The 222,573-nt window shown below is 39.8% G+C and overlaps 2 protein-coding genes, 1 long non-coding RNA gene and 1 pseudogene across 16 annotated transcripts; 1 reads left to right on the top strand and 3 right to left on the bottom strand.

Moving 5' to 3' along the window:
* The first annotated feature begins 38,436 nt into the window (after positions 1-38,436).
* HABP4 (hyaluronan binding protein 4) lies at positions 38,437-75,431 on the top strand. The gene is made up of 8 exons (XM_069575735.1): positions 38,437-38,941; positions 43,390-43,552; positions 51,052-51,213; positions 51,426-51,494; positions 53,681-53,764; positions 68,070-68,241; positions 71,639-71,824; positions 74,060-75,431. The coding sequence occupies exons 1-8, from the start codon at positions 38,581-38,583 to the stop codon at positions 74,114-74,116; spliced, it is 1,254 nt and encodes a 417-aa protein (XP_069431836.1). The 5' UTR covers positions 38,437-38,580; the 3' UTR covers positions 74,117-75,431.
* Positions 75,432-77,287: 1,856 nt separating this feature from the next.
* CDC14B (cell division cycle 14B) lies at positions 77,288-208,042 on the bottom strand. Of its 14 annotated transcripts, none has more exons than XM_069575726.1 (15): positions 207,393-208,042; positions 138,449-138,539; positions 137,826-137,901; positions 135,814-135,906; positions 123,133-123,209; positions 117,869-117,935; positions 115,096-115,158; positions 111,675-111,762; positions 111,163-111,393; positions 104,623-104,761; positions 104,006-104,165; positions 103,217-103,314; positions 93,632-93,748; positions 82,215-82,278; positions 77,288-81,240 (listed from the first exon to the last, which is right to left on the bottom strand). In XM_069575726.1, the coding sequence occupies exons 1-14, from the start codon at positions 207,550-207,552 to the stop codon at positions 82,260-82,262; spliced, it is 1,479 nt and encodes a 492-aa protein (XP_069431827.1). In that variant the 5' UTR covers positions 207,553-208,042; the 3' UTR covers positions 77,288-81,240; positions 82,215-82,259. The 14 variants fall into 14 exon arrangements, 10 of the variants coding, with proteins under 10 accessions (XP_069431827.1, XP_069431833.1, XP_069431830.1 ...); XM_069575732.1 differs by lacking the exon at positions 207,393-208,042 and adding an exon at positions 139,878-141,052; XR_011254250.1 differs by lacking the exons at positions 77,288-81,240; positions 82,215-82,278 and adding exons at positions 85,298-88,962; positions 98,665-98,809.
* LOC138931482 (small ribosomal subunit protein uS12 pseudogene) lies at positions 108,499-109,047 on the bottom strand (annotated as a pseudogene).
* On the bottom strand, positions 196,035-200,026 carry LOC138433321 (uncharacterized). The gene is made up of 4 exons (XR_011254254.1): positions 199,995-200,026; positions 198,940-198,966; positions 198,521-198,592; positions 196,035-197,050 (listed from the first exon to the last, which is right to left on the bottom strand). It is a non-coding gene; the product is annotated as an uncharacterized lncRNA (long non-coding RNA).
* Positions 208,043-222,573: the final 14,531 nt, after the last annotated feature.

Raw genomic sequence — 222,573 nt, 5'->3', positions numbered from 1 at the left:
ATTGTGTAGAAAAGCAGAAACATTACTTTGCCAATAAAAGTCCGAATAGCCAAGGCTATGGTCTTCCCAGTGGTCATGTACGATTGTAAGAGTTGGACCATAAAGAAAACAGAATGCCAAAGAATAGATGCCTTCGAACCGTAGTTCTGGAGAATACCCCTGAAAGTCCCTTGGACAGCAAGGAGATCAAACCAGTCAATTTAAGGGAGAGCAACCTTAAATACTCACTGGAAGGACTGATACTGAAGCTGAAGCTCCAGTATTTTGGTCATCTGATGCAAACAGCTGACTCATTGGAAAAGTCCCTGATGCTGAGAAAGATCGAGGGCAGAAGAAGAAGAAGGCATCAGAGGATGAGATGCTTGGATGGCATCACTGATGCAATTAACTTGGGCAAATTCTGGGAGATTGCGAGGCCTGGCATGCTGCAGTCCATGGGGTCACAAAGAGTCAGACATAACTGGGTGACTGAACAACACAACAATAATCCCATTTGATGGGCTTCCCTGGTGGCTCAGACGGCAAAGAGTCTGCCTGCCAATGTATGAGACATAAGAGACGCAGGTTCAATCCCTGGGTTGGGAAGATCTCCTGGAGAAGGGAATGGCAATCCACTCCAGTATTCTTGCCTGTGAATTCCATGGACAGAGGAGCCTGCCTGTATAGTCCATGGGGTTACAAAGAGTCAAACAAGACAGCATGCACACACTCATCCCATTTGATAAGTCCTGAATTCAGTGTACTTATATCTTGTTTATTTTTCATTTTCTCCAGTAGGTTTCAAATTGCAGAGCATATCATAGAGGTTAAATTAACATTTGCTAGTTGACCAATTTTATAAGTTAATATGTGTAATGTGGTTGGGAAATATCACATTGAAGTATCAATATATGAAATTTGTTTAATACACATATAGGGATAACAATTGGTGATAACTTAAACTGACTATAAGTTAGAATTTGGTTCTTAGGAAAAGGACAGACTCTCAAAATAACTGTAGTTTTTGCATTTACCCAATTCATTTGATTTATCACAGGGAATAAAGTATCCAGTGTGCCGTATGGAATCATTATTACCCTGAAACATAGCAGGAAGCTCAATGTTCCTCCTTTCTGTATTCAGAATGACCCTATGCCACTAACTGACTACTTATTGTCCCCTTCTTTCTTCATAATAAAATGCCTATATTTTTGATACATCATCCTGTGTGCATGCGTTCTAAGTCATTTCAGTAGTGTCCGACTCTTTGTGACCCTGTGGACAGTAGCCTACCAGGCTCCTCTGTCCAGGAGATTCTCGAGACAAGGATACTGGAGTGGGTTGTCATGACCACCTCCAGGAGATCTTCCAAACCCAGGGATTGAACCCAGGTCTCCCACACTGCAGGCGGATTCCTTACCACTAGTGCCGCCTGGGAACCCTGGTACATCATCACACCTAGCTAAAATTCTACATTTACCATCCTCTCTTGAGATTGGGGCTTCCCTCATAGCTCAGCTGGTAAAGAATCCGCCTGCAATGCAGGAGACCCAGGTTCAATTCATGGTCAGGAAGATCCCTGGAGAAGGGATAGGCTATCCACTTGGAGTTCTGTGGCTTAGCTGGTAAAGAATCTGCCTGCGATGCAGGAGACCTGGGTTTGATCCCAGCATTGAGAAGATCCCCTGGAGAAGGGAATGGCTACCCACTCCAGCCTTCTGACCTGGAGAATTCCATGAAAGTCCATGGGGTCGCAAAGAGTCAGACACAACTGAGCAACTTTCATACCACTTGAAACTAGATGTGGCCATTGTGAATTAACTATTAGGCAATGTTATTAGGGATGGAATTTCAGGAAGCTTCTTTAGTCTTTTCACCCTTCTTCCCTCTTCCAACCTGAATTGTGAATGTGATGTCTAGAGTTTAGCAGGCATTCTGAAAAACTGAAGCTTAATGTAAGAATGATAAAGCAAAAAAGCAGAAGCAACAGCCTTGATTGATTCAACAGCCATACCTGCCAAGACAGCCCAGTTCTGGATATATTTTACATGAGAGAGAAATGACTTCGGTTTTAAGTTAGTCTTATTTCAGGAATATGTTACTAATGACCCAAAGCCATTCCTAATTGGTGGAATACCTATATCCAAGTTGGATTTCAATTGAAAGGCTCTAATGACATGCTGAAAGTGCTGCACTCAATATGCTAGCAAATTTGAAAAACTCAGCAGTGGCCACAGGACTGGAAAAGGTCAGTGTTCATTCCAATCCCAAAGAAAGGCAATGCCAAAGAATGCTCAAACTACTGCACAATTGCAGTCATCTCACATGCTAGCAAAGTAATGCTTAAAATTCTCCAAGCCAGGCTTCAGCAATATGTGAACAATGAACTTGCAGAAGTTCGAGCTGGTTTTAGAAAAGGCAGAGGAACCAGAGATCAAATTGCCAACATCTGCTGGATCATCAAAAAAGCAAGAGAGTTCCAGAAAAATATCTATTTCTGCCTTTATTGACTATGCCAAAGCTTTGACTGTGTGGATCACGATAAACTGGAAAATTCTGAAAGAGATGGGAATACCAGACTACCTGGCCTGCCTCTTGAGAAACCTATATGCAGGTCAGGAAGCAACAGTTAGAACTGGGCATGGAACAACAGACTGGTTCCAAATAGGAAAAGGAGTACGTCAAGGCTGTATATTGTCACCCTGCTTATTTAACTTCTATGCAGAGTACATCATGAGAAACGCTGGGCTGGAAGAAGCACAAGCTGGAATCAAGATTGCCATGAGAAATATCAATGACTTCAGATATGCAGATGACACCACCCTTATGGCAGAAAGTGAAGAAGAACTAAAGAGCCACTTGATGAAAGTGAAAGAGGAGAGTGGAAAAAGTTGGCTTAAAGCTCAACATTCAGAAAATGAAGATCATGGCATCCGGTCCCATCACTTCATGGGAAATAGATGGGGAAACAGTGGAAACAGTGGCTGACTTTATTTTGGGGGGCTCCAAAATCAGTGCAGATGGTGACTGCAGCCATGAAATTAAAAGAGGCTTACTCCTTGGAAGGAAAGTTATGACCAACCCAGACAGCATATAGGCCTGCGACCGGCACACTAAGCGTGAGCGGCTGCAACTGACGCACTAAGCACGGGTGAGAGGAGCAACCCCATGTCCGAGGTCAGGTCAGAAACTGGGAGGACCCCATGCCTGAAGGGCGGTGGCCAAGAGGAGGCACCTCATGTCCGAGGTCAGGGGCAGCGGCCGAGAGTGGCAGGCTGCGACGGCGCAGGAACAGCCAAGAGGAGCTACCCTACATCCGAGGTCAGGGGCGGCCAGGAGGAGCCACCCCGTGCCCGAGGCCAGGGGTGGCAGCCAGGAGGAGCAACCTCACGTCCAAGGAGCGGTGGCTGCGCGGGTGCAAGAGGGCCTAGAGGAACTATCCCACGTTGAAGGTCAGGAAGGGTGGTGGTGAGGAGATACCCTTCATCCAAGGTAAGGGGCAGCGGCTGCACTTTGCTGGAGCAGCTGTGAAGAGATACCCCACACCCAAGGTAAGGTAAGAGAAACCCAAGTTAAGATGGTAGGTGTTGCAAGAGGGCATCAGAGGGCAGACACACTGAAACCATACTCAAAGAAAACTAGTCAATCTAATCACACTAGGACCACAGCCTCATCTAACTCAATGAAATTAAGCCGTGCCCATGGGGCCACCAAAGATAGGTGGGTCATGGTGGAGAGGTCTGACAGAATGTGGTCCACTGGAGAAGGGAATGGCAAGCCACTTCAGTGTTCTTGCCTTGAGAACCCCATGAACAGTATGAAAAGGCAAAATGATAGGATACTGAAAGAGGAACTCCCCTGGTCAGTAGGTACCCAACACACTACTGGAGATCACTGGAGAAATAACTCCAGAAAGAATGAAGGGATGGAGCCAAAGCAAAAACAATACCCAGTTGTGGATATGACTGGTGATAGAAGCAAGGTCCGATGCTGTAAAGAGCAATATTGCATAAGAACCTGGAATGTTAGGTCCATGAATCAAGGCAAATTGGAAGTGGTCAAACAAGAGATGGCAAGAGTGAACATTGACATTCTAGGAATCAGCGAACTAAAATGGACTGGAATGGGTGAATTTAACTCAGATGACCATTTTATCTACTACTAAGGGCAGGAATCCCTCAGAAGAAATGGAGTAGCCATCATGGTCAACAAAAGAGTCCGAAATGCAGTACTTGGATGCAGTCTCAAAAATGACAGAATGATCTCTGTTCGTTTCCAAGGCAAACCATTCAATATCACAGTAATCCAAGTCTATGCCCCAACCAGTAACACTGAAGAAGCTGAAGTTGAACGGTTTTATGAAGACCTACAAGACCTTTTAGAACTAACACCCAAAAAAGATGTCCTTTTCATTATAGGGGACTGGAATGCAAAAGTAGGAAGTCAAGAAACATCTGGAGTAACAGGCAAATTTGGCCTAGGAATGCAGAATGAAGCAGGGCAAAGACTAATAGAGTTTTGCCAAGAAAATGCACTGGTCATAGCAAACACCCTCTTCCAACAACACAAGAGAAGTCTCTACACATGGGCATCACCAGATGGTCAACACTGAAATCAGATTGATTATATTCTTTGCAGCCAAAGATGGAGAAGCTCTATACAGTCAACAAAAACAAGACCAGGAGCTGACTGTGGCTCAGATCATGAACTCCTTATTACCAAATTCAGACTTAAAGAAAGTAAGGAAAACCTCTAGACCATTCAGGTATGACCTAAATCAAATCCCTTATGATTATACAGTGGAAGTGAGAAATAGATTTAAGGGCCTAGATCTGATAGATAGAGTGCCTGATGAACTATGGAAAGAGGTTCGTGACATTGTACAGGAGACAGGGGTCAAGACCATCCTCGTGGAAAACAAATTAAAAAAAAAAAAAGGCTGTCTGGGGAGGCTTTGCAAATAGCTGTGAAAAGAAGAGAGCTGAAAAACAAAGGAGAAAAGGAAAGATATACCCATTTGAATGCAGAGTTCCAGAGAATAGCAAGGAGAGATAAGAAAGCCTTCTTCAGCGATCAATGCAAAGAAATAGAGGAAAAGAACAGAATGGGAAAGACTAGAGATCTCTTCAAGAAAATTAGAGATACCAAGGGAACATTTCATGCAAAGATGGACTCGATAAAGGACGGAAATGGTATGGACCTAACAGAAGCAGAAGATATTAAGAAGAGGTGGCAACAATACACAGAAGAACTGTACAAAAAAAAAAAACTTCACGACCCAGATAATCAAGATGGTGTGATCACTCATCTAGAGCCAGACATCCTGGAATGTGAAGTCAAATGGGCCTTAGAAAGCATCACTATGAACAAAGCTAGTGGAGGTGATGGAATTCCAGTTGAGCTATTTCAAATCCAGAAAGATGATGCTGTGAAAGTGCTGCACTCAATATGCCAGCAAATTTGGAAAACTCAGCAGTGGCCACAGGACTGGAAAAGGTCAGTGTTCATTCCAATCCCAAAGAAACGCAATGCCAAAGAATGCTCAAACTACCGCACAATTGCACTCATCTCACATGCTAGTAAAGTAATGCTCAAAATTCTCCAAGCTAGGCTTCAGCAATACGTAAACTGTGAACTTCCTGATGTTCAAGCTGGTTTTAGAAAAGGCAGAGGAACTAGAGATCTAATTGCCAATATCCGCTGGATCATGGAAAAAGCAAGAGAGTTCCAGAAAAACATCTACTTCTGCTTCATTGACTATGCCAAAGCTTTGACTGTGTGGATCACAATAAACTGAGAGAGATGGGAATACCAGACCACCTAACCTGCCTCTTGAGAAATCTGTATGCAGGTCAGGAAGCAACAGTTAGAACTGGACATGGGACAGCAGACTGGTTCCAAATAGGAAAAGGAGTACGTCAAGGCTGTATATTGTCACCCTGCTTATTTAACTTCTATGCAGAGTACATCATGAGAAACGCTGGACTGGAAGAAACACACGCTGGAATCAAGATTACTGGAGAAATATCAATAACCTCATATATGCAGGTGATACCACCGTTATGGCAGAAAGTGAAGAGGAATTAAAAAGCCTCGATGAAAGTGAAAGTGGAGCGTGAAAAATTTGGTTAAAGCTCAACATTCAGAAAATGAAGATCATGGCATCCGGTCCCATCACTTCATGGGAAATAGATGGGGAAAGAGTGGAAACAGTGTCAGACTTTATTTTTTTGGGCTCCAAAATCACTGCAGATGGTGACTGCAGCCATGAAATTAAAAGACGCTTACTCCTTGGAAGAAAAGTTATGACCAACCTAGACAACATATTCAAAAGCAGAGACATTACTTTGCCGACTAAGGTCCGTCTAGTCAAGGCTATGGTTTTTCCTGTGGTTATGTATGGACGTGAGAGTTGGACTGTGAAGAAGGCTGAGCACCAAAGAATTGATGCTTTTGAACTGTGGTGTTGGAGAAGACTCTTGAGAGTCCCTTGGACTGCAAAGAGATCCAACCAATCCATTCTAAAGGAGATCAGCCTTGGGATTTCTTTGGAAGGAATGATGTTGAAGCTGAAACTCCAGTACTTTGGCTACCTCATGCGAAGGGTTGACTCATTGGAAAAGACTCTGATGCTGGGAGGGATTGGGGGCAGGAGGAGAAGGGGACGACAGAAGATGAGATGGCTGGATTGCATCACTGACTCGATGGACGTGAGTCTGAGTGAACTCCGGGAGTTGGTGATGGACAGGGAGGCCTGGCGTGCTGGGATTCATGAGGTTGCAAAGAGTCGGACACTACTGAGCAACTGAACTGAACTGAACTGAGACAGCATATTGAAAAGCAGAGACATTATTTTGTTAACAAAGGTCCATCTAGTCAAGGCTATGATTTTTCCAGTAGTCATGTATGGATGTGAGAGTTGGACTATAAAGAAAGCTGAACGCTGAAGAATTGTTTCTTTTGAACTTTGGTTTTGGAGAAGACTCTTGACAGTCCCTTGGACTGCAAGGAGATCCAACCAGTCCATCCGAAAGGAAATCAGTCTTGAATATTCATTGGAAGGACTGATGCTGAAGCTGAAACTCCAATGCTTTGGCGACCTGATGTGAAGAGCTGACTCATTTGAAAAGACCTTGATGCTGGGAAAGATTGAGGGCAGGAGGAGAAGGGGACGACAGAGGATGAGATGGTTGGATGGCATGACCGACTCAATGGACATGAGTTTGGGTAGACTCCAGGAGTTGGTGATGGACAGGGACGCCTGGCTTGCTGCAGTTCATGGGGTTGCAAAGAGTCAGACATGACTGAGCAACTAAACTGAACTGAATTGAATGGCAGGGTGGTCTCTTGTGTCACACAACTAGATATCCACCAAAAGATGTCTCCTTCCTTTTCACACTGCAGAATTTTCCTATAAAAGAACAGTATTGATAGAGACCACTGTTTTGTCATTCCATACACCTGAATGTCACCATGTCACTTCTTCTCAGCAATGTAATATGAGCAAAAGCAGTATGTTATTTCCAGACCTGCAATTTTAAGAGGAAGATGTGCCTAATCCACAATCTCTTCTCCTGTCTGTCAGCTGGATGCAAAGCATCAAACCAAAGACTTTGAATCCTTAAGAAATAGCAGGGCCACAACCTGAAAGGAGGTAATGTCCCTCCATCACCACAAAAAGAGGACCTGCCAGGCATTAAGAGCATCATGGGACGTTTGTTACAGCAGTCAGAATTACCTTAACTAACACAGAAATTAGAATCAGAAGCAGGATGTTGATATTATAATAATCCAACAATATGTGAAGCTGGGTTCATGATCAGGTGAAGGTGGCAAAGAAACTAGTATCTGAAGCTGAAGAGAGAGATCCATATCACAAGAGATTTGGCAAAACTGTCTAACTGGTAAGTTGGAAGGAAGACTATAGGTCTGTTGAGAAGCTTTAGAGGAAGCAGTTGGTGAGAGTTGGTGTGATAGCATATACTGATGTTTATTTTCAGCTTTTTGCAATTTCCTACAAGCAAAAGACGGAATTCAGGGAAAGATTGGCCAGTTTGAGAGCAGAAATGAAATGTAATAGGGAAAAACCAAACACTAGGGCCTCTAGGCTCTAGGTGTTGCAGAAACTGACTTTTTCAGGTTCCAAACAGTCAGAAACAAGACCAAAAGAGGGACCTAAACTTATAGCTAAGGCAACAATCAGATCAAGAGTGCAGGGTTTTCACCTGCTGTTTCATAGGGCTTCAGTGTAGTGAAGAGAGCAATAGGAGGCAAAGAAACAGAGAAACAGATTAGGCCTCAGAATTCTGCCTAGGGTACAGTTATAGTCACACTGAAATGCCTGAGTGTAAATAGATTAGAAGGCTACTAAGTGCCACAAAGAATTCCTGACCATAAGCAGTCACAGGACAGGAAACCAGAAGGCATAGCCAGAATCTACTCTGAGAACTCACGCCCTCCCCATTTCAATGCCAGCCCTGCAGGATTTTGACATTTCTGTGGACTAAGAACTGCTATGTGTCTCCAGGTTTGCTTGTTTGATTGGGTCTTTTATCCTATCCCTGATCCACCATTGTATTGTAGAGAAGACAACTTTGTGGTTTATAGGTGATAAACCATGAGGAGCCACTTTGGGCTTTGCAAAGAGGACTGTGAACCACCGGGTTGTAGTAAATTGGATGGCTCTTTGGAGGAAATGAGTGTGTTCTATGAATGAGAAGGGTGCTCTTGGAGATTTGGTGGCTAGAGGCTTGGGGGAGATGTATAGCTATCTACTATTAAAAAGAAAATCATGGGCCCAAAATGCGGCCACTTATACTAAGCCCTGCCATCAAACCAGGGCTTAGTACCTAACTTAATTGGAGCGTCAACATCCCCTAGAAATTTAGTCTTAACAGGCCTGCCAGGAATTTTCTGCTCAGCACCTATAAGGTGATCTATCACATGGGCCCTCACCATCCTCCAACGGAAGATGAGGTATCCACCTCCCAGACCCCTTCTATCCCCCATAGGGGGGTCATCTAAGCCTGAAATAATCTTTCTGGTATGACTTTCTTATGTTGCCTTTTAAAAAGTTTCCCTTTTTGTAGTGTTTTGGCACGCCTCACTACTTGCTAGATGGAATGCTGCCTGATTCGTGAATTATCCAATAAAGCCAAAAAGATCTTTAAAATTTACTTGGTTGAATTTTTGTTACTTAACACCACTAAAGGTTCATTTTCTACAAAGATTCTTTTTTAGTCCAAGGAATACATTTCCTAGACCCCTGTTATCTAGGTGGGAATTGTGTGACAAGTTGCCATGATATCATGTGATCAGAAGTGATGTGCTTCACTTTCACAGTCTCCCATTGTGATGCTGAGGATACAGCAGATGGAAGTCTAGGCCTCAGGGACCAACAACATCAGCATCACCTGGGGACTTGATAGAAATGCAAGTGATTGGATTCCATCCCCCCAACTTACCACCATCCCCTGCCCCAACCTACAGAATCAGGATGAGACCCAGCAACTTACAATTTAGCAGGCCCTCCAAGTGATTCTGATGACGCTCAAATTTTAGGGCCACTGATGGAACTCAGTCTCTAAGAGGCCTGAGTCCGTCTCTCCCCAAGGAGGAAAATCACCCACTTCTTTTGGAAAAATTAAGTTATTTCATGTTTGGCCATCAAACATTTGGGAATGTACCTGTTTCAACAGCTAGAGTCACTTTAATTCACTTGAGTTTGGAAAGGGGCTGAGAACCAAATCCATCTACACCAGACTTACCCTGGACACTGAGAATTGAAACTACTTCACTCCCCACCGACCTCATCCTCTACGTTGACATCTACAACACTTTTTTATTCCTCTGTTTTCATTAGTTTTCTGGGAGTTTCTTTCCCAGGCAAATGTTGAAGTTCATCACAGAAAATTCCTAAAAGAAACTCTTCAAAGGAAGACATCCAAGGCTGTTTGAACCCTAAGATTCTTGAATTCCTAGCCTCAAAACCCATTCTTTGTTATTTTCACCCATCCTGAACAGTTTTATCTGATCTTTACCCAATTCTAATGAAGTCCCTACACGGAAAGACCTTTCTTAAGCCAAACTTCAAATTCTCAATGAGTTCTCCTGACCTTCCGCCATTTGAGAAACTGCCAAAATTCTGAGGAGATGTCGTTCTTCCTTACCAACATAAACAGTAAACTCAGCTCTATTTTATCCATAAATTGTGTTAGTGATAACTGGGCGCTATCACTAAACAGGGCTGGCAGAATACTACTATATGCATAAGTTAGTAAATAAGGCAAGTGGAAATCACATAGATTGAGAGCATATTAAAATGTGCTTAACAGTAGAAGAATGAAATCATGGCATCCTATTCCTCCCTGGACAGAGTATGACCTTGGGCAAAAATTTAATAGAACTTATATAAGTACTGACTTGACAGCCTCAGTGAGATCTAATATGGCTAATGGAGCAGCCTGTAAAAGGTACAGTTTATGGGCTAAAAATAGGATTGCTTTGTTTTCCTAGAAGACCTGAGAGGTCATAATTTGAAAGCAGAGAGCAAAGAAGGAGCAATGAAGGTAAAGAACCAGTACATTTTATATTATAATATCTAGTAAATAATGCACAGGACAGATTCCATTTATTAAGAAATGGCTTATAAATTACGAGTAAGCAGGGGAATACTTCTCTTTCTCTTCATGAGTTTACTGTGCTACTTCTGGGAATTAAAATTTGTTCTGGGAGATGATATGATGAACATGACTATATATTGTTTTATTCCATAGTTAGCCTAGACAGTCCAGAGAATAAAAGATATGTTAAACTCTTTAATTCAACAGAGATCAAGAGAATAAGATTCTAAGTTACCCACAGCTGCCCTAACCTGCTTCTTGAAACTTGCAGCACCAAAGTCTGCCCTTACTTCCATGTCCATCTGTTCTGTGGGACTTGGAGAGTCACCACCAACACTTCTTCTCCAGGCCCTCTTCCCTGGGGTAATTATTCTAGTCTAGATTTGAATAACTCATACTTAAGGGCTTAGGGCTTCCCTGATAGCTCAGTTGGTAAAGAATCTGCCTGCAATGCAGGGGACCCTGGTTCAATTCCTGGGCCAGGGCGATCCCCTGGAGAAGGGATAGGCTACCCACTCCAGTATTCTTGGGTTTCCCTGGTGGCTCAGCTGGTAAAGAATCTGCCTGCAATACGGGAGACCTGGGTTCGATCCCTGGATTGGGAAGATCCCCTGGAGAAGGGAAAGGCTATCCACTCCAGTATTCTGGCCTGGAGAATTCCATGGAGTGTATAGTCCATGGGGTCACAAAGAGTTGGACACAACCAAGTGACTTCCATTTTCACTAGGGGCTTAAGCTGCTAAGTGAGAAACATAGATTCAGAATAAGACCAATCCTTATGTGTAGGGTCTAGATTTTCTTCAAAAGTAACAAGGGATTGGGACACCTGTATGAACAGGTTTAGAAGGAGGCACTTGCATAAGAAAAACATGGCCTCGATGACAGGGAGGCAAGAGATTAATGCAGGAATGAAAAGTCTTCATGGAGATTTTAACTTCTTGATTATTCATACCTAGAACTTTGTGGAAATGATATTCAGTGTATACTTTTGAGTTTTTCCTCTCTTGCATAACAATTTCAAGTTTTCGGAAAAGCCTGGTGCATCCTCAGAGGCATGCATTGTAGTCCAATAAACAATAAAGAACAAGGCAGAAAGGGAAGTCTGACTGGCTCAGGCTTCCTAGGCTCATGTGGAGAAGAAAAGGAGTCTAGGAGTTCTAAATGGTGACTGGCTGGACAAAGGACGGAGTCAAAAGGGCAGAGAGGGACAGCTAATGGGAGAAACTCAGAAGAACTTAAAAGTAAGATCCCCATCTAAAAATATACACATATATTTCATTTGCTTGTAGAACTTCACAAGTATAGCTGAAAAAACATGGTGAACAAGTTACGTATTTTGCTTAAGATCAAACAAAAAGTTATTATTTATCAAACTTGAAATTAGACTTTATTTACAGATGAAGACATTGTGAGAGCTCCATAAAGACCATAAATATCTTGCTGTATAAAATAAAATTGCCCTTTTTACAAATTTATGGTGACAGAAAATAGATTAGTGCCTTCCTTGGGCTAGAAGTGAAAACAGGATTGACTACAGCGGGGCAGAAGGCCAAGGCAAAAGAGAAGCTTTAACATTGGATTATAGTGATAAATACACAACATTGCAAAATTAAATCAAATTGTGCACTTAAGAGGAGAATTCTGTGGTAGGTGAACCCACTCCAGTGTTCTTGCCTGGAGAATCCCAGGGACGGGGAAGCCTGGTGGGCTGCCATCTATGGGGTCGCACAGAGTCGGACATGACTGAAGCGACTTAGCAGTAGCAGCAGCAGAACTGCTTTTAAACAAAATTCCCAATTGCCTTTTTCAGTTAAAAGGAATACTTACATGAAACCCTCATATAATCAATGAAACTCTCTTATGAACATGCATCCTAAGACTACTTGGCCTTTAATCAGGGAAGAAATTAAGAAAAAATTAATTCCAGAGCATTGCTTTTGAAGTGAAAAATTGATGCCTTACCTGAAAATATAATAAACATCAACTTTTAAATAAGTAATTAAATAAAATCACACCCATGTTTGCAATTTGTTGTGAAGTATCTACAATACAGAAAATTATCCTCAACTGTATATTTATAATGCACTGTTAAATCTCCTATAAAATAAACTGTTTATTACCATTATTTTATTCCTCCCTTGGAAAATGGTTAAAGCTGATTCTACCTTTGAAGATATCTCAAAATTTTTCAAAGCTAATGATCTGAATTCATTCTTCTCTATATTGCCTGACCCAACTCCCCTGGCTAAAACTGAGTGAACAATGAGCAGGATTTGGAATTGGGTCTGAGAGAGTCAGCCAGTCTGTGGGTCGCTAGCATGTTAGCAGGTATGTTAAGGAGCTGTGGGGCAGCAGTCAGCCAATAAATGGAGAAGTGAAGAGATGATCTAAGAGAGATGAAGTCTGACGGACAGAGCCCACAGAGGGGAGACCCGGCAAAGGTGCAATGTGCTTCCTGACCTCTCAATGACCCTTCAGCTCCCAGGGGCCCAGCCGCATTTCTGTCCAAGGTTTCCAGAAGACACCAGGTTTTCTGTTTTCTGTTACTTGCAACCAAAAAGTCTTAACTGAAGCAGAAATGTAATTACATGCATAGAGATGTAACTGGGAGGATAGTTACCAAAATGGCAACATTGATTCTATGTGAGCAGTGAGACTGATGGTGATGTTTTTCTTCTTGTAATTGTATAAATTGTCTGTGATTAAAGTTGCTATTTTGCAATAGATTACATTTTATTGTAAAAAATACATATACATTTTACTCTTTTAAACATTTGACAGTGAACAATTCAGCAGCATTTAGGACATTCACAATATTGTACAGAATTCACCACTATCTGGTTTCAGAACATTTTCAACATTCCAGAAGAAAACCTTGTTCTCCTGACACAATTACCATTCCCCCTTCTCTCCCTAGGCCTTGGCAACAACTAATCTGCTTTTTCTCTCTGGACTTGCTCATTTAAAAAGGTTATATTTACTTTTTAAGGCTGACATGAATAAAGCAATAATAGCTGACCCCCCGAAGTTTTGTGGCTCCCTTGCTAACCTGTACCCAAAGACTTCTGACATTCCAAAGTACCTCTTTGGAAACGTGTGATCTCTTATAAGATTAAATTTATCTTAGGAATTAAATGTCAAAATTCTCTCATTAGAAGACCTAAGGCAATGGCACCCCACTCCAGTACTCTTGCCTGGAAAATGCTACGGACGGCGGAGCCTGGTGGGCTACAGTCCATGGGGTCACTAAGAGTCGGACATGACTGAGCGACTTCACTTTCACTTTTCACTTTCACGCATTGGAGAAGGAAACGGTGACCCACTCCAGTGTTCTTGCCTGGAGAATCCCTGGGACGGGGGAGCCTGGTGGGCTGCCGTCCATGGGTCGCACAGGGTCGGACAAGACTGAAGCGACTTAGCAGCAGCATCAGCAAAGTGAATAAATGTTACAGATAAACCTGATATTTTCAAATGTGCACATGCCAAAGTAAGAAAAATTATTTCCTAAAAATAAAAGTCCTGACTCTTTTTGAATGATCTCTGTCCATACCGCCAGTACTTGTGTGGCTTCATAGTGTGGAAGCTTGATGTTTAACGGGACTAATGCTATTGTCTTTTTTCTGTATCTGGAGTTTAAAATTATATAGCAAAAGTTTTACTATTAATTAGCGGCTCTATGAATTTTCTTCAGGTTTAGTAGATTGATTAAAAGGGATATATGGGCACTATGTAAGCTTGAGGGCAAAACAGAATTATTTTACAAAATTCACAATAATAGGCAAAAGAGGAAACCATTTGCTTAAAAAATCTTTACAATAAAAACTAAAAATTCCATAAATAGACATATCAATGTTTAAGACATCAGATAACACTAATTCTTCTCCTTGGAAAGAGAATTTATGATATGAATAGACTCCACCACCAATTTAAACTTTGGAATATAGTCTTCATGTTAGAAACTCTAAAAACTCTGCATCTTTGACTATATAAAGATGCAGTAGAAAATCACTAATTTTTAAAAAGAGTCAATGTGAGAATTGCCTGTCAATCCAGTGGTTGCTGCTGCTGCTGCCGCTAAGTCGATTCAGTCGTGTCCGACTCTGTGCAAGCCCATAGACAGCAGCCCACCAGGCTCCCCCATCCTTGGGATTCTCCAGGCAAGAACACTGGAGTGGGTTGCCATTTCCTTCTCCAATGCATGAAAGTGAAAAGTGAAAGGGAAGTCGCTCAGTCGTGTCTGACTCTTAGCGACCCCATAGGGATTTTCTAGGCAAGAGTAAATCCAGTGGTTAGGACATTATATTTTCACTGCTGAATACTTGGGTTCAATTCCTGGTCAGAGAACTAAGATATCATAAGCCCAAGTTATGGCCAAAATAAAAGTCAGTAGGTATGCATTTCAATTTTAATGACAAATCTGAAAATGCTGATTTGTTTGAAGCAATCAAGCCATACTAAAAAAAATTCAAATGTGGATCTAGTGTCTATCTCATGATTGCATGATGATCAATGAGATAAGATGTGTGAAATTTGGTACTCAATTAATTGCTTTTAAAAATGAAGGTAACCCTCTTTGCAAGTCATTTTCCTACAGTCTACACAGCACTGAATATAATATTCCTCAAAGAACACATGTGAGTTAATTGTATGAAGTGTGTCAGAAAATTATGAAATAATATAGTGTGTCATACAATTGAAATTCTTTATGATAATGCATTCTGCAATTAATGATTCTGCTTGCAAACTATTACATATAGAATGAATAAACAATATGCTCTTACTGTATAGCCCAGGGAACTGTATACAAATTTTGTGATAAACCATAATGGGAAAGAATATATAAAAGAATATACATATATGTATAACCTTGCTGTTCAGCAGATTGACACAATAGCCAAGATATACTTCAGTGTTTTTTTAAAAAAGAATGATTCTGCTGTGTAAAAAAAAAATGCTAATTATCTATCTAAAATGTATTTCTTTTTCTTTTTTATTGTGATTAAAGATATATAACATGAAATTTACCATTTTAATCATTTTTAACTGTATAGTTCAAGGGCATTAAATACATTCACATTTTGTGCAACCATCAACATTATTTGCATCATCCCAGACAGAAACTCTGAATTCCATTCTTCCCTCCCTTAAGCCCTGTTATTCTTCCCTCCCTCAGGCTCTGTTAACCCCTAATCAACTTTCTGGCTCTATGAATTTGTCCATTCTAGGTACTTCATGTTAGTGGAATTAATCTTCCATTTGCTTTTACCCTGAGAAAAGAAAATAACCAATGTCTTCACCTTCTACTCTGTGCTTAATCGCTCAGTCGTGTCTGACTCTTTGTGACCCCATGGACTGTAACCTGCCAGGCTCCTCTGTCTATGGATTCTCCAGGCAAGCATACTGGAGTGGGTTGCCATGCCTTTCTCCAGGGGATCTTCCCAACACAGGTATTGAACCCAGGTTTCCCACATTGCAGGTGGATTATTTACCATCTGAGCCACCAGGGAAGGCCACCTTTGACTTCTCTTTCCTCAAAACTCAATGGATTTACAAATCCTACAGATACTATCTCCAGCATGCTCCTGAATTTATCCTTTCCTTGCCACCACGTCCCTATCTGCTTCTTCTCATACCCTTTAAGACCCTCCCCTCCAGTCTCTCTCCCTCAAGTTTCTCTCTACTTCAGTGCTTTCTCATTTCTTAGAAGTCAGCTGCCAGGTTATCTTTTCTCACCTCAACTGGATACAAAGCTAAGAGCTAAGGATGTACATCTTTGTGTTCTCAGCATTCAATATTGTGCCCAGCACATATGATAGTCCCCTCTTTTTAAAACAGTGCCTCATAGGGCTAACAGAAATCGTGACTAACAGAAATCCTTGACCTTGTCTTATAGAACAGTAGATAAGGGAACAACTTGTTTTTTCAAATACACATAAAAAAAAACCCCCTTCACTTACAACTTGCCTTCACTGAGCAAGCTTGCCTTTATTTACTTATTTGATAATCCCATACTCTCTAATGGAGAAGGAAATGGCAATCCGCTGCAGTACTATTGCCTGGAAAATCCCATGGACAGAGGAGCCTGGTAGGCTACAGTCCATGGGGTTGCAAAGAGTCGGACATGACTGAGAGACTTCACTTTCATACTCTCTAAGCTTCACACAGCCTAGGCGCTTGTAGCCAGTACTTGTCCAGGTCAAGCCAGCTAAGACTGGACCACCAACTCTAAAACGGCCTGATCAGGTGTCCAATGCACCAGGTGTCCTTTTAACATCAGAGGGCCAAAAACTCCATGTGAAGGTCATGTGCAAAAAAAATGTTGCTGGGTTTAAAACTATTGGGTTGAAAACTATAGAAAATTTTAACTGGTAAATGTATCCAAATTGCCCTTCTAAAATGCAATAAGTTACATTCTTACCAGTAGTATAAAAGAGTAACTATTTTTTTTCACATTCCCAGTAACACTAAATGTCATCTTTTTTATTATTGCTAGGTTGTTGGGCAAAAATCATTTATTTTTTATTCATTTTAATCTTTACTGAAGTATAGTTCATTTACGATGTTGTGTTAGTTTCAGGTATACAGCAAAGTGAATAAGTTGTATGTATATGTGTGTGTGTATGTATATATATATATATGCTGCTAAGTCGCGTCAGTCGTGTCCAACTCTGTGCGACCCCATAGATGGCAGCCCACCAGGCTCCCCCGTCCCTGGGATTCTCCAGGCAAGAACACTGGAGTGTGTTGCCATTTCCTTCTCCAATGGATGAAAGTGAAAAGTGAAAGTGAAGTTGCTCAGTCGTGTCCGACCCTCAGCGACACCATGGACTGCTGTCTTCCAGGCTCCTCCATCCATGGGATTTTCCAGGCAAAAGTACTGGAGTGGGGTGCCATATATATATATATATATCTCCACTCTTCTTTAGATTCTTTTCCCATGTAGGTCATTATAGAGTATTGGGTAGAGTTCCTTGAGCTATACAGGAGGTCCTTATTAGTTACCTATTTTGTATACAGTAGCGTGTATGTGTCAATCCCAATCTCCCAATTTATCCCTCCCCTCACTTTTCCTTCTATAGCCATAAGTTTGTTTCCTACATCTGTGATTCTATTTCTGGTTTGTAAATAAATTCATTTGTACCATTTTTTTTAGATTTCACATAAATGATAAAAGATATTTGTCTTTCTCTGTTTCTGACTTCCTTCAGTGCATAGAACAATCTCTTGGTCCATCCATTTTGCTGCAGGTGGCATTATTTCATTCTTTTCATGGCTGAGTAATTGTATACATTGTATACATGTACCACATCTTCCTTATCCGTTCTCTGTCAGTGAGCATTTAGGTTACTTCCATGTCTTGGCTATTGTAAACAGTGCTGCGTGAACACCATGGTGCATGCATGTGTGAATTAGTTTTCTCTGGATATACACCCAGGAGTGGGATCATATGGCAATCTATTTTTGGTTTTATAAGGAACCTCTATACTGTTTTCAACAGTGGTTGTATCAATTTACATTTCCACCAAAAATGTAGGAAGGTTCCCTCTTCTTCACACCCTCTCCAGCATTTATTATTCCTAGACTTTTGAATGATGGCCATTCTGACCAGTGTGTGATAGTACCTTATTGTAGTTTTGATTTTTATTTCTCTAATGATTACCGATATTGAGCATCTTTTAATGTGCTTATTGGCCATATGTATGTCTTCTTTTGGAGAAATGTGTATTTGAGTCTTCTGCCCAGTTTTGGGCTGGGTTGTTTGTTTCTTTTGTTATTGAGTTATATGAGTCATTTGTAAATTAAGCTCTTGTTAGTTGCCTCATTTGCAAATATTTTCTCCCAGCTCATAGGATGTCTTTTCATTTTGTTTATGGTTTCCTCTCCTTGCAAAAGCTTATAAGTTTAATTAGATTCCATTCATTTATTTTTGCTTTTGCTTCTATTGTAAAAGTTAATGATTTTTAAAATTTTAATTTTACATTCTGCTACTTCATTGAATTCTTCTAATATTTAAATTAACTTTATCATTGATTTTTGAGAGGTTTGCAGGTATACTTGGACTGCAAAGAGATCCAACCAGTCCATTCTAAAGGAGATCAGTCCTGGGTGTTCTTTGGAAGGAATGATGCTAAAGCTGAAACTCCAGTACTTTGACCACCTCATGCGAAAAGTTGACTCATTGGAAAAGACTCTGGTACTGGGAGGGATTGAGGGCAGAAGGAAAAGGGGAAGACAGAGGATGAGATGGCTGGATGGCATCACCAACTCGATGGATGTGAGTTTCCAGGAGATGGTGATGGACAGGGAGACCTGGTGTGCTCTGATTCATTGGGTCTCAGAGTCATACATGACTGAGCGACTGAACTGAACTGAACTGACAGCTATACTATCATATCATCTACAAATAAAATTATTTTTACTTCTTCTTTACCCATTCTGATGCCTCTAATTGATTTCTCTTGTCTAATTTTATTGGTTAATACCACTGGATCACTGAAAAATCAAGAGAGTTCTAGAAAAACATCTATTTCTGCTTTATTGACTATGCCAAAGCCTTTGACTGTGTGGATCACAATAAACTGTGGAAAATTCTGAAAGGGATGGGAATACCAGACCACCTGACCTGCCTCTTGAGAAACCTATATGCAAGTCAGGAAGCAACGGTTAGAACTGGACATGAAACAACAGACTGGTTCCAAATAGGAAAAGGAGTACGTCAAGGCTGTATATTGTCACCCTGCTTATTTAACTTCTATTCAGAGTACATCATGAGAAACGCTGGACTGGAAGAAGCACATGCTGGAATCAAGATTTCTGGGAGAGAAATATCAATAACCTCAGATTTGCAGATGATACCACCCTTATGGCAGAAAGTGAAGAGGAACTAAAAAGCCTCTTGATGAAAGTGAAAGAGGAGAGTGAAAAAAGTTGGCTTAAAGCTCAACATTCAGAAACCTAAGATTGTGGCATCTGGTCCCATCACTTCATGGGAAATAGATGGAAAAAAGTGGAAACAGTGTCAGACTTTATTTTTGGGGGCTCCAAAATCACTGCAGATGGTGATTGCAGCCATGAAATTCAAAGACTCTTACTCCTTGGAAGGAAAGTTATGACCAACCTAGATAGCATATTAAAAAGCAGAGACATTACCTTGCCAACAAATGTCCATCCAGTCAAGGCTATGGCTTTTCCAGTGGTCATGTATGCATGTGAGAGTTGGACTGTGAAGAAAGCTGAGTGCCGAAGAATTGATGCTTTTGAACTGTGGTTTTGGAGAAGACTCTTGAAAGTCCCTTGGATTGCAAGGAGATCCAACCAGTCCATCCTAAAGGAGATCAGTCCTGGGTGTTCATTGGAAGGACTGATGCTGAAGCTGCAATACTTTGGCCACCTCCTGCGAAGAGTTGACTCGCTGGAAAAGACCCTGATGCTGGGAGGGATTGGGGGCAGAAGGAGAAGGGGACGACAGAGGATGAGATGGCTGGATGGCATCACTGACTCGATGGACATGAGTTTGGGTAAACTCCAGGAGTTGGTGATGGACAGGGAGGCCTGGCGTGCTGCGATTCACAGGGTTGCAAAGAGTCGGACACGACTAAGCGACTGGACTGAACTGAACTGAACTGAATACCTCTAGTACAATGTTGAATAGTAAAGGATAATCCACATAGTTTTCTTATTTCCAGTCTCAGAAGAATTAATTGTCTGTAATGTTTGCTGATTAAATAAGAAACTAGTTTTAAGAGTAAGGTATATATTATATGCTTCTCTTGTGGCTTAGCTGGTAAATAAACCATGTGCAATGCAGGAAACCTGGGTTCGATCGCTGGGTTGGGAAGATCCCCTGGAAAAGGGAAAGGCTACCCACTCCAATATTCTGGCCTAGAGAATTCCATGGACAGAGGAGCTGTATAATCTATGGGGTCACAAAGAGTCAAACACAACTGAGTGACTTTCACGTTAACATATATGGATATATAATCGTGTTGAGAAAGAAGTCTTTAATTTCTGTGTGTTTTTATAATGAATAGGTATTGATTTATTCAAAGACTTGCTCAGCTTCTTTGATTCTTTTTCTTGGCTTTATTAATATTATGCATGACACTAACTGATTTCTAAATATTAAGCCAAATTTTCATTTCTGGAACATAACCCACTTGGTCATCATGCATTATTTTCTTAACATGGCATTGAATTATTTTTGCTAATTATTTTTTCTGATATTTTGCCTAGAATTTTGTGTCAATATTCATGAATGATGTTGGCCAAATAGTCTTTTTTCTTTGTACCCTATTTAGTTTAGATAGCAGTGTTATACTTGCTTCATGGAAAAAACAAGTACGATTTCCTTCCTTTTTAATGCTTTTAATATGATGGTTTGGTAGTATTCCCCTAGGAAATTATCCAGGCCTTGTGCTTTTTCTTAGGGTAGTTATTTGATAATTTTTTTTGTTTCTTCTATGGAAACTGTTTTCTTTAAGCTTTCTAATTCTAATTCTAATGGGTTCTATTTTGCTAATCTGAGTTTCCCTAGGAAATTATCCATTTGCTTTAGGTGCTCAAATTTGTTTGCATGGAAGTCTGCAAAGTGGGCTTCACTGGTAGCTCAGACAGTAAAGAATCTGCCTGCAGTGCAGGAGACCCAGGTTCAATCACTGGGAGGGGTAGATCCCCTGGAGAAGGGAATAGCAACCCACTCCAGTATTCTTGCCTAGAGAATTCCATGGACAGAGGAGCCAAGTTCATGGGGTCACAGAGAGTCGGACATGGCTGGGCAACCAACATTAACACTGCAAAGTAGTAGTCCTATATGATTTTTAAAGGTTTCTTGTCCCTTGTTGATATTAATTTAAAATGTGACTTAAGAGAAATCTAATATGATAGGTGAAGGAATGAAAGGAGACTTTCTTGTTATTCTTGGTATGTTTTTATATTCCTTTTCTTTTTCAGTGGAAATGTTCATGTATTCCTTATATGAAAGTGAAGTCTCTCAGTTGCGTCCGACCCCATGGGCTGTAGCCTACCAAGCTTCTCCGTCCATGGGGTTTTCCAGGCAAGAGTACTGGAGTGGGTTGCCATTTCCTTCTCCAGGGGATCTTCCCCACCCAGGGATCGAGCCCAGGTCTCTGGCATTGCAGGCAGATGCTTTACCCTCTGAGCTACCAGGGAAGCCCCCCATTCCTTACATAATTTTTATATAAGGAAAAATATTTCCTTACATAATTTTTTTTAAAGCAATATGAACAAAAGAATGAAGCCCAAAAGGGATATAGACACCTGCATGCACACAGAGGGGTGGTATCTAACTGCTAAGCGTCTACTCTATGAGACCTATGTATGGCTCAGTCACCCTCCTTGATAAAAATTAATGTGCCAAGGTCCATTTGAATCAGCCAGTTCTTTTAAAAATTATATTTGTATCTAAGGCACATTTTGAAAATGACTGCCTTATTAGTTAGAGCACATTTTCAATGTACATACTGCCCCCCATTTATCCATCTCAACAGAAAGCCTCTCCATGAGCATAGGTATAGATTTCTCCCATAGTAGAGGCTATATCAGGTGTCCCAAAATTGATGACTGATCATTACTCTGACATAATGATAATACCTTCCATTCTCATGACGCTTTTCAGGCATTCAAAGCACTTTTACAGATATCACAGATTTTCTTATCTGACTCTCACAATATCTCTGTTAGGTAGATTTGGCAGGTTATCTTCATTTTACAGTTGAAAGAAACATCCCAAAGAGATTACGTGGCTTTGCTAAGGCCATCTGGCTGGCATGGGGCAAGGGGAGTCCAGGCTCCAAGTCTGCTATTTTATGCTGCAGTGCTCATCACAAGCTGACTTCTCCCAGGCTGTGTTTTATTAGTATGCCCCATCACAATGCTTGCTAAATTGATAATGTCAGTAACAGCAATGTTATATAGGCAAAACAATTTAGAAACTGCGCTTTTAAGTGCTCACTCAGACTTAAGAGGGTAATTATATAATGACTTAGGAAACCCAGCCATTTAAAAAAGACTTTCTACAATGGCCAAAACAATCTCTGATGCTAAGCAAAGGAATAAAGTACATTGTATTGCTTAGCATTTTTGTTTAGCTGAAAATACAGTTTTAGACATTCTACCTCCATTCATTCAACAAATATTTATTGAGTGCCACTTATGTGCCAATCCCTGTTCTCAGCAGTGAGGATACAGCAGTGGACAAAGCAATGTCTCTGTTCTCAGAGCTCACATTCTAGTGGAAGGAGACAGACAACAAATAAATGAATATACATCACGAAAAATGCTATGGAGGAAGATAAATTGGGAAATGGGGCTTAAAATGGACTGCCTAGGGAAGGTATCCCGGATAAGAAGACATCTGAGCAAGGATGGAAAAAGAATTTAGAGTTAGAGAATGAGTCTTATTGACGAAACAGCTCCAAACAGCAAGACCCTAGAGCAGGAGAGAATTCTGCCATTTTTTTCTTTTTAAATTTTTAATTGAGATATAGTTAAGATGCACTATTTCATAACTTACAGGTGTGCAACATCAGTTCAGTTCATTCGCTCAGTCTTGTCTGGCTTTTGTGACCCCATGGACTGCAGCATGTCAAGTCTCCCTGTCCATCACCAACTCCTGGAGCTTATTCAAACTCATGTCTATCAAGTCAGTGATGCCATCCAACCATCTCAACCTCTGTTATCCCCTTCTCCTCCCACCTTCAATCTTTCCCAACATCAAGGTCTTTTCCAATGAGTCAGTTCTTTGCATCAGGTGGCCAAACTATTGGAGTTTCAGCTTCAGCATCAGTCCTTCCAATGACTATTCAGGACTGATTTCCTTTAGGATGGACAGGTTGGATCTCCTTGCTGTCCAAGGGACTCTCAAAAGTCTTCTCCAACACCACGGTTCAAAAGCATCAGTTCTTCGGTGCTCAGCTTTGTTTATAATCCAACTTTCACGTCCATACATGAATACTGGAAAAATCATAGTTTTGTCTAGAGGGACAGCTTTTTAATATGCTGTCTAGGTTGGTCATAACTTTTCTTCCAAGGAGCAAGCATGTTTTAATTTTATGTCTGTAGTCACCATCTACGGTGATTTTGGAGCCCCAAAATATAAAGTCTATCACTGTTTCCATTGTTTCCCCATCTATTTGCCATGAAGTGATGGGACCGGATGCCATGATCTTAGTTTTCTGAATGTCGAGTTTTAAGCCAATTTTTAGAAGTTCTATTTTATTTATAGTTACTATTAAATACTGGCTATATTCCCTGTGTTGCACAATACATCCTTGTGGTTTATTTATTTTATACACACTTGTATCTCTTAATCCTCTACCCATATCTTGCCCCTCACCTCTTTTCTCTCTCCACTAGTAACGACTAGTTTGTTCTCTATATTTATGAGTCTATTGCCTTATTGTTACATTTCCTAGTTTATTTTTTAGATCACACATGTAAGTGATACCATACAGTATTTATATTTCTCTGACATTTCACTTAGCATAATACACCCTCCAAGCCCATCCATGTTGTTGCAAACAGCAAAATTTTATGGCTGAATATTATTCCATTAATTAGAACTGGACATTGAACAACAGACTGGTTCCAGTGGGAAAGGAGTACGTCAAGGCTGTATATTGCCATTCTACTTATTTAACTTATATGCAGAGTACATCATGTGAAATGCTGGGCTGGATGAAGCACAAGCTGGATTGCTGGGAGAAATATCAATAACCTCAGATATGCAGTGACACTATCCTTATGGTAGAAAGCAAAGAAGAACTAAAGAGCCTCTTGATGAAGGTGAAAGAGGAGAGTGAAAAAGTTGGCTTAAAACTCAGCATTCAGAAAACTAAGATCATGGCATCCAGTCCCATCACTTCATGGCAAATAGATGGGGAAACAATGGAAACAGTGGCAGACTTTATATTTTGGGGCTCCAAATCACTGCAGATGGTGACTGCAGCCATGAAATTAAAAGACACTTGCTCCTTGGAAGAAAAGCCATGACCAACCTAGTCAGCATATTTAAAAGCAGAGACATTACTTTGCCAACAAAGGTCCAGATAGTCTAAGCGGTGGTTTTTCCAGTAGTCATGTATGGATGTGAGAGTTGGACTATAAAGAAAGCAGGGCACCAAAGAACTGATGCTTTTGAACTGTGATTGTGGAAAAGACTCTTGAGAGTCCCTTGGACAGCAAGGAGATCCAACCTGTCCATCCTAAAGGAAATCAGTCCTGAATAGTCATTGGAAGGACTGATGCTGAAGCTGAAACTCCAATAGTTTGGCCACCTGATGCAAAGAACTGACTCATTGGAAAAGACCCTGATGCTGGGAAAGATTGAAGGTGGGAGGAGAAGGGGACAACAGGAGATGAGATGATTGGATGGCATCACTGACTTGATGGACATGAGTTTGAATAAGCTCCAGGAGTTGGTGATGGACAGGGAAGCCAGGTGTGCTGCAGTCCATGGGGTCACAAAGAGACAGACGTGACTGAACAACTGAACTGAACTGATTATTCCATTGTGTATATGTATATACTATATCTTCCTTATTCATTCTTCTGTTGATGGACACTTAGGCTGCTTTCATATCTTGTCAATCATAAACAATGCTGTTATGAATATTAGGATATATGTATCTTTTTGAATTAGTGTGTTTTCTCTATCTATATGTACACCCAGGAGTGGAATTTGATGGATCATGTAATTCTATTTTCAGTTTTTTGAGAAACTTCCATACGGTTTTCCATAGTAGCTACACCAATTTACATTCCCACCAACAGTGTACAAGGGCTCCCTTTTCTCCACATCTTCACCAGTATTTGTTGTGTTCTTTTTGATGATAGCCATTCTGACAGGTGTGAGGTTCTCTGACATTCTTAAATGTTTAGAAGAGAGCACTAATTCTCTCATACCCAAATGATCCAAAAAGGGCCTCCAGAACTCAACGTTTTCTCCATGATTGGAGACTCAGTGTCTTATATTAATATTTAAAATATTAATATAATATTTAAAATAAAATTTTAATAAATAGTAGAACCTACTATGCTTCTGTTGCTTAAACAATGTCAATTATTTAAAAAAGAAAAAACTAAGTTTTTTATTAATCTATTTTTATGTCTTCACCACATAGACACTATCTTTAGTCCTTGTTTTTTTTTTTAATATTGCATTTTACCTGAAGAGTTTATGTAAGCTACACATTGTGAAGCTCTTGAAATTTAGTTGACCAGTGAAACAACCAGAAGAGATGCCTTTTTATGTAGACCTTTGTTGTGCTGAATTGCCCTTTGTGTTACTTCTTGCTCAAGATGCTTACGTACTTTTGTTACTGAAACACAAGTCCATGTGTCCAATGCACAATAAGGTGAAACAATACTGAAATGTTGGAGTTCGGAACAGAGAAAGGTTTATTGCGGGGCCTTGCAAGGAGATAGGTGACTCATGACTTAAAAACCCCACACTCCCCAAAAACTTTCAACAAAGCCCTTTTCCAGGAAAGGCAGTGGTGGAGCATGGTTAGTTGTTGCAAACTTCTTGGTGTCAGAGCCTTTCTTCTAGAAGTCAGGTCACAGTCAGGTAACGATCTTCTTGTAACTCTCTACCAAACAAATGTTATTCTGTGTTCTAACAAGCAAAGGCAAGGTCCCAAGGCTCAGCTTTCACCCTCCAAGGTCCAGGTCCTGGCTAAGAGGAAGCAGATCTCAGTTGGCGGCCACCTCCGGGACAGGTCCCCAGACTCTGCCCAGCTGTCATCACTGAAGGAGCCAGGTGCCCAACTCAACTGACCCTCAGGCTCCTCAGGCCGCTCAAACCATGGGAGCTATGTCCTTCAGACTTGTGACCCAGGCAGACTTACACTGCTATTAGGTCGCAGAGGCAGGGATGGGGGAGGTTCACTGATGCCTCAAGGCCTGGGCCTGGCCAGTGGGCAGCCTTGGCCAGGGCTCTGGAGCCTAGCAAAACATAGTCCCCAGATTGTTCGCTGGGGCCCCCAGCTCACCTGCTGGCCCAAGGCTGGATGAGCTGGAGGTCCCAGGGGAGAAGCGCAGGATTCGCCTCTTGCCTCACTGTGCCTGACAACCACCACTCTACCAGCCGGGTGAGTGGCCCACCAACAGTTGCTTGCTTGGAGAAGGGACCCACCGTGGTGCTGACCAATGGCTGAGAGACTGTTAATGGTTTTGAGGTAACTGTTACCTGGTAATGGAGTTGGGGGTAATGGCAAAAAATGACTATGTGCTAAGAGCTGCACACTGCTTGCTCTATTACATTGTCTCTTATAGTTGCTCTATGATAAGGAAACATCTAGGATATTTAGTACCTTTGTGTTATTAAACTCCCAGTCTGATGATCTCCAAACTCAAAACCCAGTGACCTAAAATAACAACCATGTTATTATCTTATGATTCTGTGGATTGACTGAACTCAATTGGGCAGTTCTTGCTGGTCTTTCTTGATGTATCTCAGGCAGCTGGCGGAGTTAAAGTCATCTGGAAGCTTCTGGTATGCAGAAATGGCTAAGTTTCCTTCCTTTCCCATGTGGTTTTGTGGGGCTTCCCAGGTGGCACTAGGGGTAAAGAACCTGCCTGCTAATACAGATGTAAGAGACATGGGTCCAATCCCTAGGTCAGAAAGATCCCCTGAAGGAGGAAGTGGCCACCCACTCCAGTATTCCTGCCTGGAGAATCCCATGGACTGGTTGGGTTACAGTTCGTAGGGTTGCAAAGAGTCAGACATGACTGAAGCTATTTAGCTTACCCACATGATTTTAGGGCTTCTCCTCTTCATGTGGCTTTTCCACATGGCTGCTAGGGCTTCCTCAAACCATGGAAGTTAGGTTCAAGAAGAAAACTGAAGCTTTTCTTAAAGGCTAAGCCCAGAATTGGCACAGTATCGTTTCTACTTTACTCTGTTTCTTAATAGTCACAGCCAATCCAGATTCAGTGAGGGAGGTGACTGCACAAGTACATGATACTGAAAAGTGTCATTCGTCGAAAGCCATCTTTGGAGATCAGTCATAAAACCTCATCCTGCATTATCATTCCGTGTGTTTACTTTTGTTAGATCATCTGATAGAAAACTTATAAGACATACCAGTACAAAGTGTTATGCAATCGCAGAAAAGGGAATGAATGGCCAACACTTTCTGGTAGGGAAAATAATAACCTTGAAAGAAAGGAGAATTTAAAGCTAAATCTTGAGTGATGAATAGTCTCCCTGGGCAGATTAGATAGACAAAACAGCACCAGTGTGGTTGCTGATGCATGAAGAAGTCAGGGGTGTTTGGGGAACACAAGTATTTTCACTTTAGCTCAGCGCTTCCCAGATTCTACTGTGTACAGACATTTCTTCGGGACCTTGTAAAGTGCAGATTCAGATTCAGTGGCTCTGTGGTAGGCCTGAGATGGTGCCTTTCTAGAAAGCTCCTCGGTGATTTGCAGCTGCTGGTTCACAGATTGTCCTTAGAAAGTGAGATGAGAGCTTATTTTTAATATATTTCTAAAATATAATCTAAGCAGAAGAGCAGCATTATTTCAACATCTTAGTCAATGCAAACTTAGCTTGGACACAGTATAGCTTTCAGTTCACAAAATTATGTGTTTTAGGGGTCTAAGTTGAACCGAAGTATACCATTTCCCCTACTTATGTCTCAGTAAGCACTCCCTCACAAAGTTCTATTGGTGATATAATTACAGACCCCCGCTCAGCTTCCTCTTAGGGCTCTTCTGAGAACTGTGCCTTAAATGCACAATGTCTGTTCCCAGCCTGCATAGCTCTTGAAGGAGTGAAACCGTGTCCTACTCACACCTAAACTGTTAGCTCAGTGTTTAGCAAAAAGCATTATGGTTAGGAGTATAGACTCACATTCCTGATCCCAGAACTACCACTTACTGAAGCATTAATCTCATGGAATTAATTAGCACATTAATTAATAATAATTAATACATACATTAATTAATGTACATGCCATACATATATGGCATTGTAACCTGGAGATGGAAGAAGTATTCACCTTTTCTGGTTGTTGTAAGGATTAAACAGAAAATATTTGGAAACATTTAGTAAGCCTCTTGATGAAAGTGAAAGAAGAGAGTGAAAAAGTTGGCCTAAAGCTCAACATTCAGAAAACTAAGATCATGGCATCTGGTCCCATCACTTCATGGGAAATAGATAGGGAAACAGTGGAAAAAATGTCAGACTTCATTTTTGGGGGCTCCAAAATCACTGCAGATGGTGCTTGCAGCCATGAAATTAAAAGACGCTCACTCCTTGGAAGAAAAGTTATGACCAACCTAGATAGCACATTCAAAAGCAGAGATATTACTTTGCCAACAAAGGTCCGTCTAGTCAAGGCTATGGTTTTTCCTGTGGTCATGTATGGATGTGAGAGTTGGACTGTGAAGAAAGCTGAGCGCCGAAGAATTGATGCTTTTGAACTGTGGTGTTGGAGAAGACTCTTGAGAGTCCCTCGGACTGCAAGGAGATCCAACCAGTCCATTCTGAAGAAGATCAGCCCTGGGTGTTCTTTGGAAGGCCTGATGCTAAAGCTGAAACTCCAGTACTTTGGCCACCTCATGCAAAGAGCTGACTCACTGGAAAAGACTCTGATGCTTGGAGGGATTGGGGGCAGGAGGAGAAGGGGACGACAGAGGATGAGATGGCTGGATGGCATCACCGACCTGATGGACATGAGTTTGGGTAAACTCCAGGAGTTGGTGATGGACAGGGAGGCCTGGCATGCTGCAATTCATGGGGTCTCAAAGAGATGGACATGACTGAGCAACTGAACTGACTGACTGACTGAAGCCCTATATAAAATTCAACTATGATTATTAGCAATTGTATGGAATAATGAATCTTACAGATAAAAGAAGCATTGTCACATCCATTTAATCATGTAAATGTATTAATTAACTTCCACACATTAATTAGTTTGTTGCATTTTTACTTTACTTTTAACACATGCAAAATTGTCAGGAACACATACATGCAAAGAAGAAACTCACACAACAAATATTTCCTGAAAAGCACTTTTGCAAGCACTGAGGATGAGGCCATAAAGAAGGGAAGGAGAGGACAAAAAAATGAATTAGCTAAGATTCCTCGCCTTAGGGAGGAGAAATAAGAATAAGAATTATAATACAAAGTAAAAGAATCCAGTACCGCAAGAGGGGTGCCAGTGACATGTTCATGCTAATCGTCACTTGTGGGGAATTCCGTTTGCTGCCTGCCCAGCCCTCCACTCCTATCTGCTGGAATTGGAAACATTTTCCTTGGGGATCCACCTCGTTCACTCAGCTTCAGTTGAGGGGGCTGACTCCAGCTTGTCCTGGTGAACTAGGCCCTTTCCTTTCTAGCTTGGCTTATAACTATAAGGGTTCTAAAATGTCACTACTGGGACTATCTACACATTGAAACAGATCAAAGGGAGGTAAACACAGAAGAAAATACAGCAAAGAGATGGCAAGTGGCGGAATGAGAGGTCAGGTCCTGGTGCGGTTTGTCAGTGACCCAGCTATGCCTGATAGACTCTTGGACTTTTTTCTTGAGCCAACAGATTCCTTTGTTTTAATTATAGGATTTCTGTTGCTCACAACTGTAAGGATCCTGAATAAATGTGGAACCTAGAAGTTCTAAATTCCAAATTATTTTATTCAGACCTGATTAAAATTACAACTAAGACCAACGTTTTAATAGTAGGACAGAGAATAAAAAACTGTTCTTTTGACATGAGTGCCTGAAAATATAAAGCACTGTGGTAGCCAGTAACATATTGACATAAGAAAACTGGAAAGAACCTCAGTGACACTAAGAATACAAATATTTGTTGGTATTCTCTCCTGCAGCATCCTGATTATTTTTATTTTTTAATTGAAGGATAATTGCTTTACAGAATTTTGTTGTTTTCTGTCAAACTTCAACATGCTAACCTCAGCATCCTGACTCTTAATGATTTATGATTCTATAACCCCTAACGTGGGCTTCCCTAATAGCTCAGTTGGTAAAGCCTGCAATGCAGGAGACCCCAGTTCGATTCCTGGATTGGGAAGATCCCCTGAAGAAGGGAAAGGCTACCCACTCCAGTATTCTGGCCTGGAGAACTCCATGGACTGTATAGTCTGTGGGGTTGCAAAGAGTTGGACAAGACTGAGTCACTTTCACTTTCACTTTTCACTTTCAATCCCTAACTTTGAAACTGTGTACTTGCTTTATTCATTTCCTGTGGCAAACTGAATTTGAATCCACTTATATTTGGTAACTGGAGAAGGCAATGGCAACCCACTCCAGTACTCTTGCCTGGAAAATCCCATGGACGGAGGAGCCTGGTGGGCTGCAGTTCATGGGGTTGCTAAGAGTCGGACACGACTGAAGCGACTTATCAGCATCATCAGCATATTTGGTAACAACTAAGCCAGAACCTATGATTTCACTGATATTACCACAATTAACTCAACTGACCCAAAAGATAGATGAGATACTCTTAGAGTCAGAAAACATATTTTTGTTCTTGCATATATTATTCAAGTAGAAACCATTATAAAATAATATAATTTTTCAACCTTTTAAAATTTACTTCTTTGGTTTTATCCTCCCATAAACCATATGAGGAACACAGTATCAATTTAATTATCCTAATTTTACAGAGGAGAAAAGTAAGCAAAGAGGGAGCAACAATCCAGTGGCAAAACAGAGCATGTGGAGTGAAACTCTTCAATGATTCACAAATACTCACACCCTTTACAGCCTCACTGGTCCCTCCTCCTTGGCCCACATGTGAAAAGTGAAAAGAAAGTGAAGTCACTCAGTCCTGTCTGACTCTTTGCTACCCTGTGGACAGTAGCCTACCAGGCTCCTCCCTCCATGGGATTCTCCAGGCAAGAATACTGGAGTGGGTTGCCATTTCTTTCTCCAGGGGATCTTCCTGACACAGGGATCAAATCCAGGTCTCCAGCATTGCAGGCAGATGCTTTAACCTCTGAGCCATATAGTCAAAGGTAATAAAGCTACATGCTTTTAAACTCTCTTTCTGTGCATCTTAAGTCAATCTGGAAGATTTTAGTGTATTTTATTTTATTATTCCTAATGGAATTTGTCTATTAATTAACTCAAGGTAATTTACATTTTATTTGGTCATAGCAAACACCCTCTTCCAAGAACACTAGAGATGATTCTACACATGGACATCACCAAATGATCAATACCAAAATCAGACTGATTATATGCTTTGCAGCCAATGATGGAGAAGCTCTATACAGTCAGCAAAAACAAGACTGGCAGCCAACTGTGGCTCAGATCATGAACTCCTTATTGCAAAATTCAGACTTAAATTGAAGAAAGTAGAGAAAACCACTAGGTCATTCAGGTATGATCTAAATAAAATCCCTTATGATTATACAATGGAAGTGACAAATAAATTCAAGGGATTAGATCTGATAGACAGAGTGCCTGAGAACTATGGACAGAGGTTCATAACATTGTACAGGAGGTCCTGACCAAAACCATCCCAAAGAAAAAGAAATGCAAGAAGGAAAAGTGGTCATCTGAGGAGGTTTCACAGATACCTGAAGAAAGAAGAGAAGCAAAAAACAAGGGAGAAAGGGAACGATAACACCCAACTGAATACAGAGTTCTAGAGAATAGCAAGGAAAGAAAAGAAAGCCTTCTTAAGTGAACAAACAATGCAAAGAAATAGAGAAAAACAATAGAATGGGAAAGACTAAAGATCTCTTCAAAAAAAACTGGGGATAACAAGGGAACATTTCATGCAAATGGGCATGATAAAGGATAGAAAGGACTTAACAAGCAGAAGAGATTAAGAAGAGGTGGCAAGAATACACACAAGAACTGTACAGAAAAGATCTTAATGACCTGGATAGCCACAATGATATGATTACTCACCTAGAGTCAGACATCCTGGAATGTGAAGTTAAGTGCACCTTAGGAAGCATTACTATGAACAAAGTTAGTGGAGGTGATGGAATTCTGGCTGAGCTATTTCAGATCCTAAAAGATGATGCTACTGAAGTGTTGCTGCACTCAATATGCCAGCTAATTTGGAAAACTTAGTAGTGGCCACAGGACTGGAAAAGGTCAGTCTTCATTCCAATCCCAAAGAAGGGCAATGCCAAAGAATGTTCAAACTACTGCATAATTGTGCTCATTTCACATGCTAGCAAGGAAATGCTCAAAATCCTTCAAGCTAGGCTTCAGCAGTATGTGAACTGAGAACTTCCCGATGTAAAGCTGGATTTAGAAAAGGAACCAAAAGGGGAACCAGAAATCAAATTGCCAACATCCATTGGATCATAGAAAAAGCAAGCAAATTCCAGAAAGATATCTGCTTCATTGACTATGCTATAGCTTTTGCCTGTGTGGATCACAACAAACTGTGGAAAATTCTTAAAAATTGGGCATACCAGACCACCTTACCTGCCTCCTGAGAAACCTGTGTGCAGGTCAAGAAGCAATAGTTAGAACCAGACATGGAACAACAGACTGGTTCCAAATTGGGAAAGGAGAACATCAAGGCTGTATACTGTCACCCTTCATATTTAATTTATATACACAATACAGAAGAAGTGAAGTCACTCAGTCGTGTCCGACTATTTGTGACCCCATGGACTGAAGCCCACCAGGCTCCTCCATCCATGAAATTTTCTAGTCAAGAGTACTGGAGTGGGTTGCCATTTCCTTCTCCAGGGGATCTTCCCAACCTAGGGATCGAACCCGGGTCTCCTGCATTGGGAGCAGACGCTTTACCGTCTGAGCCACCAGGGAAGCCAGAATACATGATGCAAAATGCCCAGGCTGGATGACGCTCAAGCTGGAATCAAGACTGCTGGGAGAAATATCAATAACCTCAGATAAGCAGATGACACCACCCTAACGGAACAAAGCGAAGAGGAACTAAACAGTCTCTTAATGAAGGTGAAAGAGGGGAGTGAAACAGATAGCTTAAAACTCAACATTCAGAAAACTAAGATCATGGCATCCGGTCCATCACTTCATGGCAAATAGATGGGGGAAAAAAATGGAAAGAGTGACAGTGTTTTCTTGGGCTCCAGAGTCACTGAGGATGGTGACTACAGCCATGACATTAAAAAATGCTTGCTCCTTGGAAGAAAAGCTATGACAAACCTAGACAGCATATTAAAATACAGAGACATCACTTTGCCAACAAAGGTCCATCCAGTCAAAGCTATGGTTTTTCCAGCAGTCAGATACAAATGTGAGAGTTGGACCATAAAGAAGGCTGAGCACCAAAAAATTGAAGCTTTCAAACTGTGGTGCTGGAGGAGACTCTTGAGAGTTCCTTGGACAGCAAGGTGATCAAACCAGTCACTCATAAAGGAAATGAACTCTGAATATTCACTGGAAGGACTGATGCTGAAGCACTAATTCTTTGGCCACCCGATGTGAAGAGTTGACTGACTCATTGGAAAAGACCCTGATGTGGGATGAATTGAAGGCAGGAGAAGGGGACAGCAGAGGATGAGATGGTTGGATAGCACCATTGACTCAATGGACATGAGTTTGAGCAAACTCTGGAAGAGTGAAGGACAGGGAAGCCTGGTTTGCTCCAGTCCATGGGGTTTCAAATAGTCAGACATGACTCAACTACTGAAAAACAACAGTTTACATTTTGTATGTAGTTAAACTTCACTGCATTTCCACTGGTGCTAATAAATAACTGCTATGAAATGGCTGGTAGTACCAGCCTTCACACTTCACTGCTTTTTTTGTATGCCTTATTTTCTAAGTTATATGATTTCATGCATTTTTGGTTTTTTCTTTTTGTTATCATAATTACTATCAAATGACTTTTACTGAGGATGTAATCTGTGCCAAGTATGGTGATGAACACTTCATATGTATTATTGGACCCAGTTCTCTCAATAAACCTCAGAAGTAGGTACCATTATTGCCTCCTTTATACAGATGAGAAAACTGAGGCACAAGAATAAGGAATATATCCAGGGTTACAAAGTCAATCAGTGGCATTGCTAGGATTCAAACCATGATTTAACTCCAAAATATAAGCTTTAAAAATTTTGGCAAACTAAACATAAAACTTATTATTTTAGCCATTTTACAATTCAGTGGTATTTTTTGCAACCATCACCACTATTTAGTTCTAGAAAATTTTTGTCACTCTAAAAGGCAACCTCATGCCCATCAAGCAGTCACTCCTCAGTCCCTGCCCCACCCCAACCCCTTATCTGTTTTCTGTCTCTTAAGGATTTGCCTATTCTGGACACTTCATAAATGGAATTATATAATATGGGATCTTTTGTGTCTGTTTTCTTCCACTTTTCATAATCTTTTCATGATTCATTCATGTTGTAGCAGGTATCAGTACTTCATTTCCTTTTTTGACCAAATATTAATCCATTGCACCCTCTTTAGTTTATCCATTAATCAGTTGATGTACATTTGGTTGTTTCCAATTTTTGTCTATTGTGAAGCTCTAATATGAACATTGAGGTAGAAGGTTTTGTTTGAACACCTGCTTTCAATTCTTTTGGATAAAAATTATAGGCTTTTGATCATAAACCTCTATTGACTCCAAGAAGGAAAAGACCAGATATCTTAAAATCTTCATTCAACAAATATTTACTGAGAATCTACTATTCAGCTACCTAGAATGCTAAGCACTGGGAATGTAAGTTACAATGAATTAAGACAGACATCATCCCTGCCCTCCTCAGGAATGACAGAAAACTGAGTAAGTTAGTAAAACACAGACCTGGCAGCAGTTAAGATTAAAGGTTCCTTTTCCATTTGCTATTAAAGGAAAGTCAAACCTGATAATGAGCAAGATGCTATAATGGAATGCTTTTGGATGCAAGAAACTAGTACAACTAAGACTAGTTTAAAGGTGAAGACTATTCTCTACACCTCCACTGAAAGTATCCTAGTCAAAGTCACTATTATCACCTTTTCCCTGTAGCTCTGCAGGAATCTTCAGCTTGGTTTCCCTGGGTCCAATTTGACCTCCCACCAACATAGTTCTCCCACCACCTGTTCTCCATGTTACGGCTAAGGTGGCCTTTTTAAACACACGCTTATGCTTAAAATTTGCTTCCCATTGCTCTTAGAATCGGAGAAGGCAATGGGAACCCATCCATTTCAGTACTGCTGCTGCTGCTGCTAAGTCACTTCAGTTGTATCCGACTCTGTGCGACCTCATAGACGGCAGCCCACCAGGCTCCACTGTCCTTGGGATTCTCCAGGCAAGAACACTGGAGTGGGTTGCCTCCAGTACTCTTGCCTGGCAAATCCCATGGATGGAGGAGCCTGGTAGGCTGCAGTCTATGGGGTCGCTAGGAGTCGGACACGACTGAGGGAATTCGCTTTCACTTTTCACTTTCATGCATTGGAGAAGGAAATGGCAACCTACTCCAGTGTTCTTGCCTGGAGAATCCCAGGGATGGGGGAGCCTGAAGGGGTGCCATCTCTGGGATCGCACAGAGTCAGACACGACTGAAGCGACTTAGCAGCAGCAGCAGCAGCAGTTCTTAGAATAAAGACCATGTATTGCCTTGTGTGTGTGTGCTTAGTCGCTCAGTCGTGTCTGACTCTTTGTGATCCCATGGACTGTAGCCTGCCAGGGTCCTCGGTCCATGGGAATTCTCCAGGCAAGAATACTGGAGTGGGCTTCCATGCCCACCTCCCAGGGATCTTTCCAATCCAGGGATTGAACCCAGGTCTCCTGCATTGCAGGTAGATTCTTTACCATCTGAGCCACCAGGGAAGCCCATTTACTGCCTTACATAAGTCTGAGGTAGGAAGTTTCCTGATTGTGATGTCAGCAGCTCCACAGCATCAAGGAACTAGGTTTTCTCTATTCTTCTGCTCTGCTATCTTCATCATCTTCATAGTCACAATAAGGATAAGCAACTCGAGGGATCATGTCCTCCTACATAACAAGGACCAAAGTACAGAAGTAGAAAGATGGCAGATCCCACCAAAAAAAAAAAAAAAGTTCCCTCTAAGAAATTCTCCAGAATACTTCCCCTCAGGTCTGTTCGGCCAGATTTGCACCAAAAGCCTATTCCTACAGCAGTCATGGTAGGGGAATGGCAGTACAAAGAGTGATTTAAGATTAATCAAGTCTGAGGCTAGAAAAGGGCCAAGTTCCCAAATGGGGCAAACAGCTACCTGATGCACCAACAAAACACATTTCTGGGAAAGTGTAAGAGGGAAAGGAAGAGTTGTAATATAGGCAGTGTAGAAAAGTGTCTCCATGAGTGCCTAAGCAAGAATTCCTGGAGAAAGTCTAATTCATGTTCTCCTCTGAACTTCAAGGCCTCAACTGAATAAAACAACCAACCAAACAAACAAAACAAAAACAAAAACCTTAAATCTCAACATGTCCAAGACTGAACTTGTGAGTCTCATCAAAGTGGTCTCTTCTAATGATTTCTTTGTGAATAGCACCACCATTCCAGTTGTAAGAGCCAGAAAAACAGGAGTCATCATATTCTTTTTCCTCACCAGCTGTATCTAGTCCATCATCGAGTCCTGTTGATATAACCTCCAAAATAGCTCTTGGATCTACTACTCTTTTCACCTCCACTGACAGTATCCTACTCCAAGTCATTATCATCACCTTTTCCATGTAGCTCTGTAGGAATCTTCAGCTTGATTTCCCTGCATCTAATTTGACCTCCCACCAACATAGTTCTTCACATTACAGCTAAGGTGGCCTTTTTAAACACATGCTCATGCTTAAAATTTGCTTCCTGCTGCTCCTGGAATAAAGACCAAAATAAGGCTCTTCCCCAACTCTTCAGTCTGGAGAAGGAAATGGCAACCCACTCCAGTATTCCTGCCTAGATAATCCCGTGGACAGGGGAGCCTGGTGGGCTGATCTACACGGGGTCGCACAGAGTCGTACGCGACTGAAGCGACTTAGCATGCATACATGCATTAGAGAAGGAAACGGCAGCCCACTCCAGTGTTTTTGCCTGGAGAATCCCGGGGACAGAGGAGCCTGGTGGGCTGCTGTCTATGGGGTCGCACAGAGTCGGACACGACTGAAGATACTTACCAGCACCAGCAGCAGCAGCAGCAGCAACTCTTCAGTCAGTTCAGTCGCTCAGTCGTGTCCGATCCTTTGAGACCCCACGGACTTCAGCACACCAGGCTTCCCTGTCTATCACCAACTCCTGGAGCCAACTCAAACTCATGTCCATCGCATCAGTGATGCCAACTCCCCAACTCTTAGCAATTCATTTAACTGGTTTTCTTTGAGCTTTCCACCCCACCTCAGACTTGTGCGCTTGCCATTACTCCTGGCCCTTGCTATCCTTCATATCTCAGCTTAACCGTCATTCCCGCGGGAAAGCCTCTCCAAGCTTCTTAAGTAGGTCATAGAGAAGTCTGTGCCTTTCCTTCAGGGCACTTTTCTGCCTTAAGACTAAGATCTTCCGAAACAGGGAGCTAGTATCTCCTACAACATAACACCTGGCACATAGTAAGTGTACATTATATAGTTGTCGAATCAATATATACACTTCAAAGAAGAGTGGAAGATGATAAATGTGGACCCAGTCTCAGAGAAAACACAAATGACGGCCGTGACCCACCAGCATGGCCCAGCAGCCTGGACCACAAGATTCGTTGCTCCTCCCAGCAGCTCCGCCCCTTGGGTCCAGCCCCTCCCTGCTGAGTCGTGGGGCGGGGCATAGAGGTCGCCTGACGTGACAGCAGCCGGCCTCTGATTGGGCTTCCAGGCGTGCCGGCTAGGAAAGGGGGCGTGCCCTCGTGCGCTGATTGGCTGGTGGGAAGCAGCTAGGCGGGCGGCGGCGGCGGCTGTGCGGGGGCGGGCGCTGGGAGGGACGGGACTGGGCAGGGCAGGGTTGGGAGGGCAGTAGCTGCGGGTAGGATGGGTCTTCATCGCCGGCTTCGCTAAGACTCGCTCGCGTGGGCTGCCCGCGGCGGGCCCGCAGTGGCCGCGGCGGCATGAAGGGCGCTCTGGGAAGTCCTGTGGCTGCGGCTGCCGCAGGCGCCGCGATGCAGGAGAGTTTCGGCTGCGTCGTGGCCAACCGCTTCCACCAGCTGCTAGACGATGAGTCTGACCCGTTCGACATCCTGCGCGAGGCCGAACGCCGGCGCCAGCAGCAGCTGCAGCGCAAGAGGCGCGACGAGGCGGCGGCGGCGGCGGCCGGGGCTGGCAACCGCGGCGGCAGGAGCCCGGCTGGGGCCTCGGGCCACAGACCCGGCGCGGGCGGCGGCCGGAGGGAGTCCCAGAAGGAGCGCAAGAGCCTCCCGGCCCCCAGCTCGCAACCGCCAGATAGCCCAGGGGGCGGCCCGCAGCCGCCCGGTACGCGCGCCCAGCCCAGCACCTGGGTGTCCCAGGGTGGGCGCGGTGGGCGGGGAGGGGAAGGAGAATGGGGTCATGGAGGTCACTCCTCCTCAGCTGCCCCAGGACCTGCTACTGCGAGACTGGGGTCGCTGGAACCTGTTCCAGAAAGGGAAGGGGGCGCTGGGAAGAGTTGACCGAAGTTGAGGGTCCCAGTGGCTGAGGAAGGTGGGAAAAAGGACAGGGTAGGGGGAGTGTCACGCCCCTTCTGGCCTTTCCCAGTCCATTCTGGGAGCGAAGGAGAGTGCAGGCTTGGAGTAGGGGGTTTCTGAACGGTGGCACTGAGCCTTTACAAGTTGGGCAAAGTTGAGGGATATTTCTTGGGTGGTGTATGAGGGTGAACACTGGGGTCGTTGCCCGAGGGCTCTCAGATCTAAAACTAGCAGGGACCTTCTCCATCCTCCAGCCGAACCTCTGCAAGATTCGCGTCGGGAGGCGAAAAGAAGCGTCGTGGAAAGGAGGGAGGGGAGTGCCTCTTAGGGAGAATGGAGGAGGGCGCACCCGGCCCCTGGGGGTGGCGGCGAGAACTCGGGGTGTGTGAAAGGATCGCCGGGGTGAGGAGCTAGGGCCTCTGTGATGGAGGGAAGGCCTGGGTGACCGCGGGGGTGGGCTGTGACGTCAGGGCCCCGAGCAGAATGCGGCGGGGGTTGACGCGGGGTCCCCAGCGCCTTCCAAGCTCTGTGCCTTCACCCATCCACCTCCCTTGCGGTGGCTTACAACAGTCACCCCGCACGGGTTTTCAATACAGCAAGTAGTGTTGATGGCTTGTGTAACTTGTCATTAACTCAGGCTGCTTTAAGAAAAGCGTTTTTAACCTTTTCAACAAGAATATGCAAAGTTCCCCACTCCCTGCTTAGCCAGAATGGCCGGTGCAAAGCTTGGTGTACTATTGACTGCATCTAGGCATGGATGGTGCTCAAGAGTCGTTTCTCACCTGAACTGCTTCAGTGGTAAAGCCTCCAAGATTCCACCTGTGTTTCCCCTGTTTTCCAAAAATAAAATAGTGGTCCTAAGGTTTCAGAAAAAAGTTTTAAGATGCATGATTCGACCACTCCAGCCAGTGTTTGGGAGTGTATTCAACTCGGCTTTACTGGCTTGTTCCTTGCTTACTTGATAAAAATTGTCAGCCCAGTCCTGAGAGAATAATTCCTGACTTGAGTGTTGGTGCCCTGACTTCTGCAGCTAGGTAATGTTTACCTCTATCTGTGCAGAGTTCAATCCAGCAATATCTCTTGAGAATCAGAAAATTAAGTCATTATAATATTGACAATTATTTTAAGTGCCGTTTAGATATCCCAAGATTTCTTGATAGGCAAGTACATATATAAGCCTATTTAAACAGTGAGTGAGACTTGAGATATATTGTACATTTTGTATATGTTCTATTTTTCTCTTAAATCTATTTAGATAAATATCATAGTAATAAAATAATTGGACAGGCTAAGCTTTATTTTTTAACAAGTGAAAATATGTATTATCTTTTCATGAGAAACAGAATTTAGTTTTCTCTGTTAATATATTGCTTTTTAACCTTTTTACTAGTAAAATTGTCATGCATTTTTGTTGTATTTTAAACAATTCAGAAGTGTATGAAGTAAAGTGAAAATGCATACTTTTCTTACTGTTAACACTTTGTATTTACACATATAAATGCACAGAGCTACTTCTTTTTTTCCCCTAAATTTCAGATGTTATAAACTCAGTTGCAGCCTGCATTTAGCATAATAAATAAACATCGCATTATAATGTAGTATGCTAATAACTTTTTCTGTCAATTGTTTATAATCCAGGTGATCTGGTTTTTGAGATCTGTATTAAAGAACTTTAGTTAATTTTGTAGTTAGAATGGAAGTTTTGTAGTTCTAGTTCTTTTTCAAGTGTGTTATTTTAGGAGCAAACAGCTCATTAATTTTCATTTGTGCAGTTACTGTACTGAATTTATCTGTAATGGGTGTTAGAGAGCTACCCTCTTAAGGTTTTGTAACCCTAATTGATATGGACTGTACTTCTCTAACACTAAAATTTTTAAAGTTTATTTGGCTATTAAAAGTGAATGCTTAGTGTAGACAAGAGTCAAAGTCAAAACAAGTTTGACATATTAACAAACATTAGTCACAAAAGGATGTGAAAATCATAAGATTTTCCCATAGAAATAGATTTTTAATATCCCTCACTATTTAACAATATAGACCGTTACTCAAAAAATTTATTCTTAATTCTTCAGAGGCTGTTTCAGCTTTGCTATTCCTGGCTTTTCAGAACTTCTCCAAGTCAAAGCTCAACTTTATTTCAGGGAAATCGTACTGTAAATTTTACAGTATTCTGTCTCTTTATGTGGGCTGGGGTTAGATCAGTGATCAGACTGCATATGCCAGCCTTTTATTTCGAAAGGGCTAGTAAAATTCAGTGTTTGCATTATCCACTTGGAGCTGCTGATCCAGCACAGAATGACTAGCTTCAGTTGCAGTCCTGATCTCTTAGTAGTAAGTTGTGGGAAAAACTGGACCTCTATTATCTTTGTTTTTTGGATTTTGGAAGGAAAATGAAATGTTTGCAGGGTATTGATAATTATTCTAATAATTATCAGGTCATATTTAATGCTTTTCAACTTATACACAGAAGCTCTGGAAGATGCTGTAGTATAAAGTATGTAGCAAATGTCATTTTAAGTTTTGAATGATGAATTCCAAATTTAATTGATACAGTTTTAAACATAACTTTGAAAACTGGAAGGTGGAAATAAGCTCTTAAGTATGATTAAGTGGAGATATTTAGTATAAGTTATAGATTATGGATAGGAAATTTGAAACTGTATTAAAATAACTTTTTACATTGAGGGAAAAGTATTACTATTGAGGTACTTGCTGATGGCTATTATGTCATAGTCTGTTACAGTTTCAACTTGTTAGTTAACTTTCATAATAACATTTTTGCCTTGCATTTTAAATGCCTCTTCCAAATTTGATCTCTCTTAGTAACATGTGTGCCCTTGGATATGGCTTTGCATACTCCTGGACAGCTGGGTATGAGTGTTGGTCTCTGTTTTATTTCTGAAATAAAAGCATAATGCTTTATTCATGATAACAGCTTTCCTGTATCCTAAACATGTCACAAGTTTAGATTGTGGCTTCAGGATTCAAATCAGATTTGAGCGTTTCCTAGGTTATGGGACATTAACTTAAGATTGAACTTAGATCTATTGTGTAACATTTCACATTTCAAGTAATTAACTAACAAGTAATAAATTGAGCAGTTTTGTGTTAGTGATGTTACAAACATGATTTTTGCTTTAAAATGAGGTCAGTAAGCTATTGAAACTGGGTTAATATTTACATGTGCCTTCTTTATAAACTTTTGATAGAAAATGTTAAATGGGAAAATAGAATACAGGTAAACATATATTCTTTAAGAGTCATGAGTATCTCCTAAGTAAGAAAGGAACCCAATAGTTTAAATAATACCCATTAATTCAAATACATTTAATATATTTTTATAACCATACAATGAATGTGAAGGGTGACTTATACCAAGAAAAAGCTACTAAAATAAGAATTATACATAATATTGGAGATGGAGACCTACTAAATGTATACAAGGAAAGAATAAACATATTTTTGGAAGATTATTTAAGAAGTAACAATGTTCTTCATAATACATTGATATTTATCAAACAATAGATGCCTTAAGACGTAGAATCTGCTGAAAATTTTTTAAGTGTCAAAACTGAGAAGGATGAAGGGAGAACAGGGAACACTGGAGTGGCCCCAGCCCCAGCCTCCTCAGTGCCGGCCTCTCCATGGACAGGAGATACCCCTTCAAATGCTGGCTGGCCCTTCCATGAGTTGGCAAATACCAACTTGGCCTCATATTTGAGAAGTGTGATTATAAATGTATAAATCCCATCAAAGAACAGGAAAATCTGTTTTCAAATGAGAAAATTTATAATGATACAAACTATTTAAAAATGAAAACTTTAGTAGGTAATGAATGATAAACTATAGGTGGGATTCCAAATACAGGGTATTTGTCTTTTACTTTTCTGGAAAGACCTTAACTACCATGTTTTGATAAAGCTGCTCTTGTGAAATGTAGTTGATATATATCTTCAATAGCTATCACAAAGTCATTGTGAGACACTTAATTGTAGGTTAGTTGGTATAGTTTATCTTATCATAGTTTATAGGACATAAGGGAAAGCATATGCTTCAATGGTAATGTCAAAGTTTTATTAAAAGACAACTCTGAGCAGTAGTAGTATCAGCAACTTTTTTTCTTCTCTGAAGTTTTTCAAACTTCCCAAATTTTCCTATGACATTGATTTCTAGAAAAGTGAAATTTAAAAGTACTTGTAATAACGTGCTGCTGCAGACTTTGGGTTCTAGTTCTCCCCTTTGATTTCTCCCTCTCAGGCCAGAAGCGAACTCCCAGAAGAGGGGAGCAGCAAGGATGGAATGATAGCCGAGGGACAGAGGTGACGCTTGATAGAGCAGAGCGGAGATCCTACAGGGAATATCGACCCTATGACACCGAGAGGCAGGCGGATTTTACACCTGAGAAGTTTACAGATGAAAAGTAGGTACTGCAGACCTCAGCTTAGAGGGTTGGAGGAACCAGGATTTTCAGAGGATATGAGCCTTTGCAAACTTTTGGTGGTGCTAGTCCTGGGAATAGTTTGCCAGTCTAACTAACAAATCACACTGCTTTAGGTAACACATGAAGGATCTTCCGTTGGTTCAGGAAATGATTACAAAATAAAAAGTGGATAATTTATTGATAACTTTGAAAGACGTTCTTATAAACAAACTATACAGAAGTATGCTAAATTTTCTTTTGAAGTTTAGGCCAGAGGTATAATTATGTTCTTGATTTAGTAGAACTAATTTGGGCCACTAATGAATTTAAACAAATTTATGATGAAATTTGACCAAAAAACAGATAGAATGTGTGATGCCAGTTTAAGGCTTCCATGCCTTCTCTAGAGAGTGCTCTGACCTGGAAGATGGTCTCAGGCTGATACAGTCTGAGTAATATGGCAGTATGTAGGCTATCATACCCACCTGAACACAGGAAGCAGTTCTTAATGTCTTATGCTTAGTATTAACAGGATGGATACTTGCTGCCTCAAGTTTTTAATTATTAAACCTACATAGCACCAGATTTAGGTTAAAGCAAAACTGCTTGTGAATCACATTTAAAGGAATAGAAAGTTTAAAAAGCTAAAAGAGACTAGAATAGTGTACAGTTTAATGTCAAGGGCTGTGTTGTTCCCAAAGTCTTTTAACTTCTTGACTACATATTTCGTTACACATTCAAAACAGAGATGGTATATCTGCCACCATGTTAGAGGATGAAGGCAAGAGAAAGGTTTAATTCTGCTTTTTTGGGGTGATTAGTTCAAATTAGCTATGCAACGACTATAGTCTGCTTGCTTACAGAAAGCCTTCTAGATCAGAGCTGCAAGGGGAAGCATTTGTGTATTTTCCCCCTACTTCAGGGATTTATTCTGTACAAATAAAGAAATTATAACTCAGGTTTCTAGCTTTTTTAGTAGCAAAATTATGAGTTGTTTTTAAAGGATAAGTCTTTATATATTAACATGAAAAAAATGCCTTATTCAGGGATGATTTACAGAAAGTTGCAAGAATTGTATAAGAAATCCCCCAAAATCCATCCAGTTTCTCCAAAAACTTTTTACCACCTTTTCTTTGTCATACTCCTCCCTTTCTCTCCCCTCCTCTTTCTCCTTTTCTCTCTCTGTTACACACACACACACACACACCTTTTTTCTTTGGCTTTTGAGAATAAGATGCAGAAATGTTTCCTAAAAACATGGTTCAGTTATCAAACTCATTAACATTGGTGCAATACTTACAATCTAATTATCTGAATCATGTAATCTATAGACTACTGAAACTATACCAATTGTCCTATTAATATGCCTTTCAGTTCAGTTCAGTCGCTCAGTCGTGTCTGATCTTTGCGACCCCATGAATCGCAGCATGCCAGTCCTCCCTGTCCATCACCAACTCCTGGAGTTCACCCAAATTCATGTCCATCGAGTCAGTGATGCCATCCAGCCATCTCATCCTCTATTGTCCCCTTCTCTTCCTGCCCCAAATCCCTCCCGGCATCAGAGTCTTTTCCAATGAGTCAACTCTTCGCATGAGGTGGCCAAAGTATTGGAGTTTCAGCTTCAGCATCAATCCTTCCAATGAACACCCAGGACTGGTCTCCTTTAGGATGGACTGGTTGGATCTCCTTGCAGTCCAAGGGACTCACAAGAGTCTTCTCCAGCACCACAGTTCAAAAGCATCAATTCTTCGGTGCTTGGCTTTCTTCACAGTCCAACTCTCACATCCACACATGACTCCTGGAAAAACCATAGCCTTGACTAGATGGACCTTTGTTGGCAAAGTAATATCTCTGTTTTTTAATATGCTAGCAAAAGAAAAAAAAATCAGTTCAGAGTCCAGGAATGTGCATTACATTTACTTATGTATTTATTTAGGCTGCTTTGGGTCTTTGTTGTGGTGCATGGGGGCTTCTCTCATTAGGGCACATGGGCTTCTCTTACAGAGCATGGGCTCTAGAATGCACCGGCTCTCCAGTTGGGCTTAGTTGCCCCATGGCTTAGTTCCCCCTGACCAGGGATTGGACCCACATCCCCTGCATCAGAACGCTAATTCTTAACCACTGGATCGCCAGTGAGGTTCCATGTATTGCATTTAGTCTTAAGACAGCTCTTTAGTTTTTCATTTATTTATGGAGTTGACATTTTTGAAGAACATCAACCAGTTATTCTGTAGAACAGTCCAGATTTGAGATTGCCTGCTGTTTCCTCATGAGACAAGGTTCTGCATTTTGGCAGGGATACATTAGAAGTGTGATGTCTGTGTCCTTCCCAGTGTATCATATTAGGAATATGTAGGAAATGTTTACTTTCAAGGAAATTTGAAAATATTTTTTGTGAAGTCTTACACTATCAGAAAAGATAATTTTCTCTTTTCTTAAAAAATACTTTTCATTTGATAAGCAGCCATAAGATCTTTAGTAAAAGTAATTTTATAGTCACTTTAGAAAATTCGGAAAATGAATAAAATTTAAAAAAATTTAAACCACTCTTTTACCATTTAAGATGACTACTGTTTAACTCTTCACCAGTTCATGTACACTGAGTACTCTATATTCTTTCTTTTCCACTCGACAAGTAGAAGTCATTAACGATGATGTCATGGACAGTGTTGGTAAGCATTTCTAATGGTTCTGTTATGATCTTTTGTTAGGAGTATTACAATGTAATTATTCCATTAGCATTGGATCTTTGCTCAGCTTTCAGCTTTTTGCTTCATGAATAATACTCAGTGAGCAGCCTTTTACACATACAAGGCCTTTCCTAGATGTAGTTCTTAAAGTAGGAATCCCAATTAGGGTCTTAAAGCAGTGGTTCTCCACTGAGTATCATGTATCCAAATCTGGGACCCAGCTGGTACTTCAGTGTGAGGTTGGATTGGTACCTGTAGTGTGAAACAAACAAAAATTGGAGGGGACTATTACATAGTGGCAAATCACCATGCTAGTAACATGTCAGCTTATTCTGTTGCTGTTAATAGTAATCTATAAGAGCATTTCTCGTAGCACTTTCTGTAGACTTCAGTATGATAAAATTTGATCTTTGTTTATTTGATATCTATACATGTTTATTGAGCATGTTTATTGTATATAGGATTTCGATAATCTTAACAGACTACTTAATTCAGTCCTCTCAATTTATGGATAAGGATATACCCAGAGTTTTAGTGGCATGGATTTTTATTCCCTTAGAGCAGAACATAGTTTTCACATAGAAGCAATAGCCATGGATGGTGCTGCAAGTAACTGTCATGTGGCTTAGGTACAGAGATCAATCGTGTCACATGTATATATTCTGGGAATGCAGCTACTGTTTTTAATGCAGTAAGATTTTTCTTTATTCTCCAAATGAGGAACTCTTTTTTTTTAAAATTTTTTTAGTTTTTTATTTTTTTAATTTTAAAATCTTTAATTCTTACATGCGTTCCCAAACATGAACCCCCCTCCCACCTCCCTCCCCATAACATCTCTCTGGGTCATCCCCATGCACCAGCCCCAAGCATGCTGTATCCTGCGTCAGACATAGACTGGCGATTCAATTCTTACATGATAGTATACATGTTAGAATGTCATTCTCCCAAATCATCCCACCCTCTCCCTCTCCCTCTGAGTCCAAAAGTCCGTTATACACATCTGTGTCTCTTTTGCTGTCTTGCATACAGGGTCGTCATTGCCATCTTTCTAAATTCCATGTATATGTGTTAGTATACTGTATTGGTGTTTTTCTTTCTGGCTTACTTCACTCTGTATAATCGGCTCCAGTTTCATCCATCTCATCAGAACTGATTCAAATGAATTCTTTTTAACGGCTGAGTAATACTCCATTGTGTATATGTACCACAGCTTTCTTATCCATTCATCTGCTGATGGACATCTAGGTTGTTTCCATGTCCTGGCTATTATAAACAGTGCTGCGATGAACATTGGGGTACGTGTGTCTCTTTCAATTCTGGTTTCCTCGGTGTGTATGCCCAGCAGTGGGATTGCTGGGTCATAAGGTAGTTCTATTTGCAGTTTTTTAAGGAATCTCCGCACTGTTCTCCATAGTGGCTGTACTAGTTTGCATTCCCACCAACAGTGTAGGAGGGTTCCCTTTTCTCCACACCCTCTCCAGCATTTATTGCTTGCAGATTTTTGGATCACAGCCATTCTGACTAGTGTGAAGTGGTACAAATGAGGAACTCTTAAGTAAGCTCTTAGATCAGACTGTTAGGAAATTAGTCTGGATAATTATTCTGACTCCATACAGTTTGATTCTTTCTTTGGCTCTTTCTGCAGTTTACTTCTGGTCATTTAAGGTCAGCTCCAGTTCTAAAAGAATCACTTACTCAGAAGTCTAAATTTTTTTTTTCTTCCTCACCAGAAAGAATTTTTAAAACTTGTTTAGTTCAGTTCAGTTGCTCATTCATGTCTGACTCTTTGCGACCCCATGGACTACAGCATGCCAGGCTTCCCTGTCCATCACCAACTCCTGGAGCCTTAAAACTTGTAGTAAAATGATAAAGAATCTGCCTGCCAATGGGGGAGATGCAAGAGATGCAGGTTCAATCCCTGGGTCAGAAAGATCCTTTGGAGTAGGAAATGGCAACCCACTCCAGTATTCTTGCCTGGAAAATCGCATGGACAGAGGAGCCTGGTAGGCTACAGTCCATGGGGTCACAAAGAGTTGGACACGACTGAACAGGCACACATGATGATGCATCACATGTTTAGTGTACAGTGCAGTGGCATTAAATACATTCTGATTGTTGTGCAACCATCACCACTAGCCACCTCCAGAAAACTTTTCATCTTCCCAAGTTATACCCATTAAACATTAACTCCCAATTTCTCCCTCCATGAACTTCATTCCCTTTACCTGTAAAACCTGTACCCATGTCTACTTATTAGGACTACAGTAAGAGAGTAGATTACAGGGATGTAATAGATGGGGAAACTGGAAACAGTGGGAGCCTTTATGTTTTTTGGCTCCAAAATCACTGCAGATGGTGACTGCAGCCATGAAATTAAAAGACACTTACTCCTTAGAAGGAAAGTTATGACCAACCTAGACAGCATATTAAAAAGCAGAGACATTACTTTGCTGACAAAGGTCCGTCTAGTGAAGGCTATGGTTTTTCTAGTAGTCATGTATGGGTGTGAGAGTTGGACTATAAAGAAAGCTGAGCGTTGAAGAAGTGGTGCTTTTGAACTGTGGTGTTGGAAAATACGCTTGAGAATCCCTTGGACTGCGAGGAGATCTAACTAGTCCATCCTAAAGGAGATCAGTCCTGAGTGTTCTTTGGAAGGATTGATGTTGAAGCTGAAACTCCAATACTTTGGCCACCTGATGAGAAGAGCTGACTCATTTGAAAAGATGCTTTCCCTGATGCTGGGAAAGATTGAGGGCAGGAGGAGAAGGGGACGACAGAGGATGAGATGGTTGGATGGCATCACTGACTCAATTGACATGAATTTGGGTAAACTTCAGCAGTTGGTGGACAGGGAGGCCTGGCATGCTGCGGTCTATGGGGTCACAAAGAGTCGGACACGACTGAGTGATTGAACTGAATGGAACTGAAAAGTGGGATGGGATGGTTGGCCCAGTGCAATATTGTTTTCTTTTTGCTTGTATGTCACAACAAAGCTTCCTAAGTGGAGTCGAGGATTCCTCAATGCTTACCAACCTATAAAGAAATAGAGGATATCTTTTATAAGAAGGGAATTGTAAGGAAGCACTTGAGAATATTTTTAACTGGGAGGTGGGGTAGAGGTGGGGTAAACCTGTGGGATAAAAAAAAATTATTTAAGGGATTAAAATAAACCAGACCACAAAGCTGTTTTGGGGACCAGTTTTAGTTACTATCATATTTTTAATGAATTTGTTATTTTATCAGTATCTCAGCTAGATTTCATGTACATTTAAACCTAATTTTTACTGCTGGCATTATTTTCCACATATGCTTTTATGCTTCATTTCCTCTCAGTTTTTAGGTAGATGCCTTTTATGGCCCTGTCCAGCTTTCCGGTTAAGAACTTACTGTGTTACTTTTCATTTATTATTGTTTTATAACTCTGCTTTAGATGTTTACTGTAATGTGGAATCATATTCTACAACAGTCTCCATTTAAAATTTTGGTTTTGGTCCGAGGAGGTGGGAGACAGAAAAAGCCAACTTGGGAAACTGATTTAGGGTGATGTTTCTTGAAAGAGACTGGCATAAAGTTAATGATCAGTGCTTCTGTATTTTTTCATCTTTTTGAGTAAGGAGAATTGTGAATTTTGTGTGTTTTTATCCACGATCTATAGTTGCTTTTTAATGTAACATTTTCAGCCCTGAAATACATCTCCAGTCCCGGTGTTTGAGCCACTAATGTCACTAGATTTCAATAATTTGTTGCTTTCAATGTTTTTCAAAGTCTTGACAAATTAAAAAATACATAATTTATCTTATTAAACTAAGGTTTAACAATGAAAAAGATGAGATTCTTCCTGCAGAAGCTTTGGGTCTGGTAGAGGAGAAACAAGTCCCCATAAAGAGTGACCGTGACCAGATGGTAGCAGAGAGCAGTGAGGAGAAGTGCACAGTCAGGCCCTGGACCCAGGGGATGTGGCAGGGGAAGAGAAAAGGCAGATTCTTTGCTTGGATACTTCTGTGATGTGAGTTAGGGACCACAGAGGGAGCACAACACTAAGCCCTTGGTTAGCGTTGGTCATGTATCTTCAGGGACATGAGGTGACACGGAGAAATGTCCAAGAAGTAACTGTCTTTATGACCGAAAATCAGAGATCCCCAAATGAGAGACACAGGGGCACATGAAGGGGTCACATATCAATAGCATAGAGATGAGGATGGTGCATGCAGCAGTGGGGAGGCTGGAATGCTGATATTCTTAAAGACAAATGGGTGGGTATCCAGAAGAAGGGTATCCAAGACACATTCCTTAAAAAGACAAAGTGTGGAACCTTTCTTTATATGTGACTGCAGTGCCTGGCTCTGAGAAGTTGAATTGGGTGCCCAAGAAGCAGGATGAGTACCTTGTATATGTTTGGATGTTACCTATTGCAAAAAGAACTTTTTAAGGACAAACAGGGAAAGGGAAACCAGAAAGAGCAGAGGAAAACTAGTTGTTGGCAGTATCAAATGATGCATAGGGGTCAAATGACCTAGAGACAGAAGTGGCTACTGGATTTAACAACAAGGACATCATCTTCAGCTATTTTCCTCATCTGTGGGCACTAGTTATAATTAATAAACTGCATGCCAAGAGCACACAACTGTGTCAAAGGTGGTATGTTTTTAGTAAAATTTAACCATTAATTTATTATTCAAGCCACAAGTTCTTTCCAACATACTATAGCCATAATGAACTTCTAAAATTTTTTTTCCTCAAAAAAAAAAAAAAAAGGCCTTAGCTCTTTAATTCAGTTCACCACTTTTTATGGTACGCATTTCTTCCTAGACCAATTGACAGGTTTGATCGAGACAGACCACTGAGAGGACGTGGAGGCCCAAGAGGGGGCATGCGAAGCAGAGGCAGAGGTGGCCCTGGGAACAGAGCTTTTGACGGTTTTGACCAGAGAGGGAAACGAGAATTTGAGAGATACGGTGGGAATGATAAAATGTAAGTTTCTTTGTAATGCTATTTTCTCTTTAAGATCTCGATGTAATATATGGTGTGAATCTGTATGTCTTAATATTTAGTTGACTTTATATTAGTATGCAGTTATTCCTGAAGGAGCTGATCCTGGGGCAGCTTTTCTGATCAACTTTACTAATTTGGAGATTGACTGGAGACTAGTTTCTAGTTTAAGGGAATATTCTTTCTTTGTCTAGAGCAATCAGAACTGAAGACAACATGGGTGGATATGGAGTTCGCACCTGGGGATCAGGTAGAGATACCAGGTATGGTGCAAATATGTATCTTCTGTGAACCTGCAATTAAGTGGAAATATCTGGACCTTTATTCGCCTGTCTTGAAGATTATGTCCTCTGTGGTATGCTTGTGGTATCTTTATATTTGTGTGCTTAATGTAGAAATTGAATTTAAGCTTTTGTTTCATGAGATAACTTTTTAAAACAGGTTTGCTATGTTGTAGTTAGAGTTGAAACCACTTTCAAAATTCTTTTGTCTTATTTTAGCCAAGCAAATTTGTATATTTGTTGATATCCCAAGCACATGGCGCTGTATATTTACCTATGCGTCAGATTGCTTTTTTAAAATTCCTGGATATTCTATACTTTATTTCTCTGTGACTTTGCAAATTTTTATGTGTATTGCATCTTGATCTTATAAAATTATTTGAAGATCCAAACTCAATGACAGGTTTCACCTGAGGTTCAAATCTGGCATTTCTCTGAGGTTTTATGGTATCTCAGATTTGAACCAGTTTTGCTATTTAGGGGAGGTCCTTGGTTCTGCTGTTTCTGTCATTTCAGGGCTGCAGGGAAATATGAGGAATGAGTTGCTCCAGGATGTGTTATAGGGCAGACTTTACACAAATTTGAAGGCTTGAGGAGATCAAGACTTCCACATTTCTTCTTTTGAAGAATTTAAGTTTTTTACATACACTTATTTTTCTTAAATTTTTATCCTTAAAAATAAATGTATATGATAACAGCAAATGTAAAGTCAGATTCACTGCCACTGCATATTTGTGTTGTCCTTGAAAAGAAACTTGTTAAATGTTTACAGATCTTTTCATTTTGTTTTGTTTTACTGTGATAATACATTTTTCAAAATATGCAAGTACCTTCTGAATCATCTGATCTACCACCTTACTTAATACCACCTCATTTCAGTTTGCATTTCAGTTTAAAATCATTTTGGCTCTAAATGATTACGTACTCTAAGAGGTAAGTATTGGCCTTGGAAGAGACCAAAATGTGCTCCTAGTAGCTGGTCTGTCCCAGTGTTAAAATGACACATACCCCATGGCACTTATTTTGGATTGGACAAAGTCTCTTAGGTGATAATAATCTGTAATTGAATGGGTTTTTGTAGCATAAGACTTTAAATTCTTATTTAATACATTGAGATTTTGATTTGCCACCATGATATAGTCCAGTCATGTGCCTAGTCACTCAGTCATGTTCAGTTCTTTGCGACCCCATGGACTGTAATCCGCCAGGCCCCTCTGAGTTTCATGAGAATGAAATTTCTTTTGCTAATACTTTTTTAAAAAGCAATATTCATATAGGATTAATATCAACATAAAAATTAAGCTTATGCAATTAAAATTCAAATTGTTTTTCATTGTGCTCTAATTTCTAATCTGTAGATTGTATATTTAGATGTGATGGTATATAAATTAATGTTTCAAAGCCTTATTTTTCTGGTATCACCAGCTTTTGGTAATCCTACACATTCTTTTATAGGGAATGTTTCTACTTTCTTGCCATTTTTTAAAGTTTGATATGGCATATTCTTATCTATTATAAGTCATTTAGGATTTACATGTTGAGAATTTTTATGGTCCCTGTTAATATTTGGAATTTCCTAGGATAATAAGATTGTATTGGAGAAGGCTATGGCACCCCACTCCAGTACTCTTGCCTGGAAAATCCCATGGATGGAGGAGCCTGGTGGGCTGCAGTCCATGGGGTCACTAAGAGTCAGACATGACTAAACGACTTCACTTTCACTTTTCACCTTCATGCATTAGAGAAGGAAATGGCAACCCACTCCAGTGTTCTTGCCTGGAGAATCCCAGGGACGGGGGAGCCTGGTGGGCTGCCATCTCTGGAGTCGCACAGAGTCGGACACGACTGAAGTGACCTAGCAGCAGCAGCAGCAGGATAATAACAGATTTGAATAGTTGTTCTGGTCCTTTCCAATATGTTTTTAATTTTAGTCCATCAATAAAAACTTGTATTTGTCAAATACTTTTTATATTTTTGGAAATTATTTATATGGATTAGCAATTAAGAGCATTTTTTTCTCTTTTTATTTTGATGTGGGTTACTTGTATGTACATACTAATTCCTTGAGGGAGAAAGGGCATTGAAGTGTGTGTTTTTCTGTCTTGAATATAGAAGGGCATTGATGTAAACAGATTTGTTTGACTAGACTGGTTCTTGTCGCTTTGCAGTGACACGGACCCGACTGCCCCCATGGAAGAGACCACAGTGGTGGAGGAGTCCCTGGGCCCCCTGGAGGATGAATCTCCAGCTAAGTGGGTATTTCATTCATTTTCCCCATTGGGTTGTTGGTCTTTTTCTTAAAGATTTATAAGAAGTCTTCATAGAACAGGAAGCTCAGCCTTTAGTCATATCGCAGATGATTGATCTTAATGTGTTAATGAATAATCAAACTACTTAATTCAAATCACCAGCAGCCTGTACTGTAACTGGTCTCTCTCTCATCAGTACTCCCATGCTTTGTCCTTTTATTTTCTTCTGGTCCCTCCTTCCCTCTTTTCTTCATGGAGCTTAGTTCCTTAGTCCATCTCTAGCACCCTTGCCCTTGGGATCTATGAGTACCTTGCTAGCAGAATCCACCTCCTAGACCACTGATAGCCATCTGCCATCTCTCTACTTGCACCCACAGGCTGAGTACTGCAAGTCCCTCAGCAGGCTGGTGGGAACTCCTGTAAATTCCTGATCATTGCATTTTGAAATGAGCCCTCAACACTGCCCAGCAATGCCCATTTCTTGGATTCACTCTTCCCCCTCACCCACTACAATGACCAATTCAGTTCTTATGTCCCTTCAAAGCCCTGACATTGCTTCCCACTTTCTCCTTCTTCCCACACTCACACCTCCTCTTTTATTTTCTGAATACAACTTTGCTTCCTATGTCACAGAGAAATCAGAAGCCAGGAGATGGGAACTTCACAGTCTCCTGGGCTTCTTTCCTCATGGTAAAATAGAGGTGCCATCTCTCCACCAACCTCTTCAGCCTTTGGTTCGTATTTCCTTCTGACTTCACTGAAATCTCAGTTAGCTCTTTCCTTTTTAGACATACTCACCTTCTTCCCCCCAAATCTGGTCTTCCAATCAGCATTTTATATGTGCTACGTCTCTCTTGTTTTAAGCCTCTCGTTGCCCCTACATTCTCATTCACCTTCCTTTTCGGGGTTGTGTGCACTCTTTCCTCATTTCTTCCCCTTTACTTCCCCTTCATTTCATCCTCACTTCTTTTGAAACAGTCACCACATGTCTCCAGACCTAACATATTTCAGTCTACAACTTTCTTGATCTCTCAGAACGTTTGACTTTACAAGCATACCTCAGAGATATTGTGAGTTTGATTCCAAACCACCTCATTAAAGCTCATATCACAATAAAGCGAGTCACATAATGGTTTTTGGTTTCCCAGTGCATGTAAAAATCATGTTTACACTATAGCATAGTCTATTAAGTGCACAATAGCATTGTGTCTTAAAAAAACCAATGTGCATACCTTAAGTTAAAAATACTTTATTGCTAAAAGATGCCATCATTGGTGTCTTCAGTGAGTTATAATCTTTTTGCTGGTGGAGGGTCTTGCCTTGATGTTGTTGCTGGTGACTGATGGAGGTGGTGGTTGTTGAAGGTTGGGGTGACTACGCAGTTTCTTAAAATAAGACAACAATGAAGCTTGCCATATTGATTGACTCTTCATTTGAACACTTTGAGGCCATTATAGGGTTATTAGTTGGCTTAATTTCAATATTATTGTGTCTCAGGGAATAGGGAGGCACCAGGAGAGAGATGGAAAGACCAGTTAGTGGAGCAGTCAGAATCACGTATAGCAATTACTCACTATGTTCATTGTCTTGTGTGGGTGCAATTGGTGGATTCCAAAATAACTACATTAGTAATGTCTATGGATCTTAGATCACAGATCATCATGACAAATATAATAGTAATGAAAAGTTTGAAATATTTCGAGAATTACCAAAGACGCAGAGACATCAAGTGAGCAAATACTATTGAGAAAATAGTGCTGCTAGCCTGGGCTGCCACAGATATTTAATATGTTAAAAAGGCAGCATCTGGGAGCTCAACCCAGTGCTCTGTGACAACTTAGAGGGGTGAGATGGCATGGGAGATGGGAGGGGGATTCAGGAGGGAGGGAACATATATATACCTGTGGCTGATTCATGCTGATGTATGGCAGAGGCCAACACAATATTGTAAAGCAATTATCCTTCAATTAAAAAAAATAGAAGGTTTTTTTAAAAAAGAAAACTTTGTGAAAAACAAACAAAAAAGGCAGACTCTATGAAGCACAATAAAACAAGGTATGCCTGTGTTGATTTCCACTTAACCACAACCATCAGTTCTTCGCTTGCAGGCTTAGCCTTGTCTTTCTGCTCTTTTAAAATGTTGAGTTCTTCAGGGCTCTGCCTTAGACCCTCTTCTATGTGTCTAATGTCTGTTTATAAGGTCTCATGCACTCCTGCAGCTTGAATTGTCATTTATCTCCTGACTCCGGAACATATACCTCTGGCTCCAACCTTCAATATGGATTCTAGGCCCGTGTGTCCATCTGTCTCCTGGACACCTCCCCATCGATATCCCAAATGCTCCTCATGCCCACTGGCCAGAACTAAGTTCCACAGGCCCCATCTTCAGTGTGTGCTTAATCACTCAGTCGTGTTTGACTCTTTGCAACCCCATGGACTGTAGCCTGCCCGGCTGCTCTGTCCATGGGGATTCTCCAGGCAAGAATACTGGAGTGGGTTGCTATGCCCTCCTGCAGGGCATCTTCCCAACCCAGGGATTGAACCCAGCTCTCCCGCATTGCAGGCAGATTTTTTACCGTCTATGCCACCAGGGAAGCCCCCATTCACATTCGGTGTTTCTGTCTTTCAGAACAGCATCAGCACTTATCCAGTTGCATAAACCAGAAACCTAGGAGTCATTCTTGAGGTTTCCTTCTTCTTGACCTGCTGTCTCTCCAGAATCCAACCTGTCACTCTACCCTGAGGATTTGTACCTTTTTATATCTACCATCTCCACTCACCATCTTAGTCTCAGCTACTGCTGTCTGTTCTCTCACCAGAGCTCCCAAGGGGGCTCCCTGTATTCTCAGCTTCTATCAACCTGTTCCACCCCAAAGTGGCTTTCACACTGCCATTCTGATCGGCATGCTCCCACTAAGACCCTACCCCCAGTGGCTTCCTGTCCTTTTTCTGTCCCTTGCCCTGACCTGCGCAGTCCTATGTGGTCTGATCCCCAAAGAGCCCTCTAGTTCAACACGCCTATGCCTTCTCCACATGTTTACCACATGGCCCTTTTTCTTGTTTGCAAGCACCTTTCTCTAGCTCCTAAGACATACCTGCCAAAAAGCTTTCACAAATGCTGTTCTCTTGTTTTTCTATACTTCTCCTCTACAGCCCCTTCACCTATTTATTTAACTCTTCTTACTCATCCTTCCGCTGTGAAGAGGCAGGGTGTCCAGTGGTTAAGAGCAGAGACTCTGAGCCAGTGTTCTGGGTTCAAATCCTAGCCTGCTATTTACTAGTTTGGGCAAGTTATTTCATCTTTCTGTGCCTCAGTTCTTTCCATCTGTAAAATGAGAATAATAATAGCACCTACATCTGAAGGCTGTCAGAAGGGTTGATTAGGTGTGCATGAGTTTCAAGTAGAGTGGGGCCAGCTATATAAATATCTACTATTATTATTGTTACTTGTTACAAGAGTAAAGTGCTGCAATGATTGATGATTGTGAAAGCTGTTAATTTACTATTCAAAACAACTAAGAAGTATATTTAATTAAAGAAATAGATTAATAGTTAATATGAATATTTAGACAGCGAGTTAACCAAAGAAATAGATCAACAGTGTATATGAATGTTAAGAAGTGAGTTAACTAGATACCCTCAGAAAAATTGGATCCTTTTTGAGCCAGTAAACCATTTATACAAGTTCAGATAATATAAGGCAGAATGATAATAAATTATAGGATAATTATAACCTTTAGAATTAATTGAGGTATTCTAGCATTCATAGTGTTAGATAAAATCTTTCAATTAAATCAGTTATTCTGAAAGACAAAATAAATACTTAATGATTCTGGTGGCAGTCTCTTTGTCTGCGATATCCTGGTGGAGCTAGTCAGCAAATCTCTCTCTCTCTGCTGACCATGGTGGACAGTGAGCATCCATTTAGATTTGCAGGAGCTGCAGTGCACAGCAGCTGTGCTCTAGTTGCTGAGCACACTGAGAAATTCATGTTTCTGCACTGCCTTGTCAAATTTTAAAATTATTACTACTAACATTTCTAATAATACAATTATAGTTTTTTATAGTTTCAAAATGAGGCTTGTAAATACATCTTAGGATGGAGATGCACTCTGGTCTCAGCTTTGTCTGGATATTGATCAAGCCAGAATGTATATTCAGTGAGACTCTTGGTTTCATATTTACCGCTGTGCTCAGTTGTGTCTGAATCTTTGCACCCCGTGGACTGTAGATTTCTGCTTCTGCTTCTCTGCCCTTGGAATTTTACAGGCAAGGATACTAGAGTGTAGTGCCATTTCCTATTCCAGGGGATCTTCTCGACCCAGGAATCAAACCTGCATCTCTGGGGGTCTCCTGCATTAGCAGGCAGATTCTTTACTACTGTGCCGCTTAGTTGGTAAATTTAATGTACCCTCACATATGCTCAAACCTATGACCCAGAGTGCATAGATTTTCCTCAAATTGGACACATTTTGTTGACAATTATATGTGTTATGACCTTCCTTCCTTCCTTGATTCATTACAGAAGTATTATATGTTTCTTGTATTGTGGTGTGCTAATGTCCAAGGATACCTGTGACAACTAACTGTGTTTTGCTTTAAGAATAAACTGAACATTTACCGAGCATTTTTTGTATGCCAGCAACTGCTCTAAGTGCTTCTATGGTTTAACTCACTTAATCTTTTGCTGCTTGTGAAGGAGAAGGTACTGTTAATTATTCTAATGCTGAGACATATAGGTTAGACAACTTATTTTTTGTAGGCAGCAGAGCCAGAATTTGAACCAGCTCTTGTAGCACAAACACTCATATTCTTAACTGTACTGAGTGGCACGGGCGTGCTCTGTTGTGTCTGACTCGTTGAGACTCCGTGGGTAGCCTGCCAGGCTCCTCTGTCCATGGAATTTTCCAGGCAGGAATACTAGTGTGGGTTGTAATTTCCTTCTCCAGGGGATCTTCCCGACCCAGAGGTCAAACTTGCGTCTCTTGCATTGACAGGTGGATTCTTTACCACTGAACCACCTGAGAAGCCCTATACTGAGTGGTAGGAAAGGTTAAGAATGCCATTTAGATTAACTTGCTATTAAGAACTGCAAATGGGAGAAGGTGGTTCTGTAAGCAGGGAAAGAGTTACCAGGATCACTGAGGATTTCCCTGTTCAGTAATATGGATCAACAACTGCCTTCCTTCCTTAAAAATTATTAACCATGAGAAGAGAATGGTGAGGAAGCATTATTAAAAAATATCTGCAATGAATTATTTTGTACTTTGTTTCCAAGCATATTTGCTTAGACAATGAATATCATTATGTACTGAGTTTTCTTAATGCAGGACTATATCTCTTTAAAAATTTTTATAGCAAATTTATAAGGAACTCAAAGGTTATCATGAAATTCTCGTCCCTTTCAGTGCTTTGGAAGGAAGTAGGTGGTATTATTTACATGTTAGATTAGATCCATGTGCTCCAGTCAGGTATTCACTGAGTAAAGTTTTATGTCTAGAACCCACTTTTCCTTGATTGACATATCCAGGTGAAAAGATAACTGCCTGAATGGAGGTTTTGACATTTGTATTGAAGATTTGTATGCTTTCTCTGTCCGAATCTCAACTGTCTTCCATCTAAGCATTTTTTCTGCCCTTTTATTCCCTACATAGCATAGAGGCTGAATGTGGGCTTTGGAGATAGAATGATTGCATGTGAAACTTGTTAGCTATTTGTTAGCTGTATGATCTCCCTTCTTGATTTTCTTACCTGTAAAATGGAGCTATTAATTTTATCGAACTTGTGGGATTAATTATCACAGGCAAATTAATGTAAAGCACTTTGAAGAGCATCTGGCACCTAGTAAACATGCAGTGAATGTTAGCATTATTACCCATTTATTTCTACATAAAGGTAACTGTTGGTAAAACAGCTTTCTATTTCTTTTGTAATTTCACTCATTTAGAAATAAAATGTATTATTATCAATTTTACATATAGCATTGTTCGCAAGTCATACATTTGACACCTTATGTTTATAAGCACTTTTGATGGAAAATTCTCTCCAAAATTTTTCTGTCATAAGCCAAAATATAAAATATAAAATAAATATAAATATTTATTATAAATATATTTGAATTATTCAAAAATGTATTTATTATAATGTATTTGAATTATTAAAAAAAAGGGTTGTTGACTTTAGACTGATAGCAGTATGATGCTTTTATAACTTAGAAATATACTTGCATTAGTCCTTCCTGAAACAGAATTAGCTGTATCTCTTGTTGAATATCCAGTCTTTGCTAAAGTGAAGTGCAATGAAGTCGCTCAGTTGTGTCCGACTCTTTGCAACCCCATGGACTGTAGCCTACCAGGCTCCTCCGTCCCTGGGATTTTCTAGGCAAGCGTACTGGAGTGGGGTGCCATTTCCTTCTCCAGGGCATCTTCCTGACCCTGGGATTGAATCCGAGTCTCCTGCATTGTAGGCAGACGCTTTACCCTCTGAGCCAAATGTGGACTCCACATTTTTAGTCTTTGCTAAAATGACAGAATCCATTCTCACTGAATTTTTTGGAATTTATTAACTTCTATTAGGTTATGTTAGTTACAAAAGAATCCTCAAATTTGTAGCATCCAGTTCCACAAATTTCTTTTTTTAAATTTTCTTAAATCATTTTTTTAAATTTTTATTTTTACTTTATTTTACTTTACAATACTGTATTGGTTTTGCCATACATTGACATGAATCCACCACGGGTGTACATGCGTTCCCAAATATGAACCCCCTTCCCACCTCCCTCCCCATAACATTTCTCTGGGTCATCCCCGTGCACCAGCCCCACATATTTCTTAATTCTGTCACAAATAGGCTACAAAACCCCTCATGACTCCTTAATATTTCTTTGTTTTTAGCTCTTTTTGTTAAAAGTTATAGAAAAAAATGTATACTGAAACTCCAAGTAAGTAATTGAAATTGAATTGTTACCAAATCATGGTCGTTCTTGTTTCATAGATTTCTCTACCCACTTCTTCTACTCCCAGGATATATTACATATCATCCAAAAATGTTTCAGAATAAAGAAAATAACTGGAATATCATTATCTCATCTAAAATTTTTAAGCAATCCCTTAATCTCATTAAATATCTAGTCAGTTTCTGAGTTTCCCTGATTATCTTAAAATCTTTTCTTAAAACAACTTATTTGTTTGAATTAATATTGAAATATACATTTTAATGGGTATGTTTTTAATATATTTTTATTAGTAAAACAATGTTACTGAGGTATAATCTGAATTCGGTAAACAGCACGTATCTAGTATATATAGTTTTACAGGTTTCAAACAATCAAAGTAATGAGCACATCTGTCAGTCCAGAAAGTTTCTTTGTATCCCTTTGTAATCCCTCCCTCCTGCCCCTTCCCCTTAGGCAACCAGTGACCTACATTTTTGTCATTAGTTTGCAATTGCTATAATTTTATATGAATGGGATCATACAGCGTGTATTCTTTTTGTATTCTTTTTTTGTCTATATTATTTACTAAGCATGCATATTTTAAGATGCATCCAGGTTGTTAAATGTGTCAACAGTTTCCTCCTATTTATCCACTTTACAGATAGACCAATATTTGCTTAACTATCTACCTGATGATGGATCATTTAGATGACTTACAGTTTTTGCTATTATAAATAAAGCTTCTGTAAACATTTCTGTGGATATACATTTTCATGTATATCTCTTTGATTTCATCAATGATCCAGTGATGGTTTAGTAGCATATTGTTTAGCTGCCACGTGTTTGGGTTTTTTAGAGTCTTTTTCTTGTAGTTTATTTCTAATCTCCTTTCATTGTGATCAGAAAAGATGCTTAATATGGTTTCTATTTTCTTAAATTTACCAAGGCTCACCTTGTGGCCCAGCATGTGGTCAGTCCTGGAGAAGGTTCCACGTGCACTTGAGAAGAATGTGTAGTCTGCTGCTTTTGGATGGGATGCTCTATAAATATCAATTAAGTCAAACTTATCTAAAGTGAAGAACTGGCTTTTAGTTTCATTGATCTTTGCAGTTGTTTTCTTTGTCTCTGTTTCATTTATTTCTGCTTTGATATTTATAGTTTCTTCTACTGACTTTAGGTTTTGTTTGGTTCTTCTTTCTCTAGTTGTTTTAGGTGTACGTTTAAGTTGTTTAGTTGAGATTTTTCTTGTTTCTTGACCATTCTTCTTGTTTGGACCATTGAACTTTCATTTTCATTTGTCTGTATTTTTTTTTAATTTTCTCTTTGATTTCTTCAGTAATCCATTGGTTGTTTAGTAGCATATTGTTTAGCTGCCATATGTTTCTGTTTTTTATAGTTACTTCTTGTAGTTTATTTCTAATCTCATAGCATCATGATCAGAAAAATTGGTTGATATGGTTTCAATTTTCTTAAATTTATCAAGGCCATCTTGTTCCCCAGCATATGGTCCATCCTGTAGAATGTTCCATGTGCACTTGTGTAATCTGCTATTTGGGATAGAATGCTTTATAAATATCAATTAAGTCCATCTGGTCTAATGTGTCATTTAAGGCCTGTGTTTCCTTATTAATTTTCTGTTTGGATGATCTGTCCATTGATGGAAGTGGGGTGTTAAAGTCCCCCATTATTACTGTAGTTTTTAAAAAATTATTGTATTATTGTCAATTTCTCCTTTTATGGTTGTTAGTATTTGCCTTACATATTAAGGTGTTCCTTTGTTTTGGGGTGCATATATAATTAGAATTATTATATTTTCTTGGATTGTTCCTTTGATCATTATGTAGTAGTCCTCCTCCTTTGTCTCTTGTAACAAGTCTTTGTTTTAAAATCCATTTTGTCTGATATGAGTATTGCTACTCCAGCTTTCTTTTGATTTCTGTTTGTGTGGAATACCTTCTCCCATCCTCTTACTTTAAGTCTGTATGTGTCCCCAGGTCTGAGGTGGATCTCCTATAGACAGCATATATATGGGTCTTGTTTTTGAATCTACCCAACCAGTCTATGTCTTTTGGTTGGTGCATTTCATTATTTTGATTAATCAATAATTGCATTAGTTATCAATATGTATGTTCCTATTACCATTTTTAAAATTGTTTTGAGTATGTTTCTTTAGGTCTTTTCCTTTTGTTGTTTCCTACATAGAGAAGTTCCTTTAGCATTTGTTATAAAGCTGGTTTGGTGGTGCTGAATTATCTTAACTTTTGCTTGTTGAAAAGTCTTTTTATTTCTCTGTCAAATCTGAATGAGAGCCTCACTGTGGAGAGTATTCTTGTTTGTAGGTGCTCTTTCATCACTTTAAATATTTCGTGCCATTCCCTTCTCGCTTGCAGTTTGTGTTCAGAAATCAGCCAATAACCTTCTGGGAGTTCCCTTGTATGTTACGTTATTTATCGGTTTTCCCTTGTTGCTTTTAGTATTTTGTCTCTAATTTTTGTCAGTTTGATTACTGTGTGTCCCAGTGTGTTCCTCCTTGGGTTTATCCTTCCCGGGACTCTCTGTGCTTCCTGGACATGGTTGACTATTTCCTTTTCCATGTTGGGTAAGTTTTAAACTATTATTTCTTCCAGTGTTTACTTGGGCCCTTTCTCTCTTTTCCTCCTGGGACCCCTATAATGCAAGTGTTGGTGCATTTAATGTTATCCCACAGGTCTCTTGGACTGTCTTCATTTCTTCTCATTCTTTTATCTACATTTTGTTCCACAGCAGTGATTTTCACCATTCTGTCTTATAGGTCACTTATCCATTTTTCTGTCTCAGTTATCCTGTTACTGATTCCTTCCAGTGTACTATTCATCTCTGTTCATATGTTCTTTAGTTCTTCTGGGTGTTTGTTAAATATTTCTTGCATCTTCTCCATTTCCCAGCCCCCTGCCCCCAAGATCCTGGATCATCTTCAGTATCATTACTCTGAATCCTTTCTCTGGAAGGTTGCCTATCTTCACCTTTCTGTAGCTTTTTTTTTTTTTTTTCTGAGGTTTTATCTTGTTCCTTCATCTGGGACATAACCCTCTGCCTTTTAATTTTTGTTTAACTTTCTGTGATTGTGGTTTTCATTTTGGAGGCTGCAGAATTATAGTTCTTCTCTCTATAAGTTAATTTTTAACAACTGTATTTAACTGCCAAATCACAAAATTCCTGAAAAAAATATTGGCTGTTATTACTTCAGTTCAGTTCAGTTCAGTTCAGTTGCTCAGTCGTGTCCAGCTCTTTGCAACCCCATGAATCGCAGCACGCCAGGCCTCCCTGTCCATCACTAACTCCTGGAGTTCACTCAGACTCACGTTCATTGAGTTAGTGATGCCATCCAGCCATCTCATCCTCTGTCGTCCTCTTCTCCTCCTGCCCCCAATCCCTCCCAGCATCAGAGTCTTTTCCAATGAATCAACTCTTCGCATGAGGTGGCCAAAGTATTGGAGTTTCGGCTTTAGCATCATTCCCTCCAAAGAAATCCCAGGGCTGATCTCCTTCAGAATGGACTGGTTGGATCTCCTTGCAGTCCAAGGGACTCTCAAGAGTCTTCTCCAACACCACAGTTCAAAAGCATCAATTCTTCGGCACTCAGGTTTCTTCATAGTCCAACTCTCACATCCATACCTGACCACAGGAAAAACCATAGCCTTGACTAGACGGACCTTTGTTGGCAACGTAATGTCTCTGCTTTTGAATATGCTGTCTAGGTTGGTCATCACTTTTTTCCCAAGGAGTAAGCGTCTTTGAATTTCATGGCTGCAATCACCATCTGCAGTGATTTTGGAGCCCAAAAAAATAAAGTCTGACACTGTTTCCACTGTTTCCCCATCTATTTCCCATGAAGTGATGGGACCAGATGCCATGATCTTCGTTTTCTGAATGTTGAGCTTTAAGCCAACTTTTTCCACTCTCCTCTTTCACTTTCATCAAGAAGCTCGTTAGTTCTTCTTTACTTTCTGCCATAAGGGTGGTGTCATCTGCATATCTGAGGTTATTGATATTTCTCCCGGCAATCTTGATTCCAGTTTGTGCTTCTTCCAGCCCAGCATTTCTCATGATGTACTCTGCATATAAATTAAATAAGCAGGGTGACAATATACAGCCTTGACGTACTCCTTTTCCTATTTGGAACCAGTGTGTTGTTCCATGTCCAGTTCTAACTGTTGCTTCCTGACCTGCGTACAAATTTAGTGCAAGCCAAATCCAGCATGGCATTATAGAGTAGTAGAACATGTTTCTCTGTTATTCCTATTTTTAAAATTTTTTCTTAATACTAATAGTGAGAGGCAGAGGTTTGATCAAATTCAGGCTCAACTTTTTGGTAAGATTGTTGCAAAGTTTATGAAAGGCTACTGCTTATCATTTCCTTTATCCATTGATTTATTAGGCCTGCAAATTAGTGGTAGTCTAACTCTATCATTCTTTCTTTATTTTAAGTAGCTGGGATGATCTATAAAGGAAAACTTACCTAGAACTAGTTGCTTACAGTGAGGTGTAAGTTTGTTAAGGAAATGAAGGATAATAAAACATATTTCACTTTTACTCATTTTCAGAATGAGTTGGCTCCCTCATATCTTTCTAAGGTGCCAGTGACTTTTTTTAAGTGTTGTTATAAACTTAGAGATTTAAACATATCTGATGTGTTTTAGTCCACTGAGATTTTATGCTTATTGGTACTTAAACTGATCCATGTTTTGACTGAAGGGAGCCTCTTCAAGTTGATCCTTGATGCTTCTGACACACATTCAGTAATCTTGGATAGCTTGCTTGCTCTCTGGAAAGACATGTTTATGACTCATCATCTGTAGTTCACGCCTTATACTGAGTCACTTTTCCAGGGAGCCAGAGTCCTTTAATAGAATATGGTATTTAGAACTGTATGGTAACACTTACAGGTGGAATCTAAAATATGATACCAGTGAACTTATCTATGAAACAGAAGCAGACTCACAGACATGGAGAACAGACTTGTGGTTGCCAAGGGGGAGTGGGTGTTGGGGAAGAGTAGATCGGATGGAGTTTGGAATTAGTAGATATGAACTATTTTACATAGAATGGATAAATAACAAGGTTCTACTATATAGCACGGAATTCTATATCCTGTGATAAAGCATAATGGAAAAGAATATGAAGAAGAGTGTGTAACTATATATAACTGAATCACTTTACTGTTTGTTGTAAATTAACTGTACTTCCATAAAATAAACTTAAAAGATAGATTATGGTATTTAGAAACCATAATCTAAGCACTGGGGTTACTTACTACTACTAGATTCTTAACTGTTTCTAGTACATTTAAGTGGATGAGCTGAGAAGGTACACATATACACAAACATTTTTATGATAAAATATACTATGAGTTTATTCATTATTTTCATTTGAAATTTAGGAGTATAAGATTTTAGCTAAACTTTCTTACATTTGTTTTTCTTTTTCTTCCATGCTGAAAATCCCAGTTGTCAGTAACATTGTACTATCATTTGCTACACACACGACAAATATTCATAACATTACCAATACTATCTTCAGTAACATGATTATTAAAAAGTTATATATAGAGATGAAAAATCAAATTTATATTTCAAGGCACTTTAAATAGCTTTTTTCTGATGCTTTTTTCGCCAGTGTGGTAAACAATTAGGTTAATTTGATTAATCTTGTTCCCAAATTTTAGATATTGAATTTAAATGTTTTATGATTATACAAAATATTTACATGTTTCCAAAGTATAATCTGTTAAGACATGATATTTTCCAGTTAGCATATATCCCTGTTCTTTCCCTGGTGTATATTATGATTTTATTTTAAAAATCTGTATATATATATTTGTATGTTGTATTCCTTAGGTGAATGGAAACATATATTCTACCTTGCTGTTTATCAGTATATCCAGGAGGTGCCCCATAGCAATATATGTATTTCTGATTCTTTTTTAGCTGCTTAGTATTCATGTTTGATGTCTATAATTTTTCCACCAAGATTTTCTCCAGATGATTTTGGGTCATTTCCAGTATTTGAGATTACAAAATTTAATATCTTTTTATATTTTTGCCAGTGTATATTTGGGATATGTCTTCATTTTAAATATTTATTTACTTGACTGTGCTGGGTCGTAGTTGCTGTACACCAGATCTTTTATCTTCATCACAGCATGTGAACTCTTAGTTGCAGCATGTGGGCTCTAGTTCCCTGACCAGGGATTGAACCCCAGGCCACTTGCATAGGGAGCATGGAGCCTTATCCTCTGGACCACCAGGGAAGTTGCTGGGATATATTTTCATATTAGTATTTTTCCAACATTGCATGTGTGAAAATTTGCAAACATACCTATTCCTACCACCTAAACTGATATAGAATTTACATATTGTGAAATGTGCAAAAATAAGTGTACATTCATTGTTTTGACGTTTGCACTTTTTTTAGTTGTGTCATTTATTTATATTGAGTTGTAAGCATCCTTTTTGTATTCTAGATCTAAGTCCCTTATCAGATAAATGGTTTGCAAATATTTTCTCCCATTCTGTGAGTTATCCTTTCACTTTCTTGATGGTATCCTTTTACAGCATGCAGGTTTTCAGTTTTGGTGATGTCCAGTTTATCTGCTTTTTCTTTTGATGCTTATGCTTTCAGTGTTGTGTCTAGGAAGCCATTGCCTAATCCAAGGTGTATGCCTATATTTTCTTCGAAGAGTTTTATACTTTTGGCTCCTATACTTATGGTATGAGGTAGAAGTTCAACTTAATTCAAAGGAGAAATAACTTTTCAACAACTGTTGCTGGGAAAACTTAATATCCACGTGTAAAATAATGGTTTTTGGCACCCTGGTCAAAAAAATTAATTGTTCATAAATATGAGGGCTTATTTCTAGACATTAAATTTTGTTTCATTGTTATATATGTCTGTCTTTTTTAAGAATTCATGAATTTAAGGATGACATTTACAAAAGAATGCATTTGTGTTTATAACCTCTGTTCATGGTTCTCTATATATGTTTTGTCTCAATAGCTTCTCCCATTTGTTTCTACAATTATCTCATTTTGTATGTAATGCCATATGGGAAGGGAATGCTTGGTGGTGAGTATAATATTAATGTCACTGGGATGGTTATATTCCCATTTTTCAAAGACTGCTTTGAACACAGACAGGGAGTATCTTCAATTGGGAGTGATGGCATAAAATTATGAAAATAAGGAAGCTTATGGTTCAAAGATTTTCTTACCTTATTTAAATCTGAGATGGAGTTCTGTGAAAGTACATTAAACTAATGGGTATGACTTCCTCTTTCATAAAATAGACATTTCAGACCTATCAAAAATTATTCTTTATGATTATACTTCTTTATAGAGTTCCTGAGTTGGAGATAGAAGAAGAAACTCAAGTTCAAGAGATGACCCTAGATGAGTGGAAAAATCTTCAAGAACAGACCAGACCAAAGCCTGAATTTAACATCCGGAAACCTGAGTCTACTGTCCCTTCCAAAGCAGTGGTGATACACAAGTCTAAATATAGAGATGATGTAAGCATGATGTTTTATATCTAGAGGTAATCTTCATTGTTACCTTATTGAAAATGAAATGGAACATTAGTAGCTGATATTCTAGTTTCAACATTATAGTAATCAGATGTGTCTGTTTCAACCTAAGAGTAACCATGCATGCCTAATTTTACTATATTTTTATTAAATGAAAAAAAAATTGACCCATTAATACTTGATCCAAAGCAGTTATAGTGAGCACATTTTCTGCTCACTCCAGAACTGTGTGAAGACTGTGCTTACACTGTGTGTTTTAGTTGCATTTCAATTTGGTGTCAAAAGAGAGATCCAGAATGTTTCCCTGAATGATGCCATTTCATAGGATAACTACTAGGCATTTTCGTGATTAAATTAGCTTCAGTTATGATTCTTTTTTTTAAATTCAAGTATAGTTGATTTACAGTATTTTTATAGTTTCAGGTGTACAGAAAAGTGATTCAGTGTTATTTTTCAGTTCTAATTCTTAATAAGCGTGTTTAACTGAAGCTAGTTGATCACTTTAAACCAGTCAGAGTTGGGTGAATCCTTTCTTGTGATTTTGCAGTAGCTTTGCTCCCTCTGCAGAAATTCGCCAGAGGACCCCTGAAGTCCCTCCCCCAGGACAGGCACTGCTAGCATGGCCAGCTATCCATTTGGGATTGCTAACTCATTCTTAAGATGTGATTTTACATGGTTTGTGTTCACCTACTTGTTGGCGGCTTCAGCTTTGAAAATATCTTACAGCATATATTGATAAGGATGGTCAGAGAGTTATTTAACCACATTCTATTTGCATTCCTAAACTTAAGGGAGGGTACACTGACGCATTGTAATTTTAAAATTTAGAGTTAGTATCATTCAGTCACAGCTATTTATCTTGATACCAGTCTCTGTGTCAATGATGGTGGTGAGCACTCTTCCTCTCTGCTTGATGTTATTCCTTGATTTTCCATTTGAAAATCAGGAGTTTTATACTATGTAGATTTGTCTGTGTTCCCATTTATATTTTGGTTAGTTATATTCTTTTTATGAATAGTTTCTCTAGGGGATCATTTATGATACTGGATTCCTTCCTACCTCCTCTTTCCATCAGTCCAAATTCCAGGAGTCTGTGTTTTGAGCTGTTCCTCTAGAAAAGGCTTTTTGTACACATACAAGGCCAGAGCCTTATTCTCTCAGAAAGCTCTGTGAGGTCTTTTTACAAGTCTATCAGCTAGTTGGGTTGGGTTTTTTTTTCCCTATCCACTTACTTTTTTTGTAAATAAAGTTTTGCCTAAAACAATTGTGCTGTCAGGATTTGAAATGTGCAGCTGACATGTTAAGTAAAAATAGAAGCTGTTCTTCTTAATCCACACCAGATTCATCTTCACTGGCTTCTAAGAGAGGTCTCCTGGAATCTTTGAAGCAACTGGGTTAGCTGAGTCATGGAGCTTGGTCTCAGTAAGGCACACATCTTTGGTACTTATTAACCTTACAGCATTGATGATTTCAGCCAGGAATTGTTCTTAAAGAGACAGAAGCCAAATCGTGGTGTCACTACTTTGTTCTGGATACACTAAAGAGAACAAAAGCACTAGAATAATACCTCTTGTTTCCTTGGAGCTCTGTTCTTGCCAAAGTTAAGACCTAACAGTAGCCTATGAGTAGAGCGGGCCCTTAAAGCACTTTGGCCTGGCAATTTGCTCACTCAACTTCCCCTGCAAGCTGTGCCTTCTTACTGGGAAGCTGTGTCTCTGCTGAGGTGCCTGGACAGCCAACTGTTTTCTAAATCAGGCAGTAGTTTATTATTTTGCCTGTTACATTTTTTGTGTGTTTATCTTGTTGTCAGAGTGCAAGTGTTCCTGAATTGTTCTTTCCTTCATCTTTTTAGCTTCAAGAGTACATCTGTCTAAGGACACAAATTTAAACATGAAGCCTGGAGTAAACATAAGGCCAAAAGGGAAATACGTGCTCTGGGAGATTTGATTCCATTTGCTGGACAAGCAAATGGATGTTTAACCATATAACACTTTGGAGATTCTCATCCGTAATCATTGGCCTATTTTCTGCAGGTTTATATTTCTCTGTAGGTTTATATTTTACTTACAAGTGAGAAGTTTCATTCGTTGTTAGGAATTGAAACCAAATCAAATTTGAAGGTTTATTAATACTGTTTTATCAAGAGACAAAACTAATTTGACCTCTTGATTCATGTCTGACTCTTGTGATCCCATGGCCTGTAGCCTGCCAGGTTCCCCTGTCCATGGGATTCTCCCGGCAAGAGTACTGGAGAAGGTTGCCATTTCCTTCTCCAGGGGATTTTCCCAACCCAGAAATTGAACCCAGCTCTCCTGAATTGCAGGCCGTTTCTTTACCATCTGAGCTACTACAAGGGAAGGCCCCATACAATAAAATGTATATTCTCAAAGAATTTTAACTAAGGCGGTTTTTAAAAAGCAGCCTGAGTTCTTTATTCAGCCTTGGTAGCAACCCTTAGATAATCATACTGTTGTTACTCTTTCCATATATTTTTGAGTCGAAATTATTTACTGTAAATCATCCTGTTTTTGACATATGGTATTTGTACAGTCAGTACCCATGTTGAGAGCAGTTTCTCCATCAAGTTCTTTTCTAGGAAGGTGAATTTTCCTTATTTATCAAAGTAGCATTTGTGAACAAAACAAAAGGCAGGAACTAAAACTTTTCAGTCTCAGCAAAATACACTTAGATATGCAACATATATAGGATTTCTGTTAGTCATGTTAAATCTTACATCTGAACCTACTAAACTGATAGAAATTTGGTCTGACTTGAAGTAAGTTCAAAAATGCTTGAATTAAGACTATGACACTACTGTGTATAAAGCAGGTAACTATTGAGAACCTACTGTATAGTTTAGGGAACTCTGTTCAATACTCTATGATAATCTGTATGGTGATAGAATCTTAAAAGAGTGGATTTATGCATTTATATAGCCAACAGGGGCTTTCCTGGTGGCTCAGCAGTAAAGAATCCAGCTGCGGTGCAGGAGACACAGGTTTGATCCCTGGGTCGGGAAGACCCCTGGAGAAGGACATGGCAACCCACTCCAGTATTCTTGCCTGGAGAATCCCAAGGACAGGGGAGCCTGGTGGGCTACAGTTCATTGGGTTGGAGCCAGACACGAGTTAGTGACTGAACAACAGCAATAGTGGACTGACTTTGTGGTTACAACAGAAACTACCCCAGCACTGTAAATCAGCCACTCCCATTAAATAGAAAAAAAGAAGGCCTGTCAGTATGAGAACGTGTGGCTGCAAAGTGCAAAACCCACGCAGCTGGAAGCAGAGCAGCAGCAGCATCTTCCCCTGCTCAGCCCAGCGAGTGTCCATGGAGACGGCCGTGTGTACGTTCTGTGTCTGATGCTGTAACTGTGTTTCAGACGGTAAAGGATGACTATGAAGATGATGCCCACGTTTTCCGGAAAGCAGCCAATGACATCACATCCCAGCTGGAGATTAATTTTGGTAACCTCCCTCGTCCCGGGCGTGGAGCCAGAGGTGGCACACGGGGAGGCCGGGGAAGGATCAGAAGGGCAGAAAACTACGGACCCAGAGCAGAAGTGGTGGTAAGTGTGTATATTCTAAATCCTGGATGGTTTTCTGAAGTGAGAGGATGAAGATGCCCTGGGCCTACATAGTTTGATTTTGGAGGATCATCAAGTTCGGCCTGATCTAGATAGAGGACATTCTTTCTCCTCTGTCTAGTGTGGGCCTCATGTTAGAGTGTTTGGAATGGTCATCAGCATGATGGGCATCAATTGGATACAGACCATTGTGTAGCCCTGGCCTCCCGGGTCTCCAGGGAAGTCTGTCTGCTATGATTGTACACTCAGAGCTGGAGAAAAATTCACGCATGTGCATCAGATGAGGTCCCCAGGCTTGGTATTGAATTAGATCAACTGACAGTTGCTTACTGTGGTGTAAGCAACCCTGTGCCCTGAAGCTTTCAGTGTAGACAGAATCATTCCAACAGCTTCAAGGCAACCTTTTCACGTCAAACCATTCTTTGCCACTCTTTAGCTGACACTGCCCTACTTCTGGGACAGACAACCTTGTTCCTTACTCCATGGGGCCTTTCTGCCTGCTGGCCTTCCTCCTACCCCTTTGCCTGTTTACCTAGGCTAGATCCTCTAACCTCCCTTCATCAGAGGAGGCTTCCAGACCAGGTCAGAGTCCTTCCTTTCTTTGAAGCACCATCTGCATTTGTAATTGTACTATCGCTGGTACAATTGTTGGTCAGCATCTGCTGTCTCCAGAAGACAGATTGGTTTCCCCAGTGCCTAGTATAATATAAGCTGTACTAGACGCTTCATCAGTGTTTTATGAACAAATATACCAATACCTGTTTAGTGGGAATTGGGCACAAGGTTCAGCGGCCAGCAGAGGCACCCATGCTGTCCTTGTGAGAATGGAGAAGCCCCTTCTTTGTGGCTGATCTTGGAAATATTCCTTTTGCTGCCGATTCCCTTATTCCAGGGAGCAACCCCTGGGAGGAGTCTAACTTGTTATACTTCAGCAAGAACGAAAACAAGTGTTTTTTCTGGGTAAATTTGAGGCCAGTTGGGAAAAAGGATCTATTCTGGAAATAGAAAATACACACCTGCCCCTTTCCAATAGCAGCTCTGCCACTGTGGTGCAGTGTGGCTCTCTGGTGCAAGGGACCCTGCCACCCACCTGGGCTCTTCCAGCTCTGCACCACCCTCAGGCCCCACCCGCCTTCACAGTTGCATTGTGTCAGAATCCTGTTCTTTTTGCTCATTTGTTGTGGTTATCTCAAGAAGTTTCTCTTCTAGAAGACGTCACTTAACTGTAATGTGTGCATGGCCACCAGGTTGCACTGGACGCCCCGACTGTGGGCCTCTAGTCCCAGGCCATGTGTTACTGATGTGACCAGTATGCTCCTCCTGCAGGAGCTCTGTGAGCTCCTGAGGGTAGGACTGTCTTTAACCATCCTTGTATCTCCATGTAGCAAACATTCTGTCATGTTTATCGGATGAAGGAGGAGCTAAAGGGTCCAGGTGGTGCTAGTGGTAAAGAACCCACCTGCCAATGCAGGATACATGAGACACGGGTTTGATCCCTGAGTCGGAAGATTCCCTGGAGGAAGGCATGACAGTCCACTCTAGTATTCTTGCCTGGAGAAGCCCATGGACAAAGGAGCCTGTTGGGGTATAGTCCATAGGGCTGCAAAGAGTCAGATACAACTGAAGTGACTTAGCACGCATGCACGCAAGGTGCAAATAAAGGATCACAGTAAGGTTTTGTGGGAGTGAGGGCCAGGGCAGGGCGTGGGGGAGGCAGGGTGGCAGGCACTGCCAGCCATCCTGCAGTGGGGACAGAGCGGGTCAGAGGAGGGAGAAGCATGCTTCTGTGCCCCCCTCTGCAGGGTCTGGGCAGAACTTGGCTGCAGCTCAGAGCAGGGCCTCACGTGGAGTGACCCTGCCACTCTTCTCTTCCCACTGGGCCTCTCCCTCCCTCAACGTTTGGGCTGCTTACCCCTACTCAGTTAGTTCCTTCATGATGTTGGGAGGGATTGGGGGCAGGAGGAGAAGGGGATGACAGAGGATGAGATGGCTGGATGGCATCACCCACTCGATGGACGTGAATCTGAGTGAACTCCGGGAGTTGGTGATAGACAGGGAGGCCTGGCGTGCTGCAATTCATGGGGTCACAAAGAGTCGGACATGACTGAGTGACTGAACTGAACTGAACTGAGAGAGTAGGTACTGTGTTTCACACACTTTTGCACCCAAGTGGGAATGGGTGAACTGACAGTTGGTTTCAAAACTTCTCTTTTTTAGATACAAGATGTTGCTCCAAACCCGGATGACCCTGAAGATTTCCCTGCTCTGGCTTGAGACAGCCCAATTTCCCTGGCAACTTAAACAGCACTGGCATACCTATGAAGACTTTTCTTGCTGTGGGGAAGAGAGTCAGACTCTAAGAACAATAGATGTTGCTTTTTCCCGTGTAATTTGAACTCATTGTACTGTTTTTGGTCTGGGTAGTTTGTGGGAACAGGGATTTCTCCAGACACCTAAAGAGCAGCAGTTCTGGCTGGGGGTTAGTCTGGCACTTTCCCAGGAAGGTAGATAATGGTGATTATTTTTTTATTTAATGAATTCCAAATGTAGTTCAGAAATAATGTTTAAAACCTGTACATAGAGATTGTATTGAATCCTCCACAAAAGCATGGAGAGTAAAGCAAGTTGTAAAATAGAATCTATTGAGACTACTTAGTAAATTGTATAGATACCGGAAGGCTGTGTCCTTCAGTATTAGAGGAAATACATATAACTCTGCTATTAATTTAAAGCAGTCACAGCCTAGTTTTCAGCGACCAAGAAATTAAAATACAGTTCTATTTACCATTTACTTGTAAATGTTATATTCTCCTGGAATTTTTTTGGTTTTTTATTTAACCAATAATTTTAAATAGCTATTGTGCACTCAAAGGTTACCACTCTGTGGCAGAGAATTAGGGCAAGTATTGGGGTTTCTCATGGTGATTTAAACTACCTCGTGGTTTCTGTGTGTATGTAACACACACATACACATATGCTTAGTATAAATGTGCATATTTAGTGTTTGGGTGGTTTTTAGGATGAGTATTAAGTATATGATCTTTAAAATCATGTTATTTAACCCACCAATCAAATGAAAAGGGGTCCAGGGAAGAGTGTTGCAGATTTTCTCCCTCAAAGCTAGTGTCAGAATTCAACACCTGTGTACGAAGGCTGTCTGTCCCTGTCCTGGGCAAGACTTGTAAATAACACTGAATACCCATATGCAGTTTTTCTCACTCGGCCCTGCACCAGTTCGAGTTCCTCTTTCTTGCCTTTGGAGCATGTTAGGGTTAGCCCTAGCCCCACTAATCAGCAGGGCTGAGACCGGGAGGCCCATGGCGGTTCAGCTAGCTGCTTGTGGGTAGTGCTGCGATGGTGGCTGGGGCAGAGGCAGCTGTTAACAGCCCCGGAAGCTGGGGTGACACCCTTCCCATTTTACTGAAGAAACTGGGGAACAGTCACAAACTTGTTACACAGTTGATACGTTCATGTTGGAATCTGAACCTTGGTCTCAGGATTTGTGCTTTTTTTTGCCTTGCTATACTGTCCAAGATGACAGTTCTGAACTTGAACCCAAGTGTAAATAAAGGTTGGTATTCCCTCCTAACTTTGTGTATAGAGAGTTGAATCCTTTTGGTGACACCCAGGTCAAGAGGGAAGAACATGTGGAAAGACCACAGTGGAGTCATTTCACATTTTGTTGAATAATCAGAGCTGAACCCTTAGTCACATTAAGCCACTGTGGTTGACAGCCTACTTTTGGATTCTTGTTATCAATCTGAGTATTAAGGTCATTTTATTCCCCCTCCCCAGAAAAAGACAGTGAACGGGAGTACCCTAATCTGAGTTAAGAAGGCTTGTGAGAGTAAATGTCAGGTTCAGCCGTGATAGTCAGCTGGTGCAGCGTGTCACTGCTCAGCAGGCTTGAGCTGTCACATTGTCATTCTGCCTTGCCTTGGCTTTGAAGATTGGCAAAACAGAGATCCCTTCCAAAATTCCCTTATTCCCTTTAGTGTCATGAATAACACTTGCAAAGCCCATTGTGCTAGGCTTCATGTTGTATGTGCAAATACTACATCCTTCCCAGAGACTGAGAATTCCTATGCCACAGAGCAGCCTCAGATCTCATGAAAGTTTGGTGAGGGGATAGGGGATGGCTTCTGGGCCTGCAGGGGTCTTCATTTGCTCACCAGGACTACCTCTCACCAATTTGGGGGGTCAGATGAATGTCAGGCTTTTGTCATAGGATTGTCCACAGTCCAGCCCCAGAGAAGACAGGGCAGCAGCACAGGGCAGGAGGAATCCATAATGTGATATAGGGAAACTCAGGAGGCAGGACTGAGTTTGGACCTGTACACGAGGCAAGGCCTTCCACAGGAGTTCCCCTGCATAACTTCTCTGAGGTGATTTGGTATAGACATGTTGTCATGAAGTGGGACACGTTTCTGGCTGATAACTTTAATACTAAGCAAATTAACCCCATCTAAGAAAACTTGTGAGTCTAACAAACCCTTTTAGAAAGTGGAGGTCAAGCATATTTGAATTCCCAAGGCAGGTGTGGGAATTCACGCCTTCTGACCCAAGAGCTCACTGCAGGGGCTCAGGCTGCCAGAGCAGGAGTTAGAGATGAGCTGGTCCCAGGACCTGCATAGGGGAGAGCCTCATCAATAGAGAGGTGTGAACCCAGACAGGATGAGGGTTTGGTCCCTGCTTTGACCAGATGGAAACGTGACCATCTAGGAAGAAGCGGAGTCACCGCAGAAGCTGCTGCTGGCCGGGAACCTGGTGCTGGATGGTCTGAACATCTAGCCAGGCTACTTTGAAAAAGTACATCTTTTGCCCAGTGTTACTGATGAACAGTTGACATTTTCACCTCATGCAAGGCTGGCCCCTCACAGAAGCCATAGCAGGCACCCCGTTTTCTAGTGCTGGGTTCTAGTGGAGGCCCTGTCCTCCCTGATTCCCTGGCTCCTCCATGCCAGCCCAGGGCATAGGCATTTCAGGGTTGATGGCATTGCTTCTCCTTTGAAACCACGTCATGTGTGGTGTTGGCAAGTCCTAGGGAAGAGCAGGATCCAGATCTCAGAAGCTGGGAAAGGTCAGCCCTTGAAGGGAAAACAGGACTGCCACCTACTAACTTATCCAGGAGAGAGACACACTGCCAACAGAGGGCGGGGAGACCAGAGCATGAGCCCAGCAGGACAAGCAGAGGTTCACTTTGAGGAAAAATTGTGCCCACTTTCCTCTCTCTGCTGCTGTTGTCCTCAGCACCCAGAGACGACAGGGCTGTGCGGATCACATTCTGTGAACACCTTCCAGGGCCCTGCCGCCTCCCCCTCCACATCCTCCCGACTCCGGCCTGAAGTGAGGTGCTCGGGTGGCCAGCGACACTGCCCACATGTCCCAGGTGTGGAGGCTCTTAGGATTTGTGTAGTAAAGCGAGTGGGAAAGGAAGAAAGCAAGTTATTGAAAAGAAATCTTTATTGTTAAATACAACACAAAAGTGCAAAACTTTATTGTAACCGCCACCTAAGTCAAGGAACCTATTTCCCCAGGAGGCTGTCCATGTGATCCTGCCAATCACAGCCTGCCCTCCTTCTAAGGAGTACTCCCTCTACTAAGGAGTACTATCCTCACTTAGAGGAAGCACTGCCCAAGGAGGCAAACCTTAGCGATAAGGCTCTGCCCTTTACCTGAATGTCCTTTAAGTCTGAAGGGTCCCCCTCTACCTTTGTTGCAGAACCTGGGTAACTTGAGGAAATGAGCATTTCTTGAGTAACTGCTATGTGCTGTCTTATAATTGTCTCATCACTTGTCAGGGAACAGGAAGAGACATCCATCTTCCATGCTCCCTAGCTAGTATTTGGGATGGGATAGGATGAAAATATTTGGGTGGAATGGGATGAAAAGATGAAGGAGAAAGAAGATTCGGTCCCCAAGCTGTGTTCTTTCTACACACCCCTGAAATTTCCAGTTAATGTTACTAGTCTCTTGGGCAAAGCTGCGAAGAGAAGATCAGGAAAGGCCAGAAGATACATGTGCCCTGTTGGAGCCAAAAGACCACATGGGGTGTGCTCTGTGTTTAGCTACTCCCTGGGGTGAGGTGGTGCCCATGGCAACGCCACACTGTGACACATTCTCCTAAAACATTTGAAGTACTCTTAGAAAGCTTTGGGGCTTCCCAGGTGGTGCTAGGGGTAAAGAACCCGTCTGCCAGCACAGGAGACATAAGAGACGTGGGTTCGATCCCTGAGTCGGGAAGATCCCCTGGAGGAGGCCATGGCAACCCACTCCAGTATTCTTGCCTGGAGAATCCCATGGGCAGAAGAGCCTGGTGGGCTACAGTCCTTAGGGTCACAAAGGGTTGGACATGACTGAAGCGACTTAGCATGCATGTAGAAGGCTTTAATAGGTCTCCTGCACAGGTGGTGATGGCGAGTCTTGGGAGGGCATGAGGCTAGGTTCAGGGCTGCTGGCAAGGTGCTGGTGGAGACAGGGGCAGAAGCTTGGCTCTCCTAGGGGCCTCATGACGCCTAAAGTCCGAAGTGCTCCAGGAGCCTCTGCTGGCCCAGGCTACCTCTGCCCATCTCCTGTTGCTCTGGGAGAGCCTTTTCCTTGGCCATAGGTTTCCCAGGAACCAAGGCAGTAGGGCTTTCCCCAACCAAACCACAAATGCTCTCTAAACTATCACAGCTTCACCACGGGTGAAACTGGCCCCATAGTGTGGGGAAAGCACCACTGCCTTGTTTCTTTGCAAAAATGTGGCCCCATTTCAGAAGGCTGACTTGGGAGCATTGTTGGGGAACACCTGTCATGAGAATAGAGTGGCATCAACTTACTCATAGGAAAAGGTCAGCGTTCATTCCAGTCCCAAAGAAAGGCAATGCCAAAGAATGTTCAAAGTGAAAGTGAGGTCGCTCAGTTGTGTCCAACTCTGTGTGTGACCCCATGGACTTGTAGCCTACCAGGCTCCTCTGTCCATGGGATTTTCCAGGCAAGAGTACTGGAGTGGGGTGCCATTTCCTTCTCCAGGGGGTCTTCCTGACCCAGGGATTGAACCCCGGTCTCCCACATTGTAGGCAGACGCTTTACCATCTGAGCCACCAGGGAACTACCACACAATTGCACTCATCTTACATGCTAGCAAAGTATTGCTCAAGATTCTCTAAGCCAGGCTTCAACAGTACACGAAAGCTGGATTTAGAGAAGGCAGGGAAACCAAAAATCAAACTGCCAACATCCACTGGATCATAGGAAAAGCAAGAGAATTCCAGAAGAACATCTGCTTCATTGAAGACACTAAAGCCTTTGACTGTGTGGATCACAACAAACTGTGGAAAATTCTTAGAGATGGGAATACCAGACCACCTGACCTGCCTCCTGAGAAACCTGTACACAGGTCAAGAAGCAATAGTTAGAACCAGACATGGAACAACAGACTGGTTCCAAATAGGAAAAGGAGTATGTCAAGGCTGTATATTGTCACCCTGCTTATTTAACTTCTATGCAGAGCACATCATGAGAAACACTGGGCTGGATGAAGCACAAGCTGGAATTAAGATTGCAGGGAGAAATATCAGTAGCCTCAGATATGCAGATGACAGCACTCTTATGGCAGAAAAGCGAAGAACTAAAGAGCCTCTTGATGAAAGTGAAAGAGAGTGAGAAAGCTGGCTTAAAACTCAACATTCAAAAAACTAAGATCATGGCATCTGGTCCCATCACTTCATGGCAAATAGGTGGGGAAACAATGGACACAGGGACAGACTCTATTTTCTTGGGCTCCAAAGGCACTGCAGATGGTGACTGCAGCCACGAAAATAAAAGACTCCTTGGAAGAAAAGCTATGACAAACTTAGACAGCATATTAAAAAGCAGAGACATTACTTTGCCAACAAAGCTCCATATAGTCAAAGCTATGGTTTTTTCCAGAAGTTACGTATGGATATGAGAGGTGGACCATAAAGAAGGCTGAGTGTCAAAGAATTGATGCTTTTGAACTATGGTGTTGGAGAAGACTCTTGAGAATCCCTTGGACTGCAAGGAGATCAAACCAGTCCATCCTAAAGGAAATCCGTCTTGAATATTCATTGGAGGGACTGGTGCTGAAGCTGAAGTTCCAATACTCTGGCCACCTGATACGAAGAACTAACTCATTGGAAAAGACCCTGATGGTGGAAAGATAGAAGGCAAAAGGAGAATGGGATGACAGAGGATGAGATGGTTGGATGGCATCACCGACTTGATGGACACGAGTTTGAGCAGGCTCCTGGAGATGGTGAAGGACAGGGAGGCCTGGCATGCTGCTGTCCATGGGGTCACAAAGAGTCAGACATGACTGAGCGACTGAACTGAACTTACACATAAGTCCCTCAGGGGTTTCTGAGAGTTATCAAAAAAGAGGAAGAGTATTTTCTCCAGAATAGCCACCCTGCCAGAGGCGCCAAGGATACCTCCAGTCGGGGTGTACACAACCCAGCCCCAGGGGACCTCACTCACCTGGATGAACCACCTGCATAGCTGTGTCAGTGGCTCTGGTCGGCACTTCACCTACCCGCTCAGATAGGAGAGCAGCACTAGAGCGTCAGAGAGGAAAACAACATGCCTGAGGTAAGCCCTACATTCTTGGCAGTGCAAAATGATCAGAAGGAGAGTGTTCTGGTGAGAAGGGAAAGTGAGAGTGAAAGTGAGCGGGGGAGCCAAAGAAACGTTCAGTGAGCTGGGTAGCATGCTTGGGAGAAAGAAAGCCGGAGAAATGCAGAGGCCAGGTGGCCCAGCAAAGAAAGTGGAGACCTAGGGTCCTGTGACTAGCGTGGAAAGACCTCCTTCAGGGATTTTCACCGAGGATCCCGAAGGCCCAGAACAGGGCTTGGAACGACTGGAGAACAGGTTTCTTCAGAGAACACGTCTAGGGGGCACCCTCCAGTGCATCTGTGTGACCGGCACCCCTGGAGCTGGATGACGCTCAGCCAGTGACGCCAGGGAGGGCTTGTCTACAAAGTCTTCAAAATCTTGTTTCAGGGAGACAGAGGAATCCGCTCCCGTCAGATGGTCACGAGGAGTCTAATGCAAGAAGGCTTAAAGCATGCTAACCACTTGGAATTGCACCACTGCCACAGAGGGGGTGCCAGCCTGGTCCTTCTCCCAACCCAGTCATCCAGGTAGCCTACAGGAAGTCCCAGCTCTGACTTTGGGCTGAGATCTCAATACCCACAGGAAGAATGAGGCAAAAACTCCTATGCTACGAGGCTGAGGCATGGGCCTGAGGAAACAGGTTTAAATTGCATCTTGAGAAAATTTCCGATGGTAAGCGCTGTGCTGTCCAGGGGCGACCTCTGGAGATCTAGTCCCTGCGGATCCCGAGCCAGATTAAAAGTCGGTCTAGAAAGGTCAGAGCCCGGGACATCCAACCATCACTAGAAAAGGGGGGGAGACAGACGGAGTTGTATTTACAACACCAGAACCTGTGGTAGGGGGTTACTGGATACTACAGGGCCTGGTTTAATTTGCTGGCTGGAGAAAAGACCCCAAGTTTCATGCTGTTCAAAAGTGGACAAATATGGGGTTGGCCAGACAGAAACACTCTGAAAGGCAGGAGCTAGGGTGGCCGCTAGTCATCATGTTCCGGTCCCCACTCCTGTCTGCCAAAGCTGAATGAATACTCAACTGCTACTTAAGGATGTGCCAATCACTGGTCTGCCTAGGCTTAGGGATGGAGAACACAGGATGGGCAAACTCCCTGTGGCTGCTACACTGATAGGCCAGGGCCAGGCAGGAAGGCTGGCCTGAAGTCCGAGTCCCCCACTTTCATGAGGATAAGCCTTGTTCTCAGGGTTAGCCCCCGCTGCCTCCTATATTAATGAAACCTTTCCTTCGTGCCCTTCCTCTACCAGCTGGGGCTTGGACCAGAGTAAAACAATATTCACTTCGCAGTCTACTGCTGTTTCCGTGACATTGCCCAGTGAAGCTGTGTTTGAACCTAATCAGCAGTTTGCAACCAGGGGCGGCACTGCCTCCTGAAAGTGGCTGAAAATGCGTATTGGGAGCGGCAGGGGGTGGGTGGGTGGGTTGGGTTACCCAATGGGTGGGAACACTACTGGCATTTAGTAGGAGGGGCAGGTGGGGGAGGTTTGCAAGGAATGCCAGACTGGCTGCATTCTCTGGAGTTCTACACAAGGAAGAATTGTCTGCCTGAAAAGTCATTTTGTTTTACATGGAGAAGCAAACCCACCATGAGAACCACTGTCTTTCTCAAAGCGAAAAAATGCACAAACCCTACTGCCTTCCCCTTTCTTCCTATTCCCACCCAAAGTCTCTTCTCATTTAAACTGATGATATCAGAATCAGAGGGGCCATAGCCAGGGTCCCACCCTGCAGGAGGCCTCCTTACCTGGGCATCTCAGTGTGGATAGAGCACCCGTCATCCAGAAGCATGTCAAAGCCATGCAGACTTGCTAGCAAAGAAATGAGACACAGTTGAGACAAGGCAGAGACCAGATGTGCTTCAGGGGCAGGGTGGAGGGATTTCCATTCCACGTGGACGGGGCCAGGTTCCCCACTGAGGGAGATGGGGTGATCTGTTGAGAGGAATCTGAAAGAGTTTCCCAGAGCCCATATGCTCCTCCAGTAAGCAAGAAGATGGTAAGACTATATATGATAAAGGAGTATATTATGCTAACCACTTAGAAGACAAAATGCCCCAAATCTGAATAATGGGGCAGCTCAAAGACTGGACTACGCATAGCAGGGAGGGATGGTGACTGAACCCATGGCACTGACCCATGGGGTCAGTGCTGTCCAGTTAGTTCGCCAGCTCAGCAGCGTCACAACAGCAGCTGCCGATATGGTGCAGAGGGAGTACAGAGGACTGTGTGTGAGTTCTTTTCAAAAGCATTAAGGCAATATTCTAATTTTTTAATTAAATATAATGTATATGGCTCGTAGTATGTACCAGGTGCTTGTTCTAAGTAATTAACAAACGTTAAATCCTCATACAACCATATATTTTAATTTTTTAGTTAAACATAACATATATGGCTCTTAGTATGTACCAGGTGCTTGTTCTAAGCAATGAACAAATATTAAATCCTCAAACAACCGTGTTAGATATTGTCATTCTGGCCCAAATCACACAGCTAATAAGCAGCAGAGCAAAGGTTTACACCCCGTCTGGGTCCAGAATCCATGCTCTGAACTATTATTAACCAAGCTCCTTTTTGATGCAATGTACATCAAAAGCTTTAAGATTTTTGCATGTCCCTGACCTAGAAATGCCTTTTAAAAGAATTTAACCTAAGGAAATAAGCAGCACCACCCAGGAAGAATTTACATATGAGAATATTCATGCAGTGGTAAACCAGTAAAAAGCTGGAAACTACCTACACGCCAACAGTGGGGAGAATGGTTACTTAAGTCAGGGCATTCTACAGAGAAGTTTCTGGAGAATTCCTCCCACTACACTGCCTCTCAATGTACCCCCAGCTGCACTTAAGACCCAAAAGTGGAGGAAAAGAAAGCAATGGTGGATATTATGCTCCACACTGGCACCAGGCCCCATACTAAGGCACAATCACGTACTTTGGTCTCTTTTAATCCAAACACCATGCACTTACTAGTCCAGTTTTATGAGCGAACAAAGTGAGAGCCAGGAGGCAGATAAAGGATCCACAGAATAAATGGTAGAGCTCATTTCAGAACGCACATTGCTGACTGCCCTTTCCATACCAACCTGCTATTTCAATATGAAGGGGCCTTCTCTACTAAATCATTTCAGCACTCTGCCTTGATCACTCTCAAGAGTCTCAGTGTGTGAATTTCTCCCTTCAGAAGTCAAATGGTCTGGCCTCTTTAAAAATTCACCATTATACTTGTATGGAATTATGCTCTAGGGTCCAAAAATAGCAGAGACTGAAAGATGACCATCTGCTATCAAAAACTGGTCTTTACCCAATTAAGAGAAAATTATCTTAAGTGTATAAAAATTAATTTATTGAATCCTAAAGGAAAACAATCCTGAATACTCATTGGAAGGACTGATGCTGAAGCTGAAGTTCCAAGACTTTGGCCACCTGATGTGAAGAGATGACGCCCAACAATAAAAATTAAATTATTGAAAGCTAGGTGCCGAATGCCACTTGGAGCATGTCCCATGCGTTATCCAACTCAATTCTCATTATAATTGTTAAGGTGAAAATTCTCTTATTCCCATTTTAAGTAGAGGTGTTTAGCGAATTGTCCATGTGGTAAATGAAAACTGGACAGTGGTCAACAACAGAGAAAGAAAGCAAGAATCTACAGGGCTAGGGTCTCAGAGGCTGGGTGCTCACACTGCACAGCCCTGGAAGACACGGCTGCTCCCACGAGAAACAGGCACGTTTCATCCAGAGCCAAGCCTCAGAGCCTGACTGCCAAGCCTGCCCTCTTCACGCTCACATATCTTGAGCTGCTTGGCCAATGCCACCTGAGCTCCAGTGGGTCAGCAGGAGGGCACACAACTCAGGGTAAACCATGGAGGAGCAGGCAGACGTGGCAAAGCCTACAAACTGCTCTTTGAGGGCAGTGGTATGCAGGAGTTTGGATGAGAAGACCAGTCCCTTGACTTTGTACTTTGAAAACTCATATCCTAGCACAAATCAAAACTAAGTTCTTGGGGAACTGGACAGCACCCCTTAACAGGACAGGTTCCTACATCCTACACATAACCTTTGCATGATGATGTGGGCAATTAGGTTTTTTAGGATTCTGCCCTGCAAGAGACCAAGAGGGAAGGCAGGTAATTAGCTGTGGATGGCGTCGTTGGTTATACACTGGGATATGAAGTGCTCCAGCACTGGTCCTGCCTTTACTTAGCACTTTAATCCAGACCTTGGCAGGTAAAATGAAGGGGCTACAGTGTGTGACCCACGAGGCTCCAAGGGTCTGACTTACATGTGTCTTTTCCTTAGAAGTTTTCAGAAGGGTCAAACCTTTACATGACTGAGCTGGTTAGTGGGTATCTGTAGAGTGAGTTCATATCAGGAGCCCCCTCACTTGCTTACTGTCTTATCCTGAGGAAGATATTATAGACTAAACAGTATACCCCCAAATGATTAAGTTGAAGTCCTTCCACCAATACCTCAGAATGGAACCGTATCTGGGGACAGTGACTTTAAAGAGGTAATGAAGTTAAAATGAGGCCATTAAGATAGACCCTAATCCAACCTGATTCATATGATGAGAAATGGGGGACAGACAGAGGGGCACCAGGGATTGGAGGGCTCAGAGAGGCATCAGAAGAGAGGAAGAGAAACCACCCAGCTAACACCCTGACCCTGAGATTTCTAACCTCTAGAACTGTAACAAAGTAAATTTCTGTTAAGCCGCCCAGACCACATCCTAACAAACTAATACTGCAGAGGGTTCTATCCACTTTACACTTTAACCACAGCTTACCATGATTCAGAATGATAAGTGAGCAAAAAATTCAAAAGGCTCTTTGGTTAATACTTTTAATGACATGATTATAATTATACAACTTCCATTATTTAACATTTTGTATAAAACCAGTTTACAATACACAAATGTGACAATATGTATCAAACTACATAGATATGCCAAGTTTACAGGCCATTATGAAGCTTTATCTTAAAAATACCTTCAGGAAAATAAACATTCATTCAGCCAGTTCTCTCAGCTTTATAAAATATGATTAGAAATATACATTTTACTTAAAAAAATCAAGACAATGATTGATCAAATATTGATTAATCAGTTACATTTTAAAACCTTTATTAATCTATACATGAGTGCAGGTTAGATAAAAGTCTGCAAATCATTGATATAAAACTGCAGTAATATAATCAGATGAACATATTTGCTGACAGTTAATTCTACTGGGCAATTAAGGAGGTAATTTCCTACACAGTATAGGTGAACTGTCCAGTCGATTAAACACATCTGTAGTATCTCCGTGTAGGGACATGGAGAATACTCAGATTTAAGAGAAATGGGAGAGCAGCAGCTAGACTCACAGGACAGTTTCGAGGGGAGAAAACTGTTACAGAATTAAAACAGACTTTTAAAGTTGCTTTTTGCTTTCCAAAATGCAATTACTAGTTTAAAAAATGTATGAAGAGAAGCAGCTATGCTACTTTCTGACAAACATCAAAGGAGCGCAATGCTCATTTGTCAAGCAAAGGAAAGGCTCCCAGAGCTCTTTGCATAACGCGGCCCAGAATGCCTGATGGTCCGAACAGCTCACCGAAGCATCTCACACTCCCAAGGGCAGACACATCGCCTCATGAGAACACTTGGGAACTCTTTTAGATTTTGTCTGGGCCCAAGAGGTAGAAATCACCCCTGTGAGAGGCGGAAGAGGGTAGGGAAGCAAGTGGGTGGGGGACAGGCTGAGAATCAAGTTTAGAACAGAAAAATTCTGGAGACCAGAAGAGCAGTGTGCCACTTAGATGCAGCTACATTTTGACAAGTAAGGCTACTTGATTTATTGAGGCACTGCTCAGGATCCATCCCTCTTCATTCGCAGGTTAGAGGGATTTCTAGTTTTTCTTTAGGATTACAAAATGGAAGTCTGTTCACACATCTAGGTACCCAGTTTGGTGGACATTCTTCTTTTGGACAGTCCCTGACTGTTGATGATTTGAGTCCCCAGAAAGCTTCAAGGGCACCTAAAAATATTCATTTCTAATTTTTATCCCAATGGAAATTCTCTTGGTGTATTTTCAAAGCTGTTTAAGGCTCTCAAGTTAAAGAAATCTCTCCATATCTGACATGCCCTATTTCATATTCCATACCAAGATCGTATACAAGAAATTAAAAATGAGATTCTGAGAAGATTCTTGGGTGTGCTGAAGTTTCAGCTGGGGACAGGAGGAAGAGTCTTTTATTCATAGCAGGAAGAACTTTCCATCAGTCAGACCCAGAGACTTCCTAGATTCTCAATATCCCCTTAACAACATGCTATACAATCCATCTGAAGCACTATCCAAGTTGTGTGTTCCAAGGAATGTTTCTTAACAAATCACTAGTTTGCTATGACTACTTTCAGTGAGCCTGTCAAAAACAAGGAGTTTTAGAAAGAACCACAGTGATAGCAACTCTAGCTGGAAAACTTGAGCAGCCACACAAAAAGTCAATTTGTAAAACAAAAAGTACATTGAAGCCCAAATTTTTCACTCTTGGCCAAAACATAAGATGGCTTATTCACTGTGAGGGAGACAGCATTTACTTGTTCTGATCAGCAAGAACGGTTCAGATGGAAGTTTGATTTTCATAACTGCTGGGATCAGTTATGTAGGAAATGGCCTTTAAAGGTATAAAGGGAAGAAGAGTTGCCCTGAGAATTCAGTGTTTTATACCTGGGCACAGCTTGAATATTTAGTATCTCCCAGAACAACACAGCAAACACAATGTTTCTTTTCCCACTCAAAGCTTCATCAAGAGCTGTCTTCCCTCAGGTAAGCGGGTCTCTGTATTTACGAACTTTCAGGGACAGAAAACCACCATTTTTCTGAGGTCTGGTCCTGATGTTTAGAACCTGGCATGGCCCTACCGCATGGTGCCCAATGAGGAGGAGCTGCTTGTTTGATCAAAACAATGACATCTTCCATCTCCCCTCAAAACTAGGCAAACTTATAATTTACTCCAAGACAGTAGATACCATAAGAGACCCACAGTCTTCTAATAACTTTTTACATTGAACAGACTTTAATCTGCTTATTCCAACCACTCATTATTCTTTGTAACTATATTAAGAAGGCAGCTTTTTAAAAATGGAATTGCCTACTGACCTGATGCATTCATCTTGTAAAGAATGTGAAGGCATTTTGCCTTTCAATATATCTCCTCATTCTCGAAACTAGAATAGCCAAACACTGGTTAACAATAACTAAATCATTCACTTATGGAAGTAACCAAGGTGATTATAAATATTCTTTTATTTTGGGGCCCTGTTTCTTTTTAGCAGCAAATAAATTGTTTTATGATTGCTTTACATTACAGACTGTTGTGTTTCTGTGGGATTGAGGGGAGAAGGCACTCTGCAAAGAGTTATTAGTTGTATTCCCTAACCGAAGGCAACAGTGAATTTCTTATTTACAAATAAGGAAATCTAGATGCAAATAACCATGAGTGAAACCAAAAGGCCTGAGGCCATTAACATAACAACAACAAAAATTCACAATGCTACAGAGAAAGACCCTAACAAAATAACTTTTTTAAAAAGTCGTCATTGTTTGGGATCACTGTTTCCAGGGGAAACACCAACAGTGTGGGGTTTTTTCCTGTGTGGAAGTATGATTTTAATTTGTATGACTGGGTAACCAAATAGTGGGCAGGCTTGACATTCTTCAGACTCAAAGTGACACAAATAAGAATAACTTACAACAATTTTCCAACTCTGAAGCTAGTCTCTCTTCCTGAGTCTTCTAAAGCTACTACTAACATTCTCTTGATAGGTTTAGGTTACCGAAGTACCAATTTGTATTACAACATGCAACAGTCTTTAAATGTGGTTTTCACAGATTCTTGTTAATAAAGCACTCTTTGGTGGAAGACAAGCAGCTTGGGTACTTAACAGAGTTAACATTACAACGGTATTACAAATATTAAAGTGAAGATGATTAAACCAAATAGTATCAAATCACAGAAAGTACCATTTCAGTAATGCTTGTTTTATCTTTATAAATTTTGACACAGGGTGAACAGCAAATAAATAAGTAAAAAACCTCCATCAGATCTTCAATTCTTCTGAAGGCCAGCAGCTAAAATGATTGCCATCACAGGGACATACGTGCACCACACAGACTAGTCAGCTCTCCTGATAACAGAGGGCTTTGATATTTACACCTGAGACTAATTTACAACAGCTTTTTGTGTTCAAGACATTTCTATAGGAGAGTTGGGCCCTCTTCAAGTCATTCACTTGCACCCAAGCTCATGTAGTTATTTAAATTCCAGTGGACATTTTCTTCATTGAATAAACTTGTTAGGTGGAAAGCAGCTAAGGCTTTTGCAATTTTTTTTTTTCCCAAATAAATTGTGCTAAAGTCCTGTTGTAGTTTTCTGTTCCTAGAGTCTTCTTTCAGTTCTGGTCACAGGTTTTTACTTAACGCAAGACTGTTTTAGTCCTTGAAATGGAGGGACTACAGGGGAAAAAAAAAAGGATTTTACCATGAAGGCTTTTAAGTGTCCCATACGTAGTTATCAAAAACAAGGAAGGCAACATAATAAAAATATTGACATGCTAAAAAGGATACACTTGTATAATTCTTTAATGACAGATAACTTTGGAAAAGACAGTACAATATCAACCATAAAGTAAAGACAAACAGGAGAGAAAAGGCAGAGCAGAAAAAGTTTCAGTTCTGCAAAAAATTAAAAAACAATAAACGACAATAAAAAAAGAAGGGAGGGCAAAAGCAGCCGAGCAATGAGAGTACCAGAATGCCATCAAGGGCATTTGTTGCAAAGCATTCCTTTTCCTTCCTTCTCTCTGAGGAATCAGGCTGTGGGGAAAGTGGGAAAGAACGAAAAGATAAAGAAGTGTTACTTGATTATTTCCAAAGGCAGAATCTGGTTACAGAAAAAGCCGGGGCACTGCAAGCCGTTTCCAGTTTAGCAGAGTGCAGCCGGCACCCGGCACCTGCTCCCGCCTTGCTCCACACCGCCGCACAGCTGCAAGGGGACAGCCGCCAACCCTTTTCTGTATGTGGGTCAACTGATCTACGTTGATCTTCACCCTACCTCCCTTCTTTCCTTCCCCAAGAGATCACTGTAACTTTCAACTAAACAGCGACTTTCAGAGGACGACTGAAGCAAAAGGAAAGAGAGAAACCGATTCCCGTCTGGAGGTGACCCTCACTTAGATGGTGATGAGGTTCTATCAGAGCAGCTCATCTGAATCAATCACTTAGTTTTCCGAGACCCCAAGAGAGTACTGAGTATAAAGGTCCAGGTCAGTTTGGGAAGCCAAGTGGGAAGATATCTGAAATTTCAAAGGAAGATTAATAATTTAAAAGAACAGAGGTAACCAGAGGAAAGAATATTTAGATACAACGTTCTGGGGCTCCTACAATGATATAGTTTTTAAAGACAATGGCAGTAACAAAAAATTAAAGCCCAGAGGTGATGGAATAGACACCGAGATCTGAGACTCTAAGGACAAGAAGCATTGAAAGGCATGATGATGGCAAACTTCACAAATGAGAAGACTTAAAAAGCCAAAGTCTGAAATGCAGCTACTCCCAACTGAAAGGCCTGTGAGGAGACTCATGGCTTCAGAGGCTGAGGAAAGAGTCTGAATATTTATCTTCCTCCAAAATATAATTAGGCACAAAAAATAAGCAGAAAGTGATGGTTCCCAATGATGCAACTTAGAATAAAAAAGGCACTTGTACATGACAATTATCTTAGAAAACAAATGAAGTTATGATTTCTTTTAAAAAGGAAATGAACTAAAGACAGACCCAAAGAAACAACATATGCTTACAGAAACATGCACTCAATGGGTGAGCTGTGTAAAGCCATGAACCAAACCGAATGACATCAAATGAGCTGGCTAAAGGTTCTCAATCAGAGGCTTGATGATGAAGTGTTTGAGATCCATTCTAAAAGAACTTTTCAGACAGTCCATACGAGAACACTGAAAAACAGGCCAATTCAAGAAAGTGGATGAAGAAGGTGCCACACAGACTCCCCTTAGCACTCCATCTGCCGCCAGACACGCCAGTGTTTCCATGCCTGAACTGTCATGGTTGTGCCAGAGCAGAGCTTAACACTCATGATTTACGTTTAGATGTGGCCAGTGTTCAGTGGATACATGGGAGAATAATCACCTGCCATGAGAGACACATGGTGGCAATTCTTCCCAACAACAAATATTTATGACAACATTCATAAGGATTTTTCAGTCTCCAAATGACTACTTTTTTAGCGTGTTTGTGCAGAAGTTCTTCAAAGAGGTACAGCCTCTCAATAAACTGTCAAAAGTCAAAAGAGCCAAATCAATAGAAAATGACTTTGGGTGAGGTGTTCATCCTGGAAGCCTCTAAGAGTAGAACAGAACACAGAAATGAAAGGTCAAGTTCTGTGGCACAATAGAGATGATAACACACAGACAACATCTCAACCTGCAAGAGAGAGGACCTCGCAAATGGGAGTAACAGCAGACGGTCAGCCCTGGTGCCTTGAAAGTGTTTATTAATGCACACGGAAATGGGGTACTATTTTATATGTGTATATATGTGTGTACTGCTGTTCCAAGAAAAGATTTCTATTCAATACTTTAAAATTAGTTAACCATCTTAGCTCATATTATTTTGTCCTGAATCAGTTATCCTCCAACCAAAAACGAGTACTATCGTATAGGATAAAAGTACAGGCTACAGCTTGGGTGCCTGACACCCATTATTTCCTAGAAGCAGGAATGGGACTGTACATAATGCATTTGCCTTTCTCTTCTGAGCTGCAAGTGGTCGCAGTTAAGGTGATGTCAAAACAGGCCAAAGCCAGGCAAGAGGCAAAGGAGATCTGGCATGGAGGGAGGGCATGGTTAAAAGCACTATGAAACCCAGCTGACTCCTGTTGTTTTCCTTCTATGCCCCTCCAGATCTCTGAAAGTCCATTTCAGAATTTAAAAGAAGTCTTTGGTTTTCAGCACTATCCCAATTGCCTGAAAACAGCTTTGGGCTGTTTAAATACTCAAATTACTCAGTCTGAGCTCTACTTTAAAGTCCTCAAAGCAACAAGTCGAGGGACCTCAGGCAGATGCTCACTGCAATCAGGAACCACCTCTGCTGAAAAGCACAAGTTTAGATCACTAGACAAGACCTAGATGGAAAAACTGCCATCCGGCCACACCCTAAGAGGAGTGTGGTGAGGCCCGGCATGTACAGCCCCGGCTTCGGGACTCTAGTCATCTCATCTGAAACCTGGAGAGCACCATCCGGGAAAGCAGAAAGCAGAATTAAATGTGCAAAACACACCTGGCTGTGATGGAAGTCTGAAAAGAATACGTCCGTTCAAAATATGTCTAACTATCATCATCAGCAGGCCTTTTACTTTAAATTTTTAATAATTTACATAAAAGTGTCAAAGTTAAAAAACTCCCATTTCCCCTCATTTATTGTAGAAAAGTTAGAGAAAAAGAAAATGATAAGAAAAAAAACTCCCCAACTGTTCTACCAACCAGAAGAACTGGTATTATAAGCATATTTTCCTTTTATCTTGGAGAAGAAAATAGCTACCCACTCCAGTATTCCTGTCTGGAGAATTCCATGGATAAAGGAACCTGGCGGGCTATAGTCTACGGGGTCCCAAAGAGTCGGACACAACTGAATGACTAACACACACACACACACACACACACACACAAATATTTAGGTTTATAAATATGTATATACCTTTATACATATATAAAACACATTTTACATTTATAAAATTAAAGCAATATTTCTTAAGTTTTATGTGTAGCCCTTTTCATTTATTGCTCCATAAGCAGTTAACCCAGGTCATTCATTAACTTTTCTTTGAAAACATGACTCTCAATTCATTTGGCAGAATTCATCAATCATTTCTTATTTCTTACTGTTATTAAAAAAAATCCTGGTATTATGTTATAATGTACCTAAACTCTTGACTTTTTTGTCAGCATTTCTCTAATATTCTTCTCAATGGAATTAAAGAGTATTTGATACCTTCCCTAATGAAAAGTTTTAAACCCTAAAATCATGAATCAATGCCCAATTCTCAAACACTTGTTTGGAGGCACTATCACATTCTTAGCTAAATAAAAGTTTGTAGTAAAAACTGTACAAAAGATTCTGCAAAGAGAAACAGTGGCAGAACTGAACAATTCCTTAAAACAGCAAAACACACAGGGCTCTCAGACTGTTAGTAAGTCCCTTAGGACACAGGCTGCCGGGGGGCTGCACCAGAAACCACCTCAGCGCTGAAGGCCGCGGCAGGCCCAAAGCCTCAAAGGTCTGAGAGCAGAGAAGTTAAAAAGTAGCAAGGAAAACTGTGGAGAACATTCCAAAGCCTGGTGCGGATTATCTTAGGCTGCTTGTGATCTCTGTAAGACAACACTGTCATGCCTCATGGGTTGCCAGCTCTAGGCAAAGATACATAAACACAAAAAAGGTGCCTCCCTATCCATCCTGAGATGATGGGAAGTGGGCAATCTGCTCTCTCCTAAAAGGGAATCTGATTTTGGAATATGCTGAAATGTCTCGGATCATGATAAACATCCAAAGACAACGGTGAGTGATGGATTTGGTCACAGAACATGTCCATTTTCTTGTCAGAGGGTATACTAGTGAAGGAAGTGCAAGATGCTAGGCCAGAAAGGGAAAGAGCTGCCCCTCTGGGGGTAGACTGTGACCAAGAGGACAGTTACTAGGTAAAGAAGGTTCCCAAACTCTCAAGAGCTCTCATTTCTCCACCACTTATGTGCAACTAATTCTCCAATAATTATGATGAGTCCGATATATAGACAGAAAGATTTCCTCTAAGTCCTGACAGAGAGCTTTGGAAGTTCTCAATTTAAGAACTCAGAAGGACACAACATTCTCAACTTTCCCATATTATGACCCAGAGACCACATTTCCAGTGTTAAGAATGACCTCTGAAAAACAAAACATAACCGTAAATTAAAATGGTCCAGATTTTCTCAGATGATGAACCAGTCAACATTTTTGATTAATTTCCCATCACTGGGACTTTGCTTTCTCCTGTCTTCATTTCTATTTCCAGAAGATTAAACTGGAAAGCCAATATCTGAAACACTTCAGAAGAGTAGGGTTCTTTTCTCACCTTTTAAAACTGCTTTTTCTTGAAGCAGATCTGGTGGTTCTTTTAGTAATGCCTGCACTGCCAGAAATGTTAGGTTCAGATGTTTTACAGCTCTGAACACTGGACTGAAGAATTACTCTGAAAATAGTTGGAAAAAAAGAACATTATATTCACTGAAACAATTTGCAAATACTTGACAGAGGAGGGCATTTTTGCACTTTAGTGCAAATTACTTTCTTGAGAACTGATAGAATTTTCCATAAACAAATTTGTCAAAAAAAAAAAGAAAAATCTGAAACACACTCTTATATCAAGTTCTTTTGAAATAAAGTATCTCATTTCCCTATGAAGGTTTACACAAAGATAACCAGAAAACTTTGCTTTCGAAAATTAATCATCTGGCATGTCAAGCAATTCCCACACCAAAGAAATCAATCAGAAAGACAAATTTCTGTGCCCCAAAGTAAAATCAGATTCTCAGAATTCTAGTCATGAAACAAGAAATCATTTTAAAACCCTAATTCTAAAGACTATGAATATAAATATATACACAGTATTCACTCTTCAAAGATGGAAGAACAAGCAACAGTACTCAAGTCAGCTTGAATCAAACTCAAGTCAAATTCATGTTTTTTGTAACATTTCAAATTTTAAAAAGATGTTCAAAGCAAGTTTTTAAAATCTGGATCACAACTACCTACTAAGTCATCAACTACCATTAAAATGAAATTGTTTTAATTTTGTGAAACTTTATTTAATTAGACTCTAGACATCTCAAGGAACTGATACCTATGGGAGTAGACTGCTCAGGAGGCAAATCAGAAAGAACCCCTCAGATAAAGCCCACACAGAATACCTGCTCAGAAGTACAGGGTGTTTTAAATTTCCCCATTGAACTGTCATAGGGACAACAGCAGAAAACACCAAAAAATTTTATAAGCAATTGTTTTCTTCAAGAGATAATGACTAAAACACTGAACTTAATACATACACATTTATACATAGTCAACTTATAGTTATCTGTGAGAGAAAACACTATAAAAAGTTTTATCCTCATATATCCAAACATATAGGTGAGACAGCCAACAACAACTTCTGAGAACCCAGCTCCTGTGTAAGAAGAAACCTTTACAACTAACTAGCAGTTGGTCCTACCTCCTATGCCTGTGTTAACACCACATTAGTTAATAACCAAAGCCAGGTCCTTAAAATGTAGCAAATTCTTATAATTTTAGTATTACTCAAACCATAGAATAATTAGCATTTAGTAAAACGCTAACTTCTCATCATTGAAGAAACAATGGGGTTGTATTGCACTAGAGCAGAAGTCTGGAGGTCATTGGTTTTCAAGCCATTTGGGGGAGAGGAAGGGAGAGCTGAGGGTGGGGGGCTGCTAGCCAGGCTGTTTCTCTTTAAATGAGAAGCATTCCTGAAAGCTTTATGAAGAAGCCTTCAGTATCACTGAAGGAAACTGATCCTGGGTAAGCGAGTCAATGCTTGATTCAGGGTTTCTAATAGAGTTTTATCAGTCTATATGTTGACTGTTTTAACAAAACAGAAGATGTATATGCTGACATAGTTACATGATCAAAAAGGGCACCAACCGCTCTGACATATAAATTTTATCATTGAAAACAAGGAGTTATTTTTAAATTCTTTCTCATTTTATAAAGTGAGGAGAAGATATTTAGTTGTCTCTGCTAAGGCTGTGAATCTAGAATTTTTCACAGAGAAAAACAAAACAACAATTCCATTGCTATCACTGAAGCCCAGGCCCAGTGCTTCAGGCTGCCACTGCTGTCCTGAAGCCTCTCGCCCACTTAACAGGGCTCATGGTTTTTATCTCTATTTTTTATAAATGGAGAAAATGAGACTCTTGTTGGCTTTTCTGAAATACTACATCTACTTTTGAAATAATTTGAGGCTGCTGCTGCTGCAGCTGCTAAGTCGCTTCAGTCGTGTCCAACTCTGTGCGACCCCATAGACGGCAGCCCACCAGGCTCCCCTCTGTCCCTGGGATTCTCCAGGCAAGAGCACTGGAGTGGGTTGCCATTTCCTTCTCCAATGTATGAAAGTGAAAAGTGAAAGTGAAGTCAAGTATCAACTATTACACTGTAAATTCAGAAAAACAAAAACAACAAAAAACAAGAGCCAATACACTACCTGCTGAGGAAATTTACATCCTGATTTCTTAAATTAACTATTATGCTTAAATATTATTCAAACAAGAAATTACTGCTAATTCGTATTTTAAGCTGAAAGGAAACAGCTTTTTAAAATTATTTACTTCTCTATAAAATTAGTGAGAACAATTCATGTGAAGTAATATTAGTAGCTGATAATTTATGTACAATTTTGAAGATAAGAGCATGACAGAAATTTGGAATGCATTAATCTCATCAATAAGATTCAGGTCATCAGTTATTTGCATTAAAAACAGACTAGTTATTTCATCTATAGGTTATATATCAATAAAGTGGGACGAAAACACAGCAACTAAACTTAGATATTACTTATATTACAAATAACACCCTAAGGTGGATTAAGCTAGCCAACAAGGGTGAAGTATTTACTCTGCCATGGGGATGCGGGAACTCAGTACCTCCTGCCTTGCACACCAAGCCAACCGCATAGCTTTGCAGGACAACATTCAGCACATGTCATTTCTCCTTTCCATCTTTTCCTCACAGAACCCTCAGTCTTACTTTCTATCTCTTGCCAATACTAGAATTCCTTTTCTTCTCTGCAGTATCTTTTGAGGCCAGGATTTTCAGATTTTGGATACAAAAATATCTTCAACTTGAGGCAAAGCAAAAAAAACCCTGAAAAGCCAGGTCTCTAATCAATCAAGTCATAAAGTGCTCTGAAACAAATGTTCATTCCAAGAAGAGGCTCCATCATGCAACCATGCACTAAACTGGCTGTCCACCAGTGATATAAAAAGAGCCTTCAAAATGATGGGCCTGAGGCCCTGCAACGTGCATTGGTCCCCTTCCCACTGTCTACGAGGTCCTTTGCAGCACATGAAGTGCCATTATAGGCTAGCCCTCCAGGCATGCCAGGCAACAACCTATCAGGCAATGCTACATCATCAGCCAATAGAGGCGAACGTCGACAGCAGTGCCCTGGAGTAGTTACCTCAAAAGATAATTACAAGGATTATACCTGTTTACATCACTGTTACTGTTGAAACCTTTTGGTTTCCATAAATTGAAAATTAATCAGAGCAGGCAAATACTCTGATTTGGGTCTAGAAACACAGTGGCAAATGTCAGTAAAAAAAAAAAAAAAGTTATGTCCTGGCACAGAATACCAAAAAGAGCCTGACAGAGACTATTTTTAAACATACCTTGCAAAAAATAATATAAGCATGAAATGCCTAAATATTATTAGCAATGAGTCCATCTGTTCTAATGGCCACTCAGAATAGTTTGAGAAGAATAAATCTATGCAGTGCATGATGTTCCCGAGTCAGAATGTGTGAAATCTAAGATCAATAAGAGAAGTAAAGGAACAAAACAAAACATTGTAAAGGGATAATTCTTATCAGAAATACTGCATATGTAATAATAAGCCTGGGCTTCCCAGGTGGTGCTAGTGGTAAAGAACCTGCCTGCCAATGCAGGAGACGTAAGAGAAGTGGGTTCAATCCCTGGGTTGGGAAAATCCCTGGAGGAGGAAATGGCAACCCCAAGTCCCATGGACAGGGGAGCCTGGCAGGCTATAGTCCACAGGGTCACAAAGAGTCAGATACAACTGAAAAGACATAGCAAGCAAGCAAGCAAATAAGTCCATACCAATAAGATATTTTAAAAATATCATAAATAGGAACATGTTAAGCAGATTTTCCTTAAATTTGAAAAGAAAAGCATCTGCTAGATTTTTTAATCTTTTCTAGCCATTTGAAGACATTCAATGAAAGCACAAACAACTGGAGCTGGTTGCAATGGAATTCTACTTTGGAGGAGATCCTAGAAGGCACTTTTGTATTCCTTTATAACTCCAAAGTCCAAGTCAGAACAGGACAAGAAATTCTTAAAATTTGAACTACAGAAAAAATTCGGAGAAAAAAGAATGCAGCCTGGATGTAAGAGAGTAGCAGGGAACCACAGTTTCACAAGATACATCCTCCTTTTCTGGGCTCTTGCTCTTAACTACATGATGTTCTCCAGTAAGCTTCTTGCCACATTCTTCTGCAGAAAAGGAGTCTCTCCACTGTTAAGGTATTCATTTAATGACAAAGAGTATCAGGAGAAAATTGACTGTGCCTCGACTAGTCTAATAAAAACATTCTGATTACTTGTGGGAACGGAGGAAAGTGGGAGCACAAGGAACACAGTAATTGTCATATGGAAACACACAGACAAGAGACTCCAGTCTTCTCTGCTTTCCTACTTTCACTCAGCACCAAGTGCTGAAAACCATACTTAACTGTATGCCCTAAAGAGGAGGAAGTGAAACAAGGCAGAGGAGAAAATTTTGCTTACTTAAGGTACAAGACTGGGCCTGCTGAGAGAGCACTGTGTACAATGGCAGAATCAGAGGTGAAAAAGAATGCAATGCTCATGAGACCTCACGGCTACAAAATCACACCTTTCTTAACAGCAGAAAACCAGTGGGAAAATTCTTTTTGCTAGATTGGAAAGACTACATTGGAGATATCTACTCAAGAAAACCAGAGGAAAGTTGTACAGACGACTGACTGAAAGAAAAACCATCCCAATGATCCCAAACTAACTATATATTTTTGACAGGGAAAAGAAACTACTTCATTGTCATCATAAATTGCTATTTCAAAAAAAAAAATCTGTTAAGAGTAAGTGCATTTTAAAAACAAAGTGTGTTATTTTTAACGTCCCTTGTATGAAACTAACAGTGAAGACTTCCTTCCCTACCACCAACCCAGGAAGTGCAAAGATTCAGAATAAGAACCTTGGAAAAAAAGGCAAATCAAACAAAGCTAGAAGAGCTGATAGTGAGAAAAACATGCATCATGAGAAAAACACTGGACACCAGAGGTGAGCACTAGTAGAGAAATGGAATGGGACACTTACACAGCAGCTATCTGTCAAAGGTCCTGATGGCTACTGTGTTCTTAAACCATCGAGACAGAATAGCAGGATGGGGAGAATGTAGTCACAAACAATCCACCAGATGACAATACTACACAGTGCAGAGGTCAGCACAGCTAGGGAACATCTGGAAAGGGGCAAAGGGGAAAGAACAGATGTTCAAACTGAGAGGCCAATAAATAAATAAATAAAGCCACGTGTGAATTTCAGATACCCTGCGACGCAAAGGGGCAGGAAACAGGGACCAAACTTTGCTGTGTTAGGCTGGGGGAAAAAAGCTGTCTTCAGTTTTAAACAAATTTGCTATTTGGTAACAAAAGATTAGACCCAATCTCTAGTTGGATAACTACCCCATGTTAATTTAATTTGTATGATACAGAAATTAGAGTCACAGCTATGTGACTGAAATTCTTTAAAAAGCACAATAACCACACAGAAAACCAAATCACAAACAAAAATGAGGCAAAACCAACCAACCAAAAAAAAAAACAACACAAAAAACCAAACCCCTGAACTAATAATTAACAACAATCTCATAGGAGGCACAATTAATTACAAGTGAACACAACACAGCATGTGTCTGCATTATAGATTTTCATTTGTTCCTCTAGTAAAGCTCATGGCAAGAGAATTATTTTCCAATAATGAAGCATATCTACTTACACTGTTAAGGGGGTTCTAAGGGATTATTCAAGGATAACTATATCTGTATCTTTACCTGCTCCCATAGGATGCACTTCCATGGATGAAGTTATAAAATCTACCGAATCAATTTTGGCAGAGACAATAACAGACTTGCCATTACGTTGGGTATCACTCGAAGATCATCATGCTACATCACTGCCTGTCTTCATGGTAGTCAGGATCAGAGAAGTTCTCTGACAAAATCACTAGTTTCATAATTTCTAATACTTTAATTCTCCCCAAATATTGACTGTTTGTGAAACAGAAATTAATGACTGGATGTACAATATAACTTTCTTCTAAGAATCATCAGTACTCTTTTCACTCACTTTCCCTCTTACAAGTATTTTCATTTGGCTAAGTACCAACATTTGAGCAAAATAACATGTCCACATTGACACATGGTAGAAACATTTCAGATTTTTAACCCAAGCTTCTGCTCAGATTTTTACTTCTAAAAGGGGACTTTTAACTTATAAAACAACACAAAGACTTTGGAAGGAAAAGAAATCTCCAGTTGACCTTTTCTGGGGCCAAAGGAACTACAAAGAAGAGCAAAGAAGAGATTGTAACAGCCAAGAGGGTCGGAAAAAGCAGAGGGAATAAGGAGGAAGGATGGAAAATCTACTAATCTAAGATTAGTCATCTACTGTGACTAATCTTAAATTCTCCAGGGCCTTTACACATAATTAAGAGCTTAGAATTTCAGCATTTTGCTTTTTCCTTTAAAAGTGTGACTTAAAAGCTTATTAATTGTGTGCATGGGGAGAGGACAGTTTGGGACTATTCTATTGTTTTGGGGATTACAAATACAATTAAAGGGAATCAGCAGTGAAAGCTGAGGGCTGGGGTTCCATCACTGGTCAGGGAATTAAGATCCCACAAGCCATGAACCATGGCTAAAAAAAAAAAAAAGATTTTTTAACATATGCCAAGGGGCCAGTGCCTTTTACACCTTTTGGGATAAGGTGGGGTGTAACTAAGGAAATGGATAGCATAGAGGCTGGAATTTTCTCCATGGGTTGTTGCTAGTTACTATCATTCAGCCATCCATCAAGATCCATCTCAGGGAACTGCACATACCAAGATAAATATCACAGCATCTCATGTCATCTTCTGGTTTCCAACAATATTTCTAATTTTAGTCTACATTCATTGCTTTCTTTTATGTTACCACAAACCTTTGATCTATGGAAGAGACTTTCGTAGTTTCATTTTTTTAGAAAGGAGCATCAAATGATTTGTACTCTTATAAAACATATTCACAAGGTAGCAGACAGAGTTACTAAAGGAAATTTCCTTTAAGCATTAGCAAACTCAAGAACCTTTGACTAAGCAGAATTCCCATTCCCTGACTTGCAACTTGACTTCTGATGCTGCAGATTTTTAAAAACAGAACAAAAAACCTGGACATAACTAAAAGCAGTCCCACAAAATCATTCATTTTGTAGGGCTTGTGATTCCAAGTGTGGCCCCTGGACCAGCAGCATCTTTGACACCTAGGAGCTTGCCAAAAAAGAAACGCAGAATCAGATGGCATCCCAGACCCAGTGACCATTACCTGCATTTTAACAAACTGCCCAGGAGACTCAAACGCACACTGAGGTTTGAACAGCACTGCCCTAGGGCACTAGCTATTTCCTCCTGTATAAAACTGGCTTCAGAATGATTATTTGGAGGGGCTATACTATTTTTAAATGAAGACTTGAAATTAAAAACAAAATGGCATTTGGAATTAAAAAAAAATTATTTAAAATGCACCATTCTTACAGCATTCTAGTTGACTGCATGCACAACAGCAAAGAGAATGCTTAATTACTGCCTATAATCAATATTGATGCCTTTCACTCACATGGCACTTTATTATGGAAAACTCATTCCTTCCCTTTGGGTCTTTTAAGAATCTCCCAAGGCAGTGGCCCATGATGATACATCCTTTAAGCGGAACTGAACTTTGGAATTTAAGATTATGAGAAGAAACTAGTGAAGGACCACTTTTACTTAAAGAGGCCTGTTCTTCAGACTTAGGGACACAGTGAAAGGAGGAGAGAGTGGGAAAAACCGAGAAGAGTACATTGAAACATATACATTACCCTGTGTAAACCAGATGGCTAATGGAAATTTGCTGTATAACACAGGGAGCTCAACCTGGTGCTCTGTGATGACCTAGAAGGGTAGGATAGAGGGGGCAGCTGGTGGGAGAAGAGGGAAGGGATATATGTATACTTACGGCTGATTCATGTTATATGGCAGAAACCAACACAACACTGTAAAGCAATTATCCTCCAATTTGAAATAAATTTTCTTCCCCTCTAGCTCAGACAAGAATCTGCCTGCAATGCAGGAGACCTGGTTCAATCCCTGGGTCAGGAAGATCCTCTGGAGAAGGGAATGGCAATCCACTCCAGAATTCTTGTCTGGAGAATCCTATGGACAGGGGAGCCTGGTGGGCTACAGTCCGTGGGGTCACAAAGAGTCGGACACGACTGAGCAACTAACACTACTCCTACTCCTGTGTCATAGTTTCTTACCATTTTACAAGATGCTTGTTGAATAATAAGATAACCTGTCTCCATCACCAGAAAGGCAGGGCGGGGGGTGCTGCAGAATTTGGTACCCACCCCACAATGAAAGGTACTAGAAGGAAGGAATCCAATGGCACAGGTGGGAGCATCTGCTAAAGAATACCTTGGGAAAAAAGTACAATGGCCAAGTTTTTCACTTTACCATCTTTCTAACAATCCTGGATGTTCCTAGAGATTGAATCTCAACTAACATTTACATGAAGAACTGTAAGAGGACACACACGGACAACCTAATAACTACAAAACTTTCGATCTCCACTTTAAGTCTCCTTCTGTGACTTGAAATGAATTCCTCCAACAAAAAGTTCATATAAAAATATAGTTTAATCAATTCATTGTTGACTTAAAATAACATGACATTAAGCTACCATGTCACCACTAATTAAATTCCACCATATCAAAACAAATTATGTGCAATATGGTAGTAAATTTAAATAAGTCTGCAATTTTAACAACTACAGACAAATCTACAGTTATTCTGTAGTTTACATCTGCTGTCACTCTCTTGAGGATGTAAAATGGTTATGAGAAATGAATACTGCATACCATATTAGTAAACAAAGAAATCAGCTATTGCAGCCACCAGCCAAAGGTGAGCTGGTATGCTCTGAAGGAACTCAGAAAGGAGAAGAATACCTGCCATCTAGCAGCCGTCAGACTGCAGCCACTCCCCACGGCGAGCCTTGAGGAGACTGGGATATGAAAACACTGAATATTGGACCCAAACAGCTGAGGTGCTGATCAAAGGAATGATTTCAGTGAGCCCAGACTCCTGCATCTTCCCACATATCTTCCCATAAATTCCTTCACTTGAGATACCTAGCTTTCTTTTACTAATGGTGATGTTTCGACATTTAGACTATCTCCCCTTTCCTGCAAACTCCTATATATCATGGTGCCTCCCTCCACACCCCCATCACCTCCTCAGAGCAGTTCTCTCAGGGTTACTTGAAATGCTGCCTCCTAGGTTTCTAAGTCCTAAAAATTTTTAGTCGACACTTCCTATCCACAGAGAAATAGTTTTCTGTATTTTGCTTTTCTATCTATACAAGCTAGAGAGGCTACAACAGAAGCCAGAGATAAATAAAAAGATACCTAAGTTTTTTAGGCAACACCCTTAGATTGTAAATGAAGTAGATACTCATTTCAAGGTGGCATAACGGTCATGCGACCATGGAGAAAATGTACAGAAAAAAATGCTCATGAACGAAGGACCTTATACACAAATTAAATAACAACAACCACACGAAGGAAATCAGACTCACGTGAGAGGAATAGCATTTGTTTTTGACTGTCTTCTGCTTTTCAGGGCCCGAAGTCTATCACCTTGTGTCACTCCATTGATTTCGTCGTCATCACTGTACTGTGTAAGTAGAGAAACACTGAGCTAATGACTTAAGCTGTACTTATTGACGCAGTGAAGCACAGCAGCTAAATCTATCCATACAGATCACACACAGACACATACAAATATATTCCTACTTTAACTTTCTGATGAACTCTAAAATATCTTGCTGCTGTCAAAATAAAGCTATAGGACACATTTCAGGACACCTTCACAAAGAACCCAATAGCACTCTTATTATAAAACATTTTGACAGTGAAGAGGCATAATGGGTTTTCAATATTGAAAACACTTCCTTTAAATTTTGCAATCTACTTGCCACTACAAAACATATCTAGTATTGCTATCCCCTAAACTCTTGGTTCTTTAAGGTTCCCTGTTTGCGAACAAGTGGTCTCCTAAATCAGCTATCATGAAATGGGAAAAAATAGGGAGAAGGGGTATCACTAGGTTGATATAAAGAGTTTGCTTTACATACCTCTTTTTACCCCAGTGCCTTGTGAGTAAACAAAACATAAACTTTAGTTTTATGGACACATAACTAACTATTTTGACTAAAAAGTTCCTAGACAGGGCAATAAGTATAAAAAATATGTGACGATAATCCCTCAGAATGTGCTTTATTTATCTACAGTTTTCTCCACGCCCTAAAAACTTCTCAACAGCACTTAAAGCAATGACAACAGCATGACGGGGGTGGTTCGATTACCAGTTCAGGTTCTTGCTTGTCTTGGTTCTCGACCCCATTGATTGAAATGTCATCCACAGCCAAAAGGAGTTTTGAGACAGCTGCTCTGTGTTTTCCATTCTCCTGACCCCTCAACTTTTGACGAAAATAGTCACCTTCTATCCAGAGGCTTGCCTGTTTCCTACAGCATTTAAGTAACAATATCAAAATACAGCCTTCCAGAAAGAAACATAACAACTTTCTCCTACTGCTGTTACCAGGGACTAAGAAAAATTCTAATTCCCATCACCTTCCAGATCCATGAATTCTGGAGGAATTACTGATAGAGCAGTTCATAAAGAATTTGTCTGCAATGCAGGAGACCCCAGTTTGATTCCTGGGTTGGGAAGATCCACTGGAAATGGGACAGGCTACCCACTCTAGAATTCATGGGTTTCCCTGTGGCTCAGCTGGTAAAGAATCCGCCTGCAATGCGGAAGAGCTGAATTTGATCCCTGGGTTGGGAAGATCCCTGGAAAACGGAAAGGCTACCCACTCCAGTATTCTGGCCTGGAGAATTCCATGGACTGTATAGTCCATGTGGTCACAAAGAGTTGGACACAGCTGAGTGACTTTCACTTTCACTTCCATCCACTTACATCATCAAAAATTGTTGCTGTGGTCCAATCACTGAGCCAGGCCTGCAGATTCTGACCCAAGCAATGGTCTCGGTTGCTGTCATCCTGTAATGCTTCATGATGTAGCAGGCTATCAAAGTGCCTGTTCGTCCAAGGCCAGCTTAGAAAAGAAACAAACCAATGAGACCTGGTCTCATCTGCTCCAAAATTTTGATGGGCAGGTAGAATTTTTTTTAAAAGCTTCCCAGGATTCTGCTCCCCTCAACAATGCTTCTTATGTTTTGATGTACAGTACAACCAACTAGAGAGCTTTAATTGGTATGTGATGCAGCCTAGAAACACAGATACCTAAAATCTCCCACGTGATTCTATGTTTAACCAAGACTGAAATCCACTTTCTAAGAGATAATTCTCAGTAACAGTGTTTTATACTCTGGGTTTTCAGTTAATAATACCATCATCTTTCTAAAAATACAAGCTTAAAATCTTGTACTTTCTCCCTCACCCAACATTTTTTTCTACTCTACTTTTATACATATTTGCACATGGACTTTCCCCCCACTCTACTCCTATTGTCCTTTACTCTCATCTAGAGAGTATCATTACCTCCTGTGATGATTAAATCTAAGTGTCAATCTGGCAGGTGTAGTTGGATGAGATTGGTAGACTCTGAGTAAGCTGAGTGCCCTCCATACTGTGAGTAGGCCTCATCCAATCAATTGAAAGTCTGAAAAGAACAAAATATCCACCTCCCAAAGCAGAGACATTGCCAACAAAGGTCCATCTAGTCAAGGCTATGGTTTTTCCAGTAGTCATGTATGGATGTGAGAGTTGGACTATAAAAAAGGCTGAGTGCCAAAGAATTGATGCTTTTGAACTGTAGTGTTGGAGAAGACTCTTCAGAGTCCCTTGGCCTGCAAGGAGATCCAACCAGTCCATCCTAAAGGAAATCAGTGATGAATATTCATTGGAAGGACTGATGCTGAAGCTGAAGCACAATACTTTGGCCACTTGATGTGAAGGGCCGATTCATTAGCAAAGACCCTGATGCTGGGAAAGATTGAAGGCAGGAGAAGAAGGGGACAACACTGATTCAATGGACATGAGTTGGAGCAAGCTCCGGGAGATGGTGAAGGACAGGGAGGCCTGGCGTTGCTGTAGTCCATGGGGCTGCAAAGAGTTGAACATGACTGAGCAACCGAACAACAAAGGTAGAGGGAATTTTCTACCAGACAGGCTTTGGACTTCAACTGCACCACTGGCTCTCCTGAGTCTCCAGTCTGCCAGTCCACACTGTAGCTTTTATACTCACCAGCCTATATATTCCCATAAGCCAGTTCCTTACAATAAATCTCCTTCTCTATATGTACATATCCTACTAGTTCTATTTCTCTGGGAAACTCAAACTAACACAGATTTTGGTACTGGAAAGTGGCATACTACTCAAACACTATGCAAAAATGTGGAAGTGACTTTGGCACTGGGACTATAAAGACCAGGAGAGGTTTAAGGCACGTAACAGAAAAAACCTAGACTGCCTTGAAGAGACTATTGGTAGGAGGAATATGGACATTAATGGAGATTTCAGTGCAGACTCACGTGGAAACTGAAAGGAAAGCAATTCTTATTAGAAAGTGGCAAACCCCCCCCTCCCCCAGAAACCACCTGGCTGAATTGTGTTCTAGTGCATTGTGGGAGACAGAACTTCTGAGGGATGCCCTTGGACATTTAACACAGAAGATTTAAATTCATAAGCAAAGTGCTGAAGGTCCAGCCTGGTTTCTCCTGACTGACATGAGGAGAGAGAGGTGAATTGAAGAAGTAATAGTTAAGCAAAAAGGAATGACAAACTAAACATTTAGAAAATTCTAGGCCTAGTCAATCTGAAAAAAGAGAGAAAGTATATTCTGGATACCAAGCGTTAAGATTAAAAAATAAATTCCGTAACGATATTACCCATGGATTTAATCATGGGTAATTGAAAGCCATCTCAGCAGAAGCCAAAAACAATGACAGGATTACAGTAGAGGACACACTGACAGTTTGGACTAAAGAGGAGGATGAAAAAGGGCTAAATAGGGTGAAACAAAGGAAGGCTTTTTTTTTTTTAGGTTTCAGGGATTCCATAGGACTGGACAACGGATCTGGTTACAAATAAGGCCCATCCTTCAAGAGAAGGTTAGTATGACTCTAAGGGTGATGCAGAGGTCAGCCTGGCTGCCAATACAACCACAGGCCCAGAGGTCAAGGCTGTCTACTCCTAGGTTTTATAGGGCAGGGCCTCCTGTATAGTTTCAGTAGGCTAGGCTGCCCCTGCCCATAGCCACAGGGGCAGGGCTGCCACCTTGAGCCCAAGGGAGCTAAAGAGCCTAAAGATCCAATGGCATTTGCTTTGCTAGTCAAGGCTATGGTTTTTCCAGTGGTCATGTATGGATGTGAGAGTTGGACTGTGAAGAAAGTTGAGTGCCGAAGAATCAATGCTTTTGAACTGTGGTGTTGGAGAAGACTCTTGAGAGTCCCTTGGACTGCAAGGAGATCCAACCAGTCCATTCTGAAGGAGATCAGCCCTGGGATTTCTTTGGAGGGAATGATGCTAAAGCTGAAACTCCAGTACTTTGGCCACCTCATGCAAAGAATTGACTCACTGGGAAAGATTCTAATGCTGGGAGGGATTGGGGGCAGGAGGAGAAGGGGATGACAAAGGATGAGATGGTTGGATGGCATCACTGACTCGATGGACATGAGTCTGAGTGAACTCCAGGAGTTGGTGATGGACAGGGAGGCCTGGCATGCTGCGATTCATGGGGTCGCAACAGTTGGACACGACTGAGCGACTGAACTGACTGAACTAATTGAACTTGCCTGGGACCTGTCACTACTTTCTGATTTTTCTCATTTGGAATAGGAATATCTATCCTATGCCCATTACATTATTTTACTTTATAAGTACATAACTTGTCTGGTTTTAGAGGTTCACAGAGAGGAATTTGCCTCAGAATAAATCATACCTGAAGTGTCAACTATGATTCAGGAGATATTTAGATGAGACTTTACATGTGGAATTGATACTGTAATGGGTTAAGACTTTGGGGACTGTTGGGAAAGAGTGAATGCATTTTACCTCAAATGAATACTGGGTGCCCAGAGAACAGAAAGTTATGGACTAAACTGTGCCTGCCCAAATCCAGATGTTGAAATCCTTAACTCCCAATAAGACTGTTTCTGGAAAAAGGGCCTTTGCAGAGGAAATTAAAGTTAAATAAGGTCATGGAGTGAGAGGGGCACCTAATCCAAGAAGACTTGTGTCCTGTTTTATAAGAGAGGAAGAGATACCAGGACTGACTATATAAAGAGGACAAAGAAAAGGCAGCTGGCTATAAGCCAGGAAGAAGGGCCTCACCAGAAATCAGCACTTTCATCTTCAACTTCTAGCCTCTAAACTGTGAGAAAGTGACTCTCATGCTCTACTGACTGACCTAGTTAGGCAACTCTCAAATCATAAGAAAATAACTTTTTTGTTGTTGAGTATTCTGTATAGTACTTAGAACATACACTGCCCAATGAATCTTACTTTTCCCTTGATAATCCAACCTTCATTCACACCATCATCACTTTTCTTCACCAAAGATCTTATCATATCAAATCCTCTTCAGATATTTAACTGGTCAGCAGTGAACTTCAGAGTTTCCCAACCTCAGCACTATTGACATTTGGAGTGACAGAATTCTTTATTGTGGTGGCTATCCTGTGCATTTCACCTGAAAATCACCTCAACTGCTTATTATAATAGGAAAAAAATGAAATAACCAAAGTTGGATTTAGTTTTATTTTTTAGATTCTGGCAAAATATGCCTAATATAAACTTTATCATGTAAACAGATTTTTGTTTATGAATCATTTTCCTGATTTCAATTACTTCTCTATGATTAGCTCACTGAGGTTTCTTTTGGGGTAGGTGATATGAAAATTTACTACTATCATGATTTCACCATCAAAACTTATGATCTTGGTCTTTCCTTTTAGCCTTTTGTATAACACCAAAAGAGAGACATTGGCTACCTCGACCACCTTAAAGCAGATTCCAGGAATATCACCAACAGCATGACCTTTGCAACCAAATCCGGCAACCAGAACTTCATCATTTTCTTGGAAACATTCAAACGACAAAGGCTGTGAGTATTTTGTCTCTCTTGATTTGCTAAACCTGATACACTTCCTGATGGCAGAATTTGGCTGGCTGGCTTCAAACCCTACTTCTGTCACAATTCCCTTTGCATGAGAAGTGCCTCCAAAAGGACTGGTCCTAATAGGCTTTCTTGGACTGTCTATCATGCCACTTGTGATGGCTACGGAGCTTCCCAGCAGTATGAAGACTGCAACACTTGTCCATCCCGCCGGCGCCACAGAGCTAAGCAAAAGAGCTCATGGAGCATTTTTAAGACAGTCATTTTAAATTTTTTAATTCAAAGATCTATGTCTCTTTGGGGTCAGTTTCTGTTGAACACTGTAACCGTTTTAAAATGCAGAGACAGCATCATTAACAAATTAACATTGCTGTGCAATCACTACTACTGTGTCCCAAGTATACATGAGACAAATTATATTCTATTGGTTGGTGGGCAAAGAGTTCTGTATAAGTCTGTTAGATATAGATGGTTTGTTGAAAGAAACAAATATAGATGGTTTGTTGAATGAAATGGCAACCCACTCCAGTGTTCTTGCCTGGAGAATCCCTGGGATGGTGGAGCCTGGTGGGCTGCCATCTATGGCGGTTGCACAGAGTCAGACACGACTGAAGTGACTTAGCAGCAGCAGCAGCAGCAGCAGCAGCTATTAATTCTTCAAATAATCTCCCTGCTTCTCTTTTGTCCCTTTGGGATTCCCAAAATCCATACACTGGCTTACTTCATGATGTCTCAGAGTTCCCTTAGGCTTGGGTCCCATTTCAGTCTTTTTTTTTTGTTGTTCCTCAGACCTAGGGGCTTCCTTGGTGGCTCAGATGGTAAAGCATCCGCCTGCAATGCAGGAGACCCGGGTTTGATCCCTGGGTTGGGAATATTCCCTGGAGAAGGAAATGGCAACCCACTCCAGTACTCTTGCCTGGAGAATCCCATGGACAGAGGACCCTGATAGGCTACAGTCCATGGGGTCGCAAAGAGTCGGACACGACTGAGAGACTTCACTTTCACTTTCCTCAGACCTGATCATTTCAATTATTCTGTCTTTAAGTTTGCTGAATCTTCCTTCTGCCTGCCTATGTCTGCTTGTGAATCTCATCAGTAAATTTTTCATTTCAGTTCCAGAATTTCCTTTTTCCTTTTAATGCTTAGTCTCTCCTGTTGATATTTTAATTTGATTCATGCATTGTTTTCTTGACTTTGTGCACATTTTCTTTTACCTCTTTGAGCACCTTTAAGACAGCTGTTTTAGGAGTTCTCTGGCAGTCTGCTGGTTAAGACTCCATGCTTCCACTGCAGGGGGCATAGGTTCAATCCCTGATCCGGGATACTCCCATGCCATGTGGCAACAACAAAAAAATACAGTTGTTTTAACACCTTTGTCTAATAAGTTCACCCTCTGGTCTTTCTTTGGGACAGTTTCCGTTGATTCATTTTTTTTCCTTTGAATGAGCTATCCTTTCATGTTTCTTGGCAGTCCTTGAGATTTTTTGGTGAAAACTGAAAATTTGAATCTGATAATGTGGGAACTCCAGTAATTAGATTTCTTATATGCTCCAGGGTTTGCTGTTTAGTTTTTCTTTTCCCCAATGTTGGATTTTTCTTAACAAAAATATATTCCTTGTCTTCTTAGTTGAATAACCAAAAAAGAAAAGTTTAATAAATCCTGGTATATCCACATACTCATTCAATAAATACTTATTAAGTACCAGGCACTGTTCTAGTTACCGAAAATCTAGCAACTTGTTAGAAAACAAAGTCCAAAAGATAAGTTCTTGGAGTTTGCTCTGCTCACTGACATATGCCAGAACCTACCAAAGTAGGCACCGAATAGAAATTTAATGAATAAATGCATGTGATAAGCCTTTGTAGGGTTACCTATGAATACAACTTATTATACTTTCCATATGAAATTGGCAATTTAAAAGCATTCTTTGGGACTTCCCTGGTCGTCCAGTAGTTAAGAATCCACTTTCCAATGCACGGTATGCGGGTTTGATCCCTGGTTGAAGAACTAAGATCCCACATGTCACAGGGTAACTAAGTCCACAAGCCACAACTACTGGGCCTGTGAGCTCCATAGCCTGCACAACACAACTAGAGAACCCACACGCCACAACTAGAGAGAAGCCTGCACACTGCAACAAAGACCTAGAGCAGCCAAAATAAATAAATAAAGGCGTTCTTTATATGTACAGCTTTTTTATGCCAATACCTCAATAAAGTAGTTTTAAGAAAAAAAGCAAACCACAAAAGGAAAAAAAAGCACTCTTTAAAACAAAGGCATCTTCATGTGTCCTTGTATATAATCTAAATGAGTATGGTGTGTTTCTATACACACATATTCATGTCCACCACTCTTTAACCAACACTAGAAACATACCTTTACAGTGTACTGCAATGGCACCCTCTGCATTTTCACAAATATCCAGAAATTCTTTAACGATGGCATCAGTAGGGGTGCTGCCATCCGCAAAGAAAAGATCATAGTGATCGAAACCAGCATTTGTAAAGCGTTTGGCATCATACATCCTTTTATTCAGACGAATAACTGTAGTAACGTTGTGATTCTTAAAATATGGAATATAAGCCTCAGGAGAATGCTGATGGTAACCTACATGAAGAAATTCACCAGATGTTGTAAAATGCAGAAAGAAAACAATGGATAACAGTATCACTTGTAACTGCATGGAAACAGTATCTGGACTGGGGATTGAATACCAATTTGATTATAACTATGAAAAAAATAAAAAATTAAAATCCAGGCAGAACGATGAGATAAAATGTTCAAGAGTACACTTAATTAAGAGAGCAGAGCTTTGGCCTCTTTTAAAAGAAAATACCGGATGGATACTTTTAATAACAAAACTATACTAGTCTCATATTTTTGCATACCACTTTCAAGTCTGGTTCTTGAATGAGGTCCACAGAAGGCAAGAAATCGGTCTGGTATTATCCAATTTAAATCTCCATTTTCTGCTTTCTGCAAAGGGAAGATCAGAATTCATTTTGATATTTAATCTCCTCTCCATGTCCCTTTCAATAGTGAGTATCTTAAGGACTTCAAATCCATTTCCTTTAGCACAAAAGCTGTTTACAAATGACCATGAGACAGGAAACTAAAATTTATCCTGTTATGAATACTCCCAGGGAATAGTCAGCCCTCGATATCTGTGGGTTTTGCATCTGTGGATTTGGAAGGCTGACTATGAGACTTGAACCTCTGTGGATTCTGATAGCAGCAGCGGGTCCTGGGACCAATCCCCCCTGGATACCAAGAGACAACTATAGTTAGTTAAACTTCTGGTCCTAATAACTTTCACTTAACAGCATTTTTTTTTCCTACAATAATCAGCCTCTGGAAAATACAGCTGACTGCTGCTGTTATCCAGACTATGCCTAAATACTTTATTTCATCCAAGTTGCTGCTAATTAGTAAGAAAACCAAGTTTTCTATCATGAGGGATATGGAAACTTCCCTGTTTTCCTGAATTACTAATTGGCTTCCGATGTGAGCAATCATGACTTCTTAAATAAAGAAGAAAAAAAATCAATTTAAGGCCCTTGTTTCTCAATATTTACTTTTTATTTCTACAGAGGCACCTTTCCATCATTTTGCTGCCTACTTAATTCGAGAAATCAATGAAAATTTTTTACTAAAATTCCCCAGAAAACTTAAAATCACAAGAATACGGAGATCACATCTACACTGAAATTTAAAACACTTTACTTCCTGTTATTAAGTCTTTTGGATTGAATTACACAATTATTCTAAGACAAAGTTCAAATTTAATAACAATAGAGATGGCTACAAACAGACTTAAGCAGAAAGTAGGAGACAGGTGATAGTGGGGAAGGAGAGAATATAAACACATCAGCTTTACAACTGGAGTATGTTTTCGTCTTCCTAAGAATAGGCAAGAAAAAAAATCAAGAGTAGTTTTAAGATCTATAGGTCAGGCAAGTAACCCTAAACTAATTTACCTGACTTAGTTATAAGTCAGGGGAACTGATGAGCCCATTTCATTTCAGGCTAAAAGATGTAAGTAAAAATGAGGACAAGCATTGCCAGATGTTCTGACTTTGAAGTAAAATCAGAGTCTTAAAATGAGAAATGTGTGATTAGATTTCACTGAATCACAGGTATCATATACTATAAGATGCATCCTGAATTCAGAAAAGTTAAAACAGGAAAAAAATGGGCATCATGGAATCAATGAAAACCACCAATCCAAAATTTCTAAATATAGAGACTAAGGGCTTCCCTCGTGGCTCAGCTGGTAAAGAATCAGCCTGCAATGCAGGAGACCTGGGTTCGATCCCTGGGTTGGGAAGATCCCCTGAAGAAGGGAATGGCTACCCCACTCCAGTGGCCTGGAGAACTCCATGGACTCACAGAGTCAGACATGACTGAGCGACTTTCACTTTCATAGAAACTAAACAAAGCTACCATTATGGTCTGTAGCTACTTAACAGTTCCCCGTTGTCTCAATGTAATTTCTAAGTAAATGACATTTGTTGGTGACCATACTACTCCACAGCAATGCTGCAATTTCTGCACTGGTGAGAAGGAAGCTAATTAGCACTTATAATTACTCCTTAGTAAAAAACAAGTAACACTGAGGAAATACTAACCGGTGTTTTTATTAGTTTTGCTTATCTAAAAAGAGAAAGTATATTTTATTTTAAATGTTTAATTCTGATAAAGTGAAAGCCACTCAATTTTCATAAGGGGAAGTACAAAAAATGGTGTTAATAATTCAACTATATTCAGTAATTAAGATGGAAAATGTACATTGTACTTTATAAACATATAGCTATTACAGAGAAGCAAAGGCAGAGTTGGCCTAATGAATCACACAATATGCTTTTACATCTCTGGTACATCACAATAATGATCAGCAGTACCTATTAACCCAATTCATGAAGAAAATAGTTCAATTATACCTAGGGGTTTAAAATAATAGCTACTTTAGAAACTGTGAAAGAAATCTGAGGATTTAAGGTGCTGCTGAATAGAGTGTTGTCTGTGAAATCACTCCATTATTAGTGAGATTGTCTGCTCAAGATAACTACAGCAGGATAGAAAAAAAAAAACAACAACCAAGATTCCACAAGTATTCTTGGCTGAAAAAGACATTTATCATAACATCTTACTCATTATCTACTTGGAGGGTAGAATGGGAGAATCAAATTACTCTTTCTTAAAAAAAAAATACACTACCTTAAAAAAAGCATAAAGGACATCTGTGGTTTTGCCTGTCTCTCTTCTCTCTGTGAACCACCCTTCTTTTTGGTCTGTATGATTTGATAGGGCTGACCCAATTTCAGCTCCTGGGATGACCAAAGTATTCTGCACCCACTCATCTGCTACCCTCACCAAAATCACAGCTTGGTTCAAGGGCAGAGACATGATGTAAGCCAAGCCAATGAGAGGAACTGGTGAGTCTTCCACTGGAGCTATGAACAACATTCTTTTCCAGTAAGCCAAGTAAATCAAAAGGGTAAATCAAGCTGTTGGCAGCCATCTTTATCCAACGGACATTATAGTTAGCTAACTTTTGGTCCTAATAACTTTCATTTAATAGCTTTTTGTGTGTAAGTGTCGAGGGGGAGGTGGGCTACAATAGTCAGCCTTTGGAAAATGGAGCTGGCTGCTGCTGCTATTCAAACTATACCTAAGTAATTCAGTTATTTTACCCAGGAAAAGTCTTATATAGTTGCTTCTTATAAATAAGAACTGGGGAGAACTGGCCTTGGAACAAAACTGGTTTCAACTCAATTTCTGGTAAGTGTTTGAATACCTGAATCTGGTATGCATGAAGTTACCCTTGCTCCTGGACATTTTTATGTAAACCAATAAATTTCCCCATTTTATTTAAGCCATTTGTGTTTACTTTTTGTAATCTGCATCCAAAAATGTCTTTACTTCATATAAACAAAAGGTTCTGACAAAAATACATGTTTTACAGAGGTAATTAGATGTATACTGGCTATTCATTTCATCAGATCCTATGCTAAGGATTTCATAAACATTCTCTCATTTAATTCACTCTATAAAAGTCATCAATACTTACAAAAAATTTTTAACTAAAAATTAAAGAAAAATGCCTAGGAGCACACTCACTCACTCCAAAAGGATGTAACAAGTGCAAAAAATCAATAAGAACTAGGACTGCAGAAACAGGAGTAAGAGAAAGATGACTTTAACTCTATATACATCTAAATTGTTCAATTAAAAAAAAAAAAAGAATATGACTTCTGGAAGTAAAACATATATAAAAAAGAGTTAAAAACAATATCCTTGAAAACTTACTTCATAGTATTCATATTCATCCAGGTTAAATGAGTTGAAATTAAAGAAGCCATACTGCATTGCCTAAAATCCAAAGGAAAGCTTTTAAGAATAAAGATGCAAATAAGGAAACAATTTTCAATGCAAATTCTTAATAGTGAGTATCAGAAGGCACCCTTGAAAAGCATTGTAATTAGATTATGTTCCATGGAATAGCTTTCAAAGGAGGTGGACTACGTCTTTTAAATGCTTCTATCATCAGAAACATCAGTTACAACAATATATATTTTAATGAGATTTTCTTTTTCATTTTCCTTCATTAATCATCCTATCCATGCAAGGTCTAAATTATCAAGCCTTCAAAGTAATCAAGGCGATGGCATCCCACTCCAGTACTCTTGCCTGGAAAATCCCATGGACAGAGGAGCCTGGCAGGCTGCAGTCCATGGGGTCGCTAAGAGTCAGACACAACTGAGCGACTTCCCTTTCACTTTTCACTTCCATGCACTGGAGAAGGAAATGGCAGCCCACTCCAGTATTCTTGCCTGGAGAGTCCTAGGGACGGGGGAGCCTGGTGGGCTGCAGTCTATGGGCTCACAGAGAGTCGGACACGACTGAAGTGACTTAGCAACAACAGCAACACTAGTTCATTAGATGAACACCATTCAGGCTTCAAATATAATGCATAACCCAATGGTTGCTAAACAAATAATAACAATGGGAAGAAACCATGGGTTAGTTTATATCAAACAAACCTCATACTTTATACATATCTTCACTTTCCAATTCTTCTGAACAGTCTTGAATTAAAAGATTAGTATTTCCTATACTAAAGACAGCCCTGAGACAAACACTAAAATTCAATTTTTTTGAGGGAAAAAAATTTTTTTCAATAAGGAAAAAATACATGAATTTTCCTTTCTGTAGCCTCACTCTGAGTTACAGTAAGAAGAGTACACTAAGCAAAGAAAGCAAAGTAACTATTTTCTGAGACAAGGACAATCTGGTGGCTTCTGTTCTTGGTTGAAAAGGGGTGATTTTGCAAAACCAGTCTGCAAAATATAAACTATTGAAATATAAATGAGAAATAAGGCTACAATACCAAACAACAACAAAAATATAGTTGTTTAAATCCTAATTCCAAGACCAAATCTAAGATGAATTTTCTTTTGAATATGAAACAATATCTATCATATTTGGACTAGAGTTGTTCCTAATACAATAAAAAGTTATCAGTCTGCAGGGGGTTTCTAGTCTTTGAATCTCATAAGGAGATCTTATTAGAGTAGTATTTTTAAAAAGTAGCACTAAAATCAAGATATAATTATATTTATAAATATTTCAAACAATAATATTCAAAGTCAGTCACAAATAAAAATCTTTAAATGGAAAAATCAGAAGCTGTTGTCTCAAAAAAAATTAAAATCCAATATGAAAAAAGCAATCTTTGATCTATAGTTATAGCTGATTAAACTTTGTATATAACATCTGATTAAAAAAAAAACCACGAAGTCAATGTTATAGTAGATCATCGCCAAAGCCTTCATAAGTGTTTCTTCTTTGTTTTTTCAAATATATAAGGTTGTGGGACTGGAGAGAAGGGAGTCCTAATATCCTAGGATCAAGGACAAGTATGCCTCCCTGCATTAGCAATTTCCTAGGGTCCAAATGGCAAGGACTGTAACTGGGAGGGGTCATTTATACCTACTGTCCGTCCATCTCCTGATGGCATCCTCTGCCCATTAAGTGCCTAAATTGAGGCCTCATGGAACTATCTCAGAGTGTGCGGCAACCTCCATCAGCTCCTTATACCACAGAGTCGCTGGACTCAAATCCCCAAAATTAAGGTCCATCCTCACTGCCTTATTACAGGACAAAAGGTATACTAATTAACCTCTGAATCTGTATACTAACTAGGTCTCTCAGCTTAACCCATAAAATTTCTGTCAAAATTCTCAGAAAGCCACCATGTTTTATCATACAAGACAGTAAACTTGGGTTCCTTCTCCCTCTGAAAATACAAGTCACACAAAACTTTAAATGTTGTTGAAAGCCTATTTGATCCAAGGGCTACTGATTAACAATTCTAGTTTCCTGCACTGTCCTGATATTCAAAAACGACACTGGAGGGAGTGAGTGTTATAACCAGAGTCTGCTGTATCACCTGATTCCAGGAGACCCTGTTCATTTAGAATGTGATAGGAAGCTATCCCCTGAAGTCAAAGACAGCAAGCAGCCCTTGTCATAAAACACAGGAGTCATTTTTAAATAGCTTTGAGAAAGCAGTAATGACCTACTTAGTTTTTTATATAAAAGCTAGTAACAAACTAATGGGCTATTCAAATACTTCTGTTGAACTAGAAATTGAATTCTTGAAGATACAAAAACAAAGTGTTTAACAGTGTGTTACAGAAATATCTGTTGTAAACAGAACTGGTAGCAATCAGATGCATAAAATACATAAATCAAAGAGAATTCAGAAACCAGTAATTTACTTTTTGTTTTTCTTTGACATCACAATGCATTCAAAACCAATTCTGAATTTAGAACCTAATTACAAAACTGTTTCTTAATGTCCCCTCTGTTCAAGTGGCTTTTCACCCAACTCACACAGAGAAGCACTCAGATAAAGAATAATCTGTTTTCTAGTTGAGTGTCATTCTAATGTTGGCAGGGAAATGGGACACCTCTGACATCATATACATCTTAGAAGGTCTTTGGAGAAGGCCTATCTTCCTTGCACTGTACTTAAGTTCTCCAGCACAACACTAGGCTCATCCTATGAGTCACTTACCTTCTTTACTGCATAAAAACAGTCAAGAAGTGTAATGAAGAAATTGCAACTTCCATAGGCAGCGTCTCTGAAATTCCAAAAGTATTGAAGCACATAGCTCAGTTAACTTAATTTTCTGCTGTATATCTCAAGACAAAGTTGACTGAAAATCAAACACATATTCAGTCTCAAAAGAAAAAAAAAAAGAATTCTTGCCTTTTGGTTTTTAAATAAAGGATAAGTCACTGTTATACATTTCACTGTACCTTCTACCTATTCCAGTAGATACTGTTTTATAGATGTGGATTAATAATGACCACATTCTAAATTTCAAATGATCTCTCTAGACTGTTCTTGGCTTTAATAGTTCAGCTTCAAAAGTTCCTTTTTGAGTTCAACTTCTCAATAGTATGTACTCCTCCTCTCAAAAAGAAAAGACATTTGAATTTGTTCTTCAAATACCATGTCAAATTGTTAGCAGGAAAGACTGCTTTTTGATTCTGTACATACATGTTGTGTGTGTGTGTATCTATACCCATGTAGCAAAAAAATTTGGAGATCAAGATAGTATTTGAAATAACAGGTGCAAGCTACAGAGTATTTTGCTTCTCTCATTATGCTTTTATGACTTTTAACAATTTAACTGGATAATTATTTTCTGGTTCCAAGACAAGAGTACCAATAAAACCACAGAAACTAATCAGTCAACTACTGTTACTAGAGTCACTCTACACTTGGGAAAAGTGCTTAAACAGTTAGGTAGATAGCCCCACTCAATACTATATCAATACCTATCAGTAATCTTACTACAAGATCAGTGACACAAGTCTCAGTATCAGTTAAGACTTTGTCCAGAAAAATAAGGTACTCCTCTATTCCCATCTGCTTCTCCCTTTTGTCTCCCTTGAGTCATTTCATTACAAAGTGAAAATTTTAAGAATTAAATAAGATAAAAATTAACTATGATCATTCTAGGCATGTCAAACAATTATGCTTAATCAGAATGGTACTTATTTGGTCCTTATGTGGAACCAGGTTGCTACTGGAGCTATAATTAATTGCCTGCCTTGGTTGGGTTTTCACACAGTAATTTACTTACCTGAAAAATCAAACTGTACATTTAAAATGTATAGACTTAGAGGATAAAGCGTCTGCCTGCAAAGCAGGAGACCTGGGTTCGATCCCTGGGTTGGGAAGATCCCCTGGAGAAGGAAATGGCAACCCACTCTGGTATTCTTGCCTGGAGAATTCTATGGACAGAGAAGCCTGGCGGGCTACAGTCCACAGGGTTGCAAAGAGTCGGACACGACTGAGCGACTTCACACACACACATACTAACATTAAAGAAAAGGGTATCCTTTTTAGCTAAGACAGCTTTAGACATTACTGTCTGAATTCATTAGAATTATTGCAGTATACATTAGCCTTCTTGAGGACTGGACACAAGGCCTCACAATATGCTATTTGTGTTCTATAAGCTTCTGATTTTAAAAGATGATCTTCCAGAAGCTAGAAAAGGTTTCAGTGTGACCAAGAAAATTATCTTTACCAATAGCTTACTGGTAATAAGCAGGAAGGAGAAAAACAGAATGACCTGCAGCTTTAGTTCTCAGAGCGTGCTCCCTGGGCAAGCAGCAGCAACATCAACCTCACTTGTTAGAAATTTAATTCTCAATCTGTGAGTCAGAGTTCTAGGGGTGAGGCTGGGTCCTCCAGGAGTTTAAGAACCACTAATTTACATGATCACACATAACGTTCTGTACAAAAAAATGTTTTATGGAATAAGGAATGTTTTTAAGATAGAGAAGCTAAGGTAGGAAAGTGAAGTTTAGTCTAAATCAAAATCAAAATTATCAGTAGAAAAACAATGAACTCTCAAATCACATCCCAATGTTTATCGTCATTTTTTCTCAGTTAGCTATGATTGCTAACTTACTGATAATTCTTTTCCAATCAAGTTAAAGGCATGTCGATTCAGTTTTTGTGACAATTTGAGCATTTATTCAACGCATAATTGTGAATAACCTCCTGTGGGCCAAGTCCTGCTGTAATCGAGCTTTGATCTGACCTTGGATAAAGTTCTGCCATATTATGGGAATAGACAAGGCTCTTTCTTTATTCACTCATGTTTATTTCCTTAACACTTCCAACTTTAAACACACCCACGTCTCCTTCCTCCCACCCAAGCAAGTAGACTTCTTCAAAATGGCATAATAGCAGCTATCAATCTGGATATAAGCCTTTGTGGGGTGAAAGCTTGTCATAGATAATTTAACAAACTTGGAAAAGCAGATGAGAATCAATAAAGGAATACTGCTTAGAAACAGCAAAACAATGTCACATACTAGTTTAAAAAAATAACAATATTCATAGAAGATTATACTCCTAATACCCCCAAACTGCAAATAATCGAAGTATCTGTCAAAAGGAAAATGGACAGATAAAATGTGGTCTATTCATAGAATGGAAGGCTACAAAAGCAGTAAAAATAGGACAAGCCACTAACACCTGCCACAACAAGGATAAACCTCACAGACAATATACATCTTAAAAACTAGATCCCAGTTCTCCAAAAATGTATACTCTATGATTTCCTTTACACAAAGTTCAAAAATAAGAAACACTTTTAGAAAGGGGATAAAAGGGAATCTTTATGGGGACTGACAATGTTCTGTATCTTGAAAGGATGGTACCTACATACACAAATGTAGACGTTTACTGTGCTGTACATATAAGAGTCATGGAATTTTTAATTGTGTCTAAGTTATACGTGGATTTAAAAAGGAGAAAACATGAATGTTTAACAAATGTTAGCTAGGGCTCAGGCACCAAGTGTTTCATATGCAGGATGTTACGTAACCCTCATACTTCACTAGGATGATATTACTGTCATTCCCATTTATAGACTAAGAAACCAAGCCTTGTATTTGTAAAGAACCACAGAGATATTAGTTGCAGAACTTAGAGTCAAACTCTCATCTGTCTGAGGTCAATGGCCAAGCTATTAGCAGCTCTGCAATATTACCTCTCAAGAAAATAAAGAACAGAAACAAAAAAAAAAAGTCAATTAAGAAGCAAGGAGTATTATAGGTAATACCAAAGAAGAGATGCACATACTCTTCATAACTATGATCAAAGGTTTTAAAAAAAATGTTGAACTATATTTTATAGTTTTTTTTTATTTAGACAAGCAGAGAAATGTCTGATATCTAATATAATTCATTAAGAGATTATATATATATATATAATTTTTAAAATCTGTCAAAGGCTGATGCTTTTGTGAAATACAGTAGTACATACCAATGTTGGTATTACATACCAATGATTATGCAATAATTTTATTTTTGTAAATAAAACTGAATTATTAGAAAAATGAAAGGAAAAAAACACATAAACACAAGTCTAAATTCTCCTATTATTAGATTCCACAGACACAGACATACTCTGTTAAATCATTAAAAAGTCTGTAAAATCCTACTCTCTATCCCTGTACTCATCACAAGCTGGTAACAAAAAGTTCACAGTCCATATCTGGAGAAACAATGCTTTAGATAAATCCAATATGATATCTATGAATGAAGAGATTAAAATTTCACAAACCTGAACTGATTTTGGTGAAGTCCTGTTTTTTAGAGAATTACTGATCTTTGTTCCTGGAACCAGAAGCAACTAACTACATTTCTTAATGCCAAACTTTAATAATTTTAAATACAGGTACGGCAATAAACAGCATTTATTCTATTTTGACCCCTGTGTTTAAATTAATGTAAAACTTCCCTTACATTAATAATGTTTCATGGATCCTTACTTAGATTATGTGAAATGTGTAAGCTTATTCCTGTTTTAGGATCTTGTCATAAACTTTAAGAATGGCACAATAAAGGATTATTATTATATATAAAGAAAAATTCTGTACAACAAAATTATCACTGTATCAATATATCTATGGTTCAGGAACCATAATCACTTCTTCTGAAGGAGGTACATGGTTGCTGTTATAAAGTTGAGAAAAATATGAGCACTCTTCAGTTTAGAAAATAACTTTCATCTCTTCCTACTCATCTCAAAGAATACTCAAGATGACGTACAAGCTAAGAAGAAAGGCAGTGATACTGGGTCCAAAGCGATTCTTCTATTGGCTAAATCACTAACATACATATAGCCTTTAGAGCAATACACAACTGAACTCTGAAGACTATCCTAACAAAAATCTCTAATTCATGGAATAAATCCATGGATAGTCCTACAGAGTTATTTAAGGAGACAGATTCTGCCTAAGGTTTGGGACACTCACTCCCAAACTTGTCCACAATTAAGCGAGGTTCATAATCTTACCCTTTAAAGGCAAAATTAGGCATTTGAGGTATATGCAGCAATCCTGAAAATATTAACTAATTTGCAGGTGGAAGAATGATGCAAAATTTGAAATTCTCAATACAGTACACAAAGAATAAAATTATTTCACACATTTATTATACATTAAGCACAAGTATTTAATTATAGAGCTAAGTCAAGCATTTTGATAAACAAGTAAAAAACTTTGGGAACGTCCTTTGATTTAAAGGGAAAAACACAGGGTTTTTTTTCTTCTCTTTTTTCCTCAAAATATCTTCAACACAACCATCTGGTAACTTTGAGATAAGGATGAGGATATGTCATTAACTTAGATAAAAACATTACTTATCTCTTACCTTTATGACACAGGTGTTTTGGTTTTTTTAAGTATCGGTACTATATTAGCAACCTCACCCTATATCTGCTTGCTGTGTCCCAAGAAAAAGGGGGTTCACTTCTGCCCCAGAAGTAACTTCTAATTATTGGGAAAACTTATTTCTTAACTCCTCAAGGCCAACACGTCTCAGTACTGGAAAATGGTAGTTTTGAAGACTGTACCTCCAAGATTCTCATCTGATTACAAAGCACAAATTTTCAACAGTGGGAGTGGTTCTGATTTCTCATGTAGAAGCGATTTACACCACCACCACAGACATCTGACAATGTCTAGAGACATTTTTGGTTTTCATAATTAACTTCCTGGGGTGAAGGCATTGCTGACATCTAGTGGTTTAACAGTGATGCTGTTAAACATCCTACAGTACATACAACAATCCCCCTGACCCCAACAGAACATCAGTAGCGTCACTGTTACTCAGCCTAGACCTATGCTGTTATTTGCACCCACCCCAAAATGATTATCAGGTTTTCTTTCTTCAGAAACAACCATACCACAGTATTTCTGGCAAGGGCCTGATTAAATGAATCTACCATAATGTTCTTATATTTACCTGAAAGGAATATAGGCTGCATCTCCAAACATTAATATTCTATATGCGTCTTCTGGAGTTTTCCCCAAATATATAACCTACATTTGAAGAGAGAAGAAAAAGGCAATTTACTTCTAAATAAAGATATAGTACTGTCACTGAGAACTAAGTTTTGTACAATTTTTAGCCAATCAGCTGAGCCTGGTTCTCTAGCTTTCCCAAGGATCCTACGAGTCACTCAGTATCCTCTCAGTGAATTTCTCTTTTGTTCAGATCTGCTGGCATAGCTGGCTTCTGTTGCTTGCAATAAGAGCCCTAACCAACAACTTTTTACAACCTTTTGTGGTGAGAAGTATAGCATTAAAATTTTTTTTTAAATTTTTTGGCTGTGCTGCGTCTTCACTGCTGCGCTCGGGCTTTTTTCTAGTTCTGAAGACTGGGAGCTACTCTCTAGTTGCATTGTGTGGGCTTCTTGTTGCGGTGACCTCTCTTGTTGTGGGGCACGGGCTCCAGGGTACGTGGGCTTCACTATTTGCAGCATGTGGACTCAGTATTTGTGGCTCCTGGGCCCGAGCGCACAGACTCAATAGTTGTGGCACACAGGTTTACTGGCTCTGTGGCATTTGGGATCTTCCTGGATCATGGGTTGAACCCATGTCTCCTGCATGGGCAAGTGGATTCTTCACCACTGAGCCATCAGGGAAGCCCAGAAGTAGCATTTTAAGAACAGATTTGATAAATCAAAATGTTAGACTAAGCACACGCTTTTACCTCACCTCCCTTCTAAAATACTCAAACGATATTAAAGAAGTATGTGGGCGATGGCAGTAGAGGATGGACTGGGACTGGGACTGCGAGGCGGATGAGAGGAACAAAGATGCTGATTAACTCCATCCATTTAGATTTAACAACTTACGATATTGTACAGGTTTCCTATGAAACTTCATTTGTTTACTATTGTCGTCATTTGCTTCTTTTATCTTCAGAGCTACGTCATGCTTCCGTTTTCAACTGGTAGAATACTTCAAGTAGATTTTTTAGCATTTGAGGGCCACAGTCGATGGACCTCTTTGCATTTCTAAAGTATCTGGTTTTCTGCCCTGACGTTTATGGACCATATATATGATTTCAGGTCTGCAGTCCTTTTCTCTCAGTTTATAGCTGTTGCTCCATGCCTTTCCTCATTTCCAGTACTACAGAAGTATTTTACTAGCCTTATTCTCTCCTCCTCTTCCTCACTTGCTCCACTGGTATCCCTTTAAATAAGACACACCACAGCCCCAGGTAAACTTGCCTAGGACTTCTGACCCTCATTCTATCCAAAGGCACGTCTTTTTCCAACTCAGAATCTTCCAGCAGGGCATTTTCCACCCATATACAGAGACAAGGGGTGAGAGAGGCCACAAGCATCAGATGTGGCATACATTTTATCACCCAAGTTCAATTCCATTCTAAAGCCTACTCTGGGGTAAAATACACTTTGAATTTGGACTAGTAAAAATAAATCACAAAAGGATCTAACTACAAATTTTTTAAATCTCCATTACTTAGATTTATATAAATGAGCTGTTTCTTCTACCAAATTGTGAACGTTCTGAAGTGAGAATCCAAGTCTTACGTTACACTGTAACTCCACATGCATAAATCATGTATGGACTCTGATTTGATGCTTAATTTGCTGAACTTAAATTCACTTATAATAGTTAGGAAACTTTAAAATAATTGATAAAACACATTGGTATAAACATAAAAACATCACTGGATTAAGAATAATTATAAAAATAAAAAATCCAGCAAGAATCTCTGAAACTTAGAGAAGGATGTATCTTAAAACTAGTCAGGTTCCAGATGGCATTTTATCAATTTTGTTTTAAGACTCATAAATGGAAATGTCTATCCTGTTTCTAAAAATGATTTTACCCCATTTACTCTAAAAATAATACAGAACTATGATCAACTACACAGAATCTTCTAACACGTATTTATCTATAGCAGCATGTAAACCCACAAAGAACAATCAATCCCAAAAACAAAGGAATGCTTTCTTATCAAGTTTCAGACAAATCTTCAAGAACAGCAATACTGACTCATAGAAGGTTGTAAACTACCATGAATTAATTAATCAAAATCATCTATAATCACATTCAACATTTTATATTTATCTAATATATTACTTTAAGAAAAAAAGTCTTTTAAATCTTTTTTGGGGGGTCAGTGAGGGTAAGAATAAGATTTGATTCACTTATGTATTTGCATATATATACATTTCTAATACAACCTTCTCTCAAATTATACAAAATTCTCCTTAAGCACTGGTTAAAGATAATTCCTCCAACTCAAAACAGTAGTTCCTTGGTTTCTTTGGTTACTAAAATTGCAATGGTATTATTTCCTTCTAACTTTCAAAACAAAAACAGCCTCTAATACATTAAATAATTGTGAATGCAAATTCAGTTCAAGGAACCCAAAAACAATGTAACATTTTTTCCTATGGGAATAAAAAACGTAAACTGCTAGTGATGAAATTTTTAAACACAGACTTTAGGTACAACGAGATCAGCTGAAGGAAATTTACAGATTCAGAGTAAGTTTGTTACATAATGCTATCATCTGAATGTTTGTGTCCTATCTAAAATTCATGTTTAAAACCTAACTTCCCAAAAGTGATAGTAGTATTAGATGTGGCCTTTGAGATGGTCGAGTGAAGCCCTCAAGAATGGGATTAGTGTCTTATAAAAGGGACTTCAGAGAGACCCCTAGGCCTTTCCACCATATAAGAGCACTCATTGGACTATGCTGTCAGCCCTATCTTGGACTCTCAGCCTCCAAAACTGTAAGAAAGAAACTTCTGTTATTTATAAGCCTCCCCAGTCTCTGGTATTTTGTTATAGCAGCTCCAGAGGACTAAACATGTAACAATCAAAGAAATGTTTTCTAACAATCTATAATTCTTAATTCTATACCCACTTCCCTAGTCAAAAGCCCTTCCCAAATAAAATTATCATTAATTTGTTCTTGAGAAGAATCCTTAAAATGGCTCCTATATTAACCTAAATTCTCAAATTAGTAAACTCTAAATCAATCCAATTTTACGATGCATCACTGTATTCCCAACAATATTCATCTCCTGATATTTTCACCCTTAATGAACAGGCCACCACTCTGTAAACAGTGGCTGGCTTCCCTGGGGGCTCAGATGGATTTAACGGTAGAATGTGACTTCTGAGGCTAGATCATAAGAATGTGGCTTTTACCGTGCTTTCTTTAGGACTCCTCATGCGAAGCAAATCAAGCTGTTATTTGTGAGGGCAGCCCACACGGCAAGGATCTGAGGACCTTTGGCAATAACCAGTGCTAGTTGCTGGGCATGTAAACCGGGTCATCTAAGCAGTGGATCCTCTCTAACTCCAGTCATGCCTTCAGATGACTATAGCCCAGCTGACTCCAGAAGCAGACACACCCAAGTTAGCCACTTTCAAATACATTCCCCACAGGAACCGTTAGAGAGAAGATCAGTTGTTATTTTAAGTCACTAAGTGTTGGCATAGTCTGTACAGTACCCAAGAGATAATACAGTAAGTAATGCAATAAACTATTACCAACTGATCATTTCAGTTTGTTGAAAGTGGCTAAATTTTTTTTTTAACGTGGCAAATACAGAAATGTAATGGTAAAGAAGCCCCACGGCTTAGGAAACGTAAGTAAAGAAAACTTGTTCTCTCTCTCCAGGGTAAGCAATGTCTCTGAAGGAGCAAAAGGCAATCTCACCGGAAAAATAAAATATTGGGGTAGAAAATACTTAGGAAGTCAGTAGTGCTTTTCATGATACATGAAAAGCATGGTTTTGTATACTGTGGGGGTTTTTTGGTTTGTTTTATTTTTTGCTGAACAATACTGTAGCCATTTCTACGACTTTCACTGCCCCCATTTAAAAAATTACCATCTACCTAAACCAGCCTCTCTGAAAACTTCTGATTTTGGATTGCTGATCTATGTTTCAATACTGGGAGAGGCTCAAGTAGCAATGGATAAATTAGTGGACTGAAAGAAAAAGATCATTTATAGTTTTAATTCTGACAGTTCAGGTCTCAAATAATAAAGCACAGTTGTTTAGACAGGTACTTCTCATTTCTATTTTCCCACAGAACATTTTTAAGTTTAGAGAAGCCTTACATATATATACTTAGAGAAGCCCTTGGCAGAGTTTAAAAAACCAAGTCATCTGAGTTAATCATAACAAAGGGTATTTAAATTCCAACAACAAATGTGGCAGCCCAATAAACCAGTAAACTATTTTCAATTATTTCTCACGGAGAAATGTCACAACGTTTCTTGTATTTAATTATTTCCACATCAGCCAGATGACACAGTCATTCCAATGCCAAGAACTTGATGATCTTTTTTAAAAAAATCACTATCCGGATTAACATACAATTTTCATAAATCAATGCAAACTGGAAACAGGTTTAAAGATTCAACTGCTGACTAAAAAAGTTGAACAAGGAAAAGGTTATCTGCAACAAGCAATTTATGTGATTTAAAAAAGTAAATAACTGTCACAGTTCCTGCTAGTTAACAAATACTAGTTAAAAAAAGAAAATCCCAAATCACTCTAAAAAGAAAAAATGGGATGGCCTTACATTTCAATAGTTTTAACCTCTCAAATTACTTTTATTTGTATGTACAGTAGGTTGGTGTAATGATGTTCAATTTAGATAAAAGGAAATTGGAACTTTGGCGTAGCAAACACATCTCTACCATGGCCAGTCAACTAACAAATATGTAGGAATTTGCCTTGGTTATAAGGGTAAATGGATATATTCTATGTGAGTAGCAGGGACTTTTTTTGAGACAAAGCAAAAATCCCAAATTTTTAAAATAAAAACACCTAAATTTTAAACATCAGCAAAAAACAAACTACATACTATAAATACTCTGTGGGTTACCTAAAGCTGGCAAGCTATTACTTTTTAACCCCTGGTGTTAACTGCTCACCCTGGATTATACTCTTAATCCTTATTTATAGATAAGAAACTGTGTAAAACAAGTACTAAAACAAGAATGGGGTCCAAAATTGCACAGAAGCCTCACAGATTTGCAAACACCATAAATGCTAGCCGCTAGCAAGTCTCACAGAGAGCGGAAATATCAGTTAGGCTCAGCAAGGTGAAAAGGGAAGTAGAGCTGTGATGAGCGATGGTGACAACAGCCAGCTTCCTCCACCACAGGGCCACGCTGGCCCCCTTCTGTGGCTCTGGTGCACCTCACACCCCCTCTGCGTGGCTGCTGTTTGCCCTGCCTTTCACAGATACCCAGGAAGGGTGCTTGCCCAGAGATAGGTGTTTACGAACACTTCGGCAGACCCATCCGGTTCTGTCTTCCAGTCTCTTGTTACCCTGTCTAGACTGCTGTTTGTTGAGCTGAATTCACACACACTGCTTTCAGAGACTTTCCCCTCAGCTCGCCTTATTTTAAATTCTCATTTAATCCCTTCACCTTGCAGCCACCTTAACCCAGCATTGAGTTTCTGAGTCCAAAATAATTAAATCATTAAGAAAAAATGGATGACAGGTTCAAAAGATCATCATTAAATAACAAATTAAGCCCCTGAGCTCTTATTACAACTGTTGAAGCAATCTCAAATTCAATGAAATTTAGGATTCTACCCACAGATGGCTGAATTAATATATTCCTAGAATTTCATCAGTATCACAATTTTTGGTATAAATGTTTACAAGTAAACCATTCTGTAGGCTTAAAAATTGCTTAAAACAAAAATATAATAATAGACAGTGACATTTTGAACAGGGAATCTGTATGTTATCATAATTAGCTCTACAAAGTAATCTATTAAACATTATAAGAGGGCAAACTTGCAAATTATGTACCAACAGTTTGCTTGTGTCATTTATTTTACACTCAGGATGCTTTAACCACAGAAAATGTTAGAAACAATGGTTCATTTCCCAGGCAAGTTCTGAAAAGTACATGGAGCCTATGGAAGAGCTAAGTAGTATATATGTGCATGAAAATATAAATGTTGAGACAGTAAGATATAACCAAAGCTGATAACCAGTAAAATACAATGGTATCATTTTTGTTTTTTAATATAAAAAGCAGATTTAAGGTGTAATAATGGTAGGTAGAACCAAAAAAAGACAGAAAATTACATTTAGGACATGCTTAATTTGTGCCAGATAGTCTATCAGACTGAAATTAAAAGCTAGCTCAATTTGAACCTAAATCCTTCAACTTCTGAAATGAAATCCCTAAACCCTTTACAATGGCCTCTTCCAAACAGCTGTTTGCAACTAGAAATTAACGTTTATTCCTTCCAGTGTAATAATATACCACTATTATTATAAAGTATACATGTAAGAAACTAAATAGAAAAGGTGACATTTCTAAAATGAATCACTATATATTGTAATTATGTTAAAAACTGTGTTCACTAAAATATTAATAAATTTTAATGTGATTGATATGCTTTAATTTTTTAAAATCTTGATTTAAAAGCCTAGGTGCAAGTTCAGCTATTTCAATTCTTGATATTAATGGCTGTGGTAACTGAAAAAGATAGCCTTTAAAATTTGTTTCTCCATTCTTTGTATTTCTTGTGAACTGGAAGTTGTATCAATAGGCTTGTGCATTAGTATATGTTGTATCACATCAGAAAAGAGACTGCCTAAATTACCACTACTGGTGCAAAAAATGGCCACTGGATTAGGTGCTAACCATCAAATCCCTAAAGAGCCTCTTGATGTAGGTGAAAGAGGAGAATGAAACAGCTGGCTTAAAATTCAACATTCAAAAAAGTAAGATCATGGCATCCAAAATGGGGGAAAAAATGGAAACAGTGACAAACTTTGTTTTTCTGGGTTCCAAAATCACTGCAGATGCTGACTGCAGCCATGATATTAAAAGACACTTGCTCCTTGGAAGAAAAGCTATGACAAACAGCGTATTAAAAAGCAGAGAATCACTTTGCTGACAAACGTCCGTATAGTCAAACCTATGGTTTTTTTCAGTAGTCACCTACAGACAGATGTGACAGTTGGACCATAAGAAGGCCAAGCACTAAAGAATTGATGTTTTTGAACTGCTGTGCTGGAGAAGACTCTTGAGAGTCCCTTGGACAGCAAGGAGATCAAGCCAGTCAATCCTAAAGGAAACCAACCCTGAATATTCAATGGAGGACTCGTATTGAAGCTGAAGCTCCAATCCTTTGGCCACCTGATGCGAAGAGCTGACTCACTGGAAAAGACTCTGATGCTGGGAAAGATTGAGGGCAGGAGAAGGGGAGACAGAAGGTGAGTTAGATGGCATCACCAACTCAACAGACATGAGTTTGAGCAGACTCAGAGTTGGTGAAGAACAGGGAAGCCTGGAGTGCTGTAGTCCATGGATGGGGTGACAGAGTTGGACACAATTTAGTGACTGAACAACAACAATCAAATCCCTTTAATATATCATTATATATCATTTACCATGATGTGTAAATGCAAGTGCAGGATTGATTACACTAGTTTTTTAATCCTGTTCAGCAATGATGTACATTTGGTTAGTAAATTTCCAATTTCCTAAATGCCAATCAACAGATGCTAGAATAGTGCTGCACATTTTTCAAATATTTAGCAAATGAGTTAAGTATCTATTGAAATATTGTTAAAGCTGGTTTTAAAATTTTGTTTTGTGGCTATTAGTGTAATACTTTACTTCAAAAACTGGTTATTAAAGGGATCTGGCTATTCATTCTGCCTTCTTGGTAAGAAAATTGGTTTCAGGGTAACCAAAGAGTCCCAACTGAATGAGGGAAAGCTTAATTCCCATAAAAGTAAGCCAGCTAATAAGTGAAAGAAGAATGAATAATTAGAAAAATGTTATACTGATACCCTAATAAAATGATTGATTCAATCAAGCATATTTGATTGTTTAAAACACCAAGATGCATGGTTGATAGGGAACTGAATATACAAACAGTTCCAAAATCAACCCACACAGAATGTTTAAATCATAAGGACAAAACAATATATTGAAGAGATTGGATGGTTAGCATTTAATCCAGTGGCCACAGCATCACTAATGGTAATGTAGGTATTCTATGTTTCTGATTGATATAACATATACAACTAATGCAAACCTATTGATACAACTTTCAGTTCACAAGAAATACAAATAATGGAGAAACAAGTTTAAAAAATACCACAAATAAAAGAAAAAGAACAACAACAACAACAAAACACGAAGAAGAAACCAGAGAAATTCAAAAGGTGGAACTTTCTACAAGAAACTAGGTCTGGTTTCTTAAAAAACAAAAAAATCAATGTTAGTTAAAAAGGACCATGTAAAATAAACATCTTTCTGAAGTCTTAAAAAAAAAAAAAAAAAAAAAGGACCATGTATGAGAGAGATTTAAGTACACAACAACCACATGCAATATATGGTCCTGAATTAGATATTGGTGTACACATTTTGGATTAATTGAGAAATACAAATATAATCTGGGTGTACAGATGATGCAACATGTACTGAAATGAAAGAACAGATCACTGACTAAAAAAAGTCATGTGATAAAATTATACTGGTGAACATACACTGCTTTTATAAAGATAAAAGTATCTTTTAAAAGAAATTTTTCTAAGTTTCTCAAGGGTCCGAACATGGGATTTGTACACATTTTTTATAACAAAATGACAAAGTTTCAAACTTTTATTTTCGAAATGCTCTCACAAAAGTGAATTTGTTTTGAAAAGCATTTACTTCTCCACTTAGAATTTCATCCTTACTTGAAATGACAGGTTAAAGTACCACCACCCCAAAACTGGGCTAGGAAACAGCCACTGACTTATCACAACAGGGCAGCAAACTTATCATTTTGTAAAATGCTATGATTATTAAATTATCCTTTTCTCAAAAAAAAAAAAACCAAAAAACAAAAAAACACACAAAACTCAGCTATCTTTTATGTCCCTCAACTCTTTTATTGTGACTGATACAGAAAGATTTTTAGTTTTACCCTAATTTGTTATCCAAGAATCTAATATTTCAGATAACTGGCAAATCCATTTACCAGGCCACATGAACTTAATAGTTAGAAACACAGTGAAAAGTCAAGCCGCTCTTCTTATTTCTTACACCACACATGGTGCCCGACCATCTGACAAAAGGACTAAATATAAGTACAGACAAGTCAATCCTATTTTAAGTATTTGAGTATTTTAAGTATTTGTAAAGCCTAACTGCTTCTGTTGTTAGGGTAAAAAAAAATAAACAGAATTACTAACTTTATCCTTTCACTCTCTCCATACCCTCTATTAGGTCCTTTTGCATAGGATGAAAGGAGAATGGTTCCTTTCAGAGGCCCAGAGTTTAATAAAAAGACTGTCAGTCCTTTTAAACAGAATCAGTCCATTTGGAATACTTCTTCCTGACTATACTTCCTCCAGACTTTTTGCTTTTGTGTGAATATTACTACACCACCCTCTAAGTCAGTCATTAAAAAGCCTTATTATCTCCAAAATTCCTCAAACAACTTCAGAAAAGGTCATCAGACTGGAAGGTCAATTTTTTTTAAATTTTTTATTTTTTTAATTTTAAAATCTTTAATTCCTACATGCGTTCCCAAACATGAACCCCCCTCCCACCTCCCTCCTCATAACATCTCTCTGGGTCATCCCCATGCACCAGCCCCAAGCATGCTGTATCCTGCATCAGACATAGACTGGCGATTTGATTCTTACATGATAGTATACATGTTAGAATGCCATTCTCCCAAATCATCCCACCCTCTCCCTCTCCCTCTGAGTCCAAAAGTCCGTTATACACAGCTGTGTCTTTTTTGCTGTCTTGCATACAGGGTCGTCATTGCCATCTTTCTAAATTCCATATATATGTGTTAGTATACTGTATTGGTGTTTTTCTTTCTGGCTTACTTCACTCTGTATAATCGGCTCCAGTTTCATCCATCTCATCAGAACTGATTCAAATGAATTCTTTTTAACGGCTGAGTAATACTCCATTGTGTATATGTACCACAGCTTTCTTATCCATTCATCTGCTGATGGACATCTAGGTTGTTTCCATGTCCTGGCTATTATAAACAGTGCTGCGATGAACATTGGGGTACATGTGTCTCTTTCAATTCTGGTTTCCTCGGTGTGTATGCCCAGCAGTGGGATTGCTGGGTCATAAGGCAGTTCTATTTGCAATTTTTTAAGGAATCTCCACACTGTTCTCCATAGTGGCTGTACTAGTTTGCATTCCCACCAACAGTGTAGGAGGGTTCCCTGAAGGTCAATTTTTAAGGAATTCTCACTCATCTCTATAAATCTTTAATCGGAGAACTCCATAGTCTTCAATCAGATCAAACCTATACCACTTACTTACTTATTTACTTGGGGTATCCACACTTATGTCTTGACACTCCTTTGCTACTATTAATAAATCTCCTTTTCTTAGAAGTTTTTCTCCTGTTTCCCCACCTAGCATCATTATAGCCCCAATCTCCTACTTGAGCCAGCCAGTCATGGCTACAAAGCCATTTGCTACAGCCAAGAGCCATAAACCTCCTGCCAAGCTGGCTTCTAACTGAACAGAGGAATGAACTCAAGTGTAATTGTTTACCTGGCATTTTCCCAACCAGTTAAATCAGTGCTAACCTGGGAGTGTAAAACCCTGGATGGACTTCTAAATCTAAAACATATTAGCTGTAGAAAAATAAACTTCTACATGCCAAAACACAACCATAAACAAAGTCAAAAGGCTAACACCAAACTGGGAACCAGTATGCCAACACATTTTCAATCAATAGGCCAATGGGTATTGATCCATAGCTAGTTTTTTCACTAGCTAAAAAAAAAAAAAGCAGCAAATAATCTAAAAAGATTTCTTATTTATACAATTATGAAGTGTTTTATTTCCAAGACAACCCTTGGTTCCCACCATACCCACAGCTACCCTCTAAGGGATGAAGTTACCATATCTGGCTACTCAAGATCCCACCATTTTAGAGATCATCTCATCTGACCAGAGAGAGACGACTGGCTGACCCCGAAGTAGCCCTGGAGAGTGCTGTGTGTTCTGCTCAGGAGAACATTCTCTTAAATGAAACAACTTCAGCCATTCCAGATTTTTTTCCTGGGCAAGAAAGACTTTTACTGTTACACTAAAAGCCATTTCTTCAGGGTTCCCTTTAATACTTATGAACACCAAGAATTCTGGCTGTGTCCTTTTTCCTGGAAAGTTATCACAGTTTAATCTGTGGAGAGAGGTGTTCCTCTCCCCAGTGATTAGCCAAGTAATGGGACCAAATACCCCACTTAAAACAGCTACCTTCTTCATTCTCTTTCTCTTGGGATCCTGCAAAGCCCCCTACCAGCACTGCCCCCTCCGGAGTTTTGCTGCTAAGTACCATAAACATCAGGAAAGATGACAAAAGCCAAAAATTATAAGTCCTTATCTGGGTAAGCTTAAAAAAAAAAACAAATTTTAAGAAACATAATCTACAACCTGTGTTTCATACATTCAGAGATGATAATAAAACTTAAGTTATCTCAGAATCGCTTCTCCTGATTACTTTTGTGAACATAAATAAACTCAAACCCCCAAAAGGCCTTAGTCATTGTTGTTAATGATATACCATAAACATAGAAAAGAAAACTATCCAACTATTTTGAGGTGCAATTTCAACAAGTACCGTGAACTTTTCGGTCTAATTACTGTAAATCCCAAATTTTCAAACTACACGTCAGAAAAATAGTTTTAAGTGAAAGCATGACAGAAGCATCCTGGGGGAAGAAACAACTTACCTCCAGAACTCCAGCACCAACCCTCTTTTTTAATCTAGAATAAGTACTTGATATTTTTCCCCATTTAGTAGAGCAGCTAGGTTCCACACCGCCAAAAACATGAAGACCACCACTCCAGAAGGACCTCTTGGCTTATTTAGGAAAATCTGTCACTTAGGTACTCCTAGAGATGAATGAAAGCACTAAACAAAACCTGACTCTAAATAACCAAATACTTTCCATGATATTTACAAATAAATGAAACTCATAAGTTATGAAATACTGGCTATTCCAAAATAGTCTTCCAAGGACCTAAACAGCCCACCCACTCAATGCTGTGTATCATCTACACAGTATGTTACCCATTCTCCTAGAATATTGACATGCCGTGTCCTTCTGCTGTATGCTTTGAGATGTTCAGAATCACACCTCAGTGGGGGAAATACTGCCTGTGCTCAGATTATAAAGAACTCTAACCACATGTGATACACTTTTTCTGTATTTTGGTTTTGTTTTTAAAAATCAAGCGAAATCCTGACTCTATTTTCATAACTTTACTACATGTATCATGACTTAATAGAAACATAGCTTTGGGTCATTATTTTCTAAACGTCAGTGCCATAACACTTAAAAAGGTATTCACAGTAGGTGATCTTTTTTTTAAAATAGACTTTTTTAAAGGCAGTTTCAGGTTCAGAACAGCAAAACTGAGTAGAAGTTATGGATATCTCCCATATACCCCTTACCCTCTCCATAGACTTTCTTTCCCACTTGGTCAATTTTTATAAAGCCAAAGATGTTCTTTCTGGCAAGAAATCAAGATGTCTTAGAAAAAAGTAATATCAAAACGCCAACTACAAGTACCACTGTTGTACATGATTTCACTAATATATTAGAAAAGTAGTTAAATACTTACCATATAACATCCAACAAGGAAAGCAGCATTTGCTTGTTTTCTCTGATCAGGGCCAGTAAAATGTATAATTTTCTTCCTCATCATTGTAATGGACTGCATAAAGATAAACAGTTGCTAGTATTTCCTTTCTAATTTCAAGTTTTCAAAAACTTTATTTTGTGATTAAAATAAATTCGGGATCTCACAATGTTGAAGCATTCAGAAAGACTTTTTAAATTGATACTCAAAAATACCATGTACATTCCCATAAAAGACATACTCTTGGAATAGAACAAATATACAATTAAAGAGTGGGGGAGGAAACACCTGAAACTAATATATCATAAATCAACCACACTTCAATGTTTTTAAAAGGAGGAGATACAAACAGATGCACTTTGTAAGTATAGACTATCTCTGAAAGAACACATAAAAGCTGGAAAAGGCAGTGAAAGAGATCGTCTTTCCTTTCCCTATTGTCTGATTTTTTTCAAAAATCTACTCCTGAAACCTTTAAATTAAAAGAAAAGGGTACAAAAATAGGTAAAATAATTCATTCTGTTAGAAATCAGGATAGTGAATGGGGTAGGGAGGAGTGGAGTGAGGAGGGTGGTACAGAGATAACCAGGAGAGCCTAAACGGGCTGTTCCTGGGGTGTTGCTAGGATGTTCTGTTCTTGATTAAGTTAAAAATAAAAAGGATATAGAAAGTAAAATCAAAGGAACAACATGATTTGTTAATACTTCCTTACATGTACTTCACTAACTTGAGTTGAAATGTTTCAATTAAGGGTAAGAAATAGGACATATTCAGCTGAATAAGCGCAGTATTCCTTCACTTCTGTGAGCCAGTGTTTGAGTATTTCAATGAATGTGTACATGATGAATTTTCCTTTAGTTGTTTACACAGAGTAAGAGATCCAAGTTGATTTAAAAAAAACAACAACCCAATCAGCCCTCAAACAATCTAAGCATAAGATACTCTTACTATAAATTCTCAACACATTTTTATCACTATTAATTGAACAGGAATCAAAGTTTCAATCAGGTTAGATGGTCAATACTCTACAAGTTGTTCTAGTAAATATTAATGATTTTTTAATTTTGAAAAAAGGATGAATATAATCTTCACTGACCCAAAGTATAAAAGTCCTTAGATGGCCAAGTATTTCTGATGTGTAATTTTAAGTCTGATGTTCAAGGGAGAAAACACCTGCCTTACTCACTAATTAATTTTCATGTAATATAATTTTTAGTTGACAATGAGTTTTATTTCTGTGTAGTAGTCTAATAAATCATCAACTGAATAAACTTGTTTTTAAAGAGTACCCAACCCTAAATCCAGTATCTCTACTTGAGAATTTATAGTGACTCTTGGAACTGATAGCAGTATATAAACTTTTTATTTTATAAAACTAATAATTCAAAGTTTTTAAAAAAATAAATGAATAAGGTCTAAGTTCAAACCAACAGTAACATGCTCTTATAATTTAGTGATAGAATCTTAAATATATGCTGTTTGCTCCTGTTTCCCTGCCCCTTAATCATATGTGTAAAGGGTCAAGAGTCACAAGTAGTAAAATACCATGAGAGATTCACGGTATAATAACTGATTTCAAGGTATAATAACAGATGACCTGATTTCTCTTAGTCCCTTAACATTCCCTATCACAGTGAAGGGAGACAGAACAAAGACCAAAGGAAGGAAAGCTTCTCTTGTTAAGTTTCAGTTCTATTAGCTCCGACAATAAGAGATTCACTTTATTAGCAACTTCCACTTTGGCTTTTCAAGTACCTAAACATCACCAATCCAAATCAGAATCAAATGACCCAAACTTAAACCATTCCATCAAAACTCTAGAAAAACAAATAGATATACTATGACTTCATAAAACAATAAACCACATGTATGTCCCAAACACCACTGTAGTGAAAAACATGGCATTGCCTTTTTAAAAATAGATTCCCCCTCCTCCCTACAAGATCAGGCTAATAATGATTACTTACATGAAACCTCAGTAAAAAGTACTTTACCTTTAATTTCTTATTTATCTTGCAGCAGTATCTGTAAACCATTGCTAGATTGAGTGGCCCAAAATCTGCGTAGAAGCTGCAAAAATGAAACACAAAAATGTGTATGCATGTTCCAGGTGCTCTGAATATAACTGCCTTTTTGTAGCTACGAGACCAAAACAAAGCAAGAAAGTATACACCAAATTATTATAGGTCATATAACGTAAACGTTATTGACTAATAGAAGAAATACTCTTGGTAAAAGATGACTATTAAAAATCACGAAAAGCGCTACAACACCTTTAAATTTAACCTCAAATAATACATAAAAATACTTTCTGAATAAAAAACGCTATTTTTCCACACATTTTTCCACTGGCAACATCATCTAACTTAGTATACTAGTTTATATCTCATTATACTGTAAACTATTATAATTTCAAATGTAAATTGTTAAACTTAGGAGAATTCTTTCACTTTTTTATTTTTCCCCTCCTAAGGATCTATTTTATTACCAAGGATTAAAATCATCATGCTGCAACTAACAATCAACAGATTTGCAGTGTTCCAGTTTTATAAACATACCTTCAGATTTTTCAAAATAAACAAAAGTTACTAACAATCTTTTAAAAAGCAATACTTACTTTTCATATTCAAGTTCATTATCTATGCTGAAATAATGTACATTTGATGAACTCTTTGGTCTGCTGAAGAGAATGGCAAAACAAAGGCGATCTGAAATGGAAAAATTGTAATGTTCCTTCCTTCACATTATTAAAAACGTTTCATATATCATGATGCAACTCTTTTCAGATGAAGTAAAAAAATTTCTTTTCCATGCATGTTTTACCTATGGTAAGGGTATCAGTGGGTAACTTCAAAATGTTCTATTTTGGTGGGTAATAATAAATAAGCAATTTTTAAAAAGGAGAAGTTGCCTTCAAATATTAGTTTCAAGAGCTGTAAGCGACTTTTCACATAGTGATACAACTCAATTTTTGGATGAACCTCTCATTGCAAAACATTAGCTATTCTAGATTTAAAAATTTCAGCAAGGCAGCAGGCATTTCATGGCTAGACCACCAGCCTTGATGATTCTCCCTATGTTTTCGCTATATTTTCAAGACATCCTAAAAAGTTATTTCAATAAGAAGCTATGTTTTAAGCAGAAAGACAACGCTCTCAAAATTGCTTCAAAATTAATCTTTACGGCTACAGAACACAAAACAAATCCTGGTTATCCAGTGTTCTTAGGGGTCACTTTTTTTTGATCTGGAACCACTACATCTGCAGTGATTTTTACAATCAGACAAATTACCATTATAACAGAGGCAATGAAAGTTTTCTGTATGATAAGTAAGAGATGAACCTGCATTGCATAAATGAAGTTAGGCTGCTATGAGGTTTAGCAAGAGTGTTAACAGAGTAATGCTAGGAGGCTCCACCCTTCCTTTCCCACCCCACCCCAAAAAGAGTTGCCCCAAAATCCTTGGGGAAGCAGTATGCCGCAATAACTAGTAGTAGTAATACTAATAGTAGTGCTAGCAGACTACTTACATTCAAATTATGGCAAAATCAAGTACAACCCTTAAAATAGTAAGAAACAACAGACGCCAGCTGGCATCCCTTTCCCAAACAGTAATTTAAGCAATTTTTGCCTACAATTCAGTGCACCCAATTGCTATATTTTTCTTGTGAATGCGTCAACTAAAACTTCTAGCAACCACAAACACTCAAACAGATGACGGCGCTTACTCCTTTTCAACCACAAATGACCCTTGATCCCCATGCACAGCGACCAGGGATTTTGCTCCGAGGTGGAGAGCCTACGAGCCATGGTGTAAGGACACAAGGGTCCCAAGTGCACACGTCAATGCGAATTCACCCCCAAAGCAGGACCACGTCTGAGCACTAGGAGTCCCGGGAGGCCACCCACGCCCATGAGACAGCTTCGGCCCTGGTTCCAAAGTTTAAAGGCGCGTCTTGAGCAGCAATGGGGGCTCCTCGACCCCTGGGCACTGCCCGATGCCCTCTAAATAGGGGGTGTCCCAGAGGCGCACCCTCCGCACTCACCTCTGATCACCTCGGCCACCAAAGGGGTCCCTGCACCCTCCCGGCTCATGACTCCACAGCATCTGGAAGGCGGGGCAGAGGGAAGTACTGGGCGGCCGGGGAGAGGAGGGCCGCGACCACACCCCCGAAGTTTAAAAAGCAAAAAAGTTTAAAGGGCCGCGCCCAAACACTCGGCACAGCGACGCCCCTCGGCCGGCCACCCCACCAAAAGCTCAAGAGAACCAACCCCGGAAGTTCAAAACTTCACAAACGCCCCAGACGGGGTGGTGAGGGACGGGTGCGGAAACCAGCCCCAGCCGCCCGGGCTGAGTTTCGCCCCGCCTCGGGGCCACTCGGCGGTCGGTCATCTGCAGAGCAGACCCCTCCAGCGCCGCAAGTCTCTACTCAAAGTCCGGAGGTGCAGCAGAAGGTCACAGAGGCAAACACGGGCCTGGTTAAGAAAGCGGCTCCCAAACCGATTAAAAGGATTTCTCGGAAGAGAAGGGCTTGGCAGTCGATCTGACCCCCAACCTTGTGCTCAGCCGTCCTCGCCGCCGCCACCAGGGGACGCTACAGCCAGGCCGCACGGAGACGTCGGAGCCTCGACAAACCCCGCGGGCTTGGAGCTCCCTCCGCTCTGGGGTGGAGACTCGCTGAGTGGCTCGCCTGAGTGCTGGTGTCTCCTTTTAAAGGGGCCTTTTAAAGGTTCAAAATTTAAAGGTACGCCTAAAGCAGAGGTCATTCATTCCTCTAAAGGCCTTAGATTTCTCCTCAGAAAAGTATTTGGATGGTTGAAAAACAGGAATTCTGACGCGATGCTAAACGACAATTTAAGAATTTTCTAAACCTATGTTAGTCTCCAGTGAAAACAAAAGTAAGTTGCAGTATGAATACGGTCCTAATTTTGTTATATATGATATGGTAGTGGGATTATGGGGGATTTTTACTTCCTTCTGTATTCTAGGATCCCTACAGAAAAGTTACTTTAATAATCCGTGAAAAATGTTTGCAATGACTCTCCCTTAAGATGAACAAGCAATACAGTAACTGCTCTTTCCCAAGAATTACACTTTTGTCATCTCAATAGAATAAACACGTTATATATCACAAAATATACATTTTTGCCTCAAAAGTAAACCTGCATTATCTCCTAACCTTATTCTAAACTTCCAGACAGACCAGATGTTTTTAAGTGTAAAAAACAAAACACTGAATTATTTTTTAATGAAGAATATATTTCTAAATGAAAACATCTATAAGCTATGAGAATCTGTTAAACTGGTAAACATTTAAAAAACAGTCTTCATGGCAATAAATACAAATTTATGACATAAACTAGAAAAATATTTTCAAGAACACACCCAACTTCAATTTTACCTTAGGGAGAAATAATAAAAATAAAATTTAAACTATATGGTACTACTTTTCCTTCGGACTGGCAAAAATGGAAGGAGTTTGATAAGCACTGTGTTGGTGAGGTGGGGAAACAGGCACTCTCATAGTCTATGGGTAAGAATGCAAACTGTGACAACCTCCATGAAGGGCAACAAAAGGCAATTTGGCAGAAATTTCCAAGGATGAAAATTGAACACTGGCAAGATTGCCAAGATGGACATCTTTACAGGTGTTTACAGGCTGAATGATTTATAGGTACATATTTAAAACACATATGTATATGATTATATATGAAATCTTGCATATCTCTGGAAGGAAACACAAAAAAAACCTGGTGTTTGTCTTTATAGGGGGAAACTATCTGTAATTAGGGAAGTTTGGTAAGAAAGATTTATTCATTTTTGTAACTTTTGAATTTTGTAGCACATATTACCTATTCAAAATTATAAAGCTTTTGAAAAGTAAAGTTGCCGGCTAAAAGTGTTCTTCCAAAGCTGACTTCATTAAGACACAAAGTATTCAGTAAACACAGTATAAGACAATCTAGAAAATGTCCTTTGCACACTTCTGAACAACAGAACTGGTTAGTGCTACCATCTCTTGAAATCCAGTTTCTTTTAACAAACCCAAATAAAACTGGAAGGAGCTACACAGAAATGGGGAGAGATTTCCCCCTCCAAATCCAAACCTGAAATTCAGTTCCCAAAGGAAATATTTTATATATTACAGGGTGAGGAAGAATCACTGATTTTCTCATGTCCAATTACCTGTGCACAAGATATTCTCAAATTGTTATCCTAGAGTCATATTGTGATAAACTACAATAGAGGCCAGAGTGCTGGGATGAGAGCTATTTATTAGAAAACTGGAGCTGGAAAATAGGTCTCTTTAAAACATTTTGATTAAAAGTTCATGATTAAACTTACTATCCTATTGTAAACCCATGTGTCCTCCCTTTAATGTGTTTGCAGTCAAAAACAAAACTGAAGTACTGAAGTGGTAAACTTTCTTGCCCTACACTCTCTCACACAGTTACCACTCCTGCTTCTTTGACAGAAAAGATACAGTAGAAGTATGTGAAATCTCATGGTTTTTAAATATTGACAAGAACATTCAAAATCCATCCTTGTGCCAAATTTGTCTACAGTTCTGATATAGCATATGGGTCTCTAGTTTACTACCTCTTCCTTTAATAAGTATTTGTTACATTAACAACAATTTCCTACATAACAACTAGCTGTTGGGATGAAAAGTGTTAGTCGCTCAGTCATGTCTGACTCTTTGCGACCCCTTGGACTGTAGCCCACCAGGCTCCTCAGTCCATGGAATTCTCCAGGCAAGAATACTGGACTGGGTAGCCATGCCCTCATTCAGGAGATCCTCCCAATCCAGGGATCAAACCCAGGTCTCCTGCATTGCAGGCAGATTCTTTACTGTCTGAGCTACCAGAGAAGCCCAGTTAATCATAAAATAGAGAGTTATATTCTAAACCAATGAGAAATGTATGTAGTAGTCTGGTGGCAATGATAACACAGGATCTACTTTTTAGTAGAAATGATGAAAAGAACTCTAAACACAATAAGCTTCCCACTCATTCTGTTTTCCCTCTGGAACCAGACTGACTTCACAAGTCCTGGCAGAGGAACTGGAGAAGTGCAAGTCTTCCCTATGGGGTAGTGAAGTCTGCCCTCAGTGAGCTCACTGTCAGACAAGCAGAAGGGAAAATTCACATCTCCTGGGAATAAGAAAGAACAGGCCAAAGAACAGCCTCCACTTGAACAGTGACTGTCCTTCAGAGAAGGCTACTAGCCATCACTCTCATCTATCGGTAGTCCCTTGTTCCTTGAGATGAGGAGTAACCAAGAGGAGCATAGGAAGAAATGTTCATAAAACAATGGCAACTAACAATTATTGAGAGTTTAGTGCCAGGTATTACATTAATAAGCTCATTAATATAAAGTAAATGCTACTACTACTATCAGTATTTTTCAGGAAAGGAAACCTAACCTAAAGAAGCAAAATAACGAACCTGAGCAAAGTCACAAACTTGTAAAGTAGCAGAATCAGGATCTTAACACAGGCTTTTTGCCTGAAGCCTGAAAGTTTTAAACTCCTGCCTCAGAGACTTGCCTTAAATATAAAGCAAGAATACTTAAAACAGTAAGATTTTAGCACAGCAACATAGAAACGTGAAAACCTAGTATATGAGAAAAATCAGTCACAAAGAAGGCCTTACTCAGTAATGGACAAACGTCTATAAGTATGAAAAGAAAACGAGGTACCAATCTGACATATTATATAAAACAAAGATCAAATGAAGTAAATTTTTAAAAGCTGTCAGATAACTACAAAAATTATACCAACTAATTTTATGATTTAAATGGGACTTTTAAGCATGACACAAAAAGGCATAAAGAAAAAAAAAACCCAGAAACTTGCAGAAAATATATAATAATCATCACAATGATAAAATCTGTAAAACAATATAAAAACCCAATAGAAAATAAAATTCTATAAAGGCTACAAACAAGAAAAGAAATACAAAAGGCCAATAGCCTATTAAATTTAATCTTACCAGTGGCTCAACATTAAAAAGTCCAACATCATGAATAGATTAGGGAAGAAACTCACAGAAGAAGTAATTAAAATCAACTCATTCCAAATTAATACTTTATACAATGGGACTAAAAGAGAATATTTTTAAACTGATCAAGGTTATCTTCCAGATACCTTGGGGAAATACCACAGTTCATGCCTTAACTTCTATCTCCCTAAAATGAAAAAACCAATATGAAAATTTCTACTGCCATGACTTCTGTTTAATAATGTAATAACTGGAAGTGCTCACTGATGCCAAGATAAAAAGAAATGAGGGAAGAATTAGAAAGAAACAAAACTGTACTTATTTATACATGACTGTCTGCCTAGAAGATACAAAAGAATCTGTAGACAAACTATTAGAATAAATAAATAAATGTTTGTAAACTTTCTGGATTTACATGATTAGGAGTTTTTAGAAAAAGTTTTTCTGTGTACTACTTGTAATAACTAATAAAAAATATAAGTGCATAGTCATTTATGAATATAGGAAAGATAAAAGCAGGTTTTTATTGGGAAGATTCACTGTCACAAAGATGGTAATTTCATTCAAACTAAATGCATTCTTATCAAAATCTCAAAGAACTTTTCACAAAATTTAACAAGCTGACCCTAAAATTAATCTACAAGACCATAGCGCCAAGAACTGAAACCAATTTGAAAACAAACATAAAGGGGCCTTCGCCCTACCAAATATTAAAACTTGCAATAATTTAGGCATATGGAATTGACACATATACTAGATCTCTATCTATTATATATAAGAGCTCAGTGAAAGTGAAAGGGAAGTCGTTCAGTCGTGTCTAACTCTCAGCGACCCCAGGACTGCAGCCCACCAGGCTCCTCCATCCATAGGATTTTCCAGGCAAGAGTACTGGAGTGGGGTGCCATTGCCTTCTCCAGAGCTCAGTAACAGACCCCATATACACAGAAACTTCACTTATGACACAGGTAGCATTGAAGATCAATAGTAACAGCGTGTGTACACTCAGTCACTGAGTCATGTCTGACTCTTTGTGACCCCATGGACTGTGGCCCGTCTCCTCTGTCCATGGAATTTTCCAGGCAAGAATACCAGAGTGGGTTGCCATTTCCTACTCCAGCGGATCTTCCCAACCCAGGGATCAAACCCAAGTATCTTGCATTGGCAGGCAGATTCTTTAGCACTGTACCACCTGAGAAGCCACGGTAAAAGTAAGAATGCTCAACACGTGCTATAGTGACAATTGGTTGTACATACTGTTAGATTCACGAATCAAGGTAAACTGAATGTGGTCATACAGGAGATGGCAAGAGTAAACACTGAGATTTTAGGAATCAGTGAACTAAAATGGATGACGATGGGCAAATTTAATTCAGATGACCATTATATGTACTACTCTGGGCAATAATCCCTTAGAAGAAATGGAGTAGCCCTCATAGTCAATAAAAAAAAGTCCAAAATGCAGTACTTGTTTGCAATCTCAAAAATGACAGAATGATCTCATTTCATTTCCAATGCAAACCATTCAACATCACAGTAATCTGAGTTTATGCCCCAACCACTAATGCTGAAGAAACTGAAGCTGAACAACTCTATGAAGACCTAGGAGACCTCATAGAACTAACACTAAGAAAAGATGTCCTTTTCATCATAGGGGACTGGAATGCAAAACTAGGAAGTCAAGAGATACCTGGAATAATAGGCAAGTTTCATCTTGGAGTACAGAATAAAGCAGAGCAAATTCTAACAGTTTTGCCAAGAGAACACACTGGTCATAGCAAACACTCTCTTCCAATAACACCAGCAAAGACTCTACTTATGGACATCACCAGATAGTCAGTACCGAAATCAGATAGATTATACAGTCTTTGCAGCTGAAGATGGAGAAGCTTTATACAGTCAGCAAAAACAATACCTGGAGCTGACTGTGCCTCAGATCATCAGCAAAATTCAGGCTCAAATTGAAGAAAGGAAAACCACTAGGCCATTTAGGTATGACCTAAATAAAATCCCTTAAGATTATACAGTGGAGGTGATGTAACAGATTCAAGGGATTAGATCTGGTAGACAGAGTGCCTGAAGAACTATGGATGGAGGTTCGTAACACTGTACAGGGGGTAGTGACCAAAACTATTCCCAAGAAAAAGAAATACAAAAAGGCAAAGTGGTTGTCTGAGGAGGGCTTACAAATAGCTGAGAAAAGAAGAGAAGCAAAAGGCAAAGGAGAAAGGGAAAGATATTCTCAACTGAATGCAGAGTTCCAGAGATTAGCAAGGAGAGATAAGAAAGCCTTTTTAGGTGAACAATACAAAGAAATAGAGGAAAACAATAGGATGGGAAAGACTAGAGATCTCAAGGAAACTGGAGATACCAACAGTTCATGCAAAGAAGATAGGCACAATAAAGGACAAAAATGGCAATCTCCTCATAGAGGCAGAAGAGATTATGAAAAGGTGGCCAGAATACACAGAACTCTACAAAAAAGCTCTTTATGACCCAGATAACCACAATGGTGTGGTCACTCACCTAAAGCAAGATATCCTGGAGTGTGAAGTCAAGTGGGCCTTAGGAAGCATTGCTATGAACAAAGCTATTGAAGGTGATGGAATTCTAGCTGAGATATTTCAAATCCTAAAAGATGATGCTGTTAAAGTGTTGCATCCATTATGCCAGCAAATTTGGAAAACTCAGCAGTGGCCAAACATAAAGGGGGACTGGAAAAGGTCAGTTTTCACTCCAATCCCAAAGAAAAGCAATCCCAAAGAATGTTCAAATTACCGTACAATTGCACTCATGCCATCAAGATTATGCTCAAAATCCTGCAAGCTAGGCTTCAGCAGTACGTGAACCGAGAACATCCATATGTACAAGCTGCATTTAGAAAAGGCAGAGGAACCAGAGATCAAACAGGCAACATCCATTGGATCACTGAAAAAGCAAGAGAGTTCCAAAGAAATATCTGCTTTATTGACTATGCTAAAGCCTTTGACTGTGTGAATCACAACAAACTGCGGAATATTCTTAATGAGATGGGAATACCAGACCACCTTACCTGCCTCCTGAGAAACCTGTATGCAGGACAAGAAGCAACAGTTAGAACTGGACATGGAACAATGGACTGGTTCCAAATTGGGAAAGCAGTACGTCAAGGCTGTATATTGTCACCCTGCTTATTTAACTTATATGCAGAGAACATCATGCAAAATGCCAGGCTGGATGAATCAAAAGCTGGAATCAAAATTACTGGACGAAATATCAACAACCTCAGAAATGCAGATACCACTTTAATGACAGAAAGTGAAGAGGAACTGAAAAGCTTCTTGAAAATGAAAGAAGAGAGTGGAAAAAGCTGGCTTAAAACTCAACATTCAAAACACTAATGTCATGGCATCCAGTCCTAACACTTCTTGGAAAAGATGAGGAAAATGTGGAAACAGTGTCAGATTTCATTTTCTTGGGCTCCAAAATCAATGCAGAAGATGTCTACAGCCATGAAATTAAAAGATGCTTGCTCCTTGGAATAGCTATGACAAACCTAAACAACGTATTAAAAACCAAAGACATCACTTTGCTGACAAAGGTCCGTATAGTCAAAGCTATGGTTTTTCCAGTAGTCATGTATGGATGTGAAAGTTGGACCATAATGAAGGCTGATGGCTGAAGAACTGATGGTTTTGAATTGTGGTGCCGGAGAAAACTCTTGAGAGTCCCTTGGACTGCAAGGAGATCAAATCAGTCAATCTAAAGGAATTCAGCCCTGAATATTCACTGGAAGGATTGGTGCGGAAGCTCCTAAACTTTGGCCACCTGATTCGAAGACCTGACTCATTGGAAAAGACCCTGATGCTGAGAAAGACTGAGGGGAGGAGGAGAAGTGGGCAACAGAGGATGAGATGGTTGGATGGCATCACCAACTCGATGGACATGAGTTTGAGCCAACTCTGAGAGATACTGAAGGACAGGGAAGCCAGATGTGCTGCAGTTCATTGGGTCACAAAGTGTTGGACACGACTGAGCGACTTAACAACAACAACAAAATGCAGAGTACATCATGCTAGATGAATCACAAGCCGGAATCAGGATGCTAGGAGAAATATCAATAACCTTACATATGCAGATGATACCATCCTAAGGCCAGAAAGTGAAGAGGAACTAAAGAGCCTCTTGATGAAAGTGAAAGAGGAGAGTGAAAAAGCTGGCTTTAAACTCAACATTCAAAAAATGAAGATCATGGCCTCCGGTCCCATCACATCATGGCAAACAGATGGGGAAAAAAATGGAACTGTGACAGGTTTTATTTTCTTGGGCTTCAAAATCACTGCAGACTGTGACTGCAGCCACAAAATTAAAAGATGCTTGTGCCTTGGAAGAAAAGCTATGAAAAACCTAGACAGCATATTAAAAAGCAGGGATACTACTTTACTGACAAAGGTCCACAGTCAAAACTATGATTTTTTCCAGTTGTCATGTACAGATGTGAGAGTTGAATCATAAAGAAAGCTGAGTATCAAAGAACTTGAGAAGACTTTTGAGAGTCCCTTGGACTGCAAGAAGATCAAACCAGTCAATCCTAAAGGATCAACCCTGAAAATTCACTGGAAGGACTAATGCTGAAGCCAAAGTTCCAATACTTTGGCCACCTGATGAGAAGAGCTGACTCATTAGAAAAGACCCTGATCTCGGGAAAGATTGAGGGCAGGAGAAGAAGGGGCCAACAGAGATGGTTGGATGGCATTATTGATTCAATGGACATGAGTTTGAGCAAACTCCAGGATATAGTGAAGGACAGGGTAGCCTGGCGTGCTGCAGTCCATGGGGTTACAAGAGACTGACTGGACTAGAGACTGAACAACAAGAGTAACATTGTCTAGGGTGGAAGGAGGGAGGAAATTCTATCTTTATCACATGACAGGCCACCACACACCAAAAAAGAAGAAGAAGAAGAAGAAGAAGACGAAGAAGAAAAAGCCTGGCTAGGGACTTCCCTGGTGGTCCAGTGGCTAAGACTCTGTGCTTCCAATGCAGAGGGCTCAGGTTAGATCCCTGGTCTGGGAACTATATTCCACATGCCACAAGTAAGTGTTCTCATACCACAGCTATGACCCAGAGCAGTCAAAGAAATACTAAGTAAAAATTTTTTGTAAAAGCCTAACTATAAGAGGAAAAGTTTTACAAGTCCTAGAAGAAAATATAGAAAAGTAACTCAAACAGTGGGGTAGAGATGGATTTAAAAAAATAAAAACAAACAAAAAAGTCTATAAAGCAAAAGATTGAGAAATTTGATTACATGAAGATTTAATGCTTCTGCTTTTAAGACCCTAAAAACAAAATTTTAAAAGGTAACTCACAGTCCAAGAAGACAGGTACAGTGCACGAAAGCAACTAAAGATTAGTATTCAGAATTTACAAAGAACTATAAATCAAAGACAAAAAGCTAACACTCCCATCAAACAAATGGGCAGAGGTTGGGACTAAGAAATTCACAAAAGAAGAAACCTCATTATCCTACCTTGCTCCTCTTTTTCTTACCTACCTACAGTGAGTATGTTTTTGGTCTGCTCTATGCCTTATAAGTTGACTTTATTAGTCAGAATAATGTATGGTAACAAACAACTCTTACATCTTTATGATTTAATTTACAAAAGAGGTTATTTCTTGCTGGTGCTGCATGTCCAGCCCAGATGCTGCAGTGGAGGAGGCTCTATTCTGCACAGTAACCCAAGGATTCAAGATGATGGAGGCTCCACCAATTTGCAGATGTATCATCTGGAATTTATCCCTGGGGCTGCCCAATATGCCAGTGACTATTTGTGTGAGTAATTCCACTAGCTTACAGATATAAATGTACACAGGTATAAACCAAGCTCCATAATGTTATCAGTAATAAAGTTTACATTTAATTTTTTTTCTGTTTAACTCCTATGTTCCTCAGTCAACTCCTCCAGAACAAAATGGGGAAGAGTAATCTTGTCTAAAGATGCTCCAGACATCCTCCCCCAACAATATGTAAGTCTCCATATTCACCTGTATTTCTAAAATATTTTATAAATAAATTTTTAAAAAGGGAGCCAACAGAAGAATTACAAAGTTTTCATACCTTTCAAATCACTGGAGCAAGTGAAAGAATAAAACTAAGAAAACATGATCAAGGCATCAAACACCAAGAAGAAACATGGCAATCAGAAAACAAAACAATTCCAAACATATCAGTAAGAATACAACATGCAAAATATTTAAATTCACCTATTAAAATTTTTTCAAATTGAATTTTTAAAATTCAACATAGAGACTTCCCTGGTGGTCCAGTGGTTAAGAATCCACCTTGCAATGCAGGGGACAAAAGCTGGATCCCTGGTTGCAGAACTAAGATCCTACATGCCACACAGCAAGTAAAAGCACTCGGCAATGCAACTACTGGGCCTATACCACAGCTAGAGAACCTATGTGCTGCAACAAAAGATCCCGCATGACACAGTGAAGATCTTGCATGCCACAACTAATACCTGACTCAGCTAAATACATAAACAAATACAAATTCAGCCTATATATTAACAGAGACAATTAAAACAAAACCATACAGAAAGTGTTTTAAGGATAGAAAATGATACATTACACAGTTGCTAGGAAAAAGAGCAGGCAGAGCAATATCAACAACAGATGACATAGAATTTACAGCAAAAAGCAATAAAGACAAAGATGCTTCACGATTACATAATCTACCAAGAGACTACAACCATCACACATCTTAAACATTTTAAATCTATAACACAAAACTAGTGAAAACAGGAAAAATTAGTAAAGTCATAATAATAGGCTAACACACCTCCAAAACATAAAATAAGGAATTAGAAGCTTGATCTAGTAAATAAAGAGAATCACTTTCAATAGGGAGCACAAAATTTATAAAAAATAGTGTATTCACTGAAGTCATCACTTACTAGGTTACAAGGAAATCACAACAAAACAAATTCAGGAAAGCAAAGATCATACTTACAGATCATACAATTACTGTAGTTCAAGAAAATTTGAAGTTTATTGATGAAAATATAATAAAACAAGCAAAAATCTATCAACCTGAAAATATTTAAAACCTGTTTCTAAATAACTTGCAACAAAAGGAAATTAAAAGACAATTCAACACAAATTATGTAACAATCTCAATAAGAATTCATATTAAAATCTGTGGTATTTGCTTAAATAAAAATGTGAAGAAAATCATGTGCCTAAAAAAAGTCTCCCTCTGTTAAAACATTCACACACACACACACACACACACACACACACACACACACATATCTACCTGGATTAAAAAGCTGAACATAATAGTTCTGGTTCCCTGTATTCCAGGCCATGGTAGGCTTGTCTTTACTCCTTTGAGATTAAATGAGCAGAGGTGAAATACATCACTTCTGGGTCAGTTCACTTAATTGATGGTACAAAACCCTCTATAGACCTCTCCTCTGACCAGCAGCTATCAAGATAATCCCAGAATACAACCATTTTAGAAAACTGGTATTTATAAGGAGTGAACATCACACATCTTCTGACTTGGGGCGGGGAGGGGGCAAAATTCCACTTCTAAGGATATATACACACATGTATACACATGTTCACCAAGAAAGGGACAAACGGTGGTTCCCAGAATCATTATTTGTAACAGCCAAAAACTGAACACAGACTAAACGTCCAGAAAGTCGGTGATGCCATCCAGCCATCTCATCCTCTGTTGTCCCCTTCTCCCCCTGCCCCCAATCCCTCCCAGCATCAGAGTCTTTTCCAATGAGTCAACTCTTCACGTGAGGTGGCCAAAGTACCAGAGTTTCAGCTTTAGCATCAGTTCTTCCAAAGAAATCCCAGGGCTGATCTCTTTCAGAATGGACTGGTTGGATCTCCTTGTGGTCCAAGAGACTCTCAAGAGTCTTCTCCAACACCACAGTTCAAAAGCATCAATTCTTCGGTGCTCAGCTTCTTCACAGTCCAACTCTCAGATCCATACATGACCACTGGAAAAGCCATAGCCTTGACTAGACGGACCTTAGTCAGCAAAGTAATGTCTCTGCTTTTGAATATACTATCTAGGTTTGTCATAACTTTCCTTCCAAGGAGTAAGCGTCTTTTAATTTCATGGCTGCAGTCACCATCTGCAGTGATTTTGGAGCCCCGAAAATAAAGTCTGACACTGTTTCCACTGTTTCCCCATCTATTTCCCATGAAGTGATGGGACCAGATGCCATGATCTTCGTTTTCTGAATGTTGAGCTTTAAGCCAACTTTTTCACTCTCCTCTTTCACTTTCATCAAGAGGCTTTTTAGTTCCTCTTCACTTTCTGCCATAAGGGTCGTGTCATCTGCATACCTGAGGTTATTGATATTTCTCCCGGCAATCTTGATTCCAGCTTGTGTTTCTTCCAGTCCAGCATTTCTCATGATGTACTCTGCATATAAGATAAATAAGCAGGGTGACAATATACAGCCTTGACGTACTCCTTTTCCTCTTTGGAACCAGTCTGTTGTTCCATGTCCAGTTCTAACTGTTGCTTCCTGACCTGTATATTGGTTTCTCAAGAGGCAGGTCAGGTGGTCTGGTATTCCCATCTCTCTCAGAATTTTCCACAGTTTATTGTGATCCACAGAGTCAAAGGCTTTGGCATAGTCAATAAAGCATAAATAGATGTTTTTCTGGAACTCTCTTGCTTTTTTGATGATCCAGCAGATGTTGGCAATTTGATCTCTGGTTCCTCTGCCTTTCCTAAAACCAGCTTGAACATCTGGAAGTTCATGGTTCACATATTGCTGAAGCCTGGCTTGGAGAATTTTGAATTTAGATATGTAATAGTATATCAATAACATATCAACCAGTATTGGTTTCTTAATGCCCCACAGTAATACAGCATGATGTTATGGACTAAATTGTGTTCCCTGCCTCAAATTCATGTGTTGAGGTCCTAGTCCTCAATATGCCTGTCTTTAGAGACAGGGCTTTTTAAGAGGGGTTAGTCACTCAATCCTGTCTGACTCTTTGCAACCCCATGGACTGGAGCCCAGTGGGCTCCTCTGTCCATGGCATTCTCTAGGCAAGAATACTAGAGTGGGTTGCCATTCCCTTCTCCAGGGAATCGTCCCAACCTTGGGATCAAACCCAGGTCACTGGCACTGCATTCAGATTCTTTACCATCTGAGCCACCAGGAAAGCCCTTTTAAAGAGGTGAAAGTGAAAGTGAAGTCGCTCAGGCGTGTCCGACTCTTTGCGACCCATGGACTGTAGCCCACCAGGCTCCTCCGTCCATGGGATTCTCCAGGCAAGAATACTGGAGTGGGTTGCCATTTCCTTCTCCAGGGGATCTTCCCAACCCAGGGATTGAACCCAGGTCTCCTGCATTGCAGGCAGACTTTAACCTCTGAGCCACCAGGGAAGACTTTAAGAGGTAATTAAGGTTAAACGAGATTGTAAGGGTGGGGCCCTAATCCAATAGGACTGGTGCCCTTATAAGAAGAGGAAAAGACACCAGGAATGTACAGCACAGAGATAAGGCCACATGAGGTCATAGCAAGAAGGCACCAGAAATGAATCTTGCTGGCACCTTGCTCTTGGAATTCCAACCTCTAGATCTGTGAGAAAATAATTTTCTGTTGTTTAAGCCAATGAGTGCATATTTCTTATTATGGCAACCTGAGCAAATTACTTCCAATGATAATATTCAAGGAAACTAAAACTGGGTGAAGAGTATACAGGAACACCCTGTACTGTCTTTGCAATGTTTCTATAAATCTAAACGTTATTTGACCTAGAAGGAAATCGACACATTCTTAGTTATGTACAATCTTCCAAGACTGAACCAGAAAGAAATAGAAAATACTAACAGATCAATCACAAGTGCTGAAATTGAAACTGGTTAAAAAACTTATAACAAACAAAAGTCTAGGACCAGAAGGCTCCACAAGCAAATTTTATCAAACATTTAGAGAAGAGTTAACATCTATCCTTCTGAAACTTTTCAAAATTGCTGAAGAAGGAACACTCCAAAACTCATTTTAGGAGGCCTGAAACCATTACCCTGAGACCAAAACAAATCAAAGACACCACACAAAAAAGAGAAAATTACAGCCCAATATCACTGCTGTACACAAGTGCAAAGATTCTCAACAAAACACTAACAAACCAGATCAAACAACAGAATAAACGGTTTATATACCATGATCCAATGGGATTTATCCCAGGGATGCAAGGATTTTTCAATATCCGCAAATCAGTCAGTGCAATACACCATGTTAACAACTTGAAGTATAAAAACCGTATGATCATCTCAACAGATACAGAAAAAGCTTCTACTAAAAATTCAACACCCTAATTTATGAGAAAAACTCCATAAAGTGAGCATAGAGGGACCTACCTCAATGATAATAAGGCCATATACAACAAACCCACAGCTAACATCATACTCAATGGTGAAAATCTGAATGCATTTCCTCTAAGAGCAGGAACAGACAAGGATGTCCACTCTTGCCACATTACTCAACATAGTTCTAGAACTACCAGCCATGGCCATCAGAGGGGGGAAAAAATACATTAAGTCTGCTACATACAAACCTTCAAAGTTGTGAGCTTTCAAAGATGCAAATCATGTAAGTTTGTTCACGTCTGGAGTGCATTGTCACTGGCATGCATTCTCTACAAGTGGATGTGCTTTTGTGTACTTTATACTGTACAGTACTGTATACAGCACAGCAGTACAGTATCTTTACAGGATATCTGGGAGTAAGCATAAAAGCAGCTTGTAATTGGTACTGTAAGAAGTGCCAAGCAATAATGATGGAAACAAAAGTGAAAATAATTGAGAGAGTGGAGCAAGGTGAAAAGATGGCAGACATTGCTTGTTCTTGTAACACGGAACTCCTTTCTGTACAACACAAGGAGCTTACTGATGGTGGAACTGGAGACCCAGAGAAAGGATGGAGAGACAAGAGGAAGAAGTAGTAACTGAAGAACCAAAGAGATTCATGATGCAAGGGGATTTTCTCTATTTGAGGAGGTACTGTCAGTTTTTGAGGCTCAGGACATAAACACAGAATGGTACATGAAAGACGCAGCAGCCATTCAAAATACAATCCAGTGCAACCGTGTCATCTGTGATGAGAAAAGACAGACATCATTGGATTCGTTTTTTTCAAAAGGGTAGACAGAATTGAATCCAGCAAGGAACCAGAACCTATGCCACTAATGTCAAGTGTGAGTGAAACTGCATCTCCCGTTGCTGCTGATTCTTCAGTTCTGCCATCTCCCACTCTCCATCCCCCCTCCACTCGGTAACTCTTCTTGCCTGTTCACTCAATGCCAGACCCTGTATGCTAACTGTTGTACTGTACTACTGTGCTTTTCAAGGTTCTTTACTGTGAGAATAAAAATGTTTTCTTTATTTTTCGTTTTTTAAATATTATTTGTGTGAAAAGTATTATAAACCTATTACAGTACAGTACTATATAGCCAGTTGTATTAGTTGGGTATGTAGGCTAACTTCGTTGGGCTTACCAACAAACTGGACTTATTAACATGCTGTTGTAGTTCATATGTAGGGAATTTACTGTAAAAGAATTCAAACTGGAAAAGAAGTAAAACTGCCACTATTTGTAGATGACATGATACTATACAAATTAATTAAAAAAATCCTGAAAAGATGCTACCAGAAAGCTACTAGACTTCATCAATGAACTGGATAAGGTTAAAGGATATAAAATTAATACATAATCTCTTGAATTTCTAAATACTAACAATGAAAGATCAGAAAGAAATATTAAGGAAACAATCCCTTCTGCCATCCTATCAAAGAGACTAAAATACTTAAGAATAAACCTACCTAAGGAGGCAAAAATGTGTACTCTGAAAAATTATAAGACCGTGATGAAAGAAACAGAAGACTACACAAAGAGATGGAAAGATATACCATGCTCTTGGATTGGAGGAATCACTGTTGTCCAAATGACTATAATACTCAAGGCAATCTATATATTCAATGCAATGTCTATCAAATTACCAGGAGTATTTTTCACAGAACTGGAACAAATTTTTTTAAAACTTATATGAAAACAGAAAAACCCTAATAACCAAAGCAATCCTAAGAAAGAAAAACGGAACTAGAGGAATCAGGCTCCCTGACTTTTGACTATACTATAAAGCTACAGTCATCAAAACAGTATGATACCAGCACCAAAATAAAAATGTAGATCACTGGAACAGGATAGAAAGCCCAGAGATAAACCCATGCACTTACAGTCAACTAATCTATGACAAATGAGGCAAGAACATACAATGGAGAAAAGGCCATCTCTTTCAATAAGTGGTGTGGGAAGGTGGGAGAACTACATGTAAAAGAAAGAAATTAGAATATTCTCTAACACCATATACAAAAATGAACTCAAAATGGATTAAAAATGTAAATGTTAAGGCTGAAAACTAAAAAAAAAAAAAAAAAAGGCTGAAAACTTTTGGAGGAAAATATACAAAGAAGACTCTGACATAAATTGCAGCAAGTATCTTTTTGAATCCGCCTCTTAGAGTAATGAAAATAAAGACAAACAAATGGGACCTAATTAAACTTAAAAGCTCTTGCCTAACAAAGGAAACCAAAGCAAAGAGACAATCCACAGAATTTAGGAAAATATTTGCAGACAAAGCAACTTCAAGGCATTAATCTCCAAAGTATACAAACAGTAAATGCAGCTCAATATAAAAACAAACACACTAATAGAAAAATGGGCAGAAACTCTAAATAGACATTTTTCCAAAGACAACATACAGCTGACCAAGAGACACATGAAAAGATGCTCAAAATCACGAATTAGTAAAGAAATGCAAATCAAAACCACAGTGAGGTATCACCTCACATTGGTCAAAATGGCCATCATTAAAAAGTCTACAAACAATAAATGCTGGAGAGGGTGTAGAGAAAGGAAACCCTCCTATAGTGTTGGTGGGAATGTTAATTGGTACAACCACTATGGAGAATAATATAGAGGTTCCTTAAAAAACTAAGTATAGAACTACCATATGATCCAGCAATTCCACTCCTAGTCATATACCCTGAGAAACCCATAATTTGCAAAGATACATGCACCCCAGGGTTCACTGCAGCACTATTTACAATAGCCAAGACATGGAAGCAACCTAAATGTCCATCAACAGAAAAAAGGGATAAAGAAGATGTTGCCCATATATATTAGGTTGGTACAAAAATAACTGTGGTTTCAGATGGTGAATTTAAAATCATTACAACTAAGCTCAAACATATCTTTATTAATCAAAACAGGAATCATTACAATTAACCCATTTTTGCCAATGAGAAATAAGTTGGTTTATTCCTATAGCAGTGGTGGATTCATGTTGATGTATGGCAAAACCAATACAATATTGTAAAGTAATTAACCTCCAATTAAAATAAATAAATTTATATTAAAAAAAAAACTGGAAATAGAACTGCCATATGACCCAGCAATTCCACTGCTGCGCGTACACACCGAGAAAACGAGAATTGAAAGAGACATGTGTACCCCAATGTTCATCGCAGCACTGTTTACAATAGCCAGGACATGGAAGCAACCTAGATGTCCATCAGCAGATGAGTGGATAAGAAAGCTATGGTACATATACACAAAGGAGTATTACTCAGCCATTAAAAAGAATACATTTGAATCAGTTCTAATGAGGTGGATGAAACTGGAGCCGATTATACAGAGTGAAGTAAGCCAGAAAGAAAAACAGCAATACAGTATACTAGAATCCCAGGGACGGGGGAGCCTGGTAGGCTTCCGTCTATGGGGTCGCACAGAGTCAGACACAACTGAAGTGACTTAGCAGTAGCAGTAGCAGTAGCAGTAGCAGTAGCAGTAGCAGTAGCAAGGCATATATATAGAATTTAGAAAGATGGTAACGACAACTCTGTATGTGAGACAGCAAAAGAGACACAGATGTATAGAACAGTCTTTTGGACTCTGTTGGGAGAGGGAGAGGGTGGGATGATTTGGGAGAATGGCACTGAAACATGTATAATATCATATATGAAACGAATCGCCAGTCCAGGTTCGATGCATGATACTGGATGCTTGGGGCTGGTGCACTGGGACGACTCAGAGGGATGGCACGGGGAGGGAGGAGGGAGCGGGGTTCAGGATGGGGAACACGTGTATACCTGTGGCAGACTCATGTTGATGTATGGCAAAACAATACAATATTGTAAAGTAATTAACCTCCAATTAAAATAAATCAATTTATATTAAAAAAAATCTGTTCTTTGGGATTCAACTTGGAAATCATTTTGGAAATGCTCTTGGAAAGCATTTTCTGCCTCCTGCTGGTTGTGGAACCATTTTCCCTGCAAAAAATTGTTGAGATGCTTGAAGAAGTGGTAATTGGTTGACGAGAGGGCAAGTGAATATTGCGGATGAGACAAAACTCTGTAGCCCAATTTGGTCAACTTGTAAAGCACTGGTTGTACAACATGCAGTCAGGTGTTCTTGTGGAAAAGAACTGGGCCCTTTCTGTTGACGAATATCAGCCACAGGTGTTACAGTTTTTGGTGCACCTCATCAATTTGTTGAGCATACTTCTCAGATGCAATGGTTTCTCCAGGATTCAGAAAGCTGTCGTGGATGAGACACCATCAAACAGTGAGTGCCCAAGACCTTTTTCAGTGCAAGTTTGGCTTTGAAAAGAGCTTTGGAGCTTCTTGGTCCAACCACTGAGTTGGTCATCACCAGTTGTTGTATAAAATCCACTTTTCGTCACACGTCACAATCGAGAAATGGTTCATTGTTGTGGACAAGAAGAGAAGACAACACTTCAAAATGATCATTTTTTTGATTTGTAGTCAGCTTCTGAGGCACCCACTTATTAAGCTTTTCACCTTTCCAATTTGCTACAAATGCCCAAAGACCATAGAATCGCCAATGTTGAGTTCTTTGGAAACTTCTTGTGTAGTTTTAGGAGGATCAGCTTAATGATGGCTCTCAATTGGTCACTGTCAACTTTCAATGGCTGGCCACTGTACTCCTTATCTGTATTTATTTATTTATTTTGATTTGTACTTTTTTATTTTATTTTTTACTTTATTTTACTTTATAATACTGTATTGGTTTTGCCATACATCAACAAGAATCTGCCACAGGTATACACGTGTTCCCCATCCTGAACCCTGGCCCCTCCTCCCTCCCCGTACCATTCCTCTGGGTCGTCTCAGTGCACCAGCCCCAAGCGTCCAGTATCATGCATTGAACCTGGACTGGCAATTTGTTTCATATATGATATTATACATGTTTCAATGCAATTCTCCCAAATCATCCCACCCTCTCCCTCTCCCTCAGAGTCCAAAAGACTGTTCTATACATCTGTGTCTCTTGTGCTGTCTCGCATACAGGGTCATCATTACCATCTTTCTAAATTCCATATGTATGTGTTAGTATACAGTATTGGTGTTTTTCTTTCTGGCTTACTTCACTCTGTATAACCGGCTCCATGTTCATCCACCTCATTAGAACTGATTCAAATGTATTCTTTTTAATGGCTGAGTAATACTCCATTGTATATATGTACCACAGCTTTCTTATCCATTCATCTGCTGATGGACATCTAGGTTGCTTTCATGTCCTGGCTATTATAAACAGTGCTACGATGAACACTGTGTACTCCTCATCTTTAAAACTCTCATCTCCTTGGCAAAACTTCTGGAACCATTGCTGCACTGTGTTCATTAGCAGTTCCTGGGCAAAACGTTCCGAGTTGTCTATCTCCATTCCTTTACAACCCATTTTGAAGTCAAAAAAGAAAATCGCCTGAATATGCTTTTTGTCTAACATCATTTTCATAGTCTAAAATAAACAGCATGTACTAAGTCATTAACAAAAAAACATGAAGTAAGAAATGCACATTAAAATGATATAACATAACCACATTTATTTAAGAATGTATTCAAGATCAAATGGCAAATTTCAACAACACAAAAACTGCAATTACATTTGCACCAACCTAATACATAGACTAATTACAATCTAATTATATTTGCCTAATACAACCTAGGAGACAGGGATCAAGACCATCCCCATGGAAAAGAAATGCAAAAAAGCAAAATGGCTGTCTGAGGAGGCCTTAAAAATAGCTGTGAAAAGAAGAGAAGCAAAAAGCAAAGGAGAAAAGGAAAGATACAAGCATCTGCATGCAGAGTTCCAAAGACTAGCAAGGAGAGATAAGAAGGCCTTCCTCAGCAATCAATGCAAAGAAAGGAAAACAACAGAATGGGAAAGACTAGAGATCTATTCAAGAAAATTAGAGACACCAAGGGAACATTTCATGCAAAGATGGGCTCGATAAAGGACAGAAATGGTATGGACCTAACAGAAGCAGAAGATATTAAGAACAGGTGGCAAGAATACACAGAACAACTGTACAAAAAAGATCTTCACGACCCGGATAATCACAATGGTGTGATCACTCATCTAGAGCCAGACATCCTGGAATGTGAACTCAAGTGGGCCTTAGAAAGCATCACTACGAACAAAGCTAGTGGAGGTGATGGAATTCCAGTTGAGCTATTTCAAATCCTGAAAGATGATGCTGTGAAAGTGCCGCACTCAATATGCCAGCAAATTTGGAAAACTCAGCAGTGGCCACAGGACTGGAAAAGGTCAGTTTTCATTCCAATCTCAAAGAAAGGCAATGCCAAAGAATGCTCAAACTACCACACAACTGCACTCATCTCACATGCTAGTAAAGTAATGCTCAAAATTCTCCAAGCCAGGCTTCAGCAATACGTGAACCATGAACTTCCAGATGTTCAAGCTGGTTTTAGAAAAGGCAGAGGAACCAGAGATCAAATTGCCAACATCCGCTGGATCATCGAAAAAGCAAGAGAGTTCCAGAAAAACATCTACTTCTGCTTTATTGACTATGCCAAAGCCTTTGACTGTGTGGATCACAATAAACTGGAAAATTCTGAGAGAGATGGGAATACCAGACCACCTGACCTGCCTCTTGAGAAATCTGTATGCAGGTCAGCAGCAAAAGTTAGAACTGGACATGGAACAACAGACTGGTTCCAAATAGGAAAAGGAGTATGTCAAGGCTGTATATTGTCACCCTGCTTATTTAACTTATATGCAGAGTCCAACATGAGAAATGCTGGACTGGAAGAAACACAAGCTGGAATCAAGATTGCCGGGAGAAATATCAATAACCTCAGATATGCAGATGATACCACCCTTATGGCAGAAAGTGAAGAAGAACTAAAGAGCCTCTTGATGAAAGTGAAAGTGGAGAGTGAAAAAGTTGGCTTAAAGCTCAACATTCAGAAAACGAAGATCATGGCATCTGGTCCCATCACTTCATGGGAAATAGATGGGGAAACAGTGGAAACAGTGTCAGACTTTATTTTTGGAGGCTCCAAAATCACTGCAGATGGTGACTGCAGCCATGAAATTCAAAGACGCTTACTCCTTGGAAGAAAAGTTATGACCAACCTAGATAGCATACTCAAAAGCAGAGACATTACGTTGCCGACTAAGGTCCGTCTAGTCAAGGCTATGGTTTTTCCTGTGGTCATGTATGGATCTGAGAGTTGGACTGTGAAGAAGGCTGAGCACCGGAGAATTGATGCTTTTGAACTGTGGTGTTGGAGAAGAGTCTTGAGAGTCCCTTGGACTGCAAGGAGATCCAACCAGTCCATTCTGAAGGAGATCAGCCCTGGGATTTCTTTGGAAAGAATGATTCTAAAGCTGAAACTCCAATACTTTGGCCACCTCATGTGAAGAGTTGACTCATTGGAAAAGACTTTGATGCTGGGAGGGATTAGGGGCAGGAGAAGAAGGGGACGACCGAGGATGAGATGGCTGGATGGCATCACGGACTCGATGGACGTGAGTCTGAGTGAACTCCAGGAGTTGGTGATGGACAGGGAGGCCTGGCATGCTGGGATTCATGTGGTCGCAAAGAGTCGGACATGACTGAGAGACTGAACTGAACTGAACTGAACTGAATACAACCTAATTACACAACCTAATACATGGGCTTCCCAGGTGGCACGAGTGATAAAGAACCCTCTTGCCAATGCAGGAGACATAAGAGATGCAGGTTAGATCCCAGGAGGAGGACACAACAACCCACTCCAGTATCCTTGCCTGGAGAATCTCATAGATAGAGGAAGACTACAGTCCATAGGGTCGCAGAGTCAGACACAACTGAAACAACTTAGCATGCGCAATACGATGGCATATCAGCCATAACAAAGGATGAAGTTATGTCACCTGTAAACACATCGAGGGACCTAGAGATTATCATACTAAGTGAAGTGTTGTTGTTCAGTTGCTAAGTCATGTCTGACCCCATGAACTACAGTAGACCAGGCTTCCTTGTCCTTCACACTACTGTATATAAAATATATAATCAATAAGGACCTACTTACTGAACAGACAACTCTACTCAATCTATTGTAAAAACCTATATGGCCTTTGTAATAACCTATATGGGAAAAGAATCTGAAAAAGAATGGATATGTGTATATGTCTATCTGAATCACTTTGCTGTACATCTGGAACTAACACAGCATTGTAAATCAACTACAGTATGAAAATAAAAATTAAAAAAATGAAAGTTATTTTAAAAAAGTAACTGGGAGAAAATATTTGTAATTTATGTAACAAAAATATGTATTATAGAAACATTTTAAATTCATATCAAATATCTTAAAATTGCAAACCATCCCACAGAATACTGAGTATAGAAAAGGCAAGTGAGAAAAATAGAAATGACAAAAAAATATAATAGTAATTGTTAGCAACAGGGGAATAATTATCTAAAACTATGGTAGTCATACAACGACTTAGTAAGGCAGATCAGCATGAAATATTTTCACAGTAATTTTTCCACAAATTATTAAAAAAAAAACTTGATAATAGATACATGTAAAAATGATAGAGCAAAACTAATCATAGGCAAATTTATTTGTATGAAAATAAACAGAAAAGCAACTGAAAGAATGCCCATACCAAACTGCTTATGGAAATAAAACTGGAATTAGTGGATGGTGTATGGATGTGAGAGTCGGACTGTGAAGAAAGCTGAGCACCGAAGAATTGATGCTTTTGAACTGTGGTGTTGGAGAAGACTCTTGAGAGTCCCTTGACTACAAGGAGATGCAACCAGTCCATTCTAAAAGAGATCAGTCCTGGGTGTTCTTTGGAAGGACTGATGCTGAGGCTGAAGCTCCAATACTTTGACCACTTCATGTGAAGAGTTGACTCATTGGAAAAGACTCTGATGCTGGGAGGTATTGGGGGCAAGAGGAGAAGGGATGAGATGGCGGGATGGCATCACTGATTCGATGGACGTGAGTTTGAATGAACTCTGGGAGTTGGTCATGGACAGGGAGGCCTGGTGTGCTGCAATTCATGGGGTCGCAAAGAGAATGAACTGAACTGACTCTTAAATGGAAAGATGAGTTAATAACCCCAGGCAATTACCTTTCGCCATGCTTCCTTATCTTGGTCTATCCTTCATCCCTGGACAAGAGAGAGTTAACTTAGGCAGGTTGACAAGGTGTCCAAGAAGGAGAAGGTAAACATTGTTTCTTTTTCACATTCTTTTGCCTTACTTAGATTAGTAGGCCTCACAGGCAGCAGTTTCTCTTGTTCAAGGACATGTCTTTTTTTGAGCTTTGGGTGAATGCTATGGAAGAAGGCCTGGGTAAAACTTCCACAGCCTTGAGCTCTGGATTAACCTGTTCCTTCTAGCTAATCTTGTGCTGATGTCATCCCAGGATGCATGTTATGGGAAAGGGTCTAGGCCAAATTCTCACAGCCTTGAGGCATTTTGTATCTATTCCAGATAAAAAGACTAGAGATCTCTTCAAGAAAATTAGAGATACCAAGGGAACATTTCATGCAAAGATGGGCACAATAAAGGACAGAAACAGTATGGACCTAACAGAGGCAGAAGATATTAAGAAGAGGTGGCAAGAATACACAGAAGAACTATACAAAAAAGATCTTACTGACCCAGATAACCATAACAGCGTGATTACTAACCTAGAGCCAGACATCCTGGAATGGGAAGTCAAGAGTGTCTTAAGAAGCATCGCTATGAACAAAGCTAGTGGAGGTGATGGAATTCCAGTTGAAAAGTGAAAGTCGCTCACTCATGTTCAATTCTTTGTGACCCCATGGACTATACAATCTATGGAATTTTCCAGGCCAGAATACTGGAGTGGGTAGCCCTTCACTTTTCCAGGCAATCTTCTCAACCCAGGGATCGAACCCAGGTCTCCTGAATTGCAGGTGGATTCTTTACCAGCTGAGCCACAAAGGAAGCCCAAGAATACTGGAGCGTGTAGCCTATCCCTTCTCCAGGGAGATGTTCTGGATTCACGGATAGACTCGGGGTCTCCTGCATTGCAGGTGGATTCTTTACCAACTGAGATATCAGGGAATTCCAGTTGAGTTATTTCAAATCCTAAAAGAAGATGCTGTGAAAGTGCTGCACTCAATATGCCAAAACATTTGGAAAATTCAGCAGTGGCTACAGGACTGGAAAAGGTCAGTTTTCATTCCAATCCCAAAGAAAGGCAATGCCAAAGACTGTTCAAACTACTGCGCAATTACACTCATCTCACACGCTAGCAAAGTAATGCTTTAAATTCTCCAAGTCAGGCTTCAACAGTACATGAACTGAAAACTTCCAGATGTTCAAGCTGGATTTAGAAAAGGCAAAAGAACCAGAGATCAAATTGCCAACATCGGTTAGATCATAGAAAAAGCAAAAGAGTTCCAGAAAAACATCTACTTCTGCTTTACTGACTATGCCAAAGCCTTTGACTGTGTGGATCACAACAAACTGTGGAAAATTCTTCAACAGATGGAAATACCAGACCACCTGACCTGCCTCCTGAGAAACCTGTATGCAGGTCAAGAAGCAACAGTTAGAACTGGACATGGAACAACAGACTGGTTCCAAATCGGGAAAGGAGTACTACTCCAAGGCTGTTTATGATCACCTTGCTTATTTAACTTATATAGAGAGTACATCATGAGAAATGCTGGGCTAGATGAAGCACATGCTGGAATCAAAATTACCGGGAGAAATATCAATAACCTCAGATATGCAGATCACACCACCCTATGGCAGAAAGTGAAGAGGAACTAAAGAGCCTCTTGAAGAAAGTGAAAGAGAATGAAAAAGTTGGCTTAAAACTCAACATTCAGAAAACTAAGATCATGGCATCTGGTCCCATCACTTCATGACAAATAGATGGGGAAACAGTGGAAACATTGACACTTTATTTTCTTCGGCTCCAAAATCACTGCAGATGGTGATTGCAGCCATGAAATTAAAAGATGCTTGCTCCTTGGAAGAAAAGCTATGACCAACCTAGACAGCATATTAAAAAGCAGAGACATTATTTTACCAACAAAGGTCCATCTAGTCAAAGCTATGGTTTTTCCAGCAGTCATGTATGGATGTGAAAGTTGGACCATAAAGAAGGCTGAGCACCAGAGAATTTATGCTTTTGAACTGCGGTATTTAGAAGATTCTTGAGAGTCCCTTGGACTGCAAGGAGATTAAATCAGTCAATCCTAAAGGAAATCAGTCCTGAATATTCATTGGAAGGATTGACTCTGAAGCTCCAATACTTTGGCCACCTGATGCGAAGACCTGACTCATTGGAAAAGACCCTGATGCTGGGAAAGACTGAAGGCAGGAGGAGAAGGGGAGGACAGAGGATGAGACGGTTGGATGGAATCACCGACTTGATGGACATTTGTTTGAGCAAGGTCCAGGAGATGGTGATGGTCAGGGAAGCCTGGGGTGCTGCAGTCCTTGGAGTCAAAAGGGTCAGACATGGCTGAGTGACTGAACTGAACTGAGCAGACAGTTGAGAAGTATTATAAGGCCCCACTTAAACTAGTGAGGTGGGTACTCTCCTTCTGATGTCTATGTCAGAAGTTTTTTCTGCCACTTTCACTTTAAATAAAATCTACACAAAGCTCTGAGTGACTGAGACTGTCTTTGGTGCCTGAGTTAAATCTTCTCCTTCGGAGACCATGAATCTGGCGGCACTGTTCACTGTAAGCTTGGGGGTCATCCAGGATCTTCAAGACAGGTAAGAATACTCAGAGTTGGGACTCTTGCTCTTCTACTGTAGAGTCTCTACTAACTCAAAAGCATATGGACCAAACTTCCTTTCTCGCTCACCTTTTCCTGGTCTCTTTGACCATTTCATAACTGCCTGGGGAACTGAAACTACTAACCTAATCTGTTGAATCACAGACTTTCAAGGGACTTGCAACCCATTCTGTTACTGTGTACTATTACTTAAGACCTCAAATTTGGATTGACAGTCGCAAAACACCTATTCTTGCTAGAAGCCAAAATTTACACCTGCATTTTCTTTTCATGCACTGCAGACAGGAGCACATTTGGGAGCTGGGAAGAGCTCTGACTCCAGGAACACCTCTCAGGCTAGAGGTTGCTCTCTCAGCTGCCTGCCTCCGGGGCCCATAACCTGAAAGTGAGTCCTTGTCACACCTGTTCCTCCAGTTTATATGGAGGCACTGCTGGTGGCTATGCGACTTCTGAGGACACAGATTGGGAATCCTAGGATCTGGTCAGATTGGAAGTGCAGTGGGCTTTTCTTCCTTTGGTAATGCTGGCTGTTAGCAAACCAGAGGAGGCACTCTGGTGGCTTTTGTCTCAACTCCTTAGACATTCTTTCTGTAGAATCTGTGGAAATGAACTGGAAAAATTGGCCCTAATAGCTCAAGGACAAAAATCACTTTTTCCTTGCTGGCCAGCCCTTCACCACCTCTTTTGCTATCACATACCACTCCGGGTGGCATCAGAGGAGGAGCAGAAATCAGGCAAAGGTTTTAATGGTGAGGAGCTGTACATCAGTCTGGGATGTCATTAGGTCTACCCCTGGTGCATCTCCACCATGCCTCGGTGGTAGAGCAGGGAGGGATGACAGTGAGACACCCATGTCAGTAAGAGACAGGTTAACTTTGGCCAGGGAAGGAAGCTTAGGGGGAAGACCAGTCTCCATCCCCATCTATAGCAAGGAGGGACGCCGCCGGTAAAAAAAAAAGCTATGGCACTGGGCACCACTTTTTTCTCTCTTACAGACGGGAGCTAATATTTCCAGAACCACCCCCTTTGAATTGTATCTTGGAAAACCTGGGATAAGTTTGATCCCCAGAGCCTATAAAGTCCCTTATATACAGGCTTTCTTTGCTTGAAGAGAAGACCTCACCTGCCTGGAGAGACAAACGCTACTGGGAGAACATCTTATCAGACAGTCTGCCTCTGTCATCAGAGGCAATTTGAACACTCTTTGGTTTAAATTTGGTTAAAATTTAAAAGTCACAGTCATTTAAACTCTGACTACAAAAAGGAGAGAAGACATTTTTGACACTGAATGACCACGAAATTCTTCAGACTTTGGAGAAAATGCTTTAAATGAAATCTTTTTGAAATTGCAAAATTAGTGTTTTTTTTGCACGTGCAATTAAAAAAAAGCTGGCTTATTAAAACACTTTTTTTGGAGCTCCAACCCTGCCTGAGAAATAGAAACATGCCTGGGAAAAAAGCCTGAAGTTAACTCTTATCATGTTCTTGAGATACACAGCCCACTCTGTCTGGGACTCCAGCCATGAGCAAACTGGTAGAACTTAAAGCCAAAGGGGAAAAAAAGGACAAAGAGATATTTTAAATTTCAAGTGGAAAACTGTGAGATCTCTCTCTGTCCAGATTTATTTGTGTCTCAGTGTGTCTCCGTACTTGGACAACACTGCTGAAGGCTAATTGGTCAATGAGCTCTATTTAATTGGCTTAAAGAAAAGTGCTTACATACCAAACAATTCTAAATTCAAGAAAATTAAACTAAAATGAATTGCAGGCTTGTGTGAACTGGGAAATACTCATTATTGAATTGATACCTGGTATTAATGTTTGTTTATTGATACTTTTACAAGTGGCATAGCTTGGGGTGATTTATGTTTGAAAGTGAAAGTTGCTCAGTTGTGTCTGACTCTTTGTGACCCCATGGACTATACAGTTCATGGAATTCTCCAGGCCAGAGTACTGGAGTGGGTAGCCTTTCCCTTCTCTAAGGGCTCTTCCGAACCCAGGACTCTCACAATGCAGGCGGATTCTTTACCAGCTGAGCCACAAGGGAAGCCCCAATCTACAAAATGTTATATAAAGTATCATTCACAGTTGCTGAAGAAAAGCAGGATGTATATTTTCAATAAAAAGGTATAAGAAATGGAATTACATTCTACTAAAGAAAAAGAAAGTAAGTCTAAACTTACAGGTGGCTGTTCTCTAAATGCACAAATGAGTATAAAAAGGTTTGTGACAAGTAAAAGAGTTTTGTGCATGATACAAGTTTCGTAAGACATCAAACTGCCTTTGAAATCTTTTATTGGTACTTTGACTAAGTGAATAGCTATTGTTTCACAGTGAATATAAGTTGGCACCGAAATGAAATTTGGTTTTCTCTCCCTGTTAAAAGAACAAAGTTTTCTTGGAATGTGGATTTTGATGGCAGACTGTGGCGCACATAGACAAAGCTCATTCTTCTTTTACAAAAATTAACCTCTCATCAGGGAATTTAAAATGGATAAACAATGCTTGTAAACCAAACAGTCAGAGCTATGGGAGTTCTAAGACAGAAACTTGGCTTTTCCTGGCTCCCTGACAAAGTTCACTTTTATTTGATAAGATAAAGACTTTTCTGGCTTCAGGGTTAATATCTCACAATGGAGAAAAAAAAATTGGTTAAAATGTATGTTCTACAATCTCCAGTGATTGGGGCACCCACTTTGCTGGACAGGCATTACAGACATTGGCAAAGAACTTCATGAGCTTCTTGGAGACTATCGTTTTCACTGGCATCCTCAGTTGTTGGGCAGGGATGGCAGAACAAAGGGATCAGTTGCATGAGATTAAACAGACTGCGAAATATGATTACAATTTTCATGACTTTTTGTCCGACATATTACTGGCTTCTAACCTTTGTTTTCAGATATAAAGAAGCTCTTCTCCTCAAGTTACTGATGCCTGAAAACAATTTAGTGATTTACACTTGTGGGTAAAATTAAAACCATTTTTCTTTTCTCTTTACCTTATCCCTCCAGAAATTGGAGATTTGGGTTCTGTACAGCCTCATCAAGGTAAAAAAGACTGTCTCTCGACATATACAGAAATCTCAAAGTATACTGGAGAGCTATAAAAGAAAAACCCACCCAACTGATGTCAGGCCTGTGGCATCTATTATGTTTCACTGAATATTAAGTTGCAGTTTTGCTAATTAAGGTCTGTATTTACTAAGACTCACTTCTGAGATAGTTCCTTGTGGTTATGTTACATTGCTAAGAGGTTTAATTACGTTATTAAAAAGGACACTCTGAGTTTGTTTCTAAAGTTTATCTCAGTAATCAGTCTTTAAATAAAGATCAGATGTTTCAGGGTCTACAACCAGGAGATTACCAGCAGGCTATAATCATTTAACAAGCTAAGTCAGATGACCTGGAGATGTCACTGGGCTATACCTAAGGGAAGTTCTTAAGTTCTTTCTTATGATTTTACTATTACTGCTAACTATATTGTTTTCTATATTGCCTGTTTCAAGAAGTGTTGCCCCTTACATTACCAAGTGTGCGACTGAGCCACTGATATAATGAGGGTACACAGTTCCTTATAAAATCCATAATTAAAATGGTGTGACTCTGTATATGAGAAGAAGCAAAAGGGAATATTTTCCTGGACCAAGAGACTAGTGAGACAGGTGCGGTCCACAGCCTTGCTGCACACAGGGCCTACCTAGTCCAGTAACAGCACCCTGAGTGGCCTATCAGTGAAATCTTCAACAGACCTGGGAATGAGCCTTCAGAGCACCATGGGACAAGTGAAAGTGAAGTTCCTCAGTCGTGTCCGACTCTTTGCGACCCCGTGGACTGTAGCCTACCAGGCTCCTCTGTCCAGGGGATTCTCCAGGCAAGAGTACTGGAGTGGGTTGCCATTTCCTTCTCGAGGGGATCTTCCAAAACCCAGGTCTCTCGCACCGCGGGCAGACGCTTTAACCTCTGAGCCACCAAGGAAGACCATGGGACAAGATGGTCACGAAATGCCCCAAATCATGGTCAAACTCATGGCCATAAAGGGGCCCTGCATGGCACTTGCTGTCTGCCTCTACAAAGATTAACTCATGGACACTATAGCTGCTGACCTTCAACATCCCTGAAAGGAGTTCAGGGCAAAAATCAGAAATTAGGCACTCGTCCTGTGCTCTGAAAAAATGGACAAAACAGGCCTTCGGATAGTTAGATATTTTCAGGTAAAGATTTTCTTGAGCGCAAATTCTTGCATCTTCTCATACCTAGAAAAACGCTAAAATTGTTAATGGTGACAGCTACTTTGGCTTATATATAACTAACACAATAAGAGGTTAAAGCCTACTTGGACAAACTTAGACAAGCGGCTACCTGGCTGTAAGTCTCCCTAAAACAACTGTCTACATAGGGGTTCAGCCTCATTCTTCTAAAAAGCAATGGTAAGACTTATTTTGTCTATTAAGGTTTAGGTTGTCACTCTTTCAACTACTTCTAACTGGGTTTGTTAAACCATATTCAAGATGTATATGAACACGCCACATGGCTCTATTCTACTAAAAAGGCCAGCCAAAGTGTTGATTCTGTCTAGATCAGGACCAAAGTTACTACCAAATGTAACCTGATTCTTACTCTTGCTTGGATCACTGATTACAATAATTCTTTTTCTTTTGGTCTCTGCCTTTTAAACTACTTGTCTAGTTTGTTCTTTCTAAAGGATACAATGACTTCAAAGACAAAGTAATAGAGATACAAAGATTTTGGTCACCCTTCAAAATGGACTCCCTATATGTTCCACCCAGGTCACAGATATAATTGTGGTTTACAAGTTCTCCTTGGTAGAAAAATATCTTGACTGTAATAATTGTAATCATCTTATTCTTGCTGTTTGCTCCTTCTATCTGTAATTGTATAACAAATTTTGTATCTAAGGGGCTTGAGGTTTTTTAAGTTACAAATGATTGTTCATGCTCCTACAACTTCTGCCTCCTCTAGCTATGACTTGGGGCCCTTGGATCAGAAACCCGGAATAAAAGGGTAAGGAGAATATACTGCTTCAACAGCTTAAGGTGGGTGCCCCTCACCCACAGCAAGCAGTTACTGACAGATTTCTCTGCCCCTTTCCCCTGAGCGACAATATTCTCCTAAAAGAAAAAGGGGGAAATGAGAGAGTTAACTTCAGCTCCATTCCATTCAGTTGCTCAGTCGTGTCTGACTCTTTGCAACCCCGTGGACCACAGCACGTCAAGCTTCCCTGTCCATCACCAACTCCCAGAGTTTATTCAAACTCATGTCTATCATGTCGGAGATGCCAGCCAACCATCTCATGCTCTGTCGTCTCCTTCTCCTCCTGCCTTCAGTCTTTCCCAGCATCAGGGTCTTTTCAAATGAGTCAGGTCTTCACATCAGGCGGCCAAAGTATTGGAGCTTCAGTTTCAGCTCCAGTCCTTCCAATGAATATTCAGGACTGATTTCCTTTAGGATGGACTGGCTGGATCTCCTTGCAGTCCAAGGGACTCTTAAGAGTCTTTTCCAACACCACAGATCAAAAGCATCAATTCTTCGGCGCTCAGTCTTCTTTATGGTCCAACTCTCATGCCCATACATGACCAGTGGAAAAACCATAGCCTTGACTAGATGTATCTTTGTTGGCAAAGTTATGTCTCTGCTTCTTAATATGCTGTCTAAGTTGGTCATAGCTTTTCTTCCAAGGGGCAAACGTCTTTCAAATTTCATGGCTGCAGTCACCATCTGCAGTGATTTTGGAGCCCCCTAAAATAAAGTCTGTCACTGTTTCTATTGTTTCCCCATCTATTTGCCATTAACTGATGGGACCAGATGCCATGATCTTTGTTTTCTGAATGCTGAGTTTTAAGCCAACTTTTTCACTCTCCCTTTTCACTTTCATCAAGAGGTTCTTTAGTTCTTCTTCACTTTCTGCCATAAGGATGGTATTATCTGCATATCTGAGGTTATTGATATTTCTCCCAGCAATTTTGATTCCAGCTTGTGCTTCATCCAGCCCAGCGTTTCTCATGATGTACTCTGCATATAAGTTAAATAAGCAGGGTGACAATATACAGCCTTCATGTACTCCTTTCCCGATTTGGAATCAGACTGTTGTTCCATGTCCAGTTCTAACTGTTGCTTCCTGACCTGCATACAGATTTCTCAAGAGGCAGGGCAGGTGGTCTGGTATTCTCATCTCTTTCAGAATTTCCCACAGTCTGTTGTGATCCATACAGTCAAAGGCTTTGACATAGTCAATAAAGCATAAGTAGGTATTTTCCTGGAACTCTCTTGCTTTTTTGATGATCCAAGGGATGTTGACAATTTGATCTCTGGTTCCTCTGCCAGAGTTAACTTAGGTAGGTTGATAAGGAGTTCAAGCCTAAGGCCCCTTTAAGGAGGAGGTAAACATTCTTTCTTTTTCACATTCTTTTGCCTTAGAATAGTAAGCCTCTTAGGCAGCAGTATCTCTTGTTCAAGGACATGTCATTTTATTGAGCTTTGGATAAATGCTATGGGAAAAGGCCTGGGTAAAACTTCCACAGCCTTTAGCTCTAGGTTAACCTGTTTCTTCTAGCTAATCTCGTGCTGATGTCATCCCAGGATGCATGTTACGGGAAAGGTTTTGGGTGAAATTCTCAAGGCCTTGAAGTATTTTTTTTTTATCTATTCTCAGCTGCCAGTTGAGAGGTATATAAGGCCTGCATTCCAGGCAGACGCTTTAACCTCTCAGCCACCAGGGAAGCCCTAAACTAGTGAGGTGGGTACTCTCCTGCCCCCTTCTGATGTCTATGTCAGAAGCTTTTTCTGTCACTTTCACTTTAAATAAAACCTATACAAAGCTCTGAGTGACTGAGACTGTCTTTGGTCCCGGAGTTAAACCTTCTCCATCAGAGACCACAAATCCGGTAAGCTACCAGATTCAATGGTGCTTGACTCTCAATACACTGAGTACTCACTGTAAGAGCAACAACTGAGGCATGGCAATGGTAAGAAGGCTGTGTCAGCTCTTGGGCCATTCTCTTTAAAAACAAGAGGCCCTGAAACTTAAATCACTGGGAAAAATAATCTCTCTAGCCCCTTTGTTTCACATGCCCTCTGGTTCTGTGACGAAAAAACAAAAATTAGAATTTCAGACCCTAGTTTCCTTTGTCATTAAATATTATGTAATTCTCAGTTAACTACTTTTATTTAAGATTTTTAATGTATTTACTAACTAAATTTACTAGGAGGTAGAGTACATTAACCAGATGAATTCTTCTCTTCTTGTTTTATATAATGAAAACTGAGTTGTTAGTTTACTTTCAAATGGCATGCTATTTTACTTTCAAAAGGTTGAAATGCACATGATTTAAGCTGGTTTAAGCTACCCTATGAGGCCAATCTGTTGATCTAGATGCAGTTGCTCTAATTAGAAATTCACACTCCATAGATGGACAGCTATTACTAAAGACGGAAACTCGTATTCAGGGGTGATACTGCAGATTTTCTGTTATTCATACATCTGGAGAACTTATAATTAAAACATCAAATGCCGAAAATGTTTTTTCATTGGTGAAACTAATAGCTTGTTAATCAGAACAATGGTTGCTAGAAGTGGGTTCTCACTGGTAAAATTAATGGCTGTTCATGTATGTAGATTGCCTAAAATATCTTAAATACAGATTACAAGAATCTAATGATACTCTTATTCAGGGATAGTGTATGAGACTCAAGTTTAGACGCCTAAACTGTTCTCTGTCCAGCTACTGATTGTGAGATATGATTAACTGGTGCCTAACAGAATCCTGTAACGAGAATATTATCGTTGTCTGCTTCAAGTGAACATTTCATAAAAGGAGTGATCTGAATACCTAAAAACACAGCAACCAAGCTTATAAGACAGGGTACATCATATTTTATGCCTGTTTGCTAAGTAAGAATATTTAATGACTTCGCTGTATGGAAGAATATTTTTATCTGAGATTAGTTCTCATTGTAACTCGGTAGCAACTTGGTACCCATCCATCTCAAGTTTTTCTGCGGTTACTACTATCTATCAAAAAGTCCTAAGAGTTGTGAATGAGCAAACTGTGTCAGGTCAGTGTCCATCAGTATGATACAAAGAGTTGAGATCTGGCATCATGAACACGTCCTAAAACACTTGGATCATAGGGAAATCAGACACGTGAGCTAGAAAGAGAGTCACATAGAAGTAAAGGAGTCAACTTCAGCAGACAGATGTTTTTCTAGGATTCAAAGCCAAGAAGTTTGATAAGATAAATTCTAATTGATCTACCATTTTAAAGCGTTTCAAAGGGGGCAAGGAGAGATAAATAAATGGTAGGTCTCATTACAAATTTCATGGCAATGAATGAAAATCAAAAATTACTTTAATGAATATTTTTAATATATAATTGCCTTAATCAGGAGCAAATTCTTAATCACAATATTCATTCCTTATCTCCAGTGATATTTCAAGGCCCTTCTAACAATATTTAGGACATACCAAACCCCACTCCAGCACTCTTGCCTGGAAAATCCCATGGACGGAGGAACCTGGTGGGCCACAGTCCATGGGGTCGTTAAGAGTCGGACACAACTGAGCAACTTCACTTTCATTTTTCACTTTCATGCATTGGAGAAGGAAATGGCAACCCACTCCAGTGTTCTTGCCTGGAGAATCTCAGGGACGGGGAAGCCTGGTGGGCTGCCGCCTATGGGGTCACAAAGAGTCGGACACGACTGAAGTGACTTAGCAGCAGCAGCAGCAGCAGCAGCAGTCCTATCAATAAGTAATTTTCTCTCTAAAGAAACTCCTCAAGGAGATTTTTTCTAAATTACCATGCCAATTTTGCTGCAGTTTTTAACAAAATGGTGTAGAGAGGACTAAAGGTACATATTAAATTTTTAAAAATAGAAACCAAGACAAAAGGTTTAAAAACACTTTTGAAAGAAGTTACAGGAGCAGCCTATGAGTGCTGCCAAGTGTTAGTCGATCAGTCATGTCCGACTCTTTGCAACCCCAAGGACTGTAGCCCTCAAGGCTCCCCTGGCCATGGAATTCTCCAGGCAAGAACAATGGAGTGGGTCTCCATTTCCTTCTCCAGGGGATCTTCCCGACCCAGAGATTGAACCAGGTCTCCTGCATTGCAGGCAGATTCTTTACCATCTGAGCCACCAGGAAAGGGATAGCCTATAATCTTATGAAAAAAAAGGCATTCAGGGTAATGCAAATTAAAACAACAATGAAATACCATTTCATACACACTAGAATGGCTAAAGTTAGAATGACAGTACCAATTTTTGAAGATGTGGAACAATTCAAACTTAAATATTGCTAATGGGAATATAAAATGGTGTTACATTTGTTGTTTTTCAGTCCCTAAGTCATGTCTGATTCTTTGTGACCCATGGATTGCAGCACATGTGGATTCCCTGTCCTTCACTATCTACCAGAATTTGTTCAAATTCATGTCCAGTGAGTCAGTGATGCCATCCAATCATCTCATCCTGTGTCACCCCCTTCTCCTCTTGCCCTCAATTTTTTCTCAGCATCAGGGTCCCTTTCAATGAGTCAACTCTTCATGTCAGGTGGCCAAAGTATTGGAGCTTCAGGTTCAGCATCAGTTCTTCCACTGAATATGCACAGTTGATTTCCTTTGGATTGATTGGTTTGGTCTCCTTGCCATCCAAGGGACTCTCAAGAGTTTTTTCCAGCACCACAATTTGAAAGTGTCAGTTCTTCGAGGCTCAGCCTTCTTTACGGTCCAACTTTCACATCCATACATGACTACTGGAAAAACCATAGCTTTGACTATATGGATCTTTATTGGTAAAGTGATAGCTTTGCTTTTTAACATGCTAAGTTTGTCACAGCTTTCCTTTCAAGGAGCAAGCGTCTTTTAATTTCATGGCTGCAGTCACCAGCCACAATGATTTTGAAGCCAAAGAAAAGAAAATCTGGCTCGACTTTTTCCCCTTCTATTCACCATGAAGTGATGGGGCTGGATGCCATGATCTTAGTTTTTTGAATGCTGAGTTTTAAGCCAGCTTTTTCACTCTCCTCTTTCACCCTCATCAAGAGGCCCATCAGTTACTCTTCACTTTCTGCCATTAGGGCGATACCATCCGCACATCTGAGGTTGTTAATATTTTTCCCAGCAAACTTGATTCCAGTTTGTGAATGCTCCAGCCCAGCATTTCGCATGATGCACTCAGCATACGTTAAATTAACAGGGTGACAATATACAGGCATGTCGTACTCCTTACCCAATTTTGAACCAGTCAGTTGGTGTATGTAAGGTTCTAACTGTTGCTTCTTTACCTGCATACATTTTCCTCAGGAAACAGGTAAGGTGGTCTGGTATTTCCATCTCTTCAACAATTTTCCACAGTACATTGTGATCCACAGTCAAATGCTTTAGGGTAGTCAATAAAACAGAAGTAGATGTTTTTCTGAAATTCCCTTGCTTTCTCTAAGGTCCAACGAATGTTGGCAATTTGATCTCTGGTTCTTTTGCCTTTTTTAAACCCAGTTTGTACATCTGGAAGTTTTCAGTTCACATAACTGCTGAAGCCTAACTTGAAGGATTTTGAGCATAACCTTACTAGCATGTGAAATGAGCACAACTGTTCGGTAGTCTGAACATTCTTTGGCATTATTCTTCTTTGGGATTAGAATGAAAACTGACCTTTTCCAGTCCTGTGGCTACTGCCTAGTTTTCCAGTTTTGCTGACATATTGAGTGCAGCATTTTAACAGCATCACCTTTCAGGATTTGAAATAGCTCTGCTGGAATTCCATCACCTCCACTAGTTTTGTTCATTGCGATGCTTCCTAAGGCCCACTTGACTTCACACTCCAGGATGCCTGGCTCTAGGTGAGTGACCACACTATCATGGTTATCTGGGTAATTAAGACCTTTTTTGTATAGTTCTTCCATGTATTTTTGCCATCTCTTTTTAACTCTTCTTAATCTCTTCTGCTTCTGTTAGGTTCTTAGCATTTCTGTCCTTTATTGTGCCCATCCTTGCATGAAATATTCCCTTGAAATCTCCAATTTTCTTTAGGTCTCTAGTCTTTCCCCTTCTACTGTTTTCCTCTACTTCTTTGTATTATTCATGGAAGATAGCCTTTTTATCTCTCCTAGCTATTCTCTGGAACTCTGCATTCAGTTGGGTTTATCTTTCCCTTTCTCCCTTGCTTTTCACTTCTTTTCTTTCCTCAGCTATTGTAAAGCCTTTTCAGACAACCACTATGCCTTCTTGTTTTTCTTTTTCTTTGGGATGGTTTTGGTCACAGCCTCCTGTACAATGTTATGAACCTCTGTCCATAGTTCTTCAGGCACTCTGTCTACCAGATCTAATCCCTTGAATCTATTCGCCACTTTCACTGTACAATTCATAGGGGATTTGATTTAGGTCATATCTGAATGGTCTAGTGGTTTTCCCTACTTTCTTTGAAGTTACATACACTTTCCCTATTACCCTGTCATCCTATTCCTAAGAACATATCCAACAAAAAGTAAAACATGTATCTACAAAAAGACTTATACACAAATATATGTAGCAGTTTTATAATAACCAAAAGCTGGACACAACATGAACGTCAATCAACAGGAGAATGGATAAACAGATTGTGGTACATTCATACAATGGAAAATTACTCAGCAAAAACAAACAAATGAAGTCTTGATACACAAAATAAAATGGATGCATCTTTAAGACGCTTATGCAAAGCAAAGAACAGACACAAGAGGTCATGCTGTATGATTACAGATATATAAAATTCAAGAACAGTTAATAGTAGTCTATCCTGATAGAAATCAGAACAGTGATTACTTGGGATAAAAGGGAGTTGAGTGGAAAGGAGCCTAGAAGGAATAGTGGTTCACAGGAGTATAAACTTACTTCAAACTGTATACATAAATCTGTGCATTTTACTAAAAACGAACTAAACTTTGCTTTTTAAAAGCAGAAGAGACAGGGGTTGAGGTAGCCAAAAAGAATCTTGACTGGTACAGATCCATGAAAACACTACAGAATAAATTATTTTGTATAGAATATAATTAAGAACTATGTTGATTTATTAAGTATATACTACAGACCATGCATGAAAAGTAAATTATACTGCAACTTAAAGAAACCAAAACTAAAAACATACCAGAAGAAACAGTATAGCTATTCTTGCAAGGAGTTTTGAAATATTAAATATTTTTATCCTTCCTCAGTTTATAAAAAGAAAAAGGCTACAAAGTGTTCCTAAAATCTTCATGAAGGAAAATTCACAGAACTAAAGCCTATCTTGTAACAGAAAGATTATCTGCCATTTCTTATATTCTATCAGCCAGATTATTTAAAAAGTACTCTGGATTGAGAATAAGGAGAAAAATGACTCAATATCATGTCATAAGCCTCTAACTAAGACTTGCTTTAAGTAAAATAAACATAGCAGGATATTCTGGAGTTCTTATATCTCTGGTCTAAAAACTAGTAATCCAACTCACTCACACTACCAAGAACATCAAAGCCCACTGAAACTTTCTGCAGTGATGGAAATGTTCAATATCTGCTAACATGTGGTTAATGGTCACTATGATAAACACCACAGAATTAAATCCATTGGTTTCTAATCTATACCTTCTGACAAGTGGATAGTAAGAGACAAAGGACTCCACTGTCAGCAACACAAAAGCAAGGGAGCTATGACTTTGCTCTTGCTTTTAGGGCCTTTGGCCCCAAGGCTCACAGCACAACTCTGATTTTCTCAGCTGCTTGAAAAGAATGAGAGCACCTGTGGTCAGAAACACACCCTACCTAGCACAGTGCCTAGGACACAACAGGCACTCAGAAAATGCCTGTTTAACAAACAAATGTAACTAATGGAAGGACAGACAAGGTTCAAAGAAAAGGAAATTCTCATTTATGAGTACATCCTAATCTAGGCACTACACATATTATCTCACTTTTCACCACAGTCTTATGATACAGGTATTATCACTCTCATTTTACAGACTGAAGGCAGTGTCAAGGAAGAATAAGTAACTTACCCAAGGTTACTTGTGACAACAAGGTAAAACAAAACTTTCAACAAATGTATCCCAAATCATTGCATACATAACAATAATTGCCCTAAAAATGTGGCCTCAAGTAAGCCTATGGAAAAATAATTAAATGGTTCAAGTAAGTGACTTCCAAAATCTGCTTACTTTATATATCTGTCAAGATTAGTATTTTAGCTTTTTTCCCCCCAAAAAAGGGCAAAAAAACACCAAAAAAGTCATCATATAAAGAAGATGATTTACTTGCAGTTTTCCAGGCTCAGGTCCTTTCAAAACTTTGCCTTTCAAAACTTTGCTTCCTTGGGGAGCTATGACACCACAGAAGAAACACCCTGAGGGATCCAGGAGGAGAGCTGGAAGCTGCAAACCTTTGTGGAAACTTAAGAAAGAAAGTGCAAGGAGATCCAACCAGTCCACCCTAAATGACACCAGTCCTGGGTGTTCATTGGAAGGACTGATGCTGAGGCTGAAACTCCAGTACTTTGGCCACCTCATGCGAAGAGTTCAGAGTTCACTCATTGGAAAAGACCCTGATGCGGGGAAAGATTGAGGGCAGGAGGAGAAGGGGACGACAGAGGATGATATGGCTGGATGGCATCACTGACTCGATGCACATGAGTTTGGGTGAACTCCGGGAGTTGGTGATGGACAGGGCGGCCTGGCGTGCTGCGGTTCATGGGGTCGCAAAGAGTCAGACACGACTGAGCGACTGAACTAAACTGAACTGAACTGAAGAAAGAAAGTGGGATATTCACTGAAAGCCTTCTATTAACCCGGCCACACAGCATTATCCAGCAAAGGAGCACACTACTTTTAATCACAGATTTTCTCAGTAGCAACATTTAGCTCTTTGAGGCAGTAACCCCAAAGACTTTAAGGGAAATTTGTTTATGCTTTGATTTGAGAAGGAAAAAACTCTTTCTAGGTTTGATATAATTTCAAGTTAGCCTTCTTTATGTTTTATTTTTTTTTAAGTTTTAGGAGAATTCATGAAAAATCCAGGAATTTCCATGTTCATGCTGAATTATATTTAATCTATTTTATCAATAAAGTGATATTTACCTAATAACTATGAAGCAGCTTTATACTTTACAGTATTATTTAGTTATCATTGAAAAACTATCTGAAAACAAGAGTGAAATCTTCCTGTTGAAAACAATCATAAAGTCCTAAGTATTCTGATCAAATTTACAACTAGTAAGTATATTTTATTGTCTTTGTTTAAATCGAGTGGATATGTGCAAGCATTCTCTTTACGTTTAATCATACATCTTAAATTTTCCTAAACAATTCTAATTTTAAACATTCTGTTCCATTCTTAAAAGCAGCCCTTATAATTGTCAGATGCACTTACTTGCTTAAGATATAGGTAAAACATTCTCTGAAATCTGTATTCTTGGTATCAAAGAGCCTAATAAATTCCAGGAAGAAATACCACACAAATAACTATGCTCAGATTAGTATGAAATAGAAACAGATGCAAAACTGAGTTTTCAACAATGATAAATTCTTTTTGTGCTCTTTTGATCACAGCATAAAACAGTATAAATTTACCATCTTAACCACTTGTAAGTGTACAGTAGTGTTAACTATATATGCCTTGGGCAGTACATCTGTAGAACTTTTCATCTTGAAAAATTGAAACTCTATACCCATCGAACAGCAACTTCCCCCAACAATGGCAATTACCAATTAGTTTCTATTTCCAAACAATAGGTTACTTTAGATTGCACATAACTGGAATCATACATTATTCATCTTTTGTGACTGGCTTGTTTCACTTAGCATAATTTCTTCAAGGTTCATCCACATTATAGCATATAACAGGGTTGCTCTTTTTAAGACTGAATACAGATATGTATTCACACATACATATATGTTGTATACATCAACAGACATGTATGTTGCTCTACATATTTATGACATTTTCTTTATATATTCATCTATCAATGGGCAATTCCACCTCTTGGCTTTGTGAAAAATGCTGCAGTGAACACGTGTGTGCAACTATCTCTTCAAGAGCCTGTTTTTACTTCTTTTGGATAAATACCCAGAAGTGGGACTGCTGAATCATACAGAAGTTCAATTTTTAATTTTTTAAGGAACCCCTGTACCCTTTTCCATAGCAGCTGCACCATTTTCCGTTTCCATCAACAGTACACAAAGGTTCCAGTTTTTCCACATCCTTGCCAACACTTCTTACTTTGAGCATGTGTTGGAGTTGTTTTGGTTTTGGTTAGTGGCCATCCCAACATGTATGAGACACCTTATTGTGGTTTTGATTTGTATTTCCCTAGTAATAGTGCTGAGCATTTTTCTCATATGCTGTGTGACATCTTTAAAAAATTATTATTAGCAGCAGCAGATGTATATATACCTATCTGCCCCCAGTTTTTGGCACAGAGTTCCTAAAACCTTGTGATTTCCTAAGTGATAAGAACACTAGGAGTGTTTTTTATTCTAATATTTGGTCTTTGACCCATGTTCCTGAGACCAGGATACCAAATCCCTTAGAATTTCCACGGTATCAAGAGAGTCTCTAGTTCTAAAGAGGTGACCCTGGTGGGCTCCAGGATGGGGTATGGTCTCCAGAAAGATCAAGCTATATTAGAAACTGAGAGGTTTCAGCCCTGACCCAAATTCGATATATGAGAGAGGGGCTGAAAATGAAGTTGATAACACACCTAAGTCAGGAAGCCTAGATAAAAATCCTAATAGTATGAGTTTTGAGAGTTTCTAGGTTCATACACAGAGAGGTGCTGGGAGAGTGGTGGGCCCTGAGCGGGTGAGAAAGCTCTGTGCCCCTTTGGCATCTCTTCCATCTGGATATTTAATTATATCCTATGTTATATCCTTTTTTATAATAAACTGGCAAACAGTAAGTAAACTGATTTCCTAAGTTCTATAATTGAATTAATCAAACCTGAGCCAGGATTGTGAGAACCTCTGATTAATAGCTGATTGGTCAAAGCAGAGGTAACAACATGGATTGTTGATTGGCAAGGGGTGCATAGTCTTGTGGGACTGAGTACTTAACCTGTGAGCTCTGACACTAGCAACAGATAGATACCGTCAGAATTAAATTGTAGAGCACCCAGCTGGTGTCACAGAATTGCTTGGCGTGGGGAAAACCAGAAATGTCAGAAGTGAAGTGTTCAGTGTGGGAGTAAAGGAGCTTGCACAGGAGGAAAGACTCTGAAATCTTTTCCCAGTACAATCTATTGGCTATTTGTATATCTTCTTTGAAACGTCTATTCAACTTTTGCCCATTTTTTAATTGGATTGTTTATTTTCTGTTGAGTTGTAGGAGGATTTATATATTCTGGATATTTAACACCTAATATTAACTCATTTACCAGATACATGGTTTGCAAATATTTTTCCCATTCCATAGGTTGTCTTTCACTGTATTGATTCTGTCCTTTAACAAGCAGAAGTTTGACGTAGTCCTATTTGCCTGTTTTTGCTTTTGTTGCCTGCTTTGGCGCATATCCAAGAAATCACTGCCAACTTCAGTCCCTTATGTTTTCTCATAGGAGTTTTACAGTTTTTGGTCTTACTGAAATTCTGAGCTCATTTTTGTATATGATGTAAGGTAAGAGTCCAGCTTTATTCTTCTGCATGTGAATACCCAGTTTTCCCATCACCATTGTTGAAGAGACTATCCTTTCCCTATTGTGCAACCTTGGCACCTTTGTTTAAAAGTATTTGACCATATACATGATGGTTTATTCTGGGGCTCTACTCTGTTCCGTTGGTCTATATCTGTCTTTATGCCAGTATAATACTGGTTTGTTGTTTTTTGTTTGTTTTTTATTTTTATTTTTTACTGTTTAAAATACCTTTATTTAGATATACTTTATGCACAATAAACTGCACATATTTAAAATCAACTTTGATACCCACATACACAATGAATCAAGATAGATATTTTCATTACCACCTAAAGTTTCCTCTTGCGCCTCTGTAATCCATTCCCTCTTCCACATCCATCCCTAGGCAACCACTTATTTATATTCTGTCACTTAAAACAATTTGAGAATTTTTAGAATTTTATATAAATGGAATCTTAATGCTTCTTTTTATCAGTGTTGTTTCACTTCACCTAGTGACTTCAAGGTCCATACGGTTTGCTGTACTTATCAACAGTTCTTTCCTTTATATTGCTTAATAGTATTATTCCATTGTATGAATATATAACAACTTGATAATCCATTTGCCTGTTAATGGATACTTACTGGTTTTTAATTTTTACCTATTACAAAGAAAGCTGCCTTGAACATTCATGTAGAAGTCTTTGTGTGGACAGATGTTATCTTTTCTCTTTGGTAAACACCTAACAGTGGGATCACTGGGACATGTATGTTTAGCTTTTTAAGCAACTGACCAGCTGGTTTCCATCATGGCTGCATCATTTCACACTCGTCAGGACAGGATATGAGAGTTCTAAATGCTCCGCACCCTCCTCAACACTTGGTACAGTGAGTTTTTAAAATATTTGCCCTTTTTATTGCTGAGTACCAATTATTTTGATTACTATAGCTTTGCAATATGTTTTGAAATCAAAAGTGTGAAGCCTAAGCTTTGTCTTTCTATATGAATTTTAGGATGTTTTTTCAATTTCTACAAATATGCCATTGGCACTTTGATAGGGATTGCTTTTGGCAGTATGGACATTTTAATAATATTAAGTCCTCCAATTCACAGACAGGGAAAGTCCTTCTATCTATTTGTGTCTTTGTTTTAATTTCTTACAGCCATGTACAACTCTAAGTTTTTAAAAGGCCATTCTGCTTCAGAAGCAAATTCCTAACTCACCTATCAAATAAAGAAATCTATTCATTGAATACAATCACTATTAGCCATACAAACTTACTCTACATAGTTCAAAAACAGGTAGCTAAACAAGGGTATTAATAGAGTCTTATTTATAAGAGCTAAATTAAGATAAAATACCAACAAGATCAGAATGATAAATCTCTAAACTTTAATAATTAAAAACAAAGCTGTGAGGTAATCATCTACATTGTAAATGTTTTATTAATGTAGTTATAGTAACTCTTCAGTCTTTATTCTAATATCTAAACATTGACTAGCCATTTCTACCTTCCAAACCCTTTGGTAGGCACTGTGAAGCCTAAGTAAAATTAAAATATTCTTCATAAAGAGTTCAGCTAATTGCTCAGAAAACTATTAATACGTGAAATAAACAGAAGAGAAAAAATACCATTTATAAAAGTAACAACAAAGATTAAAGTACCTAAGAAAAAAACGGTTACAACTTGTTAAAAGTGTAAGACATTGTACAGTATGAAATTTTAACACATTAATGAGTTACTAAAGACTTGAGCAAACAATAAGCTATACCACGTTTGTGGACAGGAGAGCCATCATCCTAAAGTTTTTTTTTTTTTTTTTTTTGTCCAAGTTAATTCATATAAGTAACCAGCAAGATTTTTTGTTTGTTTATGGAATAGGCAAGTTGATCCTAAAATTCATATGGAAAGATATGCAAGAACAAATAGGAACAGCTGGAGAAAAAGTTGTTTTTTTTTAAAAATGAGTTCTAAGATGGAGTTAGCACTATCAGATATTACTCCATTACTAATACAGACTATTCCTAGTACCCAGTAGACATATATACAACAGAACAAAAGTTCTGAAATAGACCCAGCCACGTACATGAACTCAACACATGACAAAGATGATAAATCAAATTGGATGTTGAATAAATAAACAGTATTAGGTAGCCACGTGAAAAAGTAAATAGAAGCAATTCCATGACCTCAGAGCAGAATAAATTTCAAATGGAGAAAATATTTAAATGAAATGAAAACAGAAAATATATAAGAAAACAGGATTTCCACTGCTAGCCAAGATAGAATAACAGAGACCTGATTTACTACTCCTCCTTTAAAAAATTTTTAATCAGACAAAATACATTAAATAATGGTTTTCAGGACTCTGGATTTCAGGCAATAGAAGGCAGCAATCCCCAAGACACAGCAAATTTAAAAAAAAATCAGCCGTACAATTACCCCCAGTTTATGGCTACTGCACAGAGAGGATAAACCAAGACAGAACCCAACAGACACGGAGCTGTGATGAAACTGAATCCAAGGAACCAAGGAGCAAAAGTTCACAGTACAGAGTACCAAAGAGAAGGAAGCTGCAAAGAGGGAACCCTGCGCATGTGTGCCCAGCCACGTCTGGCTCTTTGCGACCCCATGGATTGTAGCCCACCAGGCTCCTCTGTTCATGGAATTTTCCAAGCAGGAATACTGGAGCAGGTTGCCATTTCCTATTCCAGGGATCTTCCTAACCCAGGGATCAAACCCAAGCTTTACTACTGAGATACCTGGGAAGTCTGAGGGAATCTCAGAGATCTGTAAAAACTCTCCAACATTTGAGAGTACAGAACACACATGCTAGGAAACTGCTGAAGTCCACCTGAAAGGATTACAGCCAACAGTGTCTGGCATTCACACAAGCTGTGAGAGTACTTGTTTTCCCAGGTCATTTTGTGAAAATTCCCAAGTTGCAGAGGCCACTGGGTAAGACTCAGGAAGGTCTTGCCCCAATAATGAATAATTCGTTCTCAACTGAGCACTGATCCAGCCCCACTTAATACATAAAAGCAAGAACTGAAAGTATGAAATTAGTAACTTTACTGCATTCCTGGACAAAACTTAGTTAAGATTGATAAAAATACAAAAATATCCAGCAGCCACTAAAGTAAAATTTAGCATCCAATCAAAGACTGCCAGGCATGCAAGGAACCAGAAAAATAGGACCCACTATGAAGGGACTAATCAATCAATCAAAATTGACCTAGAACTGAGGGACAAGTTAGAATTAGCAGAAAAAAAATTAAAAGTTATCATAACAGCGTTTATATGTTCAGTAAGTAGATGAAAATATATGTCCACCTAAGCTTATACACACACACACGTTTAATGTGATCTAGTTATACAATGGCATATTTTTCAGCCATAAAAAGAAATGAAGTATGGTACATGCTACAAGATGGATGAACCTCACAAACATCATGCTAAGTAAAAGAAACTAGTCATATCACTAATAGCATAATCCTGTTTCTATGAAATACCCAAAATCTACAATGACAGAAAGTAGCGGTTACCCAGGGCTGGAATAAGAAGGTGAAAGGAATGGGAAGTCCTTGCTATTAGGTACAAGGTTTCTTTGTTGAATAACAAAAATGTTCCAAAATTAGATTATGAGAATAGTCATACAACTCTGTAAATATACTAATTATCCCCCAAAATAATATTTTAAAAATATTTAGTATTTAAATACTACATAGAATGTATTACAAAAAATAAACCACTGAAACGTACACTTTAAATGACTGGATTATATGGTACGTGAATTATATCTCAAAAGGCTTTTATTTTTTAAATAGAGTAAAAAAAAAAGTAGACACAGAGGCTACAAAAAAAGGTCTAAATTGAGCTTTTCTAAAAATGAAAACTACAATCTATGAGATAAAAATTACATTGGATTTGATTAATGGCTAATAAAAAAATAGGAAAATAATAGTAAATTTTAAGGTATAGCAGTAAACCTATTCAAATGAAAGTGAGAGGGGAAAAAAAAATAAAAAAAAAACTGAACCATCAGTGAGCTCTTAGGCAGCTTAAAATGGCCTAAATATATATATATTTAAAGGCCTAATATATAAGTAATTGTATATTAAGGAAGGGGAGCGGGCAGAAAAAAATATTTAAAGAAATAATAGTTGAAAGTTTCCTGAATTGATAAACTCTTTAAACCCACAGATACAAGAAATTCAAAGAGTCTTAAGCACAAAGTGAAGAAAAATATGCCATAATCAAATTCTCAAAACCAATGATAAAGAGAAAATCTTAAAAGCAGCCAGAGGAAAAAGCATGCATTACATCAGAGAAACAAAGATAAGGATATCAGATTTCTTGTAGGAACCAATGTAACTGATAAGACAACAGAACAAGGTCTTTAAAAGTGCAGAAAGAAAAAAGAAAAAGGCCAGCCTTGAATCCCATACTAAGCAAAAACCTTTCAAAAGTAAAGGCATTTTTAAACACTCAAAAGATAAAAGAGATCTGAACTATAAGAAATGTTTAAAAAAAAAAAAAAACCTTCAGGCAGAAGGAAAATGATACCTTTTGGAATTCTGGCTCTACACAAAGGAATGAAGAGCACTAGCAGTGGTAACCACACGGTAAACACAGAAGACTTTTCTCAATTGCTCTTTAAAAGCTGATTGCTTTAACAAAAGTGAAAACAATGCAACACGGGGCTTATAATATACATGTAAGTAAAATGCTTAAGAACAACAGCATACAGGCCAGGGTGGGAGAATTAAACACCTAACAATTCATTAATCACTTTGTTGAGATAAAGTTATGACTTAAAATCCTCTTAAATCATTAAGAGGAATGATTAGCCGGTTTACTTACAGATTTTGCGAGGCAAGACACATCACAACCACAACTCTAAGATAATCAAAAGGCAAATGATAAAGAGAAAACACATTTTTAAGTCATCACAGATAATAATTTCCTAATAATATACATGGGGTTCCTGGAACCAATCCCCAATGGATACTGAGGGACAACAGTATTTACCTATCCATAATATCAAGTCCTAACCAATACCGGTTAGAACTCCATGCTTTCCCTGCCAAGGGTCCAGATTCAATCCCTGGTCAGAGAACTGAGATCCCACAAGATGTGCAGTGGGGCCAAAAATAATACAAAAAAAAAAAACCCAAATAAACCAAGTTTTAAAAACTATGAAAAGGTACTTTACGAAGGGACAAAGGGGAAAAAGAGGGGTTATTCTAAATAGAGCTTATATTTACAACCTAGAAACCATGATAGGAATCCATGGCTTACAACCTGTAAATATTTCTACCAATTTTATGAAAATTAATGTACATTTTCCTCGGTAGAGGAGCCACAAAGAAATACATAATTATATATCCATATACTGAAATAATATACGTCCTCTAAGACATATTTGAAAGCAAAAGTAAAAGTCACTCAGTCTTGACTGACTCTTGCAACCCCATGGGCTATACAGTCCACGGAATTCTCCAGGCCAGAATACTGGAGTGGGTAGCCTTTCCCTTCTCCAGGGGATCTTCCCAACCCAGGAATTGAACAGGGATCTCCTGCATTGCAGGTGGATTCTTTACCAACTGAGCTATCAGGGAAGACATATTTAGACACGTACTTATTTTTAGGACAATGAAAGATTCCGCTGTGACATAAGTGGAAAAAAGTAATGATAAAATTATTTCATGTTTATCTTATTCATATGAAAATATATCTCTTTACAGAGATACAAATATACACTGAACAATCTAATAGGCTAACTTGCTCACCTAAAAGGCACATTCCTGTCTCTCTGTGGTTGGGTGGGACCACGTGATAATTCTAGCCAATGAACTATAATGAAAATGGGTATTTAATTGTTGATCAAGACACTCCACAGCATTCTTTTCCCCTCTGGCACAGAGACCAGCTGTATTAGAGACTGTTCTGCTTATAAGCCTCGGTTCCCAAACAATTACAATAAGCAGAAACCCTTGCCAATCCACCGTGGCTGTGAAACAGAAACAAGAATTAAATCTTTCTTTTAAACTAGGGGCTTCGGTCGTGGCTCAACTGGTAAAGACTCTGCCTACAATGCAGGAGACCTGGGTTCAATTCCAGGGTTAGGAAGATCCTCTGGAGAAGGGAACGGCTACCCACTCCAGTATTCTGGCCTGGAGAATTCGATGGTCACAAAGAGCCCAACATGACTGAGTGACTTTCACTGTCACTTTAAACAGCTGAGATTGAGAAGCAGCTTATTATTACAGTATAACCAAGCCTAAACTAACTGATAGAGACCACTCATGCTAGTAAAATCACTGATCTTTTTCTTTTCTTTATGTGATGTCTTTTTAAAAACGAGCACCTGTATCTTAAGAGACTTTATTTGGAGGTGGAGGACAGACACAGGTTTTAGCATGGGCCTTAGCATGAAGCAGATACTGACTCAACTCAGAGGCTTTTATCATCACATCTTAATTTAGAGCAGCTTGAAAGCATGATCAACTAGGATCTTCCAGCTTGCTTTGTTCCAATTCTGTGCTCACTGAGCAACCTAAGAGCAGTAAAGAAAAAAAAAAAGGCAAGGTACAGATCAGTGGGACTAATGAACCATAATTTGCATGCGAGGACACAAACATACATACATCTGCACACACAAACATACATATATTTGTAAATACATAGAAAATCTCTGGTAAGTCGTAGAGGAGGTCAGCTTTGTCAACTGATCCTGAAGAGGGGAAATAAGCCACTAGGTGACAGATGAGAGTGGGAATCTTACTCTCTGCTGTTTATACTTTTGTAGCTTTTAAACTTGAACCATGTGCATGTATTATCTAAAAAATAAAAAAAGGAAAAACAGGCAACTCTAGGTGAAGAGTATACTGAGTGCTGTTTAGTGGGCCATATTTCAAAACCAGAAAGCCTAACAAAGGGACTTGCATGGACCAATGATAAACATGTCAGGAACCCAGGATCAGGAATGCACCTCAAGTACAAGGAACATGATTACATAGGGCAGGAAAGATCCACAGCACTAGTTTTTCTAATAGGTTCTAAAAGCTGCCCACTGATATTCAGGAAAATGATGAAAAACTATCTCTAATGTCTCCAAAGTTAAGGCTTTTAATAATGAATCTTGATCTTCTGTGAAAGCTTCAGCATTGTTAAATTCCAACTCTTAACAAGATTCCCACCCCCCACCCCACCCCCAACCCCCCCCAACAGACTGAATTACTGTTTCCAAAGAAAATGAAAATGAGCTATGCAAAGCTTTATTTATATGTGAAAAGCATCCTAAAGTAGGAAAAGAACTCTTACTTACACTATATAAGGTAAACTGTAATTTCCCCTACTTTGTATCTGTGTAACACTTTGTACACACATTATACAGTGATTTTAAACTCTTGAGCAATCATTAATAAATCAATCGTTTCATTTATCTTGAACCATTCACAAGAGTACCTAACACTCGCTACCTGGCTTTACTAGAAATAAACGACATACGGTAGCTGACTTCATAGGCACAAACTCCATTTAGCCGAGGATGAGGAGTTCCTGGAAATGGCACTTGCTCAGAGTCCGCAGTGTCCAAGGAGATCAGATCTGGCATTCTACACTGACAATGGCTCAGCTCCTTCCAGTCACTTCACATTCACTGAAGTCAGGACTGTCTCTGGTCCTAATGTTTCTAGACGCTAACCACACAACTGTGAGTTAAACCTCCAAGGTACAGTGCTCTTTATTAAGCTTTTCATTAAATCAAAGAACTTCCAACTATCCTTAATTACACACAAATCTTTACACCTTGTTTCCTGAAACAATTCCTTGCAAAGGCCTCTTTAAGCTCGCATCTTACAGCTTAGTACTCTCCTATTGGGTCTTTCCAGAGAAGGCAATGGCACCCCACTCCAGTACTCTTGCCTGGAAAATCCCATGGATGGAGAAGCCTGATAGGCTGCAGTCCATGGGGTCGCTAAGTCCATGGGGGCATGACTGAGCGACTTCACTTTCACTTCACTCTCATGCATTGGAGAAGGAAATGGCAACCCACTCCACTGTTCTTGCCTGGAGAATCCCAGGGACGGGGGAGCCTGGTGGGCTGCTGTCTATGGGGTCGCACAGAGTTGGACACGATTGAAGCAACTTAGCAGCAGCAGCAGCAGCATTGGGTCTTTCTAACAAACGCACTGTGCCTTTTCTCAACATCTGCAATCAAAATTGCCCCACCAGGACAAAGCACAGGGACAATAACACATTCAACTCAGATAATGGTTGAGGGCTAAGTAGCTAAGAATACACTAGTAGCACTAAGAGCATGCAGAAAAAATTTAACTATACCATAACCAACTGCAGGGGTCACCCGCCTATTCTCCCCTTCTCAGCACAGAATCTAATGATACCAACATTGTTTCAGGACCTTCTCCCACCTGCAGGGCCCATGTGGGCTGCTTTCACAGCACTTCAAAAGTATCACTCACCCTCTGAGCTGCTGCTGCTGCTAAGTCGCTTCAGTCGTGTTCGGCTCTGTGTGACCCCGTGCGACCCCACAGACGGCAGCCCACCAGGCTCTACTAATGTACAAATATCTCAGCTCCCTCCACCCTCACTTGTTCTATAGTGGCTCCCAGATTTCCTGTGGACTCAAACTTCAGCTGCTGCTGCTGCTGCTGCTGCTAAGTCGCTTCAGTCATGTCCAACTCTGTGCAACCCCGTAGACGGCAGCCCATGAGGCTCCCCGTCCCTGGGATTCTCCAGGCAAGAACACTGGAGTGGGTTGCCATTTCCTTCTCCAATGCAGGAAAGTGAAAAGTGTAAGTCGCTCAGTCGTGTCCAACTCTTAATGACCCCATGACTGCGGTCCACCAGGCTCCTACGTCCATGGGATTTTTCAGGCAAGAGTGCTGGAGTGGGGTGCCACTGCCTTCTCCGAAACTTCAGCTACCACAATAGAAACTTGCTTGGCAAGCACCTCCTGACCCTCTCACTTACCTATTCACTCTACTTTGACAACTGCCTGGGACCATCTCCTAAAGAAAGTACTTGCCTTGGAATCCTTAACTCAGTCTGTTTGCAGGGTACAGGTACAAGAAACAAGACACTGACTGCAGTTTTATGTATGCCTATTTATAACTAGTAGAATGTTTTGATGACAACAACAAAGCAGTACTACATATGGCTAAGTTAAATGGGTTGTGTAAAAGGTACACCAAAAACTGGCATTATTTAAAAATTGCTTTTGAGGCAAAAGGGCTTCCCTGATAGCTCAGTTGGTAAAGAATCCGCCTGCAGTTCAATTCCTGGGTCAGGAAGATCCACTGGAAAAGGGATAGGGCTACCTACTCCAGTATTCTTGGACTTCCCTTGTGGCTCAGCTGGTAAAGAATCCGCCTGCAATGAGGGAGACCTGGGTTCGATCCCTAGGTTGGGAAGATGCCTTGGAGAAGGGAAAGGCTACCCACTCTAGTATTCTGGCCTGGAGAATTTCATGGACTGTAGAGTCCATGGGGTTGCAAAGAGTCAGACACGACTGAGTGACTTTCACTTTCACTTTGTGGCATAAAACAACAAAATTTATTAATCCTATTCATAAATCTTAACATTAGAATAATACTTGTTTTTTGAAATCATTTTAAAATACAATCCTTAATCCAAAGCATGGACTTTTTTAAAATACAAGTTTATCGCTTAGCCTTTGGAATATTTAACATTTTTATTTTAGAAATTCCCAAAAGCATTTTAAAAAAAATCCTTTAGCACTGAGCCTGGAAATGGTTTTTTTTTAATCTATCAACTTAGCCTCTAAAAATGTATTTGTTCAAAATAATCTGAGTAGGTCCTATTAAATAATACTTTAAGGTTTATCTCCCTTTTCCTGCCCTCTTGAGTAAGACAGATTTCATTAAATAAAGTATTTTTCCATTTTGGAGCAAAGTTGTTATTTCATTCAAGTTAACTGCAGTGTCTTGACATTTGTTACTATTGGCAAATAAGAGCAGGACACAAGGGGGAGGGAGGAAGAGGATATTTCCCCCATGCTGGAACAGAAACTATCTCCAGTCCCAACAATCATCCTATATACACACAAATGTCACCATAGTAGTCGCAATGGTACTCTTAGGAGGAAGGAGAAAGCAGACTTCTGTGTGTTACTATGATCAAAAACAGTTCCTGTGGGTTCAGCATGGGAATGTTAGAGAATCTTTCATAACACAGCTCACACCTCTTTTCCAAGTATCCTAATATTTCAGAGGCATCTGTCTTTTGAGTGTCCATGACATTCACAGATAAGTCCTCCATGCAATACAGGTGATATAGAGAGATACTCATATATAGGTATAGATATCACCCAGTTCTGTGTACTGAAGTCACTTCCCAGAGATCCGGGGTCAAGTATGAAATCTCTATCACAGCTCTTGCAGGACCCATTGCAAGGAAGAAACTATAAAATGCACTCAAACATATCCTAAGTGGATTTTTACTTCAAGCCTTTTTAGTCACAATAGTTTAAAATTAGACTTTGTGTTAGATTTCCAGTTCAAGATGGCAGAATAGAAAGATGTGTGCTTATCTCCTGCTGCAAGAGCACCAAATTCGCAACTAGCTGTTGAACAACCATTGACAGGAGGGCACTGGAACTCACCAAAAAAAGATAACCCACATCCAAAGACAAATTAGAAGCTGCAACAAGACAGTTAGGAGGGGCACAATCATGATAAAATCAAATCCCATATCTGCTGGGTGGGTAACCCACAAACTAGAGAACAATAATACCAAAGAAGTTCTCTCACTGCTGTGAACATTCTAAGCCCCACATCAGGCTTCTCAGCCTGGGGACAACAAAGGGAAGGGAGATCCCCAGGGTATCTGACTTTGAAGGCCAGCAGGATTTGATTACAGGACTTCCACAGGACTGGGGGAAACAGAGATTCCACTCTTGGAAGGCACAAACAAAATCTTACATGCACCAAGACCCAGGGGAGTGGAGCAGTGACCCCTCAGGAGACTGAACCAGACATACCTGCTAGTGCTGGAGGGTCTCCTGTGGAGGCATCAGTCAGCAGTGGCTCACCGTGGGCACAGGCTCACTGGCAGCAGCAGTCCTGGAAGGGGCCCCTTGGCATAAGTCCTCTTGGAGGTCCCCACTAACCCTACCATAGAGCCCTACCCCAGGCCAAACAACTAACAGAGAGGGAGCACAACCCCACCCATCAGCAGACAACTGGATTAAAGTTTTACCAGAGCAAGACCTAGTTTTTCTATCTGCCAGTCCCTCCCATCAGGCAGCTGATACAACCCTCTTAGCCTCCTCCATCAGACGGCAGACAGAAGAAGCAAGAAGAACCACAATCCCACAGCTAGAACAAAAACCACATTACAGAAACTTAAGCAGGATGAAAAAGCAAAAAGTTATGTATCAGATGAAGGGACACAATAAAACCCCAGAAAAACAATTAAATGTAGTGGAGATAGGCAACCTTCCAGAAAAAGAACTTAGAATAATGATAGTGGAGATGATTCAGGACCTTGGGAAAACAACGGAGAAGGTGCAAGACCTAGAACTAAAGAACAAACAAACAGATGAATAATACACTAGAAGAAATCAACGGAATAATTGAGGCAGAAGCACAGATAAATGACCTGGAGGACAGAATGGTCGAAATCACTGCTACAGAACGGAATATAGAAAACAGAATGAAAACAATGAAGACAGCCTAAGAGACATCTGAGACAACATTAAATACACCAACATTCACATTACAGGGGCCTAAGAAGGTGAAGAGAAAGAAAAAGGACCTGAGAAAATACTGAAGAGATAGCAGCTGAAAACTTTCCAAACATGGGAAAGGAAATAATCAAGTCCAGGAAGCACAGAGAGTTCCAGGCAGGATAAACCCAAGGAGGAACACCCCAAGACATACACTGACAAATCAAACTGACAAAAATTAAAGGCAGATAAAATATTAAAAACCACAAGGGAAAAATGACAAATAACATATAAGGGAACTCCCATAAGGTTATCAACTGATACCTCAACAGAAACTCTACAAACTAGAAGGGAATGGCATGATATATTTAAAGGGATGAAAGAGAAGAACTTACAACCAAGAATATTCTACTCAGCAAGACTCTTGTTCAGATCTGATGGAGAAATCAAAAGCTTTACAGACAAGCAAAAGTTAACTAAATTCAGCACCACAAACCCAGCTTTACAACAAATACTAAAGGAACTTCTCTATGCAGGAAATACAAGGCAAGGAAAAGACCTACACAAAATAAGTCCAAAACAATTTTAAAAAATGGTAGTGGGATTACACATATTGATAATTACCTTAAATGTAAATGAATTAAATGCAGGAACCAAAAGACATAGACTGGCTGGGCAGATGAAAATATCATGTATGCACTTCCACTTACAACATCATTCTACTTAATCCCCCAAACTGTATGTGACTATTTTATACTGCTAGGTTAATCATGTTTCCATTATGGCTTGCAATTATAATGATCTTATTATATTACTATAATGATTTTATTTTTTGTGAAGCTATTGATTGTGAAAACTGATAAATGTCTTCTACTATTGTGATTTTTGCTTAATGAAATAACTATCATGATTGGTCAATAGAAAAATAATAGAATTCTGTATCACAAAAACTATCATTTAATAGAAAAACCTGTAATTACTTTTTAAAATCCAGATGCAAATCAGACTTATCTTGGAACTTTTTGAAAAATACAAATGCCCCGGTATTGTTTTTCTTCAAAGCTCCAGATGTGTTTCTAAGATGCAGCCATGTTTAAAAATACCCAGACTATATGATGATCTTTTATCTAGTTAGTTTCATTTTTTTCTACTTCATATTCAGTGCTCCCATTTCATTTAATTTATGTTTTCCAATTTGTTGGTTTCTTTTTTTAATGTTCTTTATGTATGTAAATATATAAAATATGTATATATTTTTTTAAATGTATGAATTTTTGCTAGCTAAAAAGTTTATTACATTTTGATTCCACTTATTTGACTCAGTGTAAATAGAATGCTACATTTAAAATTTATAATCACTCAAAATTTTTATATATTTCCATGTATTTTGGCATCTAGTATTGCTGCTAAAAGTGTAGAAAGTTTTCTGTCTTAGTGATTTAAAAAAAAAACTGAATGACCCTTGAAACTTCTAATCCAGTTCTGAGAATATAAAGAAACATTATGCTGTAAAAAAAAAAAAAAACAAAATTAATATGTAATACAGCATTATTAACTAAAGTACAGATTTTGCTCAAATCTCACAAAATTTTATGCCAGTGTACATTATTTGTTTTCATACATTACTCAAGACTCCACATTGTATTTAATTACATTGATCAGCTTCAGCTGCATGCAACAAATTCTGGTAAATTCTCTTTTAATTTTTATTCTACTTTCCAATTTTCCAATTTTTCCTTATTATGGCTTCTTAGATATATCCCTCATTTTAAAAGCAGACATTTAATTTCCAAATACATAGGAGTTTTAAAAATATCTTTGATATTAACTTTTCATTTTGATACTAATTTCTCATTCAAATGCTCTCTTCTCTGCAATCACTTTCTGTGTTTCTGCAGTCTTCTAACTTTATTGAGACTTTCAATGGCTAAGCCATAGATCTCTTCTGGTAAATGTCACCCTGCACTTGAAAATATGTGGGTCATTTTCAAATATCTTTCAATACTGATCTCTAAGATAATTCCACAGTAATAAGAAAACACTCTCTGTATAATTTCAATACCTTTAGAGGATGAAATTTCTGCACCTGATTTTATGTCTTTGGATATGTTCCAGTGTCTCTAAGCTTACAGTCTATGGGAACTTGAATTTGCATCCTACTATTGTGTGAAAATTGTATAAATCTTAATTATGTTGAATTAGTTCATAATGCTTTTCAGGTCTACTATATTCTACTTCTTTGTACATTCATTCTATTCATTTCTCAGAGTTTGATATTGAAACTCCAATTAAAAATCTTAATTTATCTACTAAAACAAACAATTATAATGTACAGTAGAACTATATGTAACTTTGTTCTGTATTTTCCAAGTTGTCTGTAAATGTGTTATCTTATTTTCACAATTTAAAAAATAAAAAAGAAAGATAAGAAAAATACAACAGAGGAAAAAAAACAGTAGTTTCAAATTAGAATATAATAGTGGGGTTAAAATCCCAACCTCAGTTGTGTTTGCTAGCTAAATTCTAAGCTTTTTTGAGTTTATTGTCAAAAAAGGAAATAAATGCAAGTTAAGATGTTTGTTTCACTTGATGCTTCCAAAAAGCTAATGACAATAGTACAATATAAAATTCTAAGAGCAGTTGAGAACAGCTCTCAAAATGTAAAATCATAATGTTAATTCTGTTACACATTCGAGTCAAAGCAATTCTTCCTCAGCACCTATAAAAGAACGTGAAAATCAGAATGCTTTTCAGTTTAAGTCACACACACCAAATCTAGTTCTTAAAATATTTAACCATCTTCATCTTTAGTGCCTCTAATTTAAGAAGCAATATTCAACTTAAAAGGTGCTCTGTAATTACCTCCTTTACCAATAAATAAGATATTCTTAAAAATAAAACAAAGTATCTCATTTTAAATTATGTCCTATGTGATACTTTGACATTCAAATTACAGATACAGAATTAATTGGAATCTAGACCTTTCACTTTAGCTGTTTTAGTATAGTTTTCAGTATATTGTTAACCACATGCATATATTCATATTATATATATATATATATATAATGACTAGTTATATACCAAAATGAAGCTTTTTCTCGTTTCTTTTAAAGGTTAAAAACATGCACGAGAAAGACACCATGAGACAGATCATTTTCACCACATATTGAAAAAAAAATTCACTTTGTGTAGGAATTATCAAGTGACATTTCCATCACAAGTTTCTATAAAACTAACGCTGTTTAAATCTAAAGAGCAAAATTACTTAATGATGACTTATTCCTTCATTGCCTGTCTTCATTGAGATAATGACTTAAGAGTACATTCCTTTCTCAATCTTTCAGTGATAACAAGCATGTTGTTACTAAATCTTCATATCCCCTCCTCCCTTCATCAGTAATACTTGGCCCAGTGCCTTGTTCAAAGCAGTTGCTCAATAAATATTTGTTAAATAAATTCCATAGCACAACTTATACGAATACAAATGAGGATAAATGAGCAAAATGCAGAGAATGATTCAGCTGAGACGGTCCTAAAATAAAGGACTTTGCAGAATTCATAATCTGTAATGATATTATAGCATTATGGATTGGATATAAAAAGATCAATATCATAAATTGCATAGCAGTGCCAAGAAAGTAATTTTACTTTCAAATTAGAACTTGAAGGAACAACAAATATCATCAGCATCAGGAACAAGATGTTTTTCTTTTGTGCAAAGTACATTGTCAACCAAATTTTACTGGTATAAAAGTAAACTATCTGAGAAATGAAATAAATATGCTATATCATGCAATTAGAACAAATTTACCCTGCCTAACTTGTTCAGCTTTTCAGACTGAAAGACAATCGGACCAAATTTTTGAACTGACTGGTGAATAAAGAACTCTAACAGAACTGCTCCTCTAGAATATGAATGATACTAAGAAAGGAGCTGAATAAAAGATGAAGAGAATAAAGTCAGAAAATGTTTAACTGAAAATAATATATGGGCCATTCAGATTTGTTCTTTTGGTAAATAACTGTAGTTGAAAATCAAAAAGAATCAGAATATTTTTTAAAAATAGGATATAAAAGAAGTCCCCTGTTCCCAAAGTTCAAGTTGGCATTTCATGAGATTTCCCTCTTATCAAACACTGTAAGATATATGCCTGGCCACTAAGCAAAGAAATGCCAAGAAATAACTAACCTGTGGGGGGCAGGGTAGGGATCAAGAACAGCTGTTACAATAACTCATTCTAAGTATCCTTTCAGCAAATGCCTACAAAAGTAAGATTCATTTTAAATAAAAATTTAGTATTACCAAAAACATCTACCATCTAAAATACAGCACTCATAATTAACCCAACAAAATATCACAGCAACTACTTCCAGCATTATCTGTAACAGAAACCAACAGAACTTTTCATATAAAGACAGATTTCAACTTAAGTTGTAAACATATGAAAGATACTTTACAGTTAAAAAAAAAAACTAAAACTGCTACCTAAGACTAAAATTAAAACAAACAAACAGGAAGGGATGGAACCAAGAGTCACAACTAACAGGTTAAATCTACAGTTTTAAAATCATCAAAGAACTGCAAAGTATAGTCAATGATCTGAATACCTTTGTTGGAGCAGTATCCATGAAAAGCTATAGAAAAAAAGAGAGAGAGAGAGAGAAGGGCTTAAAACTTTCAAAAAAACTCGAGAATCCAGATGAGATGTACACATTCCAGTTAAATAACCTTGTATAATCAGAAGTCAAAATCAACTTCACTTTGGAAATTGTTTTCTAAGTTAATCCCTCGCTAATGTTAGTCAGCACTTTGAGAAATTAAATAAATTAGACTAAACAACCTTGGAGGCTAAAAATAAAAAAATGTAAAGAAACAGTATTTGAAAATTGGTTATCTCCTGCTACACCACTCTTTTTGTCTTCAATACAATCTCTCCACTTTTCACCCTCAGCAACCCCTGCACCTACTTACCTCACTCATAAATGTGTCTGACCTAAGTGAAGACCAGCTTTGACATAGAGATAAACCAATCTACCCAAGTTTTCCTTTCTATTTAAAGACAATTATAAAAGTAATTTTAATGTGAAGGCCTTAAAGGACTTACTAAGATCAAAAATATTCTATAGCTAGCATGGGAAGAAAAACAAAATACTGGCTACTAAAATTGTTTTTTCCCAGTGTAGCAAAAAAAAAAAGTAGATTTAAAGCTATCATTTCTTATCTTATTTATATTATTTTCTGACTCCCACCCCTTCCAAATAAATTAGGTTTCTGTGCCACACATTAAACATTAGAGAGGCCTCTTGAAAGGTAATTTGTTTTACCCAAAACAAACACCCTGTCTGCCAAGAACACCACCAGTATCAACGCTTTTGGATCTGTGAAATACTCTTTAAAATGAAGGTACTAGAGCACAGTCAAGATTTAAGTTAGCCACTCTGAAAAATTTGTACTTCATCAGTAAATAATTAACTTTAAATAACCTTCTACCTGAGGCTCTCCCATGAGATCTTTGTATTTTTTTATGAAGAACTCCCCCACCCCCAGCTCCACCCCCATAAGCTTAGTTACGATTTAATAGTAAGCAATATATGAACTCTTTAGTATAATAAAAATACATAACAATAGCCTCAGAAGAGTTTTGTTTTATTCTTCCTCTTACAAGAAATCTTTGAAGAGAAACCGTTAACGTTTTTCCCAAGGCAGAGATTATCAACTCGGCGCCAAGCCTCCTCCGCGGCTCTGACAAATACTGAGCCAGCCTCATCTGGAGTGTTTCTGCCCTGAAGATCACATTCAGAAGCAGGGCGAGGAACACACTGCATTTTCACTGTTCTGAGTCACCGAACCTTTTGTGCAAGCACACATGTGAGGGAAATGTTTGATTCTGAGCCTGAAACCCTCCCAACCATGACTGACTGTCTCAGCATGCCCGCTGTACCCCCTGCCTTGCCCACTGCTGGCACACTTAATATATCAGAGACCATTTTAGGAGCCCTGGTTGTCATGGAGGCACCAGGCCAGGCACTTAACATGCGTCCCTTTCATTTCATTCTCCCAACAACTCTGCAGACTTTTTAAACAGAGGAGAGAATTCAGGCTCCAAAAGGTTATTAACAATCTAGCTGTGTTCAGTCCTTGAGTGGAGAGACACCAGCTTTCCCTGGTGTCCTGGAGCCTAACTACTAGAATTAGCTCTTTAAAAACTCTACCATCAGTTTTTCTTCCCCAGAGATTTCAACCATACTATGGTTCCCCTACAGGCTAGTTCTCCTTCAAACCCTCCAAGTTTTATTTTTTCAAATAAAGCAGAAAACATCACCTCCATGAGAGCAGGGACTATCTCCAGCAGTAACTTATTTTAAGCACTTAAGGCAGGGGTGGGTGGGGGTGGGGGTGCAGGTAGGGATGGGGGAAGCCTGCCAGAGTAGGTATTCATTACAGGTTGAAGGAATGAAATATCTGGAAGATTAGGGCTCTAATGACGGCCAACTTGCAAAGTATTAGGTTGGTGAAAAAGTAACTGTGGTTTCAGACCAAAAATTTCAAATCACTATAAATAGGCTCAAACACATCTTTGTTAAACAAAATAGGAACCGTGACAATCAATACGGTTTTGCCAACGAGAAATAAGTTGGTTCATTCCTGTAGCGTAAAAATTTTGTGCTTCAGGATTTGACGAACTCTTGGAAAGCATTTTCTGCCTCCTGCTGGTTGTGGAAGCATTTTCCCTGCAAAAAGTTGTCAGGATGCTTGAAGATGTGGTAGTTGATAGGCAAGAGGTTGAGAAGGGCAGATGAGGCAAAACTTCATAGCCCAATTTGTTCAACTTTGGAAGCGCCGGTTGTACAGTGTGCGGTCAGGCGCTGTCGTGGAGAATTGAACCCTTTCTGGTGACCAACGTCGGCGGCAGGTGTTGCAGTTTTTGGCCAGCGCATCTCAACAATTTGCTGAGCACACTTCTCAGATGTAATGGTTTCAGACAGCTACAGTGGATCAGACCGGCAGCAGACCGCCAAACAGTGTCCATGACCTTTTTCAGTGCAAGTCTGGCTTTGGGAAGTGCTTTGGAGCTTCTTCTCAGTCCAGCTACTAAGCTGGTTGTTGCCAGTTGTCTATGAAATCCACTTTTTGTCACACGTCAAGCCAATCAAGAAATGGTTTACTGTTGTTGCATAGACTAGGAGCAGACAACACTTCAAAATGACAATTTTTTTAAATTTCCAGTCAGCTCCTGAGGCACCCACTTATCGAGCTTTATCACCTTTCCAATTTGCTTCAAATGCCCAAAGACCATAGAATGGCTTGAGTTTTTCAGCAACTTCTCTCGTAGCTGTAAGAGGATCAGTTCCAATGATCTTCTCAATAGGTCGTTGTCAACTTCCAATGGCCGGCCACCACGCTTCTCATCTTCAAGGCTTTGTCTCCTTAGCAAAACGTCTTGAACCACCCCTGCACTGTACGTTCATCAGCAGTTCCTGGGCCAAATGCGCTGTTCATGTTGTGAGTTGTTTCCACTGCTTTATGATCCATTTTGAACTCAAATAAGAAAATCACTTAAATCTGCTTTTTGATTTCCATAGTATAAAATAAACAGCAAGTAATAAGTCATTAGCAAAAATAAGCAAGAAATATACATTAAAATACGTATAACATAACCACATTTTAAGAGTATATTCCAATATCAAGCAGGAAAGTTCAACAATGTAAAATCACAATTACTTTCATACCAACCTAATAGCATGAGCTTGGAAGGACCTGAATTGTGTACTTAGCTTGCTTACTTTTCCAAGTTTACTAGATAATTATTCATCTCTCTAAATTCAACTTTATAAATACTATTTATGTTGCATCATCTAAAAAGTAGCAGAGGAATAACTAGATGTTCAATGAATCATTTACATATAACTGTGAAGCAGCTTTATCTGTCAGAAATAAAAAGCAGGTAATCAAGACTTTCCCAAAAAGAAGTTGCATCAATTTTGCTAAAATTACATCTCGAATTCCTCAGAGGGAAAAATGGACAACTGTGAAATTTCTAGATAATCTCTTAAAAATCTTCCAGAAAACACCAGTCCAGTCAATTCAGAGTTCCCCCGAGACTACGTCAGAAATATCCAAGAAATGTCACTGGTATGCACCAGTGCCTTCCTTCCATCCTAAAAATCCACAAAATGGTTTCCTTCTAGCTCTCTCCAACCCTCATGAAATCTGGGGAAATCCATTCTCATTCTAAGGCACAGAGCAGTTAATCTGTGTTGACTGTCAGCTCCTAGCATTAATACCATCTCTGTAAGCCAGTTACTCTACTTTCCCTTCATCTTTATGCCCAAACACTCTATGTGGCAGCAACACTGAAACGTGTAAAGTGTCCGCCTTTTTATTGTTGCCTGAGAATTAGACTCAAAGCAGATGACTAACATGATACCATCAGAAATAAAGATGCTGAAGAAATAAGCAAGTACACAAATCAAGGAAATAAATTCACACTATGCACAGAGTAAGTATACACATGTCATGAATAAAAAGAAAAATGAACATTACAGACTTTGATGAGTTTCAGTTACTAAAACTCAGTAACCTAGTACATGAAACTCTTGAAGAAAAATTATTTCCTCTTTAATCAGTGCCCCAGGTTAATAGCATTCCTTTTCTATTAAGAAAACTATGCTTCTATCACTGCAAACAATGAATATGCATGATTATTTTACACAATAAGCATTCAATAAATTCTTGAACTAATGAATAAATTTTCCCTGTCTAATGATATCTAGCATGATTTTTAAAATCCCAAAAAGAAGGGGGGAAGATCAATGCTATATCTGTTCAATTTTATTTGATGAGTATCCAATACACCATGAATTAATGCTTTTAAATAACAACCCTGACCTCAATTAGAGCTTCTCCAATAAAATTATTTACTGTTACAATATACTCTTTAAACAGTAGAATATAATGGCAGACACTGAAAAAGAGTTTTTCTTCGATTTAAGACAAACCACCAAGAAAATCTTTTAAGGCAGTAATTACCGTCAATTTTCTCTACTAGTCTGGAAAAAATTTTTAAAGTAAAATAAATTGAAGATGTGTACCAACTATTAAATCCTATAAATTATCAAACACAGAGATTATGCAGTAATGTATAGTCTTTAAATTTTGTTTCTATATTAATAAAGAGGAAAGGAAATGTGCTATGTCATTCATGGAGGGTCCTATTTAAGGGACAAGAATATATACCAATCAAAAAGATTCAGATTTCTGGCCTCAAGGAGGTTCACAGGAAAATAAAAAACCTGACTGTGGGGAATTTCCTGGTGGTCCAGGAAATTCAAGTAGGGGAACTAAGATCCCACAAGCCTTGTGGCCAAAAAAAAAAAAAAGAAAAAAATAGAGCCTGACTGTATCCAACACTTTTTCCCTGGGTATTTCTCTCATCCAGATACCTAGCTCCAAATTCAACTAAAAGCCCTTCTCACTTCCCTTCTTCCTCCTGCTTCCTAACTGATAACTCATTAGGATCTTATCTTTACTCAGTTTCTCTTTAGCATTAATGCATATAGTTTCTTTCACATGATTCACTGATACTGCAGCAGGAAAACAGGTAACACTCATGCCACTGCATATGGCAAGAACTGAGTGAATGGCTAATGAGAGGTTGATGGGGTCTGCTTAGGAATAAAACCTGGGTCAATCTGCTCCTTCTAAGAGTAGTGCCCAGTTTATCACGGAGGTGGGCCAGACAAATAGTGACCACCTAACAAAGGACAGAGGAGCAAACACAGGAATTAAACATTCCATGTTAAATGTACACACGTGAAATACCCTGGGATCTATGGGAATTCAACTTACAGATAAGATAGATTGTAACAGAAATGTCAAGGGACCAAACTTTTTAAAAAATTAAAAGGTAATATATTGAAAGGCAGAGTGGGGAGAATAATGTATATTAATGTTTACAAACCAACCCCACTGGGAAAGAATCTTCACAATCCTATAACAAGTATCGGTGAAGATGTGGAATAATTGATAATTGCTAGTGAGAATGCTGGTGGTACAGCTGCTTTGGAAAAAAAGTCTGGCAGTTCATGGAGTTACCATGTGATCCAGAAATTCTACTCCTGTATGTATCCGAAGGAACTCAAAACAAATGTCCACACAGAAACTTGCATGTGAATGTTCGTAGCAGCATTATTCATAATTGCCCTAAAAGTTCACTCACAAATGAATAAAACTCAATAAATCTGGCCTGACCACTTCACATTTATGACACAGTCACACATGTAGGTAGATAAGCACACTGATGCTATCTGTGTGCAGCAAGGACTGGAAAACCTCCAAATAACCATTTATTTATTAGCATTAAATAAATGACAATTAAGCCATACAATGCAACAATTTGTTGTTTAGCCGCCGAGTCATGTCCATCTCTTCTGTGATCCCGTGAACTGTAGCCCACCAGGCTCCTCTGTCCATGGGATTTCCCAAGCAAGAATACTGGAGTGGATTGCCATTTCCTTCTCCAGGAGATCTTTCCAACCCAAGGGTCAAACTAAAATCTCCTCCTGCATTAGCAGGCGGATTCTTTACTACTAAGCCACCAGGGAAGCCCTACAATGCAAAAATACGCAACCATTAAAAAGACCACTCTTGTGGGAAGGAGAGGGGAGCACACACAAAAAAAGAGAACCATTCTTGCTGGTATGGCACAGTTTGCAGAAACTTAAGTATGAGTACAAAACTGAAGGGAAAGAAGATGTTACAAGAAAGGGAGACTAATTATATTCATACATCTGTTTTGACTTTAAAAACGTGCATACACTATTTTCAGAAAACTGAGGGAAAAACAAATTGAGGATGGTACCAGGTTGCCATTTGCTGAGGATGAGGTCTCAAGCCTTCCCTACAAACCCAATAAAAACAAATCCCCACTTTGCATCCTAAGTTACGGCACTTATCACATCCAAACAAACTGATTTAGTATCATTTTTCCCAGGAAAACAAGACTGTCACTAAGGGATACATGGAGGAATTCTAGGGGAAGTTCATTTCCTTAAGCCCTTGGGTTAATCTTGTCGAGATTATCTGGGCTTGTAATCTAAATAAGAGTACTGTGATTATATATGGTGCACCAATTCTTGCCTCAATATTCTGCTTGGTGATATCTTCTGACATTAATTCACTGATCACTACCTCAGGAGAGCAAGCCACACTGCATTTTTTTCTCCATAAAGAAGGAAAATTTACTCCAATGACTTGGCTGACAGAAACTTCCTTTAAAACATAGACATTTAAAGGTATATATGTATACATTTAAATCCACATATCCTACTTTATGGTATTATACTTCATATCTGTTTTGGTCTAAGCAGTAATTAAAACCAAATGAGGCAGTTCTACACGTACTAATACAGAACAATCTTTTTGCTAAGAAACACTGAAAACAACGTGCAAAACAATGTACTGTATGCTGCGGTGGCTTGGGTACGGTAGAGAATGTATACATGTAAACATGCCAGTCTATTTCTAGAAGGATTCACAAAGGACTAGCAGTGTAAGCTGCCTCCAGGTTTCGACATCCGGTTGCTGAGACCAGCTTTTCTCTATATATAATACTCCTGTTTACCTTTGGAATTAAGAATTCTGTACCAAGTAAGCGTTACTTGTCCTAAAACCAAATGCTACTCAAAAAGGTCCTTAGAATAGGTATATATAACAAGACACAAGGACTGTGTGTGTCCTTCACCCGGGCCATCTCCTCGGCAGTGTACACCAGTGGGACCTGGGCACAGCCTAAGCAAGAGGGCTTCACCTCCTTCAGCGCCAGGCGCTAAGGTGGAGCTGGGCAGGTGCCAGTGAAGACACGGACTTACTGCAACCCCTTCCTCCTCCTCCCTCCTCCTCCAGCCCCCAGGGGCCTCTTATTCAATGTAGAAATCTTCCGCTCTACACTCTACTTTCTGTGAAATGGACCTTAGTTTCCAACTGCCCATCAATCTAAAAACATTTCTAATAAATTTCTGTGTTTGAACATTTTCTAAATTAATGTTCTGACCACTCCAGCTCACCTGGTTTATCAAAGGCTATGAGCGGGAAACAGTTTACATCAATAAGAACCCTACACACCGAGGTGTACACACTCCACGCCACAGAAAGCGGACTGAAAATTCTCTCAAATGTAGATTAAGCTGGGGTGTTTACAAAGCGTTTCCACATAGGTCATCACATTACACGCCTTCCACAAGCTTCAGGGTCAATCCTGGCAAACCCGACGGCTCCCAAACTGTATTTATAAAGTCTTCAAGAATTTGTAGAAGAGTTACTAATAATAAAGCAGCTATCAAAAGGCTGCCTTTCTACCTGCAATTTCTCAGAAGTGACAACTCCGGGCATTCATCACACTGAACGGTTCAAGTGCCATCAATGTGACATTCCTTCCAGAAGCAAGACAGGGGAATTATCCCGAGGTCTGGGGTGTGCTAGTGCGCGCGCTGGGGAGAGGACGAGTGCAATGAGAACCAGGGCGAGGATCTGGCTTCCGCGCCCGGCCAAGGAACGCCGCCCCAGACGGGATTTCCCACAGAGCAGCGGAGGTTTGGCAAACGCCAAATAAACGCTGCAGCTCGGGTGCCGGCGCGTTCAGCGCGCTCGGGGAATCCTTTGGAGTGATTCGGAGGTTCACATTCCTTAAGGGCCAACCGAGCTTGCAACCCAGGAGGCGGTATCAACTCGAATTTAGGAAAATCCCGAGGCGCCGAACAGACGCCAGCAATTTAGAAAGGTGACCCTCGGGCCATCCTGCTGGGGTAGGAGGATGCAAAACAGATAAAGTTACAGCTCTCAACAAACGCAGATGGAAACTCGGGGTAGGGGGGCGCTCCCAGAGCCAGGCTCCTGAAGGGGGTGTGGCCGACTAGTGCTTTTAGGGGGTGGCGTGGAGGCGTGTCAGTAGGGCCTTGGGAGACGCCTCTGCTGCCCTAGGTGGGTGGGCTAGGACCCCCCCACCCCGAGCCGGGCGCCGCGTGTCCCAGGCGCCCCGCCATGCTCTCGCTTGCCGGCTCACCGGTGATATCCAGGTACAGATCGTCCTGCTGGTCCAGGTGGTGCAGTTCCTGCGACGTGGAGCTGCGGCTCTTCTTCACTCCCGGAGAGGACGACGAGCACCGCCGCGAGCAGGGGGGCGCGGCGGCCCAGTTCGGCCGCCTCTCGCTCTTCCGCTTCATGGAGGCGGCCGCGGCCCGTCAGGGGACCACGACCATGGCCTCGCGCGCCCACTAGCCCGCCGAAGCCCCCGCCAACCCCGCGCGCGGGCGCTCGGGGCGGCGGGCGCGGAGCGGCGCTGCGGCGACGGCAGGCGCTGGCGGAGCCGGGCGGGATGTGGCCGCGCGAGAGCCGGAGGAGGGGCCTGGCCCACCGCGCCTGCCCCGCTCCCTCCTGCGGCCGCCGCGGGACCCGCGCAGCAGCCCTCGCTACAGCGCCTCCTGCCGCTGCCGGCGCCCCCCAGCCCGCCCCCAGGTGCCCGCAGCCCGCTGGCGCGGCCGAGGCGAAGGTGCTGCCGCCAGCGGCTGGAGCTGCTCGGGATAACCGCGCGCGCCCACCGCGGCCACTGACGCTGCAGCAGAGGCGCCAGAGCACAGCGGGCCGCGGCTCCTGGGGACCCCAGGAGGGCTGTTCCGTGGAGCTTCATTCACAAAAAAGGGCCCACAAACCTCCTCGGGGCCCGCAGACTGCGGCCTTTCATTGGTCAGCGGGGCGTGACGTCACGTAGACGGGGCTTTTCTACCGGCAGGTAGTTGGTGACGCCATAAAGAAAAGTCTGAGTGGTTCCGCCAATCAAAGATAAAAGTGTGCTCGTGACCCTTGGCAACCTCCCCTACTTTTCTGCTGTTTCTGTGTTACCGGAGTGCCTAGACCCCAGTTCCTAACTTCCTTTGGAGAGTCACCAAAGCTTTACACAGCCGAACAACTTAACTCCAGTTCTTTGGCATATATATCATTTTAAGTATTTCTTCGTTTTCCCTGCAGTTTTGCCGAGTGACAGGGGCTCTCGCCATGGCTACTGGCTTGGAAGAGTATGAACTTATTAAACTGTCTGCTGTTATTATAGACTTAATGTAGAGTTGATTTCAGAACTTAGTAACTATTAAATCAGCTACGCTCTTTTTATTTATTTCATTCTGACCTATGCCCACAATTCAAATAGACCAGGCAAAGGGTCTATTAAGAGGCCAAAAAAATACCGTGGAAACGATTTGCCATAATGGTTTGCACCTCGAAGTCCTTCATCTCGGAATCCTGCATCCAAATTGACTCAGTAGTTATGCATGCCAGGTGCTAAGTTTTGTTACTGTTTTTTTAACCTAAGGTATCAACAGGTCCTTAGGTAAAATACTATGTTGAATGTTGAAGTAAAATAAGTATTGAAATATTGAAGCAAGTGACGAATTTAATCCTTTACCTTTTATCAGGCAAACTGTAAAATTATATTCCTTTTTTTTTTTTTCTACTGGGTTAAAATAATGCCTGGTCTTTCTAGAACTTAACCAAAATTGTCATTTTGGAAGGCCTTTAAATTTCCATGATGGCATGGAAAAGACTGACAAGACTGGAGGGCAGTATTTAGATTTCATATCCCCAAATTCTACATTTTGAAACGTATTCCTAATTTTTCACCAGTATTTTAACGTTTTACACTGCAATTGCTGCTAGCCTCTAGAAGAAAAAAGATGACTTTGAGTCAGTTCCCCAGGAAGCCTCTCTTCAAATTTCCATGAAGTACCTCCCAGAGGGGCATTGACTTCTACTGGTAAGGCCTTTGCCTTACTAAGCACTACTAATTAAGGAGAAATGGGGTTTGGGAAAAGCTGTGTCTGTGTGACTGTGGCTTTTGAACAGCCTGGAACTAGAGGTCTGCCACTTAGACCTGAAACTTAGTAATCATGTTCATTCTCCCCCTTTCCCATAAGGAAATCAGTCAGGGAAGGTCTTAAATTTAAAATGGTCTACATGTTGTCTGTAAGGGCAGCAAAGAAGCAAGAGAGTTGGGAGGCTGTGAAGTACGGTGCAAACAGAGCCTATGCAAGCAGAAACCTACCCATCCCACTTCCTTTGTTTTGACCGAGAAGAGAAGGCCTTTCGCACTGAACTGAGGCTCAGTGATAGAAAGGCTGCCATTTTTCAGACTACCTGTCATTTTGCAAGAGTAGGTCTTGGTTTTTGTTTTATTGTCTTGATGCTGAGCAGAGCCCTGTGGGACTCCTGGGCATGGAGGCCATTTTGTCCTCCATTTCTTATAGGCAAGACTCGAGCCTCCATGACTTTCTCTCAGTTCCAAATGGCAGAACAGTTACTAAAGAAAAGAGGACCAGCAAGGAAACCAGCTGAAGCAAGATTAAACGACCAGAGAGGCTTATCACTTCATGGCAAATCGATGGGGAAACAGTGGAAACAGTGACAGACTTTATTTTAGGGGGCTCCAAAATCACTGCAGATGGTGACTGCAGCCGTGAAATTAAAAAGATGCTTACTCCTTGGAAGAAAAATTATGACCAACCTAGACAGCATATTAAAAAGCAGAGACATTACTTTGCCAACAAAGGTCCGTCTAGTCAAGGCTGTGGTTTTTCCAGTCGTCGCGTATGGATGTGGGAGTTGGACTATAAAGAAAGCTGAGCACCGAAGAATTGATGCTTTTGAGCTGTGGTGTTGGGAGAAGACTCTTGAGAGTCCCTTGGACTGCAAGGAGATCCACCAATCCATCCTAAAGGAAATCAGTCCTGAATATTCATTGGAAGGACTGATGCTGAAGCTGAAACTCTAATACTTTGGCCACCTGATGCAAAGAACTGACTCATTGGAAAAGACCCTTGTTCTAGGAAAGATTGAAGGCAGAAGGAGAAGGGGATGACAGGATGAGATGGTTGGATGGCATCGCTGACTCGATGGACATGAGTTTGAGTAAACTCTGGGAGTTGTTGATGGACAGGGAGGCCTGGCGTGCTGCAGTCCATGGGGGTCACAAAGAGTCGGACACGACTGAGTGACTGAACTGAACTGAGGCTTATCAAGATTAGGAAGCTGGACCACCTAAGACCCTGCACACATGGTAATCTTGTCACCAGCCACACCCTCTTGCAACTTTTCAGAAGAAAGAATACAAGACTGTTACTGCCTTGGTCTTTATCGAATCCTCCTTCTGATTATATAACCTTTCTCTGCTCACCAGGGAGCGGGGGACAGTCCTTGCACTAGCCTGCTGTGTTCCCCCTTTGCCTGGCAAAGTAATAAAGCCATTCTTTCTTTCTCCTCCGTAACTCTGTCTCCGTGTTTCCGTTTGGCACTGGTGCACAGAGAGCCAAGATTTTGGCAACAGTATTGAGGTATAATTGACATATAACATTATATTAGTTTCAGTTGTACACATAGTGAGTTGAGCAAAATATCACAGTAAATCTGGTTAACATTGAGTAGGTCTTGTTTTGAATAGAGGATACATGGGAGTTGTCCAGTTGGCTCCTTAGATTAAAGAAATTCAAGTACTCTCTGACATTCTGTTTATTGGAGAGTGACTTATCTAAATGTCAGGCTAAGATTAAGATGTCAAGAAGTTCACTTATATCAATTTGTTTTCTCTCACCTTCAAATGCAATGTTCAGGCTAGAAACCCTAATAAAATACATATGATTTCAGTAAAAGAAAAAGTTAAAAATATCAATAACTATACTGTTAAGCATTTTCACATTTTACAAACATTAAAATTACATGGTTTTGTTAAGTATAACATCATTAAGAGAGAAGTTATGTGGTGACACTTTGAAATTATGTAGAAATATCTTCCATTTTGGGGAATAGTTAGTCCATATATGAAGCATAGGCTTCCCTGATAGCTCAGCTGGTAAAGAATCTGCCTACAATGCTGGAGACCCCAGTTCAATTCCTGGGTCAGGAAGATTCTCTGGAGAAAGGATAGGCTACCCACTCCAGTATTCTTGGGCTTCCCTGGTGGCTCAGTTCATAAAGAAGCTGCCTGTAACACGGGAGACCTGGGTTTGATCCCTGGGTTGGGAAGATCACCTGGACGGGGAGGGCATGGGAACCCACTCCACTATTCTTGCCTGGAGAATGCCTATGGACAGAGGAGCCTGACGGGCTGCAGTCCATAGGGTCACAAAGAGTTCGACACAACTCAATAACTAAGCACACCATAGCATGTGAAGTATACACATCAAAGTTTATATTTTGTTTTTAGGATGTGTTTAGACAGTTGAAGAAAAGTGCTATTACTCTTTGATACTTGTTTTGAGTATAACACATCTCTTCGACAAATTCACTCTTTCCACTGTTCAATAAGCTGAACTCTGGGCTCTTGAGAATTTGGCCACAGGAAATAAAGTTTAGCTTGCTTTTTTGGTTGGCTAGTTTGTTTTTCAGATTGACCATTGATCATAGAATTTTAGAGCCTGAACGCACCTTAGACAATATTTGGTGCAAGACTATCCTTTCACAGTGAGGACCTAGGGACCCACATAAGTGGCAGTGGCAGCGCTTGGGGCCAGAATCCAGACACTTTCCAGGGTTCCGATTGTCTTTCCTTGAACTGGCAGAGCTTAGAGAACAAGCGCAAGTGCTTCTGGTTGTGATCTCAACATCATGGGTAGCACAGTGTAAAGTTAAAAAGGGAAGGAGGGGCTCTCTAAAATAGTCCTTTCTACTAGGTGAACTGACACTGAAAGGAAAACAAATATGGAACATTTTCTTATATATTTTAGGTGACTCATTACCCTGAAATTAACAAAAACTAGTGGGTATGTATGTAATGCTAAAGTTTCAAATGATAATATAAATTTCAGAATCAGTGAATTACAGCTTTAACTATATGAAGATAATTTGTTTAAGATCAGATTGTCATAAAGACTTAGAGGGTTTAGAGAGGGTTTAGATAGTTTTGAATGTATTTTTCCTAAATACATTAGGAAATCTTCACTAGCTCAAATCTTCTAGTTCAAATCTTCATTAGCATATTTAAGGAGAACTGGTTTTATTTCATTGCTTCTTCTGGTAATCTCAATGTTAATCTGAAATCCTTCATGTTCCTGAGACTGAAATTCTCTTAGAATTGCAAGAAAGAAGAAAATGATATGTAATTATATATATTTGTGTGTATATATATATATATATATATATATATATAGTTGTTTTTTTTAGCTACCACCACATGCTGGACACAGTACTAAGGGCTTCACACAAATGCCCTATTTGATGCTTTGGTTCTTGCTTTCTAGATGAGCACTTCCTCATTTGGACAGGTCAAGGCAGTTACCTCACCCACATTCTGCAATGAGTTTGGTTTGAAAACCCATGTCTCTTTCTTGGGGCCAGCACAATTCATCACAGGTTGAGAACAGAGTCTGAAGAAATCTTTCCTTGTAGGTGGGTTTCTGAAATTGAATAACCTCTGTCTGTGCTGAGTTGCTCAGTCGTGTCCAACTCTGCAACCCCATAGACTGTAGCCTGTCAGGCTTTTCTTTCCATGAGGATTCTCCAGGCAAGAATACTGGCGTGGGTTGCCATTGCCTTCTCCAGGGCATCTTCCCAACCCAGGGATCAAACCCAGGTCTCCCGCATTGCAGGTGGATTCTTTACCATCTGAGCCACCAGGGAAGCACTATAGTTGTGTAAATGTAAATTTTGATTGATGTTTTGGACCTCAGATCAGACCCTAGTGTTATAGATTTTAAAAACAATAATCTTGAAGGTAACTTGGGTATTTTGGTTATGTTCATTTCTTCCCACCAAATAATAATAATAATAGTAATAATAATGAAATAATGGAATGTTGGAGTGAAGGTGGGATAGAGAATGAAGAGAATTCTGATTGAGTCATATGATCAAGTATGACTTGATCACCCCAAAGCCAAAGAGGCTTGTGCTTAAGGAACTGAGTGAGAAATGCCAAACTCTTTCACATTACCTTTACCTTGTAAAACATGCTTAAATGCCTTTCACGTACTCTCAGATATTCAATATGTCAATAGAGTAGAATTTAGTAATTTGAAAAAAAAAGGAAAATTATTAAAGATCAGTACATTCGTGAGCTCCCTGGCTAAACGCTTCTACCAAAGGTGAATGAAAGTACATGCTCATTATTAGCTTTTTAAATCTAGGTTTTATTTTATGATAGTGGCTTTTTACTTCCAAGAATTTTTAGTAAGGGATTATTCTTTTTCTCTTGTTTTATTGCACATGACCTGAACTTCCCAGGTGGCTCAGTAGGTAAAGAATATGCCTGCAGCATTGAGACAAAGGAGACGCAGGTTCCATCCCTGGGTCAGAAAGATCCCTTGGAGGAGAGCATGGCAACTCACTCCAGTATTCTTGCCTGGAGAATTCCATGGACTAAGGAGCCTCGCAGGCTACAGTCCATGGACTTTCAAAAGAGTTGGACAGGACCAAATCAAATGAACACGCATGCACATATGACCAAATAATACATGAACACATGATTATAATTTTTTTATTTAAATGCAAAACAGAAATATATATGTGTGTATGTATATGTAGATTGTTGTTGTTCTGTCGCTAAGTCGTTTCTGACTCTTGCAACCCCAGAGACGGCAGCATGCTAGGCTTCCCTGTCCTTCACTATCTCCCAGAGTTTGCTCAAATTCATGTCCATTGAGTTGGTGATACTATGTAACCATCTCATCCTCTGTCATCCCCTTCTCCTTTTGCCTTCAATCTTTCCCAGCATCAGGGTCTTTTCCAATGAGTTGGCTCTTTGCATCAGGTGGCCAAAGTTTTGGAGCTTCAGTTTCAGCATCAGTCCTTCCAATGAGTATTCAGGGTTGATTTCCTTTAGGATGGATTAGTTTGACCTCCTTGCAGTCCAAGGAACTCTCAATATTCTGAACCAAACCCTATGAACTGTCCTATAGATACTGAAATCCCCACCAGGTGGAAGGAAGAATTTAACTGCATGATGCCCAGACTAGAACCATAACATACATTGCTACAATTCTAAGAACTGACCTCAAGGAAAGGGGAACAAACCAACCCTGAAATCAAAGAGGAACTGTACCTAAGATAGTAAAGATGATATGATCAGAGCACCAGTGACCAATTCTGAGCTGAGTGTCAGAGCTGACTGTGCTGTTTCTTCATGTAGCCCCCTTCCTCTGTTTATAAAAACTCTTGCCCCTCGATTGTCAGAGATTGGGGTGAGTTGGCCTTTGGACAGGTGGATGCTTCCCCTACTCCCCCAATCCTTTTGCCAGAATCTGATGTAAAGGAAACTTTCAGTAGATGTGATTTACATCTAAATATATAGACTGTTAAGGTGGTTATCTATGAGGACAGGATTGTTACTGAAACTGGGGTCCAGCTGCTTGCTGCTCAGAAGCTAAGAAAGAGGCCAGGGTGGTGAAAAAGGCAGAGGAACCAGAGATCAAATTGCCAACATCCACTGGATCATCGAAAAAGCAAGAGAATTCCAGAAAAAAAAATCTACTTTTGGTTTATTGACTATGCCAAAGCCTTTGACTGTGTGGATCACAACAAACTGGAAAATTCTTAAAGAAATGGGAATACCAGACCACCTTACCTACCTCCTGAGAAACCTGTATGCAGGTCAAGAAGCAACAGTTAGAGCTGAACATGGAACAGCAGACTGGTTCAAAATTGGGAAAGGAGTGTGTCAGAGCCATGTTTTGTCACTCTGTTTGGTTATCTTATATCTGGAGTACATAATGCGAAATACTGGGCTGGATAAATCACAAGCTGGAATCAAGACTGCCAGGAGAAATATCAATAACTTCAGATATGCAAATGACACCACCCTTATGGCAGAAAGCAAAGAAGAACAAAAGAGTGTCTTGATGAAGGTGAAAGAGGAGAGGGAAAAAGCCAGCTTGAAACTCAACATTCAAAAACCGAAGATCATGGCACCCAGTCCAGTCACTTCATGGCCTATCGATGGGGAAACAATGGAAACGGTGACAGATTATATTTTCTTGGGCTCCAGAATCAATGCGGATGGTGACTGCAGCCATGAAATTAAAACCCACTTGCTCCTTGGAAGAAAAGCTATGACAAACTTAGTGTATTAAAAAGCAGAGACATCACATTGCCTATAAAAGTCTGTCTAGTCAAAGCTATGATTTTTCCAGTAGTCATGTATGGATGTAAAAGTTGGAACATAAAGAAGGCTGAGTGCCAAAGGATTGATGCTTTTGAACTGTGGAGTTGGAGAAGACTCTTGAGAGTCCCTTGAACTGCAAGGAGATCCAACCAGTCAATCCTAAAGGAAATCGACCCTGACTGTTCATTGGAAGGACTGATGCTGAAGCAGAAACTCCAATACCTTGGCCACCTGATGCGAAGACCTGACTCACTGGAAAAGACCCTGATGCTGGGAAAGATTGAAGGCAGAGGGAGAAGGGGATCACAGAGAATGAGATGGTTGGATGGCATCACCAACTTGATGGACACGAGTTTGAGCAAGCTACGGGAGTTGGTGAAGGACATGGAAGCCTGGCGTGCTGCAGTCCATGGGGTTGCAGACATGACTGAGTGACTGAACAACAACACCAACATACTCTCCAGCAAGAAATGACATGTTTAGGACAGCTGGAGACATTTATATATGGACTGGGCAGTATGTGATATTAAGGAAATACTGTTATATGTTTGGGATATGATAATAATATGGCTACATAGGATAATGATCTTATTCTGGTGGTACAGACTGAACTGTATCTCCCCAAAATTCGTATTTTGAACAATGTGATGGTATTAGGAGGTGAGGCCTTTGGGAGCTTATTAGATTTAGATGAAGTCAAGAGGGTATGGCCTGCATGTTGTGATTAGCACTCTTATAAGAAGAGGGAAAGAGTGAGGACACATCTAGAAGATAGTTGTCAACAAACCAGGAAGAGAGCCATCACCAGCAATTGACTCCAGCAGCACCTTTGACCTCCAGGAGGTAGCAGTGAGCTGTGGCTTGAAGCAAGATCTTAGTTCCCTGCCCAAGAATTGAACCTGACTTCCCTGGTGGCTCAGACAGTAAAGTGTCTGTCTACAATGTGGGAGACCTGGGTTCAATCCCTGGGTTGGGAAGTTCCTTGGAGAAGGAAATGGCAATCTACTCCAGTACTCTTGCCTAGAAAATCCCATGGACGGAGGAGCCTGGTGTCCATGGGGTCGCAAAGAGTCAGACATGACTGAGCGACTTCACTTTCACTTTCAGTTCAGTTCAGTCACTCAGTCGTGTCCGACTCTGCCACCTCATGGACTATAGCATGCTAGGCTTTCCTACCCATCACCAACTCCTGGAGCTTCCTCAAATTCATGTCCATCAAGTCAGTGATGGCATCCCACCTCTGTCGTTCCCTTCTCCTCCTGCCTTCAATCTTTCCCAGCATCAGGCTCTTTTCCAATGAGTCAGTTCTTTGCATCAGGTGAATCCCATCCAATGAGTCAGTTCTTTGCATCAGAACCTTAGCAGCCTGGGTGAAAACCAGGAATCCTAGCCCCTAGCCCACCAGGGGATAGAGGCTGGAAGATAAGTTGTCCTCACTCTTGCCCTCATTGAAAACTGAATTTATCAAGGAGGCAAAAACTGTACAAACAGGTACAAAGTTTATTACAAGAGACACAGCACAATAAGTGGGGAGCACACAGAGAAACTCTTTATTTAAGACAGAAGGGAGTGGAGATAGACACCCCGAGAAGAAAGTTTGTGGGAGTCCTCCCTAATGAGGAGGAGTACACCAGAGAGGGATCCAAGTGACTTATACAGGGCAGTTCTTCCTGATCTTTGTTTACCTTTGGTCAATTATCTCATTTCTTGTCCATATCTGACCTGTCCTAGGGTTCTCACCAACATGCACGTGCATCTTTTTGCCAACATGGATTCCAGTATAGAAGCCTTGGGGAGGTTGATGCCACCTGTTATGGGGAGGCACCCTCCCCATTTTTGAAAACTCCCCCAAGGAGTTTTTCTGCATATATGTAGTCAGGGAGATCTCCTTGTCCTCAAGACTGAGAAATATGTGGTCTCTTTATCTTTTGTCCATGCAGGATTCAGCTCCTCCTTGCTCCTGCCATGATCTTTGCCTTGAGTATCTGTCCACAAGGGACAGATTCCAGCTGCTCAGCCTGGGGTCTATCTATCTTCTGCTTCACCTGATCTTGGACTTCTCATGTTCTGAAATAATAGAAATAATTGTCTGTTGTATAAACTACTCAGACTGTGGTATTTTTGTTATAGCAGCCCAAGCCAGCTAATATATCCAGTAAGATACATACTAAAGAATTTATGGATAAACTGTCAGAGTGTAACCATTTAAATTGTTCTGTAAGTGTGTACCTTATATCACCTTCTATCTGCCTGTCCTTCTATCTATGCAGCAACTATGGCAAAGTAATAAAAATTGTCAAATCCAGATAATGGTTGCTTGTTTTTTCATTGTCTTTCCACATTTTTCTGTGTTTGAAATTTTTATCATCAAAGTCAATTTTTCTTTATATTCCTACATATTTTTTAATTCTTACTTTGATTTTTCTTGGGGTCGCATTCAAAGGCTAAACTAATTTGAGGAAAATGTATATATTCACAGCATTGAATTTCTTTAATGGTAAAGGCATAATTTTCAATTTATTTATGTCTTTTTATGCCCTTCAGTAAGTAAACCATCATAGGTTTACTAGGAGGCATTGCATGATTTTGCTGCAATTGTGAAAGGGCCTTTTTCACTCTTACATAGTTTCTGCTTGGTCTTTGCTGATGGATAGGGAAGCTTATTGACTTTATGTGTTGTTCTTGTGGGCTCCCCAGCTGGCACTAATGGTAAAGAACCCACCTATCAATGCAGAAGACATAAGAGATGAGGTTTTGATTCCTGCATTGGGAAGATTCCCTGGAGGAGAGCATGACAACCCATTTCAGTATGCTTCCCTGGAGAATCCCATGGACAGAGGAGCCTGGCAAGCTACAGTCCATAGGGTCATAAAGAGCTGGACACAACTGAAGTGACTTAGCACACAGCACATTGTTCTTTTATCCTATGATTGGTACTAAAAGGTATAGCCTCTATTTATAGTAAGAAATGCAAACTTTTTTCTCATTAAATATATACATCTCAAGCTTCTTTTGTTCACCAGGGAGATAACATTTTAAATTATTTTCCAGACTAATTTCAGTTCCTTCTCCTGGCTTCTCACAAGGCCCAGAGGTCTACTGGTGCAAAAGAAATTACAGCTATTACAATCTGACCAAAAAGGAAAACCAACTACATCTGGGAGGCTCTTGTTTATACTAAGGCCAAACAACTATTTTAGCCCCATCTTTGGGCAATGCAATCTCTCATCATCTTATTTTTGTAATTGTAGAGGAGGCTTTGTGAGAATTTATTACTCTTGTGTTGAGAGTAAACTCTGGGGGTATGGTCGGTAAAATTGTGATTTCAACTACAGAAATTTCCTGCTGTATTTATTTCTAATGGGCTTAAAAAAAAATCAAGGCATAATTCAGTTCAGTTCAGTCTCTCAGTCATGTCCGACTCTTTGTGACCCCATGAATCGCAGCACGCCAGGCCTCCCTGTCCATCACCAACTCCCAGAGTCCACTCAAACCCATGTCCATCAAGTCAGTGATGCCATCCAATGATCTCATCCTCTGTTGTCCCCTTCTCCTCCTGCCCCCAATCCTTCCCAACATTAGGGTCTTTTCCAATGAGTCAACTCTTCGCATGAGGTGGCCAAAGTATTGGAGTTTCAGCTTCAACATCAACATACAATAAAATCAAAGATTTTAGGTATTAGTTCAGTGAGTTTTAAAACTATATACACCTGTGTAATTGGGGCAGGAGGTAGTAACCCTGACCCCACCCTCATCCAGTGTAGATACTCCAGGAGGAAAATAGCCAGAAAAACTGAGGGAGGAGGCTGAGCCTTGCCCAGGTACAGGATATAACACCACGTATTTCTCATTCTCGAAATCAGGAGACCTCCTCAACCACATGTGCAGAAAGGCTGCGCTGTGCTGTGCTTAGTCACTCAGTTGTGTCCGACTTTGCAACCCCATGGACTGCAGCTACTTGGAGGTCAAAGGAGAGTGATGTCAAGAGATGCTCTGCCCATATGCCTCTTAGGTAGAATTCATCTTGGCTAAGAGATGTGTATGCACACATGGGAGGATCCCGAGATATACCAAATATGGACTCTGAACCAGGCAAGTCAAAATGATTGGCCAAAGGAAACCCAGAAGAAACACCCCATAAAGGTAATTCAAATTACCATGAGGGTGCCACTCTCTCTGAGCCCACCTGTGTGTCTATCCACTACATGTATCTCTTTTTCCTCCTAATAAATCCTTTACTTGTTTTACTACTTTCCATCTTTGTGGGAATACTTTTTCTGCAAAGCCAACAAGCCAGGGCCTTGCCATTGACCACTGGTCTGGTGGCTAGGATTTGGTGCTCTCACTGCAATGACCTGACCTCAATCTCTGGCCAGGAACAGAAGCCCCCTTCAAGCCACTGCAGGCTGAAGCCACCTGAGGTCATAACAATCACCCAAAACAAGATACAGAATCATGGGCCCTTTAAAAATACCATTCATGCAAAGATGAGCATTGTTCCCTGTGTCAGGCCTTTATCTTGACCATCCCTTGCCATTCCAATTCATCCCCCACTCTTCCATTGTCCCTTCTTGCTGCTCTCCATCGTCTCTGACACACCTGTTGGTACCATGCCTCAGTTTCTGAAACTTTCCTCCTGTTCTCTCACCCTGACTGAGCTGGATGGTCTCTGCTTCCTGGAGTTTTGGTCCTTTTCTTCATTGTAGGGCTTGGCTGTTCTCTGCTGGACTCTGCAAAATTTGCTGCAGACCCAAGTTGTCCCTGCCTTTGGCCCCAGCTGCTGGGCCAAGACCACCAGGCTTCCTCCCACTGAGGCTTGGTGGTGGTAGGACAGAGCTTGTGCAGATAGTAATCAGGAGAGATAATCAGGTAATCTGAAGTAGCTAATAGCTTCTTTCAGTTCAGTTCAATTCAGTTCAGTTGCTCAGTCATGTCCAACTCTTTGCGACCCCATGAATCCCAGCACACCAGGCCTCCCTGTCCATCACCAACTCCCGGAGTTCACTCAGATTCACATCCACCGAGTCAGTGATGCCATCCAGCCATCTCATCCTCTGTCGGCCCCTTTTCATTCTGCCCCCAATCCCTCCCAGCATCAGTCTTTTCCAATGAGTCAACTCTTCTCATGAGGTGGCCAAAGTACTGGAGTTTCAATTTAGCATCATTCCTTCCAAAGAACACCCAGGGTTGATCTCCTTCAGAATGGATTGGTTGGATCTCCTTGCAGTCCAAGGGACTCTCAAGAGTCTTCTCCAACACCACAGTTCAAAAGCATCAATTCTTCAGTGCTCAGCCTTCTTCACAGTCCGATTCTCACATCCATACATGACCACTGGAAAAACCATAGCCTTGACTAGACGGACCTTAGTCAGCAAAGTAATGTCTCTGCTTTTGAATATACTATCTAGGTTGCTCATAACTTTTCTTCCAAGGAGTAAGCGTCTTTTAATTTCATGGATGCAGTCACCATCTGCAGTGATTTTGGAGCCCCCCCAAAAAATAGAGTCTGGCACTGTTTCCACTGTTTCTCCATTTATTTGCCATGAAGTGATGGGATCGGATGCCATGATCTTTGTTTTCTGAATGCTGAGCTTTAAGCCAACTTTTTCACTCTCCACTTTCACTTCCATCAAGAGGCTCTTTAGTTCTTCACTTTCTGCCATAAGGGTGGTGTCATCTGCATACCTGAGGTTATTGATATTTCTCCCAGCAATCTTGATTCCAGCTTGTGTTTCTTCCAGTCCAGCGTTTCTCATGATATACTCTGCATATAAGTTACATAAGCAGGGTGACAATATGCAGCCTTGATGTACTCCTTTTCCTATTTGGAACCAGTCTGTTATTCCATGTCCAGTTCTAACTGTTGCTTCCTGACCTGCATACAGGTTTCTCAAGAGGCAGATCAGGTGGTCTGGTATTCCCATCTCTCAGAATTTTCCACAGTTTATTGTGATCCACACAGTCAAAGGCTTTGTCATAGTCAATAAAGCATAAATAGATGTTTTTCTGGAACTCTCTTGCTTTTTCCATGATCCAGCAGATGTTGGCAATTTGATCTCCGGTTCCTCTGCCTTTTCTGAAACCAGCTTGAACATCAGGAAGTTCACGGTTCACGTATTGCTGAAGTGTGGCTTGGAGAATTTTGAGCATTACTTTAGTAGCATGTGAGATGAGTGCAATTGTGCTGTAGTTTGAGCATTCTTTGGCATTGACTTTCTTTGGAATTGGAATGAAAACTGACCTTTTCCAGTCCTGTGGCGACTGCTGAGTTTTCCAAGTTTGTTGGCCTAGTGAGTGCAGCACTTTCACAGCATCATCTTTCAGGATTTGAAACAGCTCAAGTGGAATTCCACCACCTCCACTAGCTTTGTTCGTACTGATGCTTTCTAAGGTCCCCTTGACTTCACATTCCAGGATGTCTGGCTCTAGATGAGTGATCACACCATTGTGATTATCTAGGTCATGAAGATCTTTTTTGGACAGTTGTTCTGTGTATTCTTGCCATCTCTTCTTAATATCTTCTGCTTCTGTTAGGTCCATACCATTTCTGTCCTTTATCGAGCCCATCTTTGCATGAAATTTTCCCTTGGTATCTCTAGTGTTCTTGAAGAGATCTCTAGTCTTTCCCATTCTGTTCTTTTCCTCTATTTCTTTGCATTGATCTCTGAGGAAGGCTTTCTTATCTCTTCTTGCTATTCTTTGGAACTCTGCATTCAAATGTGAATATCTTTCCTTTTCTCCTTGGCTTTTGGCTTCCCTTCTTTTCACAGCTATTTGTAAGGTCTCCCCAGACAGCCATTTTGCTTTTTTGCATTTCTTTTCCATGGTGATGGTCTTGATCCCTGTCTCCTGTACAATGTCACGAACCTCAGTCCATAGTTGATCAGGCACTCTATCTATCAGATCTAGGCCCTTAAATATATTTCTCACTTCCACTGTATAATCATAAGGGATTTGATTTAGGTCATACCTGAATGGTCTATCGGTTTTCCCTACTTTCTTCAATATAAGTCTGAATTTGGTAATAAGGAGTTCATGATCTGAGCCACAGTCAGCTCCTGGTCTTGTTTTTGTTGACTGTATAGAGCTTCTCCATCTTTGGCTGCAA

The sequence above is a fragment of the Ovis canadensis genome, chromosome 2 (genome assembly GCF_042477335.2).
Source record: "Ovis canadensis isolate MfBH-ARS-UI-01 breed Bighorn chromosome 2, ARS-UI_OviCan_v2, whole genome shotgun sequence".
Classification (NCBI taxonomy): Eukaryota; Metazoa; Chordata; class Mammalia; order Artiodactyla; family Bovidae; genus Ovis; species Ovis canadensis.
Note: the sequence above shows the minus strand (reverse complement) of the source record. Positions and strands in the feature narration are given on the sequence as shown.

What these genes read in the sequence shown, in the direction of transcription:
- HABP4 (XM_069575735.1), top strand. Translation starts at nt 38,581, where the DNA reads ATGAAGGGCGCTCTGGGAAGTCCTGTGGCTGCGGCTGCCGCAGGCGCC. An exon ending in GGATCAGGTAGAGATACCAG is followed by an intron (nt 51,495 to 53,680) that starts GTATGGTGCAAA and finishes GTCGCTTTGCAG; the next exon opens with TGACACGGACCCGACTGCCC. An exon ending in GACCCAGAGCAGAAGTGGTG is followed by an intron (nt 71,825 to 74,059) that starts GTAAGTGTGTAT and finishes TCTCTTTTTTAG; the next exon opens with ATACAAGATGTTGCTCCAAA.
- CDC14B (XM_069575723.1), bottom strand. Translation starts at nt 207,552, where the DNA reads ATGAAGCGGAAGAGCGAGAGGCGGCCGAACTGGGCCGCCGCGCCCCCC. An exon ending in GCAGCCTATATTCCTTTCAG is followed by an intron (nt 117,936 to 123,132) that starts GTAAATATAAGA and finishes TTGGAATTTCAG; the next exon opens with AGACGCTGCCTATGGAAGTT. An exon ending in GTTTTTATGCAGTAAAGAAG is followed by an intron (nt 115,159 to 117,868) that starts GTAAGTGACTCA and finishes TTTGGATTTTAG; the next exon opens with GCAATGCAGTATGGCTTCTT.